This window comes from Betta splendens, chromosome 13, assembly GCF_900634795.4.
Source record: "Betta splendens chromosome 13, fBetSpl5.4, whole genome shotgun sequence".
Classification (NCBI taxonomy): domain Eukaryota; kingdom Metazoa; phylum Chordata; class Actinopteri; order Anabantiformes; family Osphronemidae; genus Betta; species Betta splendens.
In genome coordinates this window covers 2,931,884-3,190,092 of record NC_040893.2, presented here as the reverse complement: position 1 = coordinate 3,190,092, position 258,209 = coordinate 2,931,884, and the positions used below count along the sequence as shown (strand labels likewise).

The 258,209-nt window shown below is 42.1% G+C and overlaps 7 protein-coding genes and 4 long non-coding RNA genes across 24 annotated transcripts in view; 6 read left to right on the top strand and 5 right to left on the bottom strand.

Moving 5' to 3' along the window:
* Positions 1-25,736: 25,736 nt before the first annotated feature.
* tnfaip1 (tumor necrosis factor, alpha-induced protein 1 (endothelial)) lies at positions 25,737-77,485 on the top strand. Of its 2 annotated transcripts, none has more exons than XM_055513862.1 (7): positions 25,737-26,038; positions 27,367-27,837; positions 28,113-28,282; positions 75,353-75,436; positions 75,700-75,752; positions 75,862-76,057; positions 76,521-77,485. In XM_055513862.1, the coding sequence occupies exons 2-7, from the start codon at positions 27,597-27,599 to the stop codon at positions 76,746-76,748; spliced, it is 972 nt and encodes a 323-aa protein (XP_055369837.1). In that variant the 5' UTR covers positions 25,737-26,038; positions 27,367-27,596; the 3' UTR covers positions 76,749-77,485. The 2 variants fall into 2 exon arrangements, with proteins under 2 accessions (XP_055369837.1, XP_029027250.1); XM_029171417.3 differs by having other exon boundaries at positions 25,738-26,038; positions 27,488-27,837.
* LOC129604988 (uncharacterized) lies at positions 48,140-50,284 on the bottom strand. The gene is made up of 2 exons (XR_008696413.1): positions 49,638-50,284; positions 48,140-48,586 (listed from the first exon to the last, which is right to left on the bottom strand). It is a non-coding gene; the product is annotated as an uncharacterized LOC129604988 (long non-coding RNA).
* Positions 77,486-78,204: 719 nt separating the features above from the next.
* Positions 78,205-165,129, top strand: sgsm2 (small G protein signaling modulator 2). Of its 6 annotated transcripts, none has more exons than XM_029171413.3 (24): positions 78,205-79,572; positions 90,581-90,656; positions 116,662-116,830; positions 124,703-124,870; positions 125,482-125,549; positions 135,514-135,662; positions 135,777-135,911; positions 136,367-136,491; positions 136,575-136,642; positions 136,955-137,118; positions 150,748-150,880; positions 151,075-151,209; positions 154,812-154,986; positions 155,162-155,226; positions 155,587-155,732; positions 158,123-158,251; positions 158,329-158,511; positions 158,673-159,059; positions 159,178-159,302; positions 159,800-159,882; positions 160,024-160,133; positions 160,241-160,337; positions 162,640-162,807; positions 163,099-165,129. In XM_029171413.3, the coding sequence occupies exons 1-24, from the start codon at positions 79,513-79,515 to the stop codon at positions 163,185-163,187; spliced, it is 3,207 nt and encodes a 1,068-aa protein (XP_029027246.1). In that variant the 5' UTR covers positions 78,205-79,512; the 3' UTR covers positions 163,188-165,129. The 6 variants fall into 6 exon arrangements, with proteins under 6 accessions (XP_029027246.1, XP_029027245.1, XP_029027247.1 ...); XM_029171412.3 differs by having other exon boundaries at positions 151,072-151,209; XM_029171414.3 differs by lacking the exon at positions 151,075-151,209.
* A 158-nt stretch (positions 165,130-165,287) lies between these two features.
* tpst1 (tyrosylprotein sulfotransferase 1) lies at positions 165,288-193,557 on the bottom strand. 2 transcript variants are annotated; one of them, XM_029171419.3, is made up of 6 exons: positions 193,372-193,557; positions 188,005-189,031; positions 178,274-178,472; positions 166,648-166,698; positions 166,194-166,256; positions 165,288-165,655 (listed from the first exon to the last, which is right to left on the bottom strand). In XM_029171419.3, exons 2-5 carry the CDS (start codon positions 188,859-188,861, stop codon positions 166,221-166,223), a joined length of 1,143 nt encoding a protein of 380 aa, XP_029027252.1. In that variant the 5' UTR covers positions 188,862-189,031; positions 193,372-193,557; the 3' UTR covers positions 165,288-165,655; positions 166,194-166,220. The 2 variants fall into 2 exon arrangements, with proteins under 2 accessions (XP_029027252.1, XP_029027253.1); XM_029171420.3 differs by lacking the exon at positions 166,648-166,698.
* On the top strand, positions 170,717-179,906 carry LOC121202674 (uncharacterized). Of its 2 annotated transcripts, XR_005898499.2 has the most exons (3): positions 170,717-171,766; positions 171,853-172,254; positions 172,340-179,906. It is a non-coding gene; the product is annotated as an uncharacterized LOC121202674 (long non-coding RNA). The 2 variants fall into 2 exon arrangements; XR_008696412.1 differs by having other exon boundaries at positions 171,853-179,906.
* A 15-nt stretch (positions 193,558-193,572) lies between the features above and the next one.
* Positions 193,573-196,872, top strand: LOC121202680 (uncharacterized). The gene is made up of 3 exons (XR_005898509.2): positions 193,573-193,710; positions 195,624-195,906; positions 195,988-196,872. It is a non-coding gene; the product is annotated as an uncharacterized LOC121202680 (long non-coding RNA).
* Positions 196,873-204,254: 7,382 nt separating this feature from the next.
* LOC114868082 (uncharacterized) lies at positions 204,255-206,222 on the top strand. 3 transcript variants are annotated; one of them, XR_008696415.1, is made up of 4 exons: positions 204,255-204,761; positions 205,087-205,145; positions 205,225-205,325; positions 205,418-206,222. It is a non-coding gene; the product is annotated as an uncharacterized LOC114868082 (long non-coding RNA). The 3 variants fall into 3 exon arrangements; XR_008696414.1 differs by having other exon boundaries at positions 205,225-205,546; positions 205,629-206,222; XR_005898504.2 differs by having other exon boundaries at positions 205,225-206,222.
* Positions 206,223-216,858: 10,636 nt separating this feature from the next.
* Positions 216,859-258,209, top strand: part of LOC129604987 (uncharacterized) — a 70,126-nt gene continuing 28,775 nt past the window's right edge. For both annotated transcript variants that reach the window (XR_008696411.1, XM_055513863.1), the window contains exon 1: positions 216,859-217,839. Coding sequence is in view for 1 of the 2 variants with exons in the window: in XM_055513863.1 (XP_055369838.1) it covers positions 217,066-217,833 (768 nt within the window). In the remaining variant the exon portion in view is untranslated. The remainder of the gene's footprint in view (positions 217,840-258,209) is intronic.
* LOC114867672 (aldehyde dehydrogenase, dimeric NADP-preferring-like) lies at positions 238,236-244,491 on the bottom strand. The gene is made up of 10 exons (XM_055513861.1): positions 244,350-244,491; positions 243,392-243,578; positions 243,090-243,321; positions 242,396-242,481; positions 241,453-241,661; positions 241,213-241,330; positions 240,960-241,101; positions 240,717-240,883; positions 240,536-240,635; positions 238,236-240,367 (listed from the first exon to the last, which is right to left on the bottom strand). The coding sequence occupies exons 2-10, from the start codon at positions 243,545-243,547 to the stop codon at positions 240,054-240,056; spliced, it is 1,524 nt and encodes a 507-aa protein (XP_055369836.1). The 5' UTR covers positions 243,548-243,578; positions 244,350-244,491; the 3' UTR covers positions 238,236-240,053.
* Positions 244,584-249,352, bottom strand: LOC114867671 (aldehyde dehydrogenase family 3 member A2-like). Of its 2 annotated transcripts, XM_029170538.2 has the most exons (12): positions 249,189-249,352; positions 248,558-248,737; positions 248,118-248,349; positions 247,753-247,838; positions 247,459-247,667; positions 247,177-247,294; positions 246,684-246,785; positions 246,464-246,605; positions 246,157-246,323; positions 245,951-246,050; positions 245,639-245,877; positions 244,584-245,054 (listed from the first exon to the last, which is right to left on the bottom strand). In XM_029170538.2, the coding sequence occupies exons 2-12, from the start codon at positions 248,717-248,719 to the stop codon at positions 245,034-245,036; spliced, it is 1,578 nt and encodes a 525-aa protein (XP_029026371.1). In that variant the 5' UTR covers positions 248,720-248,737; positions 249,189-249,352; the 3' UTR covers positions 244,584-245,033. The 2 variants fall into 2 exon arrangements, with proteins under 2 accessions (XP_029026371.1, XP_029026372.1); XM_029170539.2 differs by lacking the exon at positions 246,684-246,785.
* The window catches only part of ulk2 (unc-51 like autophagy activating kinase 2), a 29,143-nt gene continuing 20,424 nt past the window's right edge, over positions 249,491-258,209 (bottom strand). Inside the window, exons 18-27 of one of the 2 annotated variants that reach the window (XM_029170536.3) lie at positions 255,280-255,542; positions 255,023-255,201; positions 254,801-254,910; positions 254,559-254,696; positions 252,778-253,019; positions 252,520-252,698; positions 252,318-252,436; positions 251,997-252,154; positions 251,779-251,914; positions 249,491-251,685 (exon numbers count right to left, since the gene is read on the bottom strand). In XM_029170536.3, the coding sequence (XP_029026369.1) occupies positions 251,621-251,685; positions 251,779-251,914; positions 251,997-252,154; positions 252,318-252,436; positions 252,520-252,698; positions 252,778-253,019; positions 254,559-254,696; positions 254,801-254,910; positions 255,023-255,201; positions 255,280-255,542 (1,589 nt within the window). In that variant the 3' untranslated portion in view covers positions 249,491-251,620. The remainder of the gene's footprint in view (positions 251,686-251,778; positions 251,915-251,996; positions 252,155-252,317; positions 252,437-252,519; positions 252,699-252,777; positions 253,020-254,558; positions 254,697-254,800; positions 254,911-255,022; positions 255,202-255,279; positions 255,543-258,209) is intronic. The other variant, XM_029170537.3, reaches the window with a different exon arrangement.

The window sequence follows — 258,209 nt, the reverse complement described above, 5'->3', positions numbered from 1 at the left end:
AAAATTGTTAAACCCTCATTATATAACATCAACAACAAGAAACATCATCGACATGTGTCATAGTCAGTCCGCAGAGCATATACAGTATCAGTCAGTCATGTCATGAGCTCAGGGTTTTTGTCGTGCACGTGAGCTAAGAGAGAAACCTCTTGCTCTATGAGAACTATAATTTAGAAAGGCTAGCCTGTGACCTTGTTCTGCTAAATGAGTCAGCAGTGTCACTCGGGGCCCATCAGTGATCCGGAGTTTGATCTTCTTTGTCCTCTTCTTTCCTGCAATGGAACAACACAGCTTTCCTGCGTATATTAATCATCTGTTTCACATAGAAACTTGGTTGATGCATTAAACACCATTTCGTCAAGCAAAGCTTTGTGCAATGTTAGTCTATGCGTTCGGCATATTTTGACAAGCTACACACTAAAATGCAATGTTCACAGTACTTTTTCATCCCTCTATTGTCATTATCACATTTACACTTCCCTTTTCATTCACTCTTCGACTTCCCTTAACTCCTTTCCTTCGTGACATACCCTGCTCCTGTCACTTTTCCTATCACTCCACAATGAGTCCCGCTGTGAGATCATATTCCTCTGTAGCGTAAGCTATTTACAGTATATACCAAATCAAATTTTGTGCCAACTCGACCACAACCTTTCTCCCATGGATTAAGTTCACCAACTTGGGATAAAACACAACAGAAACAGAATAGTCCATTCTCACAGCAGATGCCACACACACAAGTTCCCCAGTTACTAGGGACCGTCATAAAGCAATAATCAAAACAATTTTTTACAATACATTTTCCCCCCTCAATAGACAGATAACTGTCAATTGAATTTGAAGCCGATTAAATCATTAAATTAAGATGGATGGATAAAAGAACACTAGCAAAACCCTTAAAAGTAATTTCCTACACTTATTCATCCTATGTGTTTATCCTTACCAGGGATCTTCATCAATCCCTGAATAAACTGAGTGAACTTAAGGACAATGTCAATAGGAGAAACAAGACCTTATGTTCCTCATGTTTAGACCTTAATAACTATAACATCAACACGAACTAATCTCATTATGAACACAGAATCATTGCGTTGTAGGAAACCTTTTTAAATTCAAGACGCATTGCGGATGCATGCATTAAGTGACTTTATGACAAAATTAACGTAAAGACTAAATAAGCTGAATCCTCACAAACTATCAGAAATGACACATGGACATAACACAACCTAGTTAACTGTTGGAAACGCAAAGCTATACCCTAGAAATTCAAACAACCCCACAATTATTGTTACATCTAATTATAATTCCCCTGTGACTGTCAGAATTTGTAGTGATAACAAAATAGCTGTGGACGATAACTGAAGTATTGTAACCTATTAAAGAAAGTCCCTATAAACCCATATACAGTCACCCCTCTTGGAGGATAAAGCCACGTCACTGTTGCTGCTCAGTCTCTTCCCCAGACCTTCTCCTTCTATGCCGTAAAGAACACCACAGCCCTGTAACACTTGTTTAAGGCCTGCAGACTGATGACATCTATGTCAACTGTTTAGCAAAAGAATGGAAAGAAAAAATGAACTGAGACCTGGTTTACACATTTGCTAAATGTGTCTTCTGCTCTGTTGGAATATATTAATGATAGTGATGATAAGAACTAAGTGGAACCTCATCAAAACATGTCAAGGCGATCATTAAAACTGCAGCCCCACTTAAACAGTAGACGTACTGTGCAAATCCTAAATGTAGTGCAGTGAACTGTAACTGCTCGTAGCAACACAATCCATTTTTATTATAATACTGTACTATAGAAGGCTAAGCATTGTTGCAACAGTTACACCTTGCAGGTTCCGAATGGTTAGGTTTTTCTATCTATTGGGGAACTGGCACAGTAGCAGTGAAAGGCACACCTGGTTTTAGTCACCTTGAAGTTTAATGTTTTCTGTAACATATGAGAGCATGATGCGTTATACTAGCTTACATACTGTAGGGATCAAACTGCTGTTTACTGTATGAGGGAAACATGTACACTCTCCTCATTCCCTTTTTAGCTGATTGACCTCCTCACTTGATTGACTTCACTCACTTTATGGTATGTGGGAGGCACTTCCTACAGTATTAAGGCTTGTCTAGTGAAACTTCCTTACCTCAATAATGAGAATGAGTCTTTACCAATATAATGAGACAACTGTCTACAGTTAGTGTTAGTTGGAGAGATGAAATGAGGCATGTCTCAAAGTCTGGTGCACACAGTCCCTTCATCCACATACTTCAATTCACATTGTTTTTAACACCGTCACCCACTGAGCATCAGGTGGAGCATTTGTCAGCAGAGTGATTGAATTGGGAACTTTATCTTGAAATATTCTCTATACCTTTGTCTTTCCCTTGCCTAGTAAAATTGGCATATTTTTAATTTTTGTCTCTGTTGGCAGGTTTAAGGACTAAGTCATTCTCACCAGCCGACTTGTTTATTTTGTTTCCAAATTTTAGATGTTTGTCTGAGTCTCAAAATACTAAAGTGTGCATCAAGGTGAAGTCACAGATTCAGAGGCATCTGGCTTTTTGGCTTTTGATGGAGCCCATCAACAAAGTTCATGAATCCTGCAGGTGTCTGGTCCTCTCTCGTAACCAGCTGAGGGGCCTCCACATTGATCAGCGGACCCCTTTGGTCTGGGCACTCCTCGTGAGCCTCGTAGCCAAGCAAAGCAATGTCTTCTTACGTGACCAGTCTTCCCACAGCAGTAGCATCTCACGCCTCCTCTGTGGCTGCCTCCTGTTCCTCTGCCTTCGTCTGCAGGGAACCCTCCTCTCCTCATAGGAGGTCGTCTTGTCCACCCTCCTGGTAGAATGTACATCACCTGAGGTGTGGCCATGCCTGGTGGTGTAGGTGGGGTCTGAGGCACGCTGGCTGGTTGAGCAGAGACCATCCTCCTCTCTCTTTTCTCCCCCTCTGTTCGCTGCTGCTGGCGTTTTGCTTCTTTCACTGCCTCCTTTGCCTGCTTCTGACGCAGCTCAACAGCATGAATCACATGCTTAGTTATGTGTTCTAGTGACAAGTTGCAAAGTCCCACAGTGTCATTCAGATCATTCTGTTCCGGTTTTGAAGGCCAGGGCAGATTTTGACACTTTGCCCTTTTGATCAGCAGAGGAAGTCCATCAGAAACCTCATTTACCCGTTCGTCACCCACACACACTGATTCCTCATCTGACTCAGCCCACAGTGATCTACCTGCTCTGTCACGCAGATCACTTTCACTGCAGGAATTTCCAATTGAGATTTTCTCTGTTTTTAAATAAATGTCGGGCAGTTCTAACAACTCATCCCTTTTCACTGCCCTGTCTGTCCCTTCTAGATCAGCTACAGGGTGAACTGGCTTCTTCGTCCGTAAAGGTTTTGTTTCTTCTGCATTCATCTGGGATGCATCTGAAAGAGACTTAGTTTTAGAGATCTGATTAAATTGATTATCACCACATTGAGTCGTCTTTTTGCCCATCATTTTTGCACAGTTAATAAACAATTGCAACACTGCATTTTCTTTTTCCCGTTTAAGGCCTCGCTTTACAGATTTGTCTTTTATCTTATAGGTTTTTATAAAACCCTGCATCTCTGCACATTGCCTCAGATCAAATGTCCCCTCTGAAGGCCAGGGCGACGTGGATTTATGTGTCCGCTTGCTCCATTTGTGTGAGCATTTCTGAATTTCCTTCATCAACACCTCGACTGGAGACATGTTCCCATCCACAGATCTCATTATTAAATATGTATCTTTACTGAAGATATGATTTCAACCCCTAATTACACCTAATTATACTTGTAACTGAACTAATCTCAATCAGTGTTCATAACTGAAGTAAGTTCCCTGTCTTTACAACCCATAGTTAGTGAAAAGCAACATAAATATTAACCAGTTAAATTGTAATTAGACGCTCTTCCTTTCTGGGTATCTTGGTTTTACCTCTGTTTTAAGCAACTGGCCCGATAATCATTCCTAGTGACTGTTGAGCTGATGAGTTTTGATTTGTTCTGAATAAAAGAGTAAGTCTGATGCAAAGATAAACCAAACCACTGCAGAAACGCCCACTTCAGAGCAACTGCTGAAGAAAAATTATAAGCGTCTTATTGGAGCTGATCATGTGCTTTGTTTATATTACTAGGTTTACACAAAATCAGCATAATTGAAACACTTGATTTAACGTTATAGTGATGTCACATGCTGTGCCTAACCCACATTAGGTCACAAATGGTGGTCTTGCTCATGAGAATGCAGGTGCTACAGACACGTGAGCAGAAAGACCTTTGATATAAATGGAGGAATGTTTATTAACTTTGCCCAAATAACCTAGTTAACCTAGAACCAGACAAAAATGGAAACTGAAAATGAAAAAATAGAAGCTAAATCCCACCAATACACACTGACAGAAAGTATAACCAACACGCTGCAGACCACTACTAGTCCACTAGCATGTATATCGCATACCCCTGTGGTTCTATTCTCTTTCCGAGTAGCCGAGGGGAGGGGTGAGGCGGAGCCTCAGACAGATGGAGGCTCATAAGTACTCTGTTTGTCTTTGTACTTCCAGTCTGATTCTGCTCTTAGAGAAGCACACGGCTGACGACTGAGCCAATTTAGAAGCGTTAGCGTTACAGTAAAATTCCTTCCTCTTCAACCGACGTAGTATACGTTTTGAAGTTTAGCTGCTGTCCATTACACTAATAGTAATAATAGGAACAAAACTAAGGCTTTACTGCAGTCTGTCAACTATGTGTCTATGTCTCTCCAATGCACACTCACACACACACCCTTAAGCTTAATGCTCTGAGCAGTAAAACACATACACACACACTCTTCTCTCTCTCGGGAGCGTAGACAACAGAAGAGGCACACAGCTGACGCCTCCACACCCAATTCAGAGACCGCGCCTCAATTCACAACTCCCCCCTTTTTTATTTTTTAATAAACAAAGCAGCCGCGGTCTTTACACACCGTGACCAGCTTGAACACTACCAACCACAGTGCGGACACGTCGTCACCAAAAAATGCACTAAAATACTCAGATTACGTCAAGATGATTATAAAAGCACAAAGAAAAGTAAACATGATTTAGGATAATAAAGTATTAAGCTATTACAAAATTTAAACTTCGTCGCCACCTGGCACCAAGCCAACGGCTCCCCCCAACTATCTGAAAACACATACGTATGAGGAGCGGGGCTCTCTCTCTAGTCCACACACACACACTCACTCCCCCGCCCTCCTGCTCTCTTTTCCTCTCTCCCTCACGCACACACACACACACTCCTTCTGCACCAGAGTAGAGGAGCCGCTGTCAACCCAGCCTACTCAAATTTAAATCAGCAACAAGCAACTATTACGCCGTTTAACTTCACATACGTATATACACAAATACACACTTGATTAAACTTCATACACTATTGCCAGCACACTTCATCTTCATATGCATATCACAGAAAGCGCTTTTACCGGTTTCCCTATGTCTCTCAGGCCTCACAACTCATGAGAAAATCTACACTTGGATTGATCAGTCCCAAGCTTAATGTAGGTCTCCTCATACGCACATAAACCTACAGTGCCTAAAACCAAAATTTGATTGAATGTGTAGCACAAGGTCACACTCTATTTCCTAATGCACTGAGGCCGCACCGTAACCTGATGCTTGTTACGCACCCCCCCCCCTGTAAATTTGGTGTACGCTTTTGAAATGGCATAATATAGCTCCTACCCTATGAAAGAGTAAATAGAGAGTGTCCAGTCCAGTGAAAAAATGTGCATATATTTTGCCACTTCAGCGTTGTTGGGCCGAAGCCATCGGCATCAGTTATGGTACTTACACAGCCTTTATATATACTTTAACCAAATACAGACTTCAAAGCCCTTAATATTAGAGTGTCCAATCCGCGTCTGCCTTAAGTCAACATTTAAGTCAACGTCTAGAGGTCAATAGGCCATGTCATTTTCTATTTCCCCACAATAAAAGCAAAGCACAGCACACAAATAAAGCAGTTGGTTAGTTATATTTATATACAGCAAATTATACAAGCAAATTCTCCACTGCCTCTCTCTGCTTATTCCCACACAGATTGTTTTCTAGAAATAGCCGAATCAGAATTTAGAATCTTCTAATATAACCAACATTTGCCCACACTGCCCCCAACAGAGAATCGTCATATAAGAGCTTTAAGCGCATCTCACCTGTGGCCACCAGTGACGAGTCGTCTCGGGCTGGGTGCAGTCGGGCACCTGTCGGCTTCAGACCCGGCTATGACCTGCCTGCTTGGAGTGACGCCAATTTCTGTCGTGTATTCTCTTTTCTCTTCAACCACGACAGAGATTTCACAAGAACTCAACTTTGAAGTTTAAATCAATAGCATACAAATTTATTATACATGACAAATTAAAACAATCATATAATGATTACAAAAGAGTAATAACAAGAGAGGCAGAGACCGAATTCACCTGCTTGTTCCTCTGCAGAGAGAACCGAGAGGTCGGAAAAGGTCCGCTGTGTGCTACCAGCGGACCCTCTGCGAAGCGCTCTGAAAACCCCAGCCTGTGAAGGCCTGCTTTTAACCACCACCTAAAATCTTTCCACATGTCCAAATAAGGACGTGTAGATGTTTTTCTCGGCTACTCGGAAAGTCCTGGCGCTGGGCCGTGTTATCTGTCCAGCTCCAGCTGCATCTGGCCCACCATCAACCTCCCAGTTCCTTTCCCAGGTCGGCGTGACATTTTGAATATTTCCTTAGGAACAGCTTGGATAAACATTGTTAACAACAACAGATTCTGCGAACACGGATTCTGCGAACCCAGTTTACGCAAACTCTTTCACCCCACCTCACACAAACCCATCTACTCTCTGTACTTCTCTCATAAGCAATGATCAATTTTACTGCTAAAAGTAAATGTAAATGTCTGTTTCCTGGAGTCTATCCCAGATGCTCCCCAGACAACGACCCTGCCAAACTGCAAGGGTTGAGGAACAGTCACTGCATCTTAACCTGACCCGAACAGATTGTTCACTACCTATATAATAATATATGATATGATACATAAATATACTACAGTTATCTTTAGCTAAAGATCAGGATTTGGGGCTTTTATTTTGAAAGGATGTAGAGGGGCTGTGTGTGCTTAATAGCTAAACTGTAAAACAGTCACACTAACCAGTCATGATTACCCATTCAAAAGCACAAATAGTGCTATTAAAGCTAAAAATCTGGATTGGTGCTTTTATTTTCAAAGGATATGGAAAAGGCCTGTGCAGGTATTTGCTGAACAGTATATTAGTCTAATTAACTAGTCATAATAAATCTGTTCAAAGCAGAATTATTGCTATCTTTACCGAAAGAGTAGGATTGGGGCTTTTATTTTGAAAGGATGTGGAGAAGCTGTGTGTGCTTAATAGCTAAAATATAAAATACTCTCATTAACTAGTCACAATTGTCCATTCAAAAGCATAAATAGTCCTATTAAAGCTAAAAGTTGGATTGGTGCTTTTATTTTGAAAGATTCAGAGGAAGTGTCTGATTAATTACGAAAAAATCAAACAGTGTAATGAAGTAATCAATAATTATGCATAGAGCTGAGTAAAAATTGTGTCTGTAGTGACGAGTTAAAGACAGAAGTTCTATCTTTAAAAAGCGTGCCCTCGCACTCTAGCTGTGACATACAGAAATATTGCTATATTATATCTAATTAACTATTTGTAATTAATCAGTTGAAACATTACTTAAACGAGCTAATGCGTTGAATGTATAGCTGATTGGATCTGAAAAAACAAAAGGTGCAAGCCAAGATGTGATAATAATAAAGATTACAACAACATAACAGTAAATGCTGGAAGCATTCACTGTGATAATAATAAAGATTACAACAACATAACTACATATGATAATAACTACAGTCGTAGCACTTCAAAGCGACCACCTTTTTTACCGCAGTACGTGCACGTCGCCAGCGCGCCACGGGTGCGTCCCCGACTAAGGATTTTTAATCCTGCAGCCAGCTGAAAAAAATGAGGGTGCTAGTCTCGTGTTAACCACCAGGTGGCGCAAAGATGTGAGGTCCGACTGTTCATTTCTATCTGTGTCTGCACATTAAGCACAAAAAACGATGTCATGGTATTGTATCATTAAATGTAGAGTAGTTAATTTTTAAATATTATAGATTATTATGCGTCTTTGCTCGGTAGTGCGCTAGTGTTTGTTGCCAATTGCCTAAACTGCTGATGTTTTTACAGTTTCCAGGCCGGCCGAGAGACACAGTCCCTCCTCCAGCCAATCCAATAGAATAATATAAGTATAATAACATAAAATAGAAATCTATATTTATTCATCAATCTGTGTTATACATGTATTTTATATGTATATCTGTACTCGTCTTCTGGTTTGTTGATCATGAGGAAAAAAATACAAAACATTTAGTTTCAGCTCGTAATATTAATTAACGGAATTCAAGTGTTGTTGTTTTTTCGACACAACGCACGGAGTTGGATTTAAATCTGATTTTTCATTTTGAGAAAAAAGCAGAGAATGAGCAACTAATTCTATAATGACCTATAGTTTGCTCTGATTCTGAATGAAACGTAAGAGCCCGAAAGACAGATGATGTGTCCAGGAAGAGCTTAACCAGAAATGTATGCATGTGATAATGCAGGCAACGAGAGAATCGGAGAAGTGGCGTCACCGTCTGAAGCAGACAGTGATGTGACGTTCCAACGATGGTGCTGAGGAGCCACTTATTCATAGGCAGATGACTTGGATCAAGTTGTCAATACGCGCTAGTGTTTGTTGTCAGTTGCTGATGTCGCTGCTGTCTTTATACAGTATGTCCTCGTGTTTAAGTGTCGGGTCCGTGTAAGTTTTAACGGTTTGATTTTCCCCTCCAGAATAAATGCTGGGAAGACGAGAAAACACGTCGTTTTAGAACGTTTTAAACCCGGAGGACCTGTTAATGTGTCTGGACACGCTCCCAGTAAGTCCAGTAACTTCGTATTGTAACGAGAAAGCCCCACCATCTCATTTGAAAAAGGACAAACGGCATTTATTCAAAGCAGCGTGTTAAAAACGAATAAACGAGCTGAAAACTGTGTTTTCAAAACCAGACACATTAATGGATTTAAAGCCGTTTCCCGTTTTCTCGTTTCGGGGAAAAACGAATCGACTGTGGCATTGGAGCATTTTGCCAGAATGAGCTTTGCAAAGAAAGGACACTTGGTTTCCAAACCGCGACCTATAAGCGTCCCCTCAAACTCCACGTTTGGGGAAGGATTTCTAGGTGGGGACCAGGACCGATGATTATTTTCGAGGGGATTATGGATAGACAGTTTTTCGAGGAGTCCATAATCAAACGCACAGTGGGTCCATATATAAGAAAGTATTTTGACACACGGCATCGGTTTTTCCAGGACAATGACCCCAAACATGTCGCTGCAAGAGCCTGACTGGAGGCGGAATGAATCAGCTGAGTGCGCACACCGACGGAGTCCCCTGATCTGATCTCATACTAATTAAACAACATCTTGCTTCTAAAACCAATGGTCTTTTTTCTTATACTCCTGACATTAAAAACCTTTCACTTCACTGCTTTTAAACGCAGTTCCTATGGACGTTCACATAAAATCTGTAAGAGGATTTTATTTAATATAAATAAATACATTGCATTAAATCTTTCTCTATGGTGCGTCAGAACGTCAGGACTCAGCAGATCAACAATGCATTAATGCAGTAGCTTGTTTGTTTTACATGTGCTTATTATGCACGATAAACGTTAACGTTTTTCACTGAATGAAAACGAAAATAGCTCCTGCTCTGCAGCATAAACCACTTTGACCACTTTTAAGGTGGTCAAGTTAAACAGTTGGAAGCTGCATTATTATACTTTACCGTAATGACATTTACCACAATATCTGCCGAAAAACAATGTTTTTTACACAGGCAACACAGTGGATTTGGAACTCGCTTCGCGCGAGTTACAGCGTCTGATGCTGATTCAGTTCCCAAAGCAAACTTCAAACCCTATCCCCTACTACGTATTGGCACAGAGACATTAACATATTGTCTCCACTTGGTCAATAGGTGTAATATACTTTAGCTCCGAGACAAAGAAAAGCTCCATGGGAGATCGGGCAGCGTGATCAGCTGCACCAACGTAGCTGTGAGACGCCAAACCCTTTGATGAGTAATAAGGACTGTTTTACACTTATTTAGCCGAAGACAAAACTCAAAAGAGAGACACCCATCAAGTTTTAACAAATGTGCAATAAAAGAATATAAACAAAAAACGCTTGAAAGCGTTTCCGTTTTATATTCCGTTTATTTCGTTATTACTCCTTTCACCTGTACCACATAAAGTCATTGCAGAGCTACAGCCGTGTTCCTACGAAGTTAACCAGCTGTTTATTTTGTTATTCCCACTTTCATGTCCGTCTGGTGAATGAAAGTGGGCTGAGCCAAAGGAGCTACTGCATCCCTCTCAAATGGCTACATTACACATACTAGTGTCATTACAATTCATACGAATTCACTGCTGCCTTAGTCTGGACTCTGAACCAGCGTCTACCACATCAGAGTCAAGCACTTAACCAATTTACTTTAACATCTTGCATAATAAAGATTACAACAACAATACTGGAAGCATTCACTGTTAAGATAATAAAGATTACAACAACATAACAGTGAATGCTGGAAGCATTCACTGTGATAAAGATTACAACAACATAACAGTGAATTCACTGTGACTAGATAAAGCATTTCCATAGGAAAATGCACAGTGAATGCTTCCATGCTGAATGTATTGCTAAAGAATTTCTAAAAATAGCTGAAACATTTAAAACATATCTGAAAGTAGCTTAAGCTCAAAGTATAGATGAATGTACCTGAACAGAACTGAGTGTTGCTCAAACAGAGCTGAATAGTTTCAAAAGAAACTGAAGCAGTTGAATTTCAAATTAAGGAAAGTTCAGAGTTTGGGGTTTCTGGAGGGAGTGTTGGAAAGCGCTCTAACTGGGAATTCTATCATTCTGCTGGGGCATTTCAACGCTCAGGTGTGCAATGACAGTGACACCTAGAGAAGCGTGATTGGGAGAAACGGCCTCTCCGATCTGATCCCGAGTGGTGTTATTTTATTGGACTTCTCTGCTTGGCACAGACTGGCCATAACTAACACCACGTGAGAACATAAGGGTGTCCATCAGTGCACTAGGACACCTTAGGCCCGAGGTCGATGATAAACTTTGTACAGTCGTAGCACTTCAATGTGTCAGCCTTTAGGGCAATCTGTTTGCATTTTCAGCGCGGTATTACCGGGTTTTTAACGCGTTGGAGCTGTGTTGCGTCTATTTGGCGTATAGATGGCGATCAGCCCCCACAATGGCTTTATGACCCTGTCTTAGACCTATGTTATATAGGACCATTTAGGATTACATAACAACGCCCCTGTGGTGCAATGGTTTGTGTATTGTTAACATCCTTGATGTGTCAATTTTTTACCCCGGGTTCGAATCCCGGTGGGAGCAGAAGTTGTAATTACTGAACATTTTTATATTTTCGCATACATGATAGCTGACTGTATAATTTAGCAGAGCTACAGCCATGTTTCCAAGAGGTTCACCAGCCGCTTTCGGCAGTGAGTCATACACGGACGTTGTTCTGCCCGCTTTCATGTAAACACGGAACTCTTCACCGTTTTTCAAACGTAGATTTTGATAATTTCGTTATTCATATACAACAACATGCAAATGCTAAAAATTATCTGAAAAGATGACAGTACACCCATCAAGTTTGGGTGAACAGAAAACGCTTGAAAGCGTTTCCGTTTTATATTCCATTTATTTCGTTATTATTCCTTTCACCTGTACCACATAAAGTCACTGCAGAGCTACAGCCATGTTCCTACAAAGTTAACCAGCTGTTTGTTTTGTTATTCCCTCTTTCATATCCATCTGGTGAATGAAAGTAGGCGGGGCCATCCACGTCCCAGAGCAGGGACACTGGGGGGATGGGGAAACGCGCATCAACACGCAGGACAAAGATCTGCGTTTCTCTGCCTGCTACAGCCTCGGCTGCGTTGGGTTGTTAGTCTCCCTTTCACCTGTACCATATGAAATGTGTTCCTGCGAAGTTGATCAGCTGCTTTCACAATCAGAATCGTTTATTCCCCAGGTTTGAACAGGGCAAACATTTTTTTTTTTTAATCACATACGGTTTGCACTGTAACGTCACCAAAAATTACAAAAAAACGACAGTACAGTTTTAATAAATGTGCAGAGGAACACAGGTCTTTGTCCTGTATGTTGATGCGCCCAGCCCCCACAGTCAGCGCTTACCTTTGCTACGGGACGTGGATGGCCCCGCCCACTTTTATTTATCAGACACATATGAAAGTGGTAATAACAAAATAAACGGAATGTAAAGTAAAATGCTTTGAAGAGTTTTGTCTACATCAAAGCGGACAAATCACGTGAACGTTTTAATTTTTTTGTAACAAAAAATAATGTTTGCCCTGTTCAAACCTGGGGAATAAGAACGATTCTGATTCTGAAAGCGGCTGATCAGCTTCGTAGGAACACATTTCATATGGTACAGGTGAAAGGGGGACTAACAACCCAACGCAGCCGAGGCTGTAGCAGGCAGAGAAACGCAGATCTTTGTCCTGCGTGTTGATGTGTGTTCCCCCTCCCCCCCCCAGTGTCCCTGCTCTGGGACGTGGATGGCCACGCCCACTTTCATTCACCAGACGGACATGAAAGAGGGAATAACGAAATAAACAGCTGGTTAACTTCGTAGGAACATGGCTGTAGCTTTGCAATGACTTTATGTGGTACAGGTGAAAGGAGTAATAACGAAATAAACGGAATATAAAACGGAAACACTTTCAAGCGTTTTCTGTTTATATTTTTTATTGCACATTTGGTAAAACTTGATGGGTGTCTCTCTTTTGAGTTTTGTCTTCGGCTAAATAAGTGTAAAACAGTCCTTATTACTTATGCAGAATCAATATATGCAGAACAAACAACTTGCTGCATTAATGAGTCAGAGATCTACTGAGTCCTGGCGTTCTGGCATACCATAGAGAGAGTTTATTACAATTTATTTATTTTTATTATATAATATCCTCTACAACTTAGCAGTGGTAGTCTGCCAGACTTGTGTGAAATACCATAAGAAGAGCATTTTAAAAAGTCAAGTGAAAGGTTTTGGCGTCCCACAGCCTAAGTAGCTGCAGCTGATCACTCGCCCGATCTCCCATTGAGCTTTTCTTTATCTCGGAGCTAAAGTATTTTACACCTATTGACTGAGTGGAGACAATATGTTAATGTCTCTGTGCCAATACGTAGTAGGGGATGGGGTTTGAAGTTTGCTTTGCAACTGAATCAACATCAGACGCCGTAACTCCAAATTCCAAATCCACTGTATTGCCTGTGTAATAAAACTTTGTTTTTCTTCAGATATTGTGGTAAATGTCATTACAGTAAAGTATAATAATGCAGCTTCCGTTTAAAGGGCACATTGACTATGTCTTAGTGTTTTAACTATTTAATTGAGCACCTTAAAAGTGGTCAAAGTGGTTTACGCTGCAGAACAGGACTTATTTTCGTTTTCATTCAGTAAAAAAAGTTATCATTTATCGTGCGTAATAAGCACATGTAAAACAAACAAGCTGCTGCATTAATGCGTTGTTGATCTGCTGAGTCCTGACGTTCTGACGCGCCATAGAGAAAAAAATTACAGGACATACTGTATAAGGACAGCAGCAACTTCAGCAGTTGACAACAAACACTAGCGCGCATTGATAACTTGATCCAAGTCATCTGCCTATGAATAAGCGGCTCCTCAGCACCATCGTTGGAACGTCACATCACTGTCTGCTTCAGACGTTGACGCCACTTCTCTCGTTGCCTGCATTTGACAAGCATACATTTCCGGTTAAGCTCTACCTGGACACATCATCTGTCATTCGGGCTTTTCATTCAGAGTCAGAGCAAACTATAGGTCATTGCGGTCGGAGTAAATTTTAAGCATTTGATTAACCTTAAAAAATGCTATAACGAGAGAACGACTTAGTTTTTCGTTCTCTGCTTTTTTCTCAAAACGAAAAATCAGCTTAAAATCCAACTCCGTGCCTTGTGTCGAAAAAACAACAACACTTGAATTCCGTTTGTCGCTCATATAAAGAGAGGACGAAACGAAACGAATCCAGTTTGTTTCGTATTTTTTCCTCATGATCAACAAACCAGAAGACAAGTACAGATATACATATAAAATACATTTTTAACACAGATTGATGAATAAATATAGATTCCTATTTTATGTTATTATACTTATATTATTCTATTGGATTGGCTGGAGGAGGGACTGTGTCTCTCGGCTGGCCTGAAAACTGTGTAAAAACATCAGCAGCTTCGGCAATTGACAACAAACAATAGCGCACTAGCGAGCAAAGACAATTATATATATATATATAATAATCTATAATATTTAAAAATGAACTACTCTAAACGCGACAAGCACCCTGATGTTTTTCAGCTGGCTGCAGGATTAAAAATCCTTAGTCGGGGACGCACCCGTGGCGCGCTGGCGACGCGCACGTACTGCGGTAAAAAAGGTGGTCGCTTTGAAGTGCTACGACTATAGTCGTGTCACCTGACCTTAAGCCATATGTTTTGGACACTCAGGTCTGAGCTGTAAACTGATCACCACTTGGTGGTGAGTAAGATCCGCTGGCAGGGAAGAAGGCTGGGTCTGTTGGGAACGTCTGGCTGAACCCTTACAGAAGGATCTTTAACTCACAGCTCCGAGGGAGCTTTTACAAGATTCCGAGGGAGGCTGGAGACATAGAGTCTGAGTGGACCATGTTCTCCACCTCCATTGTCAACATGGCCATTCGGAGCTGTAGACACAAGGATTCCGGTGCCTGTCGTGGTGACAATCCCCAAAACCGGTGGTGGACGCTGGAGTTAAGGGACACTATCAAGCTGAAGAAGGGGTCCTATCAGGTCTGGTTGACCTGTGGGACTCCTGAGGCAGCTGATGGGTACCAAGAGGCAAAAACCTGGGCCTGGGAGGATGTTAGGGAGGCCATGGAGGAGGACTATCATTCAGCCTCAAAGAGATTCTAGCAAACTGTTCGACATCTCAGGAGAAGGAAGTAGTTCTCCACCATCTCTGTTTTCAGTGGATGTGGGGAGATGTTGACCTCGACTGAGGATGTTATCAGATGGTAGAAGAAGTATTTTGAGGATCTCCTTAATCCCTTTGACACACTTTCTGCTGAGGAAGCAGAGGCAGGGCTCTCAGAGGTGGACTTGGCCCATCACCCAGGCTGAGGTCATCGAGGTAGTTCGCAAGCTCATTGGTGGCAGGGCAGCAGGGTTGGATGAGATCCACCCTGAGTACCTCAAGTCGATGTTGTGGGGCTGTCCTGGGTGACACACCTCTGCAACATCGCGCGGACAATGGGTACAGTTCCTCTGGACTGGACATCCGGGGAGGTTGTTCCTCTTGAGGACAGGAGAGTGTGATTAGACTCCTCAGCCTCCCTGGGAAAGTCTATGCCAGGGTACTTGAGAGGAGAATTCGCCCTATAGTCCAACCTCGGATACAGGGGGAACAATGTGGTTTTCGACCCGGTCTTGGAACGTTGGACCAGCTCTGTACCCTCACCAGAGTTTTCGAGGGTTTGTGGGATTTTGCTCAACCAGACTACATGTGTTTTGCGGACTTGGAAAAGGCATTCGACGGCGTCCCTTGTAGAATTCTGTGGGGGAGTGCTGGTCTCTTTACAACCAGTGCAGGAGCTTGGTTCGCATTGCCGGCAGCAAGTCAGACCTGTTCCCGGTGCATGTTGGACTTCGGCAGGGCTGCCCTTTGTCACCGGTTCTGTTCATTATTTTTATGGACAGAACTTCTATGCGCAGCCAGGGACTGGAGGGGTCTGGTTTGGGGACCACAGGTTTGCGTCTCTGCGTTTTTCAGATGATGATGTCCTGTTGGCTCCATCGGGCCAGGCCCTCCAGCATGCGCTGGGGCGTTTTGCAGCTGAGTGCTGAAAGAATCAGCTCTTCCAAGTCTGAGGCCATGGTGTTGACCAGAAAAATGTGGTTTGTTCACTCCAGCTTGAGCGAAATCTCTGCTCCTCTACATCGAGTGGAGCTGAGCTGGCTCGGGCATCTGGTTCAGATGCCTCTTGGATGCCCCCCAGTATGACATGGTAGTTTTGAATACTAATAAATCCTAAACTATACAATACAACTACACAAATCTTTGTGTGGTAATAATGCATTTCTAGTAGAACAAGGAGAAAGTGGTCTGGGCCTGGAACTATGCATTGAAGTCAAGTTATTGATCATCAAAGTTAACTGTTTTACAGTATGACATGGTAGTTTTAAATACTAATAAATGCTTAATTATACAGTAAAAGTACACAGATCTTTGTGGGGTGATAGTACACTTCTAATAAAACAAGGGGAACGTCGTCTAGGCCTGGAACTATGCATTGAAGTCAAGTTATTGATCATCAAAGTTAACTATAAGGCCCATACGCTATTACAGTATGACATGGTAGATTTGAATACCAATAAATCCTAAACTATACAGTAATAGTACACACATCTTCGTGTGGTGATAGTACACTTGTAGTAGAACAAGGAGAAAGTTGTCTGGGCCTGGAACTATGTACCAAAGTCAAGTTATTAATAATCAAAGTTGACTGTATTACAGTATGACATGGTAGTTTGAAATACTAATAAATGCTTAATAGTACCATAAAAGTACACAAATCTTTACTAGACAACAGTTCTTCTATGTATGCAATATTTTGTTTCATAGTTTTCCATATTTTGAACAAATTAGACATCTCGTTATGAAAAGAGGAAGTCGCGAGGGGCGTGTTTTGTGCTCTGTTGTAAAGCGCATAATACAGGCACAAGAGGTTTTTGAAGCGCGGCTGGCTGAACGACGAATGAACGAACGACGGCTCACTTGACCGCAGTCAAATACGTGCGGGTGGCATTATTTGCAGATGATAGGGTGATGTGGAAGAGAGGGAGAAGTAAGGACTACATTAACAGGAAGCTGCAAGAGGTTGTAAAGGAGATGGAGAAATGGGTATTGAAATGGGGTTTTAAATTTTCTGTAGGTAAGACAAAAATTAATAGGAAGTAATTTCACAGTATCAATGCACAGGTAACTTATTTCCTGTCCAGAATCTTCCAGTTTAAAAAACATAAAAATCATTACCGTTTCCACTAACTATGTAATATGTGATGCAACCCATCTCAAATGTTGAAGCCGAATGACTATGGTCAGTGCACGATTCCAGAATCTTCAGGGAGTCATCTCTGTGCCACTCGTTTTAACAGGGTATGTTGTAATTTACACAAGTTCTTGTTTTTACTGTATTGTTTTATTCATTTCAATCATTACAGGACACTACAATGGCTACTTGCTGGGGGACAGAGGGTTCCCTTGTCTGCCCTATTTAATGACACCCTACCCTGAACCTTGGATCACAGACACTGTTCAACCAGGCCTACGGCAGAACACAGGCCAAGGTGGAGATGACGTCAGACGTCCTGGCATTTCAGTGTCTACGTGGCCTCAGGGTCAGTCCAGAGAGGGCATATGACATTATAGTGGCTTGTGTTGTCCTTCACAACATTGCCATGATAAAAGGGTTCGAGCCACCCTTCTTGTCCTGCTGAAGATGACCAAGAGGATCCAGCAGTGAACCAAGTAGACCACAGAGATGGAAGACTCTTAAGACACATGATTTGTCAGAATAACTTTTATTAGTAAGGTTCCTGCACCAAAGCACTCATTCTTCATTTATTAAACATTATGAGATGCAAATATAACTGCAGACAGATTCTTACACTGTTTAGATTTAGTGATGAGGTAGATGGACTGTCATCTGCATGGAAATCCCCAGGAATGTTCTGTGAAAGGACAATGACACTTGGTTACTCCCTAATGTTAAAAGGGGTGTGTGTTACTGTATATGGTATGTATCAGACCTTTATCGATCTAGCAGCACTATCCAATTCTGTCACAGCAAAGGTAGTCTCTTCATCTTCATCCTATAGTGGAAATATGTAGTATATAAGTATATTTTATCTGGCAATGAAACAACACAAGATGTAAATGCAACAAATCACTTACATCACTGGAAGGTCCAATAATATAATCCGTCCATCTGTGACTGCAAGACAATGTAACCCATAAGATCAATGTGAAATAAAGTCAGTACTACAACATTGTAAAAGTCTATGCAGCATATGCAGTTAAAACGATTCAAATATCCTAGTGATAGAGATAGTAGTTGATTTAAAGAAATAAAATAATTAGTACTACTGTGGTAAACTTACATTTCACTAAGTTACTCATGTCTCCTATAAGAAAGTTCACATTATTTTAGTGCTACATAGAACTGCTCCTGTGAGTGTGTAGAGCATGCATTGAAATAAGTGTATAAGACATACATGTACTTACCACAGTTCAGCCCGTTACTTGGGTTTGACTCACGATATATTCATGAGTCACGACCAGAGCTGGGCCACTTGGACTCCACATTTGTGATAATATGTGCAGCATCACATATGATCTTGGTGGTGTAAAAAAATGATACGTCAGTTACAGTATGATGATGTAGTCTTTTACCATTACAAAGAGTAGTCACTGTAGCTGCACATTTATTAGTTTATTTCCAGAGGTCACAGCAACATGTTATTAACTGATAATTTTTCAGATTAGCCTTACTGAAATGAATTAAATACCACACACCTGCAATCCTCTGAAACTCCTCTTTAATGGCTCTGAGGAGTTTGTGGCAAGGAAAGCGCTTGAGGTCAAACTTTTCTACATACAGTGGCTTTACTAATGTGCCCAGTATCTCCAATGTTATAAAGAATAACACAACACAAAGAATCTCATCGGGTGTAAGACTACGGCAACGATGGGTGATGTGTCTGATGTATGGGTGGATAAGATTATATTATCCATCCATCCATTTTCATCCGCTTTTCCGGGGCCGGGTCGCGGGGGCAGCATTCTGAGCAGAGAGTTCCAGACTTCCCTCTCCCTGGACACTTCCACAACTCATTTCAGCCGCTTGTATCCGTGAGCTTGCCCTTTCGGTCATGACCCAAAGCTCATGATCATGGGTGATGGTAGGAACGTAGATTGACCAGTAAATTGAGAGCTTTGCCTTTTGGCTCAGCTCCCTCTTCACCACGACGGACCGATACACCGACGGCATTACTGCAGCCGCCGCACCGATCTGTCTGTCAAACTCACGCTCCTTCCTTCCCTCACTCGTGAACAAGACCCCAAGATACTTAAACTCCTCGACTTGGGGAGGGAACTCTCCTCCAACCTGGAGAAAGCAAACCACCTTTTTCCGGTCGAGAACCATGGCTTCAGATTTGGTGGAACTGATTCTCATCCCAGCCGCTTCACACTCAGCTGCAAACTGCACCAGCGCACGCTGGAGGTCCTGGCCTGATGAAGCAAACAGGACAACATCATCTGCAAAAAGCAGAGATGCTATCCTGTGGTCCCCAAACCAGACCCCCTCCGGCCCCTGGCTGCACCTAGAAATTCTGTCCATAAAAATAATGAACAGAACCGGTGACAAAGGGCAGCCCTGCCGAAGTCCAACATGCACCGGGAACAGGTCTGACTTATTGCTGGCAATGCGAACCAAGCTCCTGCTCCGGTTGTACAGAGACCGAACAGCCCTTAGCAAAGGGCCCTGGACTCCATACTCCTGGAGCACCCCCCACAGGATGTCATGAGGGACGCGGTCGAATGCCTTCTCCAGATCCACAAAGCACACGTAGACTGGTTGGGCAAACTCCCACAAACCCTCAAGCACCCTGCTGAGAGTATAAAGCTAGTCCAGCGTTCCACGACCAGGCCGAAAACCACATTGTTCCTCCTGTATCCGAAGTTCGACTATCGGCCGAATTCTCCTCTCCAGTACCCTGGCATAGACTTTCCCAGGGAGGCTGAGAAGTGTGATCCCCCATAGTTGGAACACACTCTCCTGTCCCCCTTTTTGTGAAGAGGGACAACGACCCCGGTTGTCCAGTCCAGAGGAACTGTCTCCCTCGTCCACGCGATGTTGCAGAGGCGTGTCACCCAAGACAGCCCCACAACATCCAGAGACTTGAGGTACTCAGGACGGATCTCATCCACCCCCGCTGCTCTGCCACCGAGGAGCTTACTACTGTAACTACCTCAGTGACCTCAGCCTGGGTGATGGGCGAGTCCCCTGCCTCTGCTCTCTCAGCAGAAGGCGTGTCGAAGGGGTTGAAGAGATCCTCAAAGTACTCCTTCCACCGTCCAGTAACATCCCCAGTTGAGGTCAACAGCTCCCCACCTCCACTGAAAACAGAGTTGGTAAAGAACTTCCCCCTCCTGAGGCGCCGAACAGTTTGCCAGAATCTCTTTGAGGCCGAGCGATAGTCCTCCTCCATGGCCTCCCCGAACTCCTCCCAGGCCCGGGTTTTTGCCTCCGCAACGGCACGGGCTGCAGCACGCTTGGCCTGCCGGTACCCATCAGCTGCCTCAGGAGTCCTACAGGTCAACCATACCTGGTAGGACTACTTCTTCAGCTTGATGGCGTCCCTTACCTCTGGCGTCCACCACCGGGTTCGGGGATTACCACCACAACTGGCACCGGAGACCCTGCATCCACAGCTCCGAACGGCCGCGTTGACAATGGAGACGGAGAACATGATCCACTCGGACTCTATGTCTCCAACTTCCCTCGGAATCTGGTCGAAGCTCTCCTGGAGGTGTGGGTTAAAGGTCTGTCTGACAGAGGGATCAGCCAGGTGTTCCCAACAGACCCTCACAATACGTTTGGGCCTGCCAAGTTGTTCCAGCCTCCTTCCCTGCCAGCGGATCCTTCTCACCACCAGGTGGTGATCAGTTGACAGCTCAGCCCCTCTCTTCACCCGAGTGTCCAAAACATATGGCTGAAGGTCAGGTGAAACTACTACAAAGTCTATCATCAACCTCCGGCCTAGGGTGTCCTGGTGCCATGTGCACCGATGGACACCCTTATGTTCGAACATGGTGTTTGTTATGGCCAAACTGTGCCTAGCACAGAAGTCCAATAACATAACACCACTCGGGTTCAGATCAGGGAGGCCGTTCCTCCCAATTACGCCTCTCCAGGTATCACTGTTATTACCCACATGGGCATTGAAATCTCCCAGAAGAACGATGGGGTCCCCAGTTGGAGCACTTTCCAACACTCCCTCCAGTGACCCCAAGAAGGCCGGGTACTCCACACTACCCTTTGGCCCGTAAGCACAAATGACAGTGAGTGACCTATCCCCCACCCGAAGGCGCAGGGAAGCGACCCTCTTGTCCACCGGGGAAAACTCCAACACATGGCGACTAAGCTGGGGAGCTATGAGCAAGCCCACACCAGCCCGCCGCCTCTCACCGCAGGCAACTCCAGAGTAGAAGAGGGTCCAGCCCCTCTTAAGGAGTTGGGTTCCAGAGCCCAGGCTGTGTGTGGAGGTGAGCCCGACTATTTCTAGCCGGTATCGCTCGACCTCCTGCACAAGCTCAGGCTCTTTTCCCCCCAGTGACGTGACATTCCATGTCCCAATAGCCAGATTGGTTATCCAGTGATATCCAGGGATCTAGAGTCTTGAGAAAAACAGTATCGCTCAAATAAATATGCATGAGGATATGACAGAAAATTAACTTGTGGCGTCAAAATCCTGTTGCGGTGTGAATTCAATGCCGTGCGAATTAATACTAGTGATGTGATGTTCGTGAAAAATTCGTTCAGTATGAACTAATCTTTCATATGACTCGGGAGGAACGAGTCCTCTCAGTGAACGACTAGTTTAGTTCCGTACAGTACCTTCTCTCGCCACATGGCAGCAGCTGCTTAAGCTCAGTCAGCAGGACCGAAAACAGAAATGACTTGTTCAGGACTGACTCATCTGAGCGTCCTTCCTCAAGGATTAGTTCTTTTGCCACGTGACAGCCAGGCTCTGTAGAGCAGCAAGCGCTCCAGTTCGTTCCTGATTCGTTTCTAGGATTCTTATGGATCGTTCGTTTGTTCTTTAGTTACGTCACAGCTGTAGCTCAGCTACAGTGCTGTATGGACTGAAAAACAAGGAAATGAACGATGTCTGATTTCTGACACCTATTTATTTGTCACCTGACAGCTGACATATATTATTTATTCATGGAATCAAAAATAATCTGTGGTCTTTGATTCTTGTAGATGTGTGTAGTGTTATTATGTATATAATGTATGTTGTAATGTAAGTGTGTTTGTAAATAAATACTTGCGAACATTATATCAACATGTTGATTTTGTGGTTCTGTATATTTATACGTATAAGTCACGTTAATGTGGTGTGGATTCGCTAGGATTTCACATGGTTTGAATTGCTTGTGGCATTTTTTGATTATAATGTATCCGCTAAAGCAAACCATGTTGTCTTAGGTATATAGTCTTTTTTAAGAACCGCGACCATTATTACAATGCCTACAGCGCCACCTGCTGTAAATAAACGACTGACTCGAAATGATTCATTTACGTTACGGAACGAGACTTAAAGATCTGAGTCAGTTGAAAGAACGGAACTTCTTCAATAATTATTACAGACTCCTCATCTACAGGATCGTCTAGAAACGGACATGCCATTTTGGTCTCTATGTGAAGAAGATGGGTGCAATCTTTGAATATACTGAAAGATTGAACAAGGTCCGACTATTTAAACACCGTTCACTTTAAAAAGGGGCAGAGACCGAAGGAAATTGGGTTTCCCGAAGAAAACCTGCTCCCAACCAGGGACTCGTTTCAAGAAGGAGGTTTTGTTGAAACTGAGTTTGTTACACACGTAACACCCTGTAAAGCGGGGTAAGTTGAACCTGTTTCAAGAAGCGGGGTAATCAAATCCGCTTTACAGGTTTAAGTGACCTCCCTTTCCGAAACCGAAAACTCTGAGTTGTCCTCATTTCGCGGTTTGAAAAAGAAAAGAAGATTTTTAAAAAGCATGAGACAGAGTGTGATTGTGGGGTGGAAAGAAAAGGATGATAGAGTGCTTAAGAGTAAATAAAACAAAGTTGAAATTGAATATAATATTAAATTTGAAAGCAAGTGATATGGGGTATAGAGCTGTTTTTAGGTTTTTGAAAGAGACAGGGCTGGATAAACGAATAATGTAATGAACCGCGGTGGCGTTAGTTTGACGTTGGACATTTAACACACAGTCGACCGAGAGTAGCTCCAGTCAAGCGGTCCGTGTGTGAACAAGAGATCCGCGTTTGCTATGCGGACACAGAACGAGACCGGTCGGCACATGAAGATGTTGATTTAGGGACAGTCAATAAATTATTTGGATTTTCAAAAAATTAATAATTCAATAGCGTCCAAACCATATGACCTACTGGTCCAAAACCTGCTCCAAAATGTGTGTCTACATCTCCTTCACAAGCCACAACCATGTTTATGAAGAAATAGTCATGTTGCATATTTTTCTATAATATTTTAGTATAAATATTACTGTAATATTTCAATACCATCCACACCATATGACCTACTGTTTCAAAGATGGCACAACCATCAACAACCATTGTTGTTTCATTCACACTAAAATATTATTAAAAAATATGCAACATGACTATATAATCTAGCCACAGGGGTTGCAAGCCATTGATCCAGTCCCAAACCTGGATCAATAGAGGGTTTGCATTAGGTAGGGCATTCGACATAAAACTTGCCAATAACAACCATGTAAATTGTCCATAAGAATTTCATACCGGATTGGTCGAGGTCTGGGTTAACTACGACAACCGATGCTGTTAACCTACAGGTGCCGGTGGAAATTGGACTACTGTTGGTCGAAGAAGGAGAGCAGGCAGAAAGGTTTGTGGACAGAGAGAGAAGAGGAAAGGCAGGGGCCTAGATCTGAGAATAGGGACTCTTAACGTTGGCACAATGACGGACAAAGTGGTGTGTTCTACCATGGTGTAGATATGAAGAGAAGCGGGGTAGAAGCGATCCTGAAGGGGGAGTTTGTGAACAGTGTTCTAGAGTTGAAAAGAGTCTCAGAGCCTAAAGCTAGAAATCGAAGGGGTGATGGTGAATGTAGTCAGTGGGTATGCTCCACAAGTAGCTGTGAGTTGGAAGAGAAGGAGAGATTGGTTGTAGGAGAGAGTGTAGCCAGACAGCACCGCACGGTGGTGTGAAAATGACAGAAAAGAAGACCAAGTGGTGGAAGCTAATGAATGAAGAAAACTGTGAATTAAGGCAGAAGTTGAGGCAGGCTCTGGGTGGTCAGGAAGAGCTTCCAGATGACTAGGAAACTACAGCAAAGGTTATCTGGGAAACAGATAGGAAAGTGCTGTGTGTGTCATCTGGATGGAGGAAAGAAGAGAAAGACACTTGGGGGTGAAATGAGGAAGTACAGGAATGCATCCAGAGGAAGAGGTTGCCTAAAAGGAAATGGGATGTAGAAAGGACTGTGGAAAGTAGACAGGACTACAATGAAGCTCAAATCAGAGTGAAGAGGGAGGTGGCAAAGGCCAAACAGAAAGCTTACAATTAGCTGTATGAAATGTTACACACAAAGGAAGGAGAAAAGAACTTGTACAGACTAGCCAGACAGAGAAATAGCGAAGGATGTGCAACAGATAAGGGTGATTAAAGCCAGTGATGGAAAGGTGCTAACAACACAGGAGAGTGTAGAGAAGATGTAAGGGGGATTCTAAGGAGCTGATGAATGAGGAGAATGACTGTTGAATGAAATGAATGAATGTTGTGGAGCGGGAAATAACAGAAACAGATGGAGGTAAGGAAAGCTCTGAGAAGGATGAAGAGTGAAAAGGCTGTTAGTCCTGATGACGTACCTGTAGAGGTGTGAAACAGTCCAGAAGAGACAGTGGTGGAGTTTCCAACCAGTTTGTTTTAGAGTGAGAGAATGCCTGAAGAATAGAGGAGAAGCGTTTTGGTGTGGAGTATGGTTTCAAAAGAGCACCACTGATGCCATGAGGTAAAGAAGGTGCAGGAGTTTACGTACTTGGGGTCAACAGTTCAGTGTGATGGGGAGTGTTGAGAAGAAGAGAGTGCAGGCGGGCTAGAGCAGGAGGAGGAAAGTGGCGGAAGTGTTGTGTGACAGAAGAGTGTCAGCAAGACTGAAAAGAAAGGCTTTCAAGACAGTGGCGAGACCACCTCTGCTCCATGGGTTGAAGACGATAGCAGTGAGAAAGAGACAAGAGGCAGAGATAGAGGTAGCGGAGATGAAACTGCAGAGGTTAGAAGTGACAAGATTGGACAGAATCAGGAACAAGCTCATCAGAGGGACAGCTCAACATAAGCAGAGAGTCCAGAGATGGTGAGATGTAGACACAAGTTTTGGAGCAGGTCTTGGACCAGTAGGTCACTTGGCTTTGGTCGTATTGAAATATTACAGTAATATTTATACTAAAATGTTATAGAAAAAAATGCAACTTGACAATTTTCTCATAAAAATGGTCGTGCCTTGGGAAGAAGATGTAGACACACATTTAGGAGCAGGTTTTGGACCAGTAGGTCATATGGTTTGGATGCTATTGAATTATTAATTTCTTGATTAATTTTCTTGAAATTAATTTATCGACGGTTCCTAAGTCAATGTCTTCATGTGCCGAGCGGTCTCGTTCTATGTCCGTGTCAAACACGGACCGCTTGTCTGAGGGTACTCGAATGTCTGTTGAACGTCCAACGTCAAACTAACTTCACCGCGGTATGGAATGTTAGATCACTATAAGTGGGCGTTTTTTTGTTTCTTGTTTTTGTTTTGTTTGTGAGGTAAGAAAAGAGAGATGATGTGTAGATACAGTAGGTGGCGGTAATGCGTTGTAGGACGCAAGCTGCCATTACAAAACAAAAAAAAAGAAGAGGAAGAAGTATGCGCCCAACCGAGCCGAGAAGAAAGAAAGAGAAGTCCGGTTTTAGTCCTTTTAATAACCCGAATCTTGTGGACGTTTGTGTCGAAAAAGGTAATTGGTCGCACGGTGTGTAGTGACAGCAGCTGAAGTTTAAGGTTTCCGAACTAAAACGTTCTCATTGCAATACAGCTAACACTAACCTAGCCAGCTGTGGCGCTTTCTGTGCTTTAAACGTTACGTTAGCTAACCTGGTACAACTCACGCTGATGTTAACCTGGTTAACTGTTGGAATTTAGAGAATTTAAGTGAAGTTCGCGAACTTCAATGAGAGACAGACATCACAGCCCAACAGTGTTTATTAAACGCCAGCGAGGTACACAACCACTACACAGACCACTGTGAGTGTTCTTTGTTGACCAGCACCGGTTGTTGAAAATAAAGATTTGACACATGCATTCTCAAGTCAGCCAGTCACCGTCAAAATTTGGTAGTGTTTGAAATCTACGTGGTGCTTCAGTCCTTTAAGGCGTTTGTATTTTCACTTTACATTGGTGTGGTGTGTTTACAGTTGAGTGGTGACTCACACAGTGCCTTCCACCAATCGAGGTCCTGCTTTACAGTTTAAACCAAGGGTGTCAGACTCAAACCAGTCCCTTGCTGGTTTTTCAACTCTCCCTTCCCCACAGACTGCTGATTACCTTGATCAGGTGTGTTCAGTCAATCAGCAGCTAGATGAGCCAACTGACACACCTGTTCAAGGTAATCAGCAGGTAGAGTTGGAAAACCATCAGGGACATGTGATGGAAATTTCCCAGAAAGAGGAAGATGAGAGAGTTGTTGTCTTTTGTGTGATTTATTATAAAAATAAAGGAAAATAAAAATAATGGGGAAAGCAAATCAAAAACATGGATGTTGATCATGCACATCAACAAACCAAAAACCATCTGGGGAGATCAGTGCACACACCACGAAGGTGTGATGCAAAGAGCCCACAATCCTCAAGTTGTTTCTGCCTTTAACCCGTTTCTCTGGCTCTGGTGGAATGTCTATCTGCATCAATAGAATTGTTTGTGCCACTTTATCTCGCCGTGAGTGAGAATGTTTACATTGAGAATGTTTACATTCTCACTTCTGCATCTTCGTGTCTTGTTATCCAAAGGAAGGAACACCAAGCTTCAAAGACAAGATGCATTCACTTTTACAGCCTTGGGTCTGGTGGGGAGTCAGATAGGATGGAGCCAGAGACCAGGGTGTAAAAGACAAACACAGATCATAAACTATTAGTCAGTTAAATGGAACATCAGATGTTTAAATTTGATGTATGACAGGACACAAGGGATTAGTTGTTTGTGTAAGAATCTTCAGTGTTGCATCTAACCAGCACATGATGACTGTTTTGGATAAGAAAAAGCACAAAGGCACAATTTTTCCCATTTCAGATACTGGCCCTCGAGGACTGCAGTTTGACACCCCTGGTTTAAACGCTGTCACTCAGTGTAAAATGTTGTGTGGAGTGCCATGGAAAGTTCAGCTGCAATTCAGCTTGGTTTGTTCCTTCAGGAATGATCGAGGTCAGTGAGAGTGTGTGGTGGCTTTATAAGTAGCTACCACCACGGCGGGGGAACCGCGGACCTCCGTATTCAGGGTGGTCATCTACCTCCAAAAGGACATGTCTGGAGACAGTTGCCTGCCTCAGCATCACAGCTCCTCCTCGTCCCCAGCCCCTCATCTGGCCTTTCCCAAAGCCAAGGCCTGCAGTCATCAAGGAGCAAGTGGACTGGGCAACAAGTATGTCCGGCTTAATGTTGGCGGGAGCCTGTTTTACACTACGGTACAAGTACTGACCAAACAGAACTCCATGCTTAAAGCCATGTTCAGTGGAAAGAAGGAAGTCTTCACTGATAAAGATGGTAAGCCTTCTTTGAGGTTCTATATTCGCTATGTTCTATATGTGTTGACATTAACACTGACGTCAGTATTGTAATGCTAAGGTTTTATTACACATGTTAACATATTGCTACAAAACACAGCTGCTGGTAAGTTTGAGCAGAATAACTTCTTTCCCCACTTATACACTGACCTAGCCTAGCAAGAGGTTGTTCTAATGTTTCTCACAGTCAGTCTTACAGAACTGTGGACAGTGGCTTAGAAGGACCACTTGTTAACATGGTGTGTTTGTGTTCAGGTTGGATACTGATCGATCGCAGTGGGAAACATTTTGGCAGCATCCTGTGCTACTTGAGGGATGGTACAGTCTCTTTACCCAAAGGTCGTCAGGCTGTCCAGGAGCTTTTTGCTGAGGCAAAGTATTACAGCATCCAGGGCCTGTTGGATCTTTGTGAAAACACCCTGCAGGTCAGTAGCAGTTAAATTTTTAGACGTTGTCATAAAGAACTTTGACTAAGTTTGTCTGATAGTTTTTTGAAATAGAGACATCATTTATTTTGGTTGACGTTAGCCCTAGCTTGTTCCTCTTGTGTTTAAAAGCCTCAGTTTCAGCTGCGTTTATTGGCCACTTGTTATCTATGCTGGGGCGGCAGTAGCGCATTTGGTAGGGAGGTCGTCGGTGTTTGGAGCGAGCGCCGGTGCATGGCAGCTGCTGGCATCAGTGTGTGAGAGTGAATGGATGAATGAGAAGTAGTGTAAAGCGCTTTAAAGTTTTTTGTGTTTGTAGTGTTATAGTTAAAGTTAGGATTGAAGTAATGTTATAACTGTTCATGTGTGTTTGTAATGCGTGCGTGTGACTGACCCACAGGGCGCAGTGATACATTGGATGTGTGAAAAATAAATGGGATTTGCACTCACTAAGGGAGCACCCAAAGAGAGACAATCTCTTCTTGTTGGTCGACATGCATAAGGATATCTGGGGTTGTGCAGTGTACGAGACACAGATATTCTCACTTATACATTAGGATAGGAGTAAACTGCACAGTTAGTCAATTGGCAAAGCTTAGATCTTCCTAAATATTTATTTTATTAAGGGAAGACTTGAATGTTGGAACAGTTTCAAATGTGTAAACCTAAGGCAAATGTTAATATTTTATAACAAAATCTTGTGTCAATCATTGAATCTATAGGTCTGATTAAAAAAGATACTGATTTAAAATTCTTTATTACTTAGTTATAATATTGTTATACTTATACGGCTGATATTTACAACACATTTTTAGGTCCAATTCTGATGTGAATGAGAGTGAATGAGAGTGAAGATTCTAATGCAAAGGTAATTTAGCAATCATTGCAAGGGTCACTCCTATTTACACTAGTTTCTGTTATGGTGTTTTACCCACAAGGCATTGTGCTATCAATTTGCAAATCCTAAGGCTTCAATGAGCAACTGGTATGAGTTTTATCTTTGAGGAGTAAAATTGTGGCCACAGTCACGATTTAAAAATTCCAATCCTCCTACATTTTTCCACAGAAGTCTTACAGATAAATGCATTAGACTCTTTGGTGGGATTTCTGGAACTCTCTGTGCTTTAAGGCAGATACAGACAGGGGTCTGAGGGCTTACCCAGACACATCATTAGAAAGAATATAAGTATGGCTATGAACGAGTGAAAGAATTATGTTCAGAGAGTAAAAACTGGCTGTAGTGACGAGTTAAAGAGAAAAATTCTGTCTTAAAAAAACATGTCAACATCATGCACTTTAGCTCACAAAGTGAAAGTACAACCTAACAGAAGCTGCTTTGAGAAGGAATGACCATTGCATTGATTAATGCATGGTTCTATATTAAAATATTCACATTTGTTTTAGGTTTACACCTTTGAAACTGTTGCAACATTCAAGTCTTCATTTAATAAAATAAGTATCTTAAAATTACTAAGCATTTTGTTCCATCTAGAGGAAGCTCTTCAGCTACGTCTTCTTCCACTTATTATATCCTGTAGCTCAATTCACGTCTGAGTCACGGTTATGCAATTACATTATAATATAAATATTTGTATTTCCCAGATAAATTGATTTATATGCTTAATGTATTACTATATTAGTCTTCTATTTTATATATGAAGAAATTTTAGAAAGTTTCAATTTTTCCAGTAGTATGTATACTGCTTTTCTGAGCAGTGATTTGAGTGGCTACTGTGGCTGATGGGCAAAAGAGCATGACTCTGATACAGGAGATCCTGGTTTGAAACCTGACTAGAACAAGTTGTTCAACAAAATTCAGAAGAAGTATTTACAAAGCATAACCTTTTATATTTTTTATTGAAATCAGACTGCTTTTGTTTTATCTGTGCACATTCAACTCTGCAACTTTTTTTTGCGGATCTGATCAGCTATACATTCAACTCAGGTAGTTTCAGTAATGTTTTAACTGATTAATTACTAATAGTTAATTAGAATATTTTACAGTATAATAAATACCCTATTGAAATGAATGAAAACAACTTTTTTTAAATCCTCTTCAGCTTTATCTTCTTTCAGCTTTAACTACTTCCGCATACTTTAAGCTACAGACACCATTTGAACTACAAAATAATCTTCAACTATTTAACTTTAGTTAATCTGTTGTTCAGCTTTTTTATAGTTATAAGTTATAGTTATACAGTTATAGCAGTTTAAGCATAGGGTGGTTTCTGAGGAATTTTCAGCTTTTCCATTAGTGTGTATTACGTGAGCTAGAGTGCGTGATGTCACAGCTGCAGTGCGAGGGCTCGTTCGCTTTAGACAGAACTTACTATCTTTCATGTGTCTATGTCACAGCTAGTGTGAGAAGACGTTTTTTTGAGACAGAATGTTGTCTTTAACTCGTCACTACAGCCAGTTTTCACTCTCTGAACATAATATTTTTAACTCACTCATAGTCATACTTATCTTCTTTCTAATGATTAAGCCCTCAGACCTACACTTTAGTCTGTATCTTCTTAAAAGCGCAGAGAGTTCCAAACTTTCTCCCATACACTCTAATGTATTTGCCTGTGACGCTTTTGAGGAAAAGAGCAGAAGGACTGGCATTTTTAAATTGTGACTGTGGCCACATTCTTACTCCTCATTGAAGCATTGAAGATGTTTCTTATATAGATACATTTAGCCATACTTGTATTGTAGTATTAATAGTGAGTATTTCTGGCACCATAACAGAAGCTGGCGTGAGAAGAAGTGACCATTGCAATGACTGATGTATGGTTCTGTATTTAAAATATTCACATTTGTCTTAGGTTTCACCTTGGAGAATGTTGCAACATTCAAGTCTTTGTTTAATAAAATAAATGTTAAAACTACTAAACATTTCTTACCATCTGGAGGAAGCTTTTCAGCTACGTCGTCTTTTGCTCATTATAACCTGTAGCTCAGCGGTGTAAGTTCTTGACTCTAGAGCGGGGGATCTGGGTTCAATTTCCTTCTGAGTCATGAATGCAATCACATTATAATATAAATATTTGTTTTCCCCAAATAAATTAACTTATATATGCTTAATGTATTACTGCTTTTATTTGTGCACATTCAGCTCTGCAACTTTTTCTTTGCAGATTTGATCAGCTATACATCCAACTGCTTATTAGCATGTTTTCTGCTTTTCACTGGATAGTTACTTACACTGTTTTAACTTTAGCAGTTAAGCACACACATCCCCCAAATTCTTTTAGAATTATTGGGGCTCAATGGTACAAGTCCTTGACTTGGGAGTATCTGTGACTAGTCATTCACACTGTTTTACACTACTAATAAGGCAAACACGTCCTCCATATCCTTTCAAAATAAAAGCACCAATCCAAATCTTTTCATTTAATAGCACATTTTCTGCTTTTGACTTGTTAATTATGATGAGTTAATTCAATTCAATTTTATATTATTTATTTATATAGCGCCAAATCACAACAAAGTTATCTCAAGGCACTTTACAAAGTAAGGTTTAAGACCTTACACAACTAAACCCAACAGATCCCACATACGGCAAGCCTTTAATTTGACAGCAACAGTGGAGAGGAAAAACTAGCAGAACCAAGCTGGATGTGGGCGGCCAACTGCCTCGACCGGTTGGGGTGAGGGGATAGAGAGAGAGAGAGAGAAAAGCACAGCAACAACAACAAGGACCAGGGACTGGATACATGCAGGATGGTTAGATCCCCAGCCGCCCATCACAGAGACAAAGCTCTGTGTCCAATGATACCTGTAGGTGAGGACAGAATGGAGGAGAGCGAGAGAGAGAGTGAGCGGGGGAGAAGCACTACTGGAAAGAAAGAGACAAGGTTAGTTGAACATAGAACAATGATGGGAGGTTACTGGATAGAAGAGGTAGAAGGAAACAGAGAAGCTCAGTGTATAAATGAAGTCCCCCAGCAGTCCATGTCTATTGCAGCCTAACTAAGAGATGGTTCCTGTGACTAACAGTCATTGCCAGTGACCTGAACCATCTGTAACTATAAGCTTTATCAAAAAGGAAGGTTTTAAGCCTGATCTTTAAGGTGGAGAGTGTGTCAGCTTCTCGAACATGAAGAGGGAAGTGGTTCCACAGGAGAGGAGCTTGGTAGCTAAAAGCTCTGTCTCCAGTTCTACTTTTAAAGACTCTAGGAACCACAAGTAGCCCAGCACTCTGACAACGAAGTGTTCTGCTGGGAGCATAAGGAACTATGAGGTCTTTAAGATAAGAAGGAGCTTTATCATTGAGTACTTATTAGGTGAGTAGGGGAATTTTAAATTTTGTCCCACATTTTACAGGCAGCCAGTGCAGAGAAGCTAATGTGTGTGAGTAAGCAGTTATAGAAATCCAGCCTAGAGGTAACAAATGCATGAATCAGTTTCTCTGTATCGCTCTGAGAGAGGATGCTTGTAATTTTAGCTATATTTCTAAGATGAAAGTAGGACATTTGTTTCATATACAATTTAAAAGAGAGATCCTGGTCAAAGATGACACTAAGGTTCCTTACAATAGAATCTGAAGCTAATGTTATGTCATCCAGGGTGGCTATCTGACTCAGTAGTGTCTCTCTCAGATTTTTAGGCCCAACAATGAGAATTTCAGTTTTATCTGAATTTAGTTGAAGGACGTTTTGGGACATGCAGGATTTGATGTCTTTTAAACAACTTTGAACTTTGACTAGTTGATCTGTTTCATTTGTTTCCAAAGATATATATATATAGCTGAGTATCATCTGCATAAAAATGAAAATTAATAGAATGCTTCCTAATAATCTCACCTAGAGGAGACATGTATAGGCTAAACAGAATTGGACCAGAATTGCTTAATGAGATTATATTACTGTTTAGCAATTACCTGCACTTGCTTCCACCAATGCTCCAACCTTTCCAAATTTAAAAATCAGCTACTTCCTCTGCAGCTACTACTGTCAGCTGTTTTAAATGCTTCCACAACATTCAACTATTCTTTCAGCTCTTGGACTCTATGTACCTATTTTGAAACATTCAGCTATATTTCATCAAATTCACCAATCCTTTACTTACATCCTTCTTTATGGCGTTCTCTAAACTTTCCTTAATTTGAAATTCAACTGCTTCAGTTTCTTTTGAAACTATTCAGCTCTGTTTGAACAACACCCAGTTCTGTTCAGGTACATTCATCTATACTTTGTGCTTAAGATACTTTCAGATATGTTTTAAATGTTTCAGCTATTTTTAGCAATTCTTTAGCAATACATTCAGCATGGAAGCATTCACTTTGCATTTTCCTATGGAAATGCTTTATCTAGTCACAGTGAATGCTGGAAGCATTCACTGTTATGTTGTTGTAATCTTTATTATCACAGTGAATGCTGCAAAGCATTCACTGTATTGTTTTTCTAAGCTTTATTATTATTAGTGGGAGAGCTGAACAGCTCTCACACTATTGATATCTTCGCTCTTTATTAGTGGGAGAGCTGAACAGCTCTCACACTATTGAGATCTTCGCTCTTTATTAGTGGGAGAGCTGAACAGCTCTCACACTATTGAGATCTTCGCTCTTTATTAGTGGGAGAGCTGAACAGCTCTCACACTATTGAGATCTTCGCTCTTTATTATCACAGTGAATGCTGCAAAGCATTCACTGTATTGTTTTTCTAAGCTTTATTATTATTATTATTTTTCTTCCCCCCGTTTTTCTGCATCTAACTAGTCCCGCATACTTTCAGCTACAGAAACGATTCCGATATCAAAATGTTCAGCTTTTTAAGGAGAAGTGTGCTATTACTTTTCTCATTCATATGTTTCATATTTTTCAAGTTATTAAGCTTTTTTTAACTTTTTTTTCCCATTCAAATGAATGGGAACAACTTTTCAAATTCTCTTCAGCTTTGTCTACTTTCAGCTTTAACTACTTCCGCATACTTTAAGCTACAGACACCATTTAAACTACAAAATAATCTTCAACTATTCAACTATTAATCTTCCAGAAATTGTTTAAATATCTTTAATAGTTTCTGATTTATAGCAGTTTAAATATTGGGTGGTTTTTGGTCAATTTTCATCTTTTCCATTAGTGTGTATTGCGTTATTTAGAGTGCGTGATGTCACAGCCAGAGTGCGAGGGGACGTTTTTTTAAGATAGAACTTCTGTCTTTAACTCGTCACTACGGACACAATTTTCACTCTATCAACGTAATTATTTAAGTAAATCGTAGTCATACTTGTCTTCTTTCTAATGATGTGTCTGGATATACTCTCAGACCTATACTTTAGTCGCTATCAACCTCAAAGCGCAGAGAGATCCTGGATTTCTCCCATAGACTTTAATGATAATTTTTGGCAGACGTCTGGGGAGAAAAACAAGAGGAGAAGTATTTTGAAATTGCGACTGCGGCTACAAACATTTGTCCTCAAACATAAAATTCACACCATTTGCTCATTGAAGACTTGGGACTCGTAAAATGAAATAATTTTTGTGATAACTATTATGGTTTAGCTGGAACAATCCTGTTTATACAGGGTGAAACTCTGCTTTTACAGAGCAGAGTGAGCCTGATTTTCCCGCCTTTCGTCTCCATGGCGACAGCGCAGCTGCAGATTTCACTGACAGGTCAAACTCCTGATGCTCAGTGTAGACAGCAGTTCCATACTTATTACTGATCATTCAACTCCACTATTGGATTGTGTAGTATTTAAGCACACACTTCCTCTAAATCCTTTCAAAATAAAAGCACCAAGCCAAATAATTAGCTTTAATACCAACATTTCTGCTTTTATATGGGTAATTATGATTATTTAAAGATAGATTAACAGTTTAGTAATTACCCACACATGCTACCTCTATGTCATTTTAAAATATAAGCACCAATGCAATTTATTAGCTTTAACTGCACTGATTTTGCCTTTGAATGGTTAATAATGATTATTTAAAGACTAATTGACAGTTATGCTATTACGCCCACACATTTCCTCTAAATCCTTTCAAAATAAAAGCACCAATTACAATTTATTACCTTTAATGGCAAGATTGATTAGAACATTTCTGGTTCTGAATACTTACCAATCGTTAATGAGACACTTTAGAGTTCAGCAAATAACCACTCACACTTATTAGGGTGATTTTATTCTGAAAGGGCTTAACCTAAATTTTTTCCGTTAATAGGGCAATTATTGCTATTGAATGACATATTATGACTGTCTAATGACTATTTTATAGATTAGTAATTACTCACACACGACCTCTAAATCCTTTCAAAATAAAAGCACCAATCCAGATTTTTAGCTTTAATCGCACTATTTGTGCTTTTGAATGGGTAATCATGACTGGTTAGTGTGACTGTTTTACAGTTTAGCTATTAAGCACACCCAGCCCCTCTACATCCTTTCAAAATAAAAGCCCAAATCCTGATTTTTAGCTAAAGATAGCAATATTTCTGCTTTCAACGGGTGTATCATGACTATTTATTTAGACTAAAATACTGCACACACAGTTTCTCCAAATTCTTTCAAAATAAAAGCCCCATTCCAGATCTTTAGCTAAAAAGGGCAATATTTCTGCGTTCAGCTGGTGTATTGTTACTAGATGATAAGACAATCTTAATGTTTAGTAATTGCCTGTTCAGGTGTCCTCAATATCCTTTCAAAATAAAAGTACCAATCCAAATTTTTAGCTTTAATAGCATAAACTCTGTTTTTGAATGGTTAATTGTGACAAGTAATGAGACTATTTTAAAGTTTAGCTATAAACACACACATCTCTAAATCATTTTAAAATAAAAGCATTAAACCTATTTTTTTGCTTTAATAGAATAAATTCTGTTTTTGAATGGTCAATTCAAATTCAGCAATAAGTCTATACCAGTAATTACTGGTTTATTATTACTAGTTAATGAAACAATTTAACAATTACTCACACAAGCTTCCTGTAAGTCATTTCAAAATAAGAATACTAAACTTTTAGTGCAACTAACTAAGCTCTAAACCTTTTTAATTTCTGCTTTTGACTGCTTTTTTGTTATTTAGGACAACTTAATGAGCGCTTTTTCCAGCTTACCAAGTTAGGACACACACTTCCTCAAATTACTTTCAAAATAAAAGCACCAATCTAATTATTTAGCCTAAATATCGCTTTTGTGAATTTGACTAGTTAATTATAACTAGTTAATGAAACTATTTTACTGTTCAGCAATTATCTGCACACACTTCCTTCAAAGCTTCAACTTTTATCAATTCAAATCAAAATACTTGTTCTGAAGCAAATTTAAGCCGTATTAAATATTTTCAAAACGTTTAGCTATATTTCAACAAGTTAATTAATTGATTTTCAGCAGTTTGTTAATTTCAGCTAATCTTTTTCGTGTTTCCTCCATATGAAATTGAACTACTTCAGCTTCTTCTGCAAATATTTAGCACTGTTTAATCAATTCCTATTTCTCCTTAGATACATTCAACTATGATTTACATGATTGAGCTATTTCATCTGTTTTAAATGTTTCAGTTACTTTCAGCAACTCTTCAGGAATATTTTCAGCTTGGAAGCATTCACTGTGCATTTTCTTATGGAAATGCTTTTTCTAGTTATTATTCTTATTATTTCGCCCCGTTTTTCGGCCGCTATCTACTTCTCAACGCTTTATCGTAGAATCATCTTTCAACGTTCTAAACGTGCGTCATCGTTAGACGATGCAGGCTATTACTTTTCACGTTTTCAGCTTTTCAACTTTTAACGTTATTCAACGTTTTCCGTCGTTTTTTTATAATGGTCGTCTATGGGAATCATCGTTCAACTTTCTGTCAACTTCCCACTTTTCATCAGCGTCTATCATCGTCATGCTTTGGCGTAGAAACGTCATTTCAACGTCAAAAGCGTCTATCATCTTTCAACGTTCTCCGTGTAAATCAGCGTCCTCGTATCTTTTATAGTTTTCGACTTGTGAGCGTTTAAATATGGTGTGGTTTTTGTTAAATTTTCAGCTTTTCCATTAGTGTGTATTGGGTCTGTTAGAGTGCGTGATGTCACAGCTACAGTGAGAAGGTGCGCTTTTTTAAGACAGAACTTCTGTCTCTAACTCGTCACTACAGCCACAATTTTTACTCTATCAACGTAATTACTTCACTAAATCGTAGTCATACTTGTCTTCTTTCTAATGATGTGTCTGGATATACCCTCAGACCTATACTTTAGTCGCTATGGACCTCAAAGTGCAGAGAGATCCTGAAATTCTCCCATTGACTCTAATGATAATTTTTGGCAGACGTCTGGGGAGAAAAACAGAGGAGACATATTTTGAAATTGCCACTGTGGCTACAAGCTTTTGTCCTTAAACATAAAATTCACACCATTTGCTCATTGAAGCCTTGGGACTCGTAAAATGAAATAATTTTTGTGATAACTATCATGGTTTAGCTGAAACAAGCCTGTTTATACAGGGTGAAACTCTGCTTTTACAGAGCAGAGTGAGCCTGATTTTCCCGCCTTTCGTCTCCATGGCGACGGCGCAGCTGCAGATTTCACTGACAGGTCAAACTCCTGATGCTCAGTGTAGACAGCAGTTCCATGCTTATTACTGGTTACTCATCTACACTATTGGATTGTGTAGTAATTAAGCACACACTTCCTCTAAATCCTTTCAAAATAAAAGCACCAAGCCAAATAATTAGCTTTAATAGCAATATTTCTGCTTTTAGATGGGTAATTATGACTGTTTAAATATAGATTAACAGTTTAGTAATTACCCACACGTGCTTCCTCTACATCCTTTCAAAATAAAAGCACCAATGCCAATTATTAGCTTTAACTGCACTGTTTTTGCCTTTGAATGGGTAATTAAAGACTAATTGACAGTTACGCTATTACCCCCACACATTTCCTCTAAATCCTTTCAAAATAAAAGCACCAATTACAATTTATTACCTTTAATGGCAAGATTGATTAAAAAAAATTGTGGTTCTGAATACTTACCAATCGTTAATGGGACTACTTTAGAGTTCAGTAAATAGCCACTCAAACTTATTAGGGTGCTTTTATTCTGAAAGGGCTAAATCTAAATCTTTGCTTTAATAGGGCTATTCTTGCTATTGAATGATAAATTCTGACTATCTAATGACTATTTTATAGTTTAGTAATCGCCCACACACAACCTCTAAATCCTTTCAAAATAAAAGCACCAATGTAATTTATTACCTAAATGGCAAGATTTTTGTTTCTGACTGGTAAATTTCTACTAGTTATTAAAATATTACACAGTTAGGTAATTATTTACAAATACTTTCTTCAAATCAAAAAGATAGTCAGCTTATTTATGATTGTCAACAATGCACATTGGTCAACCTTTTAATCTTTGACATCTTTTAACCGTGGTCAACTTTTGAATCATTGTCATCTCTTTAATATTGTCATAGTATGACCTTGGTCATCTTTTTAATCATCATCTTTTTAATCGCCATCTTTTGTCATCGTTTTAATCTTTGTCAACGTTTTCTCGTTTTCATCGTTTTCATCGTTTTGCCGTAGTCAACTTTTTGACGTCAGCAGCTTAATCAGCGTTTGTCATCGTTGCGGCAGCAGATCAGCTCTCCCACGTAATTTCTCGAGAAATTACTTTTTCTAGTCACAGTGAATGCTGCAAAGCATTCACTGTATTGTTTTTCTAAGCTTTATTATTATTATTATTTTTCTTCCCCCCGTTTTTCTGCATCTAACTAGTCCCGCATACTTTCAGCTACAGAAACGATTCCGATATCAAAATGTTCAGCTTTTTAAGGAGAAGTGTGCTATTACTTTTCTCATTCATATGTTTCATATTTTTCAAGTTATTAAGCTTTTTTTAACTTTTTTTTCCCATTCAAATGAATGGGAACAACTTTTCAAATTCTCTTCAGCTTTGTCTACTTTCAGCTTTAACTACTTCCGCATACTTTAAGCTACAGACACCATTTAAACTACAAAATAATCTTCAACTATTCAACTATTAATCTTCCAGAAATTGTTTAAATATCTTTAATAGTTTCTGATTTATAGCAGTTTAAATATTGGGTGGTTTTTGGTCAATTTTCATCTTTTCCATTAGTGTGTATTGCGTTATTTAGAGTGCGTGATGTCACAGCCAGAGTGCGAGGGGACGTTTTTTTAAGATAGAACTTCTGTCTTTAACTCGTCACTACGGACACAATTTTCACTCTATCAACGTAATTATTTAAGTAAATCGTAGTCATACTTGTCTTCTTTCTAATGATGTGTCTGGATATACTCTCAGACCTATACTTTAGTCGCTATCAACCTCAAAGCGCAGAGAGATCCTGGATTTCTCCCATAGACTTTAATGATAATTTTTGGCAGACGTCTGGGGAGAAAAACAAGAGGAGAAGTATTTTGAAATTGCGACTGCGGCTACAAACATTTGTCCTCAAACATAAAATTCACACCATTTGCTCATTGAAGACTTGGGACTCGTAAAATGAAATAATTTTTGTGATAACTATTATGGTTTAGCTGGAACAATCCTGTTTATACAGGGTGAAACTCTGCTTTTACAGAGCAGAGTGAGCCTGATTTTCCCGCCTTTCGTCTCCATGGCGACAGCGCAGCTGCAGATTTCACTGACAGGTCAAACTCCTGATGCTCAGTGTAGACAGCAGTTCCATACTTATTACTGATCATTCAACTCCACTATTGGATTGTGTAGTATTTAAGCACACACTTCCTCTAAATCCTTTCAAAATAAAAGCACCAAGCCAAATAATTAGCTTTAATACCAACATTTCTGCTTTTATATGGGTAATTATGATTATTTAAAGATAGATTAACAGTTTAGTAATTACCCACACATGCTACCTCTATGTCATTTTAAAATATAAGCACCAATGCAATTTATTAGCTTTAACTGCACTGATTTTGCCTTTGAATGGTTAATAATGATTATTTAAAGACTAATTGACAGTTATGCTATTACGCCCACACATTTCCTCTAAATCCTTTCAAAATAAAAGCACCAATTACAATTTATTACCTTTAATGGCAAGATTGATTAGAACATTTCTGGTTCTGAATACTTACCAATCGTTAATGAGACACTTTAGAGTTCAGCAAATAACCACTCACACTTATTAGGGTGATTTTATTCTGAAAGGGCTTAACCTAAATTTTTTCCGTTAATAGGGCAATTATTGCTATTGAATGACATATTATGACTGTCTAATGACTATTTTATAGATTAGTAATTACTCACACACGACCTCTAAATCCTTTCAAAATAAAAGCACCAATCCAGATTTTTAGCTTTAATCGCACTATTTGTGCTTTTGAATGGGTAATCATGACTGGTTAGTGTGACTGTTTTACAGTTTAGCTATTAAGCACACCCAGCCCCTCTACATCCTTTCAAAATAAAAGCCCAAATCCTGATTTTTAGCTAAAGATAGCAATATTTCTGCTTTCAACGGGTGTATCATGACTATTTATTTAGACTAAAATACTGCACACACAGTTTCTCCAAATTCTTTCAAAATAAAAGCCCCATTCCAGATCTTTAGCTAAAAAGGGCAATATTTCTGCGTTCAGCTGGTGTATTGTTACTAGATGATAAGACAATCTTAATGTTTAGTAATTGCCTGTTCAGGTGTCCTCAATATCCTTTCAAAATAAAAGTACCAATCCAAATTTTTAGCTTTAATAGCATAAACTCTGTTTTTGAATGGTTAATTGTGACAAGTAATGAGACTATTTTAAAGTTTAGCTATAAACACACACATCTCTAAATCATTTTAAAATAAAAGCATTAAACCTATTTTTTTGCTTTAATAGAATAAATTCTGTTTTTGAATGGTCAATTCAAATTCAGCAATAAGTCTATACCAGTAATTACTGGTTTATTATTACTAGTTAATGAAACAATTTAACAATTACTCACACAAGCTTCCTGTAAGTCATTTCAAAATAAGAATACTAAACTTTTAGTGCAACTAACTAAGCTCTAAACCTTTTTAATTTCTGCTTTTGACTGCTTTTTTGTTATTTAGGACAACTTAATGAGCGCTTTTTCCAGCTTACCAAGTTAGGACACACACTTCCTCAAATTACTTTCAAAATAAAAGCACCAATCTAATTATTTAGCCTAAATATCGCTTTTGTGAATTTGACTAGTTAATTATAACTAGTTAATATAACTATTTTACTGTTCAGCAATTATCTGCACACACTTCCTTCAAAGCTTCAACTTTTATCAATTCAAATCAAAATACTTGTTCTGAAGCAAATTTAAGCCGTATTAAATATTTTCAAAACGTTTAGCTATATTTCAACAAGTTAATTAATTGATTTTCAGCAGTTTGTTAATTTCAGCTAATCTTTTTCGTGTTTCCTCCATATGAAATTGAACTACTTCAGCTTCTTCTGCAAATATTTAGCACTGTTTAATCAATTCCTATTTCTCCTTAGATACATTCAACTATGATTTACATGATTGAGCTATTTCATCTGTTTTAAATGTTTCAGTTACTTTCAGCAACTCTTCAGGAATATTTTCAGCTTGGAAGCATTCACTGTGCATTTTCTTATGGAAATGCTTTTTCTAGTTATTATTCTTATTATTTCGCCCCGTTTTTCGGCCGCTATCTACTTCTCAACGCTTTATCGTAGAATCATCTTTCAACGTTCTAAACGTGCGTCATCGTTAGACGATGCAGGCTATTACTTTTCACGTTTTCAGCTTTTCAACTTTTAACGTTATTCAACGTTTTCCGTCGTTTTTTTATAATGGTCGTCTATGGGAATCATCGTTCAACTTTCTGTCAACTTCCCACTTTTCATCAGCGTCTATCATCGTCATGCTTTGGCGTAGAAACGTCATTTCAACGTCAAAAGCGTCTATCATCTTTCAACGTTCTCCGTGTAAATCAGCGTCCTCGTATCTTTTATAGTTTTCGACTTGTGAGCGTTTAAATATGGTGTGGTTTTTGTTAAATTTTCAGCTTTTCCATTAGTGTGTATTGGCTCTGTTAGAGTGCGTGATGTCACAGCTACAGTGAGAAGGTGCGCTTTTTTAAGACAGAACTTCTGTCTCTAACTCGTCACTACAGCCACAATTTTTACTCTATCAACGTAATTACTTCACTAAATCGTAGTCATACTTGTCTTCTTTCTAATGATGTATCTGGATATACCCTCAGACCTATACTTTAGTCGCTATCAACCTCAAAGCGCAGAGAGATCCCGAAATTCTCCCATAGACTCTAATGATAATTTTCGGCAGACGTCTGGGGAGAAAAACAGAGGAGACATATTTTGAAATTGCCACTGTGGCTACAAGCTTTTATCCTCAAATATAAAATTCACACCATTTGCTCATTGAAGCCTTGGGACTCGTAAAATGAAATAATTTTTGTGATAACTATCATGGTTTAGCTGGAACAAGCCTGTTTATACAGGGTGAAACTCTGCTTTTACAGAGCAGAGTGAGCCTGATTTTCCCGCCTTTCGTCTCCATGGCGACGGCGCAGCTGCAGATTTCACTGACAGGTCAAACTGCTGATGCTCAGTGTAGACAGCAGTTCCATGCTTATTACTGATTACTCAACTACACTATTGGATTGTGTAGTAATTAAGCACACACTTCCTCTAAATCCTTTCAAAATAAAAGCACCAAGCCAAATAATTAGCTTTAATAGCAATATTTCAACTTTTAGATTAGTAATTACCCACACGTGCTTCCTCTACATCCTTTCAAAATAAAAGCACCAATGCCAATTATTAGCTTTAACTGCACTGTTTTTGCCTTTGAATGGGTAATTAAAGACTAATTGACAGTTACGCTATTACCCCCACACATTTCCTCTAAATCCTTTCAAAATAAAAGCACCAATTACAATTTATTACCTTTAATGGCAAGATTGATTAAAAAAATTTGTGGTTCTGAATACTTACCAATCGTTAATGGGACTACTTTAGAGTTCAGTAAATAGCCACTCAAACTTATTAGGGTGCTTTTATTCTGAAAGGGCTAAATCTAAATCTTTTGCTTTAATAGGGCTATTCTTGCTATTGAATGATAAATTATGACTATCTAATGACTATTTTATAGTTTAGTAATCGCTCACACACAACCTCTAAATCCTTTCAGAATAAAAGCACCAATGTAATTTATTACCTAAATGGCAAGATTTTTGTTTCTGACTGGTAAATTTCTACTAGTTATTAAAATATTACACAGTTAGGCAATTATTTACAAATACTTTCTTCAAATCAAAAAGATAGTCATCTTATTTATGATTGTCAACAATGCACCTTGGTCAACTTTTTAATCTTTGACATCTTTTAACCTTGGTCAACTTTTGAATCATTGTCATCTCTTTAATATTGTCATAGTATGACCTTGGTCATCTTTTTAATCATCATCTTTTTAATCGCCATCTTTTGTCATCGTTTTAATCTTTGTCAACGTTTTCTCGTTTTCATCGTTTTGCCGTAGTCAACTTTTGTACGTAGTCAACTTTTTGACGTCAGCAGCTTAATCAGCGTTTGTCATCGTTGCGGCAGGAGATCAGCTCTCCCACGTAATTTCTCGAGAAATTACTTTTTCTAGTTATTCTTATTATTTCGCCCCGTTTTTCGGTCGCTATCTACTTCTCAACGCTTCATCGCAGAATCATCGTTCAACGTTCTAAACGTGCTTCATCGTTAGACGATGCAGGCTATTACTTTTCACGTTTTCAGCTTTTCAACTTTTAACGTTATTCAACGTTTTCCGTCGTTTTTTTATAATGGTCGTCTATGGGAATCATCGTTCAACTTTCTGTCAACTTCCCTCTTTTCATTAGCGTCTATCATCGTCATACTTTGGCGTAGAAACGTCATTTCAACGTCAAAAGCGTCTATCATCTTTCAACGTTCTCCGTGTAAATCAGTGTCCTCGTATCTTTTATAGTTTTCGACTTGTGAGCGTTTAAATATCGTGTGGTTTTTGTTAAATTTTCAGCTTTTCCATTAGTGTGTATTGGGTCAATTAGAGTGCGTGATGTCACAGCTACAGTGAGAAGTTGCGCTTTTTTAAGACAGAACTTCTGTCTCTAACTCGTCAATACAGCCACAATTTTTACTCTATCAACATAATTCCTTCACTAAATCGTAGTCATACTTGTCTTCTTTCTAATGATGTGTCTGGATATACCCTCAGACCTATACTTTAGTCGCTATCAACCTCAAAGCGCAGAGAGATCCCGAAATTCTCCCATAGACTCTAATGATAATTTTCGGCAGACGTCTGGGGAGAAAAACAGAGGAGACATATTTTGAAATTGCCACTGTGGCTACAATCTTTTATCCTCAAATATAAAATTCACACCATTTGCTCATTGAAGCCTTGGGACTCGTAAAATGAAATAATTTTTGTGATAACTATCATGGTTTAGCTGGAACAAGCCTGTTTATACAGGGTGAAACTCTGCTTTTACAGAGCAGAGTGAGCCTGATTTTCCCGCCTTTCGTCTCCATGGCGACGGCGCAGCTGCAGATTTCACTGACAGGTCAAACTGCTGATGCTCAGTGTAGACAGCAGTTCCATGCTTATTACTGATTACTCAACTACACTATTGGATTGTGTATTAATTAAGCACACACTTCCTCTAAATCCTTTCAAAATAAAAGCACCAAGCCAAATAATTAGCTTTAATAGCAATATTTCAACTTTTAGATGGGTAATTATGACTATTTAAAGATAGATTAACAGTTTAGTAATTACCCACACGTGCTTCCTCTACATCCTTTCAAAATAAAAGCACCAATGCCAATTCTTAGCTTTAACTGCACTGTTTTTGCCTTTGAATGGGTAATCATGATTATTTGAAGACTAGTTGACAGTTACGCTATTACCCCCACACATTTCCTCTAAATCCTTTCAAAATAAAAGCACCAATTACATTTTTTTACCTTTAATGGCAAGATTGATTAGAAAGTTTGTGGTTCTGAATACTAACCAATCGTTAATGAGACTACTTTAGAGTTCAGTAAATAGCCACTCAAACTTATTAGGGTGCTTTTATTCTGAAAGGGCTAAATCTAAATCTTTTGCTTTAATAGGGCTATTGTTGCTATTGAATGATAAATTATGACTATCTAATGACTATTTCATAATTTAGTAATCACTCACACACAACCTCTAAATCCTTTCAAAATAAAAGCACCAATGTAATTTATTATCTTAAATGTCAAGATTTTTGTTTCTGACTGGTAAATTTTTAATAGTTATTTAACTATTACATAGTTAGGTAATTATTTACAAATACTTTCTTCAAATCATAAAGCTAGTCAGCTTATTTATGATTGTCAACAATGCAACTTGGTCAACTTTTTAATCTTTGACATCTTTTTACCTTGGTCAACTTTTGAGTAATTGTCATATTTTAATCTTGTCTTAGTATGACCTTGGTCATCTTTTTAATCATCATCTTTTTAATCGCCATCTTTTCTCATCGTTTTAATCTTTGTCATCGTTTTCTCGTTTTCATCGTTTTGCCGTAGTCAACTTTTGGACGTAGTCAACTTTTTGACGTCAGCAGCTTAATCAGCGTTTGTCATCGTTGCGGCAGCAGATCAGCTCTCCCACGTAATTTCTCGAGAAATTACTTTTTCTAGTTATTATTCTTATTTCGCCCCGTTTTTCGGTCGCTATCTACTTCTCAACGCTTCATCGCAGAATCATCGTTCAACGTTCTAAACGTGCGTCATCGTTAGACGATGCAGGCTATTACTTTTCACGTTTTCAGCTTTTCAACTTTTAACGTTATTCAACGTTTTCCGTCGTTTTTTTATAATGGTCGTCTATGGGAATCATCGTTCAACTTTCTGTCAACTTCCCTCTTTTCATCAGCGTCTATCATCGTCATACTTTGGCGTAGAAACGTCATTTCAACGTCAAAAGCGTCTATCATCTTTCAACGTTCTCCGTGTAAATCAGCGTCCTCGTATCTTTTATAGTTTTCGACTTGTGAGCGTTTAAATATCGTGTGGTTTTTGTTAAATTTTCAGCTTTTCCATTAGTGTGTATTGCGTCTGCTAGAGTGCGTGATGTCACAGCTACAGTGAGAAGGTGCGCTTTTTTAAGACAGAACTTCTGTCTCTAACTCGTCACTACAGCCACAATTTTTACTCTATCAACGTAATTCCTTCACTAAATCGTAGTAATACTTGTCTTCTTTCTAATGATGTGTCTGGATATACCCTCAGACCTATACTTAAGTCGCTATCGACCTCAAAGTGCAGAGAGATCCTGAAATTCTCCCATTGACTCGAATGATAATTTTTGGCAGACGTCTGAGGAGAAAAACAGAGCAGACATATTTTGAAATTGCCACTGTGGCTACAAGCATTTGTCCTTAAAGGAGTCATATCATGCTTTTCATTCTAAAAAATATTAGACTTTAATGTCTCAGTAAGGTCTCTGTAAATTTTCATCCCATAAAACCCTTTAGATCGTCCACACTGCCCCTGTCAATGTGTGGTTTTCACTCTCCATCAGCAAACGCTGTGTTTTCTGGGCGTGTCGCAAGCGAAGCTGCTCACCACACCTCTGTGCGGAAGCGCATACCTTTTTTGTTGTTGTTTTTTTTTTTAAATTGGCTCCATGGATACGAGCCACCGCACGGTTAGGATACAATAGGTGGCAGTAGTGCGACATTGAGAATGCAATCCACCGCAATCCTCCACAGAAGAACCCACTACAGAACTGCACGACATTAGTCAGCTGGTTCGTAGCGTAGTAGAACCATACGTCTACGATCCCGAATCTGACCCTGAAGCTGAAGAGGAGGCTGTTGAAGTCGCCACATTTCGGCTGATGCAAGATGTGTCTCATTGATAATGTCGCATTTACTTCAATTTAATTGATTTATGTAATTTGCAAAGCGACTAGCGGTTGCTAATGCGAATGCTAAATGGCGTGTGCAGCTTCAATATTCACAACACGACTTACCTGGAAAACTCTCGTTAATAGAAAACACTACTTTAGCTTACATTATACAAATAAATAAGTTTGAGAGCATAGCTGAAATAATATAAATACATTTTACATTTACACATTTCACTGTTTTTGTCTTACTTGTGCTGCTGCTCTGACAATTTTATTTAAAAAATGTGCATTAATATTTAGAGCAATCACTGCATGACCTACCTGGGAACAAAAAGCATTGGTTCAAATTATATATTGACCTAACGTATTTTTACTGCTTTTAATTATGTTTTTTGTCATTCATGATAAATTTGACAGTAATATGTCTCTGTATCTAAAGTTGTTACAGGTATCTAGTCTACAGAGGCTAGTGAGCTGGTGCTGAGGATTCCTGGGGTGAAGAATCGGAGTTGCCATCTCTTCATGCTTGGGTTGTAGATGAAGGCAGTTTCCTGATGGATAAAACACTAAAACACTCATAGTATGATTGATGTAGACCACCTGTAGAATAACTCCTTTACCGTTTGAGTAAAAATGTGTTTTTTGTGAGTGCAACACTCATTAAGAATTTTTTTAACTTTATTTATATATAATTTATATGCGTTTTATTTATGGCCGCTTCAACTTTATAGCTTACCATATTAGAAAGAGAAAAACATGTAATTTCAATACTATGATTTCCTAAATAAAAGTGTTTTCCCTTCAGAAACAGAGTTCAGTGAAATACATAATAGTTAAAGCCAACTTTATTGTAAACCAAAAAAATACACCACTACTCCAAAGCTAGAACAAACTGTTACCTTCACACTCCAATGTGCAATGTTTAGGTTACTGAGTTAATTAAGAAGTCTGGGGGTTTGAGGACGAAGGAGAAGCTTTTGCAGGGCTTTGCAGACGAAATGCATGAAAGTAGGGTAAACAGGGAGATGTGGTGATCCTTGTTCTCATCACTATTTGGAAGACTGAGCGGAAGCAGTCCTCTACCAGATGGAAGCTGTGGCTGTCCTCACCATCACCTCATCAAAACAAAAGGTAGTGCAATCAGAATTGTAGATTAGTGAAATGTTAATTATTATGTAGGTCAAAACCTTCTCTAATGTAAGAACACACAATACCAGACAAAAAATTAAACCAAACAAGAGGACAGGCCTGTCTGTGCTAAAACAACAGATAAACAGTTGTTACAATTCAAATATAAAATCTAAACCGTATATACCAATTAAAATCTTCTGTTACCTATCTTACTGTTGGTACATACAAACTTACATACCTTCACTCCTGAGCTGGGCAGCAGATGTCTGTGTACCAACAGTCTGCAGTGATTTCTCTGTTTGACAGCCTCCTTGCATGTGGGCAACTGGGATTTGCCCTCCTACAGTATAGAAAAGACTGTTACATTTACTGTAAATTGTATTGGTCCTACAAATATAATGGCTATGGTACAAGCTATCGGTAACTGACCAGATAAGCAGCAGGTATTGTAGAGATGTGACTAATTAGCAACTATGCTTGCAACACAACACAGTAATCATTCCAACTAATCATGTTAGAATTTGATAGAACAATGACATAACCCCAAATCACAAGTTGATTTAGGCTGGACAGGACGGGGTAATAAACATAACCGCGTTCATCTGCAGTTTCTTTTTGTAGCGATCGACCAGCTGTAGCTCTAAAGTGCAAAGGCCTAAAGGCATGCTAACGGCTAACGCAACACACAAACAGGAGCGGCAGCACGTCAACAGGACAAAAGCTCGATCCACCGTTTCCTGCCTGTCGCCGATCGAAGGCCCATCGCTATTAGCTGTTCCCCACACAGGTGTGTGGTTGCACCAACTCAGAGTAGCACATTTGAAAGGGACAAAGGCTCAGTTGACTCACTGTAGCCGTTAGCGACGCTAGCGATTAGCTTGTCTCACATGTGGGTTACTGCATTTTAAACAGACCCAACTAACATATTTAGATATCACAAGTATCAAGCACAAACTTACTACAGCGAGCTAGATCCACCGCTTCCTGCCTGTCGCCGCTGGAAGGGCGATAAAGATCAGCTGTTCCCCGCAGGTGTATGAGATTACAGAAAAAGGACAGACGCTAGACCCACCGCTTCCTGCCTGTCGCCGCTGGAAGGGCGATAAAGATCAGCTGTTCCCCGCAGGTGTATGTGATTACAGAAAAAGGACAGACGCTAGACCCACCGCTCCCTGCCTGTAGCCGCTCGATGCCGTTAGTCATTAGCTTTTCTCCACACAGGTGTGTGGCTGCAGGAGCCCACATGAGCACATTTGAAGGGGACAAAGGCTCGGTCGACTGACTGTAGCCGTTAGCATAGCTAGCTAGTAACTTGACTCACACATAGGTTACTAAATTTAAACGGACAAACTAACATTTTAAAACATTATAAATATCAAGCATGTACTTACTGCAGTGAGTGGATGACGGACTTTAAGAATAGGTCCTTTTTTCCAACAGGAGCCGTGAAACAAATCCAGCATTGTACGCACCCTCGTTTGAAATGCACATACGTATAAATGCTGAGGCAGTGTTTCTGGCACCGGTCCGTTAAAAATAAAAGTGACCCACAAATCCTCACTTGTTGATCCCTTGGTAAAGTGAAGAGACTTTGGTGTTGGTTAGAACACCTAAGAACCGAACTATTTCTATGGGAGGACTTGGGCGCTGCCGTGCTGGTCTGTTCACGGTGAGTGAGAGGGGGGAAATGGCGGAAGTCCAGTTTTGGTTCGGGATCATTGTGGGGTTGGTGGTTCAGGATTTGCAAGGAGAACCTTCAACCAGTGTGACGACAACTGGGACACGGCCTCAGAGTAGGTCGTGGCTGTTTTCATTGGATGAGAAAATTTACGTTTTCAAAATGTGAAAAAAGCAGGAAATGCATTTCTACCGTGCTCAGTGTGTGTATATGTGACCCATAGAGTCATAGGGACGCTCCAAAATGTCTAAAAAGTGGATTTTGCATGATATGGGCCCTTTAAACATAAAATTCACACCATTTGCTCATTGAAGCCTTGGGACTCGTAAAATGAAATAATTTTTGTGATAACTATCATGGTTTAGCTGAAACAAGCCTGTTTATACAGGGTGAAACTCTGCTTTCACAGAGCAGAGTGAGCCTGATTTTCCCACCTTTTGTCTCCATTGCGACGGCGCAGCTGCAGATTTGACTGACAGGTCAAAACTGCTGATGCTCTGTGTACAGAGCAGTTCCATGCTTATTATTGATTACTCAACTACAATATTGGATTGTGTAGTAATTAAGCACACACTTCCTATAAATCCTTTCAAAATAAAAGCACCAAGCCAAATAATTAGCTTTAATAGCAATATATCTGCTTTTAGATGGGTAATTATGACTGTTTAAATATAGATCAACAGTTTAGTAATTACCCACACATGCTTCCTCTACATCCTTTCAAAATAAAAGCACCAATGCCAATTATTAGCTTTTCTGCACTATTTTTGCCTTTGAATGGGTAATTATGATTATTTAAAGACTAATTGACAGTTACGCTATTACCCCCACACATTTCCTCTAAATCCTTTCAAAATAAAAGCACCAATTACAATTTATTACCGTTAATGGCAAGATTGATTAGAAAGTTTGTGGTTCTGAATAATTACCAATCGTTAATGAGACTACTTTAGAGTTCAGTAAATAACCACTCACACTTATTAGGGTGCTTTTATTCTGAAAGGGCTTAATCTAAATCTTTTGCTTTAATAGGGCTATTCTTGCTATTGAATGATAAATTATGACTATCTAATGACTATTTTATAGTTTAGTAATCGCCCACACACAACCTCTAAATCCTTACAAAGTAAAAGCACCAATGTATTTTATTACCTTAAATGGCAAGATTTTTGGTTCTGACTGGTAAATTTCTACTAGTTATTAAACTATTACACAGTTAGGTAATTATTTGCAAATACTTTCTTCAAATCAAAAAGATAGTCAGCTTATTTATTATTGTCAACTTTTTAATATTTGACATCTTTTTACCTTGGTCAACTTTTGAATCATTGTCATATTTTTAATCTTGTCTTAGTGTGACCATGGTCATCTTTAAATTCATCATCTTTTTGATCGCCATCTTTTGTCATCGTTTTAATCTTTGTCAACGTTTTCTCGTTTTCATCGTTTTGCCGTAGTCAACTTTTTGACGTCAGCAGCTTAATCAGCGTTTGTCATCGTGGCGGCAGCAGATCAGCTCTCCCACGTAATTTCTCGAGAAATTACTTTTTCTAGTTATCACAGTGAATGCTTTGCAGCATTCACCGTATTGTTTTTCTAAGCTTTATTATTATTTTTCTTCCCCCCGTTTTTCTGCATCTAACTAGTCCCGCATACTTTCAGCTACATAAACGATTCCAATATCAAAATGTTCAGCTTTTTACGGAGAAGTGTGCTTTTACTTTTCTCATTCATATGTTTCATATTTTTCAAGTTATTAAGCTTTTTTTAACTTTTTTTTCCCATTGAAATGAATGGGAACAACTTTTCAAATTCTCTTCAGCTTTGTCTACTTTCAGCTTTAACTACTTCCGCATACTTTAAGCTACAGACACCATTTAAACTACAAAATAATCTTCAACTATTCAACTATTAATCTTCCAGAAATCGTTTAAATATCTTTAATAGTTTCTGATTTATAGCAGTTTAAATATTGGGTGGTTTTTGGTCAATTTTCATCTTTTCCATTAGTGTGTATTGCGTTATTTAGAGTGCGTGATGTCACAGCCAGAGTGCGAGGGGACGTTTTTTTAAGATAGAACTTCTGTCTTTAACTCGTCACTATGGACACAATTTTCCCTCTATCAACGTAATTATTTCAGTAAATCGTAGTCATACTTGTCTTCTTTCTAATGATGTGTCTGGCTTTACTCTCAGACCTATACTTTAGTCGCTATCAACCTCAAAGCGCAGAGAGATCCTGAATTTCTCCCATAGACTCTAATGATAATTTTCGGCAGACGTCTGGGGAGAAAAACAAGAGGAGAAGTATTTTGAAATTGCGACTGCAGCTACAAGCTTTTGTCCTCAAACATAAAATTCACACCATTTGCTCATTGAAGCCTTGGGACTCGTAAAATGAAATAATTTTTGTGATAACTATCATGGTTTAGCTGGAACAAGCCTGTTTATACAGGGTGAAACTCTGCTTTTACAGAGCAGAGTGAGCCTGATTTTCCCGCCTTTCGTCTCCATGGCGACGGCGCAGCTGCAGATTTCACTGACAGGTCAAACTCCTAATGCTCAGTGTAGACAGCAGTTCCATGCATATTACTGATTACTCAACTACACTATTGGATTGTGTAGTAATTAAGCACACACTTCCTCTAAATCCTTTCAAAATAAAAGCACCAAGCCAAATAATTAGCTTTAATAGCAATATATCTGCTTTTAGATGGGTAATTATGACTATTTAAAGATAGATTAACAGTTTAGTAATTACCCACACATGCTTCCTCTACATCCTTTCAAAATAAAAGCACCAATGCCAATTATTAGCTTTAACTGCACTGTTTTTGCCTTTGAATGGGTAATTATGATGATTAAAGACTAATTGACAGTTACGCTATTACCCCCACACATTTCCTCTAAATCCTTTCAAAATAAAAGCACCAATTACAATTTATTATCTTTAATGGCAAGATTGATTAGAAAATTTGTGGTTCTGAATACTTACCAATCGTTAATGAGACTACTTTAGAGTTCAGTAAATATCCACTCAAACTTATTAGGGTGCTTTTATTCTGAAAGGGCTAAATCTAAGTCTTTTGCTTTAATAGGGCTATTCTTGCTATTGAATGATAAATTATGACTATCACATGACTATTTTATAGTTTAGTAATCGCCCACACACAACCTCTTAATCCTTTCAAAATAAAAGCACCAATGTAATTTATTACCTTAAATGGCAAGATTTTTGTTTCTGACTGGTAAATTTTTAATAGTTATTAAACTATTACATAGTTAGGTAATGCTTTACAAATACTTTCTTCAAATCAAAAAGATAGTCAGCTTACTTATGATTGTCAACAATGCAGCTTGGTCAACTTTTTAATCTTTGACATCTTTTAACCTTGGTCAACTTTTGAATCATTGACATCTCTTTAATATTGTCATAGTATGACCTTGGTCATCTTTTTAATCATCATCTTTTTAATCACCATCTTTTGTCATCGTCTTAATCTTTGTCAACGTTTTCTCGTTTTCATCGTTTTCAACGTTTTGCCGTAGTCAACTGACGTCAGCAGCTTAATCAGCGTTTGTCATCGTTGCGGCAGCAGATCAGCTCTCCCACGTAATTTCTCGAGAAATTACTTTTTCTAGTTATTATTATTATTATTATATTTGTTCTTCCATACGTTTTAGTGCATCTAACTACTCCCACACCTTTTGAGCTACAGAAACCATTCCAATATCAAAATGTTCAGCTTTTTAAGGAGAAGTGTGCTATTATTTTTCACATTTGTATGTTTCATATTTTTCGAGTTATTAAGCTTTTTTCAACTTTTTTCCCCCATTTGAAATGAATGGAAGAAGGATTTCAAATCCTCTTCAACTTTGTCTGCTTTCAGCTTTAACTACTTAAACACACTTTTAGCTACAGACACCATTTAAACTACAAAACAATCTTCGACTATTTAACTATTAATGTATTGTTCAACTTGTTAATATCTTTAACAGATTCTGAGTTATAGCAGTTTAAGCATAGGGTGTTTTTTAGGAATTCTCAGCTTTTCCATTAGTGTGTGTTGGCTCTAATTGAGTGGGAGATTTCACAGCTAGAGTGCAGAGAGACGCTTTCTTAAGCCAGAAATTTTCTCTTTAACTCGTCACTACAGCCACAGTTTTCACTCTATCAACGTATTTTCTTCACTAGTTTGTAGTCATACTTGACGTCTTACCAACGATGTGACTGGCTAAGCCATCAAAACTATACTTTAGTCTGTATCTGCCTCAAAGCACAGAGAGTTCCAGAAATCCTCCCATTCACTCTAATGGAAAATACTCTCTGACATCTGGGTAAAATCACAGAGGGACAGGCACTTTTAAATCACGACTGTGGTCACAATTTTCAATCCTCAAGCATAAAACACAAACCAGGTGATCAGTGAACCCTTGGGATTCATAAAGTGAAGTTTTTTTTATGATAATCTTTATGGTTTTGGTGTAACAAGCCTGTTAAGCTGGGGTGGAAATCAGCCTCACTCCAGCTTTTTGTGCTGATCAGTGGAGGGTCCTGCCTGTTCTTTGACAATGGCGCAGCTGCAGCAGATAAGGGATTGAGCTCAGTAGCACTGTGACTTACAATTCAAAGTCCTAATGCTCACAGCAGCTCTATGAATATTATTGATTAGTTCATTGCATTGTTGATTCTCCATAAGAGCAGGTGTAGATATTAAGCTTTTTTAAACTACCTGGTCTGTCTAATAGTTAAGGGGGTGTTTTTAAGGAATAAGTCAACATTACAGCATTTAAAAATATATGCAAATTTATAGCAGAATGCATTGTGGGTAATGCACCATAACAGAACGTGGTGTTAATAAGAGTGAGCCTTAATGATGAAAAATTTTTGATGAGGCTTTTCTTGTTGACTAATCTTTGCGTTCAATTACAATTTTTTTTATATTTTAGTGTTTTTTTATTTGCAGAATGGTCTTCAGCTTATCACTTTGCTAAAATAAAAATTTAAAACTAAAATGCATTTTCAATTTTTAATGAATTATGCACATTTGTCTAAAGTATGACTTTAAAATTTATAGCAACATGCATTAAATTATTTTGAGAGTCCTTCTTGCAAGCAAGTCCAATTAACTGAATGCCCAAATATATCCTGTACTTATTTACAGGCAATATTCATTCATGTCTCTGCTTCTCAGATTAGACTGTGCAGGTAATGAGACACAAAGTAACAGCACCTCTTGGTGCACTTTCTTTATAGAAAGCTGGCACAATTTTATTTTCACACACCCCACAAAGCACTGCTCATTGATGGTCACTCCCACACACAATCCCCTGACTCGCGGTGTACCACACAAAAAAGAAGAAAAACAAAAAGAACACATTACAACCATAAATGAACAAAATGCTAATTTTAATTTGACCAAAGTTATAAAAATGTTTGAATCCTAACTTTAACTATAAGATTTAAACACAAAAAACGGTTGTTTTACCCATAAGCCTTAGCAGCTCAGGGCGGGACAAACTGCTGTGAGCCAGTACAATATGTTAAAATTGAAATTGCAATGATTGATGCATGATTTTGTATCAAAATATTCTCATTTGCTTTAGGTTTAGCGTTTTGGCACTGTTGCAAATTCTAAGTGTTTGTTTAATAAAATAAACATGATAAAATGACTAAGGATTTGAGTTTGTTTGTGGAAACTCTTCAGCCAAGACATCTGAAAACTGAAGCCATTATGTCTGGTAGCACAGTGGTTTAAGTCCTTGAGTCTGGAGTGGGACATCTAAGTTCGATTCCTGTTTGAGGCATGTATATGCAATAACGTTAATTGCATAAAAATTTCTATTTCCCAGATAAAGTGAGTTATATCCTTAATGTAATCTAAATCATTAATGAAGAATTTTTAGAAAGTTCAGTTTTAGAGTAGGATCTATACAGCCACTCTAAGCAGTGATATGAGCAGCTGGTTTGGCCCAGTGGCAAGACAGCAAGACCTGAATGCAGGAATTCCTGGTTCGAAACCCTGCTGTAGCAAGTCTTTTAGCTTACTTCAGAAAAAAGATTTACAGCACTGTCATGTATACACTCTTTAGTGAAATTAAACTACTTTTATTTTATTTGTTTACATTCAGCTCTGCAACTTCTTAGCAAATCTAAACAGCAATACATTCAACTCATCGGCTAGTTTCAGTAATGTTTCAACTGATTAATTACAACTAGGTAATTAGAATATTTTACATTATAATAAGGCTTGTTTACGTGTTCACTTCTTAATATAATTACATTGATTTCCTTCAGATATATTGAGTTATAAATTTTAGCAATTTCCTGCAAATGCGTCATCAACTGCTCCAACTTTTCCAAATCTAAAATTCAGCTACTTCTTCTGCAGCTACTGTCAGCTGTTTTAAATGTTTCCACAGCATTCAACTATTCCTTCAGCTCTTGGACTCCATTTACCTTTTTTGATACATTGAACTATATTTCATCAAGTTCAGCAATCCTTTAGATACTTTCTTCATTTTAGCGTTTCTTGAATATCAACAGATCTCTCTGAACTATCCTTAATTTTAAATTAAACTCTTTCAGCTTCTTTTGAAAATATTTAGCTCTGTTTAAACAGTAGAATAATCATTTTTGCATTGTGTGCTTTTTTATATTAAAATACACACGTTTGGTTTAGGTTAACGCTGTCTAAAGTACTGCACCATTAAGCAAGAAATTAAAACCTTTATGTGTTTGAGTGAAATCATTCATGTGCTCAGTTTAGACTGTGCAGGCAAAGGGACACGAAGTAATAGCTTGGTGAGCTTCCTTTGTAGAAAGCAAAGCCACATTTGTTTTTCACACACCCAAGAAATCACTGCTCGTTGATGGTCACTCCAACACACAATCCCCACGGTCACGGTGTGCCACACAAAACATAACAAAAACAAAAAGAACACATTACAACCATAAATGAACAAGATATGAAATTAATTTCACCAAACTTATAACATTTTTTGAATCCAAACTTTAACTATAACACTCCAAAGACAAGAACGGTTGTTTACCCATAAGCCTTAGCGGCTCAGGGCGGGACTAAATGCTGCGAGCCACTACAATGTTAAAATTGAAATTGCAATGATTGATGCATGATTTTGTATTAAAATATTCTCATTTGCTGTAGGTTTAGAAGTGTGATATTGCTTTTCTCATTCATATGTTTCATATTTTTCAAGTTATTAAGCTTTTTTCAACTTTTTTTCCCCATTAAAATGAATGGAAGAAGGATTTCAAATCCTCTTCAGCTTTGTCTGCTTTCAGCTTTAACTACTTCAACACACTTTAAGCTACAGACACCGTTTAAACTAAAAACAATCTTCAACTATTTAACTATTAATGTATTGTTCAACTTGTTAATATCTTTAACAGATTCTGAGTTATAGCAGTTTAAGCATAGGGTGTTTTTTTAGGAATTCTCAGCTTTTCCATTAGTGTGTATTGCGTCTAATTGAGTGGGAGATTTTACAGCTTGAGTGTAGAAAGATGCTTTCTTATGCCAGAAATTTTCTCTTTAACTCATCACTACAGCCACAGTTTTCACTCTATCAACGTATTTTCTTCACTAGTTTGTAGTCATACTTGTCTTCTTACCAACGATGTGACTGGCTAAGCCATCAAAACTATACTTTAGTCTGTATCTGCCTCAAAGCACAGAGAGTTCCAGAAATCCTGCCATTCACTCCAATGGAAAAAACTCTGACATCTGGGTAAAATCACAGAGGAACAGGCATTTTTAAATCGCGACTGTGGCCACAATTTTCAATCCTCAAGCATAAAACGCACACCAGGTGCTCATTGAAGCCTTGGGATTCATAAAGTGAAGTTATTTTTGTGATAAACTTTATGGTTTTGGTGTAACAAGCCTGTTAAGCTGGAGTGGAAATCAGCCTCACTCCAGCTCTTTGTGCTGATCAGTGGAGGTTCCTGCCTGTTCCATGGCAACGGCGCAGCTGCAGCAGATAAGGGATTGATCTCAGTAGCACTTTGACTTACAAGTCACACTCCTTTTGCTCAGTGAGCTGATGAGTTCATTACACTGTTGATTTCCCATAAAAGCAGTTGTAGACATTAACCTTTTTTTAACTACCTAAACTTTCATATAGTTGAGGGGGTGTTTTTAAGGAATTATTTCAACATTACAGCATTTAACAATATATGCAAATTTATAGCGCACCATGACAGAAACTAATGGTAATTGGAATGGCCATTGCAATGATGTTTAATGTTATTATAATTTAATGTATATTTAATTTATATTATTATGATTATTTACATTATTCTAGGCTTTTCAATATTATTATAAGTAATTGTTTTTTTAGTCACAGAATGCTCTTTAGCTTTGACCTTTTGCTTATACAGCAGAAAAATCACTGATGCGCCATTTTGTATTTAACTATGCACAATAGACTGAGTTTACACTTTCTAGACTACAGCAACATTCAACCAATCAGAGCTTGACGCATGATTTTGTATAAAATATTCTCATTTGCTTTAGGTTTAGCGTTTTGAGACTGTTGCAACTCTCAAGTCTTTGTTTAATAAAATAAACATGTGAAAATGATAAAAAGAAGTTATTTTAATCTAGAGGAAACTCTTCAGCCAAGTCATCTTTAGCTTTTGTGTCCAGTAGCTCAATGGTTTAAGTCCTTGACTCTGGAGTGGGAGATCTGGGTTCAATACCTGTGTGAGGCACGTTTCTGCAATCAGATTATTGTGTAAATATTTGCATTTCCCAGATAAAGTGAGTTTTATCCTTAATGTATCACTGTATTAGTAATCTATATTATAAATGAAGATCTTTTAGAAAGTTTTAGTTTTCGAAGTAGGATCTATGAATGCTGGAGTATATGGTTCGAAACCCGGCTTGAGCAAGTATTTAAACTTTCTTCAGAAGAAAAATTTACAGCACTGTTGTCATGGGTAAAACCCTTTGATTTTTAGTAAATCAAACTGCTTTTCTCTTATTTGTGCACATTCAGCTCTGCAACTTCTTCTTTGCAGATCTGATCAGCTATACATTCAACTCATCAGCTAGTTTCAGTAATGTTTCAACTGATTGAATACAAATTGTTAAAAAGTATATTTTACGGTATAATAGGCTTGTTTATGCGTTCACTTCTTAACATAACTATATGGATTTCCTTCAAATTATTTGAGTTATAAATTTTAGCAATTCCCTGCACATGCGTTATGAAATACTTCAACTTATCCAAACCTAAATTTCAGCTACTTCTTCTGTAGCTACTGTCAGCTGTTTTATATGCTTCCACAGCAGTCAACTATTCTTTCATCTCTCAGACTCAATTTACCTATTTTGATACATTCAACTATGTTTCAACAAGTTCAACAATCCTTTACATACTTTCTTCATTTTAGCGTTTCTTGAATTTCAACAGATCTCTTTGAACTATCCTTAATTTGAAATTCAACTGCTTCAGCTTCTTCTGAAAATATTCAGCTCTGTTTAAACAACACCCAGTTCTGTTCAGACGGATTCATCTATACATTGTGTTTAAGTTACTTTCATATGTTTAAAATTTTTAGCTATTTCCAGCAATTCTTTAGCAAAACATTCAGCATGGAAGCATTCACTGTGCATTTTCTTATGGAAATGCTTTATCTAGTGTTAGCATTGATGTTTCCTTTATATGTCCTTTCTACAATCGTTGGCCACTTAACTCCTCCTACACGCTTTGAGCTACAGAAACCGTTCAAATATCAAAAGGTTCAGCTTTTTGAGGAGAAGTGTGCTATTAGTCTTCTTAGTCTTATCTTTTATACTTTTGGAAATATGAAGCTTTTTCTTTTCCCTATTAAAACCAACAGGAGTTTACCATTGACACTAGGACGTGTAATGCCGCCATGTGAATCAATGGAAGTAGCTGCTTTGGCTCAGTGGATAAGGTCCTTGACTCTGACTCTGGCAGTCTCAGGTTCAAATCCCAATTAGGGCAACTGCGAGATGTGACTTACAACTCAAATGAAAAGGTTTAGTAGTAATAAATAGTAGTTCTTTACCTTAAATTCAAACATTTTTATTTCTTTTGTGCACATACAGCTCTTCTTCAAAAACTAATCGTTAGAGATATTTATCTATGAATTCACCTTTTTAGCTATTTCAAACTATGTTTTCAATGGTTCAGCTAATTTCAGTTAGTAGTCAATTAGAAGTTTTCAAATAGTATATATAGTGCTGCTTAGACCTGCATTGTTAGCAGTTACTGTGGCTCAGTGGTTAAGTGTTTGACTCTGATGTTGTAGACACTGGTTCAAGTCCTGATTAAGGCACCAGAAAAATCACAAAATCATATATATTGAGTTAAAGTATTATGCATATATGTAAAACAGACTTTTAGATATATGCAGCTATGCAATCAATTCCTCACCTTCAGCTGTTTTTAGTGCTTAAGCTACTTTCAGTAATTCTTCAGGAATACATTCAGCATGTAGGCATTCACTGTGCATTTTCCTATGGAAATGCTTCATCTAGTTATTATTTTTATCTTTAGTTCTTCCGTACGTTTTTCTGCATCTAACTCCGCTCGCATCGTTCGAGCTACAGAAACCATTCCTATATCAAAATGTTCAGCTTTTTAAGGAGAAGTGTGCTATTATTTTTCTAAGTCATATGTTTCATATTTTGCAAGTTATTAAGCTTTTTTAACTTTTTTTGTTTCATTGAAATGAATGGAAAAGTGTTTCAATGCATTGTGGGTAATGCACCATAACAGAACATGGTGTTACAAGGAGTGACCCTTGCAATGAATAATGAACAATTATTGGATTAGGCGCCTCATATTGACATAAGAGAGTAATCTTTATATATAATACAATATTTTTTTAATTTAATTTATTTCTAATTAAGTTATTTTTTTAATCACAGAATGGTTTTCTGCTTTGTCCTTCTGCTTATAAAGTAGAAAAAGTATTATTGCAATATTTTGTATTAAACTATGCACATTTGGCTTAAGGTAACACTTTACTTACTTTAATACAGCAACATTCAAAAAAATAATATAAGAGTTCCTCTTGCCAGACAAGAAGTAAGCAAGGCCAATTAACTATATGTCCAGTTAAATCCTGTACTTGTCTATAGGTGAAATCATTAAAGTCTCAGTTGCTCAGATTATGCTGCGTAGACAAAGAACAATTGCAATTCTTGGTACGCTCTCTTTGTTCAAAGCAAGCCACATTTTTTTTCACATACCTAACAAACCACTGCTTGTTGATGGTCACTCCCACACAAAATCCCCTCACTCACGGTGTACCACACAAAAAAGAACAAAAACAAAAAGAACACATTACAACCATACATGAACGAGATGCTAAATTAATTTTGCCAAAGTTATAAAATTTGTTTTGTTGTTTGTTGTAGACACTGGTTCAAGTCCTGACTAAGGCAGCAGTGAAATCATATCTATTGGAGTAGAAGTAAACAGTAATTGCTTAAATTAAATTTGTTTCTTGTACACAAACAGCTCTTTTCAAAAAACTAATCGTTAGATATGTTTATCTATGCATTCAACTTTTCTGCTATTTCAAACTATGTTTTTAATGTTTCAGCTACTTTCAGCAATCCTTCAGCAAAACATTCAGTTTAGTAGTTTTTCAAATAGTATGTATAGTGCTGCTTAGAGCTGTACTGTCAGCAGTTACTGTGGCTCATTGGTTAAGCGTTTGGCTCTGATATTGCAAACTCTAGTTCAAGTCCTGATTAAGGCAGCAGAAAAATCACAAAATCATATATATTGAATTAAAGTATTATGCATATATGCAAAACAGACTTTTAGATATATGCAGCTATGCAATCAATTCCTCACCTTCAGCTGTTTTTAGTGCTTAAGCTACTTTCAGTAATTCTTCAGGAATACATTCAGCATGGAAGCATTTACTGTGCATTTTCCTATGGCAATGCTTCATCTAGTTATTATTATTATCTTTAGTTCTTCCGTACGTTTTTGACTTTGACTTACAAGTCAAGCTCCTAATGCTCACAGCAGCTTTATGCAATGAGTTCATTGCATTGTTGATTCCCCATAAGAGTAGGTGTAGACATTAAGCTTTTTTTAAACTACCTGGTCTGTCTAATAGTTGAGGGGGTGTTTTTAAGAAATTAAGTCAACATTACAGCATTCAACAATATATGCAAATTTATAGCACAATGCATTGTGGGTAATGCACCATAACAGAACGTGGTGTTAATAGGAGTGACCGTTAATGAAAAACATTTTTTTGATTAGGCTCTTTCTGTTCACATAAGAGGCTAATCTTTGTGTTTAATTGCAATATTTTTTTTCAATGTTTTTCAATGAAAGAATGCTCTTCAGCGTATCATTTTGTTAAAATAACAAAAAAAAATCAAATACTCATAAATGCATTTGCATTCTTTAATGAACTATGCACACATGGCTAAGTGACGACTTCTGAGTTGATAGCAACATACATTAAATTATTTTAAGAGTCCTTCTTGCAAGCAAGTCCAATTAACTGAATGCCCATCTAAATCCTGTACTTATTTACAGACAATATCATTCATGTCTCTGCTGCTTAGATCGGACTTGGCAGGTCATGAGACAGAAAATGCCAGCACCACTTGGTGCACTTCCTTGATAAAATGCAAGCACAATTTACTTTTCTCATACCCTACAAAGCACTGCTCATTGATGGTCACTCCCACACACAATCCCCTGACTCACGGTGTACCACACAAAAAAGAAGAAAAACAAAAAGAACACATTACAACCATAAATGAACAAAATGCTAATTTAATTTGACTAACCCTAACCCTTTCAACGTTCTCCGTGTAAATCAGCGTCCTCGTATCTTTTATAGTTTTCGACTCGTGAGCGTTTAAATATGGTGTGTTTTTTGTTAAATTTTCAGCTTTTCCATTAGTGTGTATTGCGTCAGTTAGAGTGCGTGATGTCACAGCTACAGTGCGCGGGTGCGCTTTTTAAAAACATCTGTCTTTAACTTGTCGCTACAGCCACAATTTTTACTCTATCAATGTAATTATCACACTAAATCGTAGTCATACTTGTCTTCTTTCTAATGATGTGTCTGGCTATACCCTCAGACCTATACTTTAGTCGCTATTGACCTCAAAGCGCAACGAGATCCTGAAATTTCTCCCATAGACTCTAATGATAAGTTTCGGCAGACGTCTGGGGAAAAAAACAGGAGGAGACATATTTTGAAATTGACTGTGGCTACAAACTTTTGTCCTCAAACATAAAATTCACACCATTTGCTCATAGAAGCCTTGGGACTCGTAAAATGAAATAATTTTGTGATACCTATTATGGTTTAGCTGGAACATGCCTGTTTATACAGGGTGAAACTCTGCTTTTACAGAGCAGAGTGAGCCTGAATTTCCCGCCTTTCGTCTCCATGGCGACGGCGCAGCTGCAGATTTCACTGACAGCTCAAACTGCTGATGCTCAGTGTACAGAGTACAGAGATGCTAATTACTGATTACTCAACTACACTATTGGATTGTATAGTAATTAAGCACACACTTCCTCTAAATCCTTTCAAAATAAAAGCACCAAGCCAAATAATTAGCTTTAATAGCAATTTTTCTGCTTTTAGATGGGTAATTATGAATATTTAAAGATAGATTAACAGTTTAGTAATTATCCACACATGCCTGCTCTATGTCCTTTCAAAATAAAAGCACCAATGCAATTTATTAGCTTTAACTGCACTGTTTTTGCCTTTTAATGGATAATTATGATTATTTAAAGTCTAAATGACAGTTAAGTAATTATTTACTAATACTTTCTTCAAATCAAACTTTTTGACGTCAGCAGCTTAATCAGTGTTTGGCATCGTTGCGGCAGCTGATCAGCTCTCCAACGTAATTTCTCGAGAAATTACTTTTTCTAGTTTTGATTTTTTGTGATCTTTAACGATTTTACTTGGTCAACTTTTTACTTTTTTAATTTGGGTCACCTTTTTAATGTTGGTGAACTTTTCAATGTTGGTCAACTTTTTAATGCTGGTGAACTTTTCCTTGTTGGGCAACTTTTTAAATGCTGGTCAACTTTTCATGTTGGTCAACTTTTCAACCTTGGTTGACATTGTAATCACAGTCAACTTTTCAATGTTGGTCAACTTTTCAATGTTGGTCGACTATTTTACATTGGTCAACTTTTTATTGTTAGGCAACTTTTTAACTGTGTTCAACTTTTCATGTTGGTCAACTTTTCAACCTTGGTCGACATTTTAACATTGATCAACTTTTCAGTCTTGATGATTATTTTTATCATACTCAGCTTTTTAATGTTGGTCAACTTTTCAACGTTGGTCCACCTTTTTATTGTTGGTGAACTTTTCATTGTTGGTGAACTTTGCAATCTTGGTCATCTTTTTAATCTTTGCATCGTTTTGTCGTAGTCAACGTTTTGACGTGAGTAGCTTATCAGTTTTTTTGAGCTGAACACAAACAGAACAGCAACAGAAAAGCTCTCCCACGTAATTTCTCAAGAAATTACTTTTTCTAGTTATGATTAGTTATTAAACTATTACACAGTTACACAATTACAAATAGTTCATTCAGATCGTTTTAAATTAAAAGGATAGTCAGCTTTTGCATGATTGTCAACAATGCATCTTTTTACCTCGATCAACTTTTGAATCCTTCTTTTTAATTGCCTACTTGCCTACTGTCATCGTTTGAATATTTTGGTCATTTTCATCGTTTTGTTGTAGTCAACTTTTTGACATCAGCAGGTTAATCAGCGTTCGTTGCAGCAGCAGATCAGCTCTACCACATAATTTCTCTAGAAATTACTTTTTGTAGTTGCATATGAATTTATTCAATTCAATTTTATATATATAGCGCGAAATCACAAGAAAGTTATCTCAAGTCACTTTACGAAGTAAGGTTTAGGACCTTACACAACTAAACCCAACAACTACCACATACAGCAAGCCTTTAATTGTAATAATTACAATTTGACAGCATCAGGAAAAACTCAGTCTCTAACGAGGAAGAAACCTCCAGCAGAACCAGGCTTAATGTGAAGAGCCAAGTGCCTCGACCGGTTGGGGTGAGGGGCTAGACAGAGAGAGAAAAGCAAGGCAACAAAAAACAAGCAACAACAGAGCACAGGCAGAATGGTTGGACTAGGGACTGGATACAGGCAGGATGGTTGGATCCACAGCTGCCCATCACAGACACAGCTCTGAGTCCATTGATACCTGTAGGTGAGGACAGAGTGGGAGAAAGAGAGGGGGGGGAGAAGCACAACCACTGTAGAGAAATAGACAAGGTTAGTTAGACGTGGAATAATGATATAAGGTTATTTGATAGAAGAGGTAGAAGGAAACAGAGTGCTCAGTGTATAAATTAGGTCCCCCCGCAGTCTATTGCAGCTTAACTAAGAGATTGCCAGTTACCTGAAGCATCTTTAACTATAAGCTTTATCAAAAAGGAAGGGTTTCAGCCTGATCTTAAAGGTGGAGATTTGTTTAATATATGATTTAAAATAGAGATCCTGGTCAAAGATGACACCAAGGTTCCTTACAGTAGAATCTGGAGCTAATGTTATGTCACCCAAAGTAACTATCTGACTTAACAGTGTCTCTCTGTGATTTTTAGGGCAATAATAAGAACCTCGGTTTTATCTGAATTTAGGAGGTTTTGGGACATCCAGGATTTTATGTCTTTTAAACATCTTTGAATTTTGACTAGCTGGATAACATATATAGCTGAGTATCATCTGCATAATAATAAAAATTTGATGGATCTAGACAGTGCTTTGTCTCATTTGTAGGAAGTTGCTGCTAAATGCTTTCTCTAATGGTGATAATTTTATTAGTACAGTAGTTCATAAAGTCATTGCTGCTGAGACTTTTCATTGTTGGTGAACTTTGCAATCTTGGTCATCTTTTTAATCTTTGCATCGTTTTGTCGTAGTCAACATTTTGACGTGAGTAGCTTATCAGTTTTTTTGAGCTGAACACAAACAGAACAGCAACAGAAAAGCTCTCCCACGTAATTTCTCAAGAAATTACTTTTTCTAGTTATGATTAGTTATTAAACTAATTTTTTTACTGTACTAATTTTATTAGTACAGTAGTTCATAAAGTCATTGCTGCTGAGATTTAAGGGGATAGTAGACTCAACACAGCTATGACTCTTTGTTAGCCTGGGGTTGTTTTTGTTTTCCTCAATTAAGGAGGAATAATATGTTTTTCTAGCAGGACAAAGTGCTTTTTTTATGTATTATTAGACTGTCCTTCCATGCAATGCAGTTTACATTTATTTTGTTGGAACGCCACTTCCTTTCTAGTTGTCGGGTTTTATGCTTTTAGGCTGCAGATCTCTGGGTTATACCATGGAGCTAACCTCCTCTGATTCACTGCCTTCTTCAGAGAAGCCACTGTGTCTAAGGTTGAATGCAGAGAAGCTGCAGCATCATCTAAAAGACAATCAACCTGTTCATAAGGATTAAGGTTACTGTTCTCCTCTGTGTAACTACATGACAATAAGGCAAAGAATGATTGAATCGTCTGCTTGAATCTGGCAAAAGGGTCTGATAAACATCTTTTGTAGCTAATTTTCCTTCCAGCTGCTGCAAGGTCAATTATGGTAAATTCAAAAGTTAATAGGAAATGGTAATGGGTCTTGGGGAAGGACTATTAAATTATCAATTTCAACCCCATATGTCAGCACAAGATTGAGGGTATGGTTAAAACAATGAGTGGGTTCATTTACCTGCTGAGTAAAACCAATAGTGTCTATAATGAGGTAAAAGCAGTGCTGAGACAGTTACTGTCAACATCTACATGAATGTTAAACTCTCCCACTACAATGGCTTTATCTGTGCTAAAACCTAAGTCAGATAGTAATTAAGAGAATTGAGTTAAGAACTCTGAATATGGAGCAGAAGGACGGTAAACAATTCAAAACACAACTGGCTTCTGGGTTTTAGAGTCTGGGTGAGAAAGGCTCAGAGTGAGGCTCTCAATTTATTGAACTAAGTTTAGGTTTAGAAGTAATTAATAAATCTGAGTTGTAAATTGCTCCTACTCCTCCACCTCTACTTCTACGAACATAATAGTTGATGCGACTCATTGGAGTCGACTCATTTAAACTAACATATTTATCTTGCTGCAGCCAGGTTTCAGTGAGACAGAACAGATCTATGTGATGGTCACTTATCAAGTAATTTATTAACAAGGATTTAGATGAGAGAGGTTTGATAAACCACACTTTATTAGCTTACTGTTACTTTGTTCTGTAAGAAGAACAGTTTTGATGTTTTTGGAATTCTGGTTAGTCATTCCTATTTGATTTGTTTGTGACTTGTAAAGTTTAGGTTAGGTTTAGGAGTTATATCATGCAAAATCCACTTTTTAGACATTTTGGAGCGTTCCTATGACTCTATGGGTCACATTTACCCACACTGAACAACGTAGAAGTGCATTTCCTCCTTTTTTTTACATTTTTAGACTTTATCCAATGGAGACAGACCTCGTCCTACTCTGAAACCATTTCCAGCCTGTCGGCACAGATGCAGGAAGTCCTCCCTGCAAATCCTGAACCACCCCCCCCACAATGATACCAAACCAAAACTGGACTTCCGCCATTTCCCCCCTCTCACTCATCGTGAACAGATGAGCATGGCAACGCCCAAGAAAGTGTTCAGTTCTTGGGTGTTTTAACCAACACCAAAGCCTATTCACTCTACCAAGGGATCAACAAGTGAGGACTTTGTGGGTCACTTTTATTTTAAACGGACCGGTGCTAGAAACACTGCTTCAGCATTTATATGTATGTGCATTTCAAACAGGGGTGCGTACAATGCTGGATTTGTTTCACGGCTCCTGTTGGGGAAAAAAAGGATCTATTCCTACAGTCCTACATCCACTCACTGAAGTTAGTACATGCTTAATACTTATAATGTTTTAAAATGTTAGTTTGTCTGTTTAAAATGTAGTAGCCCATGTGTGAGGCAAGCTAATAGCTAGCTATGCTAACGGCTACAGCCAGTCAACCGAGCCTTTGTCCCCTTCAAATTTGCTTATGTGGGCTTCTGCAGCCACACAGCTGTGTGGAGAAAAGCTAATAGCTATCGGCCTTTGAGCGGCTACAAGCAGGGAATGGTGGGTCTAGCTTTTGGCCTTTTTCTGCAATCAGATATACCTGGGGGGAACAGCTAATAGCTATCGGCCTTAAAGCGACTATAGGCAGGGAGCGGTGGATCTAGCTCGCTGTAGCAAGTACATGCTTGATACTTGTCATGTTAGTTGGTCTGTTTAAAATGTAGTAACCCACATGTAAGAGAAGCTAATAGCTAGCGTTTCTAACAGCTACAGCGAGTCAACCGAGCCTTTGTCCCTTTTAATTGTGCTACTCTGAGTTGGCGCAATCATACACCTGTGTGGGGAACAGCTAATAGCTATGGGCCTTCAATCGGCGACAAGCAGGGAGCGGTGGATCGAGCCCTTGTCCTGTTGACATGTGCTGCCGCTCCTATTTGTGTGTTGTATCAGTCGTTAGCATGCCGTTAGGCCTTTGCACTTTAGAGCTACAGCTGGTCGATCGCTACAATAAGAAATTGCAGTTGAACGCGGTTATGTTTGTTATTAGCCCGTCCTGTGTTACAGCCTAAATCAACTTGTGATTTGGGGTTATGTCATTGTTCTATCAAATTCTAACATGATTAGTTGGAATGATAACTGTGTTGTGTTGCAAGCTTAGTTGCTAATTAGTAACACCTCTACAATAACTGCTGCTTATCTGGTCAGTTATCTATAGCTTGTGTACCATAGCCATTATATTTGTAGGACCAATACAATTTACAGTAAATGTAACATTGTCTTTTTCTATTTTTTTTGTTCTGTCCAGCAGTTTAACAAGCAGCATATCTTACGCTGAATGCCATATTGTGATGGGCAGCTTTGCTTTAACAAGAGGGGTATATATAAAATATATATATATATACTCTTCTTAATTAATGGTTTATTTAATGGTTTATTTAGCTAATCCCAAATATGTGTGATGTTGCTGTGTTGGTGGACATCTTAACTCTTTGCTTTAGGGTGTGGGTGTGGGTGGGGGGGGGGGGGGGGGTATAGGGGTGCAACCAGCTCCTGAAACCAAACAAATCTGTTAAGTAAACAATTGGTGCAAAATAAATAAGCAGGGATGTACCTTAGGCTAACACATTCATAAATGAACAACTGTTGTACTGTGGTTTACCTTGGAGATTAATACTAATAGCACTAATAGCGTTAAGCTATGTGCACATACTCATACAAACATATACATATCATATACATACACATATGCATTGTTATACATATCCTATACTACTTAATAAAAGTCATGACATACAACGCCACAATTTCCATATTCATACATTATTGATATTGGTAGTGATAAGTATCAGTAATACTTACAGTTGGATTTGGAAAGCCTGTTCAGGTGTTAAGTGTCCCACTACAAGGTTAGTAAGGCTGTGGCTTAATATTATTCACCCAAAGGGTGAGGCAGACGTTGGTGCATGAACAATGCCACTTGTGGAAGCCAGGGTGATGTGAGGAGCTCGGCCACTACGCCCATCCAACAAGCAGAGGAAAGAATCCTAGCAGCCAGGGAGCCCACACACCTTCAGTTCCAGGAGGGCAGGTGTTGCGACCCAAGCCGCCCACACAGAGCCCCCCAGGCAGAGCTGCAGCAGCCACAGAGACAGCACCCGAGGTCAGAGTGGGCCACCGTGGGTCAATGCTGTCCGCCCCATGAGAACCAGGGGCAACAATTTTGGAATAAAGGCAGATGAGAGAGTTGTCCTTTTGCGCGATTTATTGAAATAATAAAGAAAATGAAAAATAATGAGGAAAGCAAATCAAAAAGCCTAGCTAGGGAGATCAGAACATACACCATGGAGGTATAATGCTGAGATCACACTGTTCTGAGGTTGTCTCTGCCTTTTAACCCTTCTCCCGGGGCCTGGTGGAATCTCCTTATCACACTGTGGGTGAAGATGTTTACATTCTCACTCCTGCATCCTGGGTGCCGTGCTATCAGAAGGGAAGGGACACTGAGCTTCAAAAATGGAATGGACAAGGTTTACGGCCTTGGGTCTGGTATAGGATGGAGCCCGAGACCAGGGGTAAAAGGCAGACACAGACCATAAACAATCGGTCAGTCAAGCGCAACATTAGATGTCAGCACGTAATGTGTGACAGAACCTTGAGAGGGAGATAGATTGTTTCTCTAAGAATGTTCAGTGCTGAGTCTAATCAAGTACAGAGCACATGGTTGCTATACGGAATGAGAAATGAACACAAAAGCATAAAAGTACAATTTTTCCATTACACCAGCTCAGGAGTGAAGATATGTACGTTTGTTAGAAAGATAGAAGAAAAATAGAAGATTTTAATTTTAATTGGCATATACTGTTTAGATTTTATATTTGAATTGTAACAACTGTTTATCTGTTATTTTAGCGTTACAGTCACGTGATCACGGAAATGCACAGTGATCAGATTGTACAGGAAAATAAACAACACAACAATTACATAAAACAATTACTAGGCAAAGTGGAAGAGTTATACTCTGCTCAGACTTTAAAGAATGCCTCTGCCTTACTGCTTAATCCTGGTGAGAAGATCCGGCGTTGCATGCGTGCATGCTTGCGCTGTTGCGGTCCGGTTCAGTCTGGAAATAGGTTAGGTCAATATATAATTTGAACCACTGGTTTTTGTTCCCAGTTAGGTCATGCAGTGATTGCTCTGAATATTAATGCACATGTTTTAAATAAAATTATGTCAGAGCAGCAGCACAAGTAAGACAAAAACAGTGTAAAATGTATTTATATTATTTCAGCTATGCTCTCAAACATTTATTTATTTCTATAATGTAAGCCAAAGTAGTGTTTTCTATTAACGAGAGTTTTCCAGGTAAGTCATGTTGTGAATATTTAAGCTCCATATGCTTTTTAGCATAAGCTCTAGCATTAGCAGCTGTTAGTCACTTTGCAAATTACATAAATCAAATAAATTGAAGTAAATGCGACATTACCAATGAGTCACATCTTGCAGGGGAAATGTGGTGACTTCAACAGCCTCCTTTTCAGCTTCAGGGTCAGATTCGGGATCGTAGATGTATGGTTGTACTACGCCACTGGACCAGCTGGCTATTGTCTTGCAGTCCTGTGGGTCTTCTTCTGTGGAGGGTTTCGTTGGTTTTCATTCTCAATGTCGCTCTACTGCCACCTATTGTATCCTAACAGTGCGGTGGCTTGTATCCATAAAACCAATTAAAAAAAAAAAAAAAGGTATGCGCTTTTCCACACAGGTGTGGTGAGCAGCTTTGCTTGCGACACGCCCAGAAAACAGAGTGTTTACTGATGGGGAGTGAAAACCACACATTGACAGACAGTGTGGATGATCTAAAGGGTTTTATGGAATGAAAATTTACAGAGAACTTGCTGAGACATTAAAGTCCAATATTCTTTAGAATGAAAAGTTCGATCAATCTCCTTTAATAAACATTAAAACAATTCCTCTTACAGAACAAAGTAACATTAAGTTATTAAGTGTGGTTTATTAAATATCAGATCTCTCTCATCTAAATCCTTGTTAATAAATGACTTGATAAGTGACCGTCACATAGATCTGTTCTGTCTCACTGAAACCTGGCTACAGCAGGATGAATGTGTTAGTTTAAATGAGTCAACTCCAATGAGCCACATCAACTGTCATGTTTCTAGAAGTATAGGTAGAGGTGGCGGAGTAGCAGCAATTTACAACTCAGATTTATTAATTACTTCTAAACCTAAACATAGTTATAACTCATTTGAGAGCCTCACTCTGAGCCTTTCTCACCCAGACTCTAAAACCCAGAAGCCAGTTGAGTTTTTAACTGAATTCTCTGAATTTTTGTCTGACTTAATTCTTAGCACAGATAAAGTCATTGTGGTGGGAGATTTTACCATTCATGTAGATGCTGACAGCAACTGTTTTAGCACTGCTTTTAACTCATTATAGATACTATTGGCTTTACTTAGCAGGTAAATGAACCCACGCATCGTTTTAACCATACCCTTGATCTTGTCCTGACATATAGGGTTGAAATTGATAATTTAATAGTTCTTCCCCAAAACCCACTGTTATCCAGGTTTCTTTTCAACACTGTAGCCAGGCTGACTATCCCCTTAAATCTTAAAATTATCACTATTAGAAAAGACATTCAGCAGCGAGTTCCTCCAAATGACAGAAAGCACTGTCTAGATCCATCAACTTAAAATTTACCAAGTCATCTGTCTAACCCAAACAGCTTCTTCCAGAGTTGATTATTGATGTTAACCTCAATAATCAACTCTTCCAAATCGTCCACTTGTCTTTTAGATCCAATCCCAACCAGATTACTCGAAGAAGTTCTACCTTTAATCAGCTCGTCCATAGTAAATCAAATCTAACCAATCTTTGCATTTAGGCTATGTACCACAGGCTTTTAAGGTGGCTGTGGTCAAACCTTTAGTGAAAAAACCTACTCCTGACCCTGGAGAACTAGCCAGCTATAGGCCCATTTCAAATTTACCCTTTATTTCTAAGATTCTTGAAAAAAATGTGGGTAAACAATTACTGTATCTGACCACCTGAGTGGGAGTAACTTGTACGAAGATTTTCAGTCAGGATTTAGAAAACATCATAGCACAGAAACAGCTCTAGTTAGAGTCACTAATGATCTTCTTTTAGCTTCAGACAATGGTCTAGTTTCTGTCCTTGTCCTGTTAGATCTTAGTGCTTAATTTGATACAATTGGTCATAACATTCTATTACAGAAACTAGAACATAGAATCGAAATTAAAGGAACAGCATTGGCATGGTTTAAATCCTGTTTGTTGAATAGATTCCAGTTTGTTCATGGTAATTAGAAATTCTCTACATGCAAGAATAAGCTATGGAGTACCACAGGGTTCTGTGCTTGGTCCAATTCTTTTAAGCCTATACATGTCTCCTCTAGGTAAGATTATTAGGAAGCATTCAATTAATTTTCATTGTTATGCACATGATACTCAGCTATATACGTCTTTGAATTTTGACTAGTTGATCCGTTTCATTTGGTTCCAAAGTTGTTTGGAAGACAAATCCTGGATGTCCCAAAACTTCCTTCAACTAATTTCAGATAAAACTAAAATTCTTATCGTTGGGCCTAAAAATCAGAGGGAGACACTATTGAGTCAGATAGCCACCCTGGATGGCATAACTTCAGATTCCACTGTGAGGAACCTTGCTTTCATCTTTGATCAGGTTCTCTCTTTTATATCATACATACTTTCATCTTAGAAATCTAGCTAAAATCAGTAGCATCCTCTCTCAGAGCGATGCAGAGAAACTAAACTGATTCATGCATTTGTTACCTCTAGGCTGGACTACTGTAACTCCTTACTCATAGGATGTCCTAACAGCTCCTTAAAAAGCCTACAGCTTATTCAAAATGCTGCAGCCAGACTTCTGACAAGACTTGGAGAGATCATATTTCTCCTACATTAGCTTCTCTCCACTGGCTGCCTATAAAATGTAGGATACAATTTAAAATTCTCCTACTCGCCTACAAAGTACTTAATGGTAAAGCTCCTTTTTATCTTAAATACCTCATAGTTCTTTATGCTCCCAGCAGAACACTTCGTTCTGCTGGGATAGTTCTGCATAGTTCTTTATGCTCCCAGCAGAACACTTCGTTCTCAGAGCGCTGGGCTACTTGTGGTTCCTAGAGTCTTTAAATGTAGAACGGGAGGCAGAGCTTTTAGCTACCAAGCTCCTCTCCTGTGGAACCAGCCCCTTCTTCATGTTCGAGAAGCTGACACGCTTAAGATCAGGCTTAAAACTTTCCTCTTTGATAAAGCTTATAGTTAGAGATGGTTTAGGTCACTGGCAATGATTGTTAGTTACAGGAACCTTCTGTTAGTTAAGCTGCAATAGACATGGACTGCTGGGGGACTTAATTTATACACTGAGCTCCGCTGTTTTCTTCTACCTCTTTTGTTCAATAACCTCCCATCATTGTTCTATCCCCTCACCCCAACCGGTCGAGGCAGATGGCCGCCCACATCCTGCCTGGTTCTGCTGGAGGTTTCTTCCTCTTTAGAGAGGGAGTTTTTCCTTTCCAATATTGCTGTCAAATTAAAGGCTTGTTGTATGTGGGATCTGTTGGGTTTAGTTGTGTAAGCTCTTAAACTTTGTAAAGTGCCTTGAAATAACTTTGTTGTGATTTGGCGCTATATAAATAAATTTAAATATTGTTTTGCGATTCTTAGCAGTCACTACCAGATATAAGGACACTGCTGCATTCAGTTCATTGGGGCTTACTGGTTTCTGGCAGTTGTGGTGTTGCAATTCAAATTGTTTGTTTAGCACAAAGTGTACTGTTTTCAAAGAGCAGCTCTGTCTTACTAAGACGTTGATGATTCAGATTTTAATCATTTTAGAAAGCATGTCCACACGTGAGTGCTTTGAGATGATGCATTACTTGGGAGGTATTAAAACAGTGTTTGCTGTTTTCATATAAATACACTGGTTCAGTAAAGTGTACTCGAAGCCTTTTCGGAAATGCTGAGGACATTTTAAACCTAGTAACCATTTAAAGTAACTGAAGGAATTAAAAAGGTTAAAAGCTGTGGCATCAAGCATATTCCCATCACTGGTTAGTGGCATGGCTCTAGAACAGGGGCATTGATGCCAGTGAGCTCAACTAGGCTAAACTTGTCTTTATTGTTAATTAATTCAATTAAGACTAACAAAGAGACATTTATCTTTCTCATACTATTGACATTGTGGAACCTATTTGAAGTAATTCAAGTCATTTCAAAGCAGTAATTTGGGCACAAAGTGGTCTGAATACTGAATACAAGTGCTAGCTGTGGTAGTGAGCTCTATTCAGCTCCACAAAGACTCCCAGGTGCATAGGTGGGATTGACTGTGGACCTGTGTCTGTGTTTCTGTCTCTGGGCTACAGTTGGAATACACTTTGCTGCAGCATCTGTGGAAGACAGGTGGCACCAGCTATTCCTTACAGAGACAAAGGAATGTCTGCTGGACTGCAACGAGCACACACCCTCATGTTCTTAGCTGCAATAAGTGTGATGAATCCTTCATGAATCCTTCAATGAATCATTCATTCATCCATCACTGTTGGGTAGGGAATGGATAACCAGCCCCATATCTAGAAAGCAAGTAAAGAATTGTAGAACTTTAGAAAACTAGCATTGTTAAAGAATCTGAACTATCTTCCAAGGTCTGCGTAGGGAATTAGCAGAAAATGTTCTTGGACATTGACATTACACCAAGCAAACTGGATTCACTGGTCTATTGTGGATGTGATGTCTCCTAAGTTCCTGTGTATGTTGTCGTCTCACTGACAGGACAATAAAGAGGAGCCCCTGTGTGTTGTACCTGTGGTCACCTCCATCAAGGAGGAGGAAAGGCTCATCCATTGTTCCACCAAGGTAACCAGAGTTCAGCATCTCCCCAGAGTAGATCCTTCTCCAGAGCTGGTTTAAAATCACAAACAACATGAACTATAACTTGCCACATTCATCATTATTCACAAATAAACATTAGTTTACATATTACAAGATAAATACCTAAATAATTGTCTATTTTCTACATTCTTATCATTTTTCCCAAATGGGTGAAACCTTTAAAGTTATCATAGTTGATTCCAGTTTGATGTTAAATTGTTGTTTTTAATGATGATTATGCTTGTTAGCCTGTGGTTAAGCTGGTGTACAACAGAAGTAACAACAAGTACTCCTACACAAGGTAAGAAAGACAAAAGTCAAAGTACTCACTGTGGGAACAACGCTCCCTTATAAGTCACTAGCTGCAGATGTGCGTAAATCCTGACCCAAATGTGTGTTTGCTTCACCAGTAACTCAGATGACAACCTTCTGAAGAACATTGAGCTCTTCGACCGGCTGTCTCTCAGCTACAGTGGCAGAGTCCTCTTCATCAAAGACGTGATCGGAGATGAGATATGCTGCTGGTCCTTTTACGGCCAGGGCCGAAAGCTGGCTGAGGTGTGCTGCACTTCTATTGTCTATGCCACAGAGAAGAAGCAAACCAAGGTGGGGTGTTTGTGAATGCATTGCTAATGCTATCTTCCCTTTGTCATTTGATTTATTGTAACAAAAACATTAGAACCGTCTCCTGAAATACTGCACATCTGATATGACTTCGGCACCCACTCTGACCTCAGTCAGACTCAGAGTGAGTTGGTTTTTAGACTGAATGGGACTGAACAGCAGGTGTAACAAATAAAAAAGCAGCTTACATTGGCTGACAGTTTGAAGGTTTAGTTTGAAAAAAACGTTTCTTAGTTATCATGTTAATAATATCTACAGTAATCTGCTTTACCAAAGCACACGCCACTGATGCATCTTAGGACAAACTGAAGTGTGGCAGGGACTAGATCCTTGTGTATCATGCAACAGCATTAATCCATCAGATTTATTGTAGTTAGTGTCACTGTCACTGATGACTCATAAAGACTATGATTTGTCAAGAAGGCCACTTGTGTTCTTTTCTCAGGTGGAGTTTCCTGAAGCTCGTGTCTATGAAGAGACTCTGAACACTTTGCTGTATGAGACGATGCCACTGCCCGACAACTGGCTGCTGGAGGCCACGCGTCGAAGCTACAACTGTGGCTCTCACAGCGAGGAGGAGGAGGGAGTTGGGGGAGCCGAGCTTCGCGAGCGAGTCCGTCGGATCCACGTGAAGAGATACAGCACATACGACGACCGGCCACTGGGACACTGAGCCTGAAAAAAAAACCAAAAACAAATAGTCCCACAGTGGGGAAATTTGTTCTCTGCATTTGACCCATCCCCCTTGGGGGAGCAGTGAGCTGCCAAATGAGCTGTGCTCGGGGAACTTTCACGAAGTGTCTTGCTTAGGGAAACACCTGATGCAGAGGCGGGGGATCGATCCACAGACCCTTTGCCTTGCGAGGTCGACGCGCTACCAACTGAGCTACCAGGCTGCTAAAGCCTTGTTATGTTTGACCATGGACAGAAACTGAAATCTGTTGATGCTTATTCATGCTTATTTGGAAAGTGGATGAGACCACCCTTTGCGGGTAGTCTCATCCACTTTCCACGCTCGGGTCCTCTACCAGAGGCCAGGGAGCTTGAGGGTTCTGCGCAGTATCCTTGCTGTTCCTAGGACTGTACTTTTCTGGACTGAGATGTTGGATTTATTTCCAGGGATCTGTTGTAGCCACTCCTCCAGTTTGGAGGTCACTGCCCCCAGTGCTCCGATCATCACAGGCACTTTTATATTTCATATCGATAGATCTTTGTTCATTCAAGAGTCAAAACCACCTTCTGCCAAAGATTAACCCGTTTTTAGTTTGACCACAGTTATTGTGGCTTTGATGCATTTTAATGCTTATTTTCCAGATGTGAAGATGAAAGTTGTCAGTCAATTATTTGTTTTCATTTAGTTTGTAATGTGCAGAAATCTACATTAATTCATTAAATTGTTGGGAAAAATTAGCAGTTCATGTCCAGTGCAGGCAAAATGAACTCACCAGAGAAATCATTGTCTGGGGTGCTTGCACGTGCTAGACCAAACCACAACAATGTGACTTTTAAAAAACTGATTGGAATAGTTGAGTCAACAAAGAAGAGCCCAGTAAGCTAGACCTCTTCCTTATGATATTCAGTAGGGAGGACAGGCAGGGTTTACCATCACTGCGACACACATATATACACACAGACAGAGCATCTATGGGCTGTTTAGTATGTCATATAAAAATGTAATATGGTCGTTTAAGAAAATAACTATGAGTATAACATGTGTATTTGACAAATTACAGCTGAACAAGCTTTGAATCTGCACAGAGTTTGAAGCTGAGGAAACCCACTAATTCGGCAATTGGTCCTTTAAATGAAATAACATTTGCATCTATGATGCTGTGCGTGGCAATGAGCAGAGAGAGAAAGCTAAACAGAGAAAAACTAACTTTAGTGAGTTTGATTGGTTAAGTTGGTTAACTATACCATCTATAGTTGTAGTTAGTGTCCCGCAATCAGGTCACCGAATAAAAGGCAACACTGACACCTTGTCCTTGGTAAAGGGAGCTTGCTATTTTGCATCTAAGCAAGATTGCAAGTTCAGGGATGCCTGTGTGTTCTGTATCTCTCTCCACAGGTTCACTGCAGTCAGGCTAACACTAGTCACATTAACAAAACAAACATCCATGTTTAATATTTAACACAGGGATGTGGGTGAACCAGCAGGAAGTCCAACCTGAGTGATTATTATCTATTATTATTATCTATGTTACTAAAAAAAGAAAAAACAACTATCAGTATATGAAAACTCATTTAAAAAAGAAACTAATTATATGAACTGATAATTCTTCTCTTTGGTACTTGCTCAAGGCCAAATCTGATGGGAACAACTGGGTTCGATCTGACAACCTCCTCCTTCCCAGACCAACGCTCTACCAGACCACCGAGCACCAACTCCATAGTTTTGCTGGTGTTCAAAAACAAGTGGTTATTCTCACCAGCTCAATGAAAGTCAGAGATATGACCCCCCTGTACTCCTGATCATAACCCATGTTGTAAGTGAGTGGCTGACAGTGAAGTTGGAATGTTTTAGTGGGAATAGCATTTAGTGAAGCAGAAAGAGGAAGCAGGTTTGATTGAACTCATTAGCATGTGTAATGAGGTGTTCTCATCAAACTGAAAACACTTCTGTCTGTGTTTGTCTACACTCACCTGTAACATACTGCATTTGTCTTCATTGTCAGTTTAACAGGGTTTATTAGATGGACACAGACAGCAGTAAGATGGTGATGGCCAGGGCTGCTCAGGTCTTGGTGAATCATATCCATACGTTCTACTCTAGTTTGGGGTACATACTTTCTTAAATCATGTGCTTAATTTATATTTATTCATCCAAGTGCTCCATTGATAGAAAAGAGAAATATGTCACAGCGGCTAGTGTACAGTAGATCACACAGGAGTACACATGTCACATGCATCCACTGGTACAGGCGAAGTGATTTCAGGAATATATCATTTTATATTTTTAGAATTCTTTTTAGCAGCTCCAGTTTTGTCTGTGGTCTAGATTTCATTTTCTAGGAAAGACAGATCAGATTCTGCCACAATCACCAGACAAAGCTAACCGATCTGCCAGCGTTTCACACCTTTCACAGACACGAGAGGACGGGGATGCTAAAAATAACCCAGAGGCTCCACAGGTTGTTCATGCATTGGATGTTGGGAGGCTGCCGGTTGGGCGGGGCTGATGTTGGAAGGCTGTGGGTTGGACGGGGCTGATGCTGGGTGGACGTGCGCGCGCCACTGATTTTCCCTCCTCCATTGATCAGTAGTGGGAAGGCGGTTCCTCCGAAGCCGCGTTCGAGCTGCTCGGCTGCGTCAGAGTCCAGCTGAGCCGACCAAGACAGATACCAGTGGTGAAAACGAAAGAGGTTCTGGACGAGCCTGGAGAGCGGGCCGTGAGTCGCCGAGGCAGACCTGCGTCGTGAACCACAGACAGACGAGACATGGACGGAACAACGGAGGAGGAATACAAAGAGAAATTATTATGGAACGTGAAGCGGGAGGTATGCGCTGGTTAACAGGCCGTCGAGCCGCACGTTGTCAGTTTCAGCTTATTTGTTCGCCCCCGTCCTCCTTTTGTCAGGATGTGACATATGGTGTGGTAACGCAGCTTCAACCAGCCGCTGCTGTTTGATGGGGCCGAACTAACGTTAACTCAGTTTACAATGCTGACGTTGACACGAACTCATTGGTTTATGGTATTTAACTGATATTTATGTATAATAATTACAAAAAAAATGTAAGTTTCGACTGATCCTAACTCATCACTCGTGTATTTCCTATTTCATATGTATATTCATGTGTCTATCCATATGTTTTGTAAAATAATGACTTGCTGAGCATCAGTATCTGTCACTGGGTTCAAAATGTGAGACGTTACAGCAAGGCCACCAGCAGCACCACAGGTTTTTTGTTACTGCTGGTGGATGTCTCACATCCAGTGAGGAATAAATAATTTCCCCTTTAACCTCGCTGCTCCCACCCACTGTAGTCATCATGCTGCCTGTCATAATGCTACAACTAGATCAATATCAGTGTAAATCAGTAGCAAGGCGTGGCTTCCCTGCAAAAGTGTGTCATTAGTTTGTAATCATGTATATCCCTATTTATAAATAGGACATTGATACTGTAGGTAAAATATACTTTTGAATAGAAGGCACAATATGTCAGAACCAAGAAAAAAACACTACACATCGTCTTTTTCATATCCTGGTTTTACTGAGCATTGTTCTAAGTCAGTCTTAACTTCATAACTTCATTTTTTGCACTGATTTCAAACTTTTATAACTCCAAATCATGGAGTGTAAGGGCTTTGAATCCAGAACCAAAACTGTATTACGCATGTCCATGAACTTTCACTAAGAATGTAACTAGCTAAATCAAACTGTTCTCTCCGTGTTTGCGTGGGTTCTCTCGGGTTCTCCGGCTTCCTCCCACGGTCCAAAAACTTGCATTAGGTTCATTGGTGTCTTCGTAGGTGTGAGTGTGTGTGAATGGTTGCCTCTCGCCCGTAGATACCTGAGATAGGCTCCAGCAACCCAGCGACCCTGCATGGGATTAAGCGGTAGAAGATGGATGGATGTCTTACTCACCTACAGTATGAGCGATTTAGTCAATATTTGAGTCAGTTTTGGTTTTCACAATGGCTGGCTGAAATAAGATGTCATGACCTAAACCAATAGCACAACAAAAACTACACAAAACCAAGATATGGACACAGTTTAATGTAGAGATTTGTTACATTTATTCATTAAAATCATTGACCTTTCAAGAAAAAGCAATAAAATTGAAACGATTTATTTAAAGCAGCATTTAATATTCTAAATGTTTTATTGTCATGTCACATTTTAGCAATTGTTGTTCTGTGTAAAGTATCTAAATCAGGTAAATAAGGTTCCGCAGTTGTTTGGGGCCTAAATAAATAAATCATTGCGGTGTGTACAGTTAAAGGTTGGGAATAGCTTTAGTTCAGTGGATGCCTGCAGTCTTCTAAATCCGGACTTCAGGAGTCAGGGATGAATGCTGAATTCTGGCCACGGTTACTGGGCAGTTGGATATTGTGTGTTGATGTTTTAGCTACATCCTTAAACACATCTTGACCTCTTGTAGAAATAATATCCATGTTCTTAACATTTTAAAACAGCGACTGTTGTTTTGCGTGGTTTCTACAGAACTGTATTTAAATGAATGAACTCAAACTTAATGGTGGTTGTAGTTACGTAATTTTCACATTTACATAATTTCTTTCTGTGGAACCTATACTTTTCATTTAGTTTTTTTTTATTCAATGGAAGAAACTTACATTGATGCAAAATGTTGCTCAGATGACGATAGATTCATAGATAGATGAAGTTTTTTCCAGTTGGTTGCCACCACATCCCTCAGCAATGACTTCTGGCGTCTTAAAGTAGAAAAGCAGACTTGACAGAGAAAGGCTGCTATAAGCCAGGCACACAGACTCCTGGCTTAAATCTCACTGTGTCTTTAAACAGCTCTCAGCTACCTAAGCATTGCTTGGCAACTGAAAGCTTTTTCAGCTTCATAAAAAGTCAAATTGCATCACTTGGCGATTAATATCAGAGCAGTGAGGCAGCCGAGTCAGGTGGTCTCTAGTTCTAAAACAGAAAGTAGTTTCCCTGCTTAACCTGCAATCATCAGTATGCTTCTGTTCGCATAATACGTATGGTATATGAAAACATTCTCACATTCATACTTTTTGCTTTATATACAGTATATGCCAAGTAATATATTGTATGTTTTACAAATGTCTTTCAGTATTGGAGACGGAGTGTGAGTTACGTGCAGGTGTCAAATGTCCAATGGGAAAGCATGGACCACTTTGTGCCTGTTGTTAAAGCTTCAATCTGCAGCTGATTTGATAAAACTGAAATGAATTGCAAGGATTTGCTCATAATTGTTGACAGTCATCATACCACAGAAAGCATAGCAATAAAGCATGAGTGGTTTGCATAGACTGGTGTCCTGTCTGAGTAAAACCTGTTTCATGTCAACTTATGTCATGCAGGCAATGCAGGCTTTCTGACCAGGGACACCCTAAGCACGCTGTCCTACAGAAAACAGGTGAAATGACAAGATGTGTAATAATACCTAAAAGGAACGTAAATTAAAAAAGGAAAACACAGGTGGGGAAGTAAAGTAGAAGGCTCTTTTCCCTGGTAAACGTTTTGTTAAAGCAATCAGTTAAACTCATACCAGTATTGCTTTAGTGTTATGTGTGTATCTTATATACTGTAAGTTCTATTAAATAGAAATAGAAAATACGAGTAGCAATTGGTCAGCCGTGTACAAGAAGGCAAGAGCAAGATGTACTTTCTGAGGAGGCTCAGGTCTTATAACGTCTGCAACACCATGCAAAGGAGGTTTTGTGAGTCTGTGATGGCCAGTAGACAAACTGATCAGGAGGGCTGGTTCGGTTTTAGGGGTAGAGCTGGACCCCCTACATGCTGTAGCTTACAGGAGGATGCTGGTCAAACTCCTCTCCTATCCTCGACAACACCTCCCACCTCCTACACAGTGTGCTGGCTGGACAAAGGAGCAACTCAGTTCAGTTCAGTTCAATTCAATTTTATTTATATAGCACCAAATCACAACAAGGTTATTGCAAGGCACTTTACAAAGTAAGGTTTAAGACTTTACACAACTAAACCCTACAGATCCCACATACAACAAGCCTTTAATTTGACAGCAACAGTGGAGAGGAAAACCTCCCACTTGTATCAGATTAAAATTATTAATAGTTTGATATTAATGCAGAAACCTTAATATTCCTCAAAGTTGGGGCACCAGATTTGTTTTAAAGCTGAAACTATGCTTGTATCAATCTCTATCTCTAACTCTAACGCCAGATGTCAATTCAATGAGTTACCAGTTATGAACAACAATAACAACTTTCTTGCGATAAAACCAAATCAGTTTCTAATGTTGTGAATTCTTGTCACGGTTCAGTGACCTCTGCTTAAATCTGAAGAACAATGCACACAAAACCAGATTCCTTTCAACATTTTATTAATCTAACACTAATGGATATATGAATAACATAATATGGAAATACTCAAATAAACAGAACAGAAAATGAGAAAACAATCAGAATGAGATGATCAACAGTGAATGAATCAATGAGTGAAAGCCCATGAATGGTCAAGACCTAAGTGTGTGATGGCTTTGATCAAGCGAAAAGAGATTTTTTTTCTAACTTATACAAATCTAAGGATAACTAATTTAACTAGTTTGATCAAAAATAACGAGTCAATTAAGGACTGGTTGTGTTTCAGTTTCGCGGAGTTTCTTGATGACTTTCTAACATAATAAAAATCGTTGTTCGTTCGTGTTTGGAATGTTCAATTTTAGCACTTTGAGAAACACCAGACTTCTTAGGATTAGAGATATTCGTCTTGCCTTAGTTTGGAGCCGTAGGCCGCTGTGCAGCATCTTCCGTTACCGGCTTGGTTGAGCAGGCGTGCCCTCTCTGGTCCAGGTGCCACGGCCTCTGGGCCAGGAATCGTCGCCCGCGGTGATGATGACGGCTCAGGGTCAGGAAACTAACAATCAGCCAGGTTGGCCTTTTCAAAGTGTTTCAAAGTGTCAGCGCTACTAAAACTAGCCCAAAAAGGAAACAGGCTGGAATCTAATTTAATTTGTAATTTTTTTTTGTATCTGTAGATCAGGCATTAAACATCACACAGAATACAATGGCATCCGTTTCATGGAATTTGAAAGTTCTGGTGCATCTGAACCAGAAATTGTGTCCAAATGAAGTCTCTTGTTCTCTTAATGAGCACATTCCACATTTTATGGCTGGTGATCCCAGTTCTGGGAGAGACAGCTTCTCAGTGACAGGCTGTCCTTTTGGAATGATAAGCAGAGATATAATCCTGTGTGATTTACAGGTAGATCAACAAAATGGGTTCTTTGATATGGACATGTGAGATGTTGGCGCCATCTGGTGCCTATTGTGATAGAAGCCAGTCTCCTGTGGTGGAGAAAGATTCAGGGTTCCTTATCTCTGGGGACTGGAAAGGATGTAGAGGCTCTTTAATGAGGGAGTTAGGTTTACATGTAGGTTAGGTTACCTCAGTTCAGACGTGGATTGCTACACTCTCTAACGAGGAAGAAACCTCTAGCAGAACCAGGCTGGATGTGGGCGGCCATCTGCCTCGACCGGTTGGGGTGAGGGGATAGAGAGAGAGAAAAGCACAGCAGGCAACAACAGAGCACATGCAGGTTGGTTGGTTGGACCAGGGACTGAAAAGAGGCAGAATGGTTGGATCCGCAGCTGCCCATCACAGACACAAAGCTCTGAGTCTGATTATACCTGTAGGTGAGGACAGAGTCAAGGAGAGAGAGAGAGTGGGGGAGAAGCACAACTTCTGGAGAGAAAGAGACAAGGTTAGTTGAACATGGAACAATGATGGGAGGTTACTGGAAAGAAAAGGTAGAGCTCAGTGTATAAATTAAGTCCCCCAGCAGTCTATGTCTATTGCAGCTTAATTAAGAGATTGTTCCTGTGACTAACAATCATTATCAGTTATCTGAACCATCTCTAACTATAAGCTTTATCAAAAAGGAAAGTTTTAAGCCTGGTCTTAAGTGTGTCAGCTTCTCGAACGTGAAGAAGGAGCTGGTTCCAGAGGAGATGAGCTTGAGGCAGAGCTTTTGGCTACCAAAAGCTCTGCCTCCCATTCTACATTTAAACACTCTAGGAACCACAAGTAGCCCAGCGCTCTGAGAATGAAGCGTGCTGCTGGAAGCATAAGGAACTATGAGGTCTTTAAGAAAAGAAGAAGCTTTATCATTAAGTGCTTTGTAGGTGAGTAGGAGACTTTTAAATTCTATCCTATAATTTACAGGAGGCCAGTGCAGAGAAGCCAATCTAGGAGATTGATCTCTCTTTTGTAAGTCCCATTAGAACTCTGGCTGCAGCATTTTGAATTAGCTGAAGGCTTTTTAAGGAGCTGTTAGGACATCCTATGAGTGAGGAGATACAGTAGTACAGCCTAGAGGTAACAAATGCATAGATCAGTTTCTCTGCATCACTTTGAGAGAGGATGCTTGTAATTTTAGCTATATTTCTATTTGTCTATTTTTTTCTAGATTTGTTTAATATACGATTTAAAAGAGAGATCCTGGTCAAAGATGAAACTAAGGTTCCTTACAATAGAATCTGAAGCTAATGTTATGCCATCCAGGGTGGCTATCTGACTCAAGTGTCTCTCCCTGATTTTTAGGCGCATTTTGGCAAACATTTTCAGTTTTATCTAAATTTAGTTGAAAGAAGCTTTGGGACATCCAGGATGTGATGTATTTTAAACAACTTTGAATTTTGACTAATTGATCTGTTTCATTTAGTTTCAAAGACATATATAGCTGAGTATCATCTGCATAACAGTGAAGATTTATAGAATGCTTCATAATAATCTCACCTAGAGTAGACATGTATAGACTGACCAGTATTGGACCAAAAACAGAACCTTGTGGTACTCCGTAGCTAATCCTTGTGCATGTGGAGAATTTGTCAGTAACATGAGTAATGAAGTAATGAACAAACTGGAATCTGTTCAACAAATAGTATTTAAAACATTCCAGAGCTGTTCCTTTAATTCTGACTCTATGTTTTAATTTCTGTCATAGAATGTTATAATCAATTGTATCAAATGCAGCACTAAGATCTAACAGGACAAGGACAGAGACCAAACCATTGTCTAAAGCTAAGAGAAGATCATTAGTGACTCTAACCAGAGCTGTTTCTGTGCTATGATGTTTTCTAAGTGGCTAGCTCTCCAGAGTCCAGAGTAGCACCTTCAGCCAGAGGCAGATTAGTATTAGGTGCTCCACAGAATGCCACTGGAGGTCTTTCCTACTGGTGGCCATCAGTCTGTACAACTCCTCCTCCCTCCGTAATGGTCCATCTTCATCCATGCAATAACATGTATAATAAAACTCTTTAGCTAGTAATTAGATGGGTTACTACGCACAGTCACACTATATCACTGCATGTTCTTGGGTTTTTTCTGAATAATGTTATGATAAGTTGAGTGACGATTTGATGAGAATGATATGGGGCATACTACATTAATAAATTAGTGATTTCAGATCACACATACAGCAATGACATAATCTAGAAAGGTTAAAAATTTTCAAAGCACCCATATTAAGTCTTTTAGACTTTTTGTGTTGGTGCTGTTTCATGACTGAGGAGCATGTGTAGATCCATCCATCCATTTTTCTAAACCACTTATTTCCATATGCGGGGTCACAGGGGGTGCTGGAGCCTAACCCAGCTGGCTATGGGCGAGACGCAGGGTACACCCTGGACGGGTCGCCAGTCCATCGCAGGGCAACACATAGACAGACAACCATTCACACACACACTCACACCTACGGGCAATGGAGAGAGTCCAATCAGCCTAATGCATGTCTAAACACGGGGAGAACGTGCAAACTCCACACAGAAAGGCACGCATGTGTAGATACACAGTAAAACAAAAATATGTTCAGGCCTTCTCTTGTATAGTCCACCAGGCTAAAAATAGGTAAAACTGAGGAACTCCTTATTATGACGCACTATTGAGGTCCTGACCTTCACTGTACTCTGCTCTAGCTGTAGTTTTCATATATATAACTTTCATATATATACACACACACACACTCTATTCTCACCCTCCGTGGGTGGTCTCATACACTTTCCAAGCTCGGGTCCTCTACCAGAGGCCAGGGAGCTTGAGGGTTCTGCGCAGTATCCTTGCTGTTCCTAGGACTGCACTTTTCTGGACCGAGATTTCGGATGTTTTTCCAGGGATCTGTCGTAGCCACTCCTCCAGTTTGGGGGTCACAGCCCCTAGTGCTCCGATCACCACAGGCACCACTGTGGCCTTCACCTTCCAAGCCTTCTCCAGTTCTTCTCTGAGCCCTTGGTATTTCTCTAGTTTCTCATGTTCCTTTTTCCTGATGTTGCCATCGCTTGGTATTGCCACATCCACCACTACGGCTTTCCTCTGCTCTTTATCCACCACCACAATGTCTGGTTGGTTCGCCATTACCATTCTGTCAGTCTGGATCTGGAAGTCCCACAGGATCTTGGCTCGCTCGTTCTCTACCACCTTGGGAGGTGTTTCCCACTTTGACCTTGGGGTTTCCAGTCCATACTCCGCGCAGATGTTCCTGTATACTATGCCAGCCACTTGGTTATGGCGTTCCATGTATGCTTTGCCTGCCAGCATCTTACACCCTGCAGTTATGTGCTGGACCGTCTCTGGGGCCTCTTTGCACAGTCTACACCTTGGGTCTTGTCTGGTGTGGTAGATCTGGGCCTCTATGGCTCTGGTGCTCAGGGCCTGCTCCTGTGCAGCCAAGATGAGTGCCTCTGTGCTGTCCTTCAGCCCAGCCCTTTCAAGCCATTGGTAGGATTTGTTGAGATCAGCCACTTCAGATATGTTCCGGTGGTACATCCCGTGCAAGGGCTTGTCCTCCCATGATGGTCCCTCTTCCAGCATCTCATCCTCTGTTCTCCACTGCCTGAGACATTCACTCAGCATGTCATCTGTCGGGGCCTTCTACTTGATGTACTTATGGATCTTGGATGTTTCATCCTGGATAGTGGCTCTCACGCTCACTAGTCCTCGGCCTCCTTCCTTGCGGCTAGCGTACAGTCTCAGGGTGCTGGGTCCGAATGACATCCCGATGTCCGAGCTGTAGATCCTGGTGGTGTGGATCAGCGAGTCGATGTCTTGCTCACTCTTGGCGTACAGCTTGATGTCATCCATGTAGAGGAGGTGACTTATGGTGGCCCCGTTCCGGAGTCGGTATCCATAGCCAGTCTTGTTTATTATTTGGCTGAGGGGGTTCAGACCTATGCAGAACAGCAGTGGGGACAGTGCATCTCCTTGGTATATGCCACATTTGATGGATACTTGGGCAAGTGGCTTCCCATTGGCTTCAAGGGTGGTTCTCCACAACCTCATCGAGTTTGCAATGAAGGCCCTTAGAGTTCTGTTGATGTTGTACAGCTCCGAGCATTTAGTGATCCATGTGTGTGGCATTGAGTCATAGGCTTTCTTGTAGTCGATCCAGGCTGTGCACAGGTTGGTGTGTCGCATTCTGCAGTCTTGGGCGACTGTTCTGTCTACCAGGAGTTGGTGTTTGGCTCCTCTGGTATCCTTACCAATGCCCTTCTGTGCTTCGCTCATGTATTGACTCATGTGCCCACTTATCTTAGCTGCGATGATGCCTGACATGAGCTTCCATGTTGTGGAGAGACAGTTTATTGGCCGGTAGTTGGATGGGACTGTGCCCTTTGAGGGATCCTTCATTATGAGGATCGTTCGCCCTTCAGTTAGCCATTCAGGGTGAGTATTAGCCCTTAGCAGCTGGTTCATTTGTGCTGCCAGGCGCTCATGGATTGCAGTGAGCTTCTTTAGCCAGTAGGCGTGGATCATGTCAGGGCCAGGTGCTGTCCAGTTTTTAATACCTGAGACTCTATGTTGGATGTCTGCCACTGTGATAGTCACTGGATTCTGTTCAGGGAGGTTGCTGTGGTCTTCCCTCAGATCCACCAGCCACTGTGCATCACTGTTGTGTGATGCCTCCCTTTCCCATATACCCTTCCAGTACTGTTCAGTTTCCAGCCTTGGTGGGTCTGCTCTGTTGTTATTACCCTGCCATTGAGAGTACACTTTCGCAGGTTGTGTTGCGAACAGCCGGTTTATTCGTCTGGCTTCGTTATCTCTGGTGTATCTCTTTAGGCGGCTGGCCAAGGCTTGTAGCCTTTGCTTGGCAGTTTCGAGTGCTTCAGGTATGGGCATCTGACTGTACCTCTTGGGCATCGGTCTTTTCATTGCACCTCTCTGGGCCTCTGTCATTTGGCTCACTTCCCTCCGAGCTGCCTTGATTTTTGCCTCCAACCTTCGTTTCCATGGTGGGTATTGTTTCTCATGGCTCCCATGGTTGCTCTTATAGCCAAGCACCTCTAGGATCACTGATGCTGAAGCGTATATCAGCTCATTGAACAGGCAACAAGGAATGCGGCAACAGCCAAATACCTCCAACGAGTAAGGCAAGTCCTAAGAAGCCAGCTCAATGGCAAGAACAAATCCCGGGCAATAAACAGCTACGCTCTGCCAGTGATCAGATACCCTGCAGGAATAATAAGGTGGCCAAAGGAAGAGATACAGACCACAGATGTTAAGACACGAAAGCTCCTCACCATGCATGGAGGGTTCCACCCCAAATCCAGCACCCTGAGACTGTACGCTAGCCGCAAGGAAGGAGGCCGAGGACTAGTGAGCGTGAGAGCCACTATCCAGGATGAAACATCCAGTACATATCCAAGTATCCAAGTACATCAAGGATAAGGCCCCCGACAGATGACGTGCTGAGTGAATGTCTCAGGCAGGCATATATATATATATATATATATATATATATATATATATATATATATATATATATATATAATTTTTTTTTTTTTATAGGATAGGCAGTATAGCTGTCGGACTGAGAGCCTTCGTTGGGTGGGTCCATCATTAGCAGTCTAGTTATTTGAAAATAAAGGTTTTACCCAATTTTCATGCAATATACTAATATAAATTTTTTTTATTACCTCAGTTTCTTGTTGGTGTTCAATAAGTATGGGTCCACTTTGCTGATGTTCTGTCTTAGGTGTCAGCTGGCTAATGAGCTGTCCCTCTGTTCTCACAAACCTTACTTTCATGTATTGTATCAATTATACAATAGTATTATTGTACTAACTTGCTGCTGGACCAATTGATAAAAACAGTCCTATTTTAGTTCTAGTAGATGTGTGTCTGTGTGTGGTGACACATTGTTTTCTGTTGTGCTTCAGTGAGTGAGAAGATTTTTAAAACAAGTAATAAGTTGCAAAAAATAAATCCTTAACTCACAACAAATGGTACACTGACATGGCTGTACATGATAACATGTCTGTACTTGTGGTCCCTTGTTCTGTCCATGCAGGTTGTACATAAATTCCTTATTTCACGTCATTGTACTGAATGTACAGCCACAACCAACAACTGGTAGTTTAATTTGGAACAGGCATTTTAGATCCTCTACATGTAGTAGTTACAATACGGTCAGTTACTAAATTTTAGGTAATGATGAGAGAAAGACAAGAAGGACTGGGGGAATGTTTCACTTCTGTTTGCCAGAATAGGATTCAGGCTGTGATTGAAGACAATGACTTGGAGAAACTAGTATTGTATCCAATCTGAAATCAACATTATAGCAAATAAGTAACACATAGTGGTATTCCAGTATAGACCAAGCAATTAAATTATTACTATTTATCAGCTGGACTCAACGAAGGAATAGGTGTTGGACAATGACAATTATTTCTACACAGAGACAAGCGAAGACATTCTTTTCCCCATAGACTCAATGGATGGCATCTTAAAACCTTGTGATAGTGACAATGAATACTGACTATAAACTAGAGAAATACAGGCATCATCACTGACACAGAGTCTTTGTGTGCAGGTGAAGCAGATTATGGAGGAAGCAGTGACTAAGAAATTTGTCCACGAAGACAGCAGCCACATTATTGCTCTTTGCAGTAAGTACACACACACACACACACACACACACACACACACACACACACACACACACACACACACACACACACACACACACACACACACACACGTTGAACCCCCTCAACGGGTGACTTGCCAGGGTTTCTGTCAAGTCTGTCTGTCTGACTCTAGTAGTCACAGGACATAATTTCTTTCATTAAAATACTTGTAGAACACAATAGAGTGCCCATATTGGATTCTAATATAAAAGTTGATATAGCCTATAATAGGCCCCCAGCGTTTTACACTTTTTGCACAAATATTGAGCAAATATTGCACTGAGTGAATAACACCTATATGTGGGTCGAGTAGCTCATCTGGTCAGCTCAGTAGTGGGGCCTAAGGTTCTAAGGTTCAATCCCCCAGGTGTCCTTCAAAAAGACACCATCATCATATAACCTCCCCAGAGGAGGGGTTAAAATGTAGTGGTGAAAGTTCCCAAATCTGGGCTCAATAAATTTTAATTATTACTATAAGTTAATTTATATCTCATATCAAAAGTATCAGTATACTGCAGTATACTTTTGATATGAGTTATTAAAAGTAAACTATTACACTAATTACTAGTACACTAATAGTTTAGTTGTTCAGTAAAGTTAGTAGCCTAGAAGTACACAATTACTATCCACAAGTTTATTTAAAGTGCATTTTAATGCAGTTAATAGTACATAAAATGTGACTAATTCTGTGCTTACTAAGTTTACTTTTCATACGTTTAAAATATACTTCAAGTGAACTTATGGGGACTGAGAGGTGGGTCAATTTAGTCCCAAAAGGTATGAGTGAACTCATAAGGATAGTAGAAGTAGATTCACACAAGTGTACTCTGCAAAGTATACTTTAGAAATATCCTATAGTATACTTTATCAAATAAATCAATAGATCAAATAAACTTTTAGTTTAGATTTTTTTGCCAAGGTTTATGATTAAATTACTTTTTAACTTGATGTCACCTAAAACCTTCACATGCAACTAAACCTCTGTGACAGATTATTGAGTTAATGAGAGGTGTAGAGGCACTTTGTGGATTTAGAGATTAACCTGTTGCTTATTTATGGTCTGTATAAGCTGGTCTGGTAATCGCCACATTCAGCATGCACCATGTTTACAGTATGTCCATCCCTGCTATGACGTCACCCTCACACAGACTAATCATCTGTCTCTGACCTCGGGGACTCTCAGGAAGGTCAACGGTCAGATGCTAATTATAAACAGTGAGTCACCATCTGCCAATTCCTTCTGATACATGTTAATTCAGCTGCGTTTGCTGCCAAGAGTGAATTATGTTCTGTGTTACATTAGTGGAAGGCCAGTTGAAAGCACTGTTGTACGACATCTCATCATGTCCAAGGTATGGGATTAATTAGCTGTGCTCATATACTTAATTAAAACACTGACGCTACGCTCCCACATGTAACTACTGGAACAGTGATGCCAGGTTTTTTATTTTTGCTGCAGAATGGAAACATTTGACCTCTAAACAATCAGTCAAGAGATCCACATTAACAACTTACTGATCAATAATACACATCTACAGCTGTTGTTTGAATCCACCACATCATGAACGAAGTTCTGTCAGCTCAGCTCAACACACGCTCTTCCTGGTTTCTGCCCCTCTCAACTGATCTAATGTAGTGGATTCAAATTATTAATAGTTTGATATTAATGCAGAAACATTAATATACCTCGAAGTCATGAACAACAATAACCACTTTCTTGTGATAAAACCAAATCAGTCTCTTATGCCGTGAATTCTTGTCGCGGTTCAGTGACCTCTGCTTAAATCTGAAGAACAATGCACACAAAACCAGATTCCTTTTAACGTTTTATTAATCTAACACTACTGGATATATGAATAACATAATATGGAAATACTCAAATAAACAGAATAGAAAATGAGAGAACGATCAGAATGAAATGATGAACAGTGAATGAATCATTGAGTGAAAACACAAAGAATGGTCAAGACCTGAGTGTGTGATGGCTTTGATCAAGCGAAAAGAGAATTTTTTTCTAACTTATACAAATCTAAGGATAACTAATTTAACTAGTTTGATCAAAAATAACGAGTCAATTAAGGACTGGTTGTGTTTCAGTTTCGCGGAGTTTCTTGATGACTTTCTAACATAATAAAAATCGTTGTTCGTTCATGTTTCTAAGTTTAACTTAGGTTTACAAAATTTAAGAACAAAGGAAAATTAAAGAAAAGTAATGCAACGCAAAAAGAAAAGGGGAAAGAAGTTTGAAGATAGAGGGAAATCCGATTCGCCTAGAGTCTCACTGGTTTAAATACCCCTGGGGCAGTGGTCACTGCAGGGCGGAGAAATGAGTTCAACCAGTGGTGAAGAGTTCCACCTCTTCAGATCAGGAATCAAACTATTTGATTTGGATTGCTCCTAAATCTGGGATAACTAAGCTTTCCTCTTTTCATCACGCTCAAAGTTCCATCACACCATAACACAATAAATATGTAATGATCATTTTGACACTCAAATAAGCAGAGAAGTCAGAATGGTTAAACAGCAATATTAAATGCATAGAACATTAAGGTCTTATACAGAGGCAGCCGGTAAAAGTGTCTACCCCCACCGTGTTTGGGTTTCAAATCTGCCGCGTCAGTGCCGGGTTTGTACTGCGGGAGGAGTGTGTTACGTCCTTCTGGCCTGTAGGTGGCGATTGACTCCCACTTTTCGTCCTAAAACATTGTAGTTGCTTACGTCATATAGCCTCTTGTAGAACAACCAATGATCAGGTCTTGGGTGGCCTAGTGGTTAACGTGCATGGACACAACGTTTTTTTTTGTCCGGGGTTCGAGTCTGAGTGGAAGCAGTTTTTTTATTTTAATTATTGGAAAAACAGCGTCTCATCATCATCATGTGATCACGAGATGACAACGTTGTATTACTTAGTGCATGGATCGCCAAGACCATGAACCGCTGGTCGCGTTATAGTATGAAGTTATGAACGTAAGTAAATTATGGCAAATTATGGCAGTTTAAAACCGAAAATAAGAAGCTGAACGGTGCGCCCTCCCGCGTGCAGCGTTCTAATTAATGGCAGACAAGCTACTGTAACCCTGATTTCTCGCTATTGGTACGGGCAATTTTCTTTACGTGGTATTCTTCTGTAATGCACCACACGGCAAGACAGTACGGCACATGTACACTTTTTTCTTTACGCCGCTCTCACCCAACGCGCGTCACATTTTCCTGTCCCCCGTCAACAAGGACAAGTAGGAACTAATGTTGATGACAAATAAAATCACAGTAGCTGAAATGTCACGTTTCCCAAACATAAAATAAAAAAAATAAAAAGGAATACTAACTAAGGTTACACTACTACAATTTAAAAAAGTGAATAAGGATTATCTAGACCAGAGGTCTGCCACCGGTAACACCCACGTTTTAATGAAAAAAACAAACACTGGGAGCCGTGGAGGGCAGCAATATTATATTATTTGAGAACATTCAACATTTGTTTTTTAATCCAAAGAAGACATAAAAGTCGGGGCTCAGAGATCTAACCGATGATAAAACATTGTCAAGGCATCGACAAGGACAGCTAACTCGCTTTTCCCTGCTTCAAACAGCTGTTTTAACTGAGAGCAACCCGTGCGGCATCACCGGTCAATCTGGCCACGCCCACTTTCATTCAACAGACGGACATGAAAGAGGGAATAACGAAATAAACAGCTGGTTAACTTCGTAGGAACACGGCTGTAGCTCTGCAATGACTTTATGTGGTACAGGTGAAAGGAGTAATAACGAAATAAAAAGCTGGTTAACTTCGTAGGAACACCTTGTAGAAGGAACTGGTATATTTAGAAAACGCAGTAGTCCTAGTGTTAAGGTGTGTGAACTGGGGAGGAGACGGCAGCAGCGACTGAACAGCGACTGAATAGAGTTGATGTCTTCCCCGCTGACAGGCGCATTCATTTGATAATGCACGACCTTGGCTGACAGTTCAGTTGAAAAACACACTGAATCTTTACAAACCGTCCCTGAATAACATCTATGAACTGCAGTTTCTTCCTTGATTAACCATGATTATTATGAAAGAAGCGCAAATCTTCGCCAGTCCAAATTGTGCAATTAATACTGTGTTTACAATAAAGGTAATAAATAATAATAATAGTATTTTCATTTTAAAATGCACTGCATATTTTAGACGAATGTCGAAGTGCTACAAATAACTTAGACCAGAAAGCTACGATAAATACATTTATTTTTGCAGAGTAAACGTATGTAGAACAAACTACTTGCTGCATTATTGAGTCTTAAACCTGCAGCTGATCACGCCGCCCGATGCTGCCCAGTCTCCTACGGTGCTTTGTCTGGAGCTGAAGTATTTCTCACCTGCTGATCGAGTAGTAGCAACACATTAGCATGTCTATGCGCCTCTACGAAGGAGGGGGGAGGGGTGTGTAGTTTTCCTTTGCGACTGTGAGCAAACATGAGACAAACAAAAGCTTGGTCGAACTCAGATCCAAGTCATCTGAGTACGAAACACATCACATATCATTCAATCTCGTGTTTCATTCGAGTGGCAGTCTGGAGCTCTCTGCTACGACTGCTGCCCCACGACCCGTCCACGGATGAGCTTCCATTAAAAATTAAAAGCAGAGGTTTTTTGTTTTTCGTTTTTCTCTAAACGAAAAAACAGCTTTAAATTCAAGTCCGTGTGTTTTTGTTAAAAAATATTTTTGTTCAGTTTATTGGTTTGTAATGCGGTGCTTTTATTTAGGATAGAGAGACGGATGGGAAATCAAAGTTTTGAAACATACACGGGCCCAATAAGTCACATCAGCCACTCATTCAGTTACAAGGACACGCACAGTCAAAACAAATTCTCGCTACATTTAGTGCGCCACTCCCCCGTTCCTCTCGTAGCCTGCATTTGCACAGCCATACATTTGTGTATTGGTCACTCTCTGTCTGGACTCATGACTCCGAAACGCGTCACGTGTTTGTGTAAGAGTTTGATGTCTCCATAATAAGCAGAGGTAACGATAGAACGACTTTTTGTTTTCCGTTTGTCTCTAAACAATAAAAACATATTACCTCCAATTCCGTGTCTTTTTGTAAAAAACAAATATTTTTGCCTGTTTTATTGGTTTGAAAGGCGGTGCTTTGATTAAAATCCGTTTGCCGCTCAACGAAAGAGAAACAAAAACGCCGGTGAAAGTGGCTGGATGGACGGATGGGAAATGAAAATGTTGAAACGTACACGGGTCGAATAAGTGCTCTCAGCCACTCAGTTACAATGACACGCACAGTCAAAACAAGTCAAACTGCAGTTCTGCAGACACTGAGTAAACACGTAGGAACAAACATGTTGCTGTAATGCGTCGCTGTTGATCTGCTGATTTCTGGCGTCCTGTCAAAATTACGATCGACAACTGCTGTAAAACAAATTCCTATGATTATTACGGTTATTTACGTAAAATCTACGACAATTGGAAAACATTCATTAACAAGTTGTGGAAGTTTAAAACCTAACCTGTAGTCGCAGATGGACTGCGCTCTACGTCTTTACTTGCGCATTCAAATTATATTAATTAAACCGCGACGCATAATTATTATGTATTATAGATATATAATATAATACTATTACTTCACATAATACTAGGTATTATGTGAAGTCAATATGTTGTATCGGATGTTAGAGCGGTGGGTGTGTACATATTTTTAAGAGACGCCTTCTATTTAAAGACACGAATAAGCTGAGGAGAATAAAAACAAGAACGTGTTGCTGCTGTGGCGCTGCCTGTTTTAAACCACACAGAACAATTATAACTTTGCAGTGAACATAAAATAACTAAGCCATCAACAAGTTGTTGCCCTTCAGACTCCCCATGTTTTAGCACACAACAGATACTTAATAGTAAAATAGGTCTGGTGTAATATATGTGTGTTACAGGTAGAAATAAACAGTCGGACCTCAGTTACGCTGTAGCGCTTTGGAGGCTTCTAATCAACGCTGTGCCACCTGGTGGTTAAAACGAGACTAGCGTCCTGATTTTTTTCAGCCGGCTGCAGGATTAAAAATCTTTAGTCAGCGACGCACTCGCTGCGCCGTGGCGACGCGTCGGTACTGCAGTAGAAACCCTAGTCACTTTGAACCGCTGCCACTGTACATGGTCCCTTACAACGCTGTAACAAATTAAATGTTATTCATGATGACTGGTCTTGTTTTTATGTAACACCCAGTAAACGCTAAAACATACACGAATAATAAATGGAAGTAAAATCAAATTATAAATGACCTAATCTGGACATTACTAATTAAACAATTGTAACACTAAAAAAATGTAATACAATAATGAGGATACCTAATTGTAGCTGGTGGACATAGTCTATGTGTATGTTGCACAGATTAAAATAAGTAAAGAAGGTGAGTATCTGTATTTCAACTTTGTGCCTTCACACAAAGGAAAGCATGGTGATGAGTTGGAGTCCCTTTGTGACTTTAGGAATTTCCTGGCAAATCTGTAGATCAAGCATTAAACATCACACAGAAACCAATCTAATATCAAATAAAAACATGTTGTCCACAGAATACAATAACATCTTTTTCATGGAAGTTGAAAGCTCTGGTGTATCTGAACCAGAACTTGTGTCCAAATGAAGTCTCTCGTTGTCTTGATAGGCACATTCCACATTTTATGGCTGGTGGTCCCAGTTCTGGGAGAGACAGCTTTTTGGTGATAAATGTGACAGCCTGTCCTTTTGGCATGATAAGCAGAGGTGGAATCCTGAGAGATTTACAGGTAGATCAACAAAGTAGACTCATGGTTCTTTGATATGGACATTTGAGATGTTGGCGTCAATTGGTGGCTGTGGTGATAGAAGCCAGTCTCCTGTTGTGGAGAAAGATTCGGGGTCCCTTATCTCTGGGGGCTGAAAGGGACGTAGAGGCTCTTCAAAAGAGGGAATTAAGTTCACATGTAGGTCAGGTTACCTCAGTCCAGACGTGGATTGCTACACTAATCAATGAATTCGTTTTAAAGTTGACCCCAAGATGCTGTGAAACCCTTCTAAACCAGACCAGCAGGTTTCACAAAGTTGTCTTCATACCATCAGGTCACAGCAGCAGCCTCTTGGCTTATTTCTACATGTAACATACTTACACCTTATTCAGGTATAAAGTATATAATGCTATGCTGTAACTTACAATTACACCACTACTGTGTAAAAAAACGGAGATCAAACAGTCTGCCATCTTTGACTTAGGGGATATGAGCCATCTCAATGTTTGAATATATACGTAAAGCCATTTAAATATTAAAGAGATATTTGAATGGGAACTCATTCAGCGTGCTGGCAGTGAGTCAGACAAGCTTAGCGCCACTATATTTCCTTAACTATAGCCATAATCACCCAAATTTAATTAAAACAGAATACATTGCTGTAGTGTAATGAATCTATATACAAGGTTTCTTTTGATTTGAATTACAGTAATGCAAGTTTGATGATGTCCTAAATCATTGAAATGCACCTGTATGCACCAATACAGTAGTTTGTAGATGGAGAAAAAAACATGTACGATAAACACTCAAACTTCCAATTCCTTGGTTTTCTGTGAACTGGAAGCTGCACCAGTGTCAGGCTGCTTTTAAAGAAAACGGGCCCGTTGGTTCTGAATGTCCACAAAGCAACATGCATGTGCTGGCTGCTCTCCAGAGCACCTGCAGTTACATAAGTGCAGCTTTATGGGCAGCCTTCCACAGATAGCATGCCCTGCACCAGCATCAGCCTCTGTGCACTGGATGTCATGACCTCGGCTGTTCCTCTATTGTGAGAGGCCCATCCCAGCAGAACTAGAAGTCTGTCATGATCCTTTGACCATCACTTAAATGGCACATGCCTTACATTTCGTTTCCACTCACCTTTATTTTTATTCCTTTAGCCATTTAACAGTTATTAGGAAATAGACATAATTTTGTTTATTGTCAGTCGAACGTATCATACAGCTCAGTTGAGCCTAAGATCTGAATAGTGCTCTAATTATATGAATTAAATTTCTTTTTTTATTATTATACCCCAGAAGAAAATAATTTAAAATGAGTCATTGCTTGAGTACTATTGCTATGGTCTCCTGTGGATCGATTTGCTTTATAAGCAAACTGGTGGGGGTCAAGTTTTGGGGGTAGTGGTCTGGCCCTGTAGCCCCATTTAATGTTGGAGTAGACTTTTTTTTCCTCAGGTTGCGTACTTAACATGCTGGTGGAGTTTGGGGAGTGAAAGTGGGGAGTGAGAGTAAAATCCCCAGCCGCAATCTGCACAGCATCCGGGTACATGCTCTGATTGCTGCTAATGTTAGCATGCAAAAGTTGAATACCTGGGTTATCATTAGCATCTGGTAGTATGTACACCACTGTGACCATGATGATGGTAAACTTCCTTGGCAGTTAGAAGGGTCTGCTTTTTGACAGTCAGATACAGTGAGCAATGACTGTCTTTAGTCACTTTGTTGCAACACCTGCCATTTTTTACGTACACACAGAGCCCTCCTCCTCTGCTTTTACCGGAGTCTGCTGTTCAGTCGTGGCGCCAAGTGGTGTAGCCTGGTAGCTCAATAGCGGAATCTGGAATGTTTTGTCCGTAATATGTTCTGATTATAAGTAGATCATGTTGGTTGTAGATAATTTTTGCCTTACAAGGTAATAACAAATGACTAATAGGGCTGTCTGTCTGTATTATTTAGCAGACGATTGTAGTATTTAGTATAGTAGTATTTCCAAGTTATGGCAGTTCAAAACCGAAATAAGCAGCTGTATGCTTAGACAGACCGAGTGCGCGCTCCCACGTACAGCGTTCGATTTTATTATGATATTATTCCTGCGGGAGAATCAGATGTCGCAAAAAAAATCTGAGTGACTCTGGATTTTGCCGACTTTGAAAGCTGTGGTAAATAAATAAGTTTTACGAAGCTGTCGTAGTCTGTGGCGTTCTCGTGTGCTCTGGGAGAGCATTCCACAGACTAGGTGCAGCTGAGCGAATTGTCTGATCTCCTATTGAGTTTTGTCTTCGGCTACAGTATATAAGTGTAAAACAGTCCTTATTACTTATGCATAATCAATATATGCAGAACCAACAACTTGCTGCACTAATGAGTCGGAGATCTCCTGACTCTTGGTGTTCTGGCATACCATAGAGAGTTTAATACAATTTATTTATTTTTATTATAAAATATCCTCTACAAGCTAGCAGTGGTAGTCTGCCAAACTTGTGTGAAATAAAAAAAAGAGGAGCGTTTAAAAAAAGTGAAGTGAAAGGTTTTGGTGTCCCACAGCCTACATAGGCGCAGCTGATCATGGTGCCCGATCTCCAATTGAGCTTTTTCTCAATTGAGACTTCTCAACTGAGTGGTGACAATATGTCATCATGTCTCTGTGCCAATACGGAGTTTGGGGGAAGGGATGTGAAGTTTGCTTTAGCGACTGAACCAACATCAGGTGCCGTGTTTACAACGCAGAACGAGTTCCGAATCCACTGTGTAGCCTGTGCCGATATTGTGATTAATGTCATTCAGGTAAAATGTTGGAGATTCTGTTTAAACAACATTGGCTATATCTGACTGGTTTAACTGTTCTCACGCACACCTTAAAAGTGGTTAAAGTGGTTTATGCTGCAGAGCAGAAGGATTTATTTTCGTTTTCATCCAGTATAACCGTTAACATTTGGAAATCAACAAAGACTGGGCAGCAGGGCAACACGGTCCCCCTGTACGTTTTAACAGTTCGATTTCCCCACTAGATTAAAAGCTGGGAAAAATCGAGAAAACGAGTCGTTTTCTTGTTTTCCGTTTTTTCCTCAAAACGAGAAAACTGGAAACGGCTTCAAATCCAATTCCGGGTCCAGTTTTGAAAACACTGTTTTCAGCTCGTTTATTCGTTTTTAACATGCTGCTTTGATTAAATTCTGTTTGTCAGTTTTATAATGAGAAACGAGAAAATAGTCTGTGTATGTTCCAACAGTTTTATGTTATTATACTTATATAGTCATATTGGATTGGATTAAAAATACTTAGTCGGGGATGCACCTGTTGCGTGGTGGCGTACTTTAGTTAAAAAAAGTGGTTGCTTTAAAAAGCCAAGACTATAGTGTTTATAACAATGTGTATATGTATGTTCAGACGTTATAATATACAGTGTATAACAATTTATTATAGCATATTTTAGTGTACCCAAGCTTGGAAAGTGGATGGGACCACCCGCGGAGGGTGAGAATAGAGTGTGTATATAAACTCCTTTCTCACCCCACGCAGGTGGTCTCATCCGTCTGGTGCTCAGGGCCTGCTCCTGTGCAGCCAGGATGAGTGCCTCTGTGCTGTCCTTCAGCCCAGCCCTTTCAAGCCATTGGTAGGATTTGTTGAGATCAGCCACTTCATTTATGTTCCGGTGGTACATCCCATGTAAGGGCTTGTCCTCCCATGATGGTCCCTCTTTCAGCATCTCATCCTCTGTTCTCCACTGCCTGAGACATTCACTCAGCACGTCATCTGTCGGGGCCTTATCCTTGATGTACTTATGGATCTTGGATTTTTCATCCCGGATAGTGGCTCTCACGCTCACTATTCCTCGGCCTCCTTCCTTGCGGCTAGCGTACAGTCTCAGGGTGCTGGATTTGGGGTGGAACCCTCCATGCATGGTGAGGAGCTTTCGTGTCTTAACATCTGTGGTCTGTATCTCTTCCTTTGGCCACCTTATTATTCCTGCAGGGTATCTGATCACTGGCAGGGCGTAGCTGTTTATTGCCCGGGATTTGTTCTTGCCATTGAGCTGGCTTCTTAGGACTTGCCTTACTCGTTGGAGGTATTTGGCTGTTGCACTCCTTGTTGCCTGTTCAAGGTTGGCGTTTGCCTGTGGTATTCCAAGGTACTTGTAATTGTCCTCAATGTCTACTATTGTTCCTTCTGGGAGTGAGACCCCTTCTGTGTGGATTACCTTGCCTCTCTTTGTAACCATCCTCCCACATTTCTCGAGCCCGAATGACATCCCGATGTCTGAGCTATAGATCCTGGTGGTGTGGATCAGCGAGTCGATGTCTCGTTCACTCTTGGTGTACAGCTTGATGTCATCCATGTAGAGGAGGTGACTTATGGTGGCCCCGTTCTGGAGTCGGTATCCATAGCCAGTCTTGTTTATTATTTGGCTGAGGGGGTTCAGACCTATGCAGAACAGCAGTGGGGACAGTGCATCTCCTTGGTATATGCCACATTTGATGGATACTTGGGCAAGTGGCTTCCCATTGACTTCAAGGGTGGTTCTCCACAATCTCATCATTTGCAATGAAGGCCCTTAGAGTTCTGTTGATGTTGTACAGCTCCAAGCATTCATTGATCCATGTGTGTGGCATTGAGTCATAGGCTTTCTTGTAGTCGATCCAGGCTGTGCACAGGTTGGTGTGTCGCACTCTGCAGTCTTGGGCAATTGTTCTGTCAACCAGGAGTTGGTGTTTGGCTCCTCTGGTATCCTTACCAATGCCCTTCTGTGCTTCGCTCATGTATTGACCCATGTGCCCACTTATCTTAGCCGCGATGATGCCTGACATGAGCTTCCATGTTGTGGAGAGGCAGGTTTTTGGCCGGTACAGTAGTTGGATGGGACTGTACCCTTTTAGGGATCCTTCATTATCAGGATCGTTCGCCCTTCGGTTAGCCATTCAGGGTGAGTCCCATCCCTTAGCAGCTGGTTCATTTGTGCCGCCAGGCGCTCATGGATGGCGCTCATGGAGCGTCCGCTCATGGACGCTCATGGTCTGTTCTGTTATTATTACCCTGCCATTGAGAGTACACTTTCGCAGGTTGTGTTGCGAACAGCCGGTTTACTAGTCCTACAACATACTTTGCAGCTTTGCAGTGAGGGCCAACCGCCACCCAGGGCCCAATGAAGACTGCAGCCTGGGTAGCCCACAAGACAAGCCCCCCCCCCCTAGCAGTTACCAGAGGGCGTCGGGCCACTAGGGCAGGCAGTGCCCCACCTGAGCAGGGGCAGTTTTCGAGGGGGAGACTCCCCTCTGGGCACAGGCAGGCACTCCAGAGCCCCCCCCCCCCTTTTCTTTTCTTCATCTGCTCTTAGTGGGTGGAAAAACAAGATGGTTGTCCCTTCACGGAGTCTCTGTGAGGATATACGACCAGCCGATAGTACCTGCAAAAGGATGAAATTAATTATTTTATTAATATTAGGGTTGCTGCTAGCCAAGTTAACCTAACGTTAGCAATGCAAACTAATGCTATACCCGACAGTCCACAACACGAGAAGCAGCAGCTTGTAACTGTGCTCAAACCTTACAGTGCAAACTAAAACAATAAACGGTCGAATATATTACTTACTCATTCTATCGTTTTGTTCCGGCTGTTTTTTCTGGTTTCTCCTTGGTCTTCTCCTTGGTTAGTTTGACTGCTGCTTGTTTGAACTAATAATCTACAAGACAGACCAACCTGTTCATAAGGATCAAGGTGACTTTTCTCCTCTGTGTAGCTACAAGACTAGAAAAATTTTATGGAATCATCTGCTTGAATCTGGCAACAGCGTCGTCAGATAAACATCTGCTTTTTTCCAGCTGCTGCAAGGTATATTATGGTAAATTCAAAAGTTAATGAGAAATTGTCAGATAAGAGAGGGTTTTAGTGAAGAACTATTAAATCAGTCTATGATCTACCAATTTCAAACCCAGATGTCAGGACAAGATTGAGGGTATGGTTAAAACAATGAGTGAGTTAATTTACATCCTGAGTAGAACCAATAGTGTCTATTAATGAGTTAAAATAAGTGCTGACAAAGTTACTGTCAACAACTACTTGAATGTTAAAGTATCCCACTACAATGACTTTATCTGTGCTAAGAACTAAGTCAGATAAGAATTCAGAGAATATGGAGCAGGAGGACGATAATAATACAATACAAAACACAACTGGCTTCTGAGTTTTAGAGTCTGGGTGAGAAAGGCTCAGAGTGAGGTTCTCAAATGAGTTAGAACTATGTTTAGGTTTAGGAGTAATTATTAAATCTTAAATTTAATTGCTACTTCTCCTTCACCTCGTCCTGTACTTCTAGGAACATGATAGTTGATGCAACTCATTAGAGTCGACTCATTTAAACTAACATATTCATCCTGCTGCAGCCAGGTTTCAGTGAGACAGAACCAATCTGTGTGACGGTCTTATCAAGTCATTTATTAACAAGGATTTAGATGAGAGATCTGATAAACCACACTTTATTAGCTTACTGTTACTTTGTTTTGTAAGAGGAACCGTTTTGATGTTTTTTGAATTCTGGTAAGTCACTGATTGTATAGCTTAGGTGGTCAGGGAGCAGACACAGTCTCTAAGACTAAGATGGGGTGGCGGCTGTAGAGAACTCTGTGTCCTGGGCTCCGCTCTGAGTTGTCACGGAGTAGGGAGGCCGAGCAACATGACCTCCCAATCACGCCTCTCCAGGTATCACTGTCATTACCCACGTGGGCATTGAAATCTCCCAGAAGAACGATGGGGTCCCAGTTGGAGCACTTTCCAACACTCCCTCCAGAGACCCCAAGACGCTCCACACTACCGTTTGGCCTGTAAGCACAAATGACAGTGAAGAAAAGAGCGGAGAGTAATGGCGTACCCACGTAGCGGCAGCAAACATCAATAACCGGAGGTGACGCAATATGCTAATGGTGGCCAGGATTGCCTGACACCTTTCTAAGGGCCCGAGTAGATCCAACCAACGCGACGGCTTGCTGAATGGCGTGTTCCAAATGAACACCCTGTGCTCTTGCCACAGACTGAACGCTAGGTTTTGCTGGGTCCATAATGGCTAGTGTGTACTGTTATGCGCTCTCAGAAACTAGGTATGTGCAGAACCCAAATGCAGAGACCAGGGAAGCTCAGTGTTGTGAGATTCACAAGTTTATTACAGCTACAAAGAAAATAAATCAAACCAAAAGAGAGTCTCTGCAGAAGCAGGAAAATGCAGGTCTACCAAAGTAACAAAAATCACAGTCTCAAACTGGCCTAGTAAACAAAGGTAATAAAGGAACACTGCATGACAGACCGTGGAGTAAGCTCGAGCTCGATAGCAACCTCTGGTGGGAAAGAGAGTCCAGTCACAACAAGTTAACCCTGAGAATATGCTTAGTTACTTACTGCTTCTACTCTAACAGCCAGTAGTAACCCCTTAACCCCTAGATGGAGGTATAAGTGTTTTTTATTTCTGTGATGCCTCTGATCATTTTATTTACATCCTTTGTAAATGAGCAAATAAAATGTTTAACCCTCAGGACACTTTTCATATTTACAGTCGTAGCACTTCAATGTGTCAGCCTTTACGGCAATCTGTTTGCATTTTCAGCGCGGTATCACCGGGTTTTTAGCGCGTTGGAGCTGTGTTGCGTCTATTTGGCCTATAGGTGACGATCAGCCCCCACACTGGCCTTTTTGAGGCTGTCTTATACTTATGTTATATAGGCCCATGTAGAACTACGTCACCACGCCTGTGTGGTGTAATGGTTTGTTGATTGTTAACAGCCTTGACGTGTCAATTTTTTACCCCGGGTTCGAATCCCGGTGGAAGCAAGAGTTGTAACTACTGAACATTTTTATATTTTCGCATACAAGATAGGCTGCCTGTATTATTTAGCAGAGCTACAGCCATGTTCCCAAGAGGTTCACCAGCTGCTTTCGGCAGTGAGTCATAGACGGACGTTGTTCTGCCCGCTTTCATGTAGACACGGAACTCTTCACAGTTTTTTTAAACGTAGATTTTGTTAATTTTGTTATTCATTTACAACAACATGCAAATGCTAAAAATTTTCTGAAAAGATGACAGTACACCCATCAAGTTTGGGTGAACAGAAAACGCTTGAAAGCGTTGACGTTTTTAATTTCGTTTATTTCATTATTACTCCTTTCACCTGTACCACATAATAAGTCATTGCAGAGCTACAGCCATGTTCCTACAAATTTAACCAGCTGTTTCTTTCGTTATTCCCTCTTTCATGTCCGTCTCCTGAATGAAAGTGGGCGTGGCCATCCACGTCCCAGAGCAGGGACACTGGGGGAAGGGGAAACGCTCATCAACACGCAGGACAAAGATCTGCGTTTCTCTGCCTGCTACAGCCTCGGCTGCGTTGGGTTGTTAGTCCCCCTTTCACCTGTACCATATGAAATGTGTTCCTACGAAGTTGATCAGCCGCTTTCAGAATCAGAATTGTTTTCATTCCCTAGGTTTGAACAGGGCAAACATTATTTTTGTTTAAAAAAATCCCATACGGTTTGCACTGTAACGTCACCAAAAATTACGAAAAAACGACAGTACAGTTTTAATAAATGTGCATTAAATATATAAACAGAAAACGCTTGAAAGCGAAGCGTTTCCTTTTTATATTCCATTTATTTCGTTATTTTCCCTTTCACCTGTACCACAAAGTCATTGCAGAGCTAGAGCCATGTTTCCAAAAGGTTCACCAGCTGCTTTCAGCGTGACACACGCATGGACGTTGTTCTGCCTGATTTCATGTAGACACAAAACTCATCAAAGTAAAAGAGAGCTCAGTGCAGCATTTGCAATTACAACAGGCTGAAAGAGGAGGTTGTAGCAGAGGAACACAGGTCTTTGTCCTGTATGTTGATGCGCCCAGCCCCCACAGTCAGCGCTTACCTTTGCTACGGGACGTGGATGGCCCCGCCCATTTTTATTTATCAGACACATATGAAAGTGGGATAACGAAATAAACGGAATGTAAAGTAAAATGCTTTCAAGAGTTTTGTCTACATCAAAGCGGACAAATCACATGTGAACATTTCAATTTTTTTTTGTAAATAAAAATAATGTTTGCCCTGTTCAAACCTGGGGAATAAAAATGATTCTGATTCTGAAAGCGGCTGATCATTTTCGTAGGAACACATTTTATATGGTACAGGTGAAAGGGACACTAACAACCCAACGCAGCCGAGGCTGTAGCAGGCAGAGAAACAATTTATTTATTTTTATTATATGATATTCTCTACAAGTTAGCAGTGGTAGTCTGCCAGACTTGTGTGAAATACCATAAGAAGAGCATTTAAAAAAAGTCAAAAAGCGGCTTTAAATCTTTTCAGCTCGTTTTTTCGTTTTTAACATGCTGCTTTGAATAAATGCCGTTTGTTTCTTTTTAATCGAGAAACGGAAAACGGTCCGTGTATGTTCCAACTGTTTGATTTGTCCCCCAGAATAAAATCTTTTTTTCCACAAAACGAGAAAACGGGAAACGGCTTTAAATCTAATTTCAGGTCTAGTTTTGAAAACACTGTTTTCAGCTCTATTTCAGCTTTATTTGGTTTTAACACGGTGCTGTGATTAAATTCCGTTTTTCGCTTATATCAAGAGAAATAAGGAAGCAGATTTTTTTTATTTTATTTTCTGGACAATTTACCTAGAAAACAGCTTGATTTATTCTAGAGGGGGAAATCAAACGTAGAACGTACACAGACCCGACACAGTACTTACACACGAGGACGTACTGTATAAAGGCAGCAGCAAGATCAGCATTTGACAACAAACACTAGCGCGCATTGACAACTTGATCCAAGTCATCTGCCTATGAATAAGTGGCTCCTCAGCACCATCGTTGGAACGTCACATCACTGTCTGCTTCAGACGTTGACGCCACTTCCCCGATTCTCTCGTTGCCTGCATTATCACATGCATACATTTCTGGTTAAGCTCTACCTGGACACATCATCTGTCACTCGGGCTTTTCATTCAGAGTCAGAGCAAACTATAGGTCATTGCGGTCGGAGTAAATTTTAAGCATTTGGTTAACCTTAAAAGATGCTATAACGAGAGAACGACTTAGTTTTTCGTTCTCTGCTTTTTTCTCAAAACGAAAAATCAGCTTTAAATCCAACTCCGTGCATTGTGTCGAAAAAACAACAACACTTGAATTCCGTTTGTCGCTCATATAAAGAGAGGACGAAACGAAACAAATCCAGTTTGTTTTGCATTTTTTCTCATGATCAACAAACCAGAAGACGAGTACAAATATGCATAAAAAATACATTTATAACACAGATTGATGAATAAATATAGATTCCTATTTTATGTTATTATACTTATATTATTCTATTGGATTGGCTGGAGGAGGGACTGTGTCTCTTGGCTGGCCTGAAAACTGTGTAAAAACATCAGCATCTTCGGCAATTGACAACAAACACTAGCCCACACTAGCGAGCAAAGACGCATAATAATCTATACTATGTATAATAATAAATTTATAAAAAAAATTAAATATAATATAAAATGAACTACTCTACATTTAATGATACAATACCATGACATCGTTTTTTGTGCTTAATGTGCCACCTGGTGGTTAAAACGAGATTAGCACCCTGATTTTTTTCAGCTTGCTGTAGGATTAAAAATCCTTAGTCGGGGACGCACCCGTGGCGCGCTGGCGACGCGCACGTACTGCGGTAAAAAAGGTGGTCACTTTTAAGTGCTACGACTGTATGTAAGACTTTTCCAATTTTATGCATACATACTTTTATAGTGTTAATTCATTCAGCCAACATCATACTCAATCAAATGTAACTTTTTAAACAGGTAAATGAAGCCCTCCTAATGCCATTTTTTGTATTAATGAATAATCATACACAAAAGCCGTGCATCCACTTGCCCTTTTTACCACACACACACAGCCAGCTGGGGAGATCAGAGCATACACCGCCGGGGTATAGCCCAAAGATCACAAAATCTTCAGGTTGTCTCTGCCTTTTTGTCCTCCTCTCCGGCCACTGCTGGTATGAAAGATGTGTAGCATACAGTAATTGGCAAAGTCAGACCTATACCCCAGGCATATCTAGGCTCATATAGTCAGCATGACTTTTCTTGGTTGGCATTGGTGGAAGACAACACAACGTGGGGCGTGTTTGTTCACATTCTGTGCTTGTAATGGATTTCATTTTCAAAACGACACACTCTCTGTGAACCTCTACTTGAGCTAAAACTTCATTACATATAATTACTCTCGTAAGACAGGGACAGTAAGAATACTTCTATGTATGTTACCATGTTGATCTGCCTGAATTAAGCTGCTTTGAATATTTGGTGTTCATGTGTCAGTGTCATGAACACACTATAATCTTTAAAAACACTACAAAATATGACAAGTCAAATGCTCAGCTAGCTTTATTATTTTGTCAAACTTTTGTTTGTACCATCAGGCTTTAGGATTACCAGCATTACCAGCAACCATTAACACAGCAATCACAAATAAGGGACATGTGTTGTGGAAATCTTTTCATAAAGCAATCAACCGGAGATCATCAGTGTGGTAAACGGTCTCAAAGTTTACTCGACACGGAGTGGATCACAATTACATCTAAGTCCTAAGGCACATCTCACTATTTACAAAGTATCCACTGAAGGACTGAAGACACAAGACCTGTATTTATACCCAGTTACAAACCCCCACATGAGCTGTTGACTGGCCTTTGATATACATGAGTGCAGTAAACCCCCCTTTACATCCTTTAATAATGTTCCCATGGTCACTACAGTGAAACCCCCTCCATTTGATAACCAAATGCTTGATGACCCCCCAGGAATAACCCTCAGCCAGAGGCACAGCATCTTATGACGACACAAAATTTCCCACAATTCTCCCTTTTTGACTCCAAGTGTCAAACATACAAACAAGAATAAGAATAAGAATAAGAAAACCTTTCATAGTCCCGCAGTGGGGAAATTACCTCTCACAACAGCAGTACAGATGAGCAAAAATACAGGTACAGAACAGTTTGTTCTGGGAAATTATTGTCAACATTTGAAGTTATTATCCATTTACTGTCTGTCTCCCTTTTAAGTCCTTGATATTCTGTTGGTGCCCGTACACATTCATAGAGGGAAACATGGTTTCCCTACTCACAGAAGATTCCTTAAACCTGTTCTTTTCAAAGGTCCATGCACATGCAAAATTCACTTTTTGGACATTCTGGTACGTTTTTTCGACTCCCTGGGTCATATTAAGACACTCCTGGTGTGTTAGAAGTACGCCCCCTACTTATTTCACATTTTTGAGAGTTTATCCAATCTGGTTCAAGAACCATCGTTTCAAATTTGGCGGCCTGGATACGTCTGCATTTGCGCTGACCAATCACAGAACCAGCTTCGCCCCCCCCCAGACAAACCTGGACCCCTAAATGTACCTGAAACATTTAGTTCCAGTCCCTCCAGTCACAGACAAAAGAAGAAGTCACTCAATGTGCAGTCTACCATAGGAGGTGGCGCTAATGCACCTTTCAGTTGGTTGCCACCTGACGTTTAAAAGACAAAAGAAGAAGAAGTCACTCAGGTTGAAGAAGCGCCCACTTGCTTCTTCCCCAAACGTAAGTACATGCTTGATACTTATTTGATGTATGTACTCCAGAACTTTCTCTGTTTATAATGTAGCTTCCCTCCTGTGTAAGGAATGCTAATTGCTAGAACCGTTGCGTTGGCACGCAATTTGGATGAGTCCAAGCCTCTTCAGCATTTGTCCGGTTCGAATCGTGTGATATGTGGTACTGAGGTCATTCACTCAGCTCATATTATAGCCGCTAGCGCGATAGTAGCGCAGCTTTAGCGGCTAGCGCTAGCAGCTAGCGTTAGCCGCTAGCGCTAGTACATTGTGAGAGTCAGCTGTGTTTCTAATTACTACCGAGCCTGTCGTCTGTATGTTGTAGCCCGAGTAGACCCGTGAATTTGGGTTATGGCAGGTTCTATCTAAGTCTGACATGTGTGTTGTTGCTTATCTGGTCAGCTACTTTAGCTGTAAACGTGACATTTTTTTTTATACAGGCTGACTCATGCCAGCTACCGAAACGCGAGGAGGTTGCTTCTCAAACTGACACGCGGCTACCTTGTAGAAGAGAGGAAGAGTTCTCACCTCAGGAGCAAAGGTATGTACATTTAACAGCAGTATAATCATTTGTTGGCCAATATGCAGTTTTATTTGACAGAGATATTGCATTTCACATTTCAGTAGTTGTGGTATTCATAATCTGATCGATATTGTTGTCTATGTATTTACTCTGTATGCATTTGGTCAACTTATTTTGATATTTTAGTTTGTTGACGATAATTTGTAACTCTAGTTGTTTGGAGCAGATGTGGAAATGTGGAAAATGTGATGGAGACTATCTTCAATAAAGTCCTGCTGGACTCAGGTTGTTCTATGGAGGACCTTGTAAACATCCCTGTCCCACCTGCCCTCTGAGCAGAATTTGAGCAACCTGACAGAAAGGAGGTCATTAATGTCATGCTAAGATTTAACAAACCAGCTCTATAAAAGCTAAGTTGAAAACGTGTTTGCTCCAAACAACATTAAAACTGATCTAACTACCTCTATTTATTGTTTAAATCTGTAAAGGTTGTGAGATACATAGGACATACTGGTCATTTCATTAATCTGCTATTCTATTCTTTATACCTTCTAGAGTGGTGTCAAGGAAAACAGCTGCATCCTCCATCTGTACAGCAGCTGCACTGCTTCCGATGTCTTCCAACACGTGAAGACAAAAAAGATCCTCACATCTCCCCAGCTAACTGCCTATGACTGTACCTGTTCCACTCCAGAAACTATGCTTTCAACATAACTATGAATCCTACCCGTTCATTTTGTGGTCTGCAAATTGAACTGTGACGGTAACTTATCCAGCATTATAGCGCTGGTGCATTGGTTAAAAATAAAGTTGGCTTTGACTATTGCTGTTTCACTGAACTATTTTTGTATGTATATACCTAATGAGGGAAAACAGACAAATGTTTTATAATATTTCAGCTTTTATTGAGGTATTGCCAAAAAAAACCCAATAATTTAGGTATTTCACAGGTGGTCTAAGTACAACATAGGTGCCTTGTCCCTCAGGAAACACTGCCCTGATCCAGACCAGGGAAGGTGGGATGACTTGGACTCTTCGCCCTCGAAGTCCCCAGCACCAACTGAAATATATATTTAGAAACAAAACTATGTTTGTAAACCAGAGTTCCCAGGTTCATTATGATTAATCTATAAATAGTAAAATGTTCTAAAGTTTTTTAGGAATTTCTGAGATACTGATTATTCCATGCATGTGTAAATGTCTGATATACTGTATATTAAATGTGTTCTGTAATGAATACACATTCAATCATACTGGCTCCAGTCCTGGATCATCAACCATACATGACAGTAGGTTTGGCAACTAGTTCAGGCGTCTTGAGTTAAGATTTATCGAAATTTTAATTTATTAATAAAAGTAATAAACACATGGAATACCTTGAAAGCAATAGTTGCTGTCACACCATGCCTCTGTAGGCATTCACTGTTCCTACATTGGCACTTAATTACAGACAAATATGGCAAAATATAAGCTGCAGCTGAAGATCCCATTATAGAAAAAATATTTTCACAAAACAGCAGAAGGAGAAATAAAAAAACATGTAAAAATGAGTTTATATTAGTTTATCAAGCTATGCTCCCAAACAAGCTGTAGTCGGGTTATGAATATTTTGTTGTATTAATTCAGGCTGCTAATTTGCAACCATTAGTATTAGCGTTAGCAGCTAATCAAGTTGCGTATTATATAAATCAAATTAAATTAAACGTGAATCTGCCAGTTAGACGTACCTTGCGCCAGTTGAAGTGTAACCACTTTAACAGCCTCCCATTCGACTTCAGAGTCAGATTTTGGATCAAACGTATGGTTGAACTCCACTACGAGGACGAGTCAGCCAGTGTCACTGTTACAATGGATTCAGTGACCGTGACGTTTGATTCCCATGGCTATGCGCTTCCTCAAAGGGGTGTGGCGATCAGTTTAGCTTCCGACACACTCAAAAATAGAGCGTCGTGGAGGAGAGCTTAAAACTTTTTGGCATGAAAAGTTACAGACACCTTACTGAGACATCAAGGTCCAATTCTTTAGCAGTACGGAGCATGAAAAAAGTGTGTGCATGGATCTTTAAGGAGTTTCCGATGTTGCTCTTCTGTTGATTCCATCTCTGTTGTCCTTTTTTTTTTTAATGTTGATTTGTTTCCCAATCTGTAGACATTTAAGCAGTTGAAGTTTATGTTCCACTGAATCGTCCACAGTCAGCAATTCTGCCCTAGCAGAAGCATTGTTGATGACGCTTTCATCAACTTTCTATTCATCTGTGGTCCAAAACAGTAGGTCAGGTCAGCTCCTGCTTTGAGGGGAGAATCGTCAAGGGAAGCTTAAAAGTATAAAACTGTAACAAGAAAACTAAAAGCAGTTACACCTTGTACATAAATGGCATCATCAATGACACAAAGCAGTAGCAGCTAATGCTGATAAAAGTTAGTTTCGTGTTAGTGTTAGTAAGTGTTAGTGTTAGAAAAATAGAAATAGAAAAACAGTTTCTTAGTGTGAATTACTCCAAAGCAACTTTCTCAAGTGAAAACAGGAAACATTTCATTACAACTATAAATCCTGTAAAACACATGTTCAAAGTAAAAGCAAAAACTGATCTAAAAGCTATTGTGGAATAGTCTCAGTAACCATGTTGTTACTGTAGTCATTATATATATTATAAACATTATAAAAATGTGAAGCAGAAAGTATCTTAGAAAGTATCACTGTGAGGTCTTACTATGGCTTCTATGACAATTATATAAGACAGAATCATTTTAGATGTTTGTTTGTGAAAATAATAAAACAGTAGCTAATGCATTTTTAAGGAATTTGAAGGAATAAAATGAACATCAATAAACAATTGACATCTGACTTCTGTTTAGTTCAAAACCAATCGTTTTGAAGGATCTAATCATTTAGTTTTCAAACCTTAGCTTTGGAGATTAAAGCTGTTAAATAATTGCTGGTAAATAGTACCTTGAGACTTTTATTTATTTTTATTTTATGTTTTTGATTGATTGAAAATGTGGCTTCTTATACTTGCATTTGTGTCATTGGTCACCAATTTTAAGATTTAATTTAATTTGAATGTATTTTTAATCCAGTTTTGATTGTCATCTAGAAACCAATACTATCATTCTCAGAAGAAATTGTCTAGGTTAACATCAATGATATTCAGTCTATTTCAACTCTTAATATTGGATGAGAAATCAGAACCACTTTCAAAACACAAAAAATGTAAAATTCACAAACAAATATTTATACCTCCTCCCTTTTGATACATGGATTTAACCCATGAGTCAATTGTGCTTAAAAGAAAAGAGATGTTAGCATGTGTACCTGGAATAACCCAGGTTCACCCTTCATCGAAACCTGATTTCACAAAGATGTTAAATATAATATAATAGAATCAATCTTTTTGTAAACCTTCCGGAGGAAATAATCTGGCCACATAACACAAATTAACCCTGTAAAGTTATAGCAAATCCCAATAACGTGAGTCAGAGATAACAGGAATACGCTAGATTCACATTCAGTAAGTAATCACTGATAAACCGCCAGGACTGTCTGGATGAAAACAGTTCCATATGGTTCTAAAGTTAATTAACCCTTTGGTGTGAGGACAGACTAGGTGGGGGTGAGGTGTTAAACAATGGAACCTTGGCTCAGAGACTCAAGTAAAATCTATTTAGATGTTATCTGTTTCAGTAAACATCCACATCAATCTGGTCTCTGGTCATAATTACTATCCCTTTTTATCATTATCATTATTACATTATCTCACTCAGGGATGAAAATGCCCTATAGAAAAACTTAGTTATTTATCTATTTTTTTATCAATCTGAAATGTATGCTCTCCCTATAAATCTTTTTAAAAATTCAATTAAATCCTACTGATTTCTTTTCAAAAACTTGTGGAGCATAAATAAATAGTCTGGATATAAAAACTACTCATTCTAAATTTACTGTTGAAATTTAGTATTGATTCGAGAAACATCCTAATAATTTATGCTTTCTCTATATGTTTCTATGCTCATGTCTGTGTCTTCTCTATGCTCTGACCTGTCGTCCTCTGCTGTCTCTGTGTTTTAGATGATTTTGATGAAAATCCTTTGCTCTGGATCTTACTAGATCTGGTTCTTCTTGATTAGAACAGTCATTATGATTCTGATCGCTCTGGCAGTGCTGTTGTCTTCTCCTTCATTCTTTTTCATGGACCTTTCTCACACCGGCTGGTGTAAACTTCCATCACCTTCAGTCCTTTGAAGAGTCAGCAGCTGTTTTTCATCTCCCAGTCACCAACACCTTCCCGTCTTCACTCTTGAGCATTTTTTGCATTGTCTCTTTTGTTCTGATTCTGGTGCCTGTAATCAACAAACACCTACTGGAAGAAAATCCTTTTTTTTCCTGGAAGGAGCAGTTAGTGAGAGTCTTGGTCTGTGTCCTGCACAGAGGTCAGAGAGAGGTCAGAGAGTGTCCTTTCTCCCCCACTGTGGGTCTGCTGCTGGTCAACTTTCAGCTTTTGTTGGTCCTGGATTTCTGTAGAGATGATGTCTTCTTGATGGATCAAAGCTCCTCACACAGAGACAGCTGGGTACAGATCCCTGATTCCTCCCCTACTTGCTAATTTCTCCCCATTGTTCACTTTCACAAGACTTTCTTTTGAGCGGCTTCTGACGTTATCACGCCATTCAATGGTCATTATCAGTGGTTATCAGCCCATACGTATGAGCCGGTAGGTGCCCATCTACCTGCTGGCAGCGGTGAATAGGTGCAGTAGGTCATTGTCATTTATCCGTAAGGTTGATCACGGCTCGGATGATTTAACCAGCAGAGTCAGTAGGGGCAGAGCAGGCACCTACTGGCCCATACGAATGCGCTGATAAGTTCTGATCAGCCTATTTGTTATGGCTGATAACATCCGAAGCGGGTGTTCTTTCTCAAAACAAATCTTACAGATTTCCATCTACTCTTAACTTCCCCTACCTTCTTCTTCCCCCACATGAGCTGTTGACTGGTCTTTGATATACATGACTGCAGTAAACCCCCCTTTACTTCCTTTAACAATGTTCCCGTGGTCACTACAGTGAAACCCCCAGCATTTGATAACCAAATGCTTGATGACTGAGCTAATGCGCTGGTTCACAGATATCTACCTCAGATTTCTTGCAAATGTGTCTTGTGTCCCTGGGGCACTTGTGTTTACAATATCATGCCTCAGTGCAGAAGTTGTAATAAAAAGGATGTGTTGAGCTTTTTATTAGAGTCCTCTGTTCAGATTCACAATATTGACTCTGGTACAGAGATGAGAAATCTTCAGTACGGGATGCCGGAGGTTTGGCCATGGATGTGTGCTTCTAACAAAGCATCACTTGGTTTGACCCTCATGCTTATTGTTATGTTTTTGGTCATTTCCTTTCAACATTATGAACTCTTCAACATTCACTTTTATTAGCAGGGAGATTAGTCCAAGAGTAATTATTTTACAACTGGCTTTTCTAACTGATTTCTACCAAAGTGTAGGCTTGGAGAAGGCAGTTGTGCTTCTCTTCAGGACAACAGGTGTTGGGAGTCGGTGTGTCTTCTTCTAAAGCAAGGCCATTAGGAAAACTCAGACAAAGCCACTGGTGGAAAGAAAAAAGAAGAGTCCTGACAAAATGCTGTTGTTTCAGTAGCTACAGCGGAGCACCGATGGATTAGTTCAATATGTTTTTTTTTGGTAACTAACAGGTGCTTTCTACTTCTCAGGCGCTTATCAGTGAACCCCCCCCAGAAGGAGGAGTAAAGAGTCCAATTTAGCCATCCCTAATTTTTCTAACTTCTCAGGAGACACTTGTAAGCTACACATTAACTATATCAAAGTGGGGATCTTGCTTTACTGTATGTAGGCTGGTCCATCTGTAAATCCACATAACTACACCTTTTTTCAACTCATATTTTGGTCGAACAGTATTGTAGATCAACAAAGACAGAACCAATGACCATGAAGCTAACAGCAGATATTAGTATTTTTTCAAAAATGGCAATAAAATTAAATGAAAGTTATTTTCTTCCCACATTTTTCTGCAGTATGTGCTCATTTCTCTTGCCAGTAACACTACTCCTATCCCCCTCTTTCCCCAGCTGCCATCGAGTCCTGCCTCAGTCACCTGCTGAAGAGACGAGCAGCTGGTTTTCTCCGCAGTGACAAGATTGCCGCCCTCTTCAACAAAGTTGGCAAAGTGTATGATATTGCTGGCGAGGTTTGCCACAAGGTGCAGGAGCAGCTCCAGCAACAGGCAGATTTAACCAGGCTAGTTTCTAATAATTTTTGTCTGCTGCTGCTAAACTACATCATAATGTGCCTTTATATCCTTTTTTGTGGCAGTTTTCTTTGTCCATCCAGGAGTCAGGATTTGGTGCAACCACCTGAGCACCACAGACACAACAGTAACACCATGATTACCTGTAGGGTGTTTTTTCACACACACTGCACTGCCTTTTAATGCACAGTATGTTTTTCAATACTTTAAGTTTACTAAATGAGAACATCTAAACCATGAAGCCTATGTTGAGATTAACAGATTCTCAATCCTCAAGATGTAGTTGCAGGTTTACAAACAGTCCACAGAAAGAAGCCAATGAGGTTCTAAGTAAAAAATTAGCTGAAACTATTTGGCTGCCAATGTTTTCACCACCATTATATATGCAAGATCAGTGAAACATCCTTTGACCTGTTTTTCATGAACTCATCCTGGTTCATTATGTTGCTTGGGTCAGAAGCAGTGGCTGAATTGATTCATGATTGATACATTTTACAGGCAGCCAGTGCAGAGAAGCTAATGTAGGAGAAATGCGATCTCTCTTTCTAAGTCCTGTCAGAACTCTGGCTGCAGCATTTTGAATAAGCTGTAGGCTTTTTAAGGAGCTGTTAGGACATCCTATGAGTAAGGAGTTACAGTAGTCCAGCCTAGAGGTAACAAATGCATGAATCATTTTCTCTGCATCGCTCTGAGAGAGGATGGTTTGATTTTAGCTATATCTCTAAGATGAAAGTAGGCGGTTCTGGAGATTTGTTTAATGTATGATGTAGAAGAGAGATCCTGGTCAAAGATGACACCAAGGTTCCTCACAGTAGAATCTGAAGCTAATGTTATGCTATCTTGGGTGGCTATCTGACACAATAGTGCCTTCCTCGGGTTTTTAGGCCCAACGATAAGAATTTCAGTTTTATCTGAATTTAGTTGAAGGAAGTTTCATGACATCCAGGATTTGATGTATTTTAAACAACCCTGAATTTTGACTAGTTGATCTGTTTCATTTGATTCCAAGGACATATATAGCTGAGTATCATCTGCGTAGTAATGAAAATTAATAGAATGCTTTCTAATAATCTCACCTAGAGGAGACATGTATAGGCTAAACAAAATTGGACCAAGCACAGAACCCTGTGGTACTCCATAGCTAATCCTTGTGCATGTGGAGAATTCCTCATTAACATGAACAAACTGGAATCTGTTCAAGAAATAGGATTTAAACCATCCCAATGCTGTTTCATTAATCCTGATTCTATGTTCAGGGTTGGTTTTTTCAATAGAGGTTTGACCACAGCCACCTTAAAAGCCTGTGGTACATAGCCTAAATGGAAAGATTGGTTGATTTGATTTAATATGGACGAGCTGATTAAAGGTAGAACTTCTTTGAGTAATCTGGTTGGAATTGGATCTAAAAGACAAGTGGACAACTTGGAAGAGTTGATTATTGAGGTTAACTCCATATGAGTTACGGGGAAGAAGCTGTCTAGGTAAGACAGAGGATTTGGTATACTGTATTTAAAGTTGATGGATCTAGACAGTGCCTTCTGTCATTTGGAAAAAGTCGCTGCTGAATGTTTTTTCTAATGATGATAATTTTATTAGTAAAGTAGTTCAAGTTCATAAAGTCATTGCTGCTGAGATTTAAGGGGATGGTAGGCTCAACACAGGTATGACTTTTAGTCAGCCTGGCTACAGTGCTGAAAAGAAACCTGGGGTTGTTTTTGTTTTCCTCAATTAAGGAGGAATAAAATGTTTTTCTAGCAGCACAAAGTGCTGTAATGGAAAAATGTTTGCCTTTGTGCTATTTCTTATCCAACACACTTGTCGTGTGCTGGTTAGGTGCAATACTGAACTGAACATTCTTACACAAACAACTAATCTCTTGCGCCCTGTTGTACATCAAGTCTAAACATCTGATGTTCCATTTGACTGACTAATAATTTATGATATATGTTTGTCTTTTACACCCGGACTCTGACTTCATCCTATCTGACTCCCCACCAGACCCAAGGCTGTTAAAGCGAATGCATCTTGTCTTGGAAGCTCTGTGTTCCTTCCTTTGGATAACAAGACATGATGATGCAGAAGTGAGAAAGCAAACATTCTCACTCACAGCGAGATAAAGTGGCACAAACAATTCCATTGCTGCAGAGAGACATTCCACCAGAGCCAGAGAAAGGGGTTAAAAGGCGGAAGCAACTTGAGGATCGTGGGCTCTTTGCATCACACCTTCGTGGTGTGTGCACTGATCTCCCCAGCTGGTTTTTGGTTTGTTGATGTGCACGATCAACATCCATGCTTTTTATTTGCTTTCCCGATTATTTTTATTTTCTTTATTATTTCAATAATTCGCACAAAAGGACAACTCTCTCATCTGCTTCTTAATGGAAAATTTCCACCACAGTGCTTTTTTATATTTTATTAGACTGTCCTTCCTTGCAATGCAGTTTACATTTATTTTGTTAGAACGCCACTGCCTTTCTAGTAGTCGGGTCCTGTGCTTTAGGCTGCTGATCTGAGTTATACCATGGAGCTAACCTGATTCACTGCCTTCTTCTTCAGAGGAGCCACTGTGTCAAACATTGTACGTAGAGAAGCTGCAGCATCATCTACAAGACAGTCAACCTGTTCATAAGGATTAAGGTGACTGTTCTCTGTGTATCTACAAGACATTGAGGCAAAAGATGATGGAATCATCTGCTTGAATCTGGCAACAGCGTTGTCAGATAAACATCTGCTATAGTAACATTTCTTTCCAGCTATTGTAAGGTCAATTGTGCTAAATACAAAAGTTAATAAGAAATGGTCAGATAACAGAGGGTTTTGGGGAAGAACTATTAAATTATCAATTTCAACCCCATATATCAGGACAAGATCGAGGGTATGGTTAAAACAATGAGTGGGTTCATTTACCTGCTTAGTAAAACGAATAGTGTCTATTAAGGAGTTAAAAGCAGTACTGAGACAGTTGCTATCAACATCTACCTGAATGTTAAAGTCTCCCACTACAATGACTTTATCGGTGCTAAGAACTAAGTCAGATAAGAATTCAGTTAAGAACTCTGAATATGGAGCAGGAGGACGGTAAACAATACAAAACACATCTGGCTTCTGAGTCTGGGTGAGAAAGGCTCAAAGTGAGGCTCTCAAATGAGTTATAACTGTGTTTAGGTATAGAAGTAATTAATAAATCTGAGTTACAAATTGCTGCTACTCCTCCACCTCTACCTAGGCTTCTAGGAACATGATAGTTGATGTGACTCATTGGAGTCGACTCATTTAAACGAACATATTCATCCTGCTGCAGCCAGGTTTCAGTGTGACAGAACAGATCTATGTGATGGTCACTTATCAAGTCATTTATTAACAAGGATTTAGATGAGAGAGATCTGATATTTAATAAACCACCACTTTATTAACTTACTGTTGCTCATTCTGTAAAAGGAACCGTTTTGATGATTATTAAATTCTGGTAAGTCACTCCTCTTTGACTTGTTGGTGGTCGGGGAGCAGACACCGTCTCTATGTGATAACTAAGACTAAGAGTGGGTGCCGGCTGTAGAGAACATTCAGAGGGGTGTGACTGCGACTCTGTGTCCTGGGCTTCACTCTGAGTTGTCAGAGTGGAGTTGAGGTTGGTGTAGATGCAGGATAAGTGTTGTTTAACAGACCTTTAGACGTGATCATCAGTAAATATGTTACACAGGAAAATCCACAGTTCAGCTTGTCTATTAGCTTTAAAATATACTAGTGTTTTGTTTTTTATTGAAATTTATAATGTGATTATTTGATCTGTTTGTATCAGTTAATGCGTCTTTAAGAACATGTCAGGGCTCATCGTGAGCGGACAGGAGAGAGAGACCCAAACGCACAGCTCAGGATACAGACTTGGAATGAACCAGGTTTATTTGGCATAAACCAAGATGGCAGGCAATCGTCAGAATCAGAAAACACAATCTTCAAGCAGAGGTACAGGCAAGGACAAGGCAAACGCGGTCAAAACAGGCACGAGTCAGAACCATAGACTTACATTGAGTTGGCTGGAAGACAGACAAACTGGGTGCTCGACAAAAACTAACTAACAGAGAACAAAGGGACGTGCAGGTGCTTAAATGCAGGGAGGTGATAGATGATGGGACACAGCTGGTGATCACATGACAGGAAACAAAGGTGAACTAGGCATGACAGGACAGAACTGGAAGTGCATGAAAATAAAAAAGAAAGTATGACACATGACAAGTGAACCGAACTGAGGCAGAAGGCAGACAGGAACCAAGACCGGGAACGCCAAAATAAAACAGGAAATGAACATGACAAACCAAAAAACACAGAAACAGCCCAGGTTTATGACAGAACAAACATATCTGGACACAGAAATGTTTTAATGTAATTACAAATTTTAGCCAGAGAAACTATTAACTGAATCTTTACAGGAGGCTGTAGATGTAGCGATGTTCATCAAACCAAATTCAGAGAATACATTTCCATAGTAATTTAGTTCAGCTTCTTTTAGTCTTCTTTTTCGGAGTGTGGACTAATTTAATCCAGTTTAATCACAACACAGGCAACAGAATACATCTTCATGGTAACAAGACTGAACTTAACTGATCCCGCCTTTGTGCCACCATGTCAAGGATTAATTGAAGTAGGATGTGTGGAAAACCCCAGTTTAATCCCTTGCCTTGGTTTGTACAGCAGCCCTCAGGCGTTTCTTTGTATGCTACCATTTTTCCTTTTGCCCAACATATAGTAATTGTTTTAACATTCATAATTTGTAGATTAGAGGAATTTTATTCATCCCAAAGGGACATTCACAAAGGTATAGTGTTCTGAGAATAGGTATATCCTAAATTTACATTGTCACACTTGTCTCTCTGGTTAGTTGAATGTTTCCTAAAGCTTAGCGGTCTGTGTTTGTGCTGCTGCATCATGACAGCTGCTGCAGCGGCTAGACTTGACAGGAACAGGATACAGAACAGAAAGTTATGTGACAACAAACAACAAACAAATGAGGACAACAGCACCACCAAAGGCTGGGGGCCTGGATTGTCACATGTACCATCAAGAGAAGCATTAAAACAGTTTTTTGTCATCATCCTATCAGCTTCTTTCACTCATCTGTCAGATATTTAGGTCCCCAGATGGCGCCACACACCATTAAGGCTGATTACTGTGTATAGATGAAAGTCAGTCCCCTCCATATCAATCCACTCATGGACTCATGAACACTAACTGAAAAACTGGACATTTGGGACATTATGGACAGCTAGAAGAACCTCACCCTTCTATACTGCCAACTGTATAGTTATTCATTTATAGTTATTAAGTTATTTATTGGAAAAACATCCATAAAGAAAAAGTGCTAAACTCCAGAAAGCTACAAATAGATAATCAACAATACACCAAGAACGCACAAAGACCACAAATAAGAATATGTTAAACCCCAAAAGTATATTTATTTCTTCTTAAAAAAACATCAGATGTTCTGAATTGCACATATGGTTACGTGGAAGATGTTCTTAGGGCAGCAATTTACTTCCAAAGTCAAACAACCTTCATGTTGAAAATTATGTGCTGGTGATCATCTGCAAAAATCAGACAGTTCTAAATACCCCTTTAGATTCTGTCCATGAAATTCATAACCACAGTCCAAAGGATCAGAGAAACAATGAATGAAGTGGGTTTATCACGGAGCAGTCCTGTCATTGGTGTCTTATACACATGTATAGACACATACAGGGTATATAGCTCTGTGTGGAACTAGTGTGAGGGTTTATAGGCCCTTCCTGTCTCTTTAGCATCCATGTATCCTCCCTGTCATCATCTTTCTCTCTATTGTTCTTATAGACACGCATTAACACATGATCTTTTTAAAAATAGTAAATAGCCAAAACCCTTCCTTCACTTTGAAAATGTCTCTGCTTGTGCTCAGATTTACTCTGCTCGCGCTCAAATCTGTATTCGCACTCTCAGATTTCCAGCGCTCCCGCTCAAATCCTCCTCCTCGCTCTCGGTTCTTGCTGCTTGCTCTCAATGCTATCAGAAGTCACCAGCCAATAGGAGGCCAGGGCAGCTAACCAATGACATGATGCTTACTTTTCCCATGCTGAAGAGAAGCAAAGTGACTTTAGAACAAGTATTTCAGAGTCTGTGTATTAAAAAAGTCGAAGTCAACTTGATCGTTAATTTCTACAATATGTTTTGTTTTGGATCTACAGAGAATTGAAATTACTTCACACTACCTTACACTACGTTACTTACGTTGGCTGCCATTAGAATTGACAGAGAAATGGAACTACATTATAATATATTTTGTTGAAATGAAGCTGTCACCCTGTAAAGTCTACGTGTAGGTCAAGCCCAACAACATCAGCACCAGGTTTAAATCGCTAAACTGATTTAACCAGTCATACTGAGAAGTGATCAGTTGCTACTGCAGATCATCTGGGGCGGTGGATCAGGACTGACACCAGCTGAAGTGAACGTCAACAATGGCAGATTTTCTGTGCAGATCCTCCACTGATGTATTTATTTCTCTGCGTTTCGTTTCACCTTTTTCACGGCTAGTGTGGGGAATTGAATGAAACATTTGTTTGACATCTGTCTGTGGAGAATCAAGTGCCCTTGGACTTTGCTCAGCTCAGAAAATACGTCATATTTCCCTAACTCCTAACATCACTAATTTCCCTTTCACACTCATTGAAACAATGTGTAATAAACGGGCGCTGCATGAGGCCCCGTGCTCCGATGAAGTTAAACAGTTTTGCTAAACAGGTTAAACATATCAAAAATCACAGCTTTACTGATGGTCTGATGTCTCTTTATTCCTTCATTGTGCTCAAACCCACGTAGAGCTACATGGACAAACAAATATCGTATTAAAAAATAAAAATCATGTTGGATTGTTAATGCTTTTTATCCAATTGTGTTAAAGTAGCTTACTCAATTACTACACTTAACGATATAATTAAATACAAAATAGCTGAACAATGTTGATAATTTTCATAATAAGTGACATTACTGCTTTATATTAGAGTTTTAACCAAAATACCGTCACGTGTTCCTTTTACATTCTCATTGCGTCTATTCCGCATGGGAAAAGTAAGCATCATGTCTTTGGTTAACAGCCCTGGCCTCCTATTGGCTCATGACTTTGATGGGATTATCTCGCGTCGTAGAAGCGAAAGCAAGCGAAAGACGAATTAAGACTGAGCAGCAAAAACCAAGAGCGAGGAGGAGAATTTGAGCGCGAGTGCTGGTTTTGAGAGCAAGCATGACAAAAACATTAAATCGCTAAAGTTCGCTCTCAAATTAAAAAACTATGCTCTTGATTAAAGAGTGTCTCACCCCATACTGGAACTGCTAACATTGTGACACTGTGGTCGCAGTGTGCCCGACACGCAGTCATCAGCTTGTTGGAGTAGGTGGGGTGCTTTTGTTTCATGTGTGCCAGAGATCAAACTTTTTTTACTTTTAGCCTGGCATCATGCGTCTGACTCCATATTTACCTGTGCTACAGTCATTTCTAGTAGAGATTAGAAATTAACAGGACGGGTTCATTACAATCTAAGAAAAAAAATCTAATCTGTTACAAATATTAATGCATTCTGTACAGTATAAAGGTGCAGTAGTGCTGCTGTTAAACCCTGCCTCTCCACATGGTCAAAGATCCGGTCGTTTCATTTATTCACCTTTTTATTCTAAGCATATTATATCTCACCCTACAAAGGATAATGTCGAGGTTGTTCCACCCATGTGTTCCAAAGGCTTTTTGTCAAATAAAGATCTTGAGATATGTAAAGCATTCAGTGTCATTTCATACCCAAACTGCACATGCTACAGTCAGTTACACTTACTTGTGCTTGCAGGAGAATGCAGATCGTGGGACATGAGCCTCTGAGGAGACAGGGCTCGTCCACCACCAACCGTTCCCCTCAGCCCCTCTCAGTCCAGGCAATCAAACACATCTGGGTCCGAACAGCTCTGTTTGAGAAAGTGCTGGACAAGATAGTACAATATATTGTGGACAACGCAAGGTGATTGTTTGATTCTGTTTATTTATTCTGATTTCTTTTTTTGTTTTATCTCTGTCTCTGTTTTATCTTTGTAATAACCACTAACAAGCTATCCACACTCAGTCAGACTGAAATGATGCAGCATTGCTTCCTGAGAAAGGCCTCAGATATGACGTGCACTGACATTCGACTGCTGATGACACTGTTAAACTGAGTTGTTTCTGTTGGGAACTAGAAAAATGTAGAAAACAAATACAGGCTTTTTAGAGCACACACAAAAGTACAGTATCACCATCATTTGGCTGCAACACTAACTATATCTGACCAGCACTTGTTGGTGTAGCTTGTCACTTTCTCCTTTGATGGTAATAATATTACAATGTCTTCGTAATTATACCTAAATTAAACACTTCAATAACTTCACTAGAATAAGCAAACTGTCCAGTACTACAAGGCACCAGATATATTAGATTAATTAGAACCGACCATTGAAAGTTTATGTAATTGAATAATTTACTGCTTGTTGTTGAAATCAAAAATTAGGAAATAAAGAAAAAAAAATGTTTCTTTGGGGGTTCCTTCACAGGAGTGTTATGACGTTTGATGAAGTTTTTCTCTGTTTTTTACTGCAGTAAATACTATGAGAGGGAAGCACTGGTGCATGACTCAGTCTTTGGCCCTATCCTGGCCGCCCTGCTGGGTAAGGATATTTCATTGCATTTTTCAACTGCCAACATTTCTTTACGAATGCCAATAAAATACAGAATGAAGCACTGAATCTGGGTCACAACAATGAAGTACAGCACTATTTGCAATGTGTTTATTTTCAAAGTCTCTGACAATGTGGCAGCAGGTGTTGAACAACAACATGTGTCCAGATGACTGAACATCTCTCAAGTGTCCAATGATGAATTAAATGAACTAAAACTATAGTACATAATTTAATGCAAACACATGACACAATTAAAAATTAAGAAAAAAAGAAATATATGTACTTATATGTACTTTACATTTATCTTCAACAAGCACAGTCAGACTGGTTGAGAGAAAAATTATTACGGAATCTATCCTATTACCTGATGAAGGGGCGAGCCTTGCTGTAGCACTCTTCAATCACTCTGTCTTATCTTACGTCTTGTCTTTTCTGTATTTAGTGGGAGAGCTTGCAACAGTTAAACATTCAGCTTTTCCATTATTGTGTATTGTGTGAGCTAGAGTGCGTGATGTCACAGCTAGAGTGCAAGGGCTCGTTTTTTTAAGACAGAACTTCTCTCTATAACTCGTCACTACAGCCACAATTTTCATTATATCTATGACGTGTCTGGATAAGCCATCAGATCTCTACTTTAGACCCTATCGACCTCAAATAGCAGAAAGATCCTGAATTTTCCCTATTGAATCTAATTATAATTTTTTGCAGACACATTGGAAATCGCGATTGTGGCCATAGTCGTTGCTCCTCAAACATAAAATTTACACCAGCTGCTCAATAAATTCATAAAATTAAGTAATTTTTATGATAAGTATTATATTTTAGTCGGAAAAAGCCGGTTGATAAGGTGTTCACAGCAGTTCCATGCTTCTTACTGAGTAGTGATTTATGCTAGTGGATTGTGTAGTACTGTAATTAAGCACACACTTCGCCTAAATTATTAAAAAATAGAAGCACCAATGGAATTAATTAGCTTTAATAGCATTATTTATGCTGTTGAATGGGTAATTACGACTGTTTAAAGACTAATTGACTATTAAGTAAATACTCGCACACACTCCCTCTAAATCTTTTCAAAATAAAAGCACCAATGCAATTTTTTAGCTTTAATAGCATTATTTTGACTATTTAAAGACTAATTGACAGTTTAGTAAATACGCACACATGCACTTCCTTTAAGTCTCTTCAAAATAGAGCAGCAAGCCAAATCTTTAGCTTTAATAGCATTTTAAAGTTTAGCAATCACCTACGCACACACCCTCTAAATCCTTTCAAAATAAAAGTAATTCATCACCTTAAATGTCAAGATTTTTGGTGATTACTAGTTAATGATGAGTAGTTATTAAAGTTTTTAACAGTTAAGCAATGAACCACAAATACTTCCTTCATCCATCTTTTTAAAATAGTTTTTTCATGATCGTCAACGATGCTCCTTGGTCACCTGTTTACATTACAGACTACTTACACTACAGACACTACTATTCAACTATTAATCTTACAGGAATGTTTTAAATATCTTTAATAGTTTATGATTTATTGCAGTTTAAATATTGGGTGGTTTTTGGTATCTTCTTTTTTTGCTTTTCCATTAGCGTGTATTGCATGAGCTAGAGTCTGTGATGTCACAGCTAGAGTGTGAGAGCAGGTTTTTTTAAGACAGAATCTTTTTCTTTAACTCATCACTATAGCCACAGTTTTCACTCTCTGAACATACTTTTTTCACTCCTTCGTAGTCATACTTGTCTTCTTTTGAATGATGTGTGTGGTTAAGCCATCAGACCTACACTTTAGTCTGTATCTGCCTCAAAGCAGGAAAGTTCAAGAAAATCCTCCCATAGACTCTAATACATTTGTCTGTGAGGCTTTTGACGGAAAGCGCAGAAGGACTGGCATTTTTAAATTGCGACTGTGGCCAAAATTATTACTCCTTAAACATAAAACTCACACCAGTTGCTCATTGAAGCCTTGGGATTTACAAAGTGAAGTTATTTTTGTGATAACCTTAGGGTTTTGCTGCAATAAGCCTGTTAAGCAGGGGTGGAAGTCAGCTTCACTATAGCTCATTGAGCTGATTTGTGGTTTTCTGCCATTGGAGAGCTGTCTCCATGACAACGGCACAGCTGCAGTAGATCTGAGATTGAGCTCACTAACACTTTGATTGACAGGTCAAACTTTACTGCTTAAACTCTCTACTGCTCAGTGTCCACAGTGTCTACACTGTATGTTCCTGATCAGAGCAGGTGTACACATTCAGCTTTTTTAAACTACCTGATCTTTCCTATATAGGTATATTTAGCCATACTTGTATTGTTGTATTAATAGTAAGTATTTCTGCTACCCTAACAGAAACTGGTGTGAGAAGCAGTGACCATTGCAATGATTGATGCCTGGTTCTGTATTAAAATATTCACATTTGTTTTACGTTTACACCTTTGTGACTTTTGCAACATTCAAGTCTTCATTTAATAAAATGAATATCTTAAAATTACTAAGCATTTCCTTCCATCTGGAGGAAGCTCTTCAGCCATGTTGTCTTTCAGCTATTATAACCTGTAGCTTAATGGCCATATATAAGTTCTTGACTCTGGAGTGGGGAATCTGGGTTTGATTCCTGTCTGAGTCCTGTTTATGCAGTCACACTATAATATAAACATGTGTATTTTCCAGATAAATAGACATATATGCTTAATGTAATACCAATGTTCAGCTATATTATAGATCAGAAAAAAAAGATCAGCTTTTCCAGTAGTATGTATACTGCTCCTCTGAGCAGTGGTTTAAGTAGTGGCTGAGTGGCAAAACAGTATCATTCTGATGCAGGAGATCCTGGTTTGAAAGAATAAGAATAAGAAAGAATAAGAATAAGAAAGAATAAGTAGAATAAGTCTTTCAAGAAAAGATAATATAAGTCAAAAATCATTAGCTTTCGTAGAAAATTTTTCAACTGCTTCAGCTTTTTCTTCAGCCACCACTCGTATACTGTGGCTGAATGGTATAATTCCTTGACTGTGAAGTAGGAGATCTGGTTTAACTATCCATCCATCCATCCATTTTCTTAACCGCTTACTCCCTAGTGCGGGGTCACGGGGGTGCTGGAGCCTAACCCAGCTGGCTACGGGCGTAAGGCAGGGTACACCCTGGACAGGTCACCAGTCCATCGCAGGGCAACACATAGACAGACAACCATTCACTCACACACTCACACCTACGGGCAATGGAGAGAAGCCAATCAACCTAATGCACGTCTCTGGACTGTGGGAGGAAGCCGGAGAACCCGGAGAGAACCCACGCAAACATGGGGAGAACGTGCAAACTCCACACATCGAACCCAGAACCTTATTGCTGTGAGGCGACAGTGCTACCCACCGCACCACCGGTTTAACTAGATAACTAATAATAACTACTATAATAACTACATTGATTTCCAACTTTGTGACCAGTCATTCACATTGTTTTACGCTTTAGCAATTAACCACACACAATTTTCAAAATAAACGCACAAATTCAGATCTTCAGCTCTATATAGCATTTTTTCTGCTCTCAACTGGTTTATTATGACTTTATTATATGACTATTTTACAGTTTAGTAATTAGACACACACTTCCTCCATATCCTTTCAATGTTTTAAATGTATCAGCTATTTTCAGCAGTTCTTCAGCAATACATTCAGCGTGAAAGCGTTCACTGTGCTATTGGAAATGCTTTTAGTTACTCTAGTTGGTTTTAGTATTTAAGGTGCATGATGTCCCAGCGTAAGTACGAATTTACGCCTAAGGTCAGATGTATCAAAAACTATGTAAAATAGAAACATGCGCAAATCTACAGTAGCTCACTGGCTGGTGAAATTACTTTTCTACAGGTATTTGTCCATTAGCAACAAAAAGAGGTGAACTGGGAACTGGGAAACTGTTAATGACGTGAAAACGATCATTAGTCACAACGGAGAAAACGATAAACAATGAATACACAACCACACGTCTGAAATTAGATGAGATTATATGAAAATATGAGTAAAATGGGGCAAACATGCATTCTATAGCTCTGTTAGATGAGCTGTTAGAGGATCTAATAGAGGATCCATCAGAATCTGGAAGAGATGCCCTTTCTTGGATTGCGTCGCACATCCAGTTGTTGACCACAGGGTTCCAGACACGGGGGCATTCAGAAGGAGCTGCAGACCAGTGAGTAGTGGAACCTGAGCCAAGCCATCCATTCTCTGTGGGACATAATCATCCATATGTCAGCAAGGCATCAAGTTACCATACAGCGATTGATCAGGGTAACATTAAAGCGCAGTTTACATCGAGAGCAGGTTTACCCGGTGTCAGGTTTTCGTTCTTGGTTTTATTTTGAAAGGACTCTTCTGTTTTTGATCCCAGTTTCCGGTTTTATTTTGTAAGCACTTCCGTTTCTCATCACACCACAGCAGTTCCCGCTTCACTCCCGGTCCTCATTACACTCACCTGTTTTGTATCAGTGATCTGCTCCGTGTATTTAACCACCACCTGTCACATCAGTTCTCCGCCAGATCGTTGTTTACTGATTCATTGTTCTCACGCTCCAGCATGCGTCTTGTTCAGCTTACCCCGTTATCGACCCTGTTACGTTTTTGATCTTTGCTTCTCGTCTGATCCTGACCACCCTCGTAAGTCACTCTGTTACTGAACTCTGCTCGTTTCTGGACCTGTCTACGCCCGCCGATTCTGTTCCTGTGATCTGAGCCCTTTCTGGTTTTGACTCCCGCCTGTCCTCGGACCCGAATTCGCCTAACCCCTGTGGTGTTATTAATCTGTGCCTTCCTGTGAATGACCTGGACCGTTTTGTGACCTGGATTCTGTCATTAAATACTTCTTTAATCATATCCACTGTCTATCGCGTCAGCGCTGCGCATTTGGGTCCTTTATATGCCGTTACTGACAGAACGATCTGGCCAGACTTGGACCCAGCCAGCGCCCAGCCTTCACCCCGGTCAGCCGCTGCTGTCTCTTCTTTTTTCCTCTCTGTTCGGCTCCGTGTACACGTCGCTCACCGGAGCAATGGATTTCGTTTGCCCAAGTCTACCGGAGGACATCCGTGCTGATCTCCAGGGCTTAGCCAGGAAATATGCGGAAGCGCCCAGCCCCCAGATTCGGCTCTCCGTGGTAGAACTGGCCATCGAGATACTGGAGGACGAATACTGGTGGCGTGAGTACCCCGGAGTGCAAGCGTTTTTTGATGGACTCCGACTAACGCGGAGGGACTTGACACGCGCTCTGCGCGTATCGCCTGGCCGCGCCTCCGTCGCCGCTCCGGCGGTTCCCGTTCCTGTCGCCGCTCCGGCGGTTTCCGTTCCTGTCGCCGCTCCGGCGGTTCCCGTTCCTGACGCCGCGTCGGCGGTTCCCGTTCCTGTCGCCGCGTCGGCGGTTCCCGTTCCTGTCGCCGCGCCTGCGGCTACAACCCAAGTTCCAGACGCCGCCGGCTCGGTTCACCACACGGACCCCGCTACAGAGACCCAGCCCCTGCCGCTCTCAGCGCCTCAGACGACGGTCAGCCGCAGGCGCCCCAGACGACGTCGGCGAGGGCACGGGTCTGAGGTTCAGGGCCCAGAGATCTCGGTCGCAGTGCCCGAGCAGCTCTCCCCTCCCGCGGGGGTTCCCCTCGGTTCTCCCACTGACTGTGTTGTGTCGATTGCAGGCATCCCCGCTAGCGTCGCCCGACGGGTCCACCTCCTCTGCTCTCCTCCAGTTGCGTTTCTCTTTGCCCATCTCATGAACACCGCCGATTCGGCAGCAGACCAGGGCACGAGAGAACAATTGTTTGAGGAAGCAGCCGCTCTCGTCCTGAGGGAACCTGTCCTGAGTGAGGTCCTGCAACTCCCAGGTCTGCAACCAGCAGTCGCGCCTCATCCCACGTCTCAGTCAGGTCAGTCAAGCCACGCTCAGTCTCCAGCCCTAGTTCAGCCATGCCCTGTTCAGACACCAGTCCCAGTCCCGGTTCCAGTTCAGTCGAGCCCAGTCCCGGTTCCAGTTCAGTCGAGCCCAGTCCAGGTCTCAGCCCAGTCGAGCCCAGTCCAGGTCTCAGCCCAGTCGAGCCCAGTCCAGGTCTCAGCCCAGTCGAGCCCAGTCCCGGTTCCAGTTCAGTCAAGCCCAGTTCAGGTTCCAGTCCAGTCGAGCCCAGTCCAGTCGAGCCCAGTCCAGTCGAGCCCAGTCCAGCCGCGAGCTGTTCAGTCTCCAGTCCAGCCGCGAGCTGTTCAGTCTCCAGTCCAGCCGCGAGCTGTTCAGTCTCCAGTCCAGCCGCGAGCTGTTCAGTCTCCAGTCCAGCCGCGAGCTGTCCAGTCTCCAGTCCAGCCGCGAGCTGTCCAGTCTCCAGTCCAGCCGCGAGCTGTCCAGTCTCCAGTCCAGCCGCGAGCTGTTCAGTCTCCAGTCCAGCCGCGAGCTGTCCAGTCTCCAGTCCAGCCGCGAGCTGTCCAGTCTCCAGTTCAGTCCAGTCACGTTCCTGTCCAGGTTCCAGTTCAGTCCAGTCACGTTCCTGTCCAGGTTCCAGTTCAGTCCAGTCACGCTCCTGTCCAAGTTCCAGTTCAGTCCAGTCACGCGCAGGTCGTGTCCCAACCAGAGGGCACCACCTGTCGTACAGGTGCCATGCACACCCGATCAGGCCCGACGTCTGCTCCGTCGAGCTTGGCAGCGGCAAGTAGCCATGCCAGCTCCAGAGTAGATGCCGTTCCAGTCCCTGTCGGCCATGTTGCGGCCGTTCCAGTCCCTGTCGGCCATGTTGCGGCCGTTCCAGTCCCTGTCGGCCATGTTGCGGCCGTTCCAGTCCCTGTCGGCCATGTTGCGGCCGTTCCAGTCCCTGTCGGCCATGTTGCGGCCGTTCCAGTCCCTGTCGGCCATGTTGCGGCCGTTCCAGTCCCTGTCACCCTCTGAGCCGCAGCGCCCGCCGGCCTCCAGGAGGAGGCGGCGCCAGCTGCAGTTCCCGCGCACCTCCAGGAGGAGGCGGCGCCAGCTGCAGTTCCCGCGCACCTCCAGGAGGAGGCGGCGCCAGCTGCAGTTCCCGCGCACCTCCAGGAGGAGGTCGCGCCAGCTGCAGTTCCCGCGCACCTCCAGGAGGAGGTCGCGCCAGCTGCAGTCCCCGCGCACCTCCAGGAGGAGGTCGCGCCAGCCGCAGTCCCCGCGCACCTCCAGGAGGAGGTCGCGCCAGCCGCAGTCCCCGCGGACCCCCAGGAGGGGGTCGCGCCCGCCGCAGTCCCGGCGGACCCCCAAGAGGGGGTCGCGCCCGTCGTAGTTCCTGTCGACCCCCAAGAGGGGGTCGCGCCCGTCGCAGTCCCGGCGGACCTCCAGGAGGGGGTCGCGCCCGCCGAAGTTCCTGTCGACCCCCAGGAGGGGGTCGCGCCCGTCGCAGTACCGGCGGACCTCCAGGAGGGGGTCGCGCCCGTCGCAGTCCCGGCGGACCTCCAGGAGGGGGTCGTTCCCGTCGCAGCCCCCGCTGCATCTGCATCGGTTCCTGGCGGCCCGGCTCTGGCCGCACCTGCATCGGTTCCTGGCGGCCCGGCTCTGGCCGCACCTGCATCGGTTCCTCGTCGCGGTGGTCCAAGGAGGACGCCGCTGGTTCCTGCCTCGTCCTGGTCTCGGCTGCCGGACTGGTGGCCTCGCCCTCGGCTTCTCCTGGTGATTGGATGGCGCTGCCTCCTCCGGCGCCGTCCGCCTCGACTCCGCCACCGCCACGGCCGTTCGCCTGGGGTACGTCCCCTCCTGCCGCGACGATGGCGCGGTCTCTGCCATCGTCGTCCGCCGCGATACTGGGATCCCCGGAGCATCTCCGTCGGGGAGGGGGCTGGGCTCAGCTCTGCTCTCCCGGACCTCGCCAGCCGTCGTGGTGGACTCTCCTGCCACCACCCTCGTGAGGGACCCCTGGACTCTCGTTTTGACCCTCCTCCAGTCCTCCCTCCGCCCACCCTGCTTGTTTGCCTTGCGGGAGGGGGATTCGGTCCCTCCTCCTGAGACCGCCCTCCGCCCGCCCTGGTTTGGGGAGGGGGGCTTCCGTGGGCGCCGTGGAAGACGCCCTAGAGGGAGGGGTACTGTCAGGTTTTCGTTTTTGGTTTTATTTTGAAAGGACTCCTCTGTTTTTGATCCCAGTTTCCGGTTTTATTTTGTAAGCACTTCCGTTTCTCATCACACCACAGCAGTTCCCGCTTCACTCCCGGTCCTCATTACACTCACCTGTTTTGTATCAGTGATCTGCTCCGTGTATTTAACCACCACCTGTCACATCAGTTCTCCGCCAGATCGTTGTTTACTGATTCATTGTTCTCACGCTCCAGCATGCGTCTTGTTCAGCTTACCCCGTTATCGACCCTGTTACGTTTTTGATCTTTGCTTCTCGTCTGATCCTGACCACCCTCGTAAGTCACTCTGTTACTGAACTCTGCTCGTTTCTGGACCTGTCTACGCCCGCCGATTCTGTTCCTGTGATCTGAGCCCTTTCTGGTTTTGACTCCCGCCTGTCCTCGGACCCGAATTCGCCTAACCCCTGTGGTGTTATTAATCTGTGCCTTCCTGTGAATGACCTGGACCGTTTTGTGACCTGGATTCTGTCATTAAATACTTCTTTAATCATATCCACTGTCTATCGCGTCAGCGCTGCGCATTTGGGTCCTTTATATGCCGTTACTGACACCCGGTGCAACCGGACCCATCAACTGGACGCATCGTTGTAAAAGCACCGTCACAGGATGAAACATGAGGCCAGAGGAAAGATCTTTATTAGCGTTTATTAGCGTTTATAACGTACAGTACAAATATTCTGTGACACACAAATGCAGTTACATGTACAGTCAGTAACATTGTAGCGAGGTGCATTTATTTAAAAACCTCAATGTATTTAAACTAAAACTAATTAACTAACTAATTAAACTAATAAACTAATTAAAATATTTATATGGGGGCGTGTCACGGGGGGTAGTCTGCTACTCAATCCCCTGTGCTCAATTGGTACGTACGAAGGAAACATGTGTAGATTCATACTTAGTAGCGATTGATACATCTGTACTTACACAGTTTTCTGTCTTTGTACATAAGGCCCCAGGTGTTGTGCCAAAAAGTGATTGTCTTCCAGAAATCGATTGCTGCACGTGGGAGTGCGCACCGCCTCGTTAAGGCGTTTAGCTTGGTTTGTTTAGGACTATAGCTGCTTATTTAGGTCTCAATCTGCCATAACTTGTAAAAATTATCTGCTACATGTTTTTTAGTGAGACCGGTTAAACCCGTAAGATGCTTTCATGTTGCATGAAAAATGTGATTATTTTAAGTACAGACCGAGTGGGGACCAGAAGGAAGCGGGGGGGTTATTCGCAATAAGTGGTGCCATCCTGGACAAGTGAGGGTCAAAGAGCGAATTTGCAGCCCTGACATCGATTATTTTTATGCGCTCTACCATCTTGTGTGTACCTACAATTGTGACAGCGATTTAAGTGTGTAAAATAATTTCCCTCCAGGTTTCCTAAATCTTTCAATTAATTAAAATTAATTTGTACTAAAGTTAATATATTTATTACAAAACTAATAAATAAGTACAAAGGAGACAACTGTAACTCTTTTGCCTAGTGTAGATGGATACAAGCAGCTATATGTGATGATGTCAATCGCTCACAGTTAGATCCATCATAGACATAAATTGTCCTCAGTTACTGAAAATGTGAACTTCAACCCTTAGAGTTTCTGTCTCGATGTGTACAGTGTTATCATCAGCACATCAATGAAGCATCCATATGGTGGCAGGTAGAATGGACACCTCTGGAGAAAAGGCAGTCTAAAAAGGTTCAAATGAATTTAACCGTTTCTGCATGTTCTGCTAATTGTAAAGACAAATAGAAAGCCACTAACAGACAGGGAGGTACTTACAAAATAGTTTAGGTGTGTACTGTAATCCTAACAACAAATTGTATGTGTATTCTGTATGTCTATTCTGTGCTTTTAGTGGGGCCCTGTGCTCTGGAGTACACTAAATTAAAGACATCAGATCATTTCTGGACCGACCCCTCAGCCAACGAACTGGTCCAGCGACACCGGATCCACGGGGCCCACCGGGGTCAGGACACGACTGCTGGCCGTCGGCCTGCTCTGGGGGTGAATACAGCTGGTTGGACCCATGATATCAGCAAATAAGATGCTTTAGTCCTTGGGATATTAGGGTGGAGGGTGATGTTACTGTGGGTTTTATAGGCTCTCTCTTTTTTTCAGATCCGCAAGAGGCACTCCAGTGGCAGCATGTCAGAGGACAGGTTTGCTGCCTCAGCAAGGGAGTATGTGGAGTCTCTTCACCAGAACTCCAGAACACACCTTCTCTATGGGAAAAACAACGTCCTGGTGCAGCCGGTAAGACATACAATCAAAATAAACCATGAGCAGTCCGTTCAGGTCTCGTAGAATCATTAAAGAATTCCACTTCTGCACAATGACTGGGCAATATTTTGTTGGGTTCCAACATTTTATTATTTAGCTTTAATGGTACCCATCTACAGTATAAAAATATATTTCTGTGAAAAAAAGCTTATTTGAAAATGAACAAACACAGACACTGAACAGTTCAACTGGCCCCGAGCGTCTGCAGGTCGTTAAATGGTTGGAGCTACTTCCCTGCCTGGGTTTTCTCCTCTCTAGAGAAAGCTCACGCAGGTCATGGGACCAATCCAAGTCAGAGCTGGTGTCAAGTTGAAGATATTTCAGTCAAGTCACATCCAACTGATACGTATATATACAGTCGTTCAACACATTAGGTCTGATACGTACTAATGGGTCATGTTTTGTTTTGCCTGTTGCCCTGGTGGTAGAAAAAAGACATGGAGGTGTTGCGAGGGTACTTGTCCCTCCACCAGGCTGGTGACAACCTAACCCTGAAATGGACACCCAACCAGCTCATCAACGGCACGCTGGGGGACTGTGACCTGGAAAAGAGGTGCTCAATATGTCCTCTCTACATATGCATGTGTTTTATTACCAACTCAGACTGATCCATCTGTCTTATCTTATTTTGCTTAGTATCTACTGGGACTATGCACTGACTGTTCCTCTGCGCCAGATAGTCTGCATCCACTGTCATCAGCGCCGTGAGTACACTACTGCTGTTCCTGTCAATTCTTCCCATTGACAGCCATGTTACACTCATGATGTTTTGTGCTAACACTTTATTCAGCATATTGTCTTTCTCTTTTCATTATCTCCCAATGATTGAGGGTCACAAACAACAGGCCAGTATGATGACCAGCTGTGGATAAGCATATTCTTTGTCCCATCATGTTTAAAAGGGAAAATAGTAAACTGTCCTGCACCAAACAGGACAGCTTGCTTATGAGGTTTTATAACATGATCCTCTTTTTCCTTCACTATCTAATCCTAATTTGAATTTGCCCATTTCCCAGCTGACTGTGGTGGTACCCTGGTTCTGGTTAGCCAGGATGGGATCCAGCGGCCACCCCTCCACTTCCCCCCCGGCGGTCACCTCCTGGCCTTTCTCTCCTGTCTGGAAACAGGCCTTTTACCACAGGGTCAGCTGGAGCCGCCCCTTTGGTCCCAGAAAGGCAAGGTGTGTTGTACCGTGTTTACATTTACACATATATCTATAGATATGAGTGTGTCAGGGGTTGTTCGATCCTAGAGGTCCTCTCTGTGGAGCTCCTATGCTCTACAGTGGCAGCGGTTCAAAGTGACTAGGGTTTTTACTGCAGTACCGCCGCGTCGCCACGGTGCAGCGAGTGCGTCGCTGACTAAAGATTTTTAATCCTGCAGCCGGCTGGAAAAAATCAGGACGCTAGTCTCATTTTCACCACCAGGTGGCGCAGCGTTGATTAGAAGCCTCCAAAGCACTACAGCGTAACTGAGGTCCGACTGTTCATTTCTACCTGTAACACACGTATATTACACCAGACCTATTTTACTATTAAGTATCTGTTGTGTGCTCAAACATGGGGAGTGTGAAGGGCAACAACTTGTTGATGGCTTAGCTGTTTTCTGTTCACTGCGAAGTTATAATTGTTCTGTGTGGTTTAAAACAGGCAGCGCCACAGCAGCAACACATTCTTGTTTTCATTCTCCTCAGCTTTTTCGTGTCTTTAAATAGAAGGCGTCTCTTAAAAATATGTACACACCCACCGCTCTAACATCTGATACAACATATTGGCTTCACATAATACCATGATTATGCGTCGCGGTTTAATTAATATAATTGAATGCGCAAGTAAAGACGTAGAGCGCAGTCCATCTGCGACTACAGCCGCTTATTTAGGTTTTAAACTTCCACAACTTGTTAATGAATGTTTTCCAATAGTCGTAGATTTTACGTAAATAACCGTAATAATCATAGGAATTTGTTTTACAGCAGTTGTCGGTCGTAATTTTGACAGGACGCCAGAAATCAGCAGATCTACAGCGACGCATTACAGCAACATGTTTGTTCCTACGCGTTTACTCTGTGTCTGCAGAACTGCAGTTTGACTTGTTTTGACTGTGCGTGTCATTGTAACTGAGTGGCTGAGAGACTTATTCGACCCGTGTACGTTTCAACATTTTCATTTCCCATCCGTCCATCCAGCCACTTTCACCGGCGTTTTCGTTTCTCTTTCGATGAGCGGCAAACGGATTTTAATCAAAGCACCGCCTTACAAACCAATAAAACAGGCAAAAATATTTGTTTTTTACAAAAAGACACGGAATTGGAGTTAATATGTTTTTATTGTTTAGAGACAAACGGAAAACAAAAAGTCGTTCTCTCGTTACCTCTGCTTATAATTTGGTGGAGACATCAACCTCTTACACAAACACGTGACGTGTTTCGGAGTCATGTGTCCAGACAGAGAGTGACCAATACACAAATGTATGGATGTGCAAATGCAGGCTACGAGAGGAACGGTGGAGTGGCGCACTAAATGTAGCGAGAATTTGTTTTGACTGTGCGTGTCATTGTAACTGAATGAGTGGCTGATGTGACTTAATCGGCCCGTGTATGTTTCAAAACTTTGATTTCCCATCCGTCTATCTATCCTGAATAAAAGCACCGCATTACAAACCAATAAACTGAACAAAAATATTTTTTAACAAAAACACACGGACTTGAATTTTAAGCTGTTTTTTTCGTTTAGAGAAAAACGAAAAACAAAAAAACTCTGCTTTTAATTTTTAATCGAAGCTCATCCGTGGATGAGTCGTAGCAGAGAGCTCCCGACTGCCGCTCGAATGAAACACGAGATCGAATGAAATGTGATGTGTTTCGTACTCAGATGACTTGAATCTGAGTTCGACCAAGCTTTTGCTTGTCTCATGTTTGCTCACAGTCGCAAAGGAAATCTACACACCCCTCCCCCTCCCCGTAGAGGCGCATAGACATGCTAATGTGTTGCTACTACTCGATCAGCAGGTGAGAAATACCTCAGCTCCAGACAAAGCTCCGTGGGAGACAGGGCAGCATCGGGCGGCGTGATCAGCTGCAGGTCTAAGACTCATTAATGCAGCAAGTAGTTTGTTCTACATACGTTTACTCTGCAAAAATAAACGTATGTATTTATCGTAGCGTAGTCTAAGTTATTTGTAGCACTTCGACATTCGTTTAAAATATGCAGTGCTTTTTAAAATGAAAATACTAATATTATTATTTATTACCTTTATTGTAAACACAGTATTAATTGCACAATTTGGACTGGCGAAGATTTGCGCTTCTTTCATAATAATCATGGATAATCAAGGAAGAAACTGCAGTTCATAGATGTTATTCAGGGACGGTTTGTAAAGATTCAGTGTTGTTTTCAACTGAACTGTCAGCCAAGGTACGTGCATTATCAAATGAATGCGCCTGTCAGCGGGGAAGACATCAACTCTATTCAGTCGCTCTTCAGTCGCTGCTGCCGTCTCCTCCCCAGTTCACACACCTTAACACTAGGACTACTGGGTTTTCTAAATATACCAGTTCCTACTACAAGGTGTTCCTACGAAGTTAACCAGCTGTTTATTTCGTTATTACTCCTTTCACCTGTACCACATAAAGTCATTGCAGAGCTACAGCCATGTTCCCACGAAGTTAACCAGCTGTTTATTTCGTTATTCCCTCTTTCATGTCCGTCTGTTGAATGAAAGTGGGCGTGGCCATCACGTCCCAGAGCGGTGACACTGGGGGATGGGAAACGCTCATCAACACGCAGGACAAAGATCTGCGTTTCTCTGCTGCTACAGCCTCGGCTGCGTTGGGTTGTTAGTCTCCCTTTCACCTGTACCATATGAAATGTGTTCCTACGAAGTTGCTCAGCCGCTTTCAGAATTCCCCATGCAGGTTTGAACAGGGCAAACATTATTTTTATTTACAAAAAAAAATTAATACGTTTACAGATTGACCGGTGATGCCGCACAGGTTGCTCTCAGTTACAGCAGCTGTTTGAAGCAGGGAAAAGCGAGTTAGCTGTCCTTGTCGATGCCTTGACAATGTTTTAGCATCGGTTAGATCTCTGAGCCCCGACTTTTATGTCTTCTTTGGATTAAAAAACAAATGTTGAATGTTCTCAAATAATATAATATTGCCGCCCTCCGCGGCTCCCAGTGTTTGTTTTTTTCATTTAAAACGTGGGTGTTACCGGTGGCAGACCTCTGGTCTAGATCATCCTTATTCACTTTTTTAAATTGTAGTAGTGTAACCTTAGTTAGTATTCCTTTTTATTTTTTTATTTTATGTTTGGGAAACGTGACATTTCAGCTACTGTGATTTTATTTGTCATCAACATTAGTTCCTACCTGTCCTTGTTGACGGGGGACAAGAAAATGTGACGCGCGTTGGGTAAGAGCGGCGTAAAGACAAAAGTGTACATGTGCCGTACTGTCTTGCCGTGTGGTGCATTAAAGAAGCATTCCACGTAAAGAAAATTGCCCGTACCAACAGCAAGAAATCAGGGTTACAGTAGCTTGTCTGCCATAAATCGAACGCTGCACGCGGGAGGGCGCACCGTTCAGCTTCCTATTTTCGGTTTTAAACTGCCATAATTTGCCATAATTTACTTACGTTCATAACTTCATACTATAACGCGACCAGCGGTTCATGGTCTTGGCGATTCATGCACTAAGTAATACAACGTTGTCATCTCGTGATCACATGATGATGATAAGACGCTGTTTTTCCAATAATTAAAATAAAAAAACTGCTTCCACTCAGACTCGAACCCCGGACAAAAAAAAACGTTGTGGCCATGCACGTTAACCACTAGGCCACCAAAGACCTGCTCATTGGTTGTTCTACAAGAGCCTATATGACGTAAGCAACTACGATGTTTCAGGACCAAAAGTGGGAGTCAATCGCCACCTACAGGCCAGAAGGACGTAACACACTCCTCCTGCAGTACAAACCCGCCACTGACGCGGCAGATTTGAAACCCAAACACGGTGGGGGTAGACACTTTTACCGGCTGCCTCTGTACATGTATCTCTGTGGGTTTCAGTTCGAAGACATGCAGGTAGGTTGGCTGGAAATCGGTAGGTAGGTGGTTGTTCAGGGTGAATGCGGCTGGGAGGGGCTCCAGCATGTCTGCGATCGTCACAAAGAGTGAGCATCCTACTGTCGATTGTGAGTGAGTGATTGGTATCAGCAGCACAGGAAAGGTTTTTATAGTTTTTGCAGTATTACTGCAAAATCAGAGAACATGAATTCTACTTAAATAATGTATTATTATTATTATTATTATTATTATTGTTGTTGTGTAATACAACTTGGTCTAGTGTAGCTTACATTGCATTAACATTTACTAATTACTTAAAACTTCTGTTACATTTTATGCGGTTTGAGCTGAAGTATCCACTAGATAGGTTCAATATAAAAATTGAAGACTAAGTAGGACTCAAACTGAGACACATTAAAATAGACAGATGCCATTATTTACCTTATTAGCTTTGTTGAATTTTAACAGCTGCAGATATATTTTATGCAGCAGTAATTTTAGACAGAACTACTTATTAAATTGGAACCTTAGAACAATTTACACACCCCTTTTCATTTTTTGTATGTGTCCTGTCCTGCATTCAAAAATGATTCTTGCCCCTAATAAAACATAATATACATAATATATTACATAATATAATACAATTTTAGTATTAGTAAGTATTATATACATACAAATAGGATTTCACATGGTTATGTTTTTTTTTAAAAAGCATAACACAAATATGCTCAAACATATACTGTGTAAAAAAGTAACCTTCACTTGAAATTTATGAAACAGGTTGGTCAGTAGGGTTATGCAATTAGATTACATTACGTTAAATTTACACATAAACTTTGTGTTATTTTTCAAATACCTGATGTAAAGGTAATGAGGAATTTCACATTAATGTTAACTATTTCATCAGTTTATGCTTATGGGAAATATCTACATGTAATTGATCCATATAATTGATCCATTTAAGGGAAACTGGGCTTGAGCTGACAACCTTCTGCTTATCAAACTAAAGCTTTACCAACTGAGCCACTTGAGCATTACCTGCTGTGTTGAAGGAGTCGGTACTTTAATGGTTAAACAATAGCAGATAGCAAGACCAATAGCAAAAGCAAGATCCAGGGACCACGGTACTACTGCCCAGGCCACTAAACTCGTCACTACAGCCACAGTTTTCACTCTCTGAACATAATTTTTTCACTCGTTCAAAGTCATACTTATTTTCAGCTTTGTCCTTTTACTTAAAGATACAATAATTGACATATGATTTTGTATTAAAAAATAACATTTGCTTTGGGTTTACACCTTTGTGTCTGTTGCTAATAAAAGAAATATATTAATTACTAAATATTTGTCCCCATCCAGAGAAAGCCCTTCGGCTTTGTCCTCTCTTAGCTTTGATATGCTTTGGTGCAATGGCTGAAGTCCTTTACTCTGGAGTGGGGGATCTGGGTTCAAATTTCATCTCAGTAATATTAATGCCATGACATTACAATATACATTTATGTATTTCCCAGATAAATGAAGTTATATGCTTAATGTATCTGCAATGTACAGCTTTTATTTATTTTCAGTTTTTCAAATAGTATGTATAGTGCTGCACTGAGCAGTGCTCTTCTTGGCATCTAGTGTGGCAGAGTGGTTAAGCAGCTTGACTCTGACTCTGGAAATTCTGGTTTGATCCTTGAATGGAACAACGATGACTGTAATAATATCCAAAAGTAATTATTCCTTTCATTTAAATCAAACTGCTTTTGCTTTTTTGTGCACATTCAGCTCTGCACCTTTTGCTTTGCAGATTCAATCGACTATACATTCAGCTCATCAGCTAGTTTCAGTAATATTTCAACTGATTAATTACAAATAGGTAATTAAAATATTTTTACAGCATGATAAATACCGACACTCCCTCCCTCAAAATCTTTACACAATAAAAGCAGTCCAATTAAATTAGATTTATTAGCAAGTTTTCTGCTTTTGACTGGATAGTTACTGACACTATTTGAACTTTAGCAGTTGAGCACAAACATCCTCCAAATCCTTTCAATAATGTGAAGCATTTTTTTCCCTATTTTTATAAATTGGATTTGTATTGTTCTGTATATATAATGGTCTTCATTGGGCCACTCAGAAAGGCACCACCAGTAGCAATTATGGCTTAGTGGTTAAGGTGCATGACTCAATACCCTAAAGTTAAGGGTTCAAATTTGACTTAGGGCTACTCTGACAAATAGATATTTCTTACTTTTTATGTATATTTAGCAGTACTTTTAATGTTTGAACCACATTCGCTAGGTTTTAGTAATTCTTAAGAAAGTTTAAGCTTTTCTTTTAGTATATATTATGCAGCTCAGAATGCTGAGGAAAGCTGCTATTGTGGCTGAGTGGTTATGGATGCTTGACTCTGAATTTATATGGTATAGTTGAATGTCGTATTGTGATGGACAGCTTTGCTTTTACAAGAGGAGTATATAAGAAATATGAAATATAAAAAAAAAAAAAAAAACTCCCTTCTCACCCCACGCGGGTGGTCTCATCCACTTTCCAAGCTCGGGTCCTCTACCAGAGGCCAGGAAGCTTGAGGGTTCTGCGCAGTATCCTTGCTGTTCCTAGGACTGCACTTTTCTGGACTGAGATGTCGGATGTTATTCCAGGGATCTGTTGTAGCCATTCCTCCAATTTGGGGGTCACTGCCCCCAGTGCTCCAATCACCACAGGCACCACTGTGGCCTTCACCTTCGAAGCCTTCTCCAGTTCTTCTCTGAGCCCTTGGTATTTCTCTAGTTTCTCATGTTCCTTTTTCCTGATGTTGCCATCGCTTGGTATTGCCACATCCACCACTACGGCTTTCCTTTGTTCTTTGTCCACCACCACAACGTCTGGTTGGTTCGCCTCTACCATTCTGTCTGTCTGTATCTGGAAGTCCCACAGGATCTTGGCTCGCTTGTTCTCTACCACCTTGGGAGGTGTTTCCCACTTTGACCTTGGGGTTTCCAGTCCATACTCTGCACAGATGTTCCTGTATACTATGCCAGCCACTTGGTTATGGCGTTCCATGTATGCTTTCCCTGCCAGCATCTTACACCCTGCAGTTATGTGCTGGACCGTCTCAGGGGCCTCTTTGCACAGTCTACATCTTGGGTCTTGTCTGGTGTGGTAGATCTGGGCCTCTATGGCTCTGGTGCTCAGGGCCTGCTCCTGTGCGGCCAGGATGAGTGCCTCTGCTGTCCTTCAGCCCAGCCCTTTCAAGCCATTGGTAGGATTTGTTGAGATCAGCCACTTCAGTTATGTTCCGGTGGTACATCCCGTGTAAGGGCTTGTCCTCCCATGATGGTCCCTCTTCCAGCATCTCATCCTCTGTTCTCCACTGCCTGAGACATTCACTCAGCACGTCATCTGTCGGGGCCTTCTCCTTGATGTACTTATGGATCTTGGATGTTTCATCCTGGATAGTGGCTCTCACGCTCACTAGTCCTCGGCCTCCTTCCTTGCGGCTAGCGTACAGTCTCAGGGTGCTGGATTTGGGGTGGAACCCTCCATGCATGGTGAGGAGCTTTCGTGTCTTAACATCTGTGGTCTGTATCTCTTCCTTTGGCCACATTATTATTCCCGCAGGGTATCTGATCACTGGCAGGGCGTAGCTGTTTATTGCCTGGGATTTGTTCTTGCCATTGAGCTGGCTTCTTTGGACTTGCCTTACTCGTTGGAGGTATTTGGCTGTTGCCGCATTCCTTGTTGCCTGTTCAAGGTTGCCGTTTGCCTGTGGTATTCCAAGGTACTTGTAATTGTCCTTATATATATAGTCACTGCCTCGCTCAGCGTATCTGTGCTCATTGGGGCTTCGTACCCAAGTACCATCAGAAAGTCTCATGGAAGATGTGAATGCAGCATTGAGAGCGATCCCTACCACAACAATCACAGAAACCAATGAGCTGATATACGCTTCAGCATCAGTGATCCTAGAGGTGCTTGGCTATAAGAGCAACCAAGGGATCCATAAGAAACAATACCCACCATGGAAACGAAGGTTGGAGGCAAAAATCAAGGCAGCTTGGAGGGAAGTGAGCCAAATGACAGAGGCCCAGAGAGGTGCAATGAAAAGACAGATGCCTAAGAGGTACAGCCAGATGCCCATACCTGAAGCACTCGAAACTGCCAAGCAAAGGCTACAAGCCTTGGCCAGCCGCCTAAAGAGATACACCAGAGACAACGAAGCCAGATGAAAAACTGCTGTTCGCAACACAACCTGCGAAAGTGTACTCTCAATGGCAGGGTAATAACAGCAGAGCAGACCCACCAAGGCTGGAAACTGAACAGTACTGGAAGGGTATATGGGAAAGGGAGGCATCACACAACAACGATGCACAGTGGCTGGTGGATCTGAGGGAAGACCCTAGCAACCTCCCTGATCAGAATCCAGTGACTATCACAGTGGCAGACATCCAACAAAGAGTCTCAGGTATGAAAAACTGGACAGCACCTGGCCCTGACATGATCCACGCCTACTGGCTAAAGAAGCTCACTGCAATCCATGAGCAGGCCTGGCAGCACAAATGAACCAGCTGCTAAGGGATGGGACTCCGCCTGAATGGCTAACCGAAGGGCGAACGATCCTAATAATGAAGGATCCCTCAAAGGGTACAGTCCCATCCAACTACCGGCCAATAACCTGTCTCTCCACAACATGGAAGCTCATGTCAGGCATCATCGTGGCTAAGATAAGTGGGCACATGAGTCAATACATGAGCGAAGCACAGAAGGGCATTGGTAAGGATACCAGAGGAGCCAAACACCAACTCCTGGTTGACAGAACAGTTGCCCAAGACTGCAGAGTGCGACACACCAACCTGTGCACAGCCTGGATCGACTACAAGAAAGCCTGTGACTCAATGCCACACACATGGATCACTGAATGCTTGGAGCTGTACAACATCAACAGAAATCTAAGGGCCTTCATTGCAAACTCGATGAGGTTGTGGAGAACCACCCTTGAAGCCAATGGGAAGCCACTTGCCCAAGTATCCATCAAATGTGGCATATACCAAGGAGATGCACTGTCCCCACTGCTGTTCTGCATAGGTCTGAACCTCCTCAGCCAAATAATAAACAAGACTGGCTATGGATACCGACTCCAGAACGGGGCTACCATAAGTCTCCTCCTCTACATGGATGACATCAAGCTGTACGCCAAGAGTGAGCGAGACATCGACTCGCTGATCCACACCACCAGGATCTACAGCTCGGACATCGGGATGTCATTCGGGCTCAAGAAATGTGGGAGGATGGTGAAAAAGAGAGGCAAGGTAATCCACACAGAAGGGGTCCCACTCCCAGAAGGAACAATAGCAGACATTGAGGACAATTACAAGTACCTTGGAATACCACAGGCAAACGGCAACCTTGAACAGGCAACAAAGAATGCGGCAACAGCCAAATACCTCCAACGAGTAAGGCAAGTCCTAAGAAGCCAGCTCAATGGCAGGAACAAATCCCAGGCAATAAACAGCTACGCCCTGCCAGTGATCAGATACCCTGCAGGAATAATAAGGTGGCCAAAGGAAGAGATACAGACCACAGATGTTAAGACACGAAAGCTCCTCACCATGCATGGAGGGTTCTTCTTCCAGAGTTCCAGAAATCCTCCCATAGACTTCAATAGAAATGTTTCACTGATTTCTGGCGAGAGTCGCAGAGGACTGGCATTTTTAAATGGTGTCTGTGGCCACAATTTTTACTCCTCAAACATAAAACTCACACCAGTTTCACACTGGCGCAGCTGCAGTAGAGGAGTGATTGAGCTCAGCAACAGTTTGACTGACAGGTCAAACTTCTAATGCTCTGTGTCCACAGCAGCGCTATGCATATTACTGAGTTCATTACACTGTTGATTCTTTTAATTATAGGTATATTTAGTTATACTTGTATTGTATTAACCACTTTCAGCTATTTTTTTTTAGCTTTTTTTAAAGGAATTAATTTTGCAAAATACGCAAATTTATAGAACAATGCCTTGTGCGCCATAACAGAAACTGGTGTAAATACAGTAGGAGTGACCGTTGGATTGGAGAATGACTTTTGCATTCAATATTAGTAATATTATATTACATTTATTACATGTAAGTATTTTAAATAAGAATTTTTTTAATCAGAAAAGTGTGACGGTGGCGTTGCGGTCTAAAGTGGCAGACCCACATGCACAGCTCGGGAGGCGTACAGGTAAGTTGGAGGAGTTTAATACAGACGTCGTCAGGATACACACAATGGTCAAAAACACAATAGCAGAATGGCAGCGGTACAGAGGAGGCAGGCAAAAGCATGGAGATGAGAGATGAACCAGGGACGAAGACAGGCATAGAGTCGGCACCGAAACCAGAGACAAGCCCAGCCGTGAAGCCGGAACCAGAGACAAACCCAGACATGAAGCCGGAACCAGAGACAAACCCAGACATGAACCCGGAACCAGAGACGAACCCAGACATGGAGCCGGAGTTGACGTGGTCGTCGCTGGATTATCCGGAACGTGGTCGGAGCCAAACCTCCAGGAACCGAGGCGGACGTGGTCGGAGCCGAACCACCAGGAACCGAGGCGGACTTGGTCGGTGAACTGAAAGAAACGGCCTCTACGGAGCGGACAAGCGCAGGAACGTCCTCTTCAGGTCCGACATGGCAGGAACGGCCTCCTCTTCGGGGTCGACAGGGTTGCCAAAGGCCTCCTCTTCGGGGTCGACGGGGGACAGAACGTCCTCCTCTTTGAGGCCGACGGGGGACAGAATGGCCACTTCTTCAGGGCCAACAGAGCAGGAGCAGGCTGTGGTGCGGCAACCAGCTGAGGTTCTGCTGCTGGGGCAGACTGTGGTACTACGACTCGGACACGCTGAGGTACTGCGGCTGGGACAGGGGCAAAAAATCCTCACATAGGACTGGAGCTTGAGCTGGACAGGATGGTGCAGCAGCAGGGGTCAGGCGTGGCTGGGGAACTGCCGTGGCAGTGAGGGTTGGAGGTGGAGTCTGAACACGGGGGGCGGAGCCTATGAAAACCCCCTCGGTGAGTTGAGGGATTGCGGCACAATCCCCAGCAGGTGGAGCCAGAGCGCAGTCTAAAGACTGCTGAGAGGCCAGAGCTGAGGCTTGGGTAGGGGACAGGAGCACAGCAGGGGCAGACACATGAGTAGGACCACGAGAATAACCAGGAGACAGGGACTGACCTTGGGTGAGGAGCACAGCAGGACGGGCGATCGGTGGAGCTCCGGTGGAAAGCCAGGCGCTGGCGTTGAACAAAAGACCATGGCGTTGATGGGCACGGAACACAGAACACGCTATGATTCCTCGCGTCTCGAACACAGTTGACTGTAGAGAGCCCGTACCCCAGGGCGGTCTAGCCAGTCATCCTCGTCCTCCAGACAGAGGATGCTACCGCTTCCTCAATGCCGCTTAGCTGGGCTTTCGAGCTGGTTGCTTCCTGGTAACCATTGCCAGCGCTGAAAAGGAGGTGCGAAGGTCCCCAGGTAAGTTGGTGTAGACGAACTCCATTACGTTGCCGATTCTCCTCCTCAGACAAGAAATCTGCGATGAACAAACCTCCCGAGCTGGCTTGGTCTGAGTTCGGCCAGATCGTTTTGTCACGGTGGCGTTGCGGCCTAAAGTGGCGGACCCACATGCACAGCTCGGGAGGCGTACAGGTAAATTGGAGGACCTTAATACAGACATCGTCAGGATAAAGGCAACGGTTAAAAAGACGATAGCAGAATGGCAGCGGTACAGAGATGGCAGGCAAAAGCATGGTCAAAAACACAGGCAGCAGGTCGGTATCAGGTCAAGCAGGCAAAACTAGCGCTGGAACGTAGTAATAAGACTCGACGATCTGGCAGAGAACTAAGGTGAATACTGGAGATTAAATACAGAGTTTGTGATTACCAGATTAACAGCAGCTGAACTGATCACGTCACCGGGTGTAAAGAGAGACTGAAAACATTAGTGATGTGTCATTTGTGAACGATTCATTCAATATGAACTAATCTTTTATATGACTCGGGAGGAACGAGTCCTCTCAGTGAACGTCTTGTTCAGTTCTGTGCAGTACCTTCTCTCGCTACATAGCAGGAGCTGCTTAAGCTCAGTCAGCAGGACTGGAAACAGAAATGATTCGTTCAGGACTGACTCATGTGAGCGTCCTTCCTCACGGATCAGTTCAGCGCTTCAGTTCGTTCCTGATTAGTTCCTAGGATTCTTATGGATTGTTTGTTCGTTCTTCTGTCTCGTCACAGCTGTGGCTCAGCTACGGTGCTGTATGGACTGAAAAACAAGAAAATGAACGATGTCTGATTTCTGACATTTATTTATTTGCCGCCTGACAGCCGACATTTATTTTTTATTCATGGAATCATAATTAATTAGTGGTCATGGATTCTTGTAGATGTGTGTAGTCTTATTATAGATATAATGTAAAGTGTGTTTGTAAATAAATACTTCCGAACATTATATCAAAATGTTGATTTTGTGGTCCTGTATACTTACGTATACGTTTAAGTCACGTTAATGTGGTGCGTATTTGCTAGGCTTTCACATGGTTTTAATTGCTTGTGGCATTTTGTGATTATAATTTATCCGCTGAAGCAAACCATGTTGTCTTCAGTATATAGTGTTTGAGACCCACGGCCATTAATAACGCCCATAGCGCCACCTGCTGTAAATTAACAAAATGAACGACTGACTCGAAATGATTCGTTTGGTTTACTGAACGAGACTTAAAGATCCAAGTGAGTTGAAAGAACGCAACTTTTCATCAGTAGAAAACATGGTGAAACAGAAACCGTAAATGACTACAAAATAAAACAGGAAATAACATGCAGAACCAAATCCCCGGATTGGTTCTTTAAGGTTCTTCAGCTTTGTTCTTTCACTTATAGATACAATGACTGACACCAGATTTTGTATTAAAACATTAACATTTGCCTTTTGTTTACTGGCTTATAAAAGCTGAATTCATATTTGCGGGTAATGTATGCTGTTTTCTTGGCATGGTCAAAGTTTTTGCAACGTGACTGTGCTATCTGAAACTGAGCTTAGCGATCAATTTTATTATTTAGTTCCAGCTTTAGATTTCTTAGGTCTTCTAGGACATCATTGGTTGGAGAGGCAGCATATGTAGTCTCTAAACATTAGAAGAGATGTTTTTGTTCTAATTCTAATTCATGTAACCTTTCCTTTTTTTCTTGTGTGATACAGTAAATATGAAATAATTCTGCCACATATAACTGCCTTCCCAGTCTCCCAGAGAACACATGGTGAGGTTCCTGGGGTATCGTTGTTTTCCATAAAGATTGACCACTCTCTCTTTACATAACTGATCTTGATTATTAAGTAATGATGTATTGAATCTCCAATTTCTGCTTGGTGGTGTAACTGTCTTATTCAAGGAAACAGAAACTGGAGCATGATCACTAATTGTGATAGAGTGGATTCTACTGTCAGAGACATCTGGACTGAGTTATTTACTAAAATATAATCTATACTGGAGTGAGAGTGGTGATTTGGAGAGAAGGTGTACTTCCTGGAGGTGGGGTGAAAAGAATGCCAGGTGTCACAGAAAACAAAATCATCCATGTACTGTTCCATCCAACGTACTGTTTTGTTTAAATCCAGATACAGATTGTGACTTTATACTTCCTTCTTCTGCCAATAAAAGGTGCCACGAACATCTAAAAGGCTTTGAATATTAAAGGTTTATTTCTTTGTTTGTGTGTGTCCTTCAGGGAAAAGTGTTTCCTAAACTGAGGAAGAGGAGTAGTTCTGCAAGGCTCATTGACCAGGACAGAGATGCTGAAGAGCAGACTGCTGCTGACTATGTCTTTCGCATCGTCTATCCAGGGTACTGCTCCGATGCCAGTAGGTGACTTTCTTACGCTATAGACCATACGGCATGGAAACATCCTCCTATACATAATCTTGTTCCTCTGCGGTCCACTTGTAATTTCCCTGATTGCTTTTGTCACTTCTCATTGTGTGTATAAAGGTTGCAGTGTAGTCTGACACACACACTGCTCTAACTGTGTTTTCTGTTGTCCCACTGGTGTAAGCAGTCACTATAAACTACCACCACAACACAGGCAGCCGTGCTCCCTCGCTGGACGATGATGAGGAAGAAGAAGATAGGCTCCATGCTATGATCTCAATGATCTGCTCGCGGAACCTCACAGACCCTAATGTTATGAAAGGTTTTTATCATCTTTACCAGCCTGCTCTCAGACCTGACTCTAGCTCTAGACATCCCTCCCTACCTCCCAGCCCTCCTTCTGTTCTGCCCCAACCCCTTTCTCCTGAGCCCACTTCCACCAGCTTTGTCATTCTGTCTGTGTTTTCTGCCTCATGCTGAGTCCAACAGTGTGGGTAGGCTGTGGAGGTGGACATCAGGCCAATCACCTCAAGACTAAACTTGACTCAATAGTGAATCATATATAAATGAGCATACTGTATGAAATGACTGATGGCCTGCATATGTACCTACAGTATGGTTCTACTGTAGTACAAGGTGTAGTAAACACCAGTGTTTGTAATCTTTATGGCAAGAGAATAACTGACCTCTTTAAGTCAAAATGAATAGTTCTGGGTGCTGACATTTGTACAACACAATAAAAAAATGAAATAGACTTCCAAAATCAGTCATTTATTTATTATGGGGTGTGGTGTTACGCCTCGTTCTAGGTCGAAGACGCAACAGAGTTGCTGTCTTCCCCTCCTATCAAGCCCAAGTAACCAAACTAAAAGCAGAATATATTGGTAGCGTTTATTTGCTTCGGAAGAGAGCAGTGTCCAAAATAACAAACAAAACAAATCCTTCCACGCCCTACTTAACCTGCTTGAAAATAAATGCGGAGAAACAAAGGACAGGGCCACTTTCCTAAGCTCTTAACATACTGTACAGGAAAAAAACATATTTTTAACGAAGAGGGCTCCTTCTTCCTACTTACAAGCTACCAATCGATGTTCATATCACACAACAGCATTAGTTCACAATTTTCAGAATTCACAGAGCACAGTGACAAGTGATGGGGTTGACAAGCGGGAAGAGAGCGACGTCATCTGCTGCTTAAGTCGAGGGCCAGCGTTCTCCCAACCAATCCTGAAGCCACCACCTCCAGCATGTGACGTCAGCCCCCTGCACACACCTACACACACCTGATGACAAGGGGAAAAAAGGGCAGTTTCAACTGACAACAATGACAATTGTGTGATCCAAGTAACCTGTACATATTAGGAGCCACGGTCATAACAATGTACTTGGAATGGAACTGATGATGATGTTGATGTAAAGATGAGTGTGTAGCAGCTTTACAAGCATATGGAACTCTTTTATATTGTTATATCTATTAACAGCTTTGTTTCAAGTCATCGTAGCTTTTAATTATAGCATCTTCGTTCTTAGATGTCTACCTTAGCAGAGTTAGCACTTAGATCTTATCCTCACACGCTGGTGCAGATGAATGTGGCAGTTGGAACGGTGTTACACTGGGTTGTCTAGATTTCATCTGGGTGATGTGGCAGCTGCTCAAGCTTCCAGGTAACTAATACACTACCTGTGGAGCCTTCATGTCTAATTTCTCTCTTCTGCCCTGACTCCACTCAGTCCACTCTGTGACACAGTTTCATTCACTTAGTTGTTGAGGTCGGTACACATAAACATACTGTACAGCAAATTGACTGCAGACAATCCCACATCTGCATATGTTAGTTTAGGCTCTTCTATCTGGGATGATGTGTTAAACACAAATGAAAGAATGATTCAATGATTTGCAAATCTCAAACCATGTTCACCATTATTTACCACAGAACACCAATAGAGTGACATTCACATCCCTTCTGTCTATAAACATCTGGTGAGGGTTCAGGGTAGGGATGTTGTCCCTCCTCTTGTCTTGTAGCTGGTTTACAGTCCGGGACCTTTCCTGCAAGATGTTTTCTATTGTTAAAGGTCTGCACTCGGGCCAATTCATCTCTGACCCACCTCCTGTGGAGCTGTGCTGTCATGATGGATGTTGTTTCACAGACCTTTCCTGAAAGAGCTGTTTTCTGGCAATTGATGCCCTGGAACCTTTGTAGCTTTTTTAGGTATTTGAACTGTTTCTCTCTCTACTCTGGTCTTTGGAACTTCACATTCAGGTTAATTTTGTGTGGATGCATGTAAACTGTGTTATGTCTGGATGATGACTCCTCCTGATTCTCTGGAACCTTTGATATTAAACTGTAGATGCTAAGATTCTGAAAGCCTTTTCTTCCAAAGATGTAGGTGCCTTGTGAGTCTCTGCTCCTTCCTCCTACGCCCTCCTATGTCCACCTATGTCCAGTCATTCCCAGTTACTGACCAGTGCTCCTCGCTTTGTTATAGCCATCCAGCCTTCTTTTTCCCATGGTCTGACTTATTTAAAAATGTGTGGCTGCCGTTAAAGTGAAAAGACCTAATATTTTGACATGTCAAAATCTCAGTTTTAACCACTTATCAATTATCAATTATTATTGTGCTTTTGTGAACAAGATATGGGTCGTGGAGATTTGCAGATCATTGTATCAGTGTTTGTATTGTCCCACCTTCTTTGGGCCAGTGGGAGGGTTGGTGTTGTAGCACCTGAAGCTCCAAGTGAGGGGGCCTAGCTCCTGTCACTGTTGGCTCATTCTGTGGCAGCGAGGATTCACTGATAATTTGCTTTTTTGCATTGGTTTAATTTGACTTTATTCTGTTTCCTTGTGTCCTTTCATTTCTTATTTGCTTGACGGTTCTTGCATGGGAGATCTGCATCCGTTCTGTTTCTGTTTTGAGAGCGACTCTATGTTTTTGCACAAGTGTAATAGAATGCTTTCTCACAGTCTCCCTCCTGTGTTCGTTGTGATCTCTCTCTTTTCAGACATCCTGTGTTTGTGCAGTTGTTTGCTGTGATGCTGTTCACTGTAATTCTTCACTAACCCCACGCCCTCTCCTGTCCCCTCACCCCCCTCCACGCCTCTCATTACGGTCCTGTGGGGTTCCGCAGTAGTAGAGATGTGGAGTCCTTTGTGAAGGGGTTGCAATATTGAGCCCAAGAACAGGCTTAATCACATATAGTCCTAAAGTAAAGAGGGGAGAGGCCAAATGTTGGTCTCACTCCAGCATTTTTTTTGTTTTCTTTTTTGTTTTGGTCATAATATAATTTGTTTTTTGATTGATCAACCAAAGCACAGCTTCATATTTATGACAGGTCATCAGCTCCAACCTGAAGAATTAAGGTGAAGAGCATTTATTAAATGTTGAAGTTTTCTCCTTCCTTTTGTGGCCTGTTACTCCATTTACTTTTTTGATAACCTCTTTTCTTGGTCTGGCTCTATGCACCCTGCATGGCCTGAGCCTCAGCCTACTTATTCTTAGTTTCTTTACTTCCTCTTTACTGTTGTTGTTCTTCTTCCTCTTCTCTTGTTTGTCTGAAGCATCCCTATAGCTCTACTGTCTTCTCTGCCTCCCCTGGTCCAGCATGGCTTCTCTGCATCCTCTGTCTCTTCCATGGCTCCGTTCTTGCTTTCTAATCTATCCTCACCATTTTGGTTTCCTCTCTACCCTTGTTTTTCCAGCTCTCATATGTACCATGAGTGTAAAGTATCTATGCATCTAGTCATCCTGTGATGTCATGAATATATAAGAGCAACTCATGGATGAGTGAATAGATGGAATTATGGTTGAGCTGAAGGACCTCTGTCATAATATGTAAGGCCTAGAGTAAAGTAGGTGTAAAGTTCACTGACAGGAAGACAACAGTGTCCACTTTGTCTCTAACTTCTACTCTCTTGTGTTTAGACCATGGGGAGATGATAGAGATGCAGGGGTTTGGAGGAAGCCCGTCATCATGGCAACAGGCTGAAGTAACTACTCACGAGTCGTTGTGTCAGTCCTGCTCCACAGCTGGCAGCAACATGTTGTTCAACCACTTGGCTGGTTGTACCTGTATCCACGTCCCCTCAGACATACACACGTATGCACTATAACCTTTGTGTGCCTTGTTTTTTTTCTACGGCTAAACCATGTGGGTTTTCAGTGGGTTAGGGTGTAGTAATTGATTTATGCATCAGGCACGGTTTTCACCACCTGACTACATGCCCATACCTTGCAGTGGTTGTTGATAATAAATTAAGTCTTTTTTCCACCAGTGTTCCTCTGAAGATGCTTTGCCAGAACATGAAGAGGCAGATTGTTTCTAGAGCATTTTATGGATGTAAGTACATCTAAGGTTTGTCGTTTTTTCAGCACAACCTTACTTATTTCATTTTACACTCATGTTGACCTAATGTATTTACACATTAGACTTAAAAACATGAAAGAATCTAAAGGTGTAATTTCACAATGAAGTGGGAGCTCATTCCTCTATTGGCCATTAGTAGGCAGCATCTGCATTACAAGCGACCTTCATTCACAATGAAGCAGGGGAGATTATATGATCAGGCTCCTTAACCATCAAACTTAAGTACTAGATTATATCAAAAAAGTCAACATCCAGATTGCAGAGGTGTCTCTATAATGCTTTCCTTTTTACTTAAAGCAGCTCTCCCTCTTTCCCTCTCCTACCTGTCACCAGGGCTGGCCTACTGTCGACACCTGTCCACTGTGCGGACTCACCTTTCAGCTCTGGTCAACCACAGCATCGTTCCCCCAGACAGACCCTGTGAGGCATCCGGGGGCCTCAGCAAAGAGGTGTGGAGCAAGTACCAGAAAGACTGTCAGGTGAGTACAATCAAGTCAATTTAATTCAATTGACTAAATCGAAAAGAAAAGGAAATTGAATGTATTACATAGCATATGGTGGGATGGCATGTCACACAATACGTTGCTTGTCTTGGTGTCAAATCATTTGCATGGCCGGGTTGCGGTGGCAGCAGTCTAAGCAAAGAACTCCAGACTTCCTCCAGCTCTTCCGGTGGGACCCCAAGGCGTTCCCCGGGGCCTTCTTCCCCGGAGCCTCCTACCAGTGGGACATGCCCAGAACACCTCCCCAGGGAGGCGTCCAGGAGGCATCTGGACCAGATGCCCAAGCCTCCTCAGATGGCTCCTGTCGATGTGGAGGAGCAGCAACTCTACTCCAAGCTCCTCCTGGGTGACAGAACTCCTCACCATATTTCTAAGGGAGTGCCCAGCCACCCTGCGGAGGAAACAAATTTTGGCTGCATGTATCTGTGATCTTGTCTTTTCGGTCATGACCCAGAGCTTATGACCATAGGTGAGGGTAGGAACCTAGATTGACCGACAAATTGAGAGCTTCGCCTTTCAGCTCAGGTCCCTCTTCACCACGACACACTGGTACACCAACCGCATTGCACCGCACTGCGGCCGCCGCACTGATCCATCTGTCAATCTCACACTCCTTCCCCAGGAGACCCCAAGATACTTGAACTCATCCACTTGGGGCAGGAACTCTCCTTCAGCCTGGAGAGAGCAAACCACCCTTTTCCGTTGGAGAACCATGGCCTCAGACTTGGAGGAACTGATTCTCATCCCAGCCGCTTCGTACTCAGATGGCCGAATGAAGCCAACAGGATAACGCAATCCTGCTCTGGTTGAGACCGAACAGCCCTTAGCAAGAAGCCTCGGACTCTATACTCCCGGAACACCCCCCACAGAAATCTACGAGGGACGCTGTTGAATGCCTTCTCCGAGTCTACAAAACACAGACTGGTTGGGCAAACTCCCACAAACCCTCGAGCACCCTGTTGAGGGTAAAGCGCTGGTCCAGTGTTCTATGACCAGGTCAAAAACCACATTGTTCCTCCTGTATCTGAGGTTCAACTATCGGCCCAATTCTCCTCTCCAGTACCCTGGCATAGATTTTGCTGGGGAGGCTGAGAAGTGTGATCCCTCTATAGTTGGAACACACGCTCCTGTCCCTCTTTTTATAAAAAGGGAAAACCACCCCAGTTGTCCAGTCCAGAGGAACTGGACATCGTCCAGGCAATGAATCCAGAGACTTGGGGTACTCGGGGCGGATCTCATACTCCCCCGCTGCCCTGCCACTGAGGAGCTTGCGAAGACCTCAACCTGGGTTTTGTCTTGTGGGTTTGAAGTAGACTGCTAAAAAACACTGGCCATGAAGAGTTACCAAGATTCAAGATTCTTGTGAATGAAATTCATTTTCTCACTAGCTGCTGATAGTGCAGAATAGTAATAAAAAGGAATAACAAATAAGTAATTCAAAAAGATGCAGAATTAATTAATTTTAAGATGACAACAGTAACAGGTTATAGATGGCAACTTTTACATACATTGAGCAGCAATCTTTTCTTCATAGAGGATATTAATGTGTAAAGGGTGTTGTCTGTTGTGAGTCTCAGTGCAGATGCATGTGTGTGGATGGGGAGGGGAAACAATCCGTTTACCAGATCCTTTCACTGGCCCTAAGACTGTAATAGAGGTTGACGAGAGTCCTAACCTACAGCAAAGATACGTGTGCTGGGCCTTATATTCTACCTGACAACAAACGGTGAAGCAATACGTATCCAGACCAGGGTTCAACCATGTCAATAAGATACATTATTGCCCTGTCCTGAAAGCAGACATGAATGCAAACAAGAAATATGTACAAGGAACGAAATTAACTAAGTCTAATCAAGAGAACGTTTATTACACGTCATTGCTTCACACCATGTGTTGAAGAACTTTACTAGTTGATTATACTAACAAACTAAACATAGGTTAGAGAGACGAAAAAGAGAAAACTTTAGAAACTCTAAGCAGATGCCCTGAATTCAGACCACCAAGGCTTGAAACTCTACGTATCAGCTCCCAGGGACTGATGACAGGGTCAAAGTTAGAAGCTCACTAACACCTGCCAATCTATTACTACCTGCTTTCTGTAAATACTTGTTCTGTGTACTTGTATACAGCACATTCAGTGAACATACAATAGGTTTTAATGAAATGAGGTCTGATGCAGTATCATAAGTATTTAAGCTGTGGTAATTATCTCCAATTACTAATTCACCCTATTCATATGCATATTAGTCATCCTCTACAGTTGTATTCCTTTTGATGGATGGCAGTCAGTTTTTTAGTAATGCATGAGTTCTCACCACTCATATTCTTGTGCTGTGTGTGCACATGCTGTGTGCATGCGTGTGTAGAACTACAAGGAGCTGGAGCTGCTGAGGCTGGTTTATTACGGTGGTGTGCAGCATGACATCAGGAAGAAGGTCTGGCCTTTTTTGCTGGGACACTATAAGTTTGGGATGGGCAGGAAGGACATGAGCCAGGTACCAACACACATGTAGCTCTTCATCTGTATCTAAATAGGCAGAGCAGTGTGTGATTGCCTTGTGTTTCTAAAAAGATTGATGCAAAGGTCAGTGAGCGCTACCAGCAGGTGATGCGGGAGTGGAAGGCCTGTGAGGTGATTGTCAAGCAGAGGGAGAAGGAGATGCATTCAGCCATCTTTGCCAAGCTCTCGTCAGGCAGCAGCATTGACAGCCATGTCCTGCGTCTGGTTCATAGAGACTCCACGCTCAGCAACGAGGTGCGGTAGCATTATCAACCAGCGCATGTATTTCAAAGCACAGGGATCAAATGATGATGCTTAATAGCTGTTTGCTTACTTCTATGCATATAATATATCATTACCAAATATTGAATAATCATGTACATTTATTTCTATAAACTGCATTAATGCATTTTCAGGTGTTCATGTCGGTGGATGAGCCAGACACAGGGAGCCAGGAGACCCCCAGTGGAGAGGACAGCACCCCCACCATGACCACCTTGGGTCCTCCTGCAACTGTGCCCCAGGAGGAGCGCCTCCTGATGGAGTTTGACTCCCCTGATTCCGGTCTCCCTTCCTCTAGAAACTACTCCGTGACTTCTGCTCACTCTCAGATCCTGTCAAGTATAGATGATGGTCAGAGCACAGAGGAAGAAGGGGGGGGTACAGAGGAGGTCAGGACTCCAAGTGTGCTGGGGGAGTGTCAGGACTCCCTGACGGAGGACGGACTTTGTAATCAACTGGACAAACTGGTGACAAGTGAAGCAGCTACTGAGGGAATGCCTCCGTCCCTTTCCTCATACACGGTACACAGGATGGTGCAGTTATACAATGAAGTGCAGCTTCACCATCAACATGATGGTCAGTTGGGGTCATTGTTCATAGATAAACCTGAACCCCTTCAACCCTTTCTTCTTTGTACAGATCGAGCTACTGGACACAGTTGCTCTGAACCTCCACAGAATCGATAAAGATGTGCAGCGCTGCGATCGAAACAATTTCTACTTCACCACAACCAACCTGGAGAAACTACGCAACATCATGTGCAGGTAAGTGGTAACAACAAATGCTATGTACTATAATGTGTATATTATCAAATAAAGGTAATAAAGTTTAATTAATTGTTCAGTGCAAATGACCAGTAACAAGGTGCAAAATATTTTATTGTGCATTGTAATTTTGGAGCACTGCTTACAGTAAAGTAAACTGCAGGAGAACCAGATTCAGCGACAGATGTCTGCCTCGTGGTTGGGCTGATGGAACAGAGTAGGGTAGCTGAGTCTATATTATGTACACTCAAATCTAGTAGACCAGCACTGAGGAAAAGGCATTGTGAGATTTTCAGAACAGGGAAGCTGATGGAGGAAAGTCCAGTCAGACTCTGGCTGCAGCTTTTTTTAAGAGTAACTGGACAAACTGAGTAGGTTAGGTGGTCCAGCCTGGAGGGAACTAATGATGGAGTCTTGGTTCAGCATCCGCATCATGAGTAGAAAATTATGCTTAAATGCATTAGATCTTTAGACTGACTCTGACACTTGGTTGGCAGCTATGTGTGGGAACATCTAGAAATGGGCTACGTGCAGGGCATGTGTGACCTGCTTGCTCCACTCATGGTCATCTTGGATGATGGTAAGGACTATATCACTACACTATTTATTAGTATATGTCAATTAATAGGCAGTGTGTGCTAAATACCACTTTCATTGTGGTATTGGATGTTATGACAGACAAGCCTGGGATTAATGTAGAGTCTATGTCTGTCACTGTCAGAGTGCTTGGCCTACAGCTGCTTCACTCAGCTGATGAAAAGGATGAGTCAAAACTTCCCTAACGGTGGAATCATGGACACACACTTTGCCAACATGAGATCACTGATCCAGGTGAGAGACATGTCATTTAGCTGCTGTTGTGAGGTTGGGGTTGGGCCACTATAAGTTCCCTACAACTTGTGGCATTTACTGAACGTCTGACTTGTTTCTCTTGTCAGATCCTAGACTCAGAGCTGTTTGAACTAATGCAGCAAAATGGAGATTACACTCACTTCTACTTTTGTTATCGCTGGTTCCTGCTGGACTTCAAGAGAGGTAAGCAAGTAGCCCATCAGTGGCACTCACCCTACTGATGTTATGTGAGGTACATTAGTGGAAGGGAAGGTTGGCAGGGTTCCAGATGGGAAGGGTTCTAAACTGTTGTAATAGCAGCATGACGTCCAGGAGTTAACCTTAATTGCCCAACTGCTTGAGACAGTCCACCATTGTGCCCCTCCCTAATAAATGCACCATCACCAGCCTGAATGACTACAGGCCTGTCGCCCCAACGTCCATGGTCATGAAGGCCTTTGAGAAGCTGGTGCTGAGGCATCTGAAGGACATCACAGACCCCCTGCTGGACCGACTGCAGTTCGGCTACAGGAAAACCAGGTTAGCTGATGATGCAGTTAGCCTGGGACTCCACCACATCCTGCAGCACCTGGATCTCCCTGGCACAAATGCCAGGATCCTGACCGTGGACTTCAACTGTGCCTTTAATACCACCCCTGGAATACTCCACCAAACTGACCCAGCTTGCCGTCCCCAATCCCACTTGCCAGTGGATCAGGAGCTTCCTGACCGAAAGGAGGCAGGAGGTGAGGCTGGGCAGCATCACATCTGGCACCCGCAGCATCAGCACCAGCGCACCGCAGGGATGTGTACTCTTCCCACTGCTGTTCTCCCTGTACACTAATCATTGCACCTCAGGAAACCCGTCTGTGAAACTTGTACTGAAGTATGCAGACGACATGATCGTCATTCATGTGCGACCGGTGGCTTTCTGCGTTGTGTAGTGACTTTAAGGATCGACTCACAGCCGGGATTAAGGGTCGTCCAGTTTATTTTGATAAAAAGAAGTAAAACACACCCAACACAAGGGTAAAAAAAATCCACCCTCTCTCCTGTATATACTGTAAAGGCACCAGACACAAACACATAACTGAAGTTATCTTGATTAGTGCAACTTCAAGCTAGCGATACTGATCAACAAAACTAAACGAAAATCAGTCTGGGACCTAAAAGTATCGACATACATGTATATAAAAGTAATGACCGGGAAAACAAATATTAACAATCTGAACAAAACTTAATATAAAATTATTGGACATACAGTATACAGATATATACTCATATTATGGTACGTGAAACAGCACCCACTTCTGCCACCGGAGTCATGACAGAAAAAGGACGTGAGGGTGTGCAGCCCACATTTATAGAAAAAAAACAAAGAAGAAGAAATAAAGAAGAGGGGCTCCAGTTCTGTGCCACCAGGTATTACATATATAATTAGATATAAGATAATATTATTATATAGTACTTAGATCAGATTTTGTGTAATTATAATGAAATAACAACATAACCCAGTTACACATGCTCATCCAGGATGATGCTGAATCTGCATACAGACAAGAGGTGGAGCAGCTGGTTCAGTAGTGCACTCAGAACCAGCTGGAGCTCGATAGGTTCAAAACTGTGGAGATGACAGTGGACTTCAGGAAGTACCTCCTGCCCCCCTTCACCATCCACAACAACACAGTGTCTACTTTGGACACATTCAGGTTCCTAGGGTCCACAATCTCCCAGGACCTGAAGTGCCCCCCCACATAGACATTGTCAGCAAAAAGGCAGCAGAGGTTGTACTTTCTGAGACAGCTCAGGAAGTTCAACCTGCCCCAGGAGCTGCTGACCATCTTCTACACAGCCATCATCCAGTCTGTCCTCTGCACCTCCATCACTGTGTGGTTTGGTTGAGCCACCACCAAACAGGAGAGACATAGACTTCAGTGGGTGGTCCGGTCAGCAGAAAAGATCATTGGGATTTAACTTCTGTCCACTGAGCATCTGTACCGGGCCAGACTCAAAAAACAGGCTGTCAGCATCACTGCTAACCTCACACACAAACTGTTCAAACTCCTTCCATCTGGCAGGCGCCACAGAGCAATGGCCACCAGAACCACCAGACACAGAGCTAGCTTCTTCCTTTAGGCTGTGTCCGAGCTGAACTCATTCACATAGGGTAAGAACTGAAAAGACAGACCAAATCCAATTCCTTTTTTGCCTTGTGCAAACCTGGGGAATAAAAACGATCCTGAAAACACAATTCTGATTCTTAATAGTTAGTGTGCTGGAAATGATAAATGACCGGGGTAAGAAGGGAGAAACTAGGGGAAATTTGTCAGAACACATGACACTTACCATGTCTGTTGTACCAGAGCCTGGTCCAGAGATGTGAGGCCGTGGTAAAGTAATGTCCACACGTATGACACTAAGACACACTCAGCACCTTTGTGTCCTTTGAATGAACCTTGAACCTTTAAACCTTTGAATCTTTACTGTACTTTGTGTGTGCGTGCAGAACTCTTGTATGAGGACGTGTTTGCCGTGTGGGAGGTGATCTGGGTGGCTCCCAGGATTTCTTCACAGCACTTTGTCCTCTTTCTGGCTTTGGCCTTGGTCACCGTTTACCGTGAGATCATCATGGACAACAACATGGACTTCACTGACATCATCAAGTTCTTTAATGGTAAGACACACTGCACACTTGTTCTGTCCAACAGATGTAAAAATCGAATCGTAGACAGTTTTGTGAAGGGAGGGAGAGACCGAGCCACTCCCAGTTCGAACTTCCAAGTGTTATCATAATAAAAATCAACACAGATCACAAGTGTGCGTATCATGAGACAGACCATGTATCTGCATAAGTACAGTGTCACCTAAAAGGACTAACCAACCACACAACACAACACAACACAACACAACACACACAAAGGTGTTTTTGTACAGATGTTTTGACAGATTGTTGTGTGCTTCACAGAGATGGCAGAGCGCCACGATGTCCACCATATCTTGAACGTAGCACGTGAGCTGGTGCACAAAGTCCAGTCTCTGATGGACAACAAGTGATAAGAGGACAAGCAGAAGAGGGTTTCAGGACCCTCCTCACCCAATTGGAGCAGCAGCAGAACCGACTGTCTGCCCAGATCCACCAGGGGTCAGCCCTGGTCTGTTTACATATACTTATGGAATGCCCATGGTGACATGTAGATTTGTCTGCATGCTTGTAAGTTTGATCACACTGTGAACATATTTTGACTCCCCCCGATCCCACAGAGCTTGTGTGTGTGCATGAAAACACACAGTTCATAGTGGCTGTATCAACACTCTGGGTCGAGGAGTCCACCCTAGCTCCTCGACCCAGAACATGGAGGCCAGTCAGGAAGGCTGACGTGTTCTCAGTGTTTGACTCATGTTGCTCTGTGCACTGCTCAAGTACAGGACGTTCATGCAGCACAGCTGAAGCAGCTGCGTAGAAGATTCCATACGTGACCAAATGGACTGTGCCAACTACCTTTTAGAGTGTTTCCTAAGACAGCATGCCCCCATTTTGTTTCATTACCACACTGATGTTGCCTTTATCTGTAACAACCCAACATACTTAGTTGTACTTATAACGAGAGTTTCCTTTACAGTGCCCTCCACAGCAGGTGGTGGCACATAGAGGCCAATGTGTGGAGGCGCTGAACTGTGGACCCTCAGGATGAACTGCAGCAAACCTTTCTGAGCATGTCGCTTCTTAGAGTGTAATTTAACCTGAACAAAAAAGCACAAATATAAGACTGAGCACAAAGTCTACACAGGAGATCCAATTACACACAGGATCAATAGTCTCATTGTTCTGACTAGTTCTGACCAAACTGATTAAAAACAGCGTAACTATTTCAGCCTTTGTAAGTTTTTAGATTGATTAAAAGGATGAAACTGAGTCACAGACATAAAACCAGTGAGTCCAGAAGAAGTGGTTGCATTTTCCCCCGTGGAACCTGAATTTTGATTCCTCCAGACTCCAGCTCAGCCTCTGGACTGGAACAGTTGAAGGACACCTCCCCATTGTCCCAAGTTAAAAACTACCTAAGAAAAGCTGCTTAATGCCAAACCTCTGTAGTGTTCAGTGAATCAGTATAACTGTATCTGGTTTTGGCATCACAGCAACAGCACATTGTTTCAACTAAAAGGGAATTTTTGATGCTAGTTCCAATCCCTGTTGTCTGTGAGCGTTCCATTTCACCAAACCCAATGTGGCTGCATATGATTGGTCATCCAGCATGGACCTGCACCTACAAGTGCCAAGAGTCTTCCCCAATCTTGCGTGTACTGTAGTCATCTGGCTCTGATTCGCTAGCTTGATCCACGGTGGGTAGCTTGTATGGATGTTGCTGCGGACTGTGACCCCCCCGCTGCCACGGTAACAGAGGGCCAGTGGGGAAAACTGGGCCAGTCGCTGAGCTTCTTCTTCCAATCAGGACATTGTGTACCAAAGCCTTGAAGCAGCCCCCTCTGTGGCATGATGGCGTGCAATTTCATACTGCATCTTGAAGACTTGACTGTTTACTATGTGTGCAAAATATTTTTGAAAATGGTGATCTTGTATTGAACTACTGTGCATTTTATGTTGAAGAAAACCCATCAAAGTCTATATTGATGTAAATATAAACCAAAAGCCCAATATTTCTATGAGGACATAGACATATATAACTTATTTTGAGATCTATTTTTTATGTTGTGTTAAGAGCATTAGTCAGAGGTGTGTATGAATGTGTAAAGATTGTGTTACACGTTGACTGTTAAGTGTTCTTTCTTCAAATTTCTATTTATTTAGAGCCGATGATGCATTGCTGAATACGTATCATTTGCCTTTGAATGTAAAGTATTATTTAAAAAAAGTTGTTGAATAATGTGCTGCTTAATAGTCTTCAGATGTCTGACACAGATTTACAGTGGAGGCCTCATTCATGATACGACACAGGAAGCAGCCTTTTAATAAAACATGGGCTTTAACTGCTCATAACTGGTTCAATTAATAACGATCGCATAAGTGTGAACCTCAGGGCAGCTACTTTCATATTTGAACATCTAAATGTTCTTTTGCCTTAGTTACATCATTAAACTTATTCCTCGTGTTAGTTATTTTTCACACCATAGACAGCAATAAACACACACACACTGTTTAAAAAAAAGCACTTTATCACGGTCGATACTTCAGGTGGATCGGTACCCATGAGCACAAAGGCATGAAATTAAGAACAAACATTAAAATAGGTATTGCATCTTCCAAAAGCAAATTTTCCATTCATAAATACTTGTTGATTTTAAATCACTGCAGTTTCTTACAACAGAATCATAGAGTTGCAGAACTGCCTTCTACAAACAATGAGAATTATGCAACACCAAAATAACAATCAGCAGACATTCTGTGTTCTATACAGTACAACATCAAAGACCAATAGTTCTCCCTATGTGATGTGGTAGCAGCCTGCTCTGACCCAACCCCCGGTGAGACCATGAGGTCCAGTTCCACTGCACCTGGTCCTGTGCTGAAACAGAAACATATGACGTTAGTATGAAACCTCTGACAGAGCAACAGATCTCACATCCATGCACAAGGGAGAGTGAGTGCTCAGACCTATGAGCATGGATATTTATAATATTTATCTAAAGAACCTCAAATCAAAATGAGAAACACATCAGTATATAAACAGATAATGACTTGTTCTCCCCTTGATTCACCTGACACAATTTTACGTTGGAGAAACAGAATCTTAAACCAAATAATAAATGCCGATGCATAATTATCACTGGAAAAGCTATAACAGTACAAAGGCTTCACATCAGCGGTTCACTCATTTAGTTCCCCATCAGTAAAATAAGAAAAACATTAATTTCAATGTGTTAGAAGAAAAGGGTTTTTTTTAGACAGCCCTACGTACGTAAACATTACCGTGATGGTAATAACAAATACTGAAGCTAAAAAGACTGAAGAAGTTGACATTTATAATGAAGTCTTGGTAGAGAACTGGAGACGTGAGCTGGCTCATTATAAAGCCAAGCTGTGTGATGATGTCCAGTCAGTACCTGAGTTGTGATGAAGCCCCTCTGCTCCTAACTGGGGTTGGGTCTCTCTGCAGACTTCTGAATCTGTCAAAGAACACAGAGCAGCTCTGTGACACCCTTTCTGCCAAAGGAAACTCCCTCCATCCACATTAATTTTCTCAAGTACTTATGAAACAGAGGAAATGCAGCAAATGTGTTCAACTACCAGAAGTGGGCAGACACTTCCTTTAGAAAACTTCAAGATTTGTCATGAGACAAAAGGCCAAAACACTAAGTAACAAAATAACCACTAAGAACCACAACCATGAAAACCAAAAGACAACAAGATGCTTTAGATGGTGACACATAGGAGCGGTGGTACGAAACCCATCATACCGTGGAGCAGGGTATTCACTTAGCTGCATATGCTCTAACTCTGTTCTGGTGGTCAAACACCGGAAGAAAAGCTCAACAACAGGCAGAAATGTTACTGTACCTGTGACTGTTCTTTTAGGAAATCTGGAAGCTGAAATTCACCTTTAAAGACCTGGAAAAACAAAGGACCAGCTTTAGAATGCCACAATGCTGCATCAATTCATCACGTGGATCATTAAATGAGTGTAAAGTCTTACACAGTCACAGCTTCCCTCAGGCTGACTCCTCCTCAGGGTGAGGACTGAGGTGGACGGACATGCCATAAAGACTGGTTTTTTAAGCTACACCTCCACAGAAAGTCAACTCCTTCATGCTGAGTGGAAACAGGGTGGCGCACGCACGCACGCACATCCTTGTACTTCTGTGGAAGTGAGGACCTCCATTGACATAATGCCTTCCTTAGCACCTAACCCTAACCATCACAACTAAAGGCAGATATCTAACCCTTGCCCAAAGTCACATCTTAGACCTCAAACTGTCCTTCAGAAGAAGTGAGGACCGGCCAAAATGTCCTCACTTTGGGAGGAAAATACATATTTTGGTTCTCACTTCGATGCAGGCACACAAACGCGCGCAAGGTCCGTGTATGTTTTAACAGTTTGATTTCCCAACCAGAGTAAAAGCTGGGAAAATGAGAAAACAAGTTGTTTTCCGTTTTTTCCTCAAAACGTGAAAACCATTTGTTAATTTGCGCTTGAGCACCGGCTTCCTGACGTCGTTTTACTCTAAGGGTCTCACTTTCTAAGGCCACACATCTGACGTCTAATGTCCGTACCATCAGAGCAAACCTTATAGCGTGTTTGTGTGTGTGTGTGTGTGGGGGGGGGGGGGGGGGGGGTAGGAGGTCTCTTGTTACAATACGAAAGTACTGGACATACTGGGAGCTGTGGTCCTGACTACTTTACCTGCCATGACAGCTAACCCAAAGAACCATGTGCTGTGTTACCAGCATGTACAGACACATTAATAGCTCCTCCAGTTCTAAAACTGTCAGACCTTGTTCATAAACATAGTTCAAAAGTGTGCATTCAGCTGTGGCAGAATGCGTCAACGCTGTGCCTGAAATGGATGAAGGAGCCTGTGTACACAGGTTTTGGGGTTGTACTGTAATTATGAAAAAATTGCCACTTTATTTATTGTGCGATTGCCCCTGTTTATGCAATTTGTAAGTTAGTTTTGTATTGTCACACAGTACCATCATCTGTTTTTCCTATAATAAATGTTTTTTTGTATTCAGATGAAAAACAAAAAGGCCATTGTTTGGTACTGTGCATTTCATGGCTAACGATGCTGAACAGCTAACACACTCACAGGACCCGTTACACTATACTGTACATTTATGTTCATGGTATCCATTCCATTAAGATGGGCGACACAGATGTCCAGGTGGGTGAACAGGTTGAAACGTACAATAGACTGTCACCAGGTCAGACCACAGGGGTCAATATAAGAAGTGTGGCCCAGGCGTATGTGTGTAGTAAAGAATAATTTCGGACTCTCTGTGGATGCGCCAAATGTTATTCTATTTGTGTGTTCTACAATCCCCAGAGTAATTAATTGAAGCCCTTTGGTTGAGGCCCAGTGGCCTATACAAATATTACCACCACAAGTCAGTGAAGATGTGGAACTATATGTCTGCACATACTGTAAATGAGCAAAACCGTGACAGTAAACTCATCATTCATAGGAATGTTGTCCTTGTGGCGCCTGTGGTCTGGTAGAGGCCTGGTCCAAGTAAAACAACACCTTAGTGGGGTAGAGCACTGGGAGAGAGGCTGATGGTGGTACGGGTCCTGTGAGTGTGTTAGCCGTCCAGCATTGTTAGTCATGAAATACACAGTTCCAAACAACGTCCGTTTTTTTCTGAATACAAAAAACATTTATTAAACAAAAAACTGATGATGGTACTGCACTGATGGTGCGCACACACACGAACAGTTCATTTGTCTTATTGCAGCTCTGCCCTGCACAAACTGTGACATCTGTTTTTTCCCTATGATCTGAAAGCACATTTAGGTAAATGTAATATGCATGAGGACATCTGACATCTATCTAAGACATGCACTGCAAACATTTAAAAGTTCTCCTGGGTGCCTCCAAGCATAACTGCCTGTTAGCCTGAGTCAACACACTGCTTTCCAGCACCAGAGACATGTTTCTACTTTACTTCTGGGTTCCATTTTGCAGCCCTGCTCAGCGTACGCAGGTTCTGAGCCAGACTGCTCTGAGCCTGTTTCAACCCTTCGCCTCACACAGAGGCAAAGGAAAGAAGGAGTGGAACACAACAAGCAGGGAACAATAAAGCTACAGATCAATGTACAGATCAGCAGTTTGAAACCAACAGGAAGGAACTAACACTTTCCTCCAAACGCACTGTGGGCTGCAACAACTGCAGTAACAGAGCTGGCGATACAACTAAACGCATTTACTCAGGTTCTGCAGCGAGAGCATTTATGAAGAGTATAGTTACTGCAGACACAGATTCAGAATGAAATCATAAACTACTGTAGTTGATGATGGATTCTTAGAAATTACGTTCTTGTCAGGACACATAGGGTTAAAACCACTGCACCCTTCACTGACCTGACTGTCTCTATACTAACACAACTACACTGCTACGATGACTTGTACTAAGTGCCTAACTGTCCTTTTAGATTATTTCACCACCGTGTCTCTGTAAACACATGTTTGCTGTTTAGTTATTACATGTACATGTTATGAAACTATATTATGAACTAAGCTCAAGTGCAGGAGCACCAGTTACACAACCACAGCTGTCCTACACTCCAGGGAACATTTCGCAGGCATCTTCACTCCAGCTTAATCTAGCAGTAAATATAAAGAAGGAATACTTTCCATGTCATAAACTGCAATGAAAATAAATCTGATCTTTCTTCTTACTAATAACTTAAATCTATACTACAGTTACACACACACACACACACACACACACACACACACACACACACACACACACACACACACACACACACACACACACACCAATGCTAATAAACATAAACATCGTCTACAACCCTAAGCCCACACCAAAGGCCTGAGGCATGCCTCCTTACGGCCCGGCAGGGCCTGATAGGGAGGGACCAGCACCGACGGGTCAGCCAAGCTGCCTGCTGGAACAAGCAGTAGGTCAGTGCAGCGTGGAAGTAGGGGAACAAGCGAATGGCTGTGCATGGCCGGAGGTGCCTGGTCCCAGAGGTCTGACTGTGGTGGCAGCCCAGAGCGTCTGAAAAGCTGCCAGAGTGGAGTCAAAGCTGGGGAGTGTTTCAGCAGTACGTTTATCGGTTCTTGCTCTCCCAATAGTAACATTCTCAGCGTATTGTTGCCTCCAGCATAAGGCCAGGATGTGAAATTCACACTCTTTCTGCTAAGTTTAGCTGTAAAGAATAACAGAACCAGAGGTCTGTTGCCCTCATAAACCAAAAACTTATACTTGATCAAATGTGTCTACGTCAGTTTCCAGAGATAGTTTGAAAGAAAGAAAGTTCCCAGGACATGGCAAAAACATGAAGTACCTGCCGGGGAACAAAAAACATTTAAATGGTTCCAGTGATGTCATTTCAGTAATAACAGCTACATTTCTTGACCCTGCAATGTCAAAGTGTATCTGTTCTTTGACCCCAAATGTCAGAGGTGCGTCGATCTTTCATCGTTCATGTTAAAGGGCGCTGTGATCGTCAGAATGCTGCTATTATGTGTGGAGCGTCCGCTAACAGTCGCCTCCTGGAGTGTGTGGTTTTATAAGGACGCTGCTACGAGGGATTAGCCGCTGGTGCGTTCTGTATATCCTCCTTTAGTCTGTGCTCTCCGTATCACCCGAGCGATGCTTTTCCCCGCCTGAGCTCACAGTCCGGCAGGGGCATGGTATTCTTCTACAATCCGTAAGGGGTGGGGCGTCTTGCCCATCCGATACCTCCTTCCCCCATCTGGGTTTAGGCGTCAAGTCAGCCGTCTGTTGTTTTAGATGGTGCGTGCTATTCGACTGTTTGAAACAAGGGTCTTGCATTTGTAGTGAGATCTATATCCAGTGAGCGACAGAGTACGCTGCTGGTGTACAACAACTGCAACTTGCAAAGCATATACCCTTGCAGCGTTGATAGTCCTATGGTCCTCGGCCTGCAACCATATGGCATTTAGGCCAGGGGGCCCTACTGTGAAGGAGTCTTCTCACTCGACACACACACACACACACACACACACACACACACACACACACACACACACACACACACACACACACACACACACACACACTTCATTCCATTCGGTCTTGGTTATTTGAGTTGATTTGTTGTTTAAAACAAAGGGTCTGAGGATGGCACCGCTCTAATGGACTCCGGGGCGAGTCCATCCAGCCATTTGTTATATGAGTCGATTTGTTATTGGAAACAGAAGGCGTGAGCATGTTCCCGGGGGTATATGCCGGGGTCATTCAGGAGGCACGCACTCTGGATTTCTAGTATTATTTAGAATGTATATAATCTATTATAGTATAATATGATGATGATTATATGAAATACTGCTTTAACCCGTTACATCCCAGGATTATGCTGAGGAGTCCTCCTTGAAAAAAAAAACATTTTAAAAGTATAGAGGTGTTAAGGCGTCAGCGGGGACAGGGCCTCAGCAGGGGGTCGGGGTGCCACATCTGTAAAACAATTTGACCAGTTTTGAGCAGATTCTATGGAGAAACTCTGTATAAATATAGGCGGAGTTGAAATGCCAGAGTCATCCCGAACCCAGGCCTTCATCCTAGATCTTTGTTGGATGTTGAAACAGCGGCATGATTCAAGGTAAAGCGCCGGCGGAATGCCAAGGATCTCATTTCTCTGTTTCTCCTGAAAATATGCGCTAACAAATTTCATTTGCATCAGCGCCAGCATCTCATGTAGCCAGTGGATGGCGACTGCCAGAGAGCGCTTGACTCTGTAAGTATGACTTCGCTTTGCAAAATCGATGATTAATAGACTGTAGAACGCTTTGAAAAAGTTTTCTTTTTGTCATCGTCAGATAGCCTTGCGCTTCAAAATTGCCAGAGCCAGCAATTTCAACTGCAGTTGCAGATCAACATTCAAGCGTGTTGAAAATAATAGCGTTTTTACCTTTTCTAAAAAAAATCGCTGAGATACATCAGCCACCACGGACCGATTACAGTCTCGACAGTGAGTATGGATATTGTAAAACATGATTATATTGTCTCTTATTCTGACGGTTCTGTTGTAATAAACTCTCTTTTTTTTATTCACAGTATAAGACGACGCGCTTCTGGAGAGCTTCCTCACCAGACCAGGAAGAGATATTCGCTGTCAGCGGTTTCGACGCCGTTGCGCCGTAACCCAACCTGGAGCCACAGCAACAACAACAACAACAACAACAACAACAACAACAACAACAACAACAACAACAACAACAACAACAACAACAACAACAACAACAACAACAACAACAACAGCAACAGCAACAGCAACAGCAACAGCGGAGCCCTGAAGAGGAGAGTCTGATTGGCGAGTTGGAGCGGGTACTGTCCCGACAGCCGAGCGTGGAGCCTTCGTCTCCTGATAGCGGAGCCCTGTGCTTCTAGCGAAGCAGAGTGTCCCGGAACAGGCGAAGCAAACCCCCTTGCGTCGTCGGGGGATTCCATGCCCGAGGGGTCGTAAAAAAGTTTCTTATTTAAGCAATTTTTTTTAAAGAAGGGTTTCTACGGGTTTGACTAACTCGAGACTGTTTTCAAGCAGATTCTGCTCGTCCGGGACTACGAGGGAGGAGGCGGCTCCAAGGATCAAGGCTGCTCTTTAATAAGGCCCTTGAGCACACACTTGAGGGCATCGTCTGGAATGTTATTGAACGGGGTCTGATGATGAATGATTTGCTCCGCATCCTGATATGACGTGAAAATTGTGCTGGAATGTCGCTCCTTTGAATATTAAATAACAAGATGGCTGATAAAAACTCTGATCTCAATGATTTACAAAGCCTCGAAGCCGAAGATGTGTTAGCTTTAATATCGCTGCCCAAAGAGGGTTTAATGGTGTAAATATAACCACCGAACTTTTGATAGGTTGGATGAATTGGTCAATTATTTGGTGGCGAGAGTCGGAAGTGTGTCTCCAATCTGCTGGAAAATCCCACATTCAGTGCTAAAGCCGTCAGTCTGCGCCTCCAGGCGCGTGTGTGCTCAGTCTGTAGTACCAATAGAAAATACTGAAGTTTGTTTGAGAAAGCGTCTGCTAGTTTCCCAAACAAACTTCAGTATTTTCGGGTCGGGGTCCTCCATGTCGAACACTCCCACTCCAATAGCATCGCTCAGGCGCTGCTCCGGCACCGCTCGCTTCCTCTTCTCAACGGGCTCATCTTCCTCGTCAGATTCATCCTCATCCATTCTGTCAAAAAGCTCACTCAGATACCCCACTACTATGCCACGCAAAACACTCCAGTCATACGCAGTGATCGGCATCATTATAGTGTCGGAAGAAAACATCTCTGTCTTTGAGCTGGTAAAGACGCAACTCCCCCGTGGGGTAGCAAAACACATAGCCGAAAGAGCCTGACGCTAGGTTAAGCTCGCCTTTGAGAGACGCGGGTAGCACTCTCTGCACTCTGCACAATCGCAGCTTCGTTTTCTTAGGAGCTCTGCGCTGATACTGACTCTCCACCACAACCCCAACAATCACGCTGCTGCTGATGCTGCCAGAATCCTCTACTGCGGGAGAATCTGCCATTTTCCTGTTTTTTTCCCACACACGAGAGTCTCTGATCACTACAAAATCCTAAACCCTAAATCCTAAATCCAAAAACCAGGCGACTGGTAACAGACGTGTCACATAACAGCTGCGTTCTGATGATCACAGCGCCCTTTAACACGGAGGATGAAAGATCGGCGCACCTCTGACATTCGGGGTGCAGGTACACTTTCACTTTCGAGGTGAAAGAACAGGTACACTTTGACTTTCGGGGTGAAAGAACAGGTATACTTTGACATTCCGGGGTCAAGGATGAAAAGGTCAAGTGACCTTTGACCTAAAGCTGTCAAAATCTAGGTTGATCAATGGTTGGTTCCTATACTCTCTTGTAGTCACACATAGCATCTCATTGTTACCAAAGAAATATTCCAGTGCAGTACAAACAAAAACTACATGAATGAATGCATAAGAACATCAGCGTTGATGATTAAACTCCATGTTCCACCAGTAGAGCTCCACAGATGACAGGAGACGCTGTAAGGCCTCAACCTTGATGGACTGAAGCTATTCAGTTGTGAGAGCAAATAAAAGCAGGTGAGCTGAGAGGTGCCACAGTGATCAAGAGCCCAGAGGCCCTGGATCAATGTGATATAATCAGCCTGCACATCATTTACTGCCACACATCAATATGAAGGAATGTCTCTACTACAGACCTTAAACGCAACACATCTCATGTTTCCACTAATTAGTATAATTACTGTGACTGAAATTGAGAACATACTGATGAATGATTACAACCAGACGTGAAACAACAGTCAGAGATGAAGCTGATCCTGCGGTTTGTCACTACAATGCTCTCCCCTTATCACACTTTATCATTCAGCGGTTTACTTTAGGGCTAGTTGCCAGATGTCTTATACAAGAAAGGCAGAGAGAGCAATGCATTGTGGCCTTATAGTTACTGAACAGGAACTAAACTTTGTTGAACTCAGCATTCACACAAACAGTACTATGTTGGAGCTACAGATCCAGAGGAGGGCCAAGTGCAGATCTCACGGTTTGTTGTTTCATCCTAAGCACATCTTTTGTGATGGTCTCGAGATGTCCACACAGAACCACATGACGATGAACCTGATCCCAGGTTCCTAAATATTCAATAAAAATTAATCTACTGATAGGGGACAGCTAAGAGAACCGGGGCCTTCAGGACCACCTTTCCCCCACACACACTGTAAGTTCCAGAACCAAGCCCAGGGCCCAAGCAGAACCACCAACCTCAACAGTCTGTCCAGACAACCTCACCTCATCATTGCTGACCTCCGCAGAATCAGCTTCAGTTGCTGTAAAATGAGTAATCTGTATTTGGACATTAGGTCTTCAAAAAGGGTAAATAGTTTTGTAAAGCGCTTTAACCAATTACCTCACCGATGCCAGAGCTGCTACACAGCTTTGGCTGACCCCGGGGCCACGGGGGATTCAATGTCTCTATAAGAACTAAGATGTGAGTGTAGTGTCTTCAACCACGCCTGGCCGGGCTGTAATCATGTTTAGGTACTGTAGGATCACTTGTTTTTATCAGTGAAATGAGCAAAGGCTGTCATCTGTGGAAATTGACCTCTGTCAATAATGAGAACCTAAAGTTATATTGTGATTTCCCCATTTACACAATTATCCATGTGACTTTTGGGAGGCTGATCATCATCTGGGAGGCTGATCATCATCAGGGAGGTAAGTTACATATAGCCTGATCATTATATTCATAGATCATGGAGCTTTGCCCTATTACCCACGTCCTCTTAATTCATTCAAACCACCACTTAGATTAGATAGATTCATTCATGATGGTTGGTTGATACTCTAATGTTGCATATCATCCAATCATATGAACTGTTTTATTCTCCAACAGTGTTGTTTTATTTAAATATTAAATTTGTTAAAGCCGTGACGATTATTTCCCCGTACATCTGCACATCACCTGCTCTCTGTAGGCAAATGCTGCATCATTCGTCGTGTTTGAGCTGACTGTTTGCTACACTACACTACACAGCTCACTCAACAGGTCTCCAGGTAACCAGAGACAGATCTCAGATTAGTTTGTGGTGTTTCACTTCCGCTGAATGCTTTTCATGTGCATGTACTAATCTGTAGATCATGATGTGGGGTAGTGAGCTAGCCACCATGAGCCACTGCAGGGGGTCTACACAATAACGTCTCAGTGTTTGCAGTAGTCACACTGTGGCAGAAACACAACATCACATATGTCTTACATTCATGTAGAAGTCAAAAAAGCAGAATATATACAATGCTGAATAAACTAATGCAGTCCAATTACTGCTGTAACCTGAATCTAGCAGCTTGTGAAAAAACAATAATACGATACAGTGACAAACCCTGGGTTCAGTGCAGGTAATCACACTAATAACCTGCAGATGTACACAACATCTGAAAAAGGGAGAGTGAACACACATGTCAACAAGACACATCAGCCTCATCTATCGCGAGCACAGTCAGGAGAAGGAGGAAGGGCTGATGTTGTGTCTGATGTGTCTGCATTCCAATGTGCTAAGAAGACCACAGACACGCGAAAACATTTCAGTAGGACGTGCTAAATGCTGTCAAACGTTATGGGCTAAATCTGTGCACACACTACATAAACATGTGTATGTTTGAGTCAAACTGCTCCAAACTTGTTCTCTGTTTGTCATTCGCTGTTTTGGTTCATCCTGCCTCACTGTCAACTACAGTATTACCCCCACAAAGAACAGAGAGAATGGCTGTCGACAACCACACAACCCACTGAGCTTTACCCTATGACCATCAACTGTCAAACTCACATTATCATAGTGTTCACATAGGAGCACAGGGAGGAGTCTGATGCTTCCTGATGAAGCTCGATGGATCCCTGACTGTTCAGTCAACCTCGTCTATTTGGTTTTCACTGTGTCTGCAAACTCTGCCACCTGAGTGTTGGCTTGTTCTGCCTGGTCAAACTTTATTCTAGCTGTGACAGGATCTCACACCTGTTAATGTAATACTGCTTGTTTGTATAAAGCACCATACAGTGTTTCCCCTAGAATCATGGGTTTGGAAAGAGGGATGGGTAGTGCTGCAAAACACTCACAAACACTTGTGAATCATATTATATTATAATCATATAATATTATAACGTCTGAACAATTACTGTGTTTAATAACTGTACACTGAACTAAACACTAACCACCAGATTTATTTTAAAAAATGTAAAAAGAAAAGGTTAGCAAAAAAAAGATTAACAATTGCCCTCTGACAGCCAAATTGGTTAAAAACTTGTCATTGGGTGGTGGCTAGACCTTAGGTGCTTGCCAGGGGCAGGACAGGCAGCAGTTCTTTTCTCTACTTTGACTAGGAGTAGGAAAGCTACACCAGCTGCTACTCACAACAGCAAGTATTGTCATCTTTAGCATTTAAAAAAATGCCCATATTTTTGACTGCTTTTCAGGCTGATACGACATTCTTTCACGCGGTCTCTGTCCACTGGTGGGTGTGTGCATGCATTAGGGTGCCATACGGAGGAAAATTGTAAAAATTGTAGAAATGACATGCCATCAGATAAATAACATAGAGCTATTTAGTTTAATAAAAAAGCACAGACCTCGTATATAGGAAAGATCATCTGAAATTACTTCTGTCGTTATTCTATGAAAACAAAATAAAATAAAATTAACTTGACCTTTAAGGGGGGCGGGTGGTGCACACCCCTAATATAATGGTAGGGGAAACACTGCCATATGTAGAGATCTGTACAACATATGACCCACTGTCATGAGAGATTAAGAGACAAAAACACTGAATTCAGTAACCTTTCAGGTTATAACTACAAATGCAACAACAAACAACACTTTTCACCCATTGTTCAGTCATGATGGGTGAAGGGACATCTCTCCAGTAGTGGATTATGTCATCTGCTAACACCTCAGTCAGTGGCACCACAGCTTCACGTCTGAATATTCCTATCAGTCAAACCACTAAATACATATAGGTCAATGAGATGATGTGACGACTGTAAGTTGAACCACAAGCTCAGAGCAGCAGAGCCTGTCAACACAGCTCGAGCAAAAAAATGTACATTATAAAACATTCTTCTCTCCAAAAATAGCAGATAGCAAGGCATGAGGGGGCATTGGCTTCTGGAAGGATAAGAATGCTGAGGCCAAACACTCATGTTATGAAAGGCTCCGCAATTAAAGCAACATCTACTGTATATAAACAGAGAAAAAGTCTAAATACAGAGACACAAAAATCAGCTTTCATTTTAAATAATGTCATATAAAAACTAGCAGTTGTTAATACCAGCAGCAGTGGGTACAGGAGCAAGCTGTTTGCTGATTGGTCAGTGGGAACCAACCCATCTTTTTTCTGAGCTTGTGGCGAGTTGTTGGTCTCCACCCTCCCTCAGCCAGAGCATCCCCATCTGCTACCAGGCTAATTTCTCCAGAACACCCTGCGACCAGCCAGAATGACCATAGTCCCATAGCACTCACTGCAGCCTCTTTGTGGTTTAGAGGAGGCGCTGACCCACATCTAGATAAACTAGACCCTCTGCCATGCACCTGTGTTCCAACCTGTCTACCTCAGGCGCTACCGCCACCTTCCTATCTCTCTTACCCAGTTGGATGATCAGGCAGCTGTAGTCCTGTTCACACTGGGACACACCCCACATTCTGACTGGCTCCTAGACTGGAACCTCAACTGTCCCCACCAAGTACACAGGTACACAGGAGTGTGTTTTCATCCCCATCCTCTACACGATGTGTAACATCCTGAAACTGGTTGATGACACTGCAGTGACAGGACAGATCCCAGATCTTGAGAAGCTGCATTAACAGCTCTCAGCTACACATATATGACAGCATCACTTTTGTTTCTATATGAAAATAATTTCTCATCTGGGTTTATGTCAACACATTTGACATGCATGTGAAAACAGGACTCATGTTCACGCATGCTCACCCTCCTGGTGTTATCCAGCACTTTAGGGTCCGGCCGTCCATAGTTGGGGGGGTTGGCGTGGGGATCGTAGCCCAACCTGGAGAGCATGGGGGCAATAACAGCCATGTCCCTCACCACATCAGCTGGTATCTTCCCCACCCATTTGGATAAGGCCTCTACATTGACGGGTTTGATGACCTGGTCCGTGGACCTCTCCACCCTGTCAACACAAAGACATACGCTGATTTTAATAACTAAATATAAAAAGAATTACAAGATGTTAGTGTCATGTGCTCTTAACCTTAACTGATGATATGAACATCAGTTATTTTCTTCATCGTAAATGTAAAACGGAAAGTAGGAAAAATAACTAAAGAGAAATTTGTTAAAACCTGATTCTCAGCAGCATCTACTCATTCTACCGGAATGACTCAGTGCTGGATGAAGTAGGATTTGTTGGGTTTTCTAGATAGTGGTATTAAAACTGGATTACCATCAATGCTTGACAAAGGTCATTGTTTGGGACAGAGCAAGAGGGCTTAAGTTCTTTCCTTTCATCAATACATGGAGGCCAGGCTTTTAGGAGGGAATGCACCATTATGTTGTGGGGAAATTATTCATTGTATGGAATCAAACAGGAAGCTGATGGACTGTAGTAAAGGATTTTATGACTAATCAATACACAACCACACTTTAGAGTCATTGAATTAACAGCTCCAGGGCCACACTGCTCAGTAGACACCACCAATCCTAATGCAAATCAGCTTTACCATATTTTGATATTACAGACACTTAAAATACCATTTAATTAAAAGTCCAGCTGTGGTAGGCAGTGTCTGCATTAGGTTTCTGTTTGTGGGTGCATAATAAAACAAACCTTAACCATTACTCAAGTTCCGTTAAAGATGTGATGCAGTTTCTTCAATGCAAACCATCCAACCTGCTACTCTAGCAAAGGTCAAAGGCCACACACTAAAGTCTGTCATACATCAACATGGATCCTCACGATTTCAGGAGATTACATAGGAAACTGGATGTGTGACTGTGAACCTCTGAGACTTCAAACACACTCTCTCTGTGCCCCAAGCTCTATTTACGGTGTGTGTATGGGACGTACACACGCAGGTTTGGCACTGGTGGCTGTTATGGGAAAAATTGTTTCTTCCTTATTCTATGCAGTTATTATATGATTTATGACTTATGTTCTGCAATTAATATATTTTGTCTTACTTCTGTTTTATGTATTTCACCTAGATTGTTCAATGGTTGTTTCTGCCTGATAGAGTCTGGACTCTAGCTCCCAAACACAAGGCGTTGTGTGTCTCTGTCTGTTGAGCTTAGCGCTCCTTCTTCTCAGATAGTCAGACGTCAGCGATGCAGATGTGAGAATGTAAACATCTCCACACACACAGCGACAGGGATGATGCATGCAGTTTGATTGGGCTACACAGACGTTCCACCGTAGTCAAACCGAGGCGTTAAAAGGCAGAAACAACTTGAGGATTTTGGGCTCTTTGCATCACACCTTTGTGGTGTGTGCACTGATCTCCCCAGCTGGTTTTTTGATGTGCACGATCAACATCCATGCTTTTGATTTGCTTTCCCCATTATTTTCATTTTCCTTTATTTTTATAATAAATCACACAAAAGACAACTCTCTCGTTTGCCTCTTTATAGGTAATTTCCACCACATGGCTTTGACACCAATCACCTACAGAATCGAGCTGAAGCTTTGATTCAGGTCTGGGAGAAGGTCTGTGTGGGACCCATTGTCCCACCTCATTGGGAGCATCTTCAAACTTAGTCAGGAGTTTTAAATATGAATTCATTATTTGGGGTTGAAGCTTTTGTTTTCCAGTGACCTGTGTTACTGTACATTAATACGTTATTTAGTTAAAGTTAGGTAATGTCCTCATTATTATGGACATTAGTAAGGTCTTTCGCTGGACAAACAACCCCTTTATATTTTTAAGATCACTTTAGAAAAATGGAGGTTCTAAGAAACAGGCAAAGACCTAGATTTCCACTTCTAAACTGATCATAGAACACAACTCATTCTCCATCACATTAGGCCAGGCAGTCTTGAGGTCTACTCACTACAACAAATGCACAAATGACTGCTACCTTAGAATGACTCACTTCCCCATGACTCACACCAAAGCTCTGCCAATTCGCAGTCACCTGAAAGATGCAGATTTTTTAACACCTGGGTTCAATTTCTGAAATTTAGAGTTTGCATGTTCCCGCATGTCTGTGTGTTTTCTCTGGGTGCACTGCTCTCTTCCTACAGTCCAAACTCTACGTAGGTACGAGCATGCACAATTTAACCTGGAGTCAGGATAGCTGCTTACATTATAATCACATAATAGAAAACTATAATTACTGAGGTATATAAAACACTAGGATATACCCATGCTATTAAACTTTGTGTATGCATAAAGAAATATTATGAAACATAGACACAAACCCATTAAACTTAATTTACAAAAAAAGGAGAATGTTCACAAAGACAAACAATGAGGATATATTTTGTACTTTTGGCTCATTCCAGCAGCTGGTCTACTGTAAGTAGCTGGAGCCAAGCCTAAAAGGCGCTACGACGGGTGTGATCAGTCCAATGAAACAAGAGTGTCAGCAACTAACTGGTCATCCCCATCAGGGGTGCAGAATATTATTATCATTTCATCAAATAACAAGTTTGCCCTTGTGCAGAACACTGAGCTTTAACATGTGATTTTAATAAAATTCATTTTGTCAGACAGCATTTGGTTAGTAAAGGTTAAAAGCCTTAGCTTAATTTACTGTGAAGCTGAAGGAACAGGCAACTTTACACGTGCAACACCAGCGGTAGGGCAGTTCTCTGTCTGCTCGGAGAAAATACCCCTGAGAATAGGAAAACTAGAGGCTTCAGATGGCTGCAGCGCCTCAAGCCGTACTCACCTGTGTGTGGATAACAGACTTTAAATAGTTTATAGTATATAGTATATAATAGTACCTCCGAACAGATCTAATGTAGATCAATAGTCAGAGCCAACTAAGGACTAATGCTAGAGGCCAGATGCAGAGATCAGCAGCAATTAGATGAAACTAAAAATTCTAACGTTTGTTTGTACTCTAGGTGAAGTACCTGTCAGCCCCACGAGTTCAGCACTGACTCACACACTGACTATAAATGTGCAACGTGACAAAACCTTTACACTCATGACAGGACCACTTCCCTCCAGGCTGATGCACTTTACGGCCTCCAGCTCGTCAATTATTCATTGCTGGGCCTCTTGTACCCAGTGTGGTGTTCTCTATCACCAACAGCCAATAAGATGGAAGCACATAGAGACATTAACATGGCAAAATGATGGAGAGCTCTAGGATTAGTAATGGAGCAGGGCCCTCAGCCAGGCAGCACCTCCACTAAATCAAGGCCATGTAATTGATGTTAATCCTCAGAGGAGGTCCTGCTCTGGGGCCCGGCTGCCACATGGCTGACATGCTCAAATAGATAGATATACATAAAATGCTGCATGTTAAAGGGGGGGGGGGCACTTTAACAGGTGTCATGGGGCTTGGCGTTAATGCACTGAGCAAAGTAGCTGAAAGAAGGTGGGGCGAATGTTTGATGTGGAAGGCAGTTGTTCTGCCCTGAAGTTCACTGTCAGCCTGCCTCCGCTTACATCGAACCCGGTCAGTGTCCATTAGGAGCAGACATGTGTGAAACCGAACGCAGAAGAACGACTAGAAAATCTAGAAAAACTAGAAAAAAAGCATCAAAAGCCTTTAAGATATACAACGAGTAGAGGGTCATCATCGTTTGTCAGTTTAAAGTATTTATTTGTTTTAGTCATTTTCATCCATTGTTTTTCTTAGAGCTGAGAACACACATTATTGTCTCACATTATTGATTTGTAGATGACTGTTGTAACGACACATCTCCTTCTTTGCCTCAGCGATGATAAATGAGCTGAGTGAGTAGTGAGTAGTGAGTAGTGAGTGGGCCTGGGAAGCACGAGGTCACCAGTTAGATACATAGCTCGCTAGGGGTGTGGCAGCCCCTATTGCCTTTGACCTCGACTATCATTTTTTTTTACCTTTTTATCTGTGAACCATTTAATAAAATGGTGTAGAAACCACAAAGAAATTATGTGACTAAGCCCCTAATAGCGTTTGTGCTGCATTGTAATCTATGAGGCTATGACCAGGTGAGGCTAAAACCACCTGCTTTTATTTTGAAAAGGGCTTAATCTAAATCTTTTGCTTTAGAAAAGAAGAAGAAGAAGAAGAAAGAAATTAAGCCTTAATAGTCCCACAGTGGGGAAATTCATTCTCTGCATTTGACCCATCCCCCTTGGGGGAGCAGTGAGCTGCCACATGAGCGGCGCTCGGGGAGCTAGCGCGAAGTGTCTTGCTCAGGGACACACCTGATGCCGAGGCGGGGGATCGAACCGCAGACCTTTTGCCTTCCGAGGTCGACACGCTACCAACTGAGCTACCAGGCTATTTTCCTGGGCTATTTTTGTTTTTGAATGATAAATTATGAGCATTTAATGACTATATTATAGTTTAGTAATCACTCACACACCTCTAAATCCTTTAAAAATAAAAGCACCAATGTAATGTATTACCTTAAATGGCAAGATTTTTGGTTCTGACTGGTCAATTATGACTACTCCTACTACAGTGCCCCAACATAATTTCTCGAGAAATTACTTTTTCTAGTTAGTGGTAGTTTACTTTTCAGTTATTTTTATTATTGTCCATTCCTGAGAGCAGGTGTGTCATTATAGTGTCATTACATCACTGTTTTAGGTTATTTCCGGTTTTATGTTCTTGCCACTTCCTGTCTCAGCCATTGTTAGTTTCAGCCAGCTTTAGTTCTAATCAACTCACCTGCTACTTATCTAGTCATCATCCCTCTGTATTTAAGCACCAGCTCTAGCCCTGCCCAGTTGCCAGATTGTCTGCGTTGTACTAGCCAGCAGTCCAGCATTGTATTTCATATCTTGATCCGTGAATGACCCTGCTTTCCCTGACCTTGCCTCCTGTTTTGCTTTTGATCCTGCACTGCCGTAAGTCTGACCCAAGCCTGCTTTGACCACCGACTGTCTGATCCTTGTCTGTACCGTCACTGCCTCAATTGTGTATCGACCCTTGCCTGTCTGACCACGAGTACTATTAAACTTTTTCATCACAGAGCTTTGTCTCCGCCGTGCATGTGGGTCCGCTACCTAGAGCGCCGTGACAAGGTGTACACATTCAGCTTTTTTTTAAACTACCTGACCTTACTTATATTAGGTATATATAGCCACACTTGTATTGTAGTATTAATAGTGAGTATTTCTGGCACCCTAACAGAAGCTGGTGTGAGAAGGAATGACCATTGCAATTAATGATGCATGGTTCTGTATTAAAACATTCATATTTGTTTTAGGTTTACACCTTTGGGACTGTTGCAACATTCAAGTCTTCAATGAATAAAAGGACTATCTTAAACTTCTGTAGTATTTACAAAGCAAAACCTTTTTATATTTTTTATTGAAATCATACTGCTTTTGATTTTTTTGTGCACATTCAGCAACTCTCTGCAACTTTTTCTTTGCAGATCTGCAGCTATACATTCAACTCATCAGGTAGTTTCAGTAATGTTTCAACTGATTTTTAAAAATAGTTAATTAAAATATTTTACAGTATAATAAAACCCACACTCCCTCTCAAAAAATCTTTTGACAATAAAATGCAATTGCTTATTAGCATGTTTTATGCTTTTAAATGGATAGTTACTGACACTGTTTTAACTTTACCAGTTGAGCACACGCATCCTCCAAATCCTTTCAGAATTAACACATAAGTCTTCAGGTTTTTCTTCATCCACCACTCATATCCTGTTGCTGAATGGTATATGGTCTGCTACATTCATGCTGCTGCCCCAGAAGACCACGGTGTAGAACACTACACTGGCCACCACAGACTCAGAATATCCTCAGCATGGTGCTGCAAACGTTAAAGGACCTGAGCCTCCTCAGGAAGTACATCCTGCTCTGAGCCTTCTTGTACACAGCTGAGGAGTTCTTTTTCAGTCCAGTTTATTGTCCAAGTACACTCCCAGGTATTTGTACTCGGTCACCACCTCCACCTCTTCATTTTTAATAGTGAAAGGGGTGACAGCACTCACAGATTTCCTGAAGTCAATCACAAGCTCCTTAGTTTTACTGATGTTTAGTTGGCGGTGGTTCTGTTCACACCAGTCCAAAAAGCTGTTCACCACTTCCTGGTACTCTGTGACATCACCACCCTGGATATGTCCTACAATAGCAAAGTCATCAGAGAACTTCTGAAGATTACAGGACTCCGAGTTGTACCTGAAGTCTGAAGTGTACAGGGTGAAGAGGAAGGTTGATGGGACTGCCCCCTGTGGAGCACCTGTGCAATGGTGACAGGCAGCCTTTGAACCTGTATGTATGTATGTGTATTGTGGCAGCAGATAAATCAAATTGTGATCTGACAGAGGGGGGCGTAAACACCGATGAGGATAACATGTGAAAACTCTCTGGGTAAATAACATGGATGGAGGCCCACAGCCAGCAATTCGATATCAGGGCTGCAGATCTGCTCTTTGACCGTCACGTGTCCAGGATGACACCACTTATTGTTCATAAAAATGGCTATCCCCTCTCCTCGCTTCTTCCTGGTCTCCACTCAGTCTCTGTCAAAGCGCACGGCGCAGAACACGTCAATGTTAACGCTGGAGTCTGGGATATGGACATGCAGCCAGGTCTCCGTGAAACACATCAAACTGCATTCAGCAAAGATTTTCTCCTCTCTTACTAGAGCTGTCAGTTCGTCCATTTTATTATCCAGTGACCTCACGTTGCCCATAATCAGCGAAGTGAGACACGGCTTGAATCTTCTCACCTTCTCTTTGCGCAGCGCCTTTATTTATTCCCTCCACAAACTTTTGCTGCCTCCTCTGCATCCCTTCGTTTGAACTCTCTCAAATAACATGATCAGAGAGGGAGCACCTTGAGAGCTTTATCTCGTTAGAGGAAATGTTGCTAAACAGTCTTATTATTTAGTCATAATTAATCAGTCAACATAAGTAGAAATAGTGCTATTAAAGCTAAAAAGAGTTGGATTGGTGCTTTTATTTTAAAATGATGTTGAGTAGGTGTGTCCTAAATTGTTAAACTAAAAAAGAAGACTCATTAGGAATCTTAACTAATCTGGAATTATGGAGCTGGAGGTGTGGGCAATTGCTAGACTGTAAAACAGTCTTACTAATTAGCAGTCATTATCAGAGGCATAAAGATGACTAAAAAAGCTGATAAATCAGTGCCTTTCGTTTTGAAAGGATATAGCAGAAGTATATGTAAGTAATTGTTTAATTGTAAAATAGTTTCATTACTACTCAAATAAACCAAATGAAAGCAAAAATACCACTCTATTCTCAACCTCCGCGGGTGGTCTCATCCACTTTCCAAGCTCGGGTCCTCTACCAGAGGCAAGGGAGCTTGAGGGTTCTGCGCAGTATCCTTGCTGTTCCTAGGACTGCACTTTTCTGGACTGAGATGTCAGATGTTTTTCCAGGGATCTGTTGTAGCCACTCCTCCAATTTGGGGGTCACTGCCCCCAGTGCTCCGATCACCACAGGCACCACTGTGGCCTTCACCTTTCAAGCCTTCTCCAGTTCTTCTCTGAGCCCTTGGTATTTCTCTAGTTTCTCATGTTCCTTTTTTCTGATGTTGCCATCGCTTGGTCACATCCACCACTACGGCTTTCCTCTGCTCTTTGTCCACCACCACAATGTCTGGTTGGTTCGCCATTACCATTCTGTCAGTCTGGATCTGGAAGTCCCACAGGATCTTGGCTCGCTCGTTCTCTACCACCTTGGGAGGTGTTTCCCACTTTGACCTCGGGGTTTCCAGTCCATACTCCGCGCAGATGTTCCTGTATACTATGCCAGCCACTTGGTTATGGCGTTCTATGTATGCTTTGCCTGCCAGCATCTTACACCCTGCAGTTATGTGCTGGACCGTCTCAGGGGCCTCTTTGCACAGTCTACACCTTGGGTCTTGTCTGGTGTGGTAGATCTGGGCTTCTATGGCTCTGGTGCTAAGGGCCTGCTCCTGTGCAGCCAGGATGGGTGCCTCTGTGCTGTCCTTCAGCCCAGCCCTTTCAAGCCATTGGTAGGATTTGTTAAGATCAGCCACTTTAGTTATGTTTCGGTGGTACATCCCGTTTAAGGGCTTGTCCTCCCATGATGGTCCCGCTTCCAGCATCTTATCCTCTGTTCTCCACTGCCTGAGACATTCACTCAGCACGTCATCTGTCGGGGCCTTATCCTTGATGTACTTATGGATCTTGGATGTTTCATCCCGGATAGTGGTTCTCACACTAACTAGTCCTCGGCCTCCTTCCTTGCGGCTAGTGTATAGTCTCAGGGTGCTGGATTTGGGGTGGAACGCTCCATGCATGGTGAGGAGCTTTCGTGTCTTAACATCTGTGGTCTGTATCTCTTCCTTTGGCCACCTTATTATTCCCGCAGGGTATCTGATCACTGGCAGGGCGTAGCTATTTATTGCCCGGGATTTGTTCTTGCCATTGAGCTGGCTCCTTAGGACTTGCCTTACTCGTTGGAGGTATTTGGCTGTTGCCGCATTTCTTGTTGCCTGTTCAAGGTTGCCGTTCGCCTGTGGTATTCCAAGGCACTGCTATTGTTCCTTCTGGGAGTGAGACCCCTTCTGTGTGGATTACCTTGCCTCTCTTTGTAACCATCCTCCCACATTTCTCGAGCCCGAATGACATCCCAATGTCCGAGCTGTAGTTCCTGGTGGTGTGGATCAGCGAGTCGATGTCTTGCTCACTCTTGGCGTACAGCTTGATGTCATCCATGCAGAGGAGGTGACTTATGATGGCCCCGTTCCGGAGTCGGTATCCATAGCCAGTCTTGTCTTTATTATTTGGCTGAAGGGGTTCAGACCTATGCAGAACAGCAGTGGAGACAGTGCATCTCCTTGGTATATGCCACATTTGATGGATACTTGGGCAAGTGGCTTCCCATTGGCTTCGAGGGTGGTTCTCCACAAAGGAAAGTGCATAAGACCACCCGCGGAGGGTGAGAATAGAGTGGTATATAAGTATAGTAATAGTATATTATTATTATTATTATTATTAACCATTCTAAAGCAAATTAAACGCTATTGCAGCTAAAAATTAATTTTGAAAGGATTCAGAGGAAGTGTGTGATTAAATACAAAACAATCAAACAGTGTAATGAACTAATCAGTAATATGCATAGAGCTGCTACACTGACTCCTGATGATCAGCTCCATTCTCTCTGCTCTGTGAAAGCAGAGCTGCACCTCTGCTGAATAGGCTTGTTACAGCAAAACCATAATAGGTATCAAAAAATAACTTTACTTTACAAATGCCAAGGCTTTAATGAGCATTGGTATGCATTTTATGTTTGAAGACTAAACATTGTGGCCACAATTTCAAAATGCTGTACTTCTGAATTTCTAGCTGTGACGTCACACACTCTAGCTCACGCAATACACACTAAAGCAAAAGCTAAGAATCTACCCAATATTCAAACTGCTACAGATCAGAAAGTATTGAAGATATTAAAAAGCTGAAAGGAAGATTAATAGTTGAATGTGATGAAAATGATAAAGTCTGTCAAAAATAAGAACATTTCTAAGTGACCACAAACTTTTGAACGGTAGTGTACAACTACATACATCTACAAAGTACACAATACTTACTTGGAGAGGGACACTCCTCCAGCTTTTCCAATGAGATCTTCATGATGGAGAACGGCATCATTCCAAGGAATGTCTAGGAATTTCAGAAGTGTCCTCATCCATTTCTCGGGATGGAGAACCAGCTGTTCATAGTGCATCGGGAGGCATTTATCAGCCGCCTCCAGGCACTGTGTGTACATGGTCTCTATGGCCCGGTTCCACTTGGTCAGGCAGTCCCGGTAGCTGCCTAGGTCAAAGCCTGCTATGGTCACCTTCCGTGAGATCATGGAATGGACTGAAGCCCGCCCATCACGAACCATCAGTACAAACTTGGCATGGGGAAAGATCTTTGCTAGGTACGCCAGTGATTTCAGTGCAAAAGGATCTTTGTTGCAAAGGTAATTGGCAGGCTCGCCATGTTTGACAATGATCTCCAGGAGGAAAGCCTGCATAGCAGCATCTAGCACCTCATCCGTCACCCCGGCCTCGTCCAGGCGCATCTTTTCCCTGCCTGAACGGCTCCACATTTGCTTCATGGCCAGGATGCGTGGAATGACCCGAGTCTCCTCGCCACAGCGTACCTCTGGGTGTGCATCCAGCATCGCACGCATGAGCGTAGTCCCACTGCGAGGCACACCGCCAATGAAAATAAGCGGCATGTCTTTGCTGTAAACAAAAGGAGTGCTGAGATTCTGGCCTGTCCGTAAGGTGGTCCGCATGCTGCCCCCCACCGCTGACAGGGGCAGGACTCCACCGAGAGGGCTGCGCTCCCCGATGCGATGGTGACACTCCATAGCATGGCGACCCAAATAGAAGACAGTGACTGAGCTGATGACCAGGCAGGCCACCAGCAAGTTCTGCTTTAGCTTGCCAATCATGTTACAGGACAATATCACAACAGGGCTAAATCAGGGGGATGAACCCGGGAAGCAAAAAAGGAAGTGAGGGGTAAGTAAGGTTGCCACACTTTATGGTTGTTTGCTGGGAACCACGCACGGATCAAGCTCCCTGGTGCACAGCAGTCGTTCTGTCCCCAACTCCATGAGGCCTGAACACAAAAGACAAAAGACATAATAACCCAAACAGCAAAACCAGAATTAACCTGTGATCACACACTTATGATCAATAATTCTTAACTAAGGTCCTTTCAATGCTAAGCAAATATAAATGTGCAACTTCATTCATTAATGTCTTAAAATTACTGTAACATTGCTAATGTTAGCTAATTAGCTTTGAGTTGCTGGCAGCCACTGATAACTAATTCAAAAATTTATTTCATCGTTTTGTAGGTAATATCAGCCAGCCGTGTATCGTCACAGAGACTCTTGGAAGAGACAACCGTCTTTCCTTCCCCGCATTTGTTGGATCAGGTAGGTCAAATCAATGCAGGTCGTGAGATTCATCAGAGCTTAATGCATTCTGGGTGATGTCGGATATGACCATGTTCATCCACATCACATAATACTGCCATTTTAGATGTTTTCCCTGGACACAGGCCATCAATGTTAAACGTTTTTGAACACTGTGGCTAATAAAATTTAAAATATTTATACCACAACTTGCTTTTCAGCTTGCTCTAAATGTCTATCTATCATGTGTGAGCTAGTCAGCTAATTACTGTAGGTCTGTAAGTAAGCTAGCTAGTTAATTTAGTTATAGTGTGTTGTAAATTTATGTTGCATGTATGTAGCACCATGGTCATGGAGGAACATTTTTTCTTTTCACTGTGTAGTGAACTGTATATGGAATGACAATAAAAGCCTACTTGACTTAAAAAAACAAAAAAAAAACAAGGATCTACTACTTGCTCCACTACTGGCATTAAACTGAGCATTAGGCTTTTTCATGTTAGTCTGCTCTCAATAATACGTGTTTGAAGCATTTGTGGCTAGCTGCATGTCAGACACAGCCAGGTTCCAAAAGGTCCTGTGCTACTATACGGCTGGGACCCATAACTGATCAACCCTACAGTAGTACCTTAAACCAAATCCCTTAGAGCAGTGACAAAAGCTGTGATCAAAGACCTAAAAGTGAAAAGAACCAGTATTTTAGCAGCTTTTAGTTTGTGAATGTAATAAAAAGAAGTCTGACCTCTGAAAAAACTGAACATAGTAAAGAGGTGGAGAGCTGTGAGCTCCTGACTGATAGACTGCGGTTGAGCTTCTGAGCAGTGTAGTCTTACACCTTGAAGCGAGGCTAAAATGTGTTTGTGTTAAATTAATTGACGCTGTTCTATTGTGTTACTGATATTGTATTCTCCTCAAACGATATTCTTCCCATTGATCTGTTAGGGGAAGCGGTGGAGGCTGAGGCTACTCTCCAAGGAGTAACGGTGAAACCTAACCACATCAACACTTAATAACGAGGGTGGCTCTGCATCACGCCAGAGAAATAAGCAACCTTCCCACATCTCTCAGTAATCTGTGCTTGGTTCTGGTGTACTGGGGTAAAAGCTTTAATTTAATAAAGGCTCTTCAAATGAATGAAAAGATAGGGGTAGGGGAATAATGGCTGACAGGTGCTGAGTACTCTCGTTCTTCCCCATACACTGGAGGGTTTCAGAATAAACCCAGTGTGTGTGTGTCTGTTGGGGGTGGGGGGGGGCTTCACTGAAACAACAATATGTCAGAGTTAGAACTGCTTCCTTATTGTTTATTTTTCCCGTTGACAGAATTCAAGCAGCAGGTCACGTAGTTCTACATTACACTTGCATTATAATGGCTGCATGGAAGTTTTTCAACTTTGCTGGAAGAAATTAATGACCCTTCTTATATTCCTGCCTGGGCAAACCCATGTTCCAGATGTCATCCTGCTACTGGTTATTTATGAAGCAGCTATCTGATCTGGTGGATTCCTTAGATTCCACACAGCTGCAAACCATCAGGCAGGACTGTGTCCGTGTCTACAACCTCTGGCCCTCAGGCTCCGACCTAAGCACATCCACAACATGACAGAGGAAACGTGTCGCCTGATTTCAGTGCAACTGCTTTAAAAAACAATAAACATATTAACATAACAGCACTTTAGTTTATAATGACTCAACCTTCTGGAGCATCGACAGTATCATCACCTGATAGAAATGTCTAACTACTAATAAAACCTAAAGGTCCACAGATCTTTTTCAGGTCAGAGCTTTTGAACACATTAGACATTATCTTGTTTTCTACTCTGCTGTAAATCACAGAATACAAAGTACTTTTTTAGCGCAGCTCAACGACTGATGAACAACTTTTGTCCTACAGTTGTTTGCCTTAGAGATGTAAATAAAACAAAATGATTGTTTTGTTGTCTAATAATTATAGTGATATGACACTTTATCCTGTAAACAATTCTAGCAATATTATCAGGGAAGGTATGATGACATTAATGTTTTCTGTGTCAGTAACTGAGCAATGCACCAAATCCGATACGTTTTATCTTCACTTACCTGGTGAGGCGTGTTGGCTTAGTTACTACTAGAAATATTTCTAGTACTACTAGAAATAAAAAACAGCAGTGGACTCAGCAATGCCAGGTCCATTAAATAGACATCACCTTCACATTGAAGCTGACAAATGAGCACTATTAGACTCTCTTGTATTTAGTGAAGAGTAAGTTGTCTTTAGCAATCTAGTATAAATATAACCTGTAAGGCAGTGATAAACAACCTGGGCTGATTTTTGTATTTTACTCAAACTAATGAGACAATCATAGTGAACACTGCACGTCTCACAGGCCACAATGAACTGATTGTTAATACTCCACATCCAGCGATAGAGGAGCCAGACTTTACTGTAAAAACACTATTTCACCTTATTTACAGGATTTATCACAATCGCAAAAATTAGAATCAGGTTCAAATGAACAAGTAAAGACTTATGTGACCAAGCAGCCTTTCCATTACACTGCCCTCTCACTGATCCATTCACTCCACCCAACTAGGACGTGGGATGCCAGCACCATTGTTGTCTCACAGCTTTACTGTTACTGTCCATTAAGTCACGATTTCTGGCAGATTTTCATGAAAGTTCCCGTGTAGTTAAACAATCAAAGGACTAAACAAAAACAAGACGAAAAATGATCACACATTCATGACGTACTAGTAATTAGATACATACACACAACTAAAAACCTAGTGGCATCCCTGACCAGCAGGACTTCGGCCCTGAATGGTTTGGTAAGTATGTGCCTCCAAGTCACTGAGTCCTTCAGTAGCATGGAGTCTTTTGGAAAAACTTTGTAAACATGGGCAGAGCTCTGCCATCGACAGCCCTGGCAGCCAGGAGGCCTGTGGGGGAATGTAATCATTTTGATGTGGGTGTTCTTTTCAAACACAGAACCGGGACTGCAAGTCAACAGGTGAGCAGCCGACCCAGCTCAACAGCTGTGGAAGCTGAGCCACTGAGGGAAGCCAGCACCAAGGACTGCCATACTCTGAGTGGACTCTTCCTACTTCCCCTCAGACCATCTGCACACAGCAGATGTGCTCCTGGCTGCAGAGACACTGGTGGTCTGCGACCCTCACCGCTTTCACCACTGTAGGACCTTTAAGACATTTATCACCCTGGTAGAAATCAAGGATACAGTTCTCCCTGCTTTAGGCTTCAGGAACGTTTCTGACACATCAAGCAAGTATTTCCTATATTTAGTACCAAGTCTGACATATAAAAGAAGGAATGGGGAGAAGAACTTTTATGAGCGATACCTTGAACAATCTAGTACAAAGCAGTTGTGGACAACAAGATTAGTGTTTAAAAGTGACAAACCCATTTTCTACTGTTAATTACAACAACTGTAACTTAGAGGCCTGATCTTTACGAACCATAACATCCTTACACATTATTGACACTAGTGAAATGTAATGCAATCTCTCACATCTTATCATATATAAGGACATGTAGAAATTGCTGCAATGAAATCATTACTATTGATCAGCTTAGAAGTATTGATGTAACGGCGCCGTGTTTATTCGATCAGAAGCAGGTTATAAATATTCATCGCGGTTTTTTAGATCTCGTTTGAAGCACTGAGGACGAGCTTCGGCTAAAGCAGAAGCGTCGCCTTTTACTGTTCCTGATGTGTCTTCAAGGTGTGTAACCTGAGCTCGGCTTGACTCGTCCCCGGAGGCTGCTCGAACCGAGCTGTCTGTCAACACGCAGGAACTGACACTGACTTCATTGGTGTCCGATTGTGTCAGAGAGGCTCTTTTCAAGCCGTCGTGGCTGACAAGTCAAACATTAGCAATTATGTAACCCACATTTTTTAGAGAGGAGGGATGTGCTGAAGCCAAGAATACGGCGGCACGTTTCTACAAAAAGCCCGAAGCCCAAACTGTGGTTTACGGTCGCTGCTTCTGTGCTAAAGGAAGGAAAGGAAAGGAGTGATAGGCTCAAAGCCGCACAAACCCACCTAGTGCTGCGGATACGGCGCAGGAGATTCGCGTTTGTCGGTTGGAAACCTCCGCATAACCCCACGCCAAGCTCCGAACAGTCCAGTCGTCCACTAGAACCACTTTCCGGGCATTTTCTGTGACCACACAACGTGTCACTGACACGGAGGACGAATTGTTGCACAGCTCAACGGTGGACGACACCAACGAAACGGCTATAACTTACTGCTGCGCTCGAGTTGAAAGGCGCACTGTGATTCGCCCAAAATCCAGACGCCGTTTCTTTCAGGCCTGCTGATTGGTCACAATGGTGTTGGGCGGATCCCTGCGGATTTAAAAACATAGTACGTTTGGATTCGGTAAGGATGATATATACAAATAAACTATTCGTGCAAATTAAACTATATTATAAAATATATAAAATTGTAAGATGAAATGTATATTATTAAAATGTATTTGTAAGTGTAACTGTAATTTTTAATAATGCAAATGTAAAATTGTACAGTACAACTGTACATAACTGTTTCAAAGTTTCTATTTGAACAATTTTTGATTTTAACATAAATTAAAGAACAAAAGATAAATATACTGGTCTTTGTGACAAAAAGTAGTTAGTGTGCTATGTGGCAGCAGTACAATACACATCAAAAGAAAAGTAATAGACCTAGGCAAAGATGATAGGAATAAATAAATATGCAAGTTAGTATATCAGAGTTGGAACGACTATTAGGGGAAAACAAAAAATATGACATTGAGAAGAGATCAAATTAATTATAACATACTTAAACATTTAGGTGATGGAGTAACAACATCCTGCTCTAATTATATAACAGAGCCTGGGGAGAAGGTGTTACCTCCAGAATGGAAATATTTAATTATAATTCCTATTTGTAAACCAAGAAAAGATCCATGTTTAACTTAAAGTTACATACTTATAGCTTCAATATCTCATTAAAAATAAAAAAATAAAAACAAATTTATCATCTAGAAACCAAAGAAATAATAGAAAATGATTAAAGTAATTTTAGAAACGGTTAGAATATGGATCTAGCATGATAACAGGAAGGCTCTGAGTCTGCCATAGCAGAATTCTTTGATATGGAAAAGGCGGATGAAGGATTAATAATTAAATGACATCACAGTGAGATATGACAGATAATGTATAAATAGATTAAAATGTTCTAACTAATAGGACAATATCTGTTCAGTGCTGTTTTCAATCTTGATAAATGATATATTTAGCACCATAGATACACAACAAGAGCATCTCTTTTTGCAGATAATGCGCTTACGAGGAATAGAGGAAAGAACATGGTTTTATCCTCATGAAAGTACAGGAAGCCATAGATTGGGCAATGAAATGGATTCTCAGTAGGAGAAAATAATTCAGTCACTTTACAAAGAGAAAGAGATATAATCAAATTAATCTCAAACTGAACAAACTCTGGAGCAAATTAATAATTTAAAATATCTTGGGCTTTGGTTTGATCAAAATTTAACCTTAGTTGAGGTAGAAGAAGTGGATCTGAGCCTGTTACAGAAGAGGACAGAGGAGGACAGTGATGCTGGTGAAGTAGTAGTAGACTTCTTAAAAGTACATACAGATGCTTCAGAAGCAATAAATCGTAAAGCAGGTTTTGCTTTTGTTATCCCTGTACCTGTCAGGAGTCTAAGCTGACAGAGCCTCGGGCTCCCTACTTTCTGCAACGTTTTGGGCTGTAGTTTTCTTACTTTTGGTCATGTCATTCTAGGATCATGTTAGTCAAGCCACGCGACTCAAGCGTTGCCAAGCCTGTAAGCCTGCATTGGTTCCTCATTTGTTCCGCTATTTTGCGTTAGACTTTTGTTCAAGTTTTTCCATGTCATGTCTAGCCTGCTCTAGCTCCTGACCATACCTAGCCTACCTAGCTCCCAGGGTGAGTTCCAGAAAGCAGGGTTGATTAACCTTCTTCTAAACCCTGAACTCTCGGTTGATTAACCCAGAACCTGCTTACCCTGAGTATGTCGGCTGAAAACACCCGAGAAGAGTTGGGTTAATCTACCTCCTGTAGGTAACCCAGAGTTAATGCACGTGTATGGCGTATGTATGAAAACACTGCCAGTGGATTGCTAAATTCACAAGAAAAACCGAACTGACACGAAAAGGGCAGCCTATTTCACAATGGGCTGGATAGTGCTGCTAGATCGATAGAGGTCTGATACATACCATATACAGTAACACATGACTCCTTTTAACATTAGGGAGTAACAAATTGTCATTGTCCTTTTACAGAACATTCCTGGGGATTTCCATGCAGATGACGGTCCATCTACCTCATCACAAAATCTAAACAGTGTACGTACCTGACTGCAGTTGTATTTGCATCCTATAATGTTTTATATATAATTTTATAACATAAAAATATTCCCTTTTTAATGCCTTCCTGGTTGTCAGCAAAGGCGCTGTATAAGGTCCATCTTCAACAACAAATCAACTTGAGATGCACCTTATACAGCTCAAAATATAGAAGAAAAGACTGAAACTTGAAATTGAAATACTGGAGCACCGCCTTAAGGTTAGGGTTTAACTGAACATTAAGGTTACAATTTAAAGTGTGGTTGTGCGAAGCAATGTAAATAATATTCATTTTTTTCAGGGCATGAAGAAATAAAGAGCACTCTTGGTGCAGAAATCTTTTTTAAAAAAAAGGTGATTCTGACAAATCATGTGTCTTAGGAGTCTTCCATCTCTGTGGTCTACTTGGTTTACTACTAGATCCTCTTGGTCATCCTTAGCAGGACAAGGAGGGTGGCTCTCTCTTCTTCGTGACAATGTTGTGAAGGACAACACAAGCCACTATAATGTCAAATGCTGTCTCTGGACTGACCCTGAGACCTTGTAGACACTGGAACCTTGCCTTCAGAATGTTTATGGTCATCTCCACTTTGGCCCGTGTTCTGCTGTGGGCCTGGTTGAACCTTGTCTGTGGTCCAGGCTAAGGTTCAGGGTAAGGTGTCATCAAATGGAGCAGACAACGGTACCCTCTGTCCCCAAGCAAGTAGCCATTCTAGTGTCCTGTAATGATTGAATTGTGTAAAACAATACAGTAGAAACACAAACTTGTGTAAACTACAACATACCCTGTTGAAACATGTGACATAGTGATGACTCTCTGAACATTCTGGTATCATCCACTGACCCTAGTAATTTGGCTTCAACATTAGTGATGAGATGGGTTGAATCACACATTACCTAGTTTGTGGAAACAGTAATGAGTTTAATTGTCTTTAAACCGAAATATTCTAGACAGGAAATAATAGTTACCTGCACATTGATACTGTAAATTGACCTCCTATTAATATAGTCTCACTCATTGACTGAAGGGGCTTTAACAGGAATGTGGGTGCGATCAATAAACCCAATCACGTTGGAAACCTTGTTTTGTTAGTTCATTATTATATTCATTGAGTGTTTTCTGCCTCCTGGTGTATTTTTGTTTAGTTTTGAAGGAGTGTTTTGTGTTACCTAGAGTACCAATTAAAAGGACCTTTTATTTATTAGTTTGGTTCCTCTGTTTCTGATTTGGTCCAAATACATTCTCAAGCTCTCGATCCGCCATTCAGTATGGCGGGTTGGGACAGTATTAAATACTATGGAATTAACAACAACTTATCAGTTTACACAGCAAATGTAATTTTATGTGTGCTGCATGTCATGTAACCTGACTGATTGTATGCAGAAACAGAAATAATACCATCCTACATATGTCAGACAATGAAGCATTTTAAGTAGTAACACAGCAGTTTATTTTTGAAGGATTAATGTTTGTTACAAAAGTGACAACTCCCTCATTTCAAATTGATAGAAAAAGCAGACATGACTAACAAAACAGAGAAGCCACTCCTCAGCAGACGAACGGTTATCTGTGGCATTACATCAGCTTATGACAGGGAGGGAAGATTAAAACCTTTCATCATGGTAAAGATTGTGTTGTTTTTATTACTATATTAATCTCCTGGCAGTGGAAGCTTTAACAGCAGGGACAGAGAAAAGATGGCCAGTAATCAATGATGCCATTATTGTAGATGCTCTGGTTTCAGTCACAGTGAACAGCACTCAGCATCTCTATCGGTCAAGTGTTGGGGTGAACGTTAACTGATACGAAAGAATAGAGAGAAAGCTTTGACCCCAAACTAGTGTGAACTAAAGGGTCTCACAGGATCAGTGTAACACAGAATGTCAAATATTCTGTTCTTTATTTATTCTGTCAGTAGGATTTATATTGCCTTCCTTATTCTAATTGGCTGATTTTCAGATTTACACCTAATTTAATATTAAATAATTTTTAACTGAGCATAGATAATAATAGAAACCAAGCTGATTAAAACTGTGGCAAAGCAGGAGCGTACATCATATGGAATGACTGGCTATGTTCTATTTAAATATTTAATAACATATTGATTGGTTCCAACCAAATGTATGGACCCTCAAAGAATGCATGACACGTTAATGCAGATAAATAAGATACTCAGAGTCAGAACCTGTTGACTGCAACAACGCAGAGTTGTAGGATCTGACAGGTTATTAGTCACTTCCCATGAGTCTCATTTACAGCAGGCTCAGTGTGGAAATAAGTACTAGCTGCAGCAGTTGAGATTTGGTCAGCACAACAGAGGATTACACCACCACAGGTTTCTTCATCTGAGTTGACGTTCCTCCCATTCCTAAGGGTTTTCCTTATTGAGAGGCTATAGTTGTAGACGGGGAAAAAAATAACTGCTTCCACAATGCGCTGCCTGGAGACGTTTACTCAAGGGTGAGTTGAAGTGTGGGAACAGACGGGAGTCAGGGCAGAATGGGAGGAAGTGTGTGGTGTCCAACAATAAACGGAGGTTCAGACTAAATGGTGCTGAGGTAAGAAACTTCTTACACTGTAGTACCAACGATGTTAGAGCTGCTCATCGGCAAGAAAAAAAATTACTAAACATTATTTTTTTTAAATGTTACAAAGGTTTGAATCAATTCTAAACTAACACACTGCTGTGGTACAGGACAAACATAATTCTTTTAGCATTTCCTAGTTCCTATGATTTACTGTATGACCCCAGTGCTTGTCCCACAACACATGATGTCCACTGTATGTGTGTACTGTAATCAATAGGTTCCAGGTTCTCAGAATGAACAGGGTAAAGTGTTACGATCCAGCTGAGCTTGTTTGTTGACAGGAGCCCAACTCAGCTCAACACCTGCTTCAGTTCACAGTAGTGACAAGAAGAACCAAAACCCTGAAGCAAGCCCTGGAGTGTTGCTGATGTTCCAATCTGGATATATCCAAATCTGATTCTGCTCTGATAAATATGCAACCAGGGTGGGCGGAGGGAGGACCGGTTGAGGGCCACAACAAACAACCCCCAAAAAGAGGCATGCAAAGGAGGTCGCCGACAACAAAGGCAACGCCACCCCTGTGGCAGGGGGAGCCGAGGGCAAGGCCACCAAGCAGGCAGACGAGACGGCCGATCCAGACCCAGAGATGAGAACCGACAAGGACCCTGAACCAGAATTCGAGACGAGGGATGAACTAGGAACAAAGACAGACGAAAAACAGGGACCGGAACCAGAGACGGGAGACGACCCATGGGTGAAGACAGACGAGGCACCCGTACCGGAACCACAGACAAGAGGCGACGACGAGGCACCAGGAACTGAGTCAGGAGTGGTGGAGGCCAGACTACCAGGAACTGGTCCGCCCCAGGGAACGGGGGACAGATGGAGTCCGCTCGGGCCCGACACAGGAAGCGGGGACAGAAGGCGTCCGCTCGGATCCGCCACAGGGAGCGAGGCTATGAACGGTCCTCTCTTCGGGGCCGACTAGGCGCAGAATGGTCTCCTCTTCGGAGCCAAAACAGGACATAGGGTTCTCCTCTTCTGAGCCTAAACAGAACAGAGTAGCTTCCTCTTTGGAACCTAAACAGGACAAAATGCCCCACGGGCTGTTTCATGCCCCACTGCAGCAGCCCCACAAATTGTTTTATGTTCCTCTGTTAGAAACACTCAGGCTGATACCAGGGTTAAGACACCATCCTCGAGTTATATTTTTTCAGGCAGTCTTCGTCTGGAGTGTTTACCAGAGGCAACATACACCTCAAATGTTGCCACCACCTTGTCATCTATTGAAGCTCGGGCTACCTGGAAAGAGCTGATAGCTCAGAGCTTACCACTCCATCTGCTCCAAGTGCTGTCCTTCAACCAGTTTCAACTCCACTCTCCTGGTGGTCCCGGCTTGCCGCCCTCCCTCAGCCCGCCCTGCTTGGGTTTCATTTTGGGTTTTTTTTTACTCTGGACCACTTTTTTTCCCTCACAATGTCACGCCTCTGCTTTGGACCATGCCTACTCTCTCTCTCTCCGTCAGTAGACTCCTTGCAATTATGTCAATTCCCCACCGCTTCCCCTCTGCTTCCCTATATACTGTAAAATCATCAGTCTGTGCTGGGTCATTGTTGCCACTGCCTTCACCATTGCGTTTCACAACAGACGTGGACTTTTAATGAACACTGCCTTCGGTTAGTCCCGTATTGCCTGTCCTGTAAGTTCATGCCATGTCTTAGCTTCAATTGTTCATCCTATGCAGTACAGTAGCTTGCTTCTAGTTATCGTTTGTCCATGACATGTTTCAAGCTATCATTTGTTCTGGCCATGCCTATGTTCAGCCCTGTTAATGTTTTTGCTAGCTTTTTGGTTAACTGTATTGGTGAACATAGTTTTGTTTATTCATTGTTCTGTTACCTAGTGTTTTTGTCCTCGCTGTTTTTAACCTATTCATGGCTCGCTCTGACTCAGTCCAAATACTGTAGACCTCCAAGGACTCGATTCACCATTTTGGATGGGGAATGTATCAACAATTTAGAAAGGGAACGAGCTCTAGCATGAGATTAACAATATTTACATATAGATATCTGGATTGACTGTTCTCTGCATGTGCATAGCCTGGGTATGTACAGTAACGGTAGTATGACAGCATGCAAACTACCGATCTCTGCAAGTCAATGTGAGCTGGAAGTACAGAACATAGCCAGACAACCAGTAGATTCATGTGCTTGGTTTCCCGTAGTTGCATGAGGCTCCAAGAAACAGATGCAGTCAACAGCACAGATTCCAGCATGAGCTGTGAGAAATAAATATACTGTAACACCCTGCTGCCCTATAGTCATGGCTGCCAGGTCTCTTCTACAGAAGGCAAAACAAACAATAGAAAAGAATGAGTCTTTGGTGCTTGGGATAGAAAAATTAGGCTATTATGTTTTGTTACCTCAGTTTGTTAAAAACATATAGCTGGGTAATTGAGGTACCATCTATTTATTTATGCCCGATGAAACACCTACAGTACAATGGGGAACAGAGCTGTTCCGTTCCTTCAAAGACTGGGGCTTTGCTGTATCAAACAAGCAGCTCCTTCTAGCTTCATCCCACTTAGCAGCAGTGCATCTGTGCTAATTAGTCACAGCTTTTCATATCCCGCCAGCAAAGGATGCCAAAATATGAGAGGAACACATGGACTACATCAAACTATTTAAAGTCCAGCAAGGTGAAGTGGCACTCAGCTGAATAGAGGACATCGTGCAGATTTAATCTCTAAGAGAAAGGTCTAGGCCTGTTTGATTAGACACTTAAAGTAAAAACTGCTTGACTGTGATGACAGACAGAGGCGAAGCTGCATCTGTACATGCAGTAGTTGAATTATTAACAGCAGATATATTTGCATTTCATGACGATGCATTTCATGCATTTCAAGTTGGGATGATCTCCAGTATAAAAGACAGCCAAGAAACAAACGTTGGATAAAAGACGGAGAGAGATCAACTCACTGTCTTTACTTACTAATTGGGTGAAAAAAGAAACAAGGAGGGAAGATGCAGTTGTAGATAATAGAGTTGTGAGAATGTAGAGCAGCTAGTGTCGATAGAGCTGTGTTAACGTTAACTATTTCATCAGTTTATGGTTATGGGAAATATGTATCTGAAATAAGAAAAAGAGATAGATAACTGAATCCTTTTGATTTCTGATAGAGCAAACTGGGTTTGAATTGACAACCTTCTGCTTTTCATACTAAAGCTTTACCAACCACTGGCCACTGGAGCATTACTTTTAAATGTATTAGAGGAATTGGTACTTTAATGGTTAAGCGATAGCAATAAAGTATTAACTAATATATAACTAATTATACTAAAAAAAAATTATACTACTATACTATTATTATATACTAATATATAACCAATCAATCTTACATATAACTTTTTATTATATAAAATATTATATTATATTCACATTACATTGACATCATATTCACATCAGGTGGCAGTAGTCCCAATATGTGGCTGCTCACCTCTTTCCCCAAAGGAATTTCCCCAAGGGAATTAATGAGTAATGACTTATCTTATTTTATGTAATTATTTCACATAAACTGATCAAATAGTTATAGTTAATATGAAGTTCTTTTATATTTGTAAATCAGGTATCTGAACAAACACACAAGGTTTATGTGTAAAACCGCATTAACTTTTTCTAATCCTTTATTCAGTGGCATAACCCCAACCTGAATGAAAGATTTTACATTAAATGCCACCTCTTACATAGTATTTTTGTGATAAAATTACACTGAAAAATTATATGTTATTAAATTACATAAAGATAGAGTTTTAGGCCTGATTATTTTTTTGAGTGTAGTCCAAACATTGAGGTGGCCTGCTGCAGCAGCTAGGACACACTCTCATCCTCTGGACCCTGGTTACAGTCACACCTGGGAACTCCGACCAAAGGCACAGCCAAAAACAGGCTCCAGATCAGCACTGCATTACGCTGCACCACAGACCAGTTTGTGCTTTGTCCTTCTTGACCTTTTAAAATATGTGGTATTATTTGTGGCTGTGTTTTCATCTGCTTCTCTCTTTTTCCATGAACAAATAGCCACTGCTTATATAACAGTTTAATGTTTAATCTGAAGGTTTATGTAACATTTGGTCAATATAAGAAATAAAAATGCAGTGTATAAGGATGTGCTAATATACATCACTTGTTTCTTTAGTAATAATGCACCTGAGTGTTCAAGCAGGAGCATTTGACCCCTCTCACCATGAACAGGAAGCCTCCACATGCTTGTGTCTGACACTCATCAGTCCTGCATCACATCCAAACGCTTCTGACTCCATCTTGGGCATCTGGGGTGTGCTCCAGAAAGCAGGATTGATAAACCTTCTGCTAAACCCTGAACTCTGGGTTGATTAACCCAGAACCTGCTTACCCTGAGTATGTCAGTTTCAAAACACCTGAGAAGAGTTAGGTTAATCTACCTCCTGTCGGTAACCCAGAGTTAACAGAGGCTCGTCAGACAGGTGGGGAGTCACAGCTCAGCGTGAGCGAGCAGGAGGACCCAAAAGCACAGCTCGGGAGACAGGACTTAAAGCAAACAGGGTTTATTGGTTTCGAAAACCAAACAGCAGGAAAAAACGGAATCAAGCAGGCAATCGTCAAAACCAGTAATCAAAAGATTCAGCAGAGGTACAGGCAGGGACAAGGCAAAAACACAGTCAAGGTACAGGCACGATTCAAAAACCATGGACTTACTAGAATTCACTGGAAGGCTGACAAACCGGGTGCTTGAACAACAATCTGGCAAACAAGAGTGGTGAGTATTGGTGCTTAAATGCCGGAGAGTAATTACTGATTGGAAACAGCTGGTGATCACATGCCTGAAAAGCAAAGGTGAAATAAGCAAGACAAGACAGAACCGGGAGTGTAGGAAAATAAAACAGGAAATGAACATGACAACCCATAACAACACAAGAACAATCCTGGTTCATGACATGGGGGCCACCACCACCTCTCCTCACCCCATCTGAGGAGCTGGCTCTGTCCTGGGTGGCCGATGGTCGATGGCATTCCTGGGGGCACCTTATCCTACACTACCTCCCATGACATGAGTTACTTAGTGAAATGTAAGTTTACCACAGTAGTACTGTTGGGGATATGAGAGGACCACAACTGATAATAATGGGATTTATATCTCGAGAGTGGAGATACCAATAATGTCTGTAGTTTAAATTCACAAATTAGCTGAAATATACATAACTATATGACAAAGGTCTATAGTTAGGTAAGAGAAACACTTAAATATTATTGATTAATATTCATTAATTGAATTAATATTTACTAATATAAATAATTTAGGGGGGCACCACCCTGTTACCAGGGACCAATAACCAATTTGTAATAGCCAATACAGTCTCAATAGTATTTAAGTTAGTTGAAGAATGAGCTCCGTACCATAGCCAACTCAATTCACCAGTGCTGTAAAACCATATACAAATAATCACAGACAACAACCAATCAAAGTATGAACGCTTATTAAACAATTAATAATAACTCGACTCGGCAAATCACAACTTAATCTTATGTTTATCGTAATCGTATGTTTATGCGCGTCACCTGAGATGAAAGGTGTGTGTGTGTGTGTGTGTGAGAGAGAGAGAGAGAGAGAGAGAGAGAGAGGCAGCAGGGAGAGCGCGCCCTTCTTTTAGGGGCGTGGTGAGGTGGCACAGCTGTGCGCGTGAACCCTTTGAATGGAGCGCGCGTGTCTGGCGCTCACAGGGAAAGAAGCGTGTAAAGGAGTGTGAAGTGGGACTAGCGTGAATAAGGCTTGTGGTCTCAAAAACACGTAGAGATAAATTCGGCGATATAGTCACGTGATCGCGGAAGCGATAAGGCACTTAAGATCACGATCACAGATTACAGCACTTCAATGTGCACCTCTTAGATTTACGCGGATCTATAACAGTCACATAATCGCGGAAATACACAGTGATCAGATCGCGTGTTCATCAACAGGAAAAGAAAACAACATATCAATAAAACAATGACTTATCCCCTAAGAGTTCTACTCTGCTCAGACTTAGAATAATTTCTCTGCCTTACTGCTTAATCCTGGTGGGAAGATTCGGCGTTGCGTGCGTGTGTGCTTGCGCTGTTGCGGTGATCGCGTCGTGATCAGCTGAGGTGGCAGCCAGTGAGACAATTAAGCTATACCACTATAGGTTTCCTGCCGGGTGGCTGGGAGTAGATGGGTGATCAGGCCCGTTCTCTGTGGCGATGTCCACTGTGGTTACACTGCTGGCTGCGGTGGAGGCTCCAGGCGTGCCAGGGGCAGATGGAAGCTCCAGGTGGACGGAGAGAAGAAAGGTCTGCAGCGGACTTGAGGTAGAAAGGACAAGGGTCGAAGAGAACAAGGGATGAGTCTTTGGTCACATCAGATTTCATAGCCGTGTTTTCGGTCACGCCCGTCCTATTGTTTGGTCCAATCAGGATGGCTGACGTCCAAGTTCCTCCACCGTTTGTCGTTTGTATCAGCGGGGAGTTCGGACGTCTCAGCGGGGGAGCCAGGTATGGTACCCCAGCCTTGTTTCCACTCACTACTATCAGGATGAAGACATTACATGCAGGCCGCAGTGCCTCCTTTGTTTGAGCATGTGGGACCTTAATAATAATTCTTTTATAACAGATTATACACATAAAGTCCCCCAACAGTACTAATTTATCTGATTGTTTTATGACTTTAAATCACTTACTATCTCTGTCGCTAAAACCTTTGAATGTGCTTAACATTAGTATGCAGGCTCATTTTATTTAACTTCATATGCTGCATAGGCTTCTACAATGTTGTAGTACTTTATTTCACATTGATCTTATGGGTTGTATTGCCTTGCAGCCACTGATGGACGGATTGTATAATTGGACCCTCCAGAAAGCACACAGTCTGTGACATGTGTAAGGGATTTGTTGCCAGATACCTGTAGTTTTTTTGTTTTATTGCCAGGTAAAGTATATTTTCATATTTCCACTGTAGGATGAAGATGAAGACCACTTCTGCTGGGGCAGAATTGGACGGGGGGATTTACTGTAAATGCAGATGAGGGTCGATTTATGTCATCACAAAATCTAAGCAGTGTAAGAATTTGTCTGCAGTTGTATTTTCCTCACATAATGTTTTATATATAATTTTATTACATACAAATATTCCTTTTTTAATGCCTTCCTAGAGCTGTATAAGGTCCATCTTCAACAACAAATCAACTTGAGATGGATCTTATACAGCTCAAAATAGAGGAGAAAGGACTGGCCATAAAAAGGCTAAACTCGAAATTGAAATACTGGAGCACCGCCTTAAGGTTAGGACTTTAACTGAACATTAATGTTACAATTTGAAGTGCGGTTGTGTGAAGCAGTGTAAATATTGTTCCTTTTTTTCAGGACAGGAAGAAATAAAGGGCACTCTTGATGCAGGAACCTTTTAAAAAAGTGATTCTGACAAATCATGTGTCTTCCAAGAGTCTTCCATCCCTGTGGTCTATTTGGTTCACTACTGGATCCTCTTGGTCATCTTCATCAGGACAAGGAGGGTGGCTCACTTCCTTTATCGGCAATGTTGTGAAGGACCACACAACCCACTATAATGTCACATGTGTTGGAAAAATACTGCATTTAATCATTGAAACATATTTTCATGAAGCCTCGTTAGCTGTGCTATAGCTTTGAAGTTTCCTTCCTTCTGCTCTGCAAGAAATAGGGAGTACCGGTGTGTAGCATCCTTATCTGATGAGCCCAATGCTTGCTTTGTGCAGAAAATATTTCCCATGTACTGTGTGACTATGCACCTCGCAGAATGCAATACATATTATGAGCTGAATCCTTCTCTTCAGTGAGAGGAAGTTGCCTTTGCTGTAAACTGCTCACTCCTTGCAAGTAAAATCCTGTAAAATCCTGTCTCAACTGATTGTGTCTGCTTTATTTAAGATTTACAAAGGGAACTAACAATTTCCCTAACAACATGCCCTCTCTGGACTGACCCCGAGGCCACGTAGACACTGGAACCTCGCCTTCAGGGTGCCTATGGTCATCTCCACCTTGGCCCGTGTTCTGCTGTAGGCCTGGTTGAAGTGTCTGTGGTACAGGCTCAGGTTCAAGGTAGGGTGTCATCAAATGGGTAGCCATTGTAGTCTCCTGTAATGATTGAAATGTGTAAAACAATACAGTAGAAACATAAACTTGTGTAAACTAGTTCATACAGATACAAACCCTGTTAAAACATGTGGCATAGTGATGACTCTAATGCACTGACCCTAGTAATTTGGCTTCAACATTAGTGATGAGATGAGTTGAATCGCATATTACCTAGTTAGTGGAAACAGTAATGAGTTTAATGGTTTTTAAAACTGAAAGATTCTGAACAGGAAATAATAGTTACCTGCGCATTGACACTGTGAAATGACTATTAACATAGTCTCCCTCACTGACTGAAGGAGTTTTAATAGGAATGCGGATGTGATCAAAACACCCAATAACATTTGGAAACCTTGAAATGGAAAGTAGTAAAGTAATACGGAAAGTGTGTGTGCAGTCCGTACGAGGTGTACGTATTAAAATATGTGTCATAGATTATTGTAAGACAAACCTGCCACTCTGTGGAATTCTTCTTTAATGACACGCAGAGGTTTGTGGCCAGGGAACCGTTTTAGTGCCAGACACACGGTACAAACTGCTCTACACACCATTGCTTTTCCCACATGCTCTGCATCGCCCAAATTAAAAAAAAAAAGTCTGATGCAAAAAACGAGCCACGCACAGAATGCTTTCTGTGGTAAGTGCAGACCCGTGTTTTTTTTTATGTTTAAAATTAACGGTTTCAAATGGTATGTTAAATATATTAACGACAACTTGGCAGCATAACCTGCTTCAGAGCAGGTTATGCTGCCAAGTTGTTATGGTTACATACATTCCCTGAAAGTTACCTCCGTTTTTGGAACTGAAAGGTGAGGTTAATCACTAACGTACCCTCAAACTTACCTGGGTATGTCACATAACCCGCTTTCACACCCCAGGCCTCTCAACATCCACAAGCTTTTACATAGCACAGTGACATCAGAGTTTACACTTTGGTTGTGATGCAGTTTTTCTTTAATTAATCGTTTATTAATCAGTTCATTAGGTTAATGAACAAACTATGTTTGTAGTTGGGTTTTTGAATAGTGTGAATGATTTGGATCCAACTGTCTTATTAAAAGGTTTGTCATAACCATATGCTATGCTATCGGCACACAGAACCATCCACCTAACGCATAACGTACACACCGTGGATGACAAAGAGGTCAGAGGTCAGGGACATGGAAGAACCAGGACAGGTAGAGGAAGACACACTAGCATAGACACAATGACATGAGGTCGAAATAACACAAACACCAACCAGAACACTCCCTGGAGGGGAAGTGGAGCTGGAGTGAAATGATGCCTACGTACAGTAAGAAACTGCTAGACGCATTTGACTCAAATAAAGCTGGAAAGCTTCTAAAGTTGGAGCTTTAGAAATGTGAATAAAGAGGAAGAAGTGCTGATGTCCTGGCTCTGTGCTGACCTGCAAAGTCCTGGCACTGTGGCTTCCAGCTGGTCTGTCTGCATGCCACTTTGCCCTCACACATGTTGTCCACTAGTAGGAGTCTCCTTCTCAGCTCAGCTCAAGCTGCAGCTGATCAACTTGGGGGGGGGGGGGGGAGACACAGTTCAGTAGGCTGACTGCGGTGGGGAATAAGCTGTTTTTGTGGCGCAAGGTCCTAGTCCTGATTCACCAACATCTTCGCATGGAGCTTGAACTTCTTCAGCTGCCTCAGGAAGTACATCCTCTGCTGAGCCTTCTTGGTGATGGAGCTGATGTTCTGCTCCCACTGATAATAGTGCCCAAGAAGCAGAAGGACTCCACAGAGGTCACCGGGTGAGGATGATAGGGGGAGGGGGGGTGGGTACTTCCTGAAGTCAACTGTCATCTCCACTGTCTTCAGAGCATTGAGCTCCAGGTTGTTAGTGCTGCACCGTGACACCAGACTGACTATCTCACTCCTGACTCATCTTCATCAGAGATAAGGTCGGTGAGGGTGGGGTCATCAGCAAACTTCAGGAGATTGACAGACTGGTGTCCAGATTTGCAGCTGTTTGTGTACAGGGAGAATAACAGGAGTGAAATGACACAGCCTTGGGGGAAACCAGTGCTAATGGTCCGGGAATCAGAGACAAGCTTGCCCAGTCTCACATACTGCTGTCTGCGAGTGAGGAAGTCTGTGATCCACCTGCAGATGGAGTCGGGCACATTCAGCAGGGAGCAAAGATGGAACTATTGTTTGGAAGGCAGAGCTGAAGTCAACAAACGGGATCCTGGCTTAGGATCCTGGAGAGTCCAGATGCTGGAGGATGAAGTGGAGCGCCATGTTTACAGCATTGTCTACAGATCTGTTGGCTCTGTAGGCAAACTGCAGGGGGTCCAGGAGAGGGTCTGTGATGTCTTTGAGGTAGGAGAGGACTAGACGCTTAAAAGACTTCTTGACTACAGAGGTCAGGGCCACAGGTCTGTATTAGGTGTTAGGACTGCCTGCTGCCTGTTCAAAGCGGCAGTAGAATATATAGAGGTCATTGGCCAGACGCAACTGCACACCTGAGTGTGCGCCTCTTCTGATGTGCTTTACCTTCTTACGTGATTCCTGGATCTAAATAGCAAATAGCAAATCCATGGTAGAAGCGAAAAATGTAGGGAATAAGTCCATAGGGAGTTGTAGCTCTGATATTCATGAGCGAATCTCTGGAGAGAGTCCAGAATTGTGGCAGGAGACTAAATGAAAACATAAAACAAGACAAAGTAGAGTGCACCAAAACACAGAGGCAGCTGTCCGTGGTGCCATCTTAAAAGAAAGCCTTGATATGTTTCTGGAGCTGTGATAGAGCTTTTGGAATTTGTTGTAAACCATTTTTTATGTTGGACTTGCCACCGTTCATCCAATAACTACCGTCTGGTTGTTCTATGTTGCGTCCCTTAACATCCATGAGCTGGGATGGAAGTGTTAGTCAGTGTTAGTGTCAGGCTCTGACAGTGTTACATCCTGATGAACTGCAGGCGATTAACTTATAGCATCATATGAAAACGCTAAACTTACTAATTTATATTATTTCTGCATATGTTTTAAAAATAAAGTAAATAAAGTATTATTAAAAAATTAAAACAGCAGATAATGACCCTGCACCTAACATAAGGTGTGATGAAGCAGATCAGATTAGTCTGCATAGGGTCTAAGTCATAAGTCATAAGGACGCAGATGTCTGTCAGAGGAGCCTTGAAACTCATACACAAACCCATGTAAGTAATCTGTTATTATCACTCGCTCAGGTCTGTGGTCAGCAATCCACTCATTAATATAGGTACCGTCTAATCAAGAACAAAATCTTTCAGTATTCCAACCAAAACATGGTAAACAAATTCCTTATTCCTTCCTTGTGTTTGTGTGATCTAACCTTAGGTTTATTCAGCAGCTAATGCATTACTAAAGCACTGCTGTGTATTCATCACAATACAATACACTGCAGAACTATTGTCAATATGAGGAAGTTTGCTGCCATAGCCTTGACCTGTAGTGGAGCCAGCCAACAGCCACACTGGTGCAGTCAGCGACCTGCTGAGGTTTATTCATATTTACGTCTGTCCTCTGGTGTTCCAGTAATTTGTAACTCCTGGCAAGATACAATAGGTTACTGTGCTTCCATCTTTGCAGAGAGCTAAATAATGCTTCTAACGGGAGGGGTCTTTATGGCAGAATGTTGACCCAGACAGCAAGGACGCATTGTACAAAATACGAGATGACTGGCAGCATGGTTTGCCTCTAATACTGGTGTAACAGGCAGCTGGACTAGTGCATTTATGGTTTATTTGGCCTCGACACTTTATTGTATTTCCTTCCTACTTTGCCGAGACCCTGGGGACGTCTGGCCCCAGCTGGTGCCTTATTGGCGAAACTTGAGCTCAATCAGGAGGATAGACTCCCGCAATAAGGATCTCTTGATTGTGCCGTGTCAGAGATTCTGCATCCAAGTGGACTTTCTGAGTAGAGGAGAGCATTATAGAGTCCAATATGTCATCCAGACATGTTCATTAAGTTTAATGGGGCCACCAGTAATCACATCTTCAGTTGACGCTGCAGTAAGTGATATCTAGACTAATGCAGAGCAGAGGTTGATTCACTGCAGGTGATGTTTGATATCGTCTTTGTAGTGGAATGGACAGACGTCTGCTATGAGCGACTCAGCACTCATATGGATATTTAACCTCAGGAACCCACTGTAGGACAGTGAATGGACTCACTGTATTACTGTACTGAAGGTTATAAATAAACATGAAATCTGAAATGCAAAGGCAGTTGGTGTGGGCACATTTCTACAAACTCCTGACAAAACTCTTTAGCCTGGTGGTTACCACCTGGTTCTAAATCTGTTACAATATGTCCAGTTAATAACAGACTGGGGAACCTGATGTGGTAACACTAACAGGATTAAAGGTTGTAAAACGTCCAACAAGTAAAGAAACAAGCAACAAAACAAATTGGACCAGTGCTAAGAAAAGGGTCAAAGTAGAAGGGACACATGTTGAACTGATGTAAACTGGTAAGGGTGGTTATGTACAGAGTGATCAGTCCAAGAGGAGGTCCTAAGAGGACGGAGCAGGCGGCCATCCAGTGTGTTTAAACATTTATTATGTTCAATAAATGGATCATTATCATTCACCTCAAATCAAATACTAACGATTCTATGTCCAAGTCCAACCTAACATGCGGTATTAAATGTGTATGAAGTGACAAAAGAAGGCCTGGGCGTGGAATCAGAACAGACCAAAATCCAGGTCTTCAGAGTTAATTAGGGTGATTATGGACGGACGGTGTCGGAGCCATTAAAGCTGCTTGTGCAGTCACTCAGATGTTTCCTGCCAGTGTCTGTCAGTCTTTCCTGCCCTGCAGTGAAGCACAGGATTCAGCATGTTACATTTTTTACTCTGATGCTTAATGCTGCAGAATTCTAACTTCTGCTCCAATGCACGTCATTTAAAAGCTTAAAAGCAGCAGGGAAATGTGCAAAATGGAAGATAGTTTAGTTTAATGTGCTCAGATGTTTTTCCTCTGTAATCATCTAAACTTTAACTAAATTTCTATCGACTAAGCGAGGAATTACAAACAGAGCAGAGGGTTTGGAGCCTGTCACAACCGATTCACAACAGGAAATAAGTCAGGCAATGCAACGAAGAGAGAGCTGCTGAAATACAACAACCAGCATGATTCAAGCAGTGAGGATGCAGCACAGAGCGACAAGCATGTGATGATGGTAAACGAAGCATAAGGCTGCTGTGAGTCACTGCAGCAATAGATGACGAACACGTTCAAAAATACCAGCTGTGTTACCACAGATGCTCAGACAAACAGAGAACATTGAACGTGGCACTGCACTACTCTGGTCTGGAGCCTTCCAAGACAAGCCAGAGCTACATGACACACAGCATCAGCTCAAACTGGTGACGTCAGCCAGCTATTATGGTCTGTTATCCTGTCAGTGGACAGGTACTGAAGCACAGCAGTGATGTTCTGGGGTAAAACTTAAATGTCACGCAGTACAGATGAGGCCATCATGATGATGAGGTCAAATCTGACTGAGCTAATAAAATGCCATTAATCTAGAATTACCCAGCAATATGTGTCAACACAGGTAGATACAGTAGAAAGAAGAAAACTTCCCAGAATTCATAGGAACAATGTTGAAACAACTTACGGCAAAACATGCAAATCACAGGAGACTGAGGAAAAGTACCAGGAACTGAACATCAGGTTACAGAACCTCCGCCTGGATCTCAGACTTCTAACCTTCCAGATTCATTCATGTTCTACATATGGACCCCACACATGAAACAACCACTGACTTGCCACCACAGAAAGTCAGAAGATCAATTATGGATTTATAAATGCACCATTGTGAACATGTGCCAGTTACCATGACGACCAGGCAGCTGTAAGTGTTGTATTGTTGTCATCACCTGCAGCAGTTGCTCCTTTAATTAATCAGATTAACCTGGTTTCTGCCACAGTCCTTATTTTCTTTTTACACTCAAGAGAACAAGTCAGATAATGACATAAAATGGTTAAAGGTAAATATAAGATGTCACAGTTTTCTCACACAATCCCTCAGACTTCAGTGTTGAGCATAAATCTCTCCATGCTGGGCTGGGCTTTTCAGTGAGCATCCTGCACTATTGATTGATTTAAAAGTCTACAACTGTTTACGGTCTATCAAGGCTTCAAGTCATTACTAGCACACAGATAATTGGTGCCTGTGTTACTCATCTGTACTCATTAGTGCATCGATCTGCTCGTTGACATTGCTGGGCACACAGGGCAACTTTTCTGTGCTCCCAGTCAGACGGCTTGGTAGCTAGGCACTACTTACAGAACTCATAGATACTCACAAGCCCAGATGGGCCTCATGCTTTCAGTTTACACTACAGTCCAAAAGCTTGGACATAGGGGTTTATTTGCTTATTAACGGTGAAGCATAGAAATGATGACAAATGGATTAAATGTACGTTCTGTGGTAGACCACTGTTGGTCTGTGGTCGCCTTGACTGTTTCCAGGTGCCAGGTTCTTACGTGCTTTATCTTTACTTTCAGTCAAACTCATCTTTGGGCATCTCAGTCTGAATCATCCCTCCTGAAATAATGTCCTGTTAGAAATGTCTTGGCTTATGCAAAACTCTTCTGCTTCCTGGTTTTCAATTTAAGCTTCATTTACACAGTCTCTTATGGAGGATGGGGAAACATGTCGACCATGTGAAACTCAGGAAGAATTGATAGGGCGTCTCAGAATATTTCCTGCCACAGTTTAAAATGAAGTAGCATGAGTAAGGTTATGGACTCCTACAGTAATAACTTTTGCTCTGCACAAGTCAGTGAATTGTCCGAAGAATATGATTGGAGGACAAGATGTCAAACTAGCTCTTGTCAAAGCAATTTATGAACTGACACACAAGAGGACGCCTTGTGAGCAGACGAAAAGATGCTAAACAGACACTGTGGCTAATCTAAACTATAACTACGTAAAGCAGTGGTCCATTCTGATGCTTTCATTGGACCATAAAACAATGAATTCATTTGAATAGAAAGTCTTCGGGTCGAATTTTGCCCTTCAGCTTTTTGTGCCTCCAATATTTTACCTAACCAATGTGTAGAGAACATGACAGGAATAAACTAACACCAGATGTCATTCAACTAAAAAATACCATCTGTTCCCAAATGATGGATTGCTTGTTACGAGAAACAGCCTCAGTGTCACAGTGACTTCAGAGTCAATGTGTTTCACAGAGCAACATCCTGATCCCCAAGGATTACTGCTAAATGTTACTGCATCAGTGGTTAGTCACTACCTAGAAACTCACATATATAATACAGTGTTTAGGGAGACTTGGGTTAAAATGGAGTCTGACAAGGAAAGTTATATTTCTAGACTTAATTTACTGTGGGCAGTAGATGGACAGATGAATTTCAGGTGAATAACGGATGAGTTGTAGATATAAAGACTGGAGTCGATGAGACAAGGGCAGCAGAATCTTCTTGGTCTGAGGCGGGAAAGGAGCAAACAAAAGATGATCTAGCAGGGGAGAGGATTTACTGTCACTGAAGGGAAGGCTCAAGCCAGGAAATGTGAGGAAAAGGGGAAAAACCTGGAAGTGAGAGGCGATAGGCAGCAGGGCAGAAAAAGCCAGGGGCAGAATCAACTCAGCTTTTATCTTAGCATTATTAGAATATCAAGTGAAGGGGTTTAAAGTAACACAGGCAAACAACACATACAACCACAAGTGGAAACTGGAGCCAAGGACTCACTCATTGTCACGGAATGCCAGAATACGTAGGTATTGGACCCACATGCACAGCGCGGACACACGGAGTAGATGGTAGATCACAGTTTAATCCGAAATGGTGGTACAGGCAGTCCAGGTCATACACAGCATATCACGTGCAGCGTTACAGAAGGAGTAGGCTTTCTCGGAATCAGACGTACAGGTAAGTTACCGGAGGTTCGTTCCTGGGCGGAGGTACAAGACAGGGAGCAGGCAGGAGTCAAACACAGAAACACGATCTCAGATCAGGTAAGCAATCAAAGGAACCGCTAGAAGTGACTTGCACGCAACAATCTGGCAAGTGGCTGTGGTGACTACAGGGGATTATATAAACAGGTGAGTAATGACTGATATGAGACAGGTGTGTGTAATTAGGACTGGGACGTGAAGCGGAGACTAACATGACGTGACCAGAAACGGAAGTCTTTTCAAAATAAAACAGGAAACAAAAACCAGAACATGACAACTTAGGTAAAACAGGAAGTCCTTCAAAGTACAGTAAGGCCGGAACCTGGCAGGAACATGACACTCATCAGGTGTGAGTGTGTGAGGAGTGACAGGAATCAGGTCTAAACATAAAACTAAGCTGAGTCATGAGAATCAGGTGTGAGTGATGGTCAGTGAGCACCTCAGGCCACATTGTAAACACAATGTGGTCAAGGTGTGTGGGAAAAAACAGGATCAGAACCAGGCCGGAGGACCAAACTGCCTTCAGGTTACTTTTTTATTTCATAATAACAAACCAAGATCATCTTAGTGTTGAATTAGTTAACTTAACAAGGTTACGACCTGACACAACTAAACCCTAACTCCCACTAAGCAAAAAATTAATTGGTAATATCTCAAGCAGATCACCTGAAGAAGCAGGTAAGACCTGACTGATTCCTGACTTACTAGTACAAGGCTGGACTCTACTGCCCCACCCACTGCTGCTCATCCAGAGCACCATGTTTAGTCAATTACAACTCAGGAGCTTCAGTTAATTTAGTCATGACCCTAAAACATAACTACGTAAAATGACATCCTCCCTTATCTAGACAAGCAGACGGGTTACGGGAAAACAAGCAGGGTTGCTTTTGTAACTGATGTTTGTGACTCATAATCAATATTATATCAAGAACTGTCCAACATAAAGAAGGTAACAGCCCATTATGTCTATATGAAGGTCAGTTGATTAGGAACAATTCAAAAACTTTGAAAGCTTCTTCCAAGTGCAGTTAAAAGCATCAATCTCTTGATGAAACTCTCAAGAGGACGATCCCAGTAAAGAGAAGAGAGCTAAACCAGGAAACCTAATAGGTAAACATTAGACCAGTACTTCAGTTTATACAATCCAAATGTCAGCCTGTGTTTACGAATGTTAGGCTTTTAGACCACAAGGAGGGGGATGGACACTGCATCAGACAAAACACGCCTACCATGACGGCCGAAGCCTGGCAGCCGTGCAGGTAAGCTAATGTAAGCTAATCCACTCTCCAAAAGTCAAAGCGTTCACTGAACCCCAGTTACTTAGCTGATGAGCAATGAATGCACAGAGGACATACTGTAAGCAGAAGACAATCTGATTGCCTAAAATGTTCCCAAGACCTTCAGAAATTTGTTAGTTCACATTCAACATGGGGTTGAGGTGGTATTTTGTAGCCTTGGACCATTATGATGATTATTATGAATATGTGTCTGTTCCTCCACTGAAAGCATCACATGTGATTGCCTTCATGCAATCAGTGTTGCAGAAGTAGCTCAGCTTTTGTCTTCTCTGCCTGCATTTGCTTATGACGTCATCTCACTTCAGTGTCCAGCTCTTACATGTGTAAGCACAGGCACAAGAGGAGCTAGTTCTACCACAACAACACATTCCGTTTAGGTTGACACAAACACAATACCACCATAGTTCCTCTGTGTTACTTGTGTGTCTGAGTTTGCGTCTGGCTTCCTGCCCAAGCTCCACTCATAGCTACTCACAGCCAAAAAAGGCTTAAAGCAGAGGGGCTTTACTGTCAGTGGGATCAAGGCCTCACTTTACGCACTAATGACATCTACCATAAACAGTCCATCAATTACTTCATCATGGTTATCATATATCATTCAAATCATTTCTATTTATACGTGATCTGGTTTACTTATTAACAACCAGTCACAAACATGTTCAGCGGGGCTTATCCACCTCTGCTCTCATCCTGTCAACATCACCAAAGTAATGTGGAGGCTGTCAGAAGCCTTGTGCTTTACATCATCGAAGGCAGGACGACTGCCAGCTGGGGACTGCTTCCCAGGTCACACACATGTCATCATGCTGGGTCTGGAGCAGGTGAATTTGAATAATCTAGCTTTGGAAGAGTGACGGCGGACCTGAGGGGAGAAGAGAGAAGAGAATGGTTGCTGCTCTGGTCACAGCTGGATAAAGCCCAGGGGCCTCAAGTACAAAGGATACTTATGCACCAAACCCCAGCGTAAGCATGAATCTACGCCTAAGGTCAGATGTATCATAGACTACGTGAAGTAGAAATGTGCGCAGATCTATGGTAGCTCGCTGGCTGGCGTAAGTACTTTTCTACAGCTATTGGTCCATAGGTGAAGAGGTGAAAACTGGGAAACTGGTAATCACGTGAAGACGATCATTAGTCACAATGGAGAAAAACGATAAACAACTAACATGCAGCCACGCGTCTGCAATTAGATTACAGTAGATTATATAAAAATATGAGCAAAATATGAGATGCTGTGAGAGAGACGCGATGCTGTGAGAGAACGCGAGACTCTGCGAGAACAGCACGAGAAATTCAACAAGGCGGCGCGACACCGATAGTAAACAACAGCGCGACAAACTATCCGCCAATTTAAATAAATAACTACCTTATTTTACGGAAAATAATCAACCACCCTACCATTCTGGATAACACCGAAGAAAGTTTCGAGTACATCGACGAGTGCTTCGAGCGTCTGGTAATGGGGAAAAAGGAGACGGCTCCCAACAAGCGTTCCCGTCCGTCTGACTCACCTGAGTCACCTGGAGCTAGCTCGGCGGACAAAAACATCACGGACATCCTGGAGTCAATCGAGAAAAAAATATCAAGTTTCGACGCACGTCTGGCGCTAGTGGAACTCCTCCACAAAGAGTTTATGGCCCTCCGCGACTCCCTGGAATTTAGCCAGCAGCAGGTGATTTCTCTCGCCACCGAGAACGAGGCCCTGAAAGGAACGGTGCAGTCCCTGACGGAGGATGTGGCTCAGCTAGCGGCCGAAAATAAAAAAATAAAAGAAGGTATCATCGATCTGCAGGCCCGCAGCATGAGGGACAACCTGGTGTTCTCGGGGATTCCAGAACAGGCGGAGGAAAACACGGAAACCACAATTAAAAACTTCATTAAACAACAGATGAAGATTCCAGCGGAAGTTGTCGACAAGATGGCGTTCCACCGTTCGCATAGACTTGGAGGAAGACGACCGGATGGCCAGCGCCCCCGACCCATCGTTGCCAAGTTTCATGACTTTAAGGCGAAGGAACTGGTTAAGAGCCGGGGCAGACAGCTGAAGGGAACCGACTACAGCGTCAACGACCAGTTCCCCAAGGAGATCCTCGACCGCCGCCGCCGACTGTTCCCCATCCGTAAGAGGTTCATGGCAGAAGGCTGCAGGGCTGTCATCAGCGTCGACAAACTGTACGTCAACGGAGAGCTCTACCGGGACCGGGAAGCAACTCCGTGGCTGTACTAGCAGGTGGTATGTAAAAACAATGGTTTAATATAAAAGGTTTGTTAAAAAAAACAATAGATGCAATGCAACTATGTGTTATAACTTTACATCCAGTATTCAAACTCGTTCTCTCGCAGATGTTTCATATAAATGTTTACTGTCATTCTAATGTCACTCACTCACTCACTTTGCAAAGCGCTCACCATACGTAATCACTCACTTTCCTTTCACTTTAATTTTCCTTCCCTTTACTCTTTTTCCTTCACCTACTTTCACTCCACACTGTCTACATCCTTTTCTCTATTCATCTCCCACGTAGTCAGCCAGCTATGTAGCCCTCCAACAGCCACACACAAACATCTACTGCACAGGGGAAACACGTGCACATACATAGGTAACACACAACTCAGAATACACAGGTACTTAAGGTTAGCCACACACCTAAAGTCTGTCACACTACATACACACAAGACTAGTGATCCACAGCAGTCAGGTAAGATATGACACCACTGAAGATTGTCACTTGGAATGTACGTGGAATCAATAAGAAGGAGAAACGATTTAAAATATTTAACCATTTGAAAACCCTACAAGCAGACATTGTTTTACTACAGGAAACTCATATTCCCAAAATTATAAATTACACTCTGGCATCAGCAGAGTTCCCACATGCTTACTTAGCCGGTTACAATTCTAAACAAAGAGGGGTCGCCATCCTGATAAATAAAAAGATTAACTTTACGCATAACGATACCATTGTAGATCCAGAAGGGAGATATATAATCATTAATATCTTGATAGGAAACATTGAATATTGCATAGCTAATGTGTATGGCCCTAATGCTGACGACCCCTCTTTCTTTCACAGCTTCTTCACATCACTGTCTGCTCACTCTGGTTCCAAACTTATAGTAGGAGGGGACTTTAATTTAGTATTTAACCCAGAGTTGGACAGGCTAAGCAAAGCTGTGAGCAACAGGAACTGGCAATCAGTACAGACCTTAAAACAGTACATGGATGACTTTGGTCTCTGTGACACATGGCGTTCTCTTCATCCTACATCCAGGGAATATACCTTTTTCTCACCAGTTCACCACTCTCACTCCCGTATAGATTATATTTTAGTAAATAACTCAGTCTTACAAGATGTCTCTGACACCAATATTCACTCTATCACAATCAGTGATCATGCACCAATGTCCATTTCGTTGATTAAGACAGCCACACCATCAACCAGGAATTGGAGGTTTAATACATCATTACTCAATGATCAAGACTTCATCAGTTATGTCAGGAGAGAATGGAAAACCTTTATAGAAATCAACGATACACCGGAAATCTCACCCTGTGTTCTTTGGGAGACTGGGAAGGCAGTTATGCGCGGTAGAATTATTTCATATTCATCACACAAGAAAAAAAAGGACATGTTACTTGAATTAGAATTAGAGCAAAAAATAAAATCTCTAGAGATTAAATATGCAGCCTCTCCAACCAATGATGTCCTAGAAGACCTAAAGAATCTAAAGCTGAAATTAAATAATATAATTGATTGCAAAACTCAGTTTCAGATAGACCAATTACGCTGGGAGAACTTTGACCATGCTAATAAATGTGGTAAATTTCTAGCTAACCAATTAAAAAATAATAAAGAGAAACAAATCATCCATTCAATAACTAATAAGGAAGGCAACATTACTCGTGATCCCCATGAAATAAATGATACCTTTAAAAACTTTTACCAAGAGTTATATACGTCCCAAATAGATCCACCCACCTCAGCCATAGAGGCGTTTCTGAATAAACTAGAACTGCCAAAGCTAAATGAAGAACAATCTACAACTCTAGACTCATTGTTATCTTTGGCAGAACTACATGACGCTCTGCAGGAGATGCCCAATAAAAAAGCTCCAGGACCAGATGGATTCCCAACTGAATTTTATAAAGAGTTCTGGTCCATGCTGGCACCCAGCTTTTACAAAATGTTAGCTGAAATTAAACAACAACATTCATTACCCACAAATATGAATTCTGCCTTCATAAGCCTGCTCCAAAAACCAGGGAAAGACCCTACACTCCCATCGAGTTATAGACCAATTTCACTAATAAATGTAGATCTAAAAATAGTGTGTAAAGCACTTGCTAGAAGATTAGAAAAAATCACTCCATATATAATTCACTCTGATCAAACAGGCTTCATTAAAGGTAGACAGTCAACAAACAATATGAACAGACTAATTAATTTAATTGATTATGTCACCATCCATAAACTAGAGACAGCCATCGTCTCCTTAGATGCAGAAAAAGCTTTCGATAGAGTAAACTGGAAGTTTCTTTTAGCCACTCTGCACAAATTCGGCATTGGGGAAACATTCATAGACTGGATCCAAATATTATACAACTCAGCAAACGCTGCAGTCAGAACAAACAACCAGATCTCACCAAGGTTTAATCTGCATAGAGGGACAAGACAGGGCTGCCCACTGTCCCCATCACTATTTGCAATATTTATTGAACCTCTAGCCGCAGCAATAAGACAGCATGAAGGAATTACTGGAATACCGACCAAATCAGTAAATCATAAAATAAGTTTATATGCTGACGATGTGTTACTGTTTCTCCTTGAGCCACAGACGTCTCTTCCTACAACTATCAGCCTCATAGATGAATTCTCAGGACTTTCAGAGTACTCTATTAACTGGACCAAATCTATAGTGCTACCACTTAACCTTAAGGTGACTAACATCTCCTCCACCACACTCCATTCAGGAAACATTAAATACTTGGGCATTGAATTGTCGTCTAGGCTATCAGAGCTTATTGATCTAAACTACAATCCATTATTAAAACAAATAGAAGCCAACCTCAAAAGATGGCAGTCCTTACCCATTTCACTTATGGGAAGAATTGCCACCATAAAAATGATGATCCTGCCAAAAATTAATTACATATTTTCAATGATTCCAACTCAGCCAGCCCAGGCGTGGTTTAAGACATTAGACTCCTACATCTCACAGTTTTTGTGGAAAACCAAGCCACCACGAATTAGTTTAAAAACTCTTCAAAAATCCAGACGCTGCGGCGGCCTAGAACTACCTAACTTCCACCACTATTTTCTTGCCAATAGACTGAACCATGTCCACAAATGGATAAAACCCATGCCAGCAGACTCCTCCTGGATAGACATTGAACAAACATTTTGTGGAAATATTAAAGTTGCAGATCTGCCCTTTATCAGCACCAAAATCAAACATCATAGTTGTTACCAGAACATTAGCATAAAAGCATCTCTGCAAGCCTGGTGGGAGTTTCTTAAAATTAATGGGTCTTCGGTTACTCTTTGCCAAAACACACCTCTCTGGAACAATCCAGACATCATACAAAACAAAAAGGCAATACACTTTCCAACTTGGCATATCAAAGGGATAACACATCTGAAACATGTTTTCACAAGAGACAAGTTTACCTCTTTTGAAGAACTAGTGTCTCACTATGAAATCACTAGTGCCAATTTCTTAGAATACCAACAACTAAAGTCAATACTTATTGCTAAAAGTAAGAATACTGCCATCCTCATGCAACCACCACCAGTAATAGAGCGATTTATTGATATATCAGGGAAAAGGACAGTATCCAAAATCTATATCTTAATTTCCAATGTAGACCAGACAGTGAGCCTTCCGATCTCTAAATGGGAAGCTGATCTCAATATCACCACTAATTACACGTTCTGGAATAACATATGTTCTAATTTATTCAGAATGACAAAAAATACAAATTTACAACTAATACAATACAAAATTCTTCATAGAACTCACTATACAGGACAAAGGATGTTCCAAATGGGTCTCACAAACTCAAATATTTGCCCTCACTGTACAGATAACACAGCAGATAGATTCCTACATGCATTCTGGTCATGCTCACCTGTGCAGCAATTTTGGCAAAGAGTATGTGAACACCTGTCAACCCAGTTAAGCTGTCCAATCCCAGCAGCCCCTGCACTTTGTCTTCTAGGAGATCTAAGTGGGCTTGATCTAGAGACAAACTCATCACACACACTTCTTTCTGCCCTCTGTGTCGCAAAGAAAATCATCCTCATGAACTGGAAAACTAAAAAAAAATTAAGCATTACTCAATACCTGAACAGCTTGTTAGATTATACCACCTTAGACACATTGTCTGCTTCATCAAATCAATGACCAAAACTATACTCTGATTGATTCCATTTCCAGGTAAGGATGCGTGGGGCTCGGGTGCTGCGTCATGTCTGGCACAGTGGTGGGGGGGTGACTGGTGGTTGGTGGTGCCTGCCTGCCTAAGGAACCGGGACGGGTTGGTGGACTCAGGGCTGGCCGCATGGGTCCCCTGCGGTGGGGGTGTGGTGGCTGCTGGGACCGGCGGCCCTGTGCCGGGGTGGGACCATTTTGAGGGTTGGCGTGTGCCTGTCTCCGGGGAGCCGGAGGCGGGCCTCCCTGCCGGTGTGCGGGGGCAGACCTGGGGGTGGAGACCTGGGTAACCTGCGTCCGGGGGACTCCCTCTGGGGGTGCCTGCCTGTGCCCGGAGGGGTGTCTCTCCCCTGGGGCGCTGCCCCTGCTCGGGTGGGGCGCTGCCTGCCCTAGCGGTCCGACGCCCTCTGGTAACTGCTCGGGCCTGTTGCAGGGGGGGTTGGCGGACTACTCAGGCTAGAACCTTCATTGGGCCCTGGGCGGAGGCTGGCCCTCAATGCACAACCGCAGAGTATGTGTGTGGGTTTGAGTGTCACACTACACGGGGCGAGCATGGGCATACTTGAGCGAGAGAATGGGTAAGTGTGAAAGAAGGGTGAGGATGGCTCTGGCTGTGCTGCGTGTGGCGCCTGGGCAGTAGTACTGCGGTCCCTGGGTCTCGGCTGTCCCTTCCTGGCTGGGGGTTGTGGGGGGTGGTGGGATAGGTAGCAGAGCCAGTCGGGAACCTGGCTCTGCGGACCCTGGTGCTCTGCTTCCCAACTACATTTCTCCGCATTCATCCACTTAGGTCTGCAAGGGGCGTCCTGCTGATGGAGGGACCAGGGCTACTGGGAAGTGGTTCCGTCCCTTCCAAGTGGGATGCTCTGCAGTTTTAATTGCATTAGTCATACACACTTGTCCAGGAATCTGGGGGCTCCTTCCGGGGGGGCCAGTAGACTTCCCATTGATGGCTCTGTCTGCTGGACCCCCCGGAGAATTGGGTATCTCCCAAAGTTCCTCATACTTAGCTACATACACATACATTTAGGGCCGGGGGTGGGCTCTTTCACTGGGGCCTGGGGCTCAGGCCAGTTGTGGCCTCGGCCACTGGCCCTGATGGAGAGATCACCACCCAGTTTTAACTGCAAAAAGACATTTAGGGCGAGGGGGGGCACTGTCCGGGGGACACACCGTCAGCCAGCGGTTGTGCTCCTGGAGGTGTCACCCACCTTCAGTGCACTTTAGTTCCACACACTCACGTCCAAGCTGGGTTGCAGGGTTCTGGGGTACCTATTTCTACTGCCCTCTGCCTCCCCCGGGTTGGGGGGGTTGGTCGGGGCTCGGGAGGAGCTGCGGTCCCTGCCTGGGGCCACATGGACGGCAGGCCGGAGACCTACCCTCCCCACGAATGTGATCAAGCGAATGGTGTGGGTGGGAGAATGTATCTGAGAGTGCATTGATTCACGTATGATTGACTAGTTTGTTGTGAGAGAGTCTATGGTGTGTGTGTGTGTTGATGTGATGATGTGTGTTGCACATGTGGATGGGTGTATGCGTCTCTGTTTGTGTGAGTTGTTATGCCTGTGGTGCGGTTGAAGTGTGGGGGGTCCGGTTTTTCGCCCGGGGTACGATGATCGTCTGCCTGGGTGGTCTCTTTTCTGCTGACCCCACCAATTGCTGGCCTTGTGCTGCAGGCCGCTGTAGCGCCAGGGGATGAGGTCGGGCCGATGGGGTAGGCCCCGCTCCGCCCGTGTGGGGGTGGTGGGCTGGGGGCGGGCCCCACTCTGGGCGCGGGGGCATCTTCTGGCGGGCTCCCTACGGACCGTGGGTCCTCGGGCTCTACTCTTTCAGGCCGACCCTCCCGCCGGGGGGAGTGTTTGCCCCTGGTTCTCATGGGGCGGACAGCGTTGACCCCCGGTGGCTCACTCTGGCCTCGGGTGCTGTTTCTGTGGCTGCTGCAGCTCTGCCTGGGGGGCTCTGTGTGGGCGGCTTGGGTCGCAACACCTGCCCTCCTGGAACTGAAGGTGTGTGGGCTCCCTGGCTGCTAGGATTCCTTCCTCTGCTTGCTGGATGGGCGTAGTGGCGGAGCCCCTCACATCACCCTGGCTTCCACAAGTGGCATTGTTCATGCACCAACGTCTGCCTCACCCTTTGGGTGAATAATGTTAAGCTACAGCCTTACTAACCTTGTAGTGGGACACTTTCCAAATCCAACTGTAAGTATTATTGATACTTATCACTACCAATATGAATAATATGTGAATATGGAATTTGTGGTGTTGTATGTCATGACTTTTATTAAGTAGTATGGGATATGTATAATAATGCACATATGTATGTATATTGTATGTATATGTTTGTATTAGTATGTGCACATACCTTAGCACTATTATTGGTATTAGTATTAATCTCCAAGGTAAACCACAGTACAAAAATTGTTTAGTTATGAATGTGTTAGCCTAAGGTACATCCATGCTTCTTATTTATTTATTTTTTTGCTCCGATTGTTTACTTAACAGATTTGCTTGGTTTCAGCAGCTGGTTGCACCCCTTATCCCCCCCCCCCCCCACCCTCCCGCATACACACCCTAAGCAGAAACCTAACCTGTCCACCAACACAGCAACATCACACACATTTTGGATTAGCTAAATAAACCATTAAATAAACCATAAATCAGGAAGAGTATATATATTCTATATATACTCTTCTTGTTAAAGCAAAGCTGTCCATCACAATATGGCATTCAGCGTAATATATGCTGCTTGCTTAACTGCTGGACAGAACAAAAAAAAAAAAAAAAAAAAAAAAAAAAAAAAAAAGAGCAAAATGGTGCAAATGTATTCTACAGCTGTGTTAGATAATCTGTTAGAGGATCTATTAGAGGATCTATTAGAATCTGGTAGAGGTGTCCGTTCATAGACCGCGACGCAGCGAGAAGCTGCGTAGCCAGCACACATCCAGCTGCTGACCACAGGGTTCCAGCCACGGAGGCATCCAGAGGGAGCTGCAGAGCGGTAGTGGACCCTGAGCCGTGCTGAGACATGCCAGCTCTGTGGGACGCAATCATCTGTATGTCAGCAAGGCATCCATAAAACGGTTGACTAGGGCAACATTAAAATGCTATTTGCATCGAGAGCAGGTTTACCTGATGTTACTGTACGCATCAAGTGGACACATAGCCATAAAGCTCCGTCACAGGATGAAATATGAGTCAGGAAACGTTTTTATTTCATCAACCTACAAATAATAAGTGATGCAAAAATGCAGTTACAGTCAGCAACATGTAGCGTGGTGCCTGGTTTAACGATATTCATTGTATCAGATTTTAATTGAAATTACGTTACTCTCAGACCCTTGGTATAAAACAACTTAAGAACACAGAACAGACCTGACCACAAACCCCCCCCAAAAAAAACAAGACAACAGAAATTGGACTACTAGTACATAGTATGATGCGTTCCTTCTATTTTACATAAAAGGTAACCTGTTTTTGCCTTATTTAATATTACCTTGGTAAACAGAAAACAAATAAATTCATCCGAGGTCAGTTGACTGTCGTTAGACTCATTGAAGTCTGACAAAGAAATGGAACTACATTATAATATATTTTGTTGAAATAAAGCTGTCACCCTGTAAAGTCTATGTGTAGGTCAAGCACAACAACATCAGCACCAGGTTGAGATGTGTAACTTGTTTTACCCAGTCAGACTGAAAAGTGATCAGTTGCTAATGCAGATCATTGGGGGCGGTGGATCAGGACAGACAACAGCTGAAGTGAACGTCAACAATGGCACATTCTCTGTGCAGATCGTCCACTGATTTGTTCTATTTCACCATGTTTCGTCTCACCTCTTTCTGCGGCTAGTGTGGGGAATTGAATGAAACATTTGTTTGACATCTGTCTGTGGAGAATCAAATCACCTTGGACTTTTCTCAGCTCAGAAAATACGTTGTATTTCCCAGTTAATGTCAAACATCACTAATCTCCCTTTTTACAGTCTGTGTACGTTCTAACAGTTTGATTTCCCCACCAGAGTAAAAGCTGGGAAAATGAGAAAACGAGTCGTTTTCTAGTTTTCCGTTTTTTCCTCAAAATGAGAAACGAACGGGAAACGGCTTTAATCCATTTATTTGTTTTAGCGCGTTTATTCTTTTTTAACACGCTGCTTTGATTAAATGCCGTTTTGCACTTTTATGAAGACAAACAAGAAAACTTTCCTTCTATAGATGGAGTGGTTTGTTTTTGCTGATTTCAGTCGACTGTCATTGCCCTTTCCGATGCTGATCACACACTTATCACACCCTCAGCAGCCCCCCTCCTTAGTCTGTCTGGGGAAGGTGTTAAAAATGTTAATGAGGCCACCCCAATTTTTAGCGCCAAAGACAAAAAGGTGGAGCTTTAGTATCTGACCTCTATACTTGGGGTCAAACACCAAGTATAGGCACAGTTCTGAGAACAGGACATAGATCTGATAACGTCAGTTGTACACTGTTTGCTAGGGCAGACAGACAGACAGACAGACAGACAGACAGACAGACAGACAGACAGACAGACAGACAGACAGACAGACAGACAATAGTCTGTCTAAACAGTCAACTAAAAAGTTGAGAAGACTTGAAAAGTTGACTTAATGTCAAAGTTGAATGTTGTACTTATTTTTTTTAATCATAGATAAGCAGCAGCAGCTCACGCTGCCACAGCTGCCAAACTACCTTCTGGAGGTTTATCAGTTACTGGCTGTTTTAGGTTGAATTGGACTTTACAAATGTACCTAATGAAATTCATAAATTCTCATTCTATATATTCTGCCAAATTCACTTGGATGTATTGTGTCTCAATCCGCCTGCTTCAGGAGCTGTTTAAATTAAAAAAAGAGCACTTGAATCTTCTAATCAAGCTTAGATGAACATATCAATAGAGAGCCACCCCCTTCTCCCCAAAGCATCAGAGTACTGCAGTGCTATTACATTGTGTGATGTAACCAGATATATTTGTGAACTACTTAAACAGAAGATTCTTCAGAGATCCATCACTTCAAAGAGCCTAGTGGTTGAAGCACACAACTTCCCACCCACAGTTTTTTAAACAAACTGTTTTTGTTAGTTGGTGGTTTAATATAAGAAACTTTTATATCCTGAAGCCATGAAGTTTAATGCTTTCTTATTACCAAGTTCTATTTACAAGTTTTATAAACATCCAGTTAATTTGACCATTTTCTAAACCAGGTTGTCTGAAACTTGGGTCATTGCACCTACATTCTTTTATAGCAGAAATGTTTCTCAAGGAGCTCTACTTTAAGAAAAGTCTGTAAGTTACCTTGAAAATTATTGAGCCATCACAATCAGCCAATTGTGGTGACGTAAAAGGTGCCTGAAATGACACAGAACTGAAAGAATATCAGCTGGCATAACTCTGGTAACACATATATTTAATCAGATGTCCATTTATTACTGGATATGGTGGATGATGACGCTAATTTCATGCTGTACAACCAGGCCCAGTGTCTGTCCATTCTTGAGGCACTGATGTGCTTTGCCTTGCCTGATTCTTCTTGCCTTGTCAACAGAAAATGAGGTGCGCAGATCTCCCTATTTTGTGTCACTTGAATTTGTGTGGTAAACAAAAGACACCAGAGGCAACATTTAAAGTTATGGATCCATGAAGAATGTTCTTGTTAGGCAGTTTACAAATAAATCTGGTTTTCATGGGTCAGGTGAAGTTGTGTGAAAGTCATATCAACTATTTCAGTCTGGAGCAGAAACAAGCTTCTACAATTTGCGTCCTTCTTGGGGGAGGGTTAATCACGCCTACTCACTTTTGCGTCTTTTGTTCACGTAACGAGACAGTTCTTTGCAAGTGTGAAGTGAAGCCAAACTTGAGGATAATATGGAACCTCCCTCAGACTGAGGAAGCTTTTGGTCTTTGTCAGTTGTCATTTATTTCTGCCAGTAAACGTGCTAATCATTACAATACAGTAATACATAGTATAATTAGAACAGTCGGTCGCTCAGTCGGTAAAGTCGCAAGACTAACATGCGGGGGGTCCCCGGTTTGAATCCCCAATAGGGCGGAGTGAGCATCCAGTGTGAGACAATGGACCACATGAGATACTAAGCAGGTCTGCGTGAGGTGTTGGGGAGAAGTGGGCTCTATTGGAATGCTTCTACTCAAGTAACCCCTCTGACTAGGGTTACATATGTGCGGTGAATGCGAACGGAGAAGACTGACGGCGAAGCAACATCATCCAACATCCACAAACGGCAACTGCTATCACAACTTGAGATTGACGAGATACGCCAAGGCCAGACGTCAGTTTAGAAACCAGAAATTGAGTACAGACACGCTGGGTGAGGCAGCGACTGACCTGAAAGATAGAGGTTAGATTGAGCAGGCAACCCCGAAGACAACTACAATGGCTAAGTGAAGTACCATCAGAAAGTCTCATGGAAGATGTGAATGATTTATTATTATGATATATATATATATATATATATATATATAATATAAAAAAAAACTCCCTTCTCACCCCACGCGGGTGGTCTCATCCACTTTCCAAGCTCGGGTCCTCTACCAGAGGCCAGGAAGCTTGAGGGTTCTGCGCAGTATCCTTGCTGTTCCTAGGACTGCACTTTTCTGGACTGAGATGTCGGATGTTATTCCAGGGATCTGTTGTAGCCACTCCTCCAGTTTGGGGGTCACTGCCCCCAGTGCTCCAATCACCACAGGCACCACTGTGGCCTTCACCTTCCAAGCCTTCTCCAGTTCTTCTCTGAGCCCTTGGTATTTCTCTAGTTTCTCATGTTCCTTTTTCCTGATGTTGCCATCGCTTGGTATTGCCACATCCACCACTACGGCTTTCCTCTGCTCTTTGTCCACCACCACAATGTCTGGTTGGTTCGCCATTACCATTCTGTCTGTCTGTATCTGGAAGTCCCACAGGATCTTGGCTCGCTCGTTCTCTACCACCTTGGGAGGTGTTTCCCACTTTGACCTTGGGGTTTCCAGTCCATACTCTGCACAGATGTTCCTGTTTACTATGCCAGCCACTTGGTTATGGCGTTCCATGTATGCTTTCCCTGCCAGCATCTTACACCCTGCAGTTATGTGCTGGACCGTCTCAGGGGCCTCTTTGCACAGTCTACACCTTGGGTCTTGTCTGGTGTGGTAGATCTGGGCCTCTATGGCTCTGGTGCTCAGGGCCTGCTCCTGTGCGGCCAGGATGAGTGCCTCTGTGCTGTCCTTCAGCCCAGCCCTTTCAAGCCATTGGTAGGATTTGTTGAGATCAGCCACTTCAGTTATGTTCCGGTGGTACATCCCATGTAAGGGCTTGTCCTCCCATGATGGTCCCTCTTCCAGCATCTCATCCTCTGTTCTCCACTGCCTGAGACATTCACTCAGCATGTCATCTGTCGGGGCCTTCTACTTGATGTACTAATGGATCTTGGATGTTTCATCCTGGATAGTGGCTCTCACGCTCACTAGTCCTCGGCCTCCTTCCTTGCGGCTAGCGTACAGTCTCAGGGTGCTGGATTTGGGGTGGAACCCTCCATGCATGGTGAGGAGCTTTCGTGTCTTAACATCTGTGGTCTGTATCTCTTCCTTTGGCCACCTTATTATTCCTGCAGGGTATCTGATCACTGGCAGGGCGTAGCTGTTTATTGCCTGGGATTTGTTCTTGCCATTGAGCTGGCTTCTTAGGACTTGCCTTACTCGTTGGAGGTATTTGGCTGTTGCCGCATTTCTTGTTGCCTGTTCAAGGTTGCCGTTCGCCTGTGGTATTCCAAGGCACTGCTATTGTTCCTTCTGGGAGTGAGACCCCTTCTGTGTGGATTACCTTGCCTCTCTTTGTCACCATCCTCCCACATTTCTCGAGTCCGAATGACATCCCGATGTCCGAGCTGTAGATCCTGGTGGTGTGGATCAGCGAGTCGATGTCTCGCTCACTCTTGGCGTACAGCTTGATGTCATCCATGTAGAGGAGGTGACTTATGGTGGCCCCGTTCCGGAGTCGGTATCCATAGCCAGTCTTGTTTATTATTTGGCTGAGGGGGTTCAGACCTATGCAGAACAGCAGTGGGGACAGTGCATCTCCTTGGTATATGCCACATTTGATGGATACTTGGGCAAGTGGCTTCCCATTGGCTTCAAGGGTGGTTCTTCTCATCGAGTTTGCAATGAAGGCCCTTAGAGTTCTGTTGATGTTGTACAGCTCCAAGCATTCAGTGATCCATGTGTGTGGCATTGAGTCATAGGCTTTCTTGTAGTCGATCCAGGCTGTGCACAGGTTGGTGTGTCGCATTCTGCTGTGTCGACTGTTCTGTCAACCAGGAGTTGGTGTTTGGCTCCTCTGGTATCCTTACTAATGCCCTTCTGTGCTTCGCTCATGTGTTGACCCATGTGCCCATTTATCTTAGCTGCGATGATGCCTGACATGAGCTTCCATGTTGTGGAGAGGCAGGTTATTGGACGGTAGTTGGGTGGGACTGCACCCTTTGAGGGATCCTTCATTATCAGGATCGTTTGCCCTTCGGTTAGCCATTCAGGGTGAGTCCCATCCCTTAGCAGCTGGTTCATTTGTGCTGCCAGGCGCTCATGGATTGCAGTGAGCTTCTTTAGCCAGTAGGCGTGGATCATGTCAGGGCCAGGTGCTGTCCAGTTTTTCATACATGAGACTCTATGTTGGATGTCTGCCACTGTGATAGTCACTGGATTCTGTTCAGGGAGGTTGCTGTGGTCTTCCCTCAGATCCACCAGCCACTGTGCATCACTGTTGTGTGATGCCTCCCTTTCCCATATGCCCTTCCAGTACTGTTCAGTTTCCAGCCTTGGTGGGTTTGCTCTGCTGTTATTACCCTGCCATTGAGAGTACACTTTCGCAGGTTGTGTTGCGAACAGCCGGTTTATTCCGCTGGCTTCGTTATCTCTGGTGTATCTCTTTAGGCGGCTGGCCAAGGCTTGTAGCCTTTGCTTGGCAGTTTCGAGTGCTTCAGGTATGGTCATCTGGCTGTACCTCTTAGGCATTGGTCTTTTCATTGCACCTCTCTGGGCCTCTGTCATTTGGCTCACTTCCCTCCGAGCTGCCTTGATTTTTGCCTCCAACCTTCGTTTCCATGGTGGGTATTGTTTCTCATGGCTCCCATGGTTGCTCTTATAGCCAAGCACCTCTAGGATCACTGATGCTGAAGCGTATATCAGCTCATTGGTTTCTGTGATTGTTGTGGTAGGGATCGCTCTCAATGCTGCATTCACATCTTCCATGTTCTGATGGAACTTCACTTAGCCGTTGTTCGGGGTTGCCTGTTCAATCTCGCCATGATCTTATCTTTCAGGTCAGTTGCTGCCTCGCTCAGCGTATCTGTGCTTATTGGGGCTTCGTACCCAATTTCCGGTTGGGGAGATGGTGAAACCTCCCCTCTGAGGGGGCGTCCTGGCTCCCCCTTGCCGTAGCATTTGTGTTGTATCTCGTCAATCTCAAATTGTGATAGCAGTTGCCGTTTGTGGATGTTGGAACACTGAGCTACTAGTTGCTTCGCCGTCAGCCTTGAATGTGGGTTTCTCCGTTCCCATTCACCGCACATTCTTTGCATGTAGCCCCTCTGACTAGGGTTACTTGAGTAGTAGCATTCCAACAGAGCCTTGTTCTCGCATCTCAGCCATTTCTTTCTTGTTCCAGTAGCCCACTTCTCGCCAAGGTGCTCTGGTTCCCCAACACCTGACGCAGACCTTGTTAGACCGGGCGACGTCTGAGCCGGTATCTCATGTGGTTCATTGTCTCTCATGATATGAGGTAGGCGGTAGCTTGAAGGGTCTTGGACCCACACTGGATGCCTATTCGCCCTAACGGGGATTCGAACCGGGAACCCCCGAATCATATATATATATATATATATATATATGTTTTTTTTTTTCTCCGGCGCCGGTCGAGCTGGCTGCTGGTCACAACAGCTCCTGTCCTCTTACTCTCTTAGTGTTTTGTTAGTAGCATTAGTGAACACAACCTGTACACAGCTTTTGTATAGTTTTTCTAAGTTTGGCGCAGTACAAAAGCTGTTTTAAGCTACGATGTGCGTCGGGGTCAGAGCGCGCATTGTTTACACCGCGGAGCAGCTGGTCGCGCTGCGCAGCGCCGTAGTTCTGCCCAGAGACAGACACGAGATCACCGCTGAGGTGCTGGTGAAGAACCGACGTGGGCGCCGCGCCGGAAAACTACGACGGGAGAAAACGAGACGCTTCAGGCCTGCTGTCCCCTCCGTCATCATGGGGAACGTGAGATCTCTCCCCAACAAGATGGACGAGCTTGCGGCGCTCACACGGTACCAGCCGGAGTACAGAACGAGCAGCGTCCTGCTGTTCACGGAGACCTGGCTGACGTCACTCATCCCGGACTCGACTGTCGCACTGGACAATTTTCATCTGCTACGTGCGGAGAACGGAGAACAGCGGTAAGAGGAAGGGAGGGGGTCTGGCTGTGTTTGTGAACATCAGTTGGTGTATGCCACAACATTGCACTGTCAAAATGAAGCTGTGTAACAGAGACATTGAGCTATTAGCGCTGGGCATGAGGCCATTCTACCTGCCACGGGAGTTCACACACGTTATAATAATTGCTGTGTACGTCCCACCCTCCGCTAACGCTGACACAGCTTCTGAGACCCTGCTCTCAGTCACCAGCAGGCTGCAAACACAGCACCCACAGGCCCTCTTCCTGATCTCTAGGGACTTTAACCATGCACCTCCTTCAGCTGCTCTGCCTACATACACCCAGTATGTGACCTGCCCCACCAGAGACAACAAAACCCTGGACTTACTCTATGCCAACACCAAAGAGGCCTACACTGCATCCGCCCTCCCACCGCTGGGCAGAGCTGACCACAACATCCTGCATCTCCTGCCTGTGTATAAACCTGTTGTACACAGGCAGCCGGTGGTGCCCCGCACAGTGAAGAGGTAGACGGCTGAGAGCTAGGAGGCTCTCAGGGACTGTTTTAACACCACTGTGTGGACAGAGCTCTGCGACCCACATGGGGAGGACATTAACGCAATAACAGACTGTGTAACGGACTACATAAACTTCTGCTGTGAAAACACTGTTCCCACCAGGCGGGTTCGGTGTTTCACCAACAGCAAGCCTTGGGTCACCCCTGATAATAAAGCTCTGCTAAAGGAGAAGAAGAGAGCATTTAAATCAGGGGACAGGGAGGAGCTGAGGAGGGTGCAGAAGGAGCTGAGAAGGAAAATCCGTGAGGGGAAGTCCAGCTACAGGAGGAAGATGGAGGAGCAGCTGCAGCACAACAATGTCAGTGAGGTGTGGAGGAGCCTGAAAACCATCTCAGGCTTCAAAGCTCCACACCCACAGGCTAAGGGGGACCTGAGCTGGGTCAACGAGCTGAACTCACACTTTAATAGGTTTGACCAAGCACCCACTCACACCTCCCAGCAGCTGCCTCCAAACCTCTTGTCACCTCATACCACTGGATTACCAGCCCCCACAGCCCTTCACACCTTTACACAAAGCCCTCTACCCTCAGCCCTGACGACTGGCGACTCATCCCAACCACACCCCCTCACTTCACACCACACTGAGACACTTCCTCAACCCCTCACTTCACACCACACTGAGACACTCCTTCAACCCCTCACTTCACACCACACTGAGACACTCCCTCAACCCCTATCCTTCTCCAGCACCCAGGTGAGAAGTGAGCTCAGGAAGATCAAGGCCAGGAAAGCAGCTGGACCAGACGGCATCAGCTCCAGACTTCTTAAGTCCTGTGCAGGCGAACTGTGTGGAGTTATGGAGCATGTCTTCAACCTAAGCCTCAAGCTGAGGGTGGTACCACAGCTCTGGAAGACCTCCTGCGTGGTACCAGTGCCCAAGACACCGCACGCCAAAGACCCCAGCAGCTTCAGACCAGTGACTCTGACATCACACCTGATGAAGACACTGGAGAGACTGGTCCTGGGTCACCTCCGCTCTGCGGTGGGAACCTACCTGGACCCGCTGCAGTTCGCCTACCGACACGGCATAGGAGTAGACGATGCCATCATCTTCCTCCTACATCGAGCTCTTTCCCATCTAGAGAAGCCCGGCAGCACTGTGAGGATCATGTTCTTTGACTTCTCCAGTGCCTTCAACACCATCCAGCCGGTGCTTCTGAAACACAAACTGGAAGAGGCTGGTGTTGACCTTTATCTGACGGAGTGGATTATGGACTATCTCACAAACAGGCCTCAGTTTGTGAGAGCCAGGGACTGTGTGTCTGACACTCTGACCTGCAGTGTGGGGGCCCCACAGGGGACTGTACTGGCCCCTTTCCTTTTCACCCTCTACACATCAGACTTCAGGCACAACACGGACAGCTGTGTTCTGCAGACGTTCTCTGATGACTCTGCGATCGTCGGACTGATCACCAATGATGACGATGCAGAGTACAGAGGACTCACTCAGAACTTTGTGGACTGGTGCCAGCGGAACCACCTCCTGATCAATGCAGGGAAAACAAAGGAGATGGTGGTGGATTTCCGCAGACAGCAGCCTGCTGTCATACCACCGATGCACATCCAGGGAAGGGACATTGAGAGAGTGGACTCTTACAAGTACCAGGAAGTGCATCTGAACAATAAACTGGACTGGACCCATAACACGGATGCACTGTACAGGAAGGGTCAGAGCAGACTCTACCTGCTGAGGAGACTGCGGTCTTTTGGAGTGAGGGGCCACTCCTGAAGACCTTCTATGACTCTGTGGTGGCATCAGCCATCCTGTACGGTGTGGTCTGCTGGGGCAGCAGCATCACAGTGAGGGACAGGAAAAGACTGGACAGGATCATCAAGAAGTCTAGCTCTGTCCTGGGCTGCACTCTGGACACAGTGCAGGAGGTGGGTGAGAGAAGGGTCCTGGCTAAACTGACATCCATCATGGACCAGGAATCTCACCCACTGGAGGACTCACTGTCTGCTCTGGAGCAGCTTCAGTAGCAGACTGATCCACCCTCGCTGTGTGAAGGAGAGATATCGTAGATCCTTCCTACCTGCTGCTGTCAGACTGTATAATCAGAACTGTTGACCACGTCCCACTACAGTCACTCACCCACTGCATCAGTGGTTTATATAGCAACCTGCTCTGCACAATATTTGTGTAAATCTGTGAACAATCATGTATATTGGTACCGGTAAAAATCCTATACCCATTACTGTGCAATAACCCTGCAATGACCTCATACTCACTCTAACTGTACTGTACCGCTTTGCACTGTGCCAACACATACTGTTCTGTACCTGTATTCTCGCTCATCTGTACTGCTGTTGTGAGACGTAATTTCCCCACTGCGGGACTATTAAAGGTTTTCTTATTCTTATTTCTTATATAAATATTATATTGAGAACGATCCATACCACAACAATCACAGACACCAATGAGCTGATATATGCTTCAGCATCAGTGATCCTAGAGGTGCAACCATGGGAGCAACCATGGGAGCCATGAGAAACAATACCCACCATGGAAACGAAGGTTGGAGGCAAAAATCAAGGCAGCTCAGAGGGAAATGACAGAGGCCCAGAGAGCTGCAATGAAAAGACCGATGCCCAAGAGATACAGCCAGATGCCCATACCTGAAGCACTTGAAACTGCCAAGCAAAGGCTACAAGCCTTGGCCAACCGCCTAAAGAGATACACCAGAGATAACAAAGCCAGGCGAATTAACCAGCTGCTCGCAACACAACCTGCGAAAGTGTACTCTCAATGACAGGGTAATAACAGCAGAGCAGACTCACCAAGGCTAGAAACTGAAGAGTACTGGAAAGGTATATGGGAAAGGGAGGCGTCACACAACAGCAATGCACAGTGGCTGGTGGATCTGAGGGAAGACTACAGTAACCTCCCTGAACAGAATCCAGTGACTATCACAGTAGCACATATCCAACAATGAATCTCAGGTATGAAAAACTGGAAAGCACCCGGCCCAGCCCTACCGGTTAAAGAAGCTGCAATCCATGAGTGCCTTGCAGCACAAATGAACCAGCTGCTAAGGGATGGGACTCAACCTGAATGGCTAACCCAAGGGCGAACGAGCCTGATAATGAAGGATCCCTCAAAGGGTACAGACCCATCCAACTACCGGCCAATAACCTGTCTCTGCACAACATGGAAGCTCATGTCAGGCATCATCGCAGCTAAGATAAGTGGGCAAATGGGTCAATAGATGAGCGAAGCACAGAAGGGCATTGGTAAGGATACCAGAGGAGCCAAACACCAATTCCTGGTTGATAGAACAGTCACCCAAGACTGCAGAGTGCGACATACCAACCTGTGCACAGCCTGGACTGACTACAAGAAAGCCTATGATTCAATGCCACACACAAGGATCACTGAATGATTGGACCTGTACAACATCAATAGAACTCTAAGGGTCTTTATTGCAAACTCAATGAGGTTGTGGAGAACCACCCTTGAAGCCAATGGGAAGCCACTTGCCCAAGTACCCACCACTATCCGGGATGAAACATCCAAGGTCCATAAGTACATCAAGGATAAGGCTCCGACAGATGACGTGCTGAGTGAATGTCTCAGGCAGTGGAGAACAGAGGGTGACATGCTTGAAGAAGGACCATCATGGGAGGACAAGCATTTACCACCGGAACATACAGTAACTAAAGTGGCTGACCTCAACAAATCCTACCAATGGCTTGAAAGGGTTGGGCTAAAGAACAGCACAGAGGCACTCATCCCGGCTGCACAGGAGCAGGCCCTGAGCACCAGAGCCATAGAGGCCCAGATCTACCAGACAAGACTCAGGGTGTAGACTGTGCAAAGAGGCCCCTGAGACGGTCCAGCACATAACTGCAGGGTGTAAGATGCTGGCAGGGAAAGCATACATGGAACACCATAACCAAGTGGCTGGCACGGAACATCTGCGCAGAGTATGGACTGGAAACCCCAAGGTCAAGGTGGGAAACACCTCCCAAGGTGGTAGAGAACGAGCGAGCCAAGATCCTGTGGGACAGAATGGTAATGGCGAACAAACCAAACATTGTGGTTGTGGATAAAGAGCAGAGGAAAGCCGTCGTGGTTGATGTGGCAATACCAAGCCAAACACATCAGGAAAAAGGAACATGAGAAAGTAGAGAAATACCAGGGGCTCAGAGAGGAACTGGAGAAGGCTTGGAAGGTGAAGACCAGAGTGGTGCCTGTGGTGATTGAAGGACTGGGGGCAGTGACCCCCAAACTGGAGGAGTGGCTACAACAGATCCCTGGAAAAACATCATCTCAGTCCAGAAAAGTGCAGTCCTAGGAACAGCAAGGATACTGCGCAGAACCCACAAGCTTCCTGGCCTCTGGTAGAGGATCCGAGCTTGGAAAACGGATGAGACCACCCGCGTGGGGTGAGAAGGGAATTGAATGTGTAATATATAGTACCCCAACCTTAGGGGTACTATATATTACACATCACTGCTCCACCTGGTGAATGAATGTGTAATTGCAGGTCATTTCCTAAGAAAGATTTAGGGGGGCGTTAACAAGGCAGCTACACATTAAGTACATCACAGTGGGGGTGACCGGCGTTTGTTTGGCAAAGATTTAGTAACTCTACTTCATTATTAGAAATCGCTAAGTTATTATTTCCGGGAAATTATTTTATTATTTTGAGAAAGTATCTTAATATTTAATATATAAAGTATCTTGAAATAATGAATTACTGAATCAAAATATTAAGAAAATATCTCAATGTTTTGAGTTAGTAAGTCATTATTTCGAGAAGGTATCTCAATATTCCGAGTTAGTAAGTCATTCTTTTGAGAAAATACGGTCTTTTACGTTTTTACTCCAGTGGTGGAAACGGGCTTCCATAGGAACAGATGTGAACACGAGCAGACATTTTGAATGAGAGGGGTGTTAAAAACTTGTGATGTGATGCTCTGTATCGAGGCTACGGAGTGTGTGCCGAGTAGAGGAGGCGTTGTTCTATGGCAAGCCCAGGTGTCACAAATACTGGCAGGCTGTTTGAATTTTTACCTTAACCATTTTAACAGTTTGTCTCACCACAGAAGGATTTGGCTCATTCGATGAGACAAAGCACTTCAGGCCTTAAAGGATCATTCTTTTTTTTTTTTACAACCTGGTTCTTAGTTCCATATGTTTCATTTTCATTAGTAATAAAAGAAGGGCATTTCTCCGAAGTGCTGCCATGTGTGAGCACAGCCAAAAGTGTAATGGTCCTTAATGAAATACATCTTTAATCAATCACAGAATTAATTTACTTCAGTACAAGTACAATGCGAATGAATACTGTTATGTAAAGTGAATGTACACATCTAAAACTAGGATCACATCACAACTCAATGTCAGGGTCCTTGTGTTTCTCTCCTCCTACTTTCTGCCATGTCACCCTTAGTTCTTGTTTGCTATTTTCTTTAGAATACTTTAGGTGTTTTTGTCCTAGATTTGTCTCAATTTATGTTGAGGAAGGGGCGGCACGGTGTTGCATTGGGTAGCACGGTCGCCTCACAGCCACCCCGATTACGCCCCAATTCCCGGGGCAGACTGGGTGCGAGTGGAGTTTGTTCTCCCCTTGTTCGTGTGGGTTCTGTCCGGGTTCTCCGGCTTCCTCCCGGTCCGAAAAACATGCCCTCTAAATTACCCGAAGGTGTGAGTGTGTGTGAATGGTTGTTTGTCTATGTGTTGCGATGGACTGGTGACCTGTCCACGTTTTCTGTAAGGAGTCACCATCTGGGTTCTAGAGTGGAAAGTTTAACTCTAGTGATGAGGGGAAAGAACACAGCAAGGATGATACAGCAGCAGAATGGAACCAGTCCAACTAGGTCAATGATCCAGTGCTGGGGGGGCAGGGACGTGCAGGGTTAGCAGCAGCTGGACAAAAACAAAGACAAGTCTGTACACAAGCAACTAAAAGTGAGTTTTATAAACAGAAAACGCTAACAAGACTTCAAAATTAAAAAAAATCAAAATCAAAACTAATCAAACAAAGTTAATAATAATAATAATAATTAACTTAGATGAGTATTGAGAGGCAAAGTATCATGGAAGCCAACATTTAAATCCATCTTCCTGGCTAGTTGATGTGGGACGTCCTCCCAACTCCCTCTGCTAGCATAAAACCACGCTTCAAAGGAGGAGAAATTACAGCTTTCATCATCCGGAGCCTGTGGGAACGAGGTGTCTGCTTGGAAGGTATCCGATGTAGTGTTTGAGGCCTGTTCACTGAAATAAGTCCTAAGGAGCACCTACAGTTCAGTGACGATGGATTTAAGGTGCTTTTAGAGAACACACCTTTGGGAGCAGGAGGTGTGAGCTGTCCCAAGGAGCAGCTCTCCTGTTAGCAAACAGGCAATTTGTGAGAACTCAAACAGAGATGATTCATCACACTGCTGGACTTTATCTTTTAACTCTTCAACGTCTAGACACATGGCTTAAAATTCTCATGGGCACACAGTTTGAAACACGACTTGGCAAAGTTTATTCATAACTTCATAATTCTCTTTTCCTGGAGCCTATCCAGAGGCAGGGTACACCCTGGACAGGTTGCCAGTCCATCGCAGGGCAACACACAGACACACAACCATTCAAGCACACACACTCACATCTTCGGGCAATTTACAGTGACCAATTAACCTAATGCATGTTTTTCAGACCGTGGGTGGAAGCCAGAGAACCCCGAGAGGACCTGAAGGTTTATAATAAGTAAAATAATTAGTAGTATTACTAAAATGTGTTATATGATGTTTGGTTTACTCCATATGTGAAGCTTTGCTTTGGGTCACAGCTCTCACCTCAATGTTCTCACAAAGAATCTGTCTCTATTCTCATGTGACTTGGTTAAGTCATCTGTAGGTTCTTGGATCAAATTAAAACCACTTGCTTGAAAACGTGTTCTTATTTCCTTACCCAGTGAGAACAAAGTGAATTCACACAGGATTTAAAAATTGATACAAAATAATCACACAACTAGTAGCAGTTAGTGGGAGAAGGTATCAGAATATAAAACAGGACATGCTCCACCTTGTTCTCATCTGTCTAGTAATAAAAGCCTCTCCAGTACCAGCAGGTACAGTAGAGGCCTGCGGCCATGAGGAGGACGATCAGTAGCGTGATAAGCAGGGCACAGCCGATGACGGTGGCAGCGATGGCCCAGATCAGCGTCCTTTTGGACATGTCAATCAGGGGGGTTTTCAGGGCCATGCGAGCCCTGCGGGCCCGCCGCCGGTCCTGGGGAGGGTACCTGGCCAGGTTGACCCGCTCCATACCCAGGGAGCGGATCAGACATGCCCTGTGGTGGCTCAGCTGGTCGAAGGTATGTTTACCATGGTACCGGCCCATACCGCTCTGACCTGGACGGGGCAAACAACACACTTAGATGCATTTTGTGTCAACATGGCATCCTTCAAATAGCCCATAATACTACAGGTATGTCCATGTGTAACCTTGTGTTTGCAGTCTCAATTAAGGGTCTATTGTAACTAGAGGCAAACAGTAAAATACAGTGAGTTGGGTCGTACCAACACCACCAAAGGGGAGAGAGCTGAGCGTATAGTGTATCATCACATCGTTGACTGTGACTCCTCCACTCGTCGTCTCGTCAATCATGCGTTTTGTGGCCTTTTACAAGAGGTGAAAAAAGCATTAAATATAGAAAAGTGAAAGATGACGTTGAAAAATTCAAACTCTTGCTCCCCTCACCTGCTTATCAGTGCTGAAGATGTAGAGGGCCAGAGGTTTCTCCCTCTCGTTGATGAAGCGAATGGCATCGTCCATGTCACTCACAGCCACGATGGGCAGCAGTGGGCCAAAGATCTCCTCCTGCATCAGTCTGGAGTGTGGGGGCACATCCTTCAGCACGGTGGGGGCTTTAAGGGTAACATCAGCGCTCATTAGGATCTGCTACAGAGCAGACATGCCTGTGGTGAATCTGTGTCCTCCTACCAATGTAACACTGTGAGGCGTCACTCTGCCCCCCCACTACTGGAGTGTACCCCTCCATCAGGCCCATTACTCTGTTGAAGTGGCGCTGGTTGATGATTCTACCATAGTCTGGTGAGCATTTAGGATCAGCACCATAGAACTCCTGAAATCAATCAAACACAACAGAATGACAAGCATATGGTGGCCAGAAGTGTTCAGGTCAGCAGGCCGCTCCATTGTCCCGACAGGCGAGAGGTCTGAGTTTAGAGGTTACCAGTAGAGTTTGTCGGATGCAGTCCACCACTCGGCCCTGGATGCAGGGCTCACACAGGATGTAGTCTGGAGCAATGCACGTCTGACCACAGTTCACAAACTTTCCCCATGTGATCCGACTGAAGTAAACCAAGCACAGAGGCATAAACACGGCATTCGACATCTGAGCCTCTCTTACTTCCATGTATGCTTCACACAGTCTCTCTGACATTGGGTTCTAGTTAAGGGATGGTTGCTATACCGGCAGGCAGTCCTGATGTCGCAGTTCTTGTCAATGTAGCAGGGACTCTTCCCTCCCAGCTCCAGCGTCACTGGGGTGAGGTGATGAGCTGCAGCCTCCATCACCAGTTTCCCCACGGTACTGCTTCCTGTGTAGAAGATGTGGTCGAACCTCAGCCTCAGCAGCTCCTGGGTGTCTGACATGCCACCAGTCACCACAGGGTACAGATCCTGGACATGAGCATAACAGACACGTTTAACCACATTGGTACTGATCTGTAAAGCCCTGGCTGGATTTGTTACTAACACATAGCCTTCACAGTGTAGAAGATTATTTACCCTCATCAGCTCTAAACTGCACTAACTCCCTGTACGTTGGCATTATTCTTAGTTGTGGTCTCCCGTCTGTCCAGAAGGCAGCAGCTAAGCTTCTGACCTCATCTTACGGTGCTGTCACATTCTCCTGTGCTTCTCTCCGTCCATTGCTTGCTAGTTGAGTTTCGTGTTATGTTTAAGTTTTAAATGTTTCTTAAGGCTCTGCACCTTCATATTCAGGCCACCTGATCCATCCAAGGTCCTAGCCCCACGGCTCTGGTTTAGCTCCTCTGGAGACCAGGATGACCGCTGAACTGGCCATGTTTAAATCTAAGCCTTTAACTCTCCCGTTTGAATGTGTCCACTGCACATGAGTAAGGGGTGTGATTGTTTTGTTTTATTTTTATATGACATTAGTCTTAATTATTGTTTATTACACATTTTATCATGGTCTTAGCCTGGTCTACACTGCGTTGTTATTTGCCATTATATGAATAAAGTTTGATTTGGTTGATTGAATCACACGTTAAGTACATGCTGCAGTACAGCTGCTACTTGAAGCCATATTAATGAAACTGAACTTGGACAGAGAAGATTCCACTGGAATAACTCAACATTTTCCCATTAACAATAGAAGCTGGTGTTCAGACCTTGTCCAGATAGCGAGGCAGCAGAGCCCGGAGGAGGAGCGATGAATATTCACTGAGCTCCGACGGCTTCACTACGGCTGCGTTCCCTGCAGAGGGACACAATATGATGAGATCACAGTCCTCTTACAGGCTCATCCTCCACATCATCTCCATCACTATTCTTTGACATGGGGACACATTTTCTTTAGCACTGTCCTTTTCTCTGCTTATTCTGTTGCTCTCTTCCAGGTTCCTTAGCTAATACGGTATGTTTTTTGTGGACCATTAATCTATTCATTGTTCATTCATTGTTTTATGCCATGATTTATCCTGATCTCTTTCACCTCCCTCCAGCCCTCCTTCCCCCCCTCACTCACTAACATCTCTGAGAATAATAATAATCATCAACTCAAACTATTTTTTGGACTAATGCACAAACAGTAAATAATAAAATAATAGTTTCACACATCTCTATACTTAAGTTGTAAGTAATGAGACTTGGGCACATACTCAAATGTATTCTAAACAACTTATCACATTGCATGTTTTTACAATCTGTCCTCCATTAGTGTCCACACACACACAGCCAATGTCATTAGATGACCTTATTTGAATGTTTCACTGAATGTTCTAAACACGCCTGCTGTGAAACCTGGACATGCCTGTGTTGAGCGCCAATTAGAAACCTGCTTGATGAAAGTCTGAACTCATGCACCTGCAGCAATGGCTCCAACCAGCGGCACCAGGGTGAGAGCCCAGGGGTAGTTCCATGCTCCAATGATTAGCACCACCCCCAGTGGCTCTGGCTGGATGTAAACCTCGTCTGACAGAGTGAAGAGGTTCTTCTCTGCAGGTCGAGGAGCTGCCCAATCCTTCAGCTTGTCCACAGCCAGCTTGATCTCATTCTCGATGCCAATCAGTTCCAAGAGGGGAGTATCATACTGGCTCTGTATAAGAACCAGCAATTAATTAGACACATGCAAGTAATTCTATGTAACCATGTTTGTATCCACACACCCTATTGATGTCCTGCTTGACAGCTGTGGAGATCTCTGTCTCCTTCTCAGTGATCATCCTCTGTAGAGCTTGAAGCTGCTGCAGTCTGAATTCCACAGGTCGCGTCCTGCCACTAAGGAAGGCCTCCCTGGCCCGGTGCACTGCCTGCCTCTCCATTCAGACAGCTGAAGCTGTACACAGGTATCAGCTGTAAAACACACACACACACACACACACACACACACACACACACACACACACACACACACACACACACACACACACACACACACACACACACACACACACACACAAATACCGTTGCGCATCATGTCATAGATATATTGCACAAGCTGTTCTAGAAAAAGGATCCATATAATTTTTTAATAATACTTACAATAAACATGTTATTTGGATTTCAGCTTTTTAGTTTTTTTACAACAAACTGCACCACTAGTCACAGAAAAGAGCATTATTGAGGTTAAGTAAGACACAACAGGCAGCTCAGACATAACATTTCAGTACTACAGTACTGTCCACCATGATTTCTAATTTGTGCTGTAAACTGCAAACAGTTAAAACATTTTTTTGATTGAAAGATTTGGATCAGTGTTCTCTGTCCCTGTCCCCGTCACAACTGGCATGTGTGACATTTAGATGTCTATTTGAATAAAATATAAACATAAAAATGGACCTGGCTCATTTATTTATTTATTTTACGTTTCAACTGCTGCTTTGTTCCTGAAAATAGACTAGTATTTATGAGTAACTTATATTTGGTATCTAATGCTGAATAACATCTTTATCTGAATAAACATAACACCTGTGCTCACCATATCCGATTGTACAGAAGATTTCAAAGCCTGTTTAAGTTTTATCTGATGTTCAACACATTTCCTCCCAAATTCTGCTTTAACAGGCCTATATGAAGGCATGATTCATGTCAAGTAAAAAAAATAAATAAATAAAATAAACTCACCCAAGTCCCACAGAGAACACACATCCAGTGCTTTCTATAGGAAATCCTGGTGAATTTTCCCCCAACAGCAGCTCAGATGCTCCACACGCTGTGGGGTCACTGCCTGACTCACTCACCCGCTCGCTCACTTACTGTGTGCTCTATTCACCGTCTGTCACAAAGCTCAAGGATCAGTTTACTGAGGCTCAGTCACTGGAGCGTCAGCCCTCCCCATCACAAATACACACAAACATATTCATTCAAAGCAGCATCTTTATTCAATAATTAGATAAGTTGGTTTTGCTCAATGAATTGTGTGGAGTCTTTTGCAACATTTATCTCAAACAGTGTCCATGCCTTACATTACAATAACACTGAGATCTGGTTGACAAGTCGCCACTGGTGAGATTTATGAAGCCTACAGTCATTAAAGACAGTGTTTAAAGACACAATAAAAACAACAAAACATCTGAATTAAACTGAAGCAAATGTTAAGCAGTGGTATCACGGGAAACAACTGGCTCTAAAATACTAAGGATGAAGGAGTATTTTTTGTAACATGTAACCATACAGTCTCCATTTACTAGGTCACTTTAAATATACAGATCCGGATTTTACAAACGCAATAAAAAGTGTGTCTGCACACGGATTAGGAAATTACAGGACTTCACATCACCTGGTCCCGAGGTCACAGCTTCCTGCTGCTTAGCCTGATCGCAGGAACCGCTGCAAGACAGAGTTTAGCAAACAGAAGTAACCCACAGTTTAAAAGTTCACAAGAACAAAAATGTAAATGTCAACATAGGTGGTGGGACCAACCAAAACAAGGGGACATTTCTCAGAAGACAATGAAGCATGCTGGGTAATTAAAGGGAGCTTAGAAAAGGAGGCATTCTCTGCTTACATTTTCTAAACAACACCACACATTGTCTGCTTGAGACAGAGCGGCTGCTGTGTTAGGACACAAGCCTGTGCAATTGTGGGTAAGACGGAGGAGGAGAACTTATATCTGGGAGTGTTAGGAACGTGAGTAAGTTATTATTTACAACAGTCAGACAAAAGCCCACTGTTAATAAACAGGCTCTGACAAGTTGAAAAAACGGAGAAGCCAACAAGATCTAATCCAGCTTTAGAGATGATCATTTAGATTTTAGCTTACATCAAATATAAGAGATTAAACAAGAGTGGTAAGTGAAATTACTATAACCTAAGTAATTAAGTAAAATAAGTTCCAGAATTTATTTTTGTACAAAATTTCCTTTCCCTCTCCAGAACAGTAAAATAAAACATTACCGCTTTTAGTTCCTCACCTTCACCACCAACACTGCCAAGGCAACCAACATGGCCAGTGTTGCCCCGCGGTGGAGCCTGGAGACATTCACTTGCTTAAGCAAAAGGAATCGAGCCCAGCTCAGTTTCTTGGCGGTGTGCGGTGGGTATCGCATGCTGTTCACTCCCTCCATGTTCAGACGCTTGATCAGACAGCTGCGCATGTGGCTGAGCTGATCAAAGCCGTGCTGACCATGGTAGCAGCCCATGCCACTGTTACCTGTCCATGAAATGGGAGCAGCAGTTATACTGGATTCATGAACATGCAAATTTTGATAGCTCCATACACTTACCCACTCCTCCAAAGGGCAGAGAGCTGACAGTAAAGTGGACCAGGCAGTCATTAGCCAGGAAAGCACCACTGGAGGTCTCAGCGATAACCCTTTTAATCAGCTGTTTGTGGGAGAGAGCAAGCCAAACAAACAAACAGAGCAGTAGAGTGAGAAGGTAACATCGGGAACACAAGCTCAACTTCTATAAAATGTGTGATGACTTTTACCTTACTGTTGTGCGAGAAAACGTAGACAACCAGTGGTTTCTCTCTCCCGTTAATAAACTGGATCGCCTCGTCCACGCCACTCACTGTGACGATAGGAAGCAGGGGCCCAAAGATCTCCTCTTTCATCACTTTGGATTCCACTTTAACATCCTTCAACACGGTCGGTGCTGTCAAGGTAAAGGAAGCAGCAAGTCATTCGAGGAGCACAGGCCAAGGTTTACTGATACTGCTCAGATACAGAAGTAATGTCATTAAATAGCCAAAAGCAAAGCACAAATTAAATTAAGCACAAAGAAACATACTGTACCTATATAGCACTGAGATTCATCGCTGTCTCCACCAACAGCAACAGTGCTCCCCTCCATCAGGGTCATAATCCTCTTGTAGTGTTGCTGGTTGATGATGCGTCCGTAGTCCGCAAAGGTCTTTGGATTGTCTGTGTAAAATTCCTGCAGAGTGACACAAAATATGTTCTAGTATCCCTAGGCCAGTTGTTTAATTTTAAACACACACACACACACACACACAGTTATGTGTTGGACCGTCTCAGGGGCCTCTTTGCACAGTCTACACCTTGGGTCTTGTCTGGTGTGGTAGATCTGGGCTTCTATGGCTCTGGTGCTCAGGGCCTGCTCATTCATATATATATATATATGAGCGGCTGCTTTGTTTGGACACAGGCCTGAGCATTTGTGGGAGACAATGCATTTACTAATGCATATCAGTGTGTATATATATATATATATATATATATATATATATATATATATATATATATATATATATATATATATATATATATATATATATATATATATATATATATATATATACATATATATATATATACATATATACATATATACATATATACACACTGATATGCATTAGTAAATGCATTGTCTCCCACAAATGCTCAGGCCTGTGTCCAAACAAAGCAGCCGCTCATCATTGTAGAGAAAAGTAAGTAATATAAGTCCCATTTTGAAAATTACATTAATATGTGAATTTTAGACCAACCTTGATGCTCTTCTTAATCTCCCCCACCACTCTGCTCTGAATGGAAGGTTCACACAGGATGTAGTCTGGAGCAATGCATGTCTGACCACAGTTAACAAACTTCCCCCATGTGATCCGGCTGTAGTGGAAGAATAAAATAAACATACGAGAAAATAGATACAAGAGATATACACATAGTGACCATTACCCTAAAAAAAAAGGAAAGGTGGATTCTTCTGTTGTTTGGAAATTGAACTTATAATAATAGACAACAACAACATTTCTTTTAAGGGAAACACTGACCGACATGCAACAGTGAGGTCACAGTTGTTGTCAATGTAGCAGGGACTCTTCCCTCCCAGCTCCAGCGTCACCGGGGTGAGGTGATCAGCTGCAGCCTCCATCACCAGTTTCCCCACGGTACTGCTTCCTGTGTAGAAGATGTGGTCAAACCTTTGCTTCAGTAGCTCCTGAGTCTCTAAAACGCCACCTGCGACCACTGGGTACAGATCCTAGAAAATGTAAGACATTTATCTACAGTAGCCATAAATTGAGATAAAGACTTGACTTAAAATATGAAACAAGCAGAAAACTCACTTTGTCAAGATACTGAGGGAGAAGGTTCTCCATAACCTGTGAGGAATGTGAGCTGACCTCAGATGGCTTTATCACTGCTGCATTACCTGAAAAGCAGACCTGCGTCAGTGGAATTTAACCAAACTAATTATGTCAAAATCTGAATCATAATTTGATGATTTGAATTTGTATCTACTGTATGGTCATGGTGTACATACAGAAAACGTACTCACACCAAAGCACACCTGACATGCACTTCATAACTTCAGGGACGATTATTTTGGTTCTTTATATTAATCACCATACCTATGCCAGAGGCCACGGTAACAACTGTGCATCTATCGCCAAATATATTGTATGCTTGCAGGTATTAGTGTATTTGGTACCAGCAGCGATAGCACCAACTAGTGGCTGAAGGGTGACGGCCCATGGGTAGTTCCAGGCCCCAATGATGAGTACCACTCCCAGAGGTTCTGGCTGGATGTAAACCTCATCTGATAGAGTGACGAGGGTCTTCTCGACCGGCCGTGGGGCTGCCCACTCTGCCATCCTGTCTATGGCCAGTTTGATCTCTCCCTCCAGTCCAAGTGTCTCAAAGAGCTCAGTAGCATGTTCACTCTGAAATAACAGAGTAAGATCCGTTTTATGTTTTTCAACTTGTCCATGTGCTTACTGTTGTCTATAATTTCATATATCTATATAGGTCAGTGAATGCTAAAGTAATAGTGGTAACGACATTTTAAGGCTTACAGTTTTTAGTGGCTGTCTGTGTTTACTCCCTGGGTTTTACATCTAGTTTTTTCCTGCTCTGATTATCCTCACCCACCTTGCCAACGTCCCTTTTGACAGCATCTGAAATGTCCCTTCTTCTCTCCGAAATAAAGCGCAGCAGATTCTTCAGCTGCTGAACCCTGAAGGCCAAAGGTCTGCTTCTTCCTGTCAAGAAAGACTTCCTGGCCTGTTGTACAGCAAGTTGTTCCCGGGACATCTCAACGGAGATAACGACCTAAAAAGATAATGTCAGTGGCCATTATAGGCGACTTCGAATGGCGCTAACGCTAATTTGTAGCATATGTTAAACTTATTGTGTATCGTTAAATAAACCCAGAATTGAAGATATTGTCGATAAACAGCGAGTCGTAAATATCACATGCGGCTCAACAGGACGAAAATAGTCCAACTGACACTTGTTTAAACAGAGTTAGGTTAGACATTACAGCTGCCATCTACAGTATTGTGTTGATAAAAGTAGGCGTTTGTATTAGCTAAGTAAGTGCACATTAGGCAAGCGTTACCTTTTGCTCTACTTTACATTCGCTAAAGTTAAGAACTGTATTTAGTCCATGTTAGCTTAGCTTAATTGCGTTGTAAGCGTAGTAATAGTAAAAGCAATACTGCTAGAAATATGCACCGTCGACGTTGGCATCGTTTATACAATATATTAATGTGACCATTACCTTTTTCTGACCACTTCTTCGCTGTACAGAATTCAAAAATAGCTGCTGTGGGGTGAACCGCTTCCGAGTTTCAAAGTTAATGCAGAGTTGACGCCAGCGCAGCAATTGGTCCGAAGTTGTGTCAATCAAGATAAGCACCAATCATCTACGCAGTTACCTAAGAGCCCTCCCATAACACAATAACATATACCAGCTTATGTTACGGTCCGTCTGTCCAAAGAGAACATTACTGCATTGTATATAACTCAATATCTGCAAAAAAATAATAATAATAACAAAGAAAATTTAAAACGACTAACAGACCGTTTTTAAACAACCAAGACTGTATTTTGCATCTTATAAAGAACAAACACCCTCAGTGAGAAACAAGTAGAGACAAGTAGAGCATTAACACACACTGTTGCATCTTCAGGGTTGTGACTGACAGGAGGAGGAGGTTCTTCAAAATGCATTCATATCAAGCTGGAGAGGTGCAAACACAACAGGGTACAGACATTAAAGATTCTAGGAGCTTTACAGGGTAGATGCAGACTTGGTACCCCCATGCTTCACCTTCAAAAACAGTCCTTTAGTTATTAGTTATAAACAAAATGGTATGTAGTAAAGAGTTGGTAGGTTTGTATCAGCCATCTGTTTTCACTGAAAGGCTTCGGGAGATTCCCATGACAAGAAGGGAACCTTAAACCCAAATATGTCTAGAAAAAAGAACAGTACATGGGAGAGGAAGGCAGAGTTTGCTGGATGCCTGTAAATATCTTTATACACATTTTTACATTGGAAATGAATTTATTTACACCTGTACACAGGAGTAGGCTTGTGTTTGCTTTGACAACAGTTAGGCGCCTCCTTCCCCATCCACTGCACACTACTGGCCTTCTACTCCTGGCAAGCGCCTGTGATATATACACAGTATTTACACTCATACATACAGTAAATACATTGTTGGGAGAACAGCTGAATACTAGTAGGGGTGCTAGGCAGTGCAAGATTGTGAAAAATCAAATCTCAAATGACAACACATTTATTTTAGAAACCACTGTTAAAGTCTACTGAATGAGCAGGTCTGGTAGAAAATCCTCTCTAAAGATGTTCTGGAGCTGCCATGACTTGGTTTAGTTTGGCACACCAATGTGTCCCAAAAACGTCCATATCAAACTCTTGGCAGACATGAATTACAAACTCAAAAACTGTATTTGAATCATTCATGCACCTAAAACATTTTGTGCTATTTGACCCTCCTAACTAACCACCCCACAAAAAAGTGAACTATCTACAAATATTCACGTTTGCAGACATCAAATTTTCATAAAAAAACAAAACAAATGCTACGTCTACACACAAAACAAAAAACTGTAGCATTTATATCATAATGATACTTGCTATCAAGGTAACTAGAGTAATTCGACCAACTTTAAGCTGCTAAATGCTGCTTTGGTGACAAAGGAAGGGCCTGCCACAGCGTCACCATAACAGCATTTTACAAGACCTGGTTTCCATCCTAATATTCAGAAAGCAAGTGATCTGGATTCACATTAATCCTCCTCCTTGAGAGGATTGAGGAGGTTGCCTGAGTCTATTACTTCCTAACAAAACAAAATGAACACCTCGCGGGTTTACTCTGGGTTAACTTACTTGCGAGTATTCTTTTTGATTGAGATCAATCTAAATGAGTACAGTGCCTATTCACTATACAAATTTTAACCAAACTATAGATATGTGACTTTGTAAAAGGCTTAGTTAATCACCCAGGTTGCTGTACCTTGTGGGCAATGTGTGACTTCAGTCTGTTGCTGATGCACACACTGTAAAGCGAGTATGTTCAGAGAGTGAAGAAGGCAAGATTACAAAACTCTCCAGCCGCCTTCACGTGTCCACATATGCATGTTTCGTCCTCTCAAGTCACAATAAAGTGCTTGAGCGATTAACACAAAAAAATTATTTGAAGGTGTGACACATTGGCAGGTTCCTAGTCTTTCATGGCTGAGTTTCTGTAACAGAAGTTTGCGTTTTATGTATAAGTCCTATGTGGACTTTTACATGTGCTGATTTCTTCCATGTTGTTCTGCAATAGTAATTGAAGTTGTCGAGCTCCATGTACTTCTGAGTCAATAAATAAAAAGAACATCAGCTTAAACACTTAATAGGAGCTGATGTCACCTACAGTAGTGAGCAGAATGACATGCACACTGCATTATGTCCATGTCTGGTTTCAGCCTTTTTGTTTCTGAACCTGCAGTCGTCTTTGGTTGAAAACCTGTGCATCAGTCATATTTCAGTTCATGATGCAACCAGTACAACACATGATGACAAATAATGATAAACCAATCAAATGGAAAAAAGTGCTTCAACTGCTACAGAAAACAGTGTAAAAAAACAGTGGTTTTGTGAACTTGTTAGTCAGTCTGTCTTTGTATTCCCTCTGAATGTGTGTGCTACTCATACAGCGTGACAGTGCAGTAGCAGAGGGCAGAGATTCTGCGGTCCACACTGGCCTTGTCTGCAGAGGAAACAGACAGAAAAAGAGACATTAACAAAATCTTTCTAAATGAAGTGTTTGCTGCCTTACACCATGTAAGATTAACTTGCTTACATTTGATCACGTTCTCAATGTCAGTGGGGTCCTGTAAAATCTTGGACAAGCCATCCAGAAGCATGGCAGCCTTGCTGTAGCGGTAGGCAATATCCTCTGTCTGTTTGAACATCTCATCCAGAGCAGCTGACTGAACCTGAAGCAAGGAACATAACTTAGTGCTTAATAGCACCAAAGAATTATGTTTGTGTGTGTGTGTGTATGTATTTAGCACTCACCATCTCCACAGCATGATTATAGATGAGCTTTTCTGCAGTAACGCTGTTAATTTCATCTACAAATCGCTGTTTGTCAGCAAAGAAGTGGTTGAGTTTGTTTGTCAGTCGCCGACAGAGGGAGATGCAGCTTTTGTAACGCTCATTTAGATTCTTCACCACTGAGAGAAGACAGAGAGTGACTTTAGTATAAATGTACTTGTAATGGAAGGTTTGATAGACAAAGGTTAAATAAACAACTACAGCATTTTTTCCTGCAGATGATGTGATTGTACAGACTTTGACAGTTCCACATAAATGCTGGTCACAGTTTAAAGTTCCTACCTTGTTTAACAGCAGTGGAAGGGTTGAGTTTGGCAGATTTAATCTGAGCCTTTGCCAGGTGGAGGGAGGATGCTAGGAGTTGAGCAGCCTTCATATAGAGCACCAACTGCTCCACCTGCCTGTAGAGGGCAGTACAATCATTTAACAACAGAAAAAATCTTCAACTCTGCAGCAACACTACAGATACCACAGTTTCCCTTACCCCCAGTCTTTGCTGAGCTGGCTGATCTGGTCCACAACCACACTGTCGTGGGGAGGGTAGAGGGAGGCGACAGACACGCCAAGCTCCGTCCCTCCAGCTCGAACTGCTGCCATCTCCAGGACGCAGTCAGTAAATGAAAGCATCATCCGAAGATGCATCAGTGTATCTGTGTGCTCAGGCTGTAGCAAAAGGTCAAGTTTTAATGTTAAACTAAAAAATGCAAAGATTTAAAAAGCTTTCCAGTTGACCCAATATTACCTCCATGAGTGTCTCCTCAGGCAATTCTGGGGCTTCGAAGGTTATGAATCCTTCTAGACTAGGAGGGGAGGTCCCATAGGGGACATAGCGCAGACTGCTAGGTGCCCCCTCTGCTCCGGGGACAGCTTGCCCAAATCCAAATGCTCCTGGAGGAGAGGAGCCCATTGCCATGCCCGGAGGAGATCCAACATAGACCCGACCACTGGTGGAACACAAGGAGCCAGTGGAACTGTTGGAGCCCACTAAGGATAATAGAATATCGTGAACAAAAAACACATATCAGTCAGGATTTAGAAAACAGCATAGCACGGAAACAGCTCTGGGTAGAGTCACTAATGATCTTCTCTTAGCTTCAGGCAATGGTCTGATCTCTTTCCTTGTCCTGTTAGATCTTCACTGCATTTGATACAATTGATCACAACATTCTATTACAGAGACTAGAACATAGCATCAGAATTAAAGGAACAACACTGGGATGGTTTAAATCCTATTTGTTGAACAGATTCCAGTTTGTTCATGTTAATAACAAATCCTCCACATGCACAAGGCTTAGCTATGGAGTACCACAGGGCTCTGTGCTTGGTCATGGGCATGGATATTGTGGCGGTGGATAGTTTTATAGTGATGCAGAGAAACTGACCCATGCATTTGTTAACTCTAGGCTGGACTACTGTAACTCCTTATTCGTATTGTGTCCTAACAGCTCCTTAAAAAGCCTACAGTTAATTCAAAATTCTGCAGCCAGAGTTCTGATGGGACTTAGTGCAGAGAAGCTAATGTAGGAAAAATGTGACTTCTCTTTCTGACTGCCTGTAGGATAGAATTTAAAATTCTCCTACTCACCTACAAAGTACTCAATGATAAAGCTCCTTCTTATCTTAAAGACCTCATAGTTCCTTATGCTCCCAGCAGAACACTTCATTCTCAGAGTGCTGGGCTACTTGTGGTTTCTAGAGTCTTTAAATGTAGAATGGGAGGCAGAGCTTTTAGCTACCAAGCTCCTCTCCTCTGGAACCAGCTCCCTCTTCAGGTTTGAGAAGCTGACACACACTCCACCTTTAGGATCAGGCTTAAAACTTTCCTTTTTGATAAGGCTTACAGTTAGAGATGGTTCAGGTAATGATTGTTAGTCTCAGGAACCATCTTTTAGTTAAGCTGCAATAGACATAGACTGCTGGGGGATGTAATTTATACACTGAACTCCTCTGTTTCCTTCTATGTCTTCTATCCAAAAACCTTCTATCATTGTTCTATGTTTAACTATCCTTGTCTCTTTCTTTCCAGTAGTTGCCCCCCCCCTCTTTCTCCCACTCTGTCCTCACCTACAGGTATCATTGGACTCAGAGCTGTGCCTGTGATGAGTAGCTGCGGCTAGAACCATCCTGCCTGTATCCTGTATCCAGTTCCTGGTCCAACCATTCTGCCTGTGCTCTGTTGTTTCTTGGTTGTTGTTGCTGTGCTTTTCTCTCTCTGACTATCCCCTCACCCCAAACCCGGTCAAGGCAGATGGCCGCCCACACTCGGCCTGGGTGTGCTGGAGGTTTCTTCCTTGTTAGAGAGGGAGTTTAAGGTCTTAAACCTTACCTTGTAAAGTGCCTTGAGATAACTTTGTCGTGATTTGGCGCTATATAAATAAAATTGAATTGAATTAAAGATATGTAACTGATGTTTCCATATGAGGCATTCCCAATTCCAGCCTTGATTTCCTAAAAAACTGGGAGAACATTAAGTAGTATTGACAAGTGGCCTTGCTGGCACAACCCATCTGTTATGGTCCTCACCTGAGGTGGTGCGAGGCCGGGTGCCCAAGTGGCTGCAGGTGGGAGGAGTGGTGCTATTGGGTGGGGAGCCCACAGTGAAAAGCACAGTACGTGGACTTGCTGACCCACCATGAGCCTGGCCACTGGGGCCTGCAGGGGCTACAGAAACACAACACCACTTATTTCCTGTAATAGCTAATAAATAAATCTGCATGATGCAACAGTGTTATTTATGCTATACATGACAAGTACTCTACTCATACCTGTGTCCATAGGTCGCTCTGTGTTCAGACTGTCAGTGCTACCCTGATATGCTTGTCCACCCAGGGTAATTCTAGTTTGCTGCTCAGACAAACGACCTGTACTAACAGACCTGCCAGGAAACATCAGTGTAGTACAGCGTTGTAGTAAAAGATTTCATTTCAACTTAACGGATATATAGACTTAACAAAACAAATGCACAACCAAGAGGTTTCAATTTGTACCTGCCAAATGTCCGACTAGCCTCAGGCACAGCTGCCCGTCCGGTAAGGTACGAGCTACAGTTGTGAGTACATATGTCTCGGGCGTCTGCCAACGTCTTGGTGGGCATGGGGCTGTCTGCCAGGGCCATTAGGTTACAGGATGCCTGTGTTTTGGGGATCTTAAATGGTGCCGACACAGTCTGATTATACAAAAAAAAAGATATCAAATTTAAATAACTGGCATTAACCATCTGTGGGTTTACTACTAGTCCACTCACCTTTGTGGGAGAACCAATAATGGTGGGTAGTGGAGACTTCTGCAGCCAGTCAGATGTGCGAGGAGAGGAGCCCAGCAGCTTGGTAGGGGAGGAACCCAGGTTGGCTGGTCGGCCAAACTGAGGGGAGTGACTGCAGCAGGAAGAAGGCTGAAGGGGATCGGACAGCTGTTTGTGGAGCTTCTGTCTGGTCTGGTACACTTCAGTCAAGGTGGGGGCACTCTGAAGCCGAGCCCCAAGGAGCTGAGACAATGGGGCAGGGGAACCTGTTGAAGGTGACAGACCTGTCAGATCTCACCCAGTACGCTTCCATTTTCCCCCCATCAAGTCAATTACCCCATTGAGGGACAAATAAAGGTTTTCTATTGTATTAGGACATCTTTATGGGCTGCTGTTGTCAGATTTGTACAACTTTTAAGGATCTCTGGCCATAGGCTTTAGGGTTTTCTCAGATGTTGCCCGGTCTAACAAGGTCTGCGTCAGGTGTTGGGAAACCAGAGCACCTTGGCGAGAAGTGGGCTACTGGAACAAGAAAGAAATGGCTCAGATGTGAGAACAAGGCTCTATTGAAATGCTACTCTCAATTAACCTTAGTCAAAGGGGTTACATGTGAGGAATGTGCGGTGAACGGGAACGGAGAAACCCACATTCAAGGCTGACGGCGAAGCAACAAGTAGCTCAGTGTTCCAACTTCCACAAACAGCAACTGCTATCACAAATTGAGATTGACGAGATACAACACAAATTGGGTACGAAGCCCCAATGAGCACAGATACACTGAGCGAGGCAGCGACTGAACACAAAGATAAGTTCATGGCGAGATTGAGCAGGCAACCCCGAAGACAACTACAACGGCTAAGTGAAGTACCATCAGAAAGTCTCATGGAAAATGTGAATGCAGCACTGAAAGCGATCCCTACCACAACAATCACGGAAACCAATGAGCTGATACCTGAAGCACTCGAAACTGCCAAGCAAAGGCTACAAGCCTTGGCCAGCCGCCTAAAGAGATACACCAGAGATACCAAAGCCAGAGGAATAAACCGGCTGTTCGCAACACAACCTGCGAAAGTGCACTCTCAATGGCAGGGTAATAACAGCAGAGCAGACCCACCAAGGCTGGAAACTGAACAGTACTGGAAAGGTATATGGGAAAGGGAGGCGTCACACAACAGCAATGCACAGTGGCTGGTGGATCTGAGGGAAGACCACAGTAACCTCCCTGAACAGAACCCAGTGACTATCACAGTGGCAGACATCCAACAAAGAGTCTCAGGTATGAAAAACTGGACAGCACCCGGCCCTGACATGATCCACGCCTACTGGCTAAAGAAGCTCACTGCAATCCACGAGCGCCTGGCAGCACAATTAAACCAGCTGCTAAGGGATGGGACTCACCCTGAATGGCTAGCCAAAGGGCGAACGATCCTGATAATGAAGGATCCCTCAAAGGGTACAGTCCCATCCAATTACCGGACAATAACCTGCCTCTCCACAACATGGATGTTCATGTCAGGCATCATCGCAGCTAAGATAAGTGGGCACATGAGTCAATACATGAGCGAAGCACAGAAGGGCATTGGTAAGGATACCAGAGGAGCCAAACACCAACTCCTGGTTGACAGAACAGTAGCCCAAGACTGCAGAATGCGACACACCAACCTGTGCACAGCCTGAGAACCACCCTTGAAGCCAATGGGAAGCCACTTGCCCAAGTATCCATCAAATGTGGCATATACCAAGGAGATGCACTGTCCCCACTGCTGTTCTGCATAGGTCTGAACCCCCTTAGCCAAATAATGAACAAGATGGATACCGACTCCGGTGGATCCACACCACCAGGATCTACAGCTCGGACATCGGGATGTCATTCAGGCTCGAGAAATGTGGGAGGATGGTGACAAAGAGAGGCAAGGTAATCCACACAGAAGGGGTCTCACTCCCAGAAGGAACAATAGCAGACATTGAGGACAGTTACAAGTACCTTGGAATACCACAGGCAAACGGCAACCTTGAACAGGCAACAAGGAATGCGGCTACAGCCAAATACCTCCAACGAGTAAGGCAAGTCCTAAGAAGCCAGCTCAATGGCAAGAACAAATCCCAGGCAATAAACAGCTACGCCCTGCCAGTGATCAGATACCTTGCGGGAATAATAAGGTGGCCAAAGGAAGAGATACAGACCACAGATGTTAAGACACGAAAGCTCCTCACCATGCATGGAGGGTTCCACCCCAAATCCAGCACCCTGAGACTGTACGCTAGCCGCAAGGAAGGAGACCGAGGACTAGTGAGCGTGAGAGCCACTATCCAGGATGAAACATCCAAGATCCATAAGTACATCAAGGATAAGGCCCCGACAGATGACGTGCTGAGTGAATGTCTCAGGCAGTGGAGAACAGAGGATAAGATGCTGGAAGCGGGACCATCATGGGAGGACAAGCCCTTAAACGGGATGTACCACCGAAACATAACTAAAGTGGCTGATCTCAACAAATCCTACCAATGGCTTGAAAGGGCTGGGCTGAAGGACAGCACAGAGGCACTCATCCTGGCTGCACAGGAGCAGGCCCTGAGCACCAGAGCCATAGAGGCCCAGATCTACCACACCAGACAAGACCCAAGGTGTAGACTGTGCAAAGAGGCCCCTGAGACGGTCCAGCACATAACTGCAGGGTGTAGGATGCTGGAAGGGAAAGCATACATGGAACACCATAACCAAGTGGCTGGCATAGTATACAGGAACATCTGCGCAGAGTATGGACTGGAAACCCCAAGGTCAAAGTGGGAAACACCTCCCAAGGTGGTAGAGAACGAGCGAGCCAAGATCCTGTGGGACTTCCAGATCCAGACTGACAGAATGGTAATGGCGAACCAACCAGACATTGTGGTGGTGGGCAAAGAACAGAGGAAAGCCGTAGTGGTGGATGTGG

Excerpts from the sequence above, each read along its gene's own strand:
- tnfaip1 (XM_055513862.1), top strand. The coding sequence starts at position 27,597 with ATGTCTGGAGACAGTTGCCTGCCTCAGCATCACAGCTCCTCCTCGTCC. Across the intron at positions 28,283-75,352 it reads TTTGTGAAAACACCCTGCAG|GACAATAAAGAGGAGCCCCT; the intron begins GTCAGTAGCAGT and ends TCTCACTGACAG. Across the intron at positions 75,437-75,699 it reads TCATCCATTGTTCCACCAAG|CCTGTGGTTAAGCTGGTGTA; the intron begins GTAACCAGAGTT and ends TATGCTTGTTAG.
- sgsm2 (XM_029171415.2), top strand. The coding sequence starts at position 130,467 with ATGCCGTTACTGACAGAACGATCTGGCCAGACTTGGACCCAGCCAGCG. Across the intron at positions 155,733-158,122 it reads AGTACCAGAAAGACTGTCAG|AACTACAAGGAGCTGGAGCT; the intron begins GTGAGTACAATC and ends ATGCGTGTGTAG. Across the intron at positions 159,060-159,177 it reads CGTCCCTTTCCTCATACACG|ATCGAGCTACTGGACACAGT; the intron begins GTACACAGGATG and ends TTCTTTGTACAG.
- tpst1 (XM_029171419.3), bottom strand. The coding sequence starts at position 188,861 with ATGATTGGCAAGCTAAAGCAGAACTTGCTGGTGGCCTGCCTGGTCATC. Across the intron at positions 166,699-178,273 it reads TGCTGGATAACACCAGGAGG|GTCTTTAAAGGTGAATTTCA; the intron begins GTGAGCATGCGT and ends TTGTTTTTCCAG. Across the intron at positions 166,257-166,647 it reads TCCTAAAAGAACAGTCACAG|ATTCAGAAGTCTGCAGAGAG; the intron begins GTACAGTAACAT and ends GTTCTTTGACAG.
- LOC114867672 (XM_055513861.1), bottom strand. The coding sequence starts at position 243,547 with ATGGAGAGGCAGGCAGTGCACCGGGCCAGGGAGGCCTTCCTTAGTGGC. Across the intron at positions 243,322-243,391 it reads TCAAGCAGGACATCAATAGG|AGCCAGTATGATACTCCCCT; the intron begins GTGTGTGGATAC and ends GTTCTTATACAG. Across the intron at positions 241,331-241,452 it reads GACATCAGGACTGCCTGCCG|TCGGATCACATGGGGAAAGT; the intron begins GTATAGCAACCA and ends GGTTTACTTCAG.
- LOC114867671 (XM_029170538.2), bottom strand. The coding sequence starts at position 248,719 with ATGTCCCGGGAACAACTTGCTGTACAACAGGCCAGGAAGTCTTTCTTG. Across the intron at positions 248,350-248,557 it reads TCAAAAGGGACGTTGGCAAG|AGTGAACATGCTACTGAGCT; the intron begins GTGGGTGAGGAT and ends CTGTTATTTCAG. Across the intron at positions 246,786-247,176 it reads AGATTAAGAAGAGCATCAAG|GCCCTGAGCACCAGAGCCAT; the intron begins GTTGGTCTAAAA and ends ATGAATGAGCAG.